The sequence below is a fragment of the Euleptes europaea genome, chromosome 21 (assembly GCF_029931775.1).
Source record: "Euleptes europaea isolate rEulEur1 chromosome 21, rEulEur1.hap1, whole genome shotgun sequence".
Classification (NCBI taxonomy): domain Eukaryota; kingdom Metazoa; phylum Chordata; class Lepidosauria; order Squamata; family Sphaerodactylidae; genus Euleptes; species Euleptes europaea.
In genome coordinates this window covers 19,667,647-19,918,802 of record NC_079332.1, presented here as the reverse complement: position 1 = coordinate 19,918,802, position 251,156 = coordinate 19,667,647, and the positions used below count along the sequence as shown (strand labels likewise).

The following is a 251,156-nucleotide window of genomic DNA, read 5'->3' as shown; positions in this document are numbered from 1 at the left end:
ATAGATCGACCGGTGGATTCGTTATTCACCCCAGAGCAACGGGGGGAGGTGCCGGGGTTGGCCGTGCTTACTCGGGCGCAGAGCTGAGTAAAGGATTCAGACTTGGCAAGCGGACTCCCAGAAGCTTTCCGCGCGAGGGTAGCTGAAGCCGCGTGCCGGGAAGAAAAGGACCAAAAGCTTCCTCAAACCATTACTCGCCGGGGGGAGTTGTGGTTTCATGGGGTAAAATTGTATATTCCAGAAACGGTTAGGAGGGAAGCGTTAGAGATGGTTCATGGAGCAAAAACTGCAGGACATTTGGTTTTGTTAAATCTTTGCATTTGTTGAGGCATCAGTTTTGGTGGCCAGGCAAGAGAGCGGATATGGACCTTTTTGTACGCAGCTGCCCCACCTGCGCAACTTCTAAAAGGCTCATGGGGAAAACCCCTGGACTTCTTAAGCCCTTAGAAGTCCCGTCCGTTCCCTGGGAAGTCATTGCCATGGACTTTATTACAGATCTCCCCCCCAGCCAGGGAAAGACTGTACTGTGGGTGGTGACAGACTTGTTTTCTAAGCAAGTACATTTTGTTCCATGTTCAGGCTTACCAACGGCCCAGAAGTTGGCATGTATGTTTGTTACTCACGTGATGAAATATCATTTGTTTCCACGCAAGATAATTTCCGACAGAGGTTCACAATTTGTAGCTAAGTTCTGGAAAGCGTTTTTAAAACTCATGGGGGTGGAAAAAGGGTTGTCTTCAGCACATCACCCTCAGACGGATGGACAAACGGAACATGTTAATTCTGTGTTGGAATGCTATTTACGCTATGTGAACTACCAACAGGATGATTGGGTAGATTTGCTGCCTTTTGCAAAATATGCTTACAATAATGCCCCTCATTTGTCCACAGGGTATAGTCCATTCCATGTGGTAAATGGCAGGGACTTTGGACCCTTTGGAAACGTGGATGTACTCCAGGAAGAAGGGGTCGAAAGAGAAGTGGATGATTGGGTACAGGTGGTTCAAAACACGTGGCCATGGCTTCAGAAGAATCTGGAGCGAGCTAAACGCAAATACAAAGAACAAGCGGATAAACACCGTTCTTGGGGGGTGGGATTTTAATGTGGGGGACCAGGCCTATTTGTCCACTAAACATTTGCAGTCCCTGAGACCATGTAAGAAATTAAGTGACAAATATGTGGGTCCATATACCATCACCAGAGTGATCAATGAAGTGGCTGTGGAGCTGGCACTACCCAAAGCTCTCAAGGGCATGCACCCGGTGTTTCACATCAGTCTCCTCCAACCATATGTCACAGCTCCCCAGTTCCACCCTGAACCTAAACCTGAGGTGCCAACAGTGGTGGGGGATGAGATGCATCTCGAAGTGTCTAAGATTTTGGATTCCAAACTGATGAAGGGAAAGCTGTTTTATTTGGTCCGTTGGAAGCACCTTGGGCCAGTGCATGATGAATGGGTGGCGGCTCCTCACGTCGCAGCTCCTCGCCTGGTTCGGCAATTTCATGAAAAGTACCCCCAAAAGCCTCGCCCTGCCGCGGATGTGGGAGGGGGGTCTTAAGGGGGGCAGAATGTCAGGGTCCTGACTGTCTTTTCAGGATCCTGACTGTCCTGTGCTTGGTTCTGTCATGTGGGTTCGTTTCTCTGTGAGGTGTGTAACTGTCAAACAGGTTCTTGACCTGAGTTAGGCCCATTGCTGTTCTCATGTCTCGTTTAAGTTTTGTTTCTTTGAACTGTTCAAGCAGCCCCCTCTCCCATCCTCCCTCCCGGCTCTGACCTTGAGCCCCTAGCAGGCCTCTCAGTATTATGGCTGGTTCATTCCCTTGCTTTCTACCAGGCGCCGTTATCTTATGGTTCCCAAGCTGCTTAACTCTGCACCTGGGTGGGTGTCATGCTTAAAGTTATGCTTTGTAGTTTTGGCCGCCATTAGCAGCTTTGTCTCCGTAGATTGCTTATGCTGTATACCTTCAAGCTCCTCAATAAAGATTGACCTGCTTCAACTCAACCTGTTTGAGCAAGTGACTTTTTGGGATTGCTGAGGGCAGCTCAAGAACTTCAAATTAATCCTCTGATAGCTCCTGCAGGAGGAGACCGAGGATCAGATCCGGAGCACCCAGAGGGTAGTCAACCGGCAACGGCGCGAGGGAAGGAGGAAGGCCACCAGAGCCTACCTTTTGAACCAATATGGTCATTTGAGCAATGTTACCGGCGGGGATAAGCCGGAGGAGGAAACCCATCTAGCCCAGGAGGGGACTTCCCTGCTAACGCAGCTGGTCGCACATACCGCGGCTCTCGAGGATTTATTAGACAGCCCTTTTTTATGGGCCGCTATGGCGGAAGGCTCCGGGGGCAGTGGCCGCTTTCAGTTGGAGGCGAGGAACACTGCCACCAAAATTGTGTTGTGCATCATGGAACTATCAACGCAGTCAGCCACGGAAGCTCAAGTCCAGCAACTGTTACAATCAGACTTTGGGTCGGCTTCTGGGGACGTGGTGCGGCAAGTGATGCCGCTTCTTACTAACCTGGAAGAAGTGAAGTTGCTTCTAACTCCTCTTTTGGAGCAACTCCTTAGGGACACCGCCACTGATCAAGCAGCAGAATTAGGAGCAGCACTGGCTAAAGCAGAGGCCCGACGGTGGAAGTGATAGCTGCACGGACTAAGGTGCTGAACGATGCGCGGGCAGCCGAAACAGCCAAAGCTGCAGCAGAAACCCCCACTGGATTGACAAACCTTGGGGCGCGAGCTGAAGATCCTGGGCGGCAGGGTTCGGGACAGGGACCGGGAGAGGAGGGCTTTTCGTTTTCGCTCTCTTCCGATCGGTCCTTTTTGGCCCTTCCAAGACACCTAGCTCGTCAACAACGAGCTACCGTTCACTACGCCCTGATATAAGACATTTGCGAATACCCGGGCAAGGAGGATTCGGACCGGGAGGATGCAGAGGACTGGAATGGTCCTTTTGAAGTTTCTCAAGGTTGGTATGGAGGAGAAGCTACTGAAGACTGGAATACCCAATTTGACGTTTCTCAGGGCCGATGCGGAGGAGGACCAGCAGATGAAGTTTCTCGTTTGCACTCCCAGAACCGGGAACTACAGCAACAAATGGCTCAAATGCAAGAGCGAATTGATGTTTTGTGCCGTGAGTTGGGACGGCGGCAACAGCCTCAAGTGACTCCCCAACCAGCAGTGCCGCTGCCGCGGTGCCACCGCCAGCAGTACCGCCGCCGGTTATCCCTCCACAGGAGCACCGGTTCCCCCGGGGGGACCCGAACCAGGTTGTCCCTGAGTACAACCAGTAGGGCATGGCCCACAAGCGCCTCCACCGGGCCTGCCGGGGTGGCCAGGAGGACTTCCTCCACTGTGGCAGTACCCACCACCTCATCTGCATGCGTCTCTAAAGGATCTACGAGTAACTTTTAATGGCTCCGCAGAAGCTCTCCCCTATTTTTTGCACCAGGTAGACAGCTTTATGAGAGAGCAAAGACCGTGGTTTCCCACTGAAGACAGCATTGTGCGATATTTGTCCTCCCTTCTGCAGGGAGAGGTGGCAGATTGGATGATCCAACAGTTCGATTCACAGGCCAGATCCATACAAACCCTAAATGATTTTATGTGGGAGCTGCGAAGGCGATTCGAGGATCCCTTTCGGAGTAAAAAAGCTAAAGCCGCCATTCTTCAATTGCGCCAAGGCACCAAGTCCGTCCGGGAATATGCCGGCGAGTTTCAACGTCTAGCCAGCAGAGTTACAGACTGGAGTGAGGCCACCCGAATGCAATACTTTCACGAAGGATTGCATCATGAAGTACTGTGCTGGGCTTATATGCAAAGGGATCCACCTAACATCGAAGAGTGGGTTCTGCTTGCTGAGGAAGTGGAAAGCCGTCGGCAATCCCTCTCCCTCTCCAGACGCAGAGTGAAAGAAGCGGGCCCACGGCAAGAACAAGCCGCCCCACTACCACAGAGACCCACTGCCCCTGTTTCGGATCGGGTTAAACGTTTTCAGAAGGGAGCATGTCTCGTTTGTGGAAAAATGGGCCACTTCACTGCAACTTGTCCTTCGCGTCCCATACGTCCTAGTCCAGACCCACGGTCGGAAGGACACCCCCGAAGCAGTGGCGATAACCAGGGCAAAAGCTCGGTGCCAAGCGGGCGCAAGCCACAAGCCGCCCTCCACATGAACACCGAAGTTGCTCGCAAAGAGCCATCAGCATCACTTCCCGACCCATCGGAGCTTCGGATTACAAATAACGACCCATCAGGGTCTTGGATTACAAATACCTCTGATCCCCCCGACGTTGAGACCCTTTCTTCGGAGGAGGACGAGACCTGAGGGTCGCCAGTACTAAACCTCGTCCCAACTCAAGACCAGGCAAAAAATGGGCAAGGTCTGCAGTGAACGGAGCACCACCGCAGACCGAGGCGCCCGAGCCACCCACAGCTCCGATAATGGTGAGAGAAGTTGAAGACACTGTGTTTCTTGATGTGATATTACAACACTATAAGGGCCCCCCCTAATTGTCAGTTAAAGCTTTAGTAGACTCTGGGTGTGCTCGTACCCTAATCAGTGAAGACACCTTCAAAGCCCTGAAAGTGAAAGCCATCATCCTACCCCAACCCATTCAATTCGCCCAGATGGATGGTAGTGACTTTAAGGTGGGGCGGTTGACCAGCAGACAGAGTCGCCACGGGAGTGGGGAATCACTGGAAGCAAATTCACTTCACCAGAGTGCCCGGCATCCGCTATCCAGTGGTCTTGGGAGTGAATTGGCTTTGGGGACACAGTCCCACTTAGATGGGACAGCCAAAGATTCGGCAGCCAAAATGCTCGAATTCACCCAACCACAATGCGAACGTCACCTAAGAGAAGTGGCCGTTCAAAGTCCTGCCTTGACGGCAGGAACTACTGATTTGCAATTACCTCCCGAATACCGAGATTTTGCAGATGTCTTTGATGTCAAGGAGTGTGATGTACTACCCCCCCACCGCGAAACGGACTGTGCTATTGAGGTGGTGGGGGGAGAACAACTAACAAAGAGTAAGATTTATCCAATGAATCCCAAGGAAAAGACTGTACTCAAAGACTTTATTGACAAAAATCTGGCACGGGGCTTTATCCACCCCTCCACTGCCCCCCATTGCGCCCCTGCTTTCTTTGTGCGCAAAAAGACAGGCGACTTGCGACTGTGTATAGACTTTCGCAAACTCAATGCAGTTACCCAAACCAATTGTGAGGGTCTGTATGCCTGGCCTTTGGTAGGCCTTTACCTTGTATGCTTTCCCCCCCCCCTGGACTCGTAAAAGCAGTCCAGGTCTCTTGACTTTCCTTGGTTCAGGCGCAGCGTTGGAATATCTCTCCCTCTTCCCACGTCCCCCTCCCTTGCTCTAACTGATTCCCTTCCACCACTGTGGCCTTGGTGGGTAGATAGTACTAACAAGCTCTGAGTTCTTTTGATGTTTTGTACCATGCACAATTATCTCGTAGGTTCCCATAATACACGTTTGACATCTGCTTCCCTGTAGGGGTTATAATTCTGTCTTTGTGAATTTGGTTTCACTTGCAACTTTTCCAGTGTAAGACTTGTACCACCTGAAGCTTTCAATAAAGATCCTTGTTTCTGCATGACAGTCTGAGCAAGTGGTTTTATGGAATTTGCACAGGGAGGTCAGGAATTCTCACATTAAGTTGCAAGTCCTTGCCGCGTTGACCTGCTCCTGTACCGTTCCTGGACAGCTATGGCAGGCAACGGGGATGACAATGGCAAGCCAAACGACGACGACAAGAAGGACGATGCTGTACCCAAAAAGCCTGATCTACCCCCTTCGGAAGGGAAGTTGACTGGGAAGACGCCCAGTGGAGCCGACTCCAGGTCAGGTTTGGGAACAAAGTCCAAGCAAACTCGCTTGGAGAGCTGGCTGGAAACTCCCAAGCATTGGTCGCTCTCGAAGAGCGACGCGCAGTCAAGACGGACTGTGGTTCACGGGTTGGGGTTCGAGGATGATCCCGCCCGAAAGGAAGCCCTGCTGCTTCTCCAGATGGATGAGGAGCGGCTGCGCTGGCAGACTGAGCGCCAGGAATTACTGGAACGGATGGATACTATGCAAGCAGTGATGCTGGAGATGGCCCAAGCCATGGATGAACTGAAAGTTCAGGCTCCACCCGTGGCTCCGCCGGACGGAGGATGACAGCCACCCGCGGCCCCTGCACCTCCCATCCGTCCCGCTCCACCGGCTCGCAGAGATTTGAAAATCACGTATGACGGGTCGAGTGACCAGCTAACGTTTTTTATGGTGCAAGTGGACGTTTTTATGCGCGAACAGGCCCGGACCTTTGCTTCGGAGGACTCCCGGGTCCAATACGTGGCTTCTCTCCTACAAGGTGAGGCGGCCGCCTGGATGGTACAGCAGTATGAGCTCCGCTCCCCGGTCCTGCGCAGCCTCGATGACTTCATGGTCGCCCTTCGACACCGCTTTGAGGACCCGCATTTGGGTGAGCGAGCAAAGACTGCCTTGCAACAACTGCGCCAAGGGACTAAATCTGTTACGCAGTATGCAAGCGAGTTCCAGTCGCTCTCGAGTCGAATTTTGGATTGGAGTGAAGCTACCAGGGTGCAGTGTTTCCGCGAGGGGTTGAATCCGGAATTGCAACACTGGGCTTTCATGCAGGGCAACCCTCCCGATGTTGAAGGTTGGGTTCGCCATGCCGCTGACATCGAAAACCGAAAGCAACTGCTGCTCCTGTCCCGACAACGCACCGGACGAGAGACCAAGACCCGTGGAGACAGACCCAGCGGTCCGAAGGACTCTCGACCCCCCTCGGGGGGAGGACCCTCCATGGCCGAACGCCGCAAACGCTTTGAGAGCGGGGTCTGTCTCGTTAGCGGGGGAAAAGGACACTTTGCTTCTCAATGCCCTTCACGACCCGGACGTCCGGGACCGACTCGTCCGGCTACGACCGAACCTGAGAAGTCCCCTCCCGAGGGGCAACCTCGCCGCCGGGGCGGCGCACCGACACCGAGCCGACCAAGCGCGCCCTCGGCCTTGCACGCCCGCACCGAGGTCGAAGCCTCGGACTCTGCCGGCCCATCAGGGTAACGGATTACAAAGGAAGCCTTTGACTCATAGGAGTCTCGGATTACAAATACCACAGCTGCTTCCTCCAGCGAAGAGGAGGACTGGGACCTGCCGGCAAAAAACGCCGTCGGTCTGCTGTAAGGGGGGCTCCTCAGCAGACCGCTCCAAACGTTGTGCACGGAGCTCCACTAATGGTAAGCGCTCAAGAGGACAATGTGTATGTAAAGGTCAATCTTTCACTGCCAAAAGGGGGCCCCACGTTAGAGTTTACGGCCCTAGTTGACTCGGGTTGTGCCCACACCATGATGAGCGAAGAGGCTGCCCAACTATTGCGCGTTAAGCGAAAGCGGTTACCCGAACCCATCCGTTTTTCCCAGATGGATGGCAGTGACTTTAAAAAGGGACCTGTAACTCACCGCACCGCAGCAGTCGTCATGGCTATAGGGGAGCATTGGGAACGCCTTTATTTTACCATTGCCCCCATCGTCGCACCTATTGTGTTAGGGATGAATTGGTTGCTAGGGCACAATCCCTCCATAGACTGGGTTGAGCGGACGCTCACCTTTCCCCGCAACCCGTGTGAACTTCATGATAAAGACCGAGTACTGCACACTCCCGCAGCCGCCCTCGTAGGGGCCCCTTCTATCGGACTTCCACTGCCCCAGCTTCCCAAAGAGTATTCCTAGTTTGCCGATGTGTTTGACGTGCGGGAATGCGACGAACTGCCCCCCCACCGGGAAACGGACTGTGCTATCGAGATAGTGGGGGACGGCAAATTGTCCAAGGGGAAGGTCTACCCCATGAGTCCTAATGAAAAGGCGGTGTTGCGAGACTATTTGGACACCAATTTAGCACGGGGCTTTATCCGCCCGTCTAAGGCTCCATACTCGGCCCCCACCTTCTTTGTCAAGAAAAAGACGGGAGACTTGAGACTGTGTATTGATTTTCGTAGACTGAACGCAGTCACTCAGTCTAATGCATACCCCCTCCCTCTCATTCCAGACCTTCTCGCACAGTTGAAAGAGGGCCGAATCTTCACCAAATTGGATTTGGTGGAGGCCTACCACCGAGTCCGCATACGAGAAGGGGACGAACCAAAGATTGCCTTCTCCAGTTGTTTTGGAATGTTTGAGTATTTAGTGATGCCGTTCGGACTTTCGGGGGCTCCGAGTGTGTTCATGCAGTTAATTAATGAAGTGCTTCATGATTTATTGTTTCGCGGTGTGGTGGTTTTCTTGGACGATATTCTCATTTATACGAAAACCATGGAGGAGCATGTACAATTGGTGCGCGAAGTGCTGCAGCGGTTGCGCGAGCACAAACTGGTTGCCAAGGTTTCTAAATGTGATTTCCACCAACCCTCCATCACCTTCTTGGGGTACGTAATCTCCCATCAAGGCTTGGAAATGGATACCGAAAAGGTTCGGGCGGTAATGGAATGGGACCCCCCCACCACGGGCAGACATTTGCAGCAATTTTTGGTTTTGCTAACTTTTACCGGAACTTCATCCCCAATTTTGCCCAAGTTGCGCTCCCCCTCACTTCGCTCCTGCGCACGAAAGGGAAAGGAGCGGGGGCCACCTTGCCCTCGGCTCGGTTGCAATGGACTTCGGACTGCCAGCAGGCTTTCGATACGTTCAAGCTGCTTTTTTCGTCCGAACCCGTTCTTGCGCACCCTGATTGTGAAAAACCTTTCGTGGTTCAGGTCGATGCCTCTGACGTAGCCATGGGGGGGGGGCTCTCTTGCAACGGGACGAGAACGGTCGGCTGAAACCTTGTGCCTATTTTTCTAAAAAATTCTCCCAATCCGAAATCAACTGGGCCATTTGGGAGAAAGAAGCCGCTGCTGTTAAACATGCCCTCACCATTTGGAGGCATTTTCTGGAAGGGGCGGAGACCCCTTTTGAGGTTTGCAGCGATCACAAGAATCTAGAGGCTTTAAAAGGGGCTAGAAAGCTCACCGCGAAACAGATTCGTTGGGCACAGTTTTTCGCCAAATTCCGCTTTGTCCTGAAACATGTGCCAGGGAAGGACAATGTGTTAGCGGATGCTCTTTCCAGGCTTCCCCAGTACCGCAATGACTTTGATCGGCCGGTGGATTCCCTGTTTACCCCTGAACAGAGAGGGGAAGTCTCGGGACTCGCAGTAACCACCCGATCCCAGTCCCACCGCCAGGATGTTCCTCCCCTCAAAGGAATCCCGGAGGCCTTCCAACAGCGACTCCGGGACGCCTCTCTGAGGGAGGCGGATCAGCAGGTTCTCCCCGCACAGCTCGACCAACAGGGCTCCTTGTGGTTTCAAGGGGGCAAGCTTTATGTCCCCGAGGTACTCTGAAAAGAGGTGCTGGGACTGGTTCACGGGGCCAAACTTGCGGGGCATTTTGGGTTTGTAAAGACTTTGCATTTATTGCGGCGTCAATTTTGGTGGCCAGGTATGAGAGCCGATGTGGAGTTGTACGTGCGCAGCTGCCCCATTTGCGCCACGGCCAAAAAACGGATGGGAAAGCCTCCCGGACTCTTAAAGCCTCTGGAAACCCCGACCATGCCCTGGGAAGTGATCGCCATGGATTTCATCACGGATTTGCCCCCAAGTCGGGGAAAAACTGTACTGTGGGTGATAACAGACTTATTCTCCAAACAGGTTCATTTTGTTCCTTGTGCGGGACTACCATTGGCCCAGAAGTTGGCTAAACTGTTTATTAATCACGTGGTGAAGCATCATTCGATTCCGAGGAAGGTCCTCTTCGACAGAGGGGCTCAGTTCGTAGCCAAATTCTGGAGGGCCTTCCTAAAAGTCATGGGGGTGGAAGAACAAGGACTCTCTTCAGCCTACCACCCCCAGACCGATGGTCAGACCGAACGGGTCAATGCTGTTGTAGAATGCTATCTAAGGTGTTATGTCAACTACCAGCAGGACGATTGGGTGGACCTACTGCCTTTTGCTGAATATGCCTACAATAACGCCCCCCATTCCTCCACAGGTTTCAGTCCTTTTCACGTGGTTTATGGAAAGGACTTTGGACCCTTTGGTTCTCCTAACATCACTCCTGAGCTTGAGGGGGTGCAGGAGGTTCAGGATTGGATACAGGTAGTGCAGACCACTTGGCCCTGGCTGCAAAAGAACCTGGAGAGGGCCAAGCGCAAGTACAAAGACCAGGCCGATAAACATCGGTCTCCGGGGTGGGAACTCAAGGTGGGAGGGCAGGTTTACCTTTCCACCAAGAACCTACGGTCACTTCGGCCCTGCAAAAAACTGAGTGACAAGTATGTAGGTCCTTTCCCCATCACCCGGGTGATCAATGACGTCACGGTAGAATTGGAACTCCCCAAGTCTCTTCGTGGGGTGCATCCGGTGTTCCATATCAGCCTGCTTAAGCCGTACGTCGCTGCCCCTCAGTTCCACCCCCTGCCTAAGTCTGAAGTTCCTACAGTTGTGGGAGGGGAATCGCATCTTGAAGCTTCTAAAGTGTTGGACTCTAAACTGAAAAAGGGAAAGCTGTTCTATTTGATCCGCTGGAAGCACCTGGGGTCCGCCCAGGATGAGTGGGTGACTGCTCCCCATGTGGCGGCTCCCCGTCTGGTTCGAGAGTTTCACTCTGCCTATCCTGACAAGCCTCATCCGCCCGGACTCGGGGGAGGGGGGCCTTAAGGGGGGCAGAATGTGAGGGTCTGTATGCCTGGCCTTTGGTAGGCCTTTACCTTGTATGCTTCCCCCCCCCCTGGACTCGTAAAAGCAGTCCAGGTCTCTTGACTTTCCTTGGTTCAGGCACAGCGTTGGAATGTCTCTCCCTCTTCCCACGTCCCCCTCCCTTGCTCTAACTGACTCCCTTCCACCACTGTGGCCTTGGTGGGTAGATAGTACTAACAAGCTCTGAGTTCTTTTGATGTTTTGTACCATGCACAATTATCTCGTAGGTTCCCATAATACACGTTTGACATCTGCTTCCCTGTAGGGGTTATAATTCTGTCTTTGTGAATTTGGTTTCACTTGCAACTTTTCCAGTGTAAGACTTGTACCACCTGAAGCTTTCAATAAAGATCCTTGTTTCTGCATGACAGTCTGAGCAAGTGGTTTTATGGAATTTGCACAGGGAAGTCAGGAACTCTCACACCAATGCCTACCCCATCCCTCACATCCCAGACTTATTGAGCCGAAAGAAGGGCGCATTTTCACCAAACTGGACCTGGTGGAAGCGTATTATCGCATCCATATACGGGAGGGGGATGAGCCATTAACTGCCTTTTCTAGTTGCTTTGGGATGTTTGAATACCTTGTGATGCCCTTTGGCTTAAAAGGAGCTGCCGGAGTGTTCATGCAAATGATCAATGAAATCCTCCATGACTTGTTATTTAAGGGGATGGTGGTTTACTTAGATGACATTCTCATCTACTCCAAAACCTTGGATGAGCACGTTGCTTTGGTCAAAGAGGTTCTGTAACGCCTCATAGACAACCACCTCTATGCTAAGGTTTCCAAGTGTGAGTTCCATAGAGAGGAGCTAACATTTCTGGGCTACAGAATTTCGCATCATGGGTTAACTATGGACCCTGACAAAGAACAGGCAGTGATAAACTGGGAACCACCAACCACTCGCAAACAGGTGCACAGATTTCTTGGTTTTACTGGGGTTTCCTCAGCAATTTTTCACAAGTGATGCTTCCTATTACTGATCTCCTGAAAACCAAGGGGAAGGGGGTTGCGGCTACCCAACCTTCCGCTTAAGTAGACTGGACCCCGGAATGTCAGGTAGCCTTCGAGACTTTGAAATGTTTATTCACAACCGAGCCAGTGCTGAAGCATCCGGATTGTGACCACCCGTTCATTGTCCAAGTGGACGCTTCCAGGGTTGCCATGGGAGGGGCCCTCTTGCAAGAAGGGGAGGGTGGCCGGTTGCACCCCTGTGCTTATTTTTCAAAGAAATTTTCCCAATCTCAACTCAATTGGCCTATTTGGGAAAAGGAGGCAGCAGCAGTTAAACACGCGTTAACAGTCTGGAGACATTTCCTGGAAAGTTCTGAAACTCCCTTCCAGGTGTGGACGGATCACAAGAACCTTGAGGCCTTAACTGGGACTCACAAACTCACAGCAAAACAAGTTAGATAGGTGGACTTCTTTTCCCGATTCCATTTTGTGATCAAACACATCCCGGGCAGGCAGAACCTATTAGCTGACGCTCTTTCCCGACTTCCACAATACCCAGTTAAGGTGGAACACCCCACCGAATCCCTATTTACTCCAGAGCAAAGGGGTATTCTGCCCACCTTGGCAGTTCAAACACGCGCCCAAGCGCAGCAGACCCAGACAGCTAATAACTCCTCTTCGCCCACTGGGGGGGCAACCCCTCTCGTTCCTCCGCCATCACTCGGAGATACTAGCAGCCACCCTTCAGCTCAGCCCCCAGCAGCGAACGAACCCATCGTCCCGGAGGGACTGCCCAATTCCTTTCGGGATGCTCTAATCCGCCAATGCCAGGCAGAATTGGATACCAACGTTCTACCTTCAGGTCTCAAACGACGGGGAGAAATGTGGGTTACAGACACTAAATTGTACGTGCCTAAAGCTTTGCAGGTGGAAGTTTTGGGACTTGCTTATGGAGTGAAAGCCGCTGGACATTTTGGTTTCGTTAAAATGTTACATTTGCTCTGTCGTCAGTTCTAGTGGGCGGGTATGCGTTCAGACCTGGACTCCTTCATCCGCAGCTGTCCAGTATGCGCCACCGTGAAACGCCCTATCGGCAAGCCGACCGGTCTACTAAAACCTTTAGAGGTGCTTCAGGGACCATGGGAAGTCATTGCCATGAATTTCATGACTGATTTGCCCTTGAGTCGGGGGGAAATGGTATTGTGGGTGGTTACTGATCTTTTTTCCAAACAGGTACATCTAATCCCTTGTGCTGGCATGCCCTCTGCTCAAAGACTGGCTCATTTGTTTGTGACACATACTTTCAAATATCATTCGTTTCCGCGTAAGATAATTTCCGATCGCGTGTCGGTATTCGTAGCCAAATTTTGGAAAGCATTCCTCAAATTGGTTGGAGTGGAGCAAGGGCTGTCCAGTGCTTTCCACCCCCAAACGGATGGACAAACCGAGAGCATTAACGTGGTACTAGAATGTTACCTCCGTTGTTATGTGAATTATCACCAGGATGATTGGGTTGATCTATTACCTTTTGCTGAGTACGCATATAATAATTCTGTTCATCAATCTACTGGGTTCAGCCCCTTTTGCATTCTCCAAGGAATTTGGACCTGTCGGTCAGGTGGATGTATCAGGGGAGGAGGGGGCGCTGAGATATCGGATTGGATTCAGACCATACATTCTACATGGCCTTGGTTGACTAAAAACTTAGAACGGGCCAAAAGAAAATATAAAGCCCAGGCTAACAAGCATTGAGCTCCTGGCTGGACCTTCAGGGTGGGTGATTTGGTATATCTGTCTACCAAAAATCTGTGGTTCCTGCGACCCTCTAGAAAAATGAGTGAAAAGTACATTGGGCCTTTTCCTATTGCTCAAATCATTAACAAAGTAACGGTGCAATTGCAGCTTCCTAAAATGTTAAAGAGAATCCATCCAGTGTTTCATGTCAGTTTGCTGAAACAGTACGTGCCGGCGCCTCAGTGGCATCCAACAGATCCTCCGGAGGTCCCTGAAATGGTGGTGGGGAGGAACATTGTGAGGTGTCCAAAATTCTTGATTCCCATATACGTAGGGGGGGCTACCTGGTCTGTTGGAAGCATTTTAGCCCCGCCCATGACGAATGGGTCAAGCATTGTCATGTCTCCGTCCCTCGCCTACTGTGTCAGTTTCATGCCTCCTACCCGGATGCCTGCACCATCGGACGAGAGGGGAGGGGGTGCTAGGGGGGGCAGAATGTGAGCTCAAGGCCTGAGAGTTCAGCTGGCCTCCAAGGTTATGTAGCACAGAAGGTTGTTATGTCTGCTCACTATCTGTTTGCGTGATAACTGTAATCTACCATGAGAACCAGGCTTGGCCTGGTATCCAACCGTGCCTTTGGTTTTTTGTATATGTTACAAACTGCTCTTCCCCCCCATTAGAGTCCTCGTATCTTCCCCTGTAAGTTTCTGCTATTCACCTCCTGCTTCCTAAATAAACCAGCTTCTTAGAATACTCTGTCTGGACGTTTGGTGATTGGGAGTTAACAGGTGAACTCAGACCTTACACCCTCTCATTTCCGATTTATTGAGCCAGTTAAAGGAGGGACACATTTTCACCAAACTTGATTTGGTTGAATCCTATTATTGAGTGAGAATTCAGGAGGGGGATGAGCCGCTCACTGCCTTTTCCAGTTGTTTTGGGATGTTTGAATACCTTGTGATGCCCTTCGGCTTGAAAGGCGCCCCGGGAGTCTTCATGCAGCTGATTAACGAAGTCCTGCATGACCTGTTGTTTAAGGGGGTGGTGGTTTATCTGGATGACATTCTAATCTATTCCAAAACTCGCGAGGAACATGTTGCCCTGGTACGGGAGGTACTGCAACGCCTTAGAGCGAATCAACTCTATGCCAAAGTGTCGAAGTGTGAGTTCCACCAAGACCAATTGACTTTCCTTGGCTATGTAATTTCCCACCGGGGGTTAACCATGGACCTGAAAAAGCAGTTAAAGATTGGGAGCCGCCTGCAACTCGCAAGCAAGTTCAAAGATTCCTCGGGTTCGCCAATTTTTTTCGAGGGTTCCTCCCCAACTTCGCTCAAATCGCACTATCTATCACAGACCTACTCAAAACCAAGGGGAAGGGAGTGGTGGCTACGCAACCGTCCGCCCAAGTGGAATGGACTCCCCACTGTCAAACTGCCTTTGAAACTCTTAAGCGCTTGTTCACTTCCGAACCCATTTTGAAACACCCTGATTGCAGCCAACCATTCGTAGTACAAGTGGACGCTTCTGAAGTTGCCATGGGGGGCGCCTTGCTACAATGGGGAGAGGATAATCAATTACACCCATGTGCTTATTTCTCCAAGAGGTTTGCCCAGGCTCAACTAAACTGGCCTATTTGGGAGAAGGAGGCTGCAGCCGTGAAACACGCTCTCATGGTGTGAAGTTTTTAGAAGGGTCTGACTACCCTTTCGAAGTTTGGAGTGATCACAAAAATCTTGAAGCCCTGACAGGTACCCGTAAACTCTCCGCAAAACAGGTACGATGGGCGGACTTCTTCTCCAAGCTACGGTTCATGCTTAAACATGTTCCAGGAAAACAGAACTTACTGGTGGATGCTCTATCCAGCCTACCTCAATACCTGAATAAGGTTGATCGCCCTACAGAGTCCCTCTTCACTCCCGCCCAAAGGGGTCTCATACCTGTTTCAGCCGTCCAAACCCGAGCTCAGACCCGGAAGCACGCACAATCGTCCCCACAGGTCGCAGAGGAGCAACCTTCGTACGAACCCTCTGGTCCAGCTGCACCTCTTCCCCCAGCAGCAGTACCCAGAATACCTTCAGCCACCCCCCCCCCAGCACCAATGCCAGCGGATGAGCCCGGGTGCGCCCGGTCTCCACAGAGCCCAGCTTCAGAGGAGTCCGGTGGGCAGAGACTAAAGAGGTTACCGGACTCTTTCAAAGACACAATTATTCAGGGTTACCAATCGGAACAGTCCTTAAACGTTTTCCCTGCTGGTCTCATCAAGCAAGGGGACCTGTGGTACAAAAATGATAAATTGTATGTGCCTGAAGTGTTGAGGGGGGAGGTGTTGGGTCTCGTGCATGGAGCTAAAACAGCGGGCCATTTTGGGTTTGTAAAAACGTTGCATTTATTACGCCGTCAGTTTTGGTGGGCGGGGATGCGATCGAATGTGGACTCTTTTATCCGCAGTTGCCCCATCTGCGCCACTGCTAAACATACTCCCAGGAAGCTGCCCGGATTGCTCCAGCCCTTGGAAACTCCAGCAGGACCATGGGAAGTAATTGCCAAGGACTTTATAATGGACCTCCCTCCCAGCCATGGGAAAACTGTACTGTGAGTGATCACAGATCTTTTTTCTAAACAGGTACACCTTGTGTCAGCCAAATAAGAATTAAACAGCATGGGGGCCAAAAGGCAACCTTGTTTCACCCCCTTTAAGTGGTGAATGCTATTAGTAAGTTGGCCATCAGCTCCACAACGGACCTGAGCGGTAGGGTTCTCATAAAGCTTAAAAATCAGCTGTGTACAGGTGTGCCTTCCTCCCCAAAGCTGGCCTGCCTATTCGTGTCATATGTCTTTAAACATCATTTGTTCCCGTGCAAGGTGCTCAGCAACCACGGGACTAGTTTCGTGGCTAAATTCTGGAGAGCTTTTCTTAAGGTGGGGGTGGAACAAGGGTTGTCAAGTGCCTTTCATCCCCAGGACACAAACAGGACACAGGGTCTTATTCCAAGACACTGAAAGACTGGACAATTCTACCAACTATTTTGTCAGATTACACAGAGAAGCCACTAAAATTCATAAACATCAGCACAACTTTAACAGAAAAGAAGAGAGTTTAAGAATGAATAAGGCTTGGCTTCCTGTCCTGAAAACCTCCAGACTAACAAAGACTACAGTCCACAATAGCCATGCAGATTAGCTTTGGATTTCACACATTAACAAATCACTTCAGGATACAATGGTTCCATATTAACATACCACACCCTCATTAGCACATTATCTTGATACTTAAAGGACAATGATTAGCACATTACCTTTGATACTTTTTGCAGGACAATGATTCAGCTCAAACCCAACCCCTTTCTGACTATATATTACTCTTCCTACACACTTGACACTGAGAGACACTGTCCTTCAGTGTTAATCCTCTGAAGATGCCTGCCACAGCTGCTGCTGAAACGTCAGGAAAGAAAATACCAAGACCACGGTCACACAGCCCGGATAACCTACAAGAGCCAATGAACTCTGACCGTGAAAAGCCTTCGACAATATTATGAGTTAGGTCCTTTACAAATCTACCTAAGCTAAGCATATGAGCTGGAGAGATTTAGAAATAGTATAAGGTTGTACTTGGTTTAATACAACTTATGTTTTATATCCTAGGTACTCTGAATTAAGATGCTTTTAACTATAAGGTCTTTTCCCATTGTACTAATCATATTTTAACAGGATTTCTGTAACTGTTATATTCTTTTTTTTTTAAAGATATTTTTATTGATTTTTAGAATTATCTGGGGATACAGGAAAGGAAAAAGGGTAAGGGAGGTGTAAAGAAAATACGTTTGTTAACCCCTAACATAGTTTGCTTAGTCATCATTTTTTAACATATTGTATTTAATCACCAAAATCATTTTCATAACATTTAAAAGAATCTATTACTGTTTTCTAATCTTAATAAATTCCTTAAAAAAAGAAAGAAAGAAAAAAGATTGATTGTTTATCTTTATTCAAGTTTTTGATATGTGGTTGAAGTACTTCTGTTAGATATTCTCGTTTTTTTTGATAGGTTATATATAATCATAAGCTTTATTTTCATAATAAAGGATTTTTTTATTATATTTTAGTTTTAATATATTTATAGAAAATTTGCCATTTGTCTTTGTTTGATTTTTGAGTGTCTGACTGTAGTAGCTCTGTTAGATGTGCCATTGTTATAAATTCATATGCTTTGTCGATCCAAAGTTTGATTTTCGGTATTTTTTCTGTTTTCCACATTGATGCTAGAACTATTCTTGCTGCCGTTGTTAGATATTTTAATATAATCTGATGATCTTTGCTGTATTTGTCTGGTACTTTGCTTAAAAGAAAAAATCATATACAATAGGTTGACCGATTATAGTTTCTATATCCTTATGAATCTTTTTCCAATATTTTTGAATTAATGTGCACGTCCACCAACAGTGATAGAAAGTGCCTTTTGCTTTCCCGCATTTCCAGCACAAACCGGATGCTGAACTGTTCATATTTTGAATATCACTCGGTGTAATGTACCATCTATGTAGCATTTTGAGCCAGTTTTCTTGAATTCCTTGGCTGAGAGTAAATTTGAGATTTCCCCGGAATAGCTGTTCCCATTCATCCGTAGTTATAATCTCATCACGGTTTTCCATCCACTTAATTTGGCATGATTTTATTTGTTCGTCTTCTGTATCATATATCAGCAGTAAGCGATAAATTTTGCCTAATAAGTGATCTGTCGACTTACTTATCAGCTGTTCAAAGTCTGTTTTACCTTGCAAGATTCCTTGGGTCCAGCAATCCTCTTTAAATCTTGAGGTTAGTTGGTAGTATACCAGCCAAGACATCCGCGGGTAATCAGTTTGTAGTTCAGTTATTGTCTTAACAGATCCATCTGTTTTTATCAAGTCCTGGTATTGTAATGTCCCGTATGTTTTCCTCTCAGTTATTGACCCATAAGCATTAAATGGTGCCATCAGCAGTGATTTTTCAAAACTTAATCTGGGTTTTAGTTTTCGCCACACCTCCACCATATTTTCTACAATGGGATGGCCTTTCGTTTCTTTTAGTCTCTTCTTCCAGTCCTTTCCCCATAGTAATTGATGTACTCCACCCTGTAAGCTTGCTAATTCTAATTTGGTGGTTCTTTCGTTATTTTGCAAAATCCAATCTTTAACCCACACCAAAGTTGCCGCTTGATGGTAAATCTTTAGATTTGGAAGAGACAAACCTCCTCTTTTCTTTGCGTCCGTCATAATTTTAAATTTTATTCGAGGACATTTTTTATCCCAGACAAATCTATTAATTTGTCGTTGCCATGATTTTAGTGCCTTTTCAGAAATCTTTATGGGGATGGTTTGAAATAGAAAGTTAAATCTCGGGAGTATATTAATTTTAATTAGGGATATTCTGCCCAGCCAGGAAATTTTTAATTTAATCCAACTATGGAGATCGCATTCAATCTTATTCCAACTCGTTTGATAATTATAATTATATAGGTCTTGAGATTTTTTTGGAAAATTTATTCCCAGATACTTTATTGGTTTAGTAGAGTTTGTGAATCCTGAGATATTTGTAATTTCCAATTCTTCTTCTTTAGATAAATGCTCTAAGAAAATTTTTGTTTTAGCCTTGTTGATTTTATAGCCTGCCAGTTGTCCATAGACATGGATATCCTTCATAAGTTCTTTGATGCTAGGTTTTGGTTGTGAAATTGTTAGTAGAACATCATCCGCATATGCTCTGATTTTAAATTCTTCGCCTTGAACATTTAGACCGGATATTCTTTGATTCGTTCTGATTTTGTTTGCCAGTACTTCTAGCGTTAAGTTAAAGAGTAAAGGTGATAAGGGACAGCCTTGCCTAGTTCCTTTTTCAATATTGAAGTCTTTAGTCAGGGTACCATTAATTATTAATTTCGCCTGTTGATCCGTATAAATGCTAGATATCCAATTGAATAAATTACCTTCATTACCTATAGTGTAGACCACCTGTCTCATAAAGCTCCATGAAATATTATCGAAAGCTTTTTCCGCGTCCACAAAGATGAAGGCCATTTTCTCTTTTCTGTGTTTTACAAGTTCTCGCGCATTAATCAAAAATCTAATATTGTCCGCCATATGTCGTTTAGGTATAAAGCCAGTCTGGTCTGGATGTATCAACTTGTCTGCATAAGCTAACAATCTTTGTGCAAGTATTGTAGTGAGTATTTTATAATCTGTGTTGAGCAACGATATTGGCCTATATGAGGAGGGTAACATCCGATCCGTTCCTTCTTTAGGGATGAGTGTTATAAATGCTTCTTTCCAAGAATCCGGCACCTTCTTGTTCTTTTGTATTTCATTCATAACTCTCACTAACGTTGGGGCTACTTCATCCCTAAGTGATTTATAATATAAGGCCGTAAAACCATCAGGCCCTGGCGTCTTTCCACTCTTTAATTTCTTGATCGCCTGTGTTACTTCTTCTAAGGCGATTTCTTGGTTTAAACCAATTATGTCCTCTTTGGAAAGATGGTTTAAATAATTCTGCTGAATATAGGTTTTTATTACTTCCGTTTGTTCATTTTGCTCCTTCTCTTTATATAACTCCTCGAAGTAGTCCAGAAAGCATTGTGCGATTTCGTCATCTTTATATGTTGTCTGCCCTTTCAATTTTGCCGCCTGTATTATTCTTTTTTGTTTTTCTGTTTTGAGCATGGCTGCTAAATGTTTGCCCGGTTTATTTGCATGAGCGAAGTGTTTTTGCTTTATAAATTTTAGTTTTTTTGCTATCTCGTCTGTATAGAGTATATCAATTTCGTGTCTGGTCTTTTTCAGCTCTTTTAGTGTTTTTTTGCTATTTGTTCGCTGATAAGTCTGTTCTAATCGAGCAAGGTTAGCTTGAAGATCCGTCAAGTGTTTTCCCCGCTCCTTTTTATTTTTTGAGCCTAATGAGATATAAATGCCTCTCATATATGCCTTTGAACAGTCCCAGATCGTTGCATAGCTCATTCCTTGCGTTTCATTTCTCAATAGGAATTCCTTAAGTTCTTCACGGCCCGTGTTGAGATCCCTCTCTTTGATCAACAATGCATCATTCAGTCTCCATCTGAATGTTTTCTTCTTTTGATGGTGCCATTTTATTAGTTTTGGGTTATGGTCAGATAAGATCCGAGGTAGTATTTTAATAGAGTCTAAATTTTTCAATAAATTGGTCGATGCCCAACACATATCAATTCTTGAAAATGTTCTGTGTCTGTCCGAATAGAATGTATAATCTTTGGCCTTAGGATTTTTAACTCTCCAAATATCCACCAGGTTAAGACGCTTCATGTCTGATTTTACCTTTTTTGGCAGCTTGCCACTTTTTTGATTTTTTGATCTATCCAGTTTGGTATCCAGAACTCCGTTCATGTCCCCTATAATGATGATCTCATACTCCAATTGTTCTTCCAGTGACGAAAAAAGTTCTGTAAAAAAATTTTCTTTTGACGTCAACGGCGCATACATAGAAGTTATTATTTTTACTTCACCTGTGGGAAATTGCAATTTCAATGTTAGCTGCCTACCTTTGGTGTCTTTTATAGTTGTAACTGTTATATTCTTGAATGAAATGAAGTTACAAGTTCAAGGTTTGAACTCTCATATACAGAAATATAAAGAAACATAGAAAGTGCTTACAAAGTGTGAGAGTCTCAACCTAGCTGTGCTAACTTCGCAAAATCACTTGCTCAGACTTGGATGCAGAAACAAAGGATTTATTGAAGGCTTCAGATAGTACAAGACAGACACGGGTTTGAAGTTGCAAGTGAGCTAGCTTATCGGGGTTACAACATATATCTACTACAAGGCTCTTCTGTCGTGGGAAGTTACAAGATAGATTGGTGCAATACAAAACATCAAACGGGTCCCAGAGAGACTGTTAGGACTATCAGATCCCCAAGGCCATATTCGGCCCGAGGGAGTGCATGCAGGAAGCGCAGCAGGGGAGGGCAAGAGCGGCACCTGGGAAGGGCAGATGAGGCGCCGGGGCCCAGGAAGGCAAGGGAGGTGTGAACTGCTTTTACGAGTTCAAAGGAACAGAGATAGAGGAAGCAAGAAAGAGGAAGGGGAGTCAGAGACACATGGCCCTCACACAAAGATTGTTTGAAACTGCTTGTGTATATCATAATGTATTTTGTGACATGTTTTGAGAGTGTGTAAATATTCACATGCATATATATATTTTATGTGAAATAAATGTTATTTAAAGGAAGTCCATTGTTAATAAATTTTCTGGCACACTTCAATAGAAAGCCTACAGTAGTGGGAATTATCATTGACTCCTGTCTGTGAGGTCTCGCTGAATAAGATAGCTTCACTTCTCAGTAAGTGATACATTCTAAGAGTGTAGACCCCTTAACGACACGAGCCGTGACAAGAACATTTCGAAGTGTCCAAGATCCTGAGTTCATGTTTTCATCACGGGACGCTTCAATACCTAGTTCATTGGAAACACTTTGGTCTTGCCTATGGTGAATAGCCGGGATGTCTCCGCCCCTCGCCTTGTGCGTCGCTACCATGAATCCTACCCTGACAAGCCCGCTCCGGTTGAGGCGGGGGAAGGGAGGTATTAAGGGGGGCAGTATGTCAGGCCCGGGCTTGGCCTGAGAACGGAGTACTGTGGTTTAGCCAGCTGCTAGCCCAAGGTCACAACTGTTATGCTGCCATGCTATTGTTTTGAGAGTCGAATGTGTAGTCTAACTCTGTGTGAACCGAAGCAACCCAGGGTGGCCTGACTTTCTTCTATATATACGAGCCTCTGTAGATTGCACCCCCATTAGAGTCCTCTTAGTTTTCTAGCTTCTGTATATTTCCAAATAAACCAGCTTTCTTAGGATTTCCTGCCTATGGAGTCTGTTTATGGATTTGTCAACGAGCTTAGAGCTGACAAGATGCTGTTTCTGTTCCAACCCAGGGCAGTCCCAAATCGGGGTTGGCATGCTTGGTTTCTTCATTTTTAAATTGCATAAGTATAACTTTGATCCCTTCCTTTAAATCTGTAATTGCTTTATTGCTGAAGTTCCCAGGGTGCACTTTTATAATTTTTACAAGCTATTTCCCTCCATTAAACTCAAGGAATGACATTAGGATTCTTTGGGACAAATTGGGGTCCCTTTCGGATAAGATTACTGTGCAATATCCCAGAGTTGCATTATTGGTAACAGGTGATTTTAATGCCTGTATTGGCACCAATGATGAAGTTGGGTTAGTTTGGCCCATGATGGAGCCGATTCCCCCACATTTGTGTGAGAGATTTTCAAAGGATTCTAAGGTTAATTTTGCAGGAAAATAATTATTTGAGTGCACTGTGAACCAGGGTTTGGTAATTTTAAATGGGCACAGGCAGTTTGATCCCACAGGAGATTTTACTTGTGTAACGTACAGAGGGGCCAGTGTGATTGATTACATGTTAGTATCAGAAGGTTTGCTACCGCGAATTCATGATTTTAAGATAGGAGAATATTATGGAGGGGACCACCTTCCCTTAAAATTAACTCTTTCATTGTCTCCTGATTGTTTTTTACTCCCCAGTTTACCAACTTATCTATTACAAGGACAGAAGTCCTTGAGGCCAGTTAGATGGTCACCTGAGCTAACTCCTATTGTAGTGAATATTATGCATTCAAATGAATGGCGGTCCGCCCTTACTGAGTTTTTTAAACAGAGGGATACGATGCAGATGATAGAATCGTTAACTAATATCTTAAACCTTTTCAAACCAATCTATTCAAAACCATCATCGTCCTGAGGATTCCAATGTAAAAATAGCTGGTTTGATGGTGAGTGTAGAGAAAGTATTAAAAAAAATAAGATATCTTCACTGTTCATACTGTCAGGCCTGTATCTCAGTTGATGTTTACTTTCACTTTCTCACCGACCAGACTCAAGGACTGTTATGCCTACTGAACTCCGTTTGAAGCTCTGGGAACACAGCTTTGTTTTTGATATGTAATCTCTTGCTTTTTCAGTGCTTTTATATTACCAAGTTCAAGCCAGCCGGCTTCATTGCTGTCACCCTTTTCCTTATGCTCTGTTAACCTATTTTGACCAGTAAAACCAGCTTCTTTGGACCTGACTGTCTCTGATGTGGTTTGTGGTGCAAGTGGGCCAAGGGCTTACACATACAAAAATACTAACTCAAATATACATCTGTTAGATCTTATACAGCTAAAGAGGTAATTTAGGTCCCTGATAAAGTTTAAAAAACGGCTGGATATATATAAATGTTGGAAATTACTAATCTCAGCAATGAATAATAATGAAACACAGACTTTTTGGAATCTAGTGAATAGAGGACTTTCTACGGTGGCTAGTATCCCTTTATGCATTACTCCTGGGATCTGGGAACAATACTTTACTTCTAATTTTGTAACAGTCCCTGGTTCTGATATGGATGAGGAATTGGTTGAACCCCCCCAAATGGATAGTTGGCCACAGGTCTCCCCTGAATGTGTGAGTGCCTTAATTAAACAATTTCGGTCAGGTAAAGCTCTAGGTCCTGATTTAATTCCGGTTGACCTTCTGAAAGTAAATTTGTCTTGGTGAAGCCACATTTTGGCCTCACTTTTCACACAAATAAATAACACAGGAGATATTCCCATAGCATGGAAACACGCAATAATTGTGCCGCTTTATAAAAAAGGACCAAAAAACGATGCTAAAAACTATCATCCTATTAGTTTGCTTTCATCAATAGGTAAAGTATATGCAGCCTTCTTGCAGTCGAAATTATTGAATTGGCTAGAAACCGAAGCAATAATACATCCGGAACAAGCTGGGTTTAGGAAAGGCACCTCTGTCTTGGAGCATTGTCTTATATTATATCATCCTGCAGATAAGTATTCTTCATATTCAGGGGGCTCTTTGTATGTTGCCTTTATGGATTTAAGGGCAGCTTTTGACTCAGTGCCTAGAGGCCGATTGTGGGCTAAATTAAAAACCACAACCTTAGATCAAAGATTACTTTGGCTGATTTTTAAGCTTTATGAGAACCCTACCGGTCCGTTGTGGAGCTGATGGCCAACTTACTAATAGCATTCACCACTTAAAGGGGGTGAAACAAGGTTGCCTTTTGGCCCCCATGCTGTTTAATTCTTATTTTAATGATGTGATTCCGTTTATCCAAAAGACAGCTTATCATGCATCAATATTAGCTGGTTATGAGGTTCCTATTTTGCTTTATGCGGATGATACAGTCCTTTTGTCTAGATCTGAGGTGGGCCTTCATAAGACTATTAATAGGTTTATTGATTATTGCAACCAGGAGGGTCTATTAGTTAACTATAATAAATCAAAAGTAATGGTTTTCTCGAAGAAGATCAAAGTAAAACGAAATCAGTGGAAAGTTGAGGGGGGCGAATTAGAGCTGGTGTCCCAATTTAAATATTTGGGAGTTACTTTTAGTCAAACTTTGTCTTGGAGACCTCATCTTAGCTTGGCAAATAAAACTGCCAAAGTAAATTAGAACGCTTTGTTAAGGTTCTTTTATTCCAGGGGAGGCCAATATGTCCCTATGGCTATTACAGCTTTTAATGCCAAAATAATCCCTCAGTTTCTATTTGGAGCTTCCATTTGGATTAATGAAGTTACGGAGTCTGTTGATCATATATGTTTTCTGCGGCGTTTGACAGGCTCTCCAAAGTGTGTGGCAGGAACGGCACTTAGAATGGAACTTGCACAGTGTTCTTTTGAATCTAGGGCCTGGATTGCTGCCTTCAAATTAAGGCTGAAGGTTTTCTACTCAACTTCTACCATCCAAGGGGGCCTGTTACATAGATTAAAGGAAGATAATTACAGAGGGACGTGGGGAAGACATATAGATAGTAAATTGGTACTGCTTGATCTTCCACCATTAGTTCTTAACAACTTAAACTTCTCTGAAGCACTTAAACTAGTAAGGTCAAGGGTGAGAAATCTTGAGTGTGTTAGCACCACATTCCGTGCTAGGCGCGTATGTTCTACCCTTGCACTGGGGATTCCCCCGCCTGAGACCGTGCCCTCTTATGTGAGCTTGCTGACAATCTCAGGCCATAAATGTGACTTTATGCTTGCCAGACTAAATGCTTATCCAACTGCAGAGATGTCAGGTCGTTTTGTGAAAATTCCCTACTCAGACCGAGTTTGTGAATGTAAATCTGGAGACATTGGGACTCTGCACCATCTCTTATTGTTCTGTATGCACTAGTCAGCTCCTAGGTTGCGTTAGATCACCCCAATATTGTCTAAATACAAACTTCCTTTAGAGTCCTGGGTGATATCCCGCATAATGGGAGATATTCACCCTGATATCACTAGTTCTGTTGCAAGATTTTTGGGGGAGGTGATGTCGCTTAAACGTCAAAATAAAATAAGCACGTAGGCTGCGAGTTCAATGTTGGATCAAATTTTGTGATTTGAATTATTTCAGTTCAATGAGGTTGGTTCAGGGGGAATATATTGATTGTTATGGTATTAGTGATGCCATGTTTGGTAATTATATTCTACTGTGTTTTAACCTTAAGTATATGTTGGATATTGTAAATTGATTATTTGGTGTTGTATTATGTATTATTGTTACGGTTAAGCTCAAGACCTTTGGTCAAAGGAGCTAGTAAATAAATGGAATGGAAAATCTTATACCAATTCTCTTTTATCCTCTGTGAAGAAGTCAACATGATTTCCATTGTTCCCATTGTTTGCACATTCTTGGCCTTTCTCCAGGTGTCTTGGAACCTTCTCGACTGTGGGTCTCACAGACTCCTCTCCCCAAGCAGGGCTGGTCGCCTGCTGAAAGAAGGAGCCAGGAATTGGGGAGAGAAACGTTTCTGAGTTCCCCTCAGAAACGTACCTCAGGACCCCAAGATGTGGGGGAGTTTTCTGGCAGACATCCAGGGCTTCCTCTCCAGGCTTGTGCTGGGATGGGTGGTCTTCCCTCAAGTTAATCTACCTCACGGACCTCATCTTCAGTTCCTACTCAAGAGCTTCCCAAAAGCAGGATTTGAGATGCGGTGATTCGATCCTGCCAGACAGTTCAGAAGGGTGTCAGGTCGATCCCCTGGCTCTTTGGCTAGGCAGAGAAGCTCCAAATCAGGCCCTGGTCCAGCGGCATAGCACAGCTCCCCGGTTCAATCCCAGGAGCCTCCTCTGAAACACTGGCAAGTCTCTGAAGGAGGTCTTTCTCTGGCCAAGACCGAGAGAGCCCAGACTGGACTCATAGAATCATAGAGTCATAGAGTTGGAAGGGACCACCAGGGCCATCAAGTCCAACCCCCTGCACAATGCAGGAATTTCACAACCACCTCCCCCCCACACACCCCTAGTGACCAGAAGATGGCCAAGATGCCCTCCCTCTCACCATCTGCCTAAGGTCACAGAATCAGCACTGCTGACAAATGGCCATCTAACTTCTTCTGAAAAACCTCCAGGGACACATTCCAGCTTGTCTACATTTCTTAAATGGTGGTGCCCAAAACTGAACACAGTACTCTAGGTGAGGTCTAACCACAGCAGAGTAAAGCGATACCATCACTTTGAGTGATCTGGACACTATACTTCTGTTGGTGCAGCCCAAGACCGCATTTGCCTTTTTAGTTACCGCATCACACTGCTGACTCATGTTCAGTGTACTAAGACCCAAGATCCTTTTCACACACACTACTGCTCAAACAAGTCTCCCCCACCCTATAATTATGCATTTGATTTTTCCTACCTAAGTACAGAACTTTACATTTGTCTTTGTTGAAGTACATTTTATTAGTTCTAGCCCATTTCTCCAGCCTGTCAAGATCATCCTGCATCTTGGCTCTGTCTTCTACCGTATTTGCTACCCCTCCCAATTTAGTATCATCTGCAAATTTAATAAGCATCCCCTCTATTCCTTCATCCAAATAATTTATAAAGATGTTGAACAACACAAAATCGTAACATTATCTGGATGAACGTTATGATTTTGAAGCCTTATTTTGTTGTGAAGCCTAACTGAGCATTCACTAACTAGAACCGCTGTGTTGGACGTTGAGTGGAGGAACTTTTCTTTCGAAACGTACCGGCCTTGGAATGGTAAAATAAATGTTCCACTCCTCTGAGCGAGCAAACAAAGCTAGAGGACTGTTTTGCTCCCTTTAGGCATCCAAATAGATTTGATTGTCTCTCTCAGGAGGCACCCCTAAGGAATTAATGACTGTCAACAATAGGGCTGCCAACTCTTGGCTGGGAAATACCTGGAGATTTTGGAGGCAGAGCCTGAGGAGGGCAGGGTTTGGGAGGGATTGCCAAAGCAGCCATTTTCCCCAGGTGAACTGATCTCTATCAGCTGGAGATCAGTTGTAATAGCAGGAGATCTCCAGCTTGTACCTGGAGGTTGGCAACCCTAGTGACACAGCAATAGATAAAAGGCTCCTGTGGTTGATTTTGAAACTGTAGGAGACAGCACCAGTTCACTGAGGAAAGGCATTAAGCAAGGCTGTCTCTTAGCCCCTCTGCTTTTTATCCTTTATGTCAACGACCTGACCCCCTACTTCCAAAAATGATCACTTCGTGCACCTATATTGGCTGGTCTTGAAATGCCAGTTCTGTTGTGTGCAGATGACCCGGTGCTGATATCTAGGGCAGAAGCTGGTCTTTGAAGGGCATTAAATGCATTTATGGATTCCTGTAAATTACGACAAATCAAAAACAACAGTTTTCTGTAGGTCTCGCTCTAGGCAGAAAGTTTGGAACATTAAGGGAGGGTAAATAGAGCAGGTGGCGTATTGTAAATGCTCTGGAACCATGTTTTGGTATAATCTTAATTGGGATGCTCCTGTACGCTCAGTAACTAACTCTGCTCGGATCGATGTAAATGCATTTTGTTCAAAAGGTGGCCAATATATGCCTGCAGCCACAGAGGCTTTGAATGCAAAAATGATCCCTCAGGCTCCGTTTGGGGCAGGAATTTGGATAGGTGGAGTTTCTGAGTATTTGGACAACACCCTTCTCCAGTTCCTTTGGAAGTTGGCGGGAGCATAGGCGTAAACTATGGGGGGGGAGGGGCTCGAGCCATCCCGAACCTGGCCAGGGGGGGCTGAGCTCCCCCCCCAGGCAAGCAGTGCCCCATGAGGGGTTCAGTTACAGTGGCTGCTGAAGCACAGTCCTGTCCTACCTTCCTGTTATGTCATATTATAATTTCCATGATTCTTTGGGGCGTTGTTCCTGTTTACTAGTATGTATTGGTGTGTTTAATGAGAATTGTTAAGATCAGCAAACATATCTACATGGCTCCAGGTATCACCCCAACCATAGGAAACACTTTGTTGTCTATAGCCAAGCCCTATGCTATGGTAGCATCTGCTCCAACCCCTCAGACAGAGATACTCACTTGAAGGAGCTACAGCGAGCATTTTTGTAATTATACTATCCTGCTGATATGGTAAAAAAGATGATTGGAAAGGCCAGAATGATACCTGGGCACAATGATACCTTGTCTTGCTACAAGACAAACCCAAAGAAAATGACAGTAGAACTTCCTTTCAACCTGTTCATCAATGACCTGGAGTTGAGCGTGAACCAAGTTTGCAGATGACACCAAATTATTTAGGGTGGTTAAAACAAAATTGGACTGTGAAGAGCTCCAAAAGGATCTCTTCAAAGGGGAGGAATGGGCATTAAAATGGCAAATGAGATTCCATGTGAGCAAATGTAAAGTGATGCGTATTGAGGCAAAAAATCCCAACTTCACATATACACTTATGAGATCTGTGCTGGCAGCGACTGACCAAGAAAGGGATCTTGGGGCAGTAGTGGATTGCTCGATGAAGATGTCAACCCAGTGTGCGGCTGCTGTGAAAAAGGCAAATTCCATGCTGGCCATAATTAGGCAAGGAACAGAGAATAAAACTGCTGCTATCAAATCTATGATGAGACCACACTTGGAATACTGTGTAAAGTTCTGGACACCACACCTCAAAAAGGACAGTGCAGAGCTTGAGAAGGTGCAAAAAGGAGAAACCAAAACGATCGGGGGACTAGTGTAACGGCCCCATGAGGAGCGGTTAAAATGTTTTGGGCTGTTTAGCTTGGAAAGAAGGTGGTTAAGGAGACATGATAGAGGTCTATAAAAATATGCATGATATGGAAAGAGTGGACAGGTAGACTCTTTTCTCCCTCTCTCATAATGCTAGAACACGGGGTCATTTGCTGAAGCTGGAGGGTGAGAGTTTCAAAACAGATAAAAGGAAGTATTTCTTCACACAACGCATACCAAAATTGTGGAACTCCCTGTCCCAGGATGTGGTGATGGCTGCCAACTTGGAAGGCTTTAAGAGGGGAGTGGACATGGTCATGGAGGAGAGGGGTATTCATGGCTACTAGTAAAAGTGGCTACTAATCATGATGCATACCTATTCTCTCCAGGATCAGAGGAGCATGCCTATTATCTTAGGTGCTGTGGAACACAGGCAGGAGAATGCTGCTGCAGTTGTCTTGTTTGTAGAACCTGGTTGGCAACTGTGTTAACAGACTGCTGGTCTTGATGGACCTTGGTCTGATCCATCATGGCCTCTGTTCTTACCTCTGGTGGTCACATTACAGCTCACAACTCAAACCAGCCCAAAGTATTATTAACAACCTTCAAGCAAAGCTGGATTGTGACACTTTCCTCTTCAGATAAGAGAGCTTCTAACGTGAAGAAAAAGCCAGGCCTCTATCATGTGTCCCCTTAAACCGCCTTCTTTCCAAACTGAACAGCCCTAAGTGTTTTAACAGCTCCTCATAGGGCAGTTGCTCTAGTCCCCTGATCGTTTTGGTTGCTCTTTTCTGCACCTTCTCAAGCAGGCTGTCAGAATCAGGCGTCTGTCCCTAGCATCCCATAAGTAAACTCATCCAGGCAGGTATTCCTGAAGCAGTAATACTTTATTAGGAGCAAAAAGACAGATGAAAGGACTGACTGCCTAGAGGCAGGTGAGGCTAGTAATGACGAAACATCGGCAGGTTACATGTTTAAAAGCATTACAGGCTAGGATGGTAAACTTGGCAAAGCATCCCCGTGAGTAAGCTATTCCCAGGACAGGCAGACTAAACATCGGCGCAGCTGTGGGGGAAAGAAAGATAGCGAAACTGTACACAGAGTTCACAGGCATGGGAACCAAGGACTTGGTGTGTAGCCAGGAGCTAGCAGCAAAGGCCTGACACAGGCAAGCCGAGGGCAAGCGAGGAAGGCACCAACCCCATGGCTGAACTGAAATGAGCCTGATCCGTTGATCTGACCTTGTGAGAAAAAGACAAGGTGACAACTCAGTGGAAGAGGGGAAGGAAGTGGAGACATGGTGAAGAGAGGAAGTGAAGACCCTGCAGTCCAGCCCTGCCTCAACCCGAGCGCTGCAGGTTCCTTGGGGCAAGACGACCATGTAGCCAGGGCTGTAGGTACAGGATGGGAGAGAGTTGGCTTGACAACAGTACATGTGAAAGAGATCTGGGAGTCTTAGTGGACCACAAACTGAACATAAGTCAACAGTGTGATATGGCAGCTAAGAAGGCCAATGCAAATCTGGGCTGCATCAATAGGAGTATTGTGTCTAGATCAAGGGAAGTAATACTACCACTGTATTCTGCATTGGTCAGACCTCCCTTGGAATACTGTGTCCCGTTTTGGGCTCCACAGTTTAAGAAGGATGTTGACAAGGTGGAGCGTGTCCAGAGGAGGGTGACCAGAATGGTCAGAGGTCTGGAATCCATGCCCTATGAGGAGAGACTTAGGGAGTTAGGTTTGTTTAGTTTGGAGAAGAGAAGGTTGAGGGGAGACATGATAGCCATGTTTAATTATTTGAAGGGATGTCATGTTGATGAGGGAACTAGCTTGTTCTCTGTTGCTTCAGAGACTAGGACACGGAGTGATGGATTTAAACTAATAGAAAAGCTATTCCACCTAAACATTAGGAAGAACTTCCTGACAGTGAGGGCGGTTCGATGGTGAAATGCGCTGCCTTGGAGGGTGGTGCCTTTGGAGGTCTTTAAGCAGAGGCTGGATGGCCATCTGTTGGGAGTGCTTTGATTGTGGGATCCTGCATTGCAGGGCGAGGGTTGGGGTCACTGGGGATGTGTGGGGGAGGTAGTTGTTAATTTCCTGCATTGTGCAGGGGGTTGAACTAGATGACCCTGGTGGTCCCTTCCAACTCCATGATTCTATGACCCTCTTTTCCCCCAATCCACCTGTCTACCTAGCCCTGCGTGGCCTTGTCTGGCCAGCAGCAAACCTCCAGGGGTTCCAGCAGAGAAAGAACGTTTCTCATCACTCAGAGCCTTTGCATTCAGGTCAGGAGAAGCGCTCTTTGCGTTTGCATCACGAAGCCCTGTTTTCCCCTTCTCAGGTCCTGATCCTGTGGACAACACCTAGAAACACCCTACAGAGGAAGAGGGCAGCAGAAGTGCTCGCCTGGATCTGCAGTGCCCTGCGATTTTGGTGTGGCTACCAAGTGAGTTGCACGCTGCATGCCGCTGCATGTCTTTCAGCCCGTGACTCTGGCTTCTGGGCCAACAGTCCACTGCTGGCAAAACTGACGCGTGCAGCTGAGCTGGTATGCAGGAGTATACCTGGCAGCAATTCAGTCCACACCAGGACAGCTTTATACAATTTATTTACAATATTTACACAGTCAGGATACAGTTCTCTCCAACAAACTGCTCCGCCAAACATCTATTTTCTCTCCACCACACTTCTGTGCATATATCATGGACTTATATACATTTACATCCATACAATTGACCAATCATATACAATTGCGGTGTCATGGAGAGTCATTCTGGAAATTCCCTTCTCAGGCTGCTCACGCCACCTAAACCAGTTCTGGCTGGCTTAGTCACATGACACTAGCTGTCCCTTTAGATCAGTCTAATCTATGTCCAAACTGCTGACTAGCTACACATTACATATGTTGTCAAAAACGCGGGATGGGATCCCCACCCCACGTGCCTTCTCTGTCTGTATTCTGGTCTCAGGATGGCATCTTCACCCGCACAATCACGCCGCTAGAATTAAGGGCAAGGATGTGAGGTCTAGGGTTGCCAGGTCCCTCTTCGCCACCGGCGGGAGGTATTTGGGGCAGAGCATGAGGAGGGCGGGATTTGGGAAGGGGAGGGACTTCAATTCCATAGAATCCAATTGCCAAAGCGTTCACCTCCAGGTGAACAGATCTCTATTGGCTGGAGATCAGTTGTAATAGCAGGAGATCTCCAGCTAGTGCCTGGAAGTTGGCAAACCTAGTGAGGTAGGAGAAGGGGATCAGATCTACCAGCTGCCCTCCAGGCCCTTGATAAGGAGTGGGCCCATGATATGGGGGGGCGGGGATCTGTTCCTAGCAATGCCCTGTCCCTAAAATGAGTGTCAGCCCTGACCTGGGTGCTGGAGCAAGGACAGTCTGGGTGCCTGTCTTTCCTTATGCTGGGGCCAATAACCTATCTTCTGGGGAGGGGCTTTTGCTTAAGAAAGTCAAATCCCTTACCCACCCCCAGCCCCAGGGCAGCCCCAGCCACAAAAAACCACCCTGGTGTAGAAGCAACTCTGCTGTAGTTGTCGGGAAGGGGGGAGGGCAGAGGTGAGGGTGGAGCTGCCTTCCCTTCCTGGCCCGGCCAGTTCTCTCTGACAGGGATTGGGGGTTTGTGGGTCTCCCGGCCTCTGCAGGATCCAGCCCCCCCTCCACTCACAGACAGCCTGTAATAAGCCAGGGGGGTTGTCCAAGGGTGGGGTGAGGGGGGGTTGTACACATCAGCACAGTGGAAGCTGCACCCGCTGTTTAGACTGACGACCCCCCTCACCACAGGGGTGTCATTCCTGTGTCCCTCCTCCCATTGGTAATCTGGTTTCCTTCCCTCCCTTTAAGTCACGTCCGACTTCCCAGTGATGGGACAGCTCATTGGGTGTTTGACCCTGTGCATCTTCGACAGCAGCAAGATGGTGGCACATTGGGCAGCCAAAGGCCTCGGCCATCTGAACGCCTTGACTGCCCGATGTCAGGGTGAGATAATCCTCCTCCCCAGCTGCTCCCCCTCTTCTGAGTCTCGGGGCCTGAATAAAAATCCTTCCTCTTTCACAAACGCTTCTTCGCTGCGGTTTCACACACTGCCGCATTAGGCCATCCTGATTCCTGTGCATCCTTGTAGCAGGGCCGGCGTCAGCATTCCCTGAGGGGGGGCAGTGGCCAGGGCCCATGGATTCTGGGGGGGGGTCACTGCTACTGACTCCCTCCTCATGCCTCTCCTCCGAGGCTGGAGCTCAGTCCCTTCCCCTGCCCACTGGTCCCCTGTGCTCCCAGCTGCATCCACTGCCCGGCACTGCTGGGGAAGGGCACACGGGCCGAGCGAAAGGCATCAACCTTCCTGGTGGACATAGCACTCCGAGCTGCACCCAGTGGTATCGGCTGCAGGTTGTGGGGGAGCTTGCAGGTGGGCAGAGGCCTGTGGGGAATTTGGGGGGGGGGAAGAGGGAGGCGTAGGGGGGCCAGGGGTCTCCAAAACCTGGAACTCGCCCTGACTGGTAGTCCTAGGTCATTTATGCAGGGGAGTTTTCCCTGAGGTTCGTTGTTGGCTGGACCCACACTTTCCTGTTGGGAATCTCTGCACCAGCATCCTCCAAGCTCAAATCGAGTCTTGTCTCTTTAAATGCTGCTTTGCAATTGGCTTACTTGTAATGCTGACTGTGAGAGAAAAGTCCCCCCCCCGCCCTCCCAAAAACCCAATTGCTGCATAAAAAAACGTTTTAAGAGGAAAAAACAAAAAAACAGAGCAATCTGACGGGGTGGGGGGAGTCCAAGCCTTGGTTTTAAAAATTCTTTCTTCTGCTCAGAAAGAGCTCCGAGGAAGCAGGAAGCATTTGAATCCCCACCTCTTAACATGCTGCTTTGTAATTGGTTGTGAGAGAAACCAAGCTTGCGTGACCTATGCATGGGGATTTCACCTGGGCTGAGCTCAGGGAAGAGGGAAGAATTGGGTTAACAGAGGGACGGGAAGTCTTGGGATTTGTGAGGGCTGGCAGCGAGGTCATCTCTAATGGAGGGAAAACTCATGCATAACTCCAAGGAACAACTGAGACAGACAGAGGATGAACATGAGCGAAAATACCCATGCATAAATGACCAGAGACAGTTCTGTTTCAAGGCTATAGGATGAGGCTCTTCCCTGTGCCTTTGTGGAGAGAATGGAGCTCTGGGAGCTTGGCTTACTGCGGAGTGCCCTTCTGTGGATGGAGGGGTGCGCCAGCAAAGCCCGCAAGCCCTCCTTGGCGCTGCCAGGAGCAGAGCTTCCGGTGGCTTCCAGCCAGGCTCAGGGTGGCCTGTGCATCTCCCAGGTCACAGCAAGATGGAGCAAGAGATCATGGCTCAATTTCTGGAGAGAGAGCGAGAGCGAGAGGAGGAAGTTGACAACAGCGAGGACTCCTTGGAGAACGCTGGCATCATCGCCACGGTAACAACCTCCTCCCCAGAAGTGTTGCAGACACCAGGAAGTGCTCTCAGTCGTCCGTAGAGAGCGTGGTTTGCAAACCAGGACCAGTGCCTGGCGAGATCCGGCAGGGGCTGTGATTCCAGGCCTTGTTGGCCAAAATCCAGGACAGGTCCCCAGCATCCCTGCCACCTTCCACTTGGTCCCGTTTGCAAACCAGGTTCTGTGCCTGGCGAGATCTCCAGGCGAGGGGATCCTGATCCCACTGGCCTGGGAGATCCTGCTATGCCGCCCCTCTGCAGGCCTCAGGGGAGCTTTCTGCTCCAGCCACCCCTTCCGTTGCAGCTCTTCAAGAGAGTCCTCAGCCTGGAAGAACTGGCTGACATTTACCTCTCCGCCCTCCACGGGCTTCCAGAGAACACCGCCTGCAACACTGAAGCCGCAGTCTGCCTGGAGAGGGCCCTCCACGTGGACCCCTCCGTGGCCTTGGAGAAGGTGAGCTGCTCGCAGCCCTTGCTGGGGGGCGGGTGACCCCGGGCGGCTCTCCCGTGTCCCTCCCTGGGAGCCTCTTCATTGCAGGTGGCGTTCTGGAGACACAGGCCAAGCTGCCCTCCAGGCGCATGACACGGAGGCCCTGATGTTTCCCGTTCTACCCATGGCACTTCCCCCCCCCAGCAGCCCCCCCCATTAGCCTCTGGCTAATCTTCATGGGGAGCCCCTCGCAGATAGGGTTGCCAGGTCCCTTTGCCATTGGTGGGAGGTTTTGGGGGCGAAGCCTGAGGAGGGCGGGGTTTGGGGAGGGCCTTTCCATGCCATAGAGTCCAATTGCCAAAGCGGCCATTTTCTCCAGGTGAGCTCTATCGCCTGGAGATCAGTTGTAATAGCAGGACATCTCCAGCTAGTACCTGGAGGTTTGGAAATGAGCACAGCGCCATTGAGATATAACAAAGTGCATATGTATTGAGTGCTACAAAATATAACTATATACAAAACGCCTCTGGTTTCAATTATATACACACAATCCTGTATGATATCTATAAGTCATTCAAAGTCTGTTCATAAATCATTGAAGTCCAATGCTGGTACCAGAAGAAACAGAAGGGGACACGGCCGTTTCGATTCCTCTGTTCTTCAACAGTCCCACTTCCAATAATAAATCTCAATTTCGTGGTTTACATATACATATGCTTCCAACAAGGGATTCAAATATCAGGAAAGTTAACAGTTCCCCTGAGGGGTATAATTGTAATAAAATTATTTATCCATCCTGGTATATCAAGAGGAGTTAGCCAGTTCCCAACAGGGATACAAAGTGTAGGTTGGCACCCCTACACCATGCTGACTACACCATATTCATATAAGCGAAAGCACCACCATGGGAACTGGGGGTGCCATTTCTCAGAGATGTCTGAGGTAAATTTCTGAGGTAAATTTTCTCAAAAATATCAAAATATTGTTCTTTTCCTTATTCAGTAATTGTGGTGGGACTAATTTTTGTGGGTTTAATTCGGATCACGACGCTGCCAGCAATTATATGACGCACCCCCCTTTCAACCACTTCAATATCCCACTCACTCAGCCCGGCCGTATATGCTAAGGGAAAAGCGTTGGCCTGAGTATATTTGTGAGGAGATTATTTTCCTTCTCCTCCAGTCCCACACCAGTATTTACCTCAGAGAGAAATAGGACACAAGAGGCTTTTTAACTTAAACAGACAAAACAGGGAAGTTTATTGAACAGAACTCACAGCGGTTGGTTTTCAAGGAAAAGGCAGAATTTTGAGGGGAAACAGAGTCAGATTTATATACGCAAGTTTACTTCAGAGAAATAGCTTAGATGTTTTCTTCACTCAAGTTCCTTCAGTTCTTAGTTTCACGAGCCCACAGGAGCGAAGGAAGTCTGAGTTCCTTTCCCTCCTCAGAGAACTCACAGAAGTTTGGGGAAATATCCAAAATCCCTCTTCCAGTTCTCTCCCTGACTACCCCCCCCCCCTCAGTGGCTGTGATCCTCCACACCTCCCTTCTACCGGAACAGCTCTACCTCAGAGACTAATCTCCCTTGGTGACCTGAGAATGGGCCCTGTCTCTAACCCCATTCTCACTCCTGTCACTCCCACAGGTCGTGTTGTGTGTGTCAAGGGCTTGGGCTTGAACAGAACCGCCCTCAGGTTCACAGAGGACCACCGTCTGGCTTCTCCCTCCTCTCCTCACCCAGCTCTGAATGCTTTCCTGTCTCTCAGAGCTCAGGGGGTCAGAGCTCTCTGGCTCCGCCCACTCTTGGCCTGTCCGCTCTGGCTGCAGATTAAGCCCCTCATCCGTCACAGGAGGCTAATAAATGCTTTTCCTCTTCTCTCCCAATGCAGTCTCCTGAATGGCACCGGCCACCGATGTGAAACTCAGTGGTATAACGCCATAGAATCCACCTTCCAAATCAGACTTTTTCTCTAGGGGAACTGATCTCGGTCTCCTGGAGATCCATTGTAATATTGGGAGATCTCCAGCCATCACCTGGAGGTTGGCAACCCTAATCTGGATTGGGAAATCCCTGGAGATTTTGGGGGTGGTACTTGAGGAGGGGAGGGTTTGGAGAGGGCTGGGAATTCAGTGGGGTAAGATGCCATAAAGTCCATCTTCCAAAGCAGCCATTTTCTCCAGGGCCAACCTAAAGGGCTTCCCTGGAGAACAATGTTGTGGTTTCCAACCTCCAGGGCTTGCCTGGAGAAAACCCCCATGGCTCCAACCTCCAGGACTTGCCTGGAGAAAATGTGTGGTTGCAACCTCCAGGGCTTGCCGTGAGAAAACATCCCTGGTTGTCAACCTCCAGGACAAGCCTGGAGAAAACCAATGTGTTTGCCAACCTCAAGGGCTTGCCTGGAGACCAATTATGTGGTTGCCAACCTCCAGGACTTGCCTGGGGGAAAACGCCCTCGTTGCCAACCTCCTGGTCGATCCTGGGGTGGAAAAACACAGCTGCCAACCCTAACCCAAACTCCAGGACTTGATTGGGGCATCAACTAGATGTCTTGCATCAACAGCCTTGCATCAACTAGAGCCTGTGTCTTTTCCATCAGAGCTCCAACTTATGGAAGGGGGAGAACCCCTGAGGCAGCAAGGGCGGCTCCATCCCTGGAGGAGTTCAGAAGGCCATTCAATTAGCCAGGGCTTTTAATGAGGGGGATACACCATAGGTGGGGGGGCTGTGCTGCATGCTGTGTTTTAAATATGAACCTGGAAGCCACCTTCAGCTATGAGAAATGTGAGATATGTCTGTTAATCAACAAATGCCCTATGAGGTCAGATAGGACTAGCTCAGGGACACACGTCAGCTTCAGGGTGAGCACCTAAACGCACCCCCTTCCATACCTGATACTCTAATCACCCCAGGGGGAGGGGAGCAAGCATGTACTCTTCCTTCTAGGACAGACCCAAAGCACAATTCATAGAATCATAGAGTTGGAAGGGGCCATACAGGCCATATAGTCCAACCCCCTGCTCAATATAGGATCAGCCTAGAGCATCCCTGACAAGTGTTTGTCCAGCCTCTGCTTAAAGACTGCCAGTGAAGGGGAGCACACCACCTTCCTTTCTTGGTCGCTGCCAGCACAGATCCCATCAGTGTATATGTGAAGCTGGGATTTTTTGCCCCAATATGCATTGCTTTTCACTTGCTCACATTGAATCTCATTTGCCATTTAAATGTCCACTCCTCGTTTGAAGAGATCCTTTTGGAGCTCTTTACAGTTTGTTTTTGTTTTAACCACCCTAAATAATTTGGTGTCATCTGCAAACTTGGCTACCTCGCTGGTCACCCCCAACTCCAGGTCACTGATGAACAGGTTGAAAAGCACCGGTCACAACACAGATCCCTGAGGGACCCCACTACTCACATCCTTCCATTGTGAGAACTGATCATTGATTCCTACTCTCTGTTTCCTATTTTTCAGTCAGCATTCAATCCATAAGAGGACTTGTCCTCTTATCCCATGACTATGAAGTTTGTTTAGCAGTCTTTGGTGGGGGATCAGTTCTTATAGGTTATCCAGGCTGTGTGACTGTGGTCTTGGTATTTTCTTTCCTGACATTTCGCCAGCAGCTGTGGCAGGCATCTTCAGAGGAGTAACACTGAAGGACAGTGTCTCTCAGTGTCAAAGTGTGTTGGAAGAGTAATAATATATAGTCAGAAGGGGGTTGGGTTTGAGCTGAGTCATTGTCCTGCAAAAGAATAAAAGGTAATGTGCTAATCATTGTCCTGTAAGTATCAAGGTAATGTGCTAATTAGGGTGTGGTATGTTAATGTGGAACCATTGTATCCTGAAGTGATTTGTTAACATGTGGAATCCAAAGCTAATCTGCATGGCTATTGTGGACTGTAGTCTTTGTTAGTCTGGAGTTTTTCAGGACAGGAGTTTTCCAGACTGTCCAGATCACGCGAAGTGATGGTATTGCTTTACTCCGCTCTGGTTAGACCTCAACTAGAGTAATGTGTTCAGTTTTGGGCACCACAATTTAAAAAAGATGTAGACAAGCTGGAACGTGCCCAGAGGAGGGCAACAAAGATGGTGAAGGGTCTGGAGACCAAGTCCTGTGAGGAAAGGTTGAAGGAGCTGGGTATGTTTAGCTTGAAGAGGAGAAGACTGAGAGGGGACATGATAACCATCTTCAAGTACTTGAAGGGCTGTCATATTGAGGATGGTGCCGAGTTGTTTTCTGTTGCCCAAGAAGGTTGGACCAGAACCAACGGGTTGAAATTAAATCAAAAGAGTTTCTGTCTAGACATTAGGAAGAATTTTCTAACAGAGCGGTTCCTCAGTGGAACAGGCTTCCTCAGGAGGTGGTAAGCTCTCCTTCCCTGGAGGTTTTTAAGAAGAGGTTAGATGGCCATCTGTCAGCAATGCTGATTCTGTGACCTTAGGCAGATAATGAGAGGGAGGGCATCTTGGCCATCTTCTGGTCACTAGGTGTGGGGGGGAGGTAGTTGTGAATTTCCTGCATTGTGCAGGGGGTTGGCCTTTTTAAAAAAATATTTTTTATTTTTCTTCATTTAATATATCCATAAAAACAATATAATAATAATAATAAAGAGAAAGACAAGTAGTATTTCTAATTTAACAATCAAATGACTTCCCCCTCTCCCTCTTCCGTCTAAATTAAATAGTATAATCTTTTGCTAACGGAACCAATCCCTATATTATTTTAATTAATCTGTTCTTGTCGTAAATACAAAGTGTGAATAAGGGATTAGATCAATGAGTATCCTTTAAATGGTCCCGTTAAAAAATAATTTTCACAGTACATTCTCCAAGCCTCCCATTCCCCCCAAAATTGTTCATTATCATTCTGATTTATCAAAGCTGTAAGCTTCGCCATCTCGGTCAATTCCAGCATCTTTTTTATCTAGTCTTTTTGTCTGGTATCTCAACTGTCTTCCATTTAGCTGCATATATCAATCGAGCAGCCGTGGTGGCATAAATCAAAAAGGTTCTGAGTGAAAATGGTATCCGGCATCATACTCAATAGCATCATTTCAGGTGTTTTGGGAATATTTTGTTGTAGAATCAACCTTATTTCATTATATATCATCTCCCAATTTTTTTTAGCTTTTTCACAAGTCCACCACATATGATGAAAAGATCCTATTTCTTTATTGCATTTCCAGCAGTTTGGTGACATTGAAGCATACGATTTTGCTAATTTCTTCGGTGTTAAATACCATTTATACATGCAGGGGGTTGGACTTGATTTCCCTGGTGGTCCCTTCCAACTCTATGATTCTATGAAAATACCAAGACCATGGTCACACAGCCCGGATAACCTTCAAGAACTGATGAACTCTGACCGTGAAAGCCTTCACCAATATTTTGGTGGGGGACTTTGTCAAAAGCCTTTTGGAAATCCAAATATGCAATGTTGAAAAGGTGGTGGGGTGGCACTGTATGTGAGGAGAGGGCTAGCTTGTCAAGAAATACTGGAGGACGCAGGTGACAGCCCAGTGGAAAGCATCTGGGTGAGGATAAGGGAAGGAAGGACAAACAGTATTGTGGTTGGAGTCTGCTACAGACCTCCGTGGATGCTGCCCTCCGTGAGCAGCTTGGCAGGGGATCCAGGCAACATGACCTGGTAGTTATGGGTGATTTCAACTTCCCTGATGTGTGCTGGGAGACAAACTCTGCAAAGCGACCACAGTCATGCAAGTTCCTCACTTGCCTGGCCGACAACTTCCTTCATCAAATGGTAGAGGAAGCTCCGAGGGGCTCAGCCACACTCGACTTAATATTGACCAACAGAGATGGTAGATGAGGTGGAGGTAGTGGGGACCTTAGGGGGAACTGACCATGTCCTCCTAGAATTCCTTTTGCTGTGGAGGACCAAGGAAGTTCGTAGGTTGATATACTATAACCACATGCCAGACACGTTTCGGCTTGTTTGGCCTTCCTCGGTGGTCAATTGAAACCCATGCAAAACATAACACGCATATTTACAGATATATATATATACATATACAAACAATATATATCGGACCAGGCTGTGGACACACAATAATGGGTTTAAATTGCAAGAGGAAAGGTACTGGCTGGATATTAGGAAACCTTTTTTTTACAGTAAGAGTTGTTCGACTGTGGAATCAGATATCTAGGGAGGTGGTGAGTGAGCAGTCTTCAAGCAGAGGCTGGACAAGCACTTGTCAGGGATGCTTTAGGCTGATCCTGCATTGAGCAGGGGGTTGGACTAGATGGCCTGTATGGCCCCTTCCAACTCTATGATTCTATGAACGTCCACAGGCTCATCGCCTCCCCTCTGGTTGGGTCCATGACCAACTGTTCGAGGGCACAGTCATTGAGGAGGTCTAGAAATTTTATCTCTTTGGCTTGACTAGAACATGCATTTATCCAGTCAATATCAGGGTAGTTAAAGTCTCCCTTCGCATGCTTCCCTGATGTCATTCTGTTTCTAGATCACCCTGAGCCTTTTAGTCAAGGGGCTGACAGAGTGCCCCCCAGTACCTTTGGAGCATGGAATTGTCACCTACAAGGATTCTGTGGACGAGTCTGCCCTTTTTATGGTTTTTAGTTTATTAGTTTACTATGCCTTCCTTGACATACATAGCAATACCCCCTCCAATACGCCCTTCCCTGTCATTTCTATAGAGTTTATGACCAGGGACGACCATATCCCATTGGTTCTCTCCCCTCCACCAGGTTTCTGTAATGCTCACTATACCTATGTTTTCCCCTAAAACCATCCACGCTAACACCCCCATTTTTGCTTGGAGGAAGTTGAACTCCCCCTCCCCAATGCCCAACTTTCCATTCTAATTTCTGATGTTAAAGTGTTCCATTGCGCAGGCACACAGAAGATAACACAAGCAAGAGCAATAGAAGTTTAGTCGTGTAAATCCCACATACAACTGCAGTGTGCTGTTAAGGAATTCTGCATCAACGTCAGAACGTAAGCAGAGCCCGCTGGCTCAGACCGTTCAGCCCGGCCACTCGTTTCACCCAACTGTCAACCAGGGGCCCAGGAAGACCAAACAAATACAGTGCAGAGGACGAGGCCCCTCCACTGCTGCTGCCTCCACCCCCCCCCCCGGGATCCAGAGGTTTGCTGCCTCTGGAGATGAAGACTCTCTTCAGTCACCACAGTTAGGAGCTGCTGATGGACCCTGTGTCACCCTCTTTTAAAGCCACAGGGAATGCCACAGGGTCACAGCAAATGTGGTAGATGCAGTTCAGTATTGGTAAGATGAAAGTGATCTACACTGGAACAATAATACTAATGTTATGCATATGATGATTGGGTGTGAGGAGGGGGAAAGATCTTGCTTTTGTAGTGGATAGCTTGAGGAAACTGTGGTGGATAGCTTGATGAAATGGCCAATATGACAATGGCCCTGTACAGGCGTACAGATAAGCCTTGTTTGGAATAGAGCACAGAGTTCCGGTGACCGCACCGCCAAGAGGGCGCTGCAGGGCTGGCTGGACCCTCCCAAGGATGATCGGGGGGTGGTGGGGGGTGGGGTGGGGGGTACTTTCCCCAGGGAGAAAGGCCAAAGAAGGACTTTCCATTCTGGAAAGAAGGCCGCTGAGGAGAACCACGAGGGAGGGAGGCGGTGAGGGCGCGGAAGGGGGCTTTTCTAGAATCTGAGGCCGCCCAGCAAAGCAGGGTGGGCATACGGCCTCTTTCTTCAGGAAGCCCAATGCCCGGCTAGGGTTGCCAACTCCAAGCTGGGAAATACCTGGAGATTTGGGGTGGGGGGGCATTTGGGGATGGGCGGGACCTCAGCAAGATAGAACCCGCCCTGTAAAGCAGGCCCTTTCCTCCAGTCTGAAGAGGAGTTGTAACTGCAGATCTCCCGGCCCCACCTGGAGACTGGCAACCCTACACCCAACTCCCCCCCCCCCGCAGGCTGCCGCCGGAGAAGGAAGGAAGGAAAGAAGGAAGGAAGGAAGGAAGGAGGGCAAACCCAAGGGCGCAGGGGCCGGGGCGGCCTCCGCCTCCTCCTCCGCCTCCTCCTCCTCCCCGGGGCTCCGCCTCGCCCTCCGCTCTCCTGCCGGGGGGGGGCTGGGGGGGCGCGCCCGACTCCAGCCTCCTCCCTCGCCCCCGTCCGTCCGGCAGCGCTCGGGCCTTTCCGGCAGCGAGGGGGAGGGGCCGCGTAGACGCAGTGACGTCAGCGCGCACGCCCCGCCCAGGCCCCTCCCGCTCTCTGTCTGGGAAAGAGAAGAAGGGGGGGAAACTTTTTCTTTTTTTTTCTTTTCTTTTTTTAATTGAGGAATCAACAGCCGCCATTTTGTCGCGGAGCCGGAGCGCGTCGCGGGCGGGAAGCGGGGCCGGAGCCGCAGAGCGAGAGAGAGCGAGAGCCCCCTCCCCGCTGCCACGATCACCGCCACCACCAGGGCCCGCCTGCCCGCCCACAGGCCGCGGGGAGCCTCCTGCCCACCGGCCGCCCGGCCCGCCGCCGCCGCCTCCACAGGGCCGCCGTCGCCGCCGCCGCCGCGCCCTCCTGCCCGCCCCTCCTCGCTGCGGACGCGGGGCTTGCCTGGGCCGCACCACCGGGGCGCGAGAAGGAAGGCCGCGCCGCGAGGGGCGGCCGGAGGGGGGCGCTGTGGCCGCCTGACTGGCGGGCGGGCGGGCGCCAGCGAGCGAGCGAGCGGGGGACAGAGAGGCGCCGCCTTCGCCGCCATCCGGGGCCCTCCGCGCGCGGCCAGGGGGAGGGGCGCCGGCCGCTGGGAGTAGCGCCGGGCCGAGCAGCCCGCCCGCCCGCCCGGCCCCGGCCCCGGCCTGCCCGGCCCCCCCCCCCGCTCCGCCCGCCCGGCGGGCATGGGGCAGCCGCGGGGCCTGCGGGCGCTGCTGCGTGCGGGGCGCTGAGCCGCCCCTTCCCCCCGCCGGGCTGAGGCTGAGGCTGGAGCTCCCGCCGCCGCCGCCGCCGCCGCCGCCGAGGCCATGGCGGAGAACTTGCTGGACGGGCCGCCCAACGCCAAGCGGGCCAAGCTCCACTCGCCCGCCTTCTCCGCCGCCGACGCCGCAGGTGAGACGCCGCGCCGGGGGGGGCGGGAGGGAGGGAGGGAGGGGGGCGCCTGCGGGCCGGCCGTGGAGAACGCCGCGAGGGCCGCGCCAGGCGCCCCCCTCCCCTCGGCGGCGGCGGCGGCGGCGGGGGGGGGGGGTTGGGCAACGCGGCAGCTGCTGCTCCGCGCGGGGCGAACCCGCGGCGCCCTGCGAGGAGGAGGAGGAGGAGGGGGGGCGGCGCTTGTGCGCCTCCCGGGGCGGAGACCGCGCGACGCCGGGCCGACCAGGCCGACGCCGGGGCCTCTCCCGAAGCGGCGCCCTTGCAAGAGAGAAGCGGGGCTCCCGGAGGGGCCTCCGTCCCCCCCCCTTGCTCCCCTCGCACGGCTGGTTTCTAAGGACAGACCGGCCCGTGTCGCTGGCTGGAGCCTGGGGGGGCGGAGCCGCTCCTGCCGGGACCCCTTGAAACCCGCGCGCGAAGCCCCTCCCGCCGGGCAGGAAGGAGGGCGCTGGGTGCAGGATGCCAGACGCACGCACGCACCCCCCCCTCTCCTTCCGTCCCGTCCAGGATGGTGCCGCGACAGCGCTGCCTTCATCTCTGGAGATAGGAATAAGCGCATCGGGGGGCGGGGGGGGGATTCTTACAACCGTGCTGCAGTCGTCGGGTTTCAGCTCTCCTTGAATCATGGAGTGGGAAGGGGCACCAGGGTCATCTAGTCCAACCCGCTGCACAAGGCAGGAAACTCACAACTACCTCCCCCCCAACACCCCCCCCCAGTGACCCGCTACTCCATGCCCAGAAGATAGCCAAGATGCCCTCCCTCTCATCATCTGCCTAAGGCCACAGAATCAGCATTGCTTAAAAACCTCTAGGGAAGGAGAGCTCACCACCTCCCGAGGAAGCCTCTTCCACTGAGGAACCGCTCTGACTGTTGGAAAACCTCTTCCTAATGTCTGGCTCTCTATGGACCTCTTCTTCTTTCTGCCATATTTCTATGCTTTTGTTGTCAGGTGCATCTCTCACAGTGCATCTTTTCATCTAGTCTCTGGTTTTTTTTTGGGGGGGGGGTGTTTACAAGTTTATTTGGTTTATTCCACGTTTATTCAGTCAGTACAAGTGTTTCAGTGGTTCTGTCAGTTTGAGGATCTCAGACATAGAACTGTGATAGTCCACCCTTCACAATAGTTCCTGACTGGTGGCAAGAGTTGCTTGTGTTGAGCATACTGGGGTGGGCCCAGACTCAGGTGCCAATTTCTGCTGAACCCCCCTTCTATCTGCAGACACACACCCCCTCTCGTCATTCCCTGGGGTGGGGGGCTGTCCGCCAAGAGCAACATTTCAGGGAGATCAGTTTGGGGGGCGGGAGGAAAGCCCCATGTAGTCTGGATCCTACTTACCGATGTCAGTATCCAGCTTGCTTCAGTTCTGTGACTCCAGGTGGGATGTCACGGACCGTTATACAGGAGGTAACACTAGAATAACAAGTCATTCTGTTGTTAATGGATTCCTTGCAAACTCAGGGTAGTGGTTCTGAGTTCATTCTGCTACAATTCATAAATGGTTATAATAATCAGAACCATGTTGTTGTAGTAGGAGTAGGAAGACATTTTTTAAAGCAAGCATGATGAATTTTCATCCAGGAATGCTATTGATGCGTTCATAGGATCTGGTGGAAATGGCAGTGAATGATGTTGCTGGTATGTTAATAGGGTTTCATAGCATTTGGTTAACTTAAATGTAACGTAATTTTGAGTTCCCAGCTGTTTTGAGTTTTTTCCATACTTTTCCAGTCCACCATTTTAAAGACTTTGAGTGCAGTTTGAGTGCTGCTGAGAAGAAGTCATAGGAATACGGGCTTGTGCCTGGGATGGGAGGCCTGAGCATGGACTGTGGGCATGTTAAAATGTTCCTCCTTCTGTAAGCTGTTGAGCATCACTTCTGCACACCAGCCGCTTGCTTTTGTACTGTACAAGGGTCAAGCATTGACTGAAGTCTAGATATGAAATCTTGTGTGAGCTGGATGAATATCTGTTTTGTATTTTTGGCCATTTGTTTTGAAGTTAAGGCTTGGACTACATTTGGCGGGGGTCAGGGGTCGGCAGCTGTTGCACCTTCAGAACGGGGTGTTGAAAGGGTAGAAAAGAAAACAGAAAAGCTTCTCTGAAGGAGGAACAGCAGCCTGAGCGTGTGCCTGTGATGATCCCCAACTAAAAAGCGCAGTGCAAGGAAAGGGGTTTTAGACCAGTTGCTTTGGCACTGACCAGTGGGGGGGGGGGGGCTTGGTGAGCAGCTCATTCCACCCTCAGCCTGAGCATACTGGAAAGAGGAGGGGTTTAACAACACTGTGAACTGAAGTCCTGCAGAGCGTCTGTACGGTGTAAGGGTTGGACTGGGAAGACCAGGTTTCAAACCCCACTGTGCCATTCATCTCTCTGGGAAACCCAGAACCAGACACACACTTAGTTTAACCAGCCTCATAGGGTTGTTGTGAGAGTACTGTGGCGAGGGGACAACTGTGTACACCTTCTGAACTTGAAGGAAGCGTAGGATAACGGGATGGGGATACTCTTCCCCAACCTGAGTAGTACTGAATCTCAGGGAAGGTTACCCCCTATCTGCGTTGTTCAGGAGTTCACTTTTTAACCTCTTGTTGAATGGGAGATTTGGTCTCAGTTTTTTCATCCTTGTTGAATTGTTTCTAATGCTCTGCTGCCTAGGAGGGAGTTTGCACATGCACAGGCTTCACCAGAAGAGTGTTTGGAGGTTTTATATATGCTTCTTCTCTAACCATTGCAGAATTTTTAACCCATGGCTGTAGTGGCTCAGTAGATTTCACTGCTAATTGGCTCTTGATACTTGAGTTCACTCGCAGGGATGGATTATAGGGAATGTGAGTCTGAACATTGTTTTTATGGCGCTAACTTTGCCTTCCCTAAAAAGAACTTAAGCTCTTTTGTATTGTTGTTGTGGCACTGTTTTGTTGCACTACACACAAAGTGTGCTACTAAAATTGGGAGAATCTGGAGAGTGGTGGGAAATGTTCCTGTAAAGAGACTGAGCTGCACCCTCCCGCTGTGCTGTAGGAGGCTGCGTGTAGTTTTCTGTGAGAAATACTTTTTTATGATGCTCTTTCACTGTGGCTTTTTGTTGTCGAAAGCAAATTGTTTGACAAAGCGTTTGACACAGTAAAGGGCCGCGTTGGCCACCAGCTGTTTAATCAGCATTTTTGTTTCTCTGTTGCGTTACTGTTTTCACTTTACTCTTCCATGTACAGCTTTTACTGAAGTGCCTCTTTGTATGACCTCTCTGCTTCTGATACATCCTGATATTAAGCCACATTATACGTTATAAGTAACTGATATGGCTGCATTAGAAAGTTTTTACTGTTTCGCAAAATTGCCTCCGTTCTTTATTAGTTAGAGAAGGTAGAGTGTTTAAATAAAAAATCGCATGTTACTTGTTTTGTGCTAATAGTTCATAAGGAGCTGCATAGAGAATTCACTATTGTGAATATTCATGATTTGTTTCTTATGCCACTCTCTTAACCTTGCAGATTTTGGATCTCTGTTTGACTTGGAAAACGATCTTCCTGATGAGTTGATCCCTAATGGAGATCTGAATCTTTTAAACAGCAGTGGGAACCTTGTTCCAGATGCAGCTTCTAAACACAAACAACTTTCTGATCTTCTGAGGGGAGGCGGCGGCAGCTCTTCTTTAAACCCAGGAATTGTAAATGTGAACTCCAGTAACCAGGTCCAACAGGGAGTCAACAGCCAAGTCCAAGGGCAGCCGAACAGCATGAACATTGGCAACCTGGGTGCAGTGGGCAAGAGTCCTTTAAACCAGGGGGACACGTCTGCCTCCGCCCTGGTCAAGCAGGCAGCCAGCACATCCGGGCCCAGCACACCGGCCACTCAAGCCTTGAGCTCTCAGGCACAGAAGCAAGTAGGGATGGTGACAAGCAGCTCAGCAACCTCTCAGGCAGGATCTGGGATATGTATAAACAGCGGCTTCAGCCCAGCACATCCGGGCCTCCTCAGTACTAATTCTGGCCACAGTTCAATGAATCAGACCCAACAAGGGCAGGTGATGAATGGATCCCTTGCGGCAGCCGGAAGAGGAAGAGGCACTGGAATGCCATATACAGCACCCACCATGCAGGGGAACACTGGCAGTGTGCTAGCGGACACCTTAACACAAGCGGCTCCCCAAATGGCGAGTCACACAGGGCTGAACCCAACCCAGGCAGGAGCCCTGGCAAAAGTATGTGGCAACACTTTTAAACTGGGAATATCTTTGCCGTTTTATTAAAAGAGGGTGATCTTATTGAATGCTAAAGATGAGCGATGGGGATAATTAGCTGACAGATGTATTATTTAAATAACTTACCATGAGTTTCTGTAGGGAGTAGCGTAACTGCATTTATTCCACCATAAAGACATTGGGGGAGTAATTATTTATAGTTATATAAATTATAGTAATTTTATTTGGAACTACTATTTAGTTATTTTTGTTTAAAAACCTTGATATATTTTTCAGTGTTTATTGTTACCATAGTAAAAAGCTCTTCTACAAGTAGCCCTTGTTTCCAGCTGCAGAGCGGGGCGGTCTTGACCCTTGGTCCAGCAGCCGCTGTGGCACCTCTTGGTGCCTGAGAAGTTGATTTTCCGTGACCTGCGCTCTTCATCATTTTCAGCAGGTTGAGGTTGTAAATGTTCATTGTGAACATTGTGAACTGCCTCAGTTGCTGTAAATTAAAGTCAATTAAATTGGGTCAGCAGCTCCATTCCATGCTGCTTGCTGTAGCTGCCTGTGACAAGGCAGAGGAACGGGTACTCGACCACTTGTAGAACTGAAAGTGTGGGACAGAGCTGCCTTTGCACAGGAAAAAGGCATTTTGGAGTATCCACCCCAAGGGAGGTACTGATCTTGTGCACTTGCAGCTGACTGCCTGTTTAGGGGAGGGCTGTAACTCAGTGGTAGAGCATTTCCAGTTAAAAAGGATTAGAAAGTAGGTGATGGGAAAGATCTCTGCCTGAGACCCTGTGTAACGGCCAGTTTTTCTGACTCGTAACATTTAGAGAAATGTGGACTGAGAATACTTCAAGGCTTTGCTCTTGGCTGGTATCCACAGTATCACAACTCTCCCTGCCTTATCAAATCAGAGAAGGCTTTCACCTCTTCCAACCTTTTGATAATACAATGTATTATCCAGGACCACAGGTCCTCTGTTTTTCTATTCAGGTAACCAGCAAATGAATTGACACCTGTATGAATCTTTCTATCCTTTATTGAAAAAGGGAATGATTCTTTTTATTAAACAAGACAGTATAAATAGAGAACTAAAATTATTGAACTTACACAGAATGTAATTAAACAGGCAAGTATAATCAAATCTCCTAACGTTATTTTAATGCATATCAAAACCAGTTGTCTGTTAGAACAAATCAGGATTCAATCTCTTGTTCATTGCTCTTAAGGAATATCAAAGAAGCCAAAAGCGTCCCTATACCTTACCAAGCAGGGGTCCTTCAATCTCTAACAGCTGAGCTTCAGTCCAAGGAAATCTGATTTGGTCTTCAGGCTCATGCATAGTTATCTATCTGATTACTTATCTATGTGATTAATCTTTGAAGTCACTTAGCACAATCATTTGACTTATTTCGAAGTACCTGGTTAGGAGCCCCGTGGTGCAGAGTGGTAAGCTGCAGTACTGCAGTCAAAAGCTCTGCTCACGACCTGAGTTCGTGCAACACACATCTGTTCACTTTAACACATGATGAGTACATTTCTGAAATAGCTAGGTAGAAGGCCATAAACTGTCTCATCAAAATAACTTTCCCAAAACTTTCCCAGCTTACATCAGCTAAATAGTTTCCCAGTCCTAAAAACGGCAAACAAAGGATGACATAGCCCACAGGTGTCCCCTTGTACTGGGGATGAGATCATTGCTACCTGACACCTGGAGAGCTCACTGCCTGTCTGGATAGACAATACAGACTTTGATGGACCAAAGGTCTGATTCAGTATTAGGCAGCTTCATGTGTGTTCGTGTGTGGGGGACTGATGGGTGATGGATTTATGGGTGGCCATAAAATACACAGAGAGCAGGTTGCAAGGGGTTAGATGTCTCTACTTTAGACGGACAATGGAACAGTAATATGTACCTCACTATAACGGTGGATTGTGTTTAAAATGAAACTCCTCAAAAGCAGCCCCCCCACAAATCCATAGGACGAAGCTGAGAACTAAACATTTAACATGATTGGATTTATTTGTACTAATACCAGATGATTTCAGGCAGTCACAACAGAGCCATGGTTGGCATTCAGCTGCACACTAACCCAAGTCTGGCTGCTGCTCAGCTGAATTCTACTTCTCATGTGGAATTTGGATTTTTAGGAAATAAACTGAACATCAGCAGATTGTGATTGGAATGGTGATTGTTAGTTGACTCTGATTTACTTTGATTATTTCAACACATTTGTATTGCAATCGCTTTTGATTAGTAGCTAGTTTCGTTGACGGGCCATCTGGATTGTGCTGTGGGTCAGGTCCTCCACCTGCTGGCATAACTAGTCCACATTTTCCCTCTGGTGTTCATAACAATTTGAAGCATGTCGAGGATGGCTGGGTGAATAGCTGAGCAGGAGGAGGGAGAGGCTGCAACACAGCAAAAGCCCTACTGGATCAGATCAAAGGTCCACATGGTCCAGTATCTGCCTTCACTTTCCTACAGGTTGGATTCTTTTTAGTGATGTGGTTTTCAAATTGAAATAGAGCCTTTAAAAATGTTGTTGGAAGTTTTTAGAGGGACGAAATGTGGAGGAGTATGGTGTTCGGAGGTTCAGAGCCTCTGAACATGGATATTCCTTTGAGCTACTCTGTGGCTAGTGGTTGTTTACATGCTTGTGATTCAATCTTGTGCAGTTTTTTTGCAGAAGTAGACCAATTTTATTCAGTGGGGTTTCTTCCTAGGTAAGCGTGCATAGGATTGCAGTAGGAGGCAGCATCCCATGTAAAATGTTTAGCGGGTATGCAGATTTTAATGATGCTGGTGTAGCTTAGGATCATGACCTGAGACATCTTGTCCACTCTCCTTTGTTTTTGTGACATTCAGCCTGATGAAGAGTTCTGGTTAACTTGGAATCCTGCACACATTCTTCTCTCATTTTGGTTAGTCCTAATAAAAGGTATTGTGTGCCTTTTTTCTTGTTTTTGGATTAATCTATTCCGTCATTCTTTTCTACACCTGTTCCAGTTCTTTTGTTACATGGGGTGTCCAAAACATATGCAGTATTCCAAATGCTGTTGCACAAAAATGTTATATAATAGTACCATCTCTTCTTTATGTGTGGAGGCAGAAGAGACAGAGCTTGCGGCAGAACTTGTGGGAAATAATACATATGAGGAGTGTTGTGCTTACAGTTAAGTAAAGTAGTGGTCAGCAATTGCCCTCATATGTTTCTAAATCTGCTGGACAACAAAGAAGGTTATATTGTGAGGTCATGTTCCAATTCCCAATCATTATACAAGAAAAGAAGTTGTGATTTGCTAAAGTAATTTAAGCTAGTTACAGAGTGGTAGAGATAGCCCAGACCTGGTCTCTTGAGCGCGGGGCCACCGGTCTCCTCTGAGTGACCAACCAGAAGCAAAGAGTGGTGGTCAGGCCTTGCCTGACTCTCCCTATTCTGTACAACAGTCTGGCAAAACTGGCTGCTGGTTAGGGTATTTTTCTCTTGTGACAGAGGTATGGCATCTATTCAGCACAAACATCAGCTAGTGAATGAGATAATATGTGAAGTTCCAATTGCCATGACAAGTTGAGTCTTGAGCCAGTTTAGGATCACATCATTTTTCCTACAAAGGTGTTATTGCACAACACTTGTGAACAGTGTGCAAGTGTCTCTTACTGCACATTCAGGTGTTCATACATAGGTATATGCAACCTGATGGGCTTAATTTGTAGCAGAAGACATTTTTACTTGTAAATAAGTGCTCTGTCCTATTCACAAAGAACTCTGAAGTATTGTTTAAAAGTTAGATGTTCTTCAGATCATAAGTGGTAAATTATTTCATGACTTGAATATATAATAAACTATTGAAATAATACCTCTAGGCCTGTTATCCACTTACAATGACATTCATTTTCCATTTACGTTTAGCTACCCTTCTCTCTGAAGTGCGTCTGATTTAAACCTGTTTCTTTAAGAAAATTGTATTTCTCTTACCACCCTTGAAAACTCCTTGATTTGTATGTAAATCTGTGTAAATATTGAAGCTGGTAGAGACTATTGTAGAGTTAACAGAAAAGACGGTGAAAAGTTCTGTGTTCAGCTGCTTGGGTCCAGTGTGGGGAAGAAGGCAGAGAGACAGAGCCAACAGTCAAGGAAACGGCTGCATTAACCTAGTAGAGATAATATAAGGAAACTATTTTTATTGATAAAATCTAAAACATCACTATTCTTGCAAACATGTCCAAAGTCTACTTTGTAAGTAATTGCTTCAGCTTAAGGAACAGCTGCCAGCTATTTGGTGTGTTCTAAAATATAAATTTAATAAGTCAAGTCAAGTTTCTTGTATAAGGCCTTGGGCCATTACAATCTAAAACAGTATAGAAACAGATTAAAATATACAAAACCAGAATCATTAAAAGAATACAAAAATTAAAATACACCCATTCGGCTCTATGCAGCTTTTCCACCTTTCATGATTTGCTTCGCCCTGATTTTCTTGGCCGCCAGGCCATACAAGTGACATTCTTTGAGAGATATATGGGTCCTTATCTGATAGCAAATAGATTAATCTGTCAACATCAGATGATAATTCTGACGCTGAAAGAATGTTTGCCAGAAACTTGTTCCGGGGCTCAGTATATAAAGGACAGGACATAATGGGGGAGTTCTTCCACTGAACCACCACATAAACAAATGCAATAAATTTAATAAGATGTTGAATGACATAGGAGTCCAGTAGCTCCTTAAAGAAATATGGCATTTATGCTGTAATTTTATTTCAGCATTTAGTGAGTCAGATCTCACTTTCTTGGATGAATCGGAGTGTACGTACAGTAGGCCTGTTTTTATTCACATCGGGGAGGAGGGCATTACAAAGATCACAAGATCGAAAGGGAGTAGGTAGTTGTGAGGGTGTGAGACACTCCAAACCAACAACAGCAAAGTAGCATAAACATCAAATCTAATGCAGGATGAAATTAATACTCAAAGCTGCAAAAGTTGGCGGGGGGGGGGCAGATCCGAGAACACCCAGTTTTCCACAGCACTTGACAGGACATATGAAAAAAACAGATAGTGAATTAATAAACTCAGTGCTTGTGGACCACTTCCAGCTAGTGTTGAACTGGAAAAATGGGAGGAATATGGATCGTGTACATAAATAGGTATGTCACTCTATTTGAAGTCACTGTTGAGTTCAATTTTCATAACATTGCATCTGCATATAACTTTCAACTCAGTTGTGTCTCCCTAGGAAACTTCTCTTCTGAAGTACTGCAACCTTCAGATCTCCTTTTTTTTGACAAAGTTACTACCTTGCTGGATCAGGGGAATGCTCTAGACATAGTTTATCTTGGTTTCAGTAAGGCTTTTGATAAGGTTCCACATAGTATTCTAGTTGACAAATTGGGAAAATGTGGTTTAGATCCTGTTTCTGTTAAGTGGATCTGTAACTGGTTGACAGATCGCACCCAAAGAGTGCTTGTTAATGGTTCCTCATCCACTTGGAGAAAAGTGACTAGTGGAGTGCCTCAAGGATCTGTGCTGGGCCCTGTGTTGTTCAACATCTTTATAAATGATTTGGATGAAGGAATAGAGGGGATGCTTATTAAATTTGCAGTTGATACTAAATTGGGAGAGGTAGCAATACAGTAGAAGACAAAGCCAGGATACAGGATGATTTTCACAGGCTGGAGAATTGGGCTAAAACTAATAAAATGCACTTCAACAAAGACAAATGTAAAGTTCTGCATTTAGGTAGGAAAAATCAAATGCATAATTATAGAATGGAGGAGACTTGTCTGAACAATAGTGTGTGCGAAAAGGATTTTGGGGTCTTAGTAGACCAAACACTGAACATGAGTCAGCAGTGTGATGCGGTAGCTAAAAAGGCAAATGCGATCTTGGGCTGTATCAACAGAAGTATAGTGTCCAGATCACGCAAAGTGATGGTATCGCTTTGCTCTGCTCTGGTTAGACCTCACCTAGAGTATTGTGTTCAGTTTGGGGCACCACCATTTAAGAAAGATGTAGAAAAGCTGGAACGTGTCCATAGGAGGGCAACAAAGATGGTGAGGGGTCTGGAGTCCAAGTCCTATGAGAAAAGGTTGAAGGAGGTGGGTATGTTTAGCCTGAAGAGGAGAAGACTGAGAGGGGATATGATAACCATCTTCAAGTACTTGAAGGGCTGTCGTATAGAGGATGGTGCGGAGTTGTTTTCTGTTGTTCCAGAAGGTCGTACCAGAACCAACGGGTTGAAATTAAATCAAAAGTGTTTCCGTCTAGACATTAGGAAGAATTTTCTAACAGAGCAGTTCCTCAGTGGAATGGGCTTCCTCAGGAGGTGGTAAGTTCTCTTTCCCTGGAGGTTTTTAAGCAGAGGCTAGATGGCCATCTGTCAGCAATGCTGATAACCTTAAGCAGTTCATGAGAGGGAGGGCATCTTGGCCATCTTCTGGGCATGAAGTATGGGTCCCTGGAGGGGGGAGGTAGTTGTGAATTTCCTGCATTGTGCAGGGGGTTGGAGTAGATGACCCTGGTGGTCTCTTCCAACTCTATAATTCTATTATTCTATTGCTAAATAGCCAGAAGGATTCTGCTTCCATTTTTAATGTCAGATTTGTGTCTGTCCTTTTTGGCCCACATAAATGACAGAAAGGCATTGCTGATGTGTGTCAGTGAGAGGATGTGCAGGTGAATGAGCCCCCTGATGGCTTGGCTCAAATTATTCGGCAAGAGTTAGTGTCACTTGTGTGGATGCGAGGACAGGGTCGGCACCACAGCTTGTGGCTGGGGCTGGTCTGTGGCTGTTCCAGGTTGGATGGCTGTCCGTAAGCAGCCGCTGGCCCTCCCTCCTTCCCCACTCTAGGAGAAGGAAGCATCGTCTTCTGGGAGAGGTGATGCAGATCCCCGATGACGCGCTGGGGAGGCTTTAGCTGTGAGCTTTTGGTCACAACCTGTGGTCTATTGTTTTCCCTGCAGAGCCTTTTTAGGCCATCCACATGGGGGACGGGTTCCCGCCCCTTGATCATTTTGTCGCCCTTTTCCAACACTGCAGTGTTGTTCCTGATATTTATTTTATTTGAAGCATTTATGTCCTGCAATTGCAGTGAACTGATTACCAACAGGGCTTACAGTTAAATTAATTACATAAAAATGGTAAATATCTAAAAACATTAACAGTGGTTAAATAAGCAGCAATAAATGCAACCAATTAGCCAGGCAGAACAAAATGAAAAGCTAGCTTCATGTTTCAATATAAAACTAAGGCAAAGTGTGGAGTCTGCCTAAAACCAGAAAACGCAGGCAGAGTTAGTATAAAAAACATCCTGAGATGCAGGGTCCTGAATGTGTGCGGGACAGAGAACTCTGAAGAAAAGGAAAAATATTTATTCAGCCTACTGTTTTTGTGGTGCATAGCCTGTTTGGCCATCTGTAACAGTCTGTAAATCAAAGTCTGCAAAGGCACAAATCTCATCTGTGTATATGCACAAGTGACCACTCAGAAAACAACAGTTGCAGGATAACAACCTGATTTTGCCTTATATCTTGTCCTAGTGAGCAGTCTTTGAAGACAGTACAAAATGTGCTACTAAGATTGCTGACTAGGACAAGATATAAGGCAAAATAAGACAGCCCTACATAGACTGTATTACGGCAATGTAAGCTGGATATTGGAGCATGTATAACTGGCCAAATCCTGCCTCTCAAGCAGGGGTCATAGGTGGTGAGCAAAGCAGAGTTGACTCTGAACCACAGAGGAAGCCTGACCCTCTATCTGTAGGCCTAGCTGTAATGGGACCTTCTAGTAGCGAACCCCTGTTCTGTCAGGCAAACAGCATCCCACTGAAAAGTGGCCAGCGCCTCATCCCTTTATTGGCCACCAGCAGCACCTCCGTCTTTGGTTGAGTTTCAGCAGTGGGGAATCCAGAACTGTACACTGTATTCCAGGTGCACAGATGTGCAATAACCGAGGCCAATTTATTTTCAGTCAGTTTCCTACTAATTTCTAGAATGGGATGTTCCTTTTTCACCAGTGCTTCATCTTGAATCTTCTTTTTCATTTAGCTGTTCACTTCAACCCCATGCTGTCTTACCTGGGTAATCACTGCTAATCCGTATCTCATCGATGTATAAATGAAAGTGCTTGGTTTGATTTCTCATCCCAAGATGCATTAATTTCACCTTCCAAATGTTGCCATTCACCCGGGATGGAGAGGTCATTTTGGAGCTCTGTAGTCTGGGTTTTCACATCCTGAATATTTGGAGTCTTTCATAAAATTTGACCACTTCCCTGCTAATCTTTGACTCTGAATCATTTATGAATAGGTTAAAAAGTGAAATAAGCTACTGTGAAAGAAAATATTGTATTAAAACATCATTGGCTGAAACTTGCATGATGTGCAGCAGCAATTTTATTATTGTCTGTACGGGTGTGTTTTGGAGCGGTGGTAGCAACAAAAGCAAAGACTTCAAGAACTCTAGCAGGCACCCCTTTAGTCACAGGGTAGCTGGTTCAGGCATTTTAAAGGTTAAGATATCTTTCAAAAGTGCGGTATGGTATGCTAGCCCTGACCTTGATGGCCCAGGCCAGCCTGATCTCATCAGATCTTGGAAACTTAACAGGGTCTGCCCAAGGTAGTACTTGGATGGGAGACTACCAAGGTAGTCCAGGGTCCCTACGCAGAAGCAGACAATGGCAAACCACCTCTTAACGTCTCTTACGTTGGAAACCCTACAGGGTCGTTATAGGTCAGCTGCCACTTGACAGCACTTTCCACCACCTACCACTGTGATACGCCAGAATTAACAGAAATACATCACTATATGATAGCCAGACATTTAGTAGGCATTTTCCAATTATAAGGAGAGCGCTGCTGGATCAGACCAGTAGTCCATCAAGTCCAGCAATCTGTCTCACACAGTGGCTGGCCCGTTCCTCTGGAAGGCCAACAACAGGCCACAGAGGCCGAGGCCTTCCTCCGATGTTGCCTCCTGGCACTGGTATTCAGAGCTTAACTGCGTCTGACCGTGGAAGTTCCCTTTAGTCACCATGACTAGTAGCCACTGATAGACCTCTCCTCCATGATTCTGTCTAACACCTTTTAAAGCTGTCTGTTCCTGTGGCCATCACTACATCCTCTGGCAGTGAATTCCACTTAAAAAAAATTATTATTATATAAAGGAAGGGTAGAAAAGGGAGAAGGGAAAAAATAGAAATGTCCAACATACAGTTATAAAAAACATTAAATACAAAAGTAACTCAATCAGACCACGTTGTGCTGCAAACAGATTCCACTTTTTGATCACTCGCTGGGTGAAGAAGTACTTCCTTCTGTCTGTCCTGACTCCACTGCCCATCACCTTCATTGGATGCCCTCGAGTTCTAGTATTTTGCCAGAGGGAGAAAAGGTTTTGTTGGAAGGGACCACCTTCCAGGATCTAAATCACATTTTCACAATTTGTCAATAAGAATATTATGGGGAACCTTATCAAAAGCCTTACTGAAATCAAGATAAACTCTGTCTACAGCATTCCCCTGATCCAGCAAGGTAGTAACTTTCTCAAAAAAGGAGATAAGATTTGTCTGACATTTCTTGTTCTTGAGAAACCCGTGCTGGCTCTTAGTAATCAGATCCATCCTTTCTAAATGCTCAAGGACTGACTGACTGATGAGTTGTTCAAAAAAATTTCTCGGTATAGAAGTCAAGCTCATGGGTCAGTAGTCACCCGGATCCACCCTTTTCCCCTTCTTGAAGATGGGGACAATATTTGCCCGCCTCCAGTCTCCTGGCACCTCATCTGTTCTCCAAGATTTTCCAAAAATAATGGACAGAGGCTCTGAAATTACATCTGCAAGTTCTTTTGAGTACCCTTGGATGCAATTCATCCGGCCCTGATGACTTTGTTTCATTTAAAGAAACTAGGTGTTTATATACTACCCCTATTTTTTTTATTTGTATATTTATTAAGATTTTTATCCCGCCCTCAATCCCCAGCTGGAGCCAGGCTGATCCTAGGCTGCAACTCCCTGTCCTCATTATCTGTTGTGTTTTTGCCATGTTGAGTACCGTTTCCCTCCCAAGAGAAGACAGGGAAAGTAGGAATTGAGCTGCACTCTCCCCATCACCTGTTAAAATTTCCCTTCTTTTGTTGTGTTTAGCATCCCTCGCTAGCCTAAGCTCATACTGAGCTTTAGCTTTCCAAACACTCTCTCTACAAGCACTAGTTATTTGTTTATATTCCACTTTGGTTATAAGGCCCTCCTTCCACTTCCTAAATGAGTCTTTTTTATTTCTCAGCTCTTTAAAAAGCTGTTTATGGAGCCACCCTGGCCTCTTTAGGCTCCTCCCATTTTTCCTTCTCATAGGAATGGTTTGTGTGATTTCGCCTTCAGTATATCATTTTTAAGAAACTCCCACCCTTTTTTAACTCCCTTCTTTTTAAGTACTTCTGACCATGGGATTCTACCCAGCATAAGTTTAAGCTTGTTAAAATTTGTTCTCCTAAAGTCCAACCTATATGTCTAAGTATAGTTTTTCCTTTCCCCAAGATGGTAAATTCCAAGATGACATGGTCACTCCTACCCAGGGTGCCTACTACTTTAAGCTCATCAACCAGTTCTTCCCTGTTGGTGAGAATCAAGTCTAAGGTAGCAGATCCCCTTGTTTCCCTGTCCACTTTCTGGAATAGGAAGTTGTCAGCAAGACAAGTCAGGAATTTATTGGATCTTGCACTTTTAGCAGAGTTGGACTTCCAACAGATATCCGGGTAATTAAAAACTCCCATGACCACCATTTCCCGTTTCTTTGAGAACTTTGTAATCTGGTCGAGGAGTGTCTCATTCAAGTCCTCTGTCTGGTTTGGTGGTCGATAGTAGACCCCCACCATAATATCACTATTATTTCTTACTCCTTTTATTTTTACCCATACAGTCTTGACTGGACCAATTCTCAGATTCATGTATCCCTTCACAAGTATACACATCTTTGACATATAATGCTACTCCTCCCCCTTCCTTATCTGTCTATCCCTTTTAAACAAGTTGTACCCCTCAATCTTAATATTCCAATCATGAGTGACATCCCACCAAGTTTCAGTAATGCCTATTAGGTCAAAATCCCCTTCCTGTATTAGGGCTTTGAGTTCTTCCTGCTTGTTTCCCATACTCTGCGCATTCGTGTACAGACATCGGAATCCATGGTTTATGTGCCCCAAAGTTTTTGTTTCTGTACTTACCTGTGAGTTTATGTTTCCTTGCATACATGCCACTTCCTGCAAATCTTTATTGTTCTTGTCTCCAGTTATTGTCAGCATACTAGGCTTTAAGTAGTTGTCTGGCTCCCCCATAGGATTTAGTTTAAAGCCCTCCTGATCAGGTTTGTGAGGCATTCACCAAACACATTTTTTCCTAACCTTGTGAGGTGCACACCATCTCCTGATAGAAGAGCTTCTTCTCGACAGCGTAAGCCATGGTCCAGAAATCCAAACCTTTCTTGACAACACCATCTACACAGCCAGTCATTAATTTGTAGTATTCTTCTTTTTTGAGAAAAACCTCAAAAGACAAAAAAAGGAAGAAGAATAGGATATTTATTAATCCTCTGCTCACTTGATGTTTGTCTTTCACATTAAGCACCTATTAATGCTGTCGTTCTGGATGCCTTTTTTCTCATTCCTTCCTGTCTCAGTATAGCTCGGAAAGTCTTTGAACTGAGGAGGAGTGAGTGATTCCCACCCAGGAGACAGGAAATGGAAGATTTGTTCCTGCCTCCCTGAGCAACCAATGGGAATCACCCAACTTTCAAGATGCCTTCCTTACCTCAGAGCTGAAGGAACCATCACGATAAGCACCCAGTGTTCTGATCTGCCTGAATTCACAGAACTAGCCTTTGTGTCAGATGGCCATCTGGCCTCTGCTTGAAAACCTCTAAAGAAGGAGAGACCACTGCCTCCCAGCCTGTTCCACTGAGGAATCGTTCTAACTGTCAGGAAGTTGTTCCTAATGCTTAGCTGAAAAATCTTTGGATTTAATTTCAACCCCGTTGGTTCTGGTCTGACCTTCTGGGGCAACAGAAAACAACTCTGCACCATCCTTTCTATGACAGCCCTTCAAGTACTTGAAGATGGTTATCATATCACCTCTCAGTTGTCTCCTCTCCAGGCTAAACATACCGAGCTTCTTCAACTTTTCCTCACAGGACTTGGTCTCCAGACCCCAGACCATCTTCATTGCCCTCCTCTGGATACGTTCCAGCTTGTCTACATCCTTCTTAAATTGTGGTGCCCATAATTGAACACAATACTCTAGGTGAGGTCTAACTAGAGCAGAGTAAAGCAATACCATCACTTCATAAAGTGTCCAGCTTCATCAGATATTTAAGTTGGACTCTGTTGCCTAGGTTGATGCAACACTTGGGCACAAGGACTTAAAACAGCAAGTGCTTCAGTATGTGGTTGATGGTACTTTTCCTCCCTGAACAGCAAGGCCCAGCTATAAAACCATGCCCTCTAGACTCAGGGGAGAATGAAATGCCATAGAGGTTCCCTCTCCTTGCAACCTGGAGGGCATCATTTCTTCCTGTCATGAGCTCAAGAGTGGTGAGGATGGTGGTGCAGGTTTATTTGGGAAATGTAGTGTTTGTCATCTGTCACATTCTTTACTGTTTCTCCTGTATGTAGTTGCAGAATAACATTTCTCTTTTTCTTCCAGAAGATTGTTTAGAGTTTCTTTTTCTTAGTATTATGCTCTTGAGTGTTAGGCACATGTAGTAATTCTAGGCGCACAGCTGCAGAAGTCTCCAAAGTGAAAGAGGAGGGCACCGCCTAGAATTGGAGATGTTATTACAGTCAACTTCCTTTCTCAGTAGAATGAAGGGAAGGCAGTGCCCAGTTGTCAAAATTTGTAGTGATTTAGAAAATTTGTACACTGCCTCTCCAGAAACTTTCTTCACTTTAGACTCAGTGCCCTTCAAGTTCCAGGTGCAATGAATTCCAGCCTTCTGATCTCATTTCCACACAGGTGTGCAGTTGTTCTTCAGCTTACCTGCTTAGTGGGGAAAGGATTTTGAGGCTGGAGGTATACAAGATGAGATAAAACATCTTAAAATTGGAGCAAAATTGTGTACAACTCCAAAACCATGGGCACGTAATCAATTCAGTCATTACCCAAGATTGGCTACTGAGTAAGTTAGGCATCCTTTATTATTGTCTGTATATACAGATAGCTGAATGGAAGATACTAACAGTAATAATCTTACTTTCATTCCAGATGGGAATGGTCAGTAACACAAGTCCCTTCGGGCAGCAATTTAGTCAGACTGGAGGGCAGCAGATGGGAACGACAGGAGTGAACCCTCAGTTGCCAGTTAAGCCAGGTGCATCTCCCTTTCCTACAGACATCAAGAGTGTCTCAGTTACCAGTGTGCCAAATATGGTGAGTGGCCTGTTGCTCACTTTGTTGTTGTTGTTGTTATTTTGCCATTATTTTTTGTGGTCTTCCAGTTGACACACACTTTCTAAATTGGTTTAAGGGCAAGTGCCCTGGAAAAGCTTTGCATTCAAGTTAGAAGATTCTAGCTCTCTCGTATGGTAGAAAAACAAAGTTATGTACTATTTAAGAAGTTTACTGTGCTACCTTTCTACCATTAAATGGACTGTGGAAAATTTGCTAATTTATTAATTTACAGTCTTACTAATTTACAGACTAAGCCACTTGCTCAGAGCCCTTAGGCCAGTTGAGGCTCCATTGTGCAGCTAATTATGCAAGTTTAAGCACATTTATATCAGTGCCTTAAAGACCTGTGGGGTGTGTGTGTGTGTGTGTGTGGGGGGGGGTTCCGGACAGAGTAAGCCAAAGGGAAAACCTCAGAGGCTGTCATTTTGCAGGGATTGGGATGTGTGAGAGCACATGTTCAGGGACAGCAGCGGAAGGAGTGGAGTGAATGGGGGACCTACAGCCCAGAGTTCGCTGCTCCTACATAAAAAAACCCTTCCCTGACAACACAATCCTATACTTGTTTACTCAGATGTAAGCCCAGCTGAGTTCAGTGGTACTGTAGCTTTGATTGCAAACCTGCGTATGTTTGCTTGCAGTAAGCCTGATTGAGCTCATTGTGGCTTGCTTCGGAATAAACATCCATAGCATTGCCCTATGACTCTTCTTTAAACACAATTTGCGGGGGGTTGCTTGTTTTTTTACAGGGGACAATCATCCCTTGAGTAAAGTTCTTGTTCGTTGTTTCCATTCAATATGTGACATGCTGCAGCCAGTAGTTGTTCCTTCCTAGTTTCAGACAGGGCCAGATTGTCTTGAAGAGTGTGTGAGCTGTTTCTTTGAGTTCCAGACAGCTCTCAGTAGGTACAATGTTTCTCAGCCTTCATAAATGTTGCCCATTTTGTGCTGTCTTGCAGAGGAGTTCATTTTGAAACATTATCCAAATTGCTCCTGATTTCCTTCTCACAAACTTTCCAAACTCCTCAGCCAGGAATTTCAGTGATAGTAGTTGCAAGTACCCACATTCGTCTGAAGCCAAATCCATGTAGTACCTTTTATTAAGACCAACCAAAAGGACACAAATCCATACATGAGCGTTTAAGTACTCTTGAACTCTTCATCAGGCTAATTTTTTTTTTTTTAAACAGCCCCATTATTCAGCCTCCAACACACATCTAAAGCATTCAGAAGAACTCGAAGGCTCACACACTGCGATGTCTCATTTGGGTTCCAGACAGCTTGATGGGTTTTGATCACTGTTACTGAATTGTCTTCATTTTAATTCCCCCCCCCCATTTTATATGTAGAGTGTATTAGTTCCAAGAGGAAAATTTTGAAATTACAGCTAATTTGAAAAGGTGTAATTTTTATAGGATACGATTTGTTAAGATTATATTTTTGATCCTGTCTTTCGGCAGTGCACAGTGGAGTCTCTTTCTCTGGTCGACAGGAAATGTTTGTAACTGTATAAAGTCTTTTGTGATCTCTGCAGATCTGATGGGTTTTGTGTTCATGCACAGCTGCGATCCAGAAACTTGATCTAGCTTTTAGATTCCAAAATATTTTTCCATCAGAGATGAATTTCTGACTGTGTCTGCCCAAAGGGGAGCAGTGTGCCTTCCTGCCCAGTTCTTTCGTCTAATGCACAGCATTAACCAACTCATCTTCAAGGGCCAGTTTTCTCTTCAAAGCAACTACAAAAAATATTGTTATTGTTGTCTCTTCTACCATTCCTCTTGCCTCTTCAGTTTTTCCTCATCTCTGTGCCTTTTTAGTAGTAGTCTTTTGCACTTCTGCACCTATGATGCAAAAGACTAGTTTGAAAAAGCCTCATCATTTTAGGGGGAAGCTGTCTTCGGCTAATGGTCACAATAATCTCCTGTGTTTGGGAGATGAATGCACTGACAAGATTTGTGCTCACTGTCTCACCTTTACAAAGCAAGCAAGAGGCAATCACTCCATCAGGCTCTCTGCCCCTCTTTTTGAGGGAAGAGCCCTCTTAGTCTTGGAGGCGATGGCTAAAATATTGGGATCAGTCACTCAGAAGCCACGTGCTTTGATGTTTGGCATCTCCTCTTTCAGTCTTGATGCCAGAGCTTCTGACCTGTCTGTTGCCACCAAGCCACTGTGAGAAGTTTTGTTTTCAGCATAAAGGCAAATGTCAGGAGTTCCAGGCTCCGTCATCTGCTTCTGGGAAGAATAAGATGCACAAAGAGAAGCACCAACCAAATCTAATGGAAAACAACAATTGCCCAGGGAGGCAGGACATATTTTGTCACTTCCTGTCTCCCATGCGGGAATCTCAGTTTGGATCCTGCCTTGAAAGGGAGTGTAGTAAAAAGATTTTTCTCTGCAATAGCTTCACCTTTTCTCACTTTTCTAACCATTCACTTTCTCGCCAAGCTCTTAACTATGGAAAAAGATTCAATATACTCTAATCTCACTCCCTCTTGCTTCTTCCTGCTTCTCCATGGCTTTTTGTGTTTGTCTCTTCCACCCTCCTCATGTGTTTGTCTTCCACCCTCCACCCTCCTCATTCGAGGCTCAGGAGGACCCCAATAGGGACTACTTTTTTTTGTCAGAGGAGGATGCAGACCCTTTGCTTTTGGCCTGCGCCCCTCAGAGAAAGAGCTTGCATACATCAAGCACCAAATGACCAAGAGAGCAGGGAGAAATAATGGAGTCAACAGCTATTGCGACAAAATGAAAGAGCGCGTACCTCAAAAGTGCAAAATGGACCCCCAGAAGAAAATGACCCCCTCCTCTGCCTGTTTAGCCGTTGGGGACTATAATGGCAAGCCAGGCTCTCGGCTGGAATTCCCTCAAGCCAGATGACCAGGATGGATCTCTAATAGGGTACTGTACAGCCTACCCCCGCTCCAAAGGCAGTGGGAGGGGGGAGGAGAGCAGACTTAGTGCTCATCTGAGCTTATGGAACTTTTCAGGAGAGCCTTACAAGAGGAGTTACAAGATATTCAGGGGCACTCCTCTCCCATTCCTTCTCATGTGACCAAATGATCCCTCCCAAGATCTCCCCTCACCTGCCTCCAAGGGAAAACACAGGCATGGAGAAGAGCAGGACATGTCCTATAGGGACTACTTCAGGCAGTGGCTCACAAAAGCAGGCAGGAGAGCATCCTATGCAAGCACCCATGTCAGGGAGCAGGGAATGACTCCCCAGGTGTGGAACGCCCCTCCTCTTTATCAGAGGATGAAGAGGAGGAGGGAGAAATTTCCTCAGAGGAAGAATTCTTAGTGGAGGAGCAGCCCACTTGCCTGTCCAACACCAAAGACTACCAGTCATTACTAGCCAAAGCTATTGAGGACCTGGACCTCAGAGGATCCTAATCTGAGGAAGATACCACAGGGGGCAAATCCAAACCCAAAGGAATCAAGGAGTTTTTCCGCAGGTTATCCTTCTCAGATAAATCGGAACCTTTCCCCAAATATTTTGAGAGGTTGCTGACGAGAATGGGCCAAACCCATATCTAATAGACAGTTTCCATATGTTACTAAAAAGCTTTATTCCTGAGCTTCTCACACCATGGAATTAGAATGTAATCGTATCATACAGTTGGAAGGGCCAAACAGGCCATGTAGTCCAACCCCCTGCTTAATGTAGGATGAGCCTAGAGCAACCCTGACAAGCGTTTGTCCAGCCTTTGATTAAATACTGCCAGTGAGGGGAGCTCACCATCTCCCTAGGTAGCTGATTCCACTGTTGAATTACATCTTTTTCACATCCGCCCACTTTTCCAGTGTTTTCAGATCTCGTAGAATTCTATTTCTATCTTCTGGGGAGTTTGCTGCTCCTCCCAATTTGGTGTCATCTGTAAATTTAATTAGTCCCTCCACCCCCTCATCCAGATCATTTATAAAAATATTGAAAAGTACCAGGCCCAGAACCGAGACCTGTGGCACCCTGCTGGACATCTCTTCCCATTCAGATGAAAGGCCATTGTCAACTACTCTTCGAGCGCAGTTCTCCAACCTAGGGTCCAATCCTGGGTCCAGTCCACAGTCCTCTAGTTTACCCATCAGAACATCATGGGGAACCCTGTCAAAAGCCTTACTGAAATCCAGATAATTGCTGCAGGTCCCCCTGGTGGACACTCCAGTCATGGCATTGCAGTCCATGGACCTGCTCTCAGGATGGCATAGGATCCCTCAAAGACTGGATGGTTTGGACAGAAGAGCCGTTTACACCCTGCAGAAGTCACATGACAGTGACCACCAGAGCAGCGGCATCCTCAGCACTTATTTCCAGAGCTACCATAGTATGGGCCTGGAAACTGAGCCAGCAAATTCCTGGCAACAATAGAAGAGCAACAGAGGGAGTAAACAAAGCAGTCATCTTCCTAGCAGATGCCTTGCTTGATACCGTGACATTCATAGCCCGCTCCATGGCTGCTGCTTCCACTTCAAGGTGTGCCCTGTGACTGATCCTGGCCAACTGACTTCCACTCTAAATCCATAGTATTGGCTTACCCATTCCAAGGTGGTAGGTTGTTTGGCAACAGGCTTGATAAGATCCTGGTGGAGACTGGAGACAAAAAGACCATGCCCAGAAATCTATGGCAGGACAATAGGAGAACCTTCTCACTTCATCCCTTCCACTCCCATCACACCCTGCCTCAAACTAGACCAGAGGAGGCCCTAGTAGCCTAGTTCTAGAAAATCCTTTTGAAGGCTTCAACAGGTCATCCCGGTTTCAATCCTATAGGTCTGCAAATCAAATCGACCAGCCAAACAAGGAAAACCATGACGCCAGAGTTATACTGGTGTGAGGGGGTCAACAAACCATCCAATTTGGCTACACCATCAAGTCTCGCAGTCTCTACACCAGACCGCTACCTTTCTTCTCCCAAATCCATCTGAGAAGAAAAACAAAAAAATTCAGCAAAAAGATAGAGAGCCTGAACATACAGGAAAGAACAAGAGCAGATTCAGGACCACGATCAACCAATGCGCTCAAGCAGCAAAGAGAAGCCTGTCAGTACCCTTCCCCTTGCCCAAAATCTGTTCACGTCCTTCCCTGTCATTCAGCAACTAGTCTTTGTTATAACAGTGTTCTTACCTGTTCTAGTTAACATTTTATATTTGTTATATTCCTGTCCTTGATCCTTTAGCTCAGGAAGTATTCAAACTGATTTGGATAGATTCCTGTATGGAAGACTGGAAGTGACAGGATCAGTCCTGGGAATCACCCAAAATCAACCTCAAAGGTGCCTACTTCCACATCTTAATTTGACCCCCAGTGTTGCAAATTTGTTTGGCCTTTGGCTGTGCCCACTGCCAGTAAAAAGGGTCTGTCTTTTGGCCTCTTCACTTCTCCAAGCGCATGGCAGTAGTTGCTGCCCACCTTCATTGTTGAAGTGCTGTTTATGCTGGGTCAGTGGGGAGTGACCACATCCTTAACCTTCTAGGAATAACTCTGTAGACTATCTTTGGCAGGCCCTACGCCATCATCAGCCTAATGCAGTCCTTCCTCTGGCAAACACTACAAGGGCTGATGCAATAATTTCTAGGACTTAAGACAGCCCTAATTCTCACCAGGCTGAGAATGAAATGTCTCCATTGTCTTCATTGCTGGCGTGTCTGTAATCTCCAACTTGTGCAGGGCTCTCAGGAGACGCCCCTCACAGTCCGTCAGCAGTTCAAGGGGCTCTCCTTGAGTATACTCCACCATCGCTGCCTATAGCCTTCATAACACTGTAATCCCAAATAACATTAATTATAGACACTTCATTGTGAGGATGGTGTGCCCTCTCTCTGGCAAGCACATGATTGGCCTCAAGAGAGGCAGTTCTAGATCAGTCACTGGAGCTTTTTGGCAGGACTGATTCCTCACACTTTTTCTTCCTAGGTTACAAGGCAAAGTAGTGCAGGTAGCCATAACAAAACAACCATAATGCAAAGAAGCAGGGAAGCACAGCATTTATTAGATAACAAGTTTATACGCCTCCTTTTCCACCTGCTGCTTTGATTCCCTAGCCAGCTGCCTTTAAAAAGTGACGCGTCAAGTACAACACCTGCTTGACCACCATCCATGCAGCAATCAAAGACACCACTTTGGCAGAGTCTTCAGCTGCAGGAGGACAGTTGCACATAAATGGTTTTTGATCAATACCTACCTGCAGCCAGTAGTCCTTCGCTAAGGCCCACCACAGGTCAGCCTCTTTGACATACCAGCCATTGGGTGGGATGCAGTTCTTCCTCGCCTCCTGTCCCTCTCGTACCAAAGGTCATCGAGAAGAGAGACAGGGACACCATGCAAACTGTACCCTAATCACCCCATGCTGATTCATCACATTTAAAGTGGCTGTCCTGGTGGCAGTTTATTTGGCACAGAGCAGTAACGAACTGCTCAGATTCTCCTAGCCTCCAATTCCACAATAACAAAATAGACACGTTGTGAAACATCGCCTTACAGTGGTGTTTGGTTTTCACCTAATCCAAGACCTCATCCTTTCCTTTTGCTCCCTGAAATCCAGCCTTGAAAGCAGAAAGGGCATGGCAGCCTGTGGAGAGTAGTGCTGCTCTCTCTGGACACAACTGGCCCAATGACAGAGGGAAGATTTTCCTTCCCAGTGATTCACTGGGTCGTGGTTACCATCAAACAGTGAGTGCAGACTTCTTCCTGGGGCACTCAGAGCTCCTTCTGCCAGAGGGATTGCTCTTCCTGGGCTTTGCGAAGCAGCCTCCTGGACTCAGCTTCATGAGGCGTTATGCCCTTGTGGTCTGAGCAAGAGCTGGCACACCCTTCAGAAGGGCAGTGCTGAGCATTCTGTTCTCCAAGATGCACATGGACCCGCCAGGATAGGTCAGTTTGCTAGTATATACCCATCCTTGTGATGCATGACTATGAGAAAGTAAAAATGGATTGTTTTCCTGAAACTGATTCTTTCAGTGGATTTAAAATATCTCTAGATAGATAGGTAGGTAGGTAGGTAGGTAGGTAGGTGGGTAGATAGATAGGTAGATAGGTAGATAGGTAGATAGATAGATGTTTTAAATCCACTGAAAGAATTAGTTTCAGGAAAACAATCCATTTTTACTTTCTCATGGTCTTCATGCATATATACATATATACACATATATACATATACAATATATATGTATATTTGGACTTGTATCCCGCCTTCTATCCCGGCCAAAGCAGCTAACATCAGATGTCTAACATCTATGCGTTCATATGAACCACCAACCTTTCTCAAGAGTGATGCTTTCAATTTGCTGAGGCATACTTTTATTTTTGGATTTGTCAGAGGAGGAAGATGCAACTTCTCCCACTTGGGCATGTACTGTGAGAATTGCATCTCTGAGCTGAGAGGGGCTTTGTGCCTAAAAGCAAGCAACAGAAGTTTCTGAGTTTTAGCTGTGTGTGAGTGCAAAGCCTGTCAGTGTGAATTCATATATGACTACTCACAGTACAACACTTCCAGGTAAGCAACCATTTTTTAACAGTTAAACACAAGTAAGAAAAGAAGAAGTGTATAAAATAGTTAATACATGCAGGATAAGGTCTGATTAGTCTCAGGATTACCTGAATGTTGCAGATAATGTGACAGGATTTAATTTTATGGCTGGTTAGTAGAAAGCAGTAGCTGGCTGCTCAGCGTTTCTCCCCCTCCTCTCCCCTGCCCAATAAGCTTATATAAGAAAATGGTAAAAAAAATTCCCAAAGGACAGTTGCTCTTTAGAAGTGTAGAGAAAAAAATTATCATGGCAGTGTTGTATGTTAGCTTCATGACACGTAAAGTAGAATCTCACATTGGCACCACCTGGATTGGATCCAGACCAGTTTTCTGACAATGAAAAACGCAGGAGGGGTTTCCCATTGAGCACCAAAAAGGCTGTGCCAGGGGACGGTTTGGCTTGCCTGTAAAAAAGCCTTGTGGGGTGAGGCCTGGAGCCAGAAGAGCAATTGGGCAGGATTCTGTGCAAAGGCTGCTGCTACTGACCCAATGCCTGCCCCCACCCCACCCCCCAGGACAAGCACTTGGAATCAGGAGTCATGATGCTTGTTTCTGTTTGACATGCTTTGTTGGCCTCACAAAGAAGAACTGGCACATTTTAATCAGGCACATGACTCCTGACAAGCTAGAAAGCCATCTTGGTTATGAATTCTGAGAGACAGTAACAATCCCTGGAGGTATTTGGTCACCTGCTGTGTTACTCCTTTTGCAGAACCCATGTCTTTTCTCTATCAATTGCAACAGATTCCCTGGACTTAGGACACCACCTTGAGACCTTTATAGTTTCCAGGTGGTGTATAGAATAAATGTTACATGAAATAGTGCTTATAATTTTGTTTGTCAATGTGAATTAAACAGGAGACCTTGGGCAAGTAACTGGGAAACCTAAAAATTATTTATCCTGTTTCCTTGTAAGTCATATTTAATCAACACAGGTCAGCAAGGAAAGCAGCATATTAAATAAACATGTCCATTTTCTTGGGTTAAAATGATTATTGCAGGCATTTTTGTTGAGAACTGCAATTCTGAATCTGAAATGTTTAAGATCTGTTTTTGCCCCAGTAAAAATTATGATCCAAGTCAGAGTTCTACTTTATTCAGATCCTGGTTGCACTGTGTTTCATGAGAACAGGCTGGGAGCCTTCAGCCAATCTCTTCTTATTGTTTTGCTCCTATGTTATTTTTTATCCTGTCCTGTCTTCATGGGCCTGGCCAGTAAGTTTCAAGGCGAGGTTTCCCAAGGAAGGGGTTTCATAAGCAGGAACAGAAGAGATGAGCAAATACCTACTGCTTTAAGGGACCATTAGTCAGAAAAGGCCCTGACCTGGATGGCCCAGGCTAGCCTGATCTCGTCAGATCTCAGAAGCTAAGCAGGGTCAGCCCTGGTTAGTATTTGGATGGGAGACCACCAAGGGAAGTCCAGAGTTGCTGTGCAGAGGAAGGCACTGGCAGACCACCTCTGTTAGTCTCTTCCCATGAAAACCCCAAAAGGGGTTGCCATAAGTCGGCTGCGACTTATGCGTCACTTCACACACATACACACACACAGTCAGAAAAGCCATTTCAGCAGCTGGTGAAACCAGGAGGAATCAGCTGCTGCTTCAGACAGATGGGGAAGGAAGGATGGCCCGGAGAGCGATCTTCCTTGGTGCTGTGTTGTGAAAAGAGAGGGTTCTTCTCCTGTTTCTCCTGACAAGGATGGGGCAGAGTTGAGCCTCGGTGTGGCAGGAGAAAGGAACAGACAGTCCATTTCAAACGCTTATTGCTGAGCGCACGGGTGCTGCTTCTGCCATCCGAAACGCAGCAGGCTCAGCTCCTTGCAGCCTTGTCTAGGTAACGAAGGTTCAGCCTGTTTGTAAGTCTTAGAATACAGAGCCTTTAATGTAATGTTACAATTATTTATGAACCAGCCTTTCTCCCCAGTTTGGGAGAAAGTTTGCTAAATCTCTGGGAGCACGAATTACTTATCTACTACCTGATGTTTCAGCAGCTGTTGGTCTAGTAAAGTACTGTGTTACTTTTTTCTCTAGGATTATTACAATGACTTTCTTTCTTGAAAAGGCGTTGCTATTAACTTCCAGAGAAAAGGGGAAACTGTTTTTAAACACTCTTTAAACTGATAGGGTGAGTAGGTTAGGATGTGAAAATGAGAACTGTTCATCTAAAAGTCTTTGTCAGTAGCACTGCCACTTCACACTGATATGGAGAATCTGGTTCTAATTCCATAACAGAATTGAGGCCTATATATCCGCTGTGATTAGTTGCTGAAATATTACTTGAAGGAGACAGAATACAAAGGAAAACAGTAAAACATGAAGATGCCTGAGGTTGATGCTTTCAGATAGGCCAAACCTGCTTTAGAATGCAAGTGGCTATGATGCAACCTCTCAGTAGGTTGACTTGATCAGAAGTTGCATTGAGGAAGGCCAATCAGAGCCGGTTGGTTCAGAATAGACCTCCTTCAGCTGTCATTTGGAAGAGAATTTTCATAACTGATTTCCAGAAGACTCTTGGGGTGAGCGAACTCGTGGTGGTGGACCGCTTCAGAGCAGGAGGCCCCCTTTCACCTTGCTTGCAGAGCAGGGCTTTGCAGAGGATCCTGGCATTTTGACCTGAGGGGATCCAAAAAATGACGACTTTATGATTTAGCCCTCTTGTCATACCAATAATGTGTGGGAGTGACAGGTGAAATGTACCCCTCATATAAGTTTGGGCCCCAGAGAAGGTCTGCTCCAGATCTCAGACTGTGGGCCAGCTCATATGAATTCCGTTGAAATGCTTGGTGCATCTGTATGTAGGATAGAAGTGCAGAAGCAGTGACTTCTGTTTGGTGGATTACTTATCCCAGATATACATACCTGTCAGGTTTGAGGTTCTGAGCATGTCTTTATTTTTAAACCATTGACTTGACGTTTAATGATATATTTTCTTCCAAGAAGTAAATACCAAAAATCCATCATGTAGAATAAAGTGGACATGTTTAGAAGTTTCTTGCACGTTGCCATTTTAGAGGCAAGTGATCACAACAAAGTCATTTAAGTGGGTGTCCAAACCACTGAGAATTGACCAGATTACTATGTAAGCTGTTGTGCCTTGTGAAGCATCATGAACAAACCTTCTGCTTCATGTAATGCAAACATATTTTGTTTTTAGCCTCAAATGCAAACCCAGGTGCAGCAAGTGGGAATGGTGCCAACACAGGCAATGGCAACAGGACCCACAGCGGATCCTGAAAAGCGCAAACTTATTCAGCAACAACTGGTTCTGCTACTTCATGCTCACAAATGTCAAAGACGAGAGCAAGCAAATGGAGAGGTGCGCGCTTGTGCTCTTCCCCATTGTCGAACGATGAAAAATGTTCTCAATCACATGACGCATTGTCAAGCTGGAAAGGCCTGTCAAGGTAAGAGCAGGTTGTTGCTACATGAAAAAGTCTGTGATGTGTTTGTTCCATAGTGAAATAGCTTCTGCACACTAGTGTGTATTTCGTCACCTTAAGGTGGCCAGAGTGTGGGCAGAAAGCTTGGGTGGCTGCCCATCAGAATTAGAGGGACTCGGGATCAGCCCCATTCAGGGCAGGGCTCTTCAGTGCTTCCTAGTATTTCGGTTTTGAGGGTCCAAAAGCGTCTTCCTTGTGGTTTAGTCCTGTATCACTTCAGTAAGGTATGAAGCTCTAATGGCATCTTCACATTGTCTCAGGTGTCATTTCACAAGGTAGTTTGTGAGTCTGTCAGGCCAGCAGGAGACAGGCCATGTAACCAGAACTGACTTGGGATGCCTCTAGAGGCACCACATGCCCTTACTGCAGCCTTCCTTTTAGGTGACGTTTGGCTCAGCGGAAGGTAACAGGCCTTCACTTCATTCAGTAGATCACAAGGCCCAGCAGTACAGTTTCTGACACCAAACTTACATTTTATCCTCATAGATTTCAGGGGTTAACATGGCTTTCCCATTGTTTCCCATGTTACCTTATTACCTGATTTGGTCCCCATTGCGGGGACCGAAAAGTTAAATCGTAACAGAAGATGAAGAGAGGGCAGAACAACTCAATTCCTACTTTTCCTCAGTCTTTTTTTGCGAGGGAAGTGGTGCTCAACATGGCGTAAACAGAACACATGATGAGGGAAGGGATTTGCAGCCGAGGATTGGCATTGGGGTAGTGCACAAACACCTAGTTTCTTTAAATGAAACAAAGTCCTCAGGGCCAGATGAATTGCATACTCAAAGAACTTGCAGATGTAATTTCCAAGCCTCTGTCCATTATTTTTGAGACGTCTTGGAGAACAGGTGAGGTGCCAAAAGATTGGTGGTGGGCAAATGTTGTCCCCATCTTGTCTGTGTCTGAATTACAGAGGAGTAAATGTATTCCCCTCCATTGGACAAAATCGGCCAAAAAAATCCTTGGGAACCCTGGCATTTTTCTACACTTTTTCTGTGCACACTTTTAATATCAGGTTGCTGGTCTGTGGGGAGATCCTTGCCCCGCTCAAGGCTGTATCAGGCAGAGTTGCAGTTTAGGTTGCATTTCTGTTGGGTAGGATAGAGCAGGATATTTCTCTTGGTCCGCCTACTTGGTGTAGTGGTTAAGAGTGGTGGTTTGGAGTGGTGGACTCTGATCTGGAGAATTGGGTTTGATTCCCCTCCTCCACATGAGCAGTGGAGGCTAATCTGTTGAACTGGGTTGGCCAGTTCTACACATGAAGCCAGCTGGGTGACCTTGGGCTAGTCACAGCTCTCTTAGAGCTCTCTCAGCCCCACTTGCCTCACAGCGTGTCTGTTGTGGGGAGGGGAAGGGAAGGTGATTGTAAGCCGGTTTGATTCTTCCTTAAGTGGTAGAGAAAGTCAGCATATAAAAACCAGCTCTTCTTCTACTTTCAAAGGCCATCTCTCCCCCCCTCCCCGCCATTTTACCCTGTTTGCCAAATACAGGTCCGCATGCCACTTTCTGGCCGCTTCCCTTTGGGGTTGTCTGCCTGGCACTACCTCAGCCTGTGCTTTTTCCTCAGTAGCCTTCCACCCTGTGGAAGGAGCTCCCTGAGGAGGGGCGAGGGGGGCACCGTCCTTGGAAGTTTTCAGGATGTGCCACAAAGCCATTTTATTTTCTAGAGCTTTTAAAGGGACGTAGGCTGTAGGCATTTTTTTTAATGGGAGGGGATTACTGGGGGGTTACTTCCCTTTGCTTTTACATTTGGAATTGTGATGTGCCCTGAGCCACAAAGGAAGGGTGGGGTGGAAATATTTTAATAAGTACTCCACGGCCTAGCAACCTCTCTGCCTGAGCTACTTGGAGTGGGACCTAGTGGTGTAAGGGGACTCTTAGTCCTCAGAAACGCCTCAGTCCATTCCACAGCCTCTTTTGTGGCTTCCATGGCAGCCATGGCGATGGGTCGCCCAGCTACATGGCAAGTGGATCTCTGTTCTGATTCAGGGTCAGATAATACAGAGGGGTAGCTTTCAGTCATTTCCTTTTCATGGAGTGACCATCAATTGGTGAGGCTTAGGCTCACTGACCTGTAAAGCGGTGGAGGGGGGAGCTTATTAAGATGGTTATTAAGTGGTTCCTCACCCACTTGGAGAGGCGTGACTAGTGGAGTGCCTCAGGGATCTGTCCTGGGCCTTGTGTTGTTCAACATCTTTATAAATTATTTGGATGAAGGAATAGAGGGGATGCTTACTAAATTTACAGTTTATACTAAATTGGGAGGGGTAGCAAATTTGGTAGAAGAAACAGCCAGGATATAGGATGATCTTGACAGGCTGGAGAATTGGGCTAAAACTAATAAAATGCACTTCAACAAAGATAAATGTAAAGTTCTGCATTTAGGTAGGAAAAATCAAATGCATAATTATAGGATGGGGGAGACTTGTCTGAGCAGTAGTGTGTGTGAAAAGGATCTTGGGGTTTTAGTAGACTTGGCCATCTTCTGGGCAAGGAGTAGGGATCACTGGGAGTGTGGGGCGGTGTCAGATAGGGCTTCTGACAGCTCCGTCCTCAAACAAGATGGTTTCCCCACAAACAAAATGGAGTTCTCCGTGCACTCCTTCCCCCCCCCCCGTTTTTCACACGAACTCCGGCCAGGGATTTACAATTGTATTGGGACCCGCCCGTGTAAATCTTTGATCTGATACCGGGTCCTGCGCACAAAGCCAAGAGCTCAGCCATCTCCTCCACTAATTACTCACGATTGTTTCTGTTTTAGTTTAACTTAAGTCGTTACCGGCAGGAAATGACTACATTGTTTCTTTGTTACTGTAACCCTATTGTATTACCCGTATACCGTATATACTCGCGTATAAGCCGAGTTTTTCAGCCCCAAAAAAGGGCTGAAAAAGTCGGCCTCGGCTTATACGCGGGTCAATATGGTAGAGGGGGGGAGGAGGAGGAGGGAGGGGGGAACTTACCTCCACCGCCATCGCCGCCATCACCGCCAGGCCGGCGCGGCTTCCCCCGGCCAGGAGCGCCCTGGGAGGGCCTCCTGCGGTTGCTGCAGGGCCGGGCGCGATCGCTGCCGGGCGCGCCCGGCTCCTCCTGGTTGGCGCCGGCCTGGGAGGGCCTTTGCAGGGCCGGGCACGATCGCTGCCGGGCGCGCCCGGCTCCTCCTGGCCGGCGCCGGCCTGGGAGGGCCTCCTGCGGCCGCTGCAGGGCTGCGCCGCCACTCCCGCCAGGCGTGCGCGGCTCCCCCCGGCCAGGACCGGCCTGGGAAGGCCTCCTGGGCCGCGGGGGGTGGGCCCACAGCCTTCGCCAGGCCTGGAGCGGCCTAGGAGCGGCCTGCGGGGCCTCCCGGGCCACGGGGGGGCCCCTGCCGCTGCCTCCTGCCTCTGGATAAGGTAAGCCTGCTGAGGGGGGAGGGGTTATAAGCTGACCCTCGGCTTATACGCGGGTGCCTAATTTTTCCCCATTTTGGGGGAGAAATTAGGCACCTCGGCTTATACGCGGGTCGGCTTATACACGGGTATATACGGTATAAGTATCCACTCTGCCCCAATCATGTATTCCAGCCTTGTTTGCCTCCTTACTGAAATCATTGACTTTCGGAATAAATCTTTGAATCGCTGCTCTGCCTGGATTCGAGTTCTATTGCCTGAAACGCCGTGCATTTGCTGAAGCCTGACATTAGGCTGGAATCCATCTTTTTTATTTTCTACTAGTTAGTTCTTGAGAAAGATGTTCCCCAGTTCGACCCGATCCGCCGAACTGATCTGGCGGTACCAACGCCTCTGCCTGTCGGAACAGCAGGGAGCGATCCTGCCCCGGGAAGAAGCAGCCCCGAGAGGAGCAGATCCAAGCCAGGAGGAAGTAACCCCGGGAAGGAGCCTCGCAGAACTTGCAGAGGGGGTACCACGGATCGCCGGACAGTACGTCCACCAATCAACCACGGGGCCAAACTTCGATCACCTATATCGAGGCCCGCTGGAGGACCTATACTCCAGGGAGGAGGAACCGCTCTAAAGCTGAGCTGCAGTCACCTCTACCCCGTACCCCCGAGAAGAGGAACGCCGTCTTCTGCAGGAGCAGAACCACGACCTGACTCGACAGAACCGGGAGCTTCAGGACCAGCTGGAGATCCTAAGGAGGGAGATGACGGCGCTAGCAGGGACGGTGCGAGGACTCCGATCGTCCATCGGCGCTGCGACTACCCTCCCCGTTAATTCTCCACGCACAGTCGCCTGGGACCTGCAGATTTCCTTTGATGGGACCTGCGCCCAGTTACCCCACTTTCTACTGCAACTTTCTGGCTTCATGAACGACCAGGGTGAGACTTTTCCTTCCGAAGAAGCCCGGGTGTGGTACGCCATCAGGCTTCTAAAGAAGGAGGCAGTAGAGTGGGCAGTGGCAGTGACAGAAGTTAACCCTGGACTTTTGCGCTCCCTCGATGATTTCCTGGAAGCCCTGCACCGCCGGTTTGAGGACCTTCACCGGGCAGAAAGGGCCAAGATTGCTATGTGCAGATTGAGGCAGGGGTCCCGGTCTGTGCTAGAATATGCCCAGGAGTTCCAGTCCCTGGCGTGCAAGGTGCGAGAGTGGAGCAACACTTCCAAGGTCCAACACTTCCGCGAGGGACTGCGCTGGGAAGTGTTGGATGGCTGCCTGACTCTGGGAGACCCTGACACCATGGAGGGCTGGCAGGGCAAGTGGAACACCGCAAGCTGACCCTGCAGTTCGCCAAGGATCACCCGGGGAAGGAACCCCCCTCCAGAGGCCCGACCAAGGGAAACACTGCGACGGAGGTACACCGAGGCAAAGGGAATCGAGGCTGTTTCCCGGACAAGAGAGCGCGCCGCTTCCGAGAGGGTTCCTGTCTACATTGCGGAAGGATGGGACACTTCGCCGGCAAGTGCACCAGCGGATCGCCCAGGCAGGCGCCAGACAAGAAAGCTCTGACCGGCTACGAAGTTCTGGACCTGAAGAGGATGGAGGGAACACCCACCCGGCGCGGAACGGCGGCGTTAAGCGTGGACCTGGAGCCTGTCCCGTGTGAACATCGCTGCTGTTCCAGAGATGTCTCGCCGCCAAAAAACGAAGAAAGCTTCCTGTGAGTGAACCGGCACAGGAGGCTACCTTGCAAGAGAACGAGCCGGTTCCGACCTGGGTGAGTGACCAGGGAGACACTCTACTGGTACCAGTGGTGTTAAAGAATCCCCGGGGAGGGGATCCAGTTGTAGTGGTGGGCATTTTAGACTCTGGCTGTTCCAGGACTTTAATAGACCAGGGTGTGTTTGAACGATTGCAGTTGGGGGCGGTGGAATTGGATCAACCCTTGCGCTTCCGCCAGATGGACGGAAGTGACCTCCAGGGGGCCCCCGTTCATTTGCGCTCTGACCCAGTATTGTTGGGGGTGGGAGATTACTGGGAGCAGATCAGCCTTACCATTGTTCCTGGGATCGCTTACCCAGTGGTTCTGGGAAGCAACTGGCTGGCAGGCCACAACCCCAGTATTGACTGGGCGCAGCGTCAAGTGGTTTTTGAGTCTCCACAATGCCGGTGGCATTGCCGGGAGGACATGCCCGATGGGGGGAGGGTGACTGCCGCAACAGCAACCCCTGTGATACTGCCCCCGGAATATCAGGACTTTGCGGATGTCTTTGAGGGGAAGGACTGTGACTTGCTACCCCCTCACCGCACTACGGACTGCGCCATTGAGCTCACTCCGGACATGAAGCCCTCCAAAGCCCGGGTTTACCCCATGAGCCCCCTGGAAAAGACATTGTTGCAGGAGTTTCTGGTCAAGAATCTGACTAGGGGGTTCATCCGTCCATCCAAGGCCGCATTCTCCTCACCCTGCTTCTTTGTAAAGAAGAAGGGAACTTCGGACCTCCGGTTGTGTGTTGACTGTAGGGGTCTCAACGCAGTGACTGAAAAGAATGCATATCCCATCCCCCTCATCCCTGACCTTCTCAGTCAGTTGCAGGAAGGCAGGATATTTTCAGAACTGGACCTGGCGGAAGCCTATTACCGGGTCCGGATTAAGGAGGGGGACGAGGCAAAGACAGCCTTCTCATGTTGCTTTGGTCCTTTTGAGTTTAGCGTGATGCCGTTCGGGTTGTCTGGAGTATCGTCCTGCTTCATGCAACTCATCAACGAAATTTTACATGATTTACTGTTTCGGGGGGTTATCGTGTACCTAGATGACATTTTAATCTATTCTCGGGATCCGGAGGAACACCGGAAGTTGGTGCGGGAGGTACTGCACCGACTGAGGGAGCACCACCTATACGCCAAACTATCCAAGTGCGCCTTTAATCAGGACAAGCTTGCTTTCCTTGGGTTTGTAATGTCTCCCAACGGGCTAATCATGGACCCTGAGAAGGTCCAAGCGGTTCGAGACTGGGAACCCCCCCGAACCCATAAGCAGGTTCAGCAATTTCTGGGTTTTGCAAATTTCTATCAGGGATTCATTCCGGATTTTGCCGAGATAGCCCTCCTGATCACGGACCTCCTTAAGACCAAGGGGAGGGGTCAGGCGGCCACGCCCTCTAACTATCAGGTGGTGTGGGACGACCGTTGCCAGGCAGCGTTCAACTTGCTAAAGAGCCAGTTCACGTCTAAACCCGTTTTAGCTCACCCCGACGCTTCTCGGCCTTTCGTCCTGCAAGTAGACGCTTCTGACAAGGCTATGGGGGGAGCGCTTCTGCAGAAGGACGCTCAGGGGAAGCTCAGACCCTGCGCCTACTTTTCCAAGAAGTTCTCAGGGGCCGAGCTCAACTGGCCGATTGGGGAAAAGGAGGCCATGGCTATCAAACATGCCCTCACGGTTTGGCGCCAGTTCTTAGAAGGGGCTACGGTGCCATTTGAGGTTTGGACAGACCACCGAAACCTCGAGGCTATCTTGGGGCAGAGGAGGCTCTCGGCCAAACAGCTAAGGTGGGCGGACTTTTTCTCTAGATTCTGCTTCACCATTAAGCATGTTTCCCGGGAGGGAGAATTGCCTGGCGGATGGTCTCTCCCGCATGCCGCAGTACGACTGTAGAGTCGAGCGGCCGCTTGGGTCCCTTTTCACCCCAGAACACCTGGGCTTGGACCCTGAGGGGGCAAGCGCGGGAGTTCTGACCAGAGCCCAAGCCCGGGCGGCACCCCCCCACCTGCCCCGGCGCTTCCGCAAGGCGGCACGAGCAGTGCCACTCGTCCCCCAGGGGTTCGGACCCGGGCCCAGACCCGGGCGGCGGTTACCGCGCCTGTACCAGACCTCCAGCAAGAGGGAACACTCGATGCCTCCCCCCCGGGGAGTCCGGACACGGGCCCAAGCCCGGGCAGCGGGTTCTCCGCCTTCCCCGGAGGGAGACTCACGATTCCCCCTGTCCCCAGGAGGTTCCTGGAGATCTGCCCTCTGCCGCAAAGACCAGGTGGGAGGAGGCTCTTCGCGAGGAACGAGGGAAGGGTCCCCTTGGGGTGGAGGAATCTGGGACCCCGGAAGGAAAGACTTATGTTCCCCAGAAGCTGCGCCGGGAATCGCTAGAATGGAGCCACAGCTCCAAGACGGGGGGGGTCACTTTGGCTTCGTGAAGACCCTACACCTGGTACGGCGGCGCTTTTGGTGGCCAGGGATGCGCCCGGACATAGATGGTTTCGTAAGGTCCTGCCCAACGTGTGATACCAATAAACGTCTCATGGGAAAGCCCCCTGGACTGCTGAAACCCCTGGAGACCCCGAAGGCTCCCTGGCGGGTGATTGGTATGGACTTTGTAACCAGTCTCCCTCCTAGCCAGGGGAAAACCGTGCTTTGGGTCATCACGGATCTGTTTTCTAAGCAGATCACCTTATTCCATGCAAGGGGTTGCCCTCAGCCCACAAGTTGGCCCGCCTGTTTGTTCAACAGATCTTCCGCCTGCACGGTTTTCCTTGGAAGATCATGAGCAACAGAGGCTCGGTGTTTCTGTCTAAATTCTGGCAGGCGTTTTTGGGAATTGTTGGGGTACAACAGGGTTTGTCTTCAGCCTATCACCCCCAGACAGATGGGCAGATGGAGAGGGTGAATACTGTTGTTGAATGCTACTTGCGCTGCTTCACCAGTTATCACCAAGATAACTTGGTCGACCTGTTGCCCCTGGCGGAGTACGCCTGTAACAACTCTGTGCACTCTGCTACTGGGTAGAGCCCCTTTAAGACTGTCTTTGGGATGGAATTCGACCCTTTGGGAGCTGTCCCCCTCCCGTCGGGGGGCGATCCTCCGGAGGTGTCAGCATGGTCTAACACCGTCAGGAACACTTGGCCAGGACTTGTCAAACAATTGGACCAGGCTAAGGAACTGTACAAAGCGCAGGCCGACAAACACAGAGCGCCTCAGTGGGATCTTGTGGTCGGGGAAAAGGTGTACCTTTCCACCAAAAACTTAAAATCTCTGAGTCCTTGTAGAAAGCTTTGTCAAAAATACGTGGGTCCGTTTACCATATCCCGGGTAATCAATGAGGTCACTGCTGAACTGGACCTCCCCAAGACTCTGCAGGGGGTACACCCTGTGTTTCACGTTAGCCTCCTGAAACCCTTTTCTCCCGCCCCTGATTGGCACCCCGACCCCCTAGAGGCAGCGCCTATCATGGTACATGGGGAACAGCATTTTGAAATTTCTAGGGTCCTGGACTCCAGGCTGCGGAGGGGTCTGCTGGAGTACCTGGTACACTGGAAGCATTTGAACTCGAGTCACGATGAGTGGGTTGCGGCAGAACACGTGAACGCTCCCTCTCTGATCACCGAGTTCCATTGGAATTGTCCCGACAAGCCTGGGAACCCGGGGAGGGGGTCTTTGGAGAGGCGGAATGTCAGATAGGGCTTCTGACAGCTCCGTCCTCAAACAAGATGGTTTCCCCGCAAACAAAATGGAGTTCTCCGTGCACTCCTCCCCCCCCCCCGTTTTGCACACGAACTCCGGCCAGGGATTTACAATTGTATTGAAACCCGCCCGTGTAAATCTTCGATCTGATACCGGGTCCCATGCACAAAGCCAAGAGCTCAGCCATCTCCTCCACTAATTACTCACAATTGTTTCTGTTTTAGTTTAACTTAAATCGTTACCGGCAGGAAACGACTACATTGTTTCTTTGTTACTGTAACCCTATTGTATTACCCCTATATATGTATCCGCTCTGCCCCAGTCATGTATTCCAGCCTTGTTTGCCTCCTTACTGAAATCATTGACTTTAGGAATAAATCTTTGAATCGCTGCTCTGCCTGGATTCGAGTTCTATTGCCTGAAACGCCGTGCATTTGCTGAAGCCTGACAGGCGGGGAGGTAGTTGTGAATTTCCTGTATTGTGCAGGGGGTTGGACTAGATGACCCTGGTGGTCCCTTCCAACTCTGTGATTCCATGTTTTACCCATTTTGAGTACATGTGGATTCCTGAGAGAGCTTTGGGAAGTTTCCTATTGATGTGACTAGTGGTCCTATTAAGCCCTAGTCAATATTTGGGATACTTTCAGGAGGTTGACATGATTGCTCATAGGCATCCTCTCCCAGCCTGTGAAGCCCACACAAACCCCTGTTTTGTGGGAAGAAAACTAGCATACAGGTGGAGGAAATCTCATGTGTCAGCCCTGTGGCAGCGATAGCAGTGGAGCTCAGAATGTATAACGTCAGCACTTTGTCAACTGCGCTAGTCATCTGTGTGCTTCTGGGCCCAATTCAGACTGCTAGTTATGACTTTTTGAGGCTGCCAGCAGTGTTGGCTGCTGCTTGGGGTATCATGGCTCTCTCGGTCAGGAGGGATGCCACATCTGTTGGGTTATTCTGAAGTGTTCCCCTTGAGGGAATCTGCAGGGGAACTACCTGGTCCTCAGTTTTATCTTTATTGTATATACAACAGAGATATGTTTGCTGCACAGGAAGGAGCATTTGGCAGAAGAGCTCTGCAGAATCTCTTCCAGATGCTGGGCTCCTCTTCCATTCATCCAGATCCTCACTGTTGCTTGCCACCAGTCTCCCAGATGTCTTCTTCCACTGAGAGAGAAAGGAACATTGGGACTTACTGGGAAGGTTTGTTCTTCTCAGTGGGTGGAAGACATCTTGCGCTGTCCTGGATTTTATTCTGCTGAATGAAGAACAATCTCTTCTGAAATGGGAAGAAAGGTTGAGGTTCATACACTTGCCTGTGTTCAGGTATCTCTAGACGCCATGTAGTAGTAAACAGAGGGAGGGATTTTTTGTGTGTGTTCCAAGACACCTTGTCTTTATTTCTGTCTCTTTATTTGAGATCTTTGTCCGTTATCTTTTTTGCCTGAAACTTCTTGGTCATGGGTATGTTTCGCTAGGTCTTTGGATTGCTTGTTACAACTGCACATGTTTTCTCATTTGTGGGATTAAATCTCAAAGCTGAGAGGTGCTGTCCCCCCACCCCACCCTGGCCCCAGTCAAGGGCTTTGAAGAAGATTTTTCTCCTTGGCCCTTCTTCTAGAGGCTACTAGGAGGAGCAGCCATTTCCAGGATGCATGCTATCCACAGAGAAGAATGAGCCTTCATTATAAGTTCCCATATCCCTTTCTCTTAAACTTCCTATCTGCAACAACACCAAGGAGAAAGGAAGAAACCAGCTCTTTTTTATAGAGTTCCATTTGTTCAGGAATTAATGATTAAGAGTTTTGGCTGTTTGGAAGGATTCATCTGAGAGGCTGCAGGAAGGGTGTGTGGTGTTTGTAGAGATGTCATCTCTAATCAATGTTTGTTATTCAGTCTGCTGGCCTGAGAGGAGTATTTTATGCAGTGGCATCTGAGAGAATTTGAGGACAATTCACAGGTGAGTACTCTGAGCCCACTGATTCTGGTGTGGAAATGGGTGAGAAATTCATCTCTTACCAAACCATATGACTAAACCACTGGGAAGCTTGGGGGAGGGAGGTGGCTGCTGTGCCCTCTTAGTAACATATGGATTGGGCAGAAAATATTTCGTGGGAACACATAACCATTTGCCATGGGAGTCTGGTGTTAACATAGCTGATTTTGTATTATTAGCCCTGTACTGGTCCAGCTACGACATTTGCACTAGCAGCGATCAGTAGTGTGTAGTGGAGTTATATGGATGTGCCCTACGCTGGTGTGTCAGCATGCCCCTTTGAGCTACAGCATGCCCCTTAAGAGCTACTGGAGAAAGTGAATGCCTGGAAGCAGATGCCTCGGTGAATTTAAGATCACTCGGTTTTCTTAATAGTTGTGAGATTGCCTTGTTGTTGTTCCGCTTGTGGAGAGACAGTTCTGCTGACCCAGTGTCTTTTGGAACTTGCAAGAACTGTTTTTGTAGTGCACAGGAATTAATTTTTTTGTCCTTTCTTTCGCATCATGGTTTCTCTCATCTACAAAGGACACCTAAAATTTATGACAATATAGTTATGGAGGGTGGAATTAATATTCTTGCTAGATTTTGCTATCTGAATGTATTGATGTATTTTTACCTGCTTTGAGGGTGTGTGAGCTTTTTAAAAGTGTAGTGTTTTGTTAATGTACCTGTCCTAAGAGATCTCTGAGCACTGGATCCAGATGCCCTCCCACCTGTGTAAATATGGTAGATGCAACCCATCATGTATGATGCTGGCATCCATTCTGAATGCCTCCTGCTGCAGCTTCCACTTGGTGTGATTCGATGGTACTCATTTGAGGTTTATATAGAGTCCATAATTCATTTTTGCAAGTATTTGTGCAGCTTTTAGTGAAAAAGGTAGGAATTAATGCTGATCAAAGATTAAAAGACCGAGTTCATTACTTCCCTTCCCATCCTAGTTGCCCACTGTGCATCATCGCGTCAGATCATATCCCACTGGAAGAACTGTACTCGGCACGATTGCCCTGTGTGTCTGCCACTGAAAAATGCCAGTGACAAGAGAAACCAGCAACGTAAGTAGTTGCTTCAGTTCAATAAATGGTAGAGAAATCTTACTTAATCAGGTAATTAGAGATAATTGCCAATAAATTTTGTTGGTTGTGTAATCTCTCTTGGGCTTAAATTGCCATAGGCTGTTCCTGGGCCCCAGTTTGGGCTTATTGACCTTTTCCTTCACTTAATGATAGGACTGTGCAAAAAAAACCAAAAAACATTTCGGTAAATTCTGGGTTCAGGTTTATTGGGGCCAATTTTTTTCGGTAAACCCAAAATAAGCTGAATTCCCATACTGATAAATATGGGGATTCAGCTTATTTCCGGGTTACCCGGAAAAATTCAGGCATTTGCATGTATGGGGGTTTTTGCGAAGCTCCTGGGGGGGATTTTTTGAGGTAGAGCCCCCAAATTTGCAGCATTCATGCAAGGGACTATCCTTGCCTGACCCCAACCAAGTTTGGGGAAGATTGGGTCCAGGGGTCTGCTTTTATGGGGTCTGGGTCACCCCATTCTCCTCCATAGAGGAGGATAGCCCGTAGGGGCCTATTGCTTTCACTGGTGGGAAAGTTTGCTGGGCTCCTCCATAGAAAAGCATAGCAAAATTCACAATCGAGAATTTGACCACAGCCACTTAACTATTTCTTCTCTATAGAGGAGGATGGGGCTACCCAGACCCGATAAAACTGGACCCCCACACCCAAGCTTCACCAAACATGGGGGTTCAGGCAAGGAGAGTCCCTTGCAGCTACGCTGCAAATTTGGGGGCTCTATCTCAAAAAATGCCCCTCCAGGAGCTTTGCAAAGCCTGGGGAAAGCAGAACTCGGAAAAGCCGAATAAACACCTGGTTTTTTCAGGAATGGCCAGTTCGACTTTGGCTCTCCCTCCAGGTTTTGGCATTCATTAAACTCAAACCCGAAATTTACCGAAGTGGCTTTTTTTGGGGGGGGGGGTCGGTTCAGGTTTATGCACAAGCCTACTTAATGAGGTTTATTTTGTAATCACAAAAATGCTGAATGTAAATCCTCAAGGTGTGAGTCCCTATCCAAGGAACTGGAGTAACCTAATACTTGACTATAAACAGTGGCTTGGATCCAGTGATGTACAAGCGGGAACATAGGTGGACTTCTCACAGTTCCACTTGTGCAAAATCTTGTGAAACACCTTGGTGTTTTCCTCCCTACATATCATAGTGCCCAGAAATTGGTTGCATAAGATCTTGTGTAGGCAGAAACACAGGTTTGGATACGATAAGACTGACGTAGTTCGAACAGCTACTGTGGTCTTTTTCTTGTGTATCTACTTGCACAAGAGATCTAGTAAGTGGGAATTTTGCAGTGGATCCAAACCCATGGATTGTGTGGTGTGCTCAGGGTGGTAGTGGGAAGCATATAGGTTGGTGTAGAGGTTGGGGAGGGGGTTTCCATCTAAGCTGGTGCTTATTTCCATCTTGAAATTAATAAGGACTATGGAATCTTCATTTGATATGTGTGTGGTGAACAAGCTTCATGTAGTTTATAGAAATTAAGTTTTCACCGGTTACTGTTGTGGGTGAATGGTCTCTGTACTTCCTTTGATTACATGCAGATGTAATCAAAACAGATAAAAGGAAGTATTTTTTCACACAATGCATAGTTAAATTGTGGAACTCCCTGCCCCAGGAAGTGGTGATGGCTGTCAGCCTGGAGGGCTTTAAGAGGGGAGTGGACATATTCATCGAGGAGAGGGGTATTCATGGCTGTTAGTTAGAATGGATACTAGTCATGCTGCATACCTATTCTCTCTAGTATCAGAGGAGCATGCCTATTATTTTGGGTGCGGTGGAACACAGGCAGGATGGTGCTGCTGCACTCGTCTTGTTAGTGGCTTCCTAGAGGCACCTGGTTGGCCACTGTGTGAACAGACTGCTGGAATTGATGGGCCTTGGTCTGATCCAGCAGGGCCTTTCTTAAGATCTTATGCAGATTTTACACAACTGCATCTCACCCAGTGCTTCCTGCATTACACGGCCCTTTGACCCCATCCTGTTTACCTTTCCCCCCCCCTTCATATTCTCCATACAGTTTGCCTAGTGAGGGCCTGTTGTGAGCATCCAAAAAAGTAGGTTGCAGTCTACTGGTTCTGTCCACTGGTTCTTATGCTAGAATAAAAACTTGTTAGTCTTTAAGGTACCACCAGACTCCTGTTTATTAAGAACAAAGAGCTGAAACAGTTGTTTTTGTGGTGCCTGAGGAGCTGGAACTGAGATTCAGATCACTTCCTTAGTCACTGTGTGAGTAGACCTATTCCCCTTCCCTCCACCATTTGTTAACCATTTGTTAACCTATATATGCATTGTTTCTTAGGGTAAAGAAGTGCAATCATATTTATGTTTGTTTTTTGTAGCGCTCCTTGGATCCCCTGGTAATGGAATACAGAATTCTGTTGCTTCTGGAACAAGCCAGCCAACAGCTCCTTCCCTCAGTAACCCGAACCCAATCGACCCCAGCTCCATGCAGCGGGCCTACGCTGCTCTTGGCTTGCCCTATGGCAATCAGCCACAGGCGCCTTTGCAACCGCAAGTACAAGGCCAGCAAACGGCTCAGCCTCAGACCCATCAGCAAATGCGGACCATAAATGCATTGGGTATGTGGAAGAAATGAGAAAGGGAAACTGCTGGTAACAGCAACCAGTAACAAGTGCTTCAAGCATGGGGAAGCATACGTTTACTCCAAGATATTTGCATTAGTGTTTGATTCATGGAAAACCATAACCTTCACGGGCATCCTGAATCAGGATTATATAAATATATGAAAAATGAATAAATTATATAATTATTATTATACACACACACACATATGGATGAGAATCAGGCAATATTTATAGAAGAAGAAGAGGAGTTGGTTTTTATATGCCGACTTTCTCTACCACTTAAGGAAGAATCAAACTGGCTTACATTCGCCTTCCCCTCCCCACAACAGACACCCTGTGAGGCAGGTGGGGCTGAGAGAGCTGTGACTAGCCCAAGGTCACCCAGCTGGCTTCATGTGGAGGAGTGGGGAATCAAACCCTGTTCTGCAGATCAGACTCCGCCACTCTTAACCACTTCACCATGCTGGCTCTCAGGGATGCCCAGGGATGCTAGGCAGATAGCAATAAGGTAGGTAGATTTGTAAGGTTATGGGGTGCTACAGATGAACTTTTTAGTGTAGCTGCTTGGGAAAAACAGAAGCCCACCTTTGGCCTGCTGTATCAGTTGGCAAACCCTCCTGGTTGACGTCTGTTGCTTGCAGAGCTGGTTTTGCTTGCTGGTCCTTCCTTGAAGGTTTCCTGTTTAGTGACCCTTTTTCATCATTATTGATATCTTCAGATCCTGTATCCAGGATCATTAGTGTAACAATCATTTGAAGAACTGTAGACTTAGTAACATTTGCAGTTGCAATTTGCAAAGACACAATTGTGTGTGTGTAAAGTGCCTTCAAGTCGCTGCCGACTTACGGCAACCCCTTTTGGGGTTTTCATGGCAAGAGACTAACAGAGGTAGTTTGCCAGTGCCTTCCTCTGCATAGCAACCCTGGTATTCCGTGGTGGTCTCCCATCCAAATACTAACCAGGGCTGACCCTGCTTAGCTTCTGAGATCTTCCATAAATTAATATATAAACATTGGTGATTTAAAAGTGTGAATTCTTTGATATTCCATCAGAATTAATGAAAGGTAATCTTATTCCAAAGGAGCTACTCAGATGAATCTGGCAGCGGGAGGATTAGCAGACCAGCAGGCTGGCATGGAGACGGCTCTTCCGACTTCACTTGCGGCTGCAAAGTAAGCCATGTCTGAAGCAATCACTGAGTTATTTTTGTTTGGTAATATTTTTCTGTTTTGGAAATAGCACCAGTTGTTAGTCACTCTGTTTTGTATTGTTATTTCATCTTGCTCTTTCGCCATTATTCTCCCCCCCCCCAATTTTTTTTTTCTTGTATTGATGTACCTGATTGATTGCTTACTTGCTTACTCATGGAAATAGTAATTTGGGATGCTCAGAGTAATAAACTGGTATGCAGTAAAACGGGTCCTGAGCCAGCTTCATAATCTCTTCCAATGTTCCGTCCTTTAGCCCTTTACTGAATGATGGCCCAAATTCCGGCAGTGTTGGAAATCTTGGGGGCTCCATGCCGACGGCCGCACCACCATCGAGTGCCGGGATGAGGAAAGCATGGCATGAACATGTCACTCAGGATTTGCGCAATCACTTAGTCCATAAGCTGTATGTATCTGCTGTGACCCGTCACTGCTTATAGCGGGGCTGGAGAAGTTTCTCTTGAACTTTAGTGCCAATTGATGGGTTTGAATTGTGGGGTGGCAGGAGCTTTGAAGACATTGTAGAGTGTTGGAAGGATAGAAGGGAGAATTCGTTTGTCCCTTCATTATAAGAGAAGGTGTTTCACTAAATTCTGTCCCTTTCCCTTTTCTTGGTAGAAGATGGGGAAAATGTAGAAGTGATCCCCCCCCCCATCCCCATATTTTTTCATACTGTTATTTCATCCGGTCTCTTGAATGACCTGAATTATGAAATTGAAAGATGTCGGTGTTGGAGTGTTTTTTGCCTTTTTGCATAATGTAGACAGAGAGGATTTCTAGCTGTGTAATTAAAAGGAGATTTACATCTTTCCTTGATGCAGCGTCCAAGCCATCTTTCCCACTCCTGACCCAGCTGCACTGAAAGATCGCCGGATGGAGAATCTGGTGGCTTATGCTAGGAAAGTGGAAGGCGATATGTATGAATCAGCTAACAGCAGGGTATGTTATCTGTTGGACGAAGGCTTCAGTTGGTGAGCGGCTGTTTGATGCGCTGTGTCCCTGTTCTGCAAGGGCACACCAAGGCAAAAGAAGCCTCTGCTTCCAGTGCAGTTTGCTTTGCGGCTGAAAAAGCAGAGCCGATTACAGTGATTTAAGTGGAAACACGATCAGCAAACTGCTCCTTTGTTTAAGGATGTGTTGCATGAAGTGGTGGAAGCCAAAGTGTCACAGAAGCACCCCTCTCAGTTCTGAAAAACCTGATATGTTTCATTTTATGTTTCTGGCTTAGAAAAGGAAGCCAAACTTTCACCAGTTTGTCCTTCAGTTTATCCTGACTGTTGATTATCCTGTACACGATCCAGCAAGATCCTATACCTGGATCACTGGATTGCTATGAGGATAAATTTAATTATTTATTGAAAAAAGTAACCTCAAAGCTGTTTAAAAGGACATGAAAACATCCCAAAATAATCAGTTAAATAATATGTTCTATAAAATGGGAGTGAAAAATCCAGAAGATCCCAGCTTTTAGAACCAGTTCCACACCCTAGGCAGTCTGGGCCAGCCTCCATGGCGTGCCTGAACAGGAAGAGTAGAGAGCCATGTGCGCTCTCCTGCACTCCTTGGAAGGAGGAGGGCAGGATAAAAACTTGATAGATGCCTTACTGCTTGATCCCCTTTAAACTGGAGGAGTAGATGTTACTCTGCCATTTCTGTCTTTTTCTCTTGTCTCTGTACCTTGTTTGAGCTGGATTCTTCAACATAGCTATTGTCAGGCTGCTGCCACCAGATCCCAATATTGTTAATCAGATGATTCTGTGATCTACAACTTGCAATTGTGCCCGAGCGCAGACAGACGTGCAGTCTTCTCGACACCCGTGTTCATGTTTCTAGATCACAGGTTAAGAAAAACAAACTGCTTCAGATTCCAATTGCTTATGTGAAGTGTAAATTATCCAGCAGGATTATTTTGCATCCTCTGTGGCTCATCTTTTCAAATATCTTTTATAACTAACCTTAATGTACTTTTCCTTTGTAGGATGAATACTACCATTTATTGGCTGAAAAAATCTATAAAATACAAAAAGAACTAGAAGAAAAGCGGAGGTCTCGTTTGCACAAGCAAGGGATCTTGGGTAACCAGCCGGCCTTACAGCCCCCAGGGAGTCAGGCCGCCGGCATCCCTCAGGTGGCAGCAACCATGGCCCAGCCTGTGAGACCTCCCAGTAAGTACCGGCCAAGGGAGAAGGCAAAAGTTTTTGAGTTTTGCATTTTCACTCCACTGATAGGCATTTCACAAGTATTTCTTTTGGAAACATATGCCCCACCTTTCTGCCAATGATGGTATTCAAGACAAAGAAACAAAACTGTGTTCAGGTAAAAACAATGCATGAAGCAACACACATGGACAATTATAAATTAGCAAGCCCAGTATAATCTGCGCCTGGGACCAGCTGCTAGGCAGATTGAGAAGTCTTTGACCATTTACAACTTCGTAGGTCAAAACAGCTAGTAAAGATATTTACATCCAGACAAACCGTGCTGATTTTGATGAGTTGTATTGAACAACTGTTGGGATAGTGTCCAAATCACGCAAAGTGATGGTATCACTTTGCTCTGCTCTGGTTAGACCCCACCTAGAGTATTGTGTTCAGTTTTGGGCACCACAATTTAAGAAAGATGTAGACAAGCTGGAGTGTGTCCAGAGGAGGGCAACAAAGATGGTGTGGGGTCTAGAGACCAAGTCCTATGAGAAAAGGTTGAAGGAGCTGGGTTGGAGAAGACTGAGAGGGGATATAATAACCATCTTCAAGTACTCGAAAGGCTGTCGCATAGAGGAGGGTGCCGAGTTGTTTTCTGTTGCCCCAGAAGGTTGGACCAGAACCAACGGGTTCAAATTAAATCAAAAGAGTTTCCGTCTAGACATTAGGAAGAATTTTCTAACAGAGCGGTTCCTCAGTGGAACAGGCTTCCTCAGGAGGTGGTAAGCTCTCCTTCCCTGGAGGTTTTTAAGAAGAGGCTAGCTCGCCATCTGTTAGCAATGCTTTGACCTTAAGCAGATGATGAGAGGGAGAGCATCTTGGCCATCTTCTGGGCATGGAGTAGGGGTCACTGAGGGTGTGAGGGGGAGGTAGTTTTGAATTTCCTGCATTGTGCAGGGGATTGGACTAGTGACCCTGGTGGTCCCTTCCAACTCTTATGATTCCATGTAGGCAATCTAAGGTACTTCCTGTAGCCTGGGTGGATGGGAGCTTGCAGGTAGGCCTCCTTAAGGTCTATGCAGGTAAGGAAGTTCCCCCACCTGGAGGGCCTCCATTTTTTATTAAAGTGTCTACATCCAAAATCTCTTCTCACTAGCCTGTTGGGGTGCTTTAGGTCCAGGATTGGTCTCTAATCACTAATTTTCTTGAACGTGACAAATACCGTATATACTCTCGTATAAGCTGAGTTTTTCAGCCCCAAAAAAGGGCTGAAAAAGCCCAACTCGGCTTATACGTGGGTCAATACGGTAAGGGGGGGGGAACTTACCGCCGCCTGCCCGTGCGCCTTCCCTAAACACGCGCGGAGGAGGCGCGCACCTCTGCCTTTTGTTCCTGCGGGAGGGAGGCGGGGAAAGGCGCGAGCCGGGACGCCAGGCGGGGGGGAGGAAGAGGGGGGAGCGACCCGCTTGCACGCAGCCTCTCCCATTCCGCATGGTGGCGGCAGCGATGTAGAAGGGGGGAAAACAGACCCCCGCCCACACTTTCTCCTGGCTGGGCCCACCGCGGCCCAACGCACCCGCAGCCCCCTGTTCTGGCGCCACGCGAGGACTGCAGCGGGAGGCGGAGCCCGCGCTGGGTGACGCCATCCGCCCCCCTCTGTCTTGTTTTGTTAATGGGAAAGGCTCTCCTTGGTACGCGCGCGCTCTCCCTCTCGGCCGGCCAGCCAGCCGGGCTGCGCGCCACCGTCCCCTCCACCCCTCTCTCGCGGCGTGCCTCCGCCGTCTCTCTTTTGGAGACACGCGCGCTCTTTCTCTCTGGCGTGCACGGGTGTGGTGGGGGGGAGCTGCCGGCCTCCTCGCCTCCCTTCTCCTCCCCGCCCTCGGGTCTGGAGCCTCGCCGGGGAGCCCAGGCAGTGGAGGAGAGGGAGGAGGCGCCCTGGAAGCGGTGGCGCCGCCGCTTTCCCACGTGAAGGGCCAGGCCGAGGCGCCTCAGCCGGCCCGCCTCTACCTCGCCACCTCCCTCCAGCAGAGCCGGGCCCCACCTGGAGCAGAGCCCCTCTCGTGCCTCCTTTCCTGCCGTCCCCTCGGCGTGGCAGTGCTGAGGGAGCGGCTTCTTCTCCCCCCTCCCCGCCACGCGCCCTCCCCTCCTCGCACGCGTGCCCCCTCGCTCCAGCCACCCACGCTGGCCAAGGCGAGGGTCCTTGCGCAGGACGTGCTCTGCCGCCGGGCTCGGTCCTAGCTGCCTCCGCGCCCACGCCTAGGCGCTCGCCGCCTCCTCCGCAGTCCAGGCTGCCTCGGGGCGGGGAAGGGCTTGCTGGAACCCCCTTCTCTCCCCCCCCTCCCTCCCCATGCCTGCTGGCCGGGGCTGACTGCTCGCAGGAGGAACGCACAGGGAAGGCGGCGGCGGCACGTTTCCCTCCCTCCACCTACCTACCGACCGACCCGCCGCCGCTGCCTGCCCGCGCGCCTTCCCTGGCGGAGGCGGAGGCCCCCTCCGTGCGCCCAGGAGGCCCCGCGGGCCGCTCCTGGCCAGCAGAGAAGGCACGCTGGTAGGCGGCGGCCCTGTAAGGTAAGCCTGCGGCGGGGGGGGGGGGAAGGGCCTCCTTTCCCACCCTCTGCTTATACGCGGGTGCCTAATTTTTCCCCATTTTTGGGGTGAAATTAGGCACCTCGGCTTATACTCGGGTCGGCTTATACCCGAGTATGTACGGTAAGATGAAGTAAGTCCCAGAAACTAATTCTCCAGTCAGACTCTGTGTGGGTTGAATGTTCAGCAAGTGACTGATGGCTTTGTTGATGTCTCTCCCAACTTTAGAGGAAATCTGTGACATACCCCTGGCTGATTGTCTGGCGCAGCCACCAATTCTGGGTGGAGCTCAACCCAGTCAGGGCAGAGGACCTTCAAGGACTGAAAGGACTGTTGACAGATTGGTTGGCTGCAGCTCCCGGAGAGGGGGTGTTAGGCTTGAAATGGGATCAGAATCTGGTTCAGGACTGCTTGTGTGATCCAGAATCTGTAGAGACTCTGTGCTGAAAAAAATCCTCTGGCCATCCAAAAGGAATTGGGGCCTGTTCTGTTGGGTCTATATTTATATTTCTTACCTTCTCCCTCAATAAGGAACAAAGGAAAGGTTATGGTTGAATAAATGACCCACCTTCCAGTGTTTCAGCCAGAGTTTATGCAGATGACGATGTTGGAGGCCAAGAAGCAAGCAGAGAATCGCAAGGGGTCCAGGCTGGCTTCTCCTGAGAATTCAAAGGCTCTTGTAATCCTGAGGGATTTTGAGCCTGACTGGGTCTGGAGGTGGATCATGCAGGAGTGTTCCTCTGTCCAGAGGAGGGAGGCTCTGGGGGAGAATGGAAGATGCAGTGCCTCGTGAGCTTGCTGGAGGGAGAACTCACTCTTTCTGTCACTCTGGTCTTGGAGGGTTTTTCCCCTGTCCTTGGGAGCTGTGGCATCTTAGATGTGGCCGGGGTGTCCACCCGTGGTGCCTTTTGTGCTTTTGTAGTGGAGGCAGGAAAGTGAGTGTGTTCCTTTAGCAGCAGTGCTTAAGCCCCTCCCTTCCCACAGGAAGGCCCACTTCTGAGTGTCTCCTCAAAAGAATCCAGAAAGGGAACAACGGCAGGGGTGGTGGCTGGCTGATGAAATACCCGGGCATGACCCGTGGGGAGTGTCGTGAGGGGCTTGGGGAGGTGGGCGTGTCCTGCAAACATGAGGCCAGAATGTGTGGGAAATCCTCCTGCGGAAACTGGCCCAGAGGGAGAGGTGTTTTCCCCTCTTTTTTTTAATGACGCCTCCAGCCGATATAGAATCAGGATTGGTGATAGATGGCCATCCAACCTCTTCTTAAAAACCTCCAGGGAAGGAGAGCTTACCACCTCCTGAGGAAGCCTGTTCCACTGAGGAACTACTCTAACTGTTAGAAAATTCTTCCTAATGTCTAGACGGAAACTCTTTTGATTTAATTTCAACCCGTTGTTTCTGGTACGACCTTCTGGGGCAACAGAAAACAACTCGGCACCCTCCTCTCTATGACAGCTCTTCAAGTACTGCTCGGACAAGTCTCCCCCATCCTATAATTATGCATTTGATTTTTCCTACCTAAATGTAGAACTTTTCATTTATCTGTGTTGAAGTGCATTTTATTAGTTTTAGCCCAATTCTCCAGCCTGTCAAGATCATCCTGTATCTTGGCTCTGTCTTCTACCATATTTGCTACCCCTCCCAATTTAGTATAACCTGCAAATTTAATAAGCATCCCCTCTATTCCTTCATCCAAATCATTTATAAAGACGTTGAACAACACAGGGCCCAGGACAGATCCCTGAGGAACTCCACTAGTCACTTCTCTCCAAGTGGATGACGAACCATTAACAAGCACTCTTTGGGTGTGATCTGTCAACAAGTTACAGATCCACCTAACAGTGATAGGATCTAACCCACATTTTCCCAATTTGTCAACTGGAATACTATGTGGAACCTTATCAAAAGCCGTACTGAAATCAAGATAAACTGTGTCTAGAGCATTCCCCTGATCCAGTAAGGTAGTTTCTCAAAAAAGGAGATAAGATTAGTCTGACATGACTTGTTCTTGAGAAACCCGTGCTGGCTCTTAGTGATCAGATCCATCCTTTCTAAATGCTCAAGGACTGACTGTTTGATGATTTGTTCGAAAACTTTTCCCAGTATAGAAGTCAAGCTGATGGGTTGGTAGTTACCTGGATCCTCCTTTTTCCCCTTCTTGATGATGGGGACAACATTTGCCCGCCTCCAATCTTCTGGCACCTCACCTGTTCTCCAAGATTTTCCAAAAATATGGGACAGAGGCTCAGAAATTACATCTGCAAGTTCTTTTGAGTACCCTTGGATGCAATTCATGTGGCCCAGAGGAATTTGTTTCATTTAAAGAAACTAGGTGTTTGTGCACTACCCCAATGGCAATCCTTGGCTGCAAATCCCTTCCCTCATCATGTGTTCTGTTTAAGCCATGTTGAGCACCGCTTCCCTCGCAAGAAAAGACTGAGGAAAAGTAGGAATTGAGGAGTTCTGCCCTCTCTTCATCTCCTGTTATAATTTCACTTTCCGGTCCCCGCAATGGGCTTATCTTGTCCTTGTTCTTATTCTTACTTTTACTCTGTATATAGGAAAAGAACCCTTTTTTGTTGTGTTTAGCATCCCTCGCTAGCCTAAGCTCATTTTGAGCTTTAACTTGCCTAACACTCTCCCTACATGCACTAGTTATTTGTTTATATTCCTCTTTGGTTATAAGGCCCTCCTTCCACTTCCTAAATGAGGAAGAGGTGCAGGCCAGCATTGCGGGCCCAAACTGTCCCCTGGTGTCCGGCCTCTGCCGTGGGTCTTTGCATCCTGTGGGGCTGCTGCTGCTTTGTCTCCACTGCCACCACTCTGCTGGCAAATGAGAGGCGGAGGAAGAGATAGCTGCCCATTTGTTAGGTCGTTTCAGCAATGTCCCCTGCTTTTTCGTTCGGTGGAGCACAGGGACTGGGGAGGGCAATGGGAAGGTTTGCAGAACCCACGGAGGGAGGGGGAAGGAGGCACCACTCACACAAGGACACCTTCTTCCATTGATGAAGAAGTTGCTGGCTGTTGGGAAAACTGACAGTAGACCCTCTGCTTGAGAGAAGGTTGCCGCCTGCTCCACCCTGAGCTGCCTTCATGCATCTACTCAACACTCATGCTGCAGCATGCCCTCCCCCCCCCCTTCTGACGCTACTTCTTTAAACCCTCGTTGGGGTCTGGGCCTGCGTACCTTTCCCTCTGAAATTCCCATTCTTAGCATTGCTTTGTAGCGAGCAGCTCAGGTCAGGCACTGTGGAAATGGGTTTGTGGCTTGTCTTCTGGCCTGTTAGTTGTTATTGGACCTGCTGTCAAATGCCGAGGCCCTTTTGCTCTGGGTTCTGCCCGGACACAAGTCTCATCTCCTGCTGATCTACAGCAGGGCCTTGCGGGTGGGGAAAGAAACGTCCAGCTGCTCTGTGGGCAGAGTTCCCCAACAGGCTTCTATGCTCCCTTGGCTTGCTACAGCTTCCTCTAGAGGAGCCCAGGCCCTCAATGTATTTCCTGAGGGAAACAAATTGAAGCTGGGCAGCCAGACGCTCAGCTGGAACATCTGCTGACTTAGCATTTTGGTGTGGTTGATTTGTGAGGCTAATAGCTTAATTTCTCAGAAGTAATTAATTAATCAAAAGTAACCAGGTTTTATTTCCTTACAGATGGGCCGATGCCAATGCCAGGCGTGCCTATGAGCCGCATGCAGGTCTCTCAAGGTATTTTAACTGCTATTGCTGAGCCTTTCTCTTTGTGAATCTGATGTTGGGGGTAGGGAATGTACCTTGCCTCTTTTGTGCTAACTAAATTGATGGAAAACATGTTTTATCTTGGGATCGCTGTCACAAGAACATATGAAGCTGCCTTATGCTGAATCAGACCCCCCTTGGTCCATCAAAGTCAGTATTGTCTATTCAGACGGTGGCAGCGGCTCTCCAGGGTCTCAGGTAGAGAACGGTCTTTCACATCACCTGCTTGCCTAGTCCCTTTAACTGGAGATGCCGGGGAATGAACCTGGGACCTTCTGCATGCCAAGCAGATGCTCTACCACTGAGCCACAGCATTTAACAAAGTAGAACTCGGTCATTGTGTGTTTGGCACCATGACTACTTTGAACTGGCTGTTCCGGTGTCTTGAACTTTGGTTGAGAGCGTGCTCTGTCTTGAGGGCTCCTGCTGACCAACAGCAGACACCTTATCAGCAAATAAGTGTAAGCTTTGTAATGATACCGAAAACTGTCAGTCATGACAATCCCCTCAATCCTACAGAAAGACTAACCCAACATAACATGGTCCAAACACCATGAAACTGTGGTAGGGGGAGGGGCGGTTTAATTACCTTAGTTTCCCACTCAGCCCTGTAGTTGTATCCAGAGAGGTCGAAAAGAGAGGAGGGGAAAAAATGTTTCCCCTGCATTCACCACCCCTTTTGCTCACAGGTACTTCCGCATCCTCAAATCATGGCAAGCATGCCTGCAGTTCTGCAGGGGCAGGTGTGCAGCAGAGGAGCGTGTGAGGAGAAGCAGCTGGGCTGCTAGGGGCTTACTTGGGGACCTTCCGATCTTTAGTAGTGCCGTCCGAAGCAGAGAGACTCTCTTCTAAGTCCACGGAAGTCAGTGTGCTTCATGGGGTGTAACTCTGCTTAAGATCGCACTGTAAGTTGTGTTGGATGGAACGAAAAATGCAAGAGTGTTTCCATTCTGGACTCTGACCAAGGTTTAAACTTGTGGCTCCAGATCCAAATGCAGTATGGAACCAAATACAGCTCTTTAAAAAGCTAATGAAATCTATAAATTAAGATATAGTAGAGGGGGGTAGGTAGGATGCTAGAGTCAGCAGTGTGTGAAGGGATTGGCAGGCAAAGATTTTGCGGGGGGGACAAGAGGGCTTCTTAGAGATGTTCCGTACAACGGCTGCTGGTAATCCAAGTACAATCAATGTGCAGGTTTAGGCCAGTGCACTAAAACAATGGCCATGGGGTTTTTGGGGGTTTCATTTTGACCCAGCGTGTGCCACTCTCTAATAAAGCCCTTACCAGTGACCAGTTGCTCGGGGTGCAGAAATTCAATGGATTATGAACCAACACGTCAGCTCTCAGTAAGGTGACATTGTATATTGTCAGTGCAGCAAAGGAACTTTCCTAATCCAGCCCTTCGTTTATCTCTTGCTCTGTATTAACATATTTTGTCCCAGTGTGCATCACCTTACACTTACCAACATTAAACTTCGTCTGCCGCATTGTTGCCTACTCACCCAATTTCTGAAGATCCTCCTGGTGGTTCTTCACAGTCATCCTTGGTTTTCACTATCCTGATTAATTTTGTGTCCTTTACAAACTTGCTATACTATTTACCTCTAGTTAAATTTTGGCTGGTGCATCCTCAACTGACAGGGTTTCTTTCCCATATAATTGCCTACTGGTTTGTGTAAAAAACAGGAGCATGAAACCCTGTGTTCTGTTCCAGCCTGTACCCTGGCGCTTGCTCTTCTGTGGAGTGTGGGTTGGGTTCTGCTGTTTTAATTGTTACCGTGGAGGGTATCCCTGGACCCAAATGACGTAAATCACTACACCTCCCAGCAGCTAACATTCCACTCTTTGGGCAGAGTGTGCAGATGGGTCATCACGGCACGCTTTTGGCTGGTCATGGAAGAGGCGGATTGTGCAGCTCTGTTTCAGTACAGATTGAGGCCTCAGTCTGAGACCGAAATGGCTTCGGTTGTGTTGCCGGAAAGTGACAGGGGTGTTAAGTCTCCTGGATCTTTTGATGTCTTTCACTGCCGTCAGCTATGGTATCCTGGAAAGGATGACTGGGTTGGGAGTGGGAGACTCCTTGCTTCTTCAGTTGGTCCACAATGCGGCAGCTAAGGAGCATGGTACTCTTTCCTGGAAGTAAGCCCCATTGAATAGACCTACTTAGGATAGCTCTCTTAAGTGCAACATGCATATCCAATCATAGAGGCTAGATCTTGTCACTGCAGGCTGAGACGAGCATAGTGATAAAACGAGCCTATGAAAATACAGAGCAGGAGGGGGAGGGAGTCAGTTTAACCCTGTGTCCATATGGAATGTCCAGGGATCATAACACCCCTGTGCTGAAAGGTTGGCACTGGCTGCCCATTTGTTTCTGGGCACGCTGACTTGGTGCTGCCTCCTCCCATCCTGTGAAGATCCTATTCTCGAGCCCTGCTTTCTTTGTCTCTGCCCGCAGAGCTCAGGCTGGGCTTTTCCGGTGATGGACCCTTGCCTTTGGGATGCCCTCCCTCGTGAGGCTCACTTTGCTGTCCCTTAGGAGCCATGGCAAAATGTTTGGGGTTTTTTGCTCTGGCTTTTAACTGAGGAGTTCCCTCTTTTTCAGTTGTTTTTATGGACTGCTTCTCTTCGGATGACTGTTCTGAAAATACTGCTTCAGGATCCTAAATGCGGTTTTGTGCCCCGGCTTCTTTTTATAGCTTTATTATTGATTATTCTTCCGTTGTTGTTTTTACTCAGTGAGCCCCCTTGAGCAGGTCTCCAGCAAAGCAGCAGAGCCGCTTCCCAATCAAATCAGTACCTAAATGTGTCTTTTTGAGAAGTGTTTGGGTTCATTGCTCCTAACGAGCTGTTCTGGGGGTGCATTTTGCAGGAGTGGGAGTGAATCAGTTTAACCCTATGTCCATAGGGAATGTCCAGATGCCTCAGGCACCCCTGGGACCCCGTGCGGCCTCTCCAATGAACCACCCTGTCCAGATGAACAACATGAGCTCCGTTCCAGCAGTTAGTATCATTTTGGTCATCACGTCTTTGTGTAAAAGTTAACTCGTAGAATGCTGTGGAAAGACCAGACGGTTATCTTTGGCCCATTTCAGCACAAGGACTTTGGGATTAAATAAACGGTTTAGGGCCGTAAGTTTCTCTGTTTACTGTGCCAGATTAACTGTTTATATTTCAAATATAGTTATTCCGTTTTATGTAGAGATTTGTGCCCTGCACGTCTTCCCGCTGGGGACCCAAAGGGGCTTGCGGCATTCTCCCCTCTCTCCTTTTAATCCTCACAACAACCCTGAGGGGTTGGTTAGAGGCTGAGGGAGGGAGAGTGGTCCAAGGTCACCCAGCAAGGAAAGTGGAATTGGAACCTGGGTCCCGTCCCATCCCCCTCCCCCGAACCTGCTCTGGCACTGCTACACCAAGAGGGTTGCTAAAATATATTTGCCAATCCATTATGCTGAAAATTTTGGAAGTGAGGGTAGGGACACATCAGGGGGGAGTGGGGAGGCTGTGATATCCAGGTCCACATGTTTTGTATTTTATTTTCTCGTGAAATGTAAATGATTTAAATTGTAAATCTTGTTTGATTCAGAAAAACGTTGAAGGGTCACTTTCAGCGTTTGGAGGTGCTTCGTTTCCCTCCTCCCTTTCAAATGGCTCCATTTGGCACACAAAGCTTGTGGGCCAGATTCTGACTGTCAGCTGGTTGCTTTGTGTGCTAGATGGCCGTGTCCCCTTCACGGATGCCTCCGCCTCAGACCGTGATGGGAGCCCATTCCAACAGCCTGATGGGTCAAGCCTCTACCCAAACCCAGTTCCTGCCACAAAATCAGTTTCCTGCCTCCGCTGGAGCCATGAATGTCAACAGTGTGGCCATGGGGCAATCAGCAACGCAGGCCGCAGTATCACAGGTAGGGTTCTTTGTGTCTCCAGAGCCATTTGGTGGTGTGGCCAGCTTTTGTTCAGCATTTCAATTGTCCAAGGTTTTCGTTGTTGTTTAATTTAAAAAAACAAATATACTATGCACATTGAAGAGTATCCCTAAACCCTAAAAGAACAACACAAGAAAGGAAATAATCCATCAAAATAAAATATATCCATATGTTTTATATGAATACTGGTGTAATGTTGGATTATTTTGCATTGCATGTGTGCCATCCCATTTTCTGTACAAGAAATCCCAGGTGGTTTTTAACAGAAACATCCAGGAGCCCAGATTTACCTTGTGTGTTTGTGTCTGGAGCCTTGGCATGCAGGGAGTTCCCGCGAGTGCCAGAAGTCTCTGGGTATTACCTTCCCCTCCTGAGGGGCAACGCGGGGACACCAGGTTGCTCAGTGTCGTTCTCCTTGCTCAGCTAAGGGTCTCCGGCAGCTCTGGGCCCAGGATTCCGCAGCAGTATTTATTGCTCCAGTTGCCCCACGTGGATCACGGAAGAGGCTCAGTCTTTTAGACTTTGGTTTTCAGATATGACTGCACCATTTATAAGTTTTCCAGCAAAGCTTCTACAGTCTCCAGATACCAAGAGAAAAAGAGCACAAGAGTCCAGTAGCACCTTAAAGGACAAACAAAACTTCTGGCAGGGTTCATGAGCTGTGACTCATGAACGCTCCTACCCTTCCAGATATTTTGATTGTCTTTAACGACTCTTTACTGGGCTCTTGTGCTCTTTTCTACTGCTACAGACAGACTAACATGGCTGCCCATCGTGATCAGGTACCAAGAGAGTCTTTTCTTACTCTGATCTACCACTGCACTCGCTTTGCTCAATGCATTGTGGACTTTTTGTACTGCGTCTGAAATGTCAGGCTTTTCAGTAATGGTTTGGTAGGCTCTTTCCTCCAGCAACAAAATAATTCACTGCAAAATAATCTGCTGCAAATTTAATAAGCACCCCCTCTATTCTTTCATCCAAATCATTTATAAAGGTGTTGAACAACACACAGGCCCTGGACAGATTCCTGAGGCACTCTACTTGTCACTCCTCTCCAAGAGGGTGAAGAACCATTTACAAGCACTCTTTGTGTGTGATGTGTCAACCAGTTGTAGATCCATCTAACAGTAATAGGATCTAAGCCACATTTTACCAACTTGTCAAAAAGAATATTAAGTGGAACCTTATCAACAGCCTTACTGAAATCAAGACAAAATATGTCCACAGCATTCCCCTGATTCAGTAGCTTTTTCAAAAAAAGAGATAAGGTTAGTCTGACACGACTTGAGAAACCTGTGCTGGCTCTTAGTAATTACAGCCATCCTTTCTAAATGCTCAAGGACTGACTGACTGATTTGTTCTAAAACTTTTCTAGGTATAGATGTCAAACTGAGGGGTCAGTAACCCCTATCCTCTTTTTCCTCTTCTTGAAGGTGGGGGACAACATTTGCCCGCCTCCAGTCTTCTGGCACCTTACCTGTTCTCCAAAAATTCTCAAAAATAATAGATAGGGGCTCAGAAATTACATCTGCAAGTTCTTTTGAGTACCCTTGGATGCAATTCATCTGGCCCTGGGGCCTTTGTTTCATTTAAAGAAACTAGGTGTTTATATACTACCCCTATTTTATTTATTTATATATTTATTAAGATTTTTATCCCGCCCTCAATCCCCAGCTGGAGCCAGGCTGATCCTAGGCTGCAACTCCCTTTCCTTATCATCTGTTGTGTTTTTGCCATGTTGAGTACCGTTTCCCTCGCAAGAGAAAACAGGAAAAGTAGGAATTGAGCAGTTCTGCACTCTCCTCATCACCTGTTAAAATTTCCCTTTTTTGGTTGTGTTTAGCATCTCTTGCTAGCCTAAGCTCATACTGAGCTTTAGCTTTCCTAACACTCTCCCTACAAGCACTGATTATTTATTTATATGCATCCTAGATTATAAAGCCCTCCTTCCACTTCCTAAATAAGTTTTTTGTATTTCTCAAATCTTTAAAAAGCTGTTTGTGGAGCCACCCTGGCCTCTTTAGGCTTCTCCCATTTTTCCTTCTCATAGGAATGGTTTGGGATTGCCCCTTCAGTATTTCATTTTTAAGAAACTCCTACCCTTCTTGAACTCCCATCTCCTTAAGTATTTCTGACCTTGGGATTCTACCCAGCATAAGATTAAGCTTGTTAAAATTTACGTTCCTAAAGTCCAACCTATATGTGTGACTACGTACAGTTTTTCCTTTCCCCAAGGTTGTGAATTCCAAGATGACATGGTCACTCCTACCCAGGGTGCCTACTACTTTCACCTCATCAACCTGTTCTTCCCTGTTGGTGAGAATCAAGTCTTAAGATAGCAGACCCCCTTGTTTCCCTGTCCACTTTCTGGAATAGGAAGTTGTCAGCAAGACAAGTCAGGAATTTATTTGACCTTTCATGTCTAGCATTCATTATAGTGACTGCTAGAGTTGCTCTTCCCCACCTCAGCAGTAATCATCAGCTTGACGTCTATACCTGGAAACATTTTAGAACCAATCATCAAACTGTCAGTCCTGGAGCGTTATGAAAGAGGCCTGACCTCTGCATTCCTGAGGCCAAGTTTACCCTGTAGGAAATTAAGGCACCTCACCAGCAGTCGTGGGCCATTAATCCTTCATGCCTGTAGAACAGTGGGAAAATGGGGGGGGCATGCCACAGCTGTGCCTGGTGGGCTATTCTCCCATGAGGCTTGGCCGCTCAGCTGCAGCCCACCCCCCATCCGCCTGCTGCTCTCCAGGCAGGCTTGTAAAGGGGCAGGAAGGAACACAGACCTGGGGCCATGAAGGGCTTCAAGATCGGAGACGGGCTCTCATCCAACAGGTAAGTCCAGGTCTTGCCTGGCATCCTCATATGGGTGATAGACCAGAGCTCAGGTCTGCTGCCCTCCACCCCCCACAGTGCTCAACAGTTGGTTGTTGGTGTGTTGGCTCTTTAAATTTTATGGGGCCATTATTTCCTAGGGGGTAGACCTGGTCTCCAGTGTTCGGAGTCCAGCTTGTCCCCCATAGGAAGTCATGGTGCTTTAAAACTTAAAGGGCTAATGCACCGTCAACCAGCTGTAGAGCTCTCCCTCATCACTCCTGCCTCCCCAACAGGATTCCTGATTCCAATATTACTGGGAGTAGTAATATTGGGCTTGGGAATACTGCTTGCGGAGGAGGGGCGACAGGGGTAGCAGAGTTTGCCAACCCAGTGAGGTGCCTGAGATATCAGCCCTCGTGGCGACTCCTGTGCTGAGGCGCCTCTGCTCCTGTGCTTCTCTGTGTAAGCAGATCTGATGACTTGCTGACTGTTGTGTCTTTCTAGCAGGGACAAGTTGCCGGTGCAGCTCTTCCAAATTCTGTGGCTATACTAGGACCACAAAGTAGTCAGCTCTCCTGTCCTCCGGTGACCCAGCCGCCCCTTCATCAACCTGTGCCTCCTATGGCAAGCGTGCCATCTGTTCAGCACCAGACCCCTCCACAGCCAGCAGTGCCTGCCCAGCCAGCCACGCCAGTCTCTGCTTCAGGACAAGCCCCCACCCCAGTAGCTGGCTCCGTTCCAAACGCCATGCAGACGCAAAGCACACCGTCCGGGCAAGCGGCCGCGCAGAATCAAGCCACGCCGCGGCCTCAGACTCCAGTGCAGCCCCCCTCTGTGCCAACCCCGCAGCCACCTCCACATCAGCCAGCCTCCGCCCAGGCCCCTGCCACACCCGTGAGTAATTTGCCTCTCCTGTTACTGAGGCGGGTTTGCAAAGCCCCGTGGGTGGGAGGGAATGTGTTCTGCGTTGCTTTGGATGAAGAACAGGGACCCGATGGAAGGCAGCTATACAGCAGAAAGGTTTGTTTCCTTTAAATCTGAAGGTGCTGTAACAACATGAAAGTGTTCTTCCCTTGCTATCCCGGTGTCTTTTCCTTTGTCGGAACTGAGGTGGAAGCTTCTTGGGACAGGGAATGTCTTGAGATGTAAAACTTGTGAAAATTTTGAAGCCATGAGGAAAGAACAAAATGTGGGGCGGGGGCAGCCTTCCTTACCAACCCTGATATTTTTCTGCTTTAACAACATAAATTTTGTATGCAATCTGTTTGGCTTATTTGTGAAATTTGAAAGTTTGAGTTAGTTTTCTGTTGGTGAAATGGTAAATATACCCAGTAAATCAGACCACTGCATCCTATGCTATGTATGTGCATGAATCTGTGGGTTTTTGTTTTTTAAGCATACCTGACACACAGCAAACCATTTTTCAAACTCAGGATGGAGGCAAATGATAACTCTTGGGGGGATTTCCTCCCCACTCCGGGTACCTTTTTTTTTTAACATTTCAGCTGGGGGGGAGGCAAGGGAAGGAACCCTTGAGGTAGCCTGGTTGCAGAAGTGTCAGGCTTTTAAAAAAAATTCTGCCCGGAAATGTGTTTACGTGTTTTGAGCCCCCACCCCCTTGTGCCAGAGGGCAGCGAGGCTTCCGGGGAATGCTGCCCAGCCACAAGCGAGCCTCCTCCCCTCATGCTCCCCAGTGGCACAGCCCAGAAGCAGCTGGCGTTGGCAAAACTCCCTTCATCAGTAGGTGCTTGCCAAGATTTCCTGTTCATCTCATTTTTTAGAAATTCTGTTTATTTTAAAACTTTTAAGAAACTAGTGAGACAAAGGTTTTTTTTAAAAAAAATCCCTTTATTAATTTTTAAGTAAACTGTTGCAAGTCTGGTGTGCAAGGGGCCTAAAACATGGAGGGTGGGGGGAGTCCACTGGCTCCGAACTGGGCCAGCGTGTGTCTTAGTTTTTGCCATCTAGGAGGTAGGAAAAAATTCAAAATGGAAAATACAAGATTTAGTACACAAAAGAAAGTGATTATTTGACCAGAAAAAGACTGATACCGCCACAATAGTTCTTATCTGATAATGGTGGCACTGTTAATTATTTTATTTAAAATATTTTAATGCCTACTTTCCATCCAATTAGGATCCACAAGATGGCAAACATGAAAGCATTTAAACATTTAAACAATTACAATACAGTTAAAATATAACATGTAATTAAAGCACGTAAACAAACAACTCTAGAAAGGGTGCCAGTAACCCTTATGGGCAGTATATACCAAATGAAACAAAAAAGTCTTCATCTGCTGGCGAAAGACATCATTAGAAGGAGACAGAAAAATCTCCTTGGGGAGGGAGTTTTGGTGCCACAACGGAGAAGGCCCTTTCTTGAGTTATTACCCTGGTTCTGATCCAGTTTGCACTGAAGGAGTTCAAAACTGGATACAGTTTCCCCCCCATTAATTGTACCTTCTTAGTTCCTTTGCTCAAGCTCTGAGCCCAACAGTGGCAGGCAAAGAAGGCGAGCTGTGAGCCTGAGGGGACAAGATCTGTAATATATAAAAAGGCCAGGGCTCCACAAACAGCTTTTTATAGAGGGGACAAGATCCAAAACATGTTAGGGAGCCAGGTGCATTTAAAGATGTGTACCCTAAGTATACACTGCCATTGATCAGAGTTCCCTAATTTGAATCTTCCCCATTTTAATCTTTCGCGCTACTTTCTGAGTCGAGGGAGGCACGTTACCTGGCCACTGTCTTCAGGGCATCTGCTGCCCATGGCGTTTCATGTGCCGTGCCAGAATGCAACGTCACTTCTTTGTATCCTTTTTCTCTTTGTCAGCTATCTCAAGCAGCTGCAAGCATTGAAAACCGGGTTCCGACCCCAGGCTCTGCTGCCAGTGTGGATGTCAACACCCAGCAGCTTGGGCACGACACACATGTGCAAGAGGCGAAACCAGAAGTCAAGCCTGGAAAAGCAGAGCCCGAGTGTGGCGAAGCACCAGCGGAGCCCAAGCCAGAGGTACCCTGTCTCCAAGTGCACACTCAGCGTTAGGAGGCAAATGACAGGGGGCCTCTCCCTCCCTTTGCTGGCAAGTGTGCTTGACTGTGTCGGTTTACACTGCGGGTGAGATTGCATTTTGTCTCTTCTACTTCAGTTGGAGGAGGTCTTGCAAGGGCCCCCACAAGCCAAAGAAGAGTCCAACGGCCTGGAGATCAAGCACGAGCCCATGGAAATAGAGGGAAAGAAGCCAGAGACAAAGGAGGAGGATGACAGCGGTGGTGGCGGCGGTGGCGCCCCTTCCCAGTCCACGTCTCCATCCCAGCCGAGGAAAAAGAGTACGTCTGCAGCACCCGCCTTCCTCTTTCTCTTGCCGCTCACTCTTGTCTGGCCATCGTGACGCAGGGCAGGAACTGCCTCTGGCTCAGCCTTCTGTCTTGGCCGGTGGCTGGGCAGATGCCTTCAGTGCTGTGGGCAAGAGGGACGTTTGCCCTTTGCCTCTGGGCAGTCACCACTGTGGCGACTCGCCTTTGCCTGTCATTACTAAAAGGCACCCTAGACCAGCCTAAGCTTCTTTTAAAGGCAGCTTGTGGCCATTCTGTGAGTTAACAAGCATGTTCTGTCGTTGCTTGGGGGGTAAGGAAATTATTCGAGGTCTGTAGGGTGATTGGCGTTGACTGATCAGAATACTTTTCACAGTCTTTAAACCCGAAGAGCTGCGCCAGGCCCTCATGCCTACCCTGGAAGCCTTGTATCGACAGGACCCCGAGTCTCTGCCCTTCAGACAGCCTGTGGATCCTCAGCTCTTGGGCATTCCGGTGAGTTATTTGTGATGAAACCTTCTCCTTTGTCTGGCGCAGCTGTGTGCGGGGCCCTAGGTCCGGCCTCGGTAACGTCAGTATGTCCTTCCCAAGTGACAGCTGAGAGGAAATGTGGTGAAGCCAGAGGGGGAGGGGTTGCTCTGAGGAACTTCAGCACCCCCTTTTAGGACATATTTCAAGTTCGGAATGAATTTCCCATTTCTTCAAAAACACAAACCTTATGAGCAGGGCCCTGTTTTGAAGCATTTGGTGCCAGGGAGAGATGGTTGGGTACTCAGAGGAGGACGCCCTCCACAAAAAAATCTGTTCCAGCTTCGAGGGAGCTCTAGAGAGCAAGAGAGGAAATCTTCCTCAGTTTATAACTTGGTCCTGAGGCACAGTTGGTTGAGATCCAGCTTGGAGCCTTCCATGGGAAAATGCCTCTTATTTTAAATTGTCCATATGCTGTATCTGTTTGATATTTATTGGTGGGAGGAAGGTGCTTCCTGGTGTCTTTTGATGGCGGCTACCAAGACAGACATTCTAACAACAGACTTCATAAAGAGTTAGTGCTGCTGGGCTGTGGTCATCCTCGGAGGCAGACTTGAAGGAAAAGAGGCTGACTTTGTGTTGGACAGTGAGGTATTGCCCCTTAACCAGAAACTCTCACCCTCCTGTCTCTGCAAAAAGAAAGAGAGAGTGTGTGTCATCTTCAAGATCTCTGTCATCATACGAGTGCATACTGTAGTTTCTCCGCCTTCAGTAGACCAAGCTGTGCTTCAGCTTGGAGTTCTGTTTCCTTGTTATGAAAGGCATACTGGGTATAGCCTTTCCATCTTCTTTCCTTTTCTCCATACGAGGAGGAATTGGTGGTGTATGGGTATGGGCCACACTGGATCTACGCTTGCAGGGATGCAGGAGCAAAAGAAGATATAACCAGTATATGTCTGGGCAAACACGAGATGGGGGGGAGGAGGTCTGATGCAGGGAGGGTGGGTACCCTTGTTCCCCAGAAAGAAAGCCACAAATCCCAAATGGTTTAATGCAGATGGGAAGCCTCTCACTCACCACTAGGGGTCAAGCACAGAAAACTCCCATCAGCCTGCTTTGGTGAGGTCCTTCTAATTGGGAATCTGTAACCAGAGTCCCCCTCCCATAGTTCCATAGACCCTTAGAGCAATTAGAAAGAGAGGGACAGGGGCTTTATGCAATTGTTCCCTCCAAAATGATGTGCAAAATGTTTCCTGAGGGTCATGGGGGCTTTTCTACTGAGCACTTTCTGGTTGTGTACAGAGTTAGGAGCCCCGTGGCACAGAGTGGTAAGTTGCAGTACTGCAGTCCAAGCTCTGCTCACAACCAGAGTTCGATCCCAACAGCAGTCGGTTTCAGGTAGCCGGCTCAAGGTTGACTCAGCCTTCCATCCTTCCGAGGTCGGTAAAATGAGTACCCAGCTTGCTGGAGGTAAAGGGAGGGTGACTGGGGAAGGAACTGGCAAACCACCCCATAAACAGAGTCTGCCTAGGAAATGTCGGGATGTGACGTCACCCCATGGGTCAGAATGACCCAGTGCTTGCACAGGGGACCTTTACCCTTTTTTTTTTTTTACAGAGTGGGGTGCAAATGCAGCAGGCAGTAGGAACTGTACAGCACACCCCAGAGGTGTCGGGGGAGGGGCAATGACCCTGAAATGGGCCATCCAGCATAGATAGGTTTTCTGTTGTCCTTTCTCAAAGTGGTTAGTTGTTGGGCTACTTTGACAACAGTGTAAAATCACCATGAGAACATGGGTCCAAGCCTAAAGATTAAAGCCTGAGTCCATGGTAGAAGGATAGTATAGAGATGGGATTCTGAGATGTTGTGTATTCGGTGCTTTCCAAAATGCATTTGCATGTATTGAATTTCAAGTCTAGCCCACAGAGACTGTTCCTTTTTTGGTTGATTTATCATCCCATAATCTCACAGCTGGAAAACCATTGTAAAATGGTATAATACACCCCTCCAATCTCTTGGGAGTGTCTTATGTGCTGTATGTGGTATTTTGCCTCCCCCCATATAACTGTGGATTCATCAAGATAAAAGAATATCTGTGGCAATTAAACTGGAAATCCCCAGTTTATATAGATTAATTGTAAAATAATGTTCTCTGTTAATATATTTTCCCCACAATATTAGTGTCACCATTTTCCATCTGTGTGGGTCATCTTCTCCTGAAGAGGAGAAGACTGAGAGACTTGAGACTGTGATAACAGACTTGAGTAATATGATAACCATCTTCAAGTACTTGAAGGGCTGTCATATAGAGGATGGTGCCAAGTTGTTTTCTGTTGCCCCAGAAAGTCGGACCAATGGGCTGAAATTAATCAAAAGAGTTTCCGTCTAGATATTAGGAAGGATTTTGTAACAGTTAGAGCTGTTCTTCAGTGGAACAGGCTTCCTCGAGAGGTGGTAAGCTCTCTTTCCCTGGAGGTTTTTAAGAAGAGGTTAGATGGCCATTTGTCAGCAATGCTGATTCTGTGACCTTAGGCAGATGATGAGAGGGAGGGCATCTTGGCCATCTTCTGGGCATGTAGGGGTTACTGTGGGTGTGAGGGGGAGGTAGTTGTGAATGTCCTGCATTGTGCAGGGGGTTGGACTAGATGACCCTGGTGGTCCCTTCCAACTCTATGATTCTATGTTTCTGTGATTCAGTTTGTTTCAGCTGGTTTGGTGGGGAGGGCAGGCTACAAATTTGAAAAATAAATGAATGAGTAAGTAAGGCATCCCTGATGTTCTTTAGCTTCAGCCACCCTAAATATTTAGCATGCCACTTGCTCAACTGAACAGGCCCACCTTTAAAGGGAGGGATTGAGGCTTGACTGATTGACATGGCTGTAGGCTTCTCCCAGTTGACCTTGTACCCTGAGATTTCCCCAAATTTGTCAATTAATTGCATAAATTTGTGTATTAGAATCGTTTAGATGACAGAGGAGTATCAGCGTGGCATTGGTGTGTTTTGCTGATTTGATCTCTTGGTCATGATCTCTTGGTCATGGCACGTCTTCACCAGGTCAAGCACTGCTGAAAGCAAGTCTGCACGTCCTTCAGCTGGCTCCAGAAACATGGTCAAGTTCTCATAAGTCGTGGGAATGACTAGAGCTAGCGTTGCCGTGTCAGACGAGATCAACTGCATATAGGCTCAAGGATCTCCACAGTCTGAGAGATAGTCAACCGGTTGAGCTGGCTCTCTTTCCGTACCACCTCAGTCTCACAGAACAAGGTGGTGAGGGCTCCCTTCTGCTCCACCAAATGCTGAAGCATGGTCTAGGTGGAGTTCCAGCAAGTGCTGATGTTGCTGAACAGGTGGTGCTTTGGCATGCCTGTCAGCGCCTTCATCTCAGCAGATGGGTGTCCTTCACACTGCATGAGAAGTGACCTTTCTGGAGGAGATGCGGGAAGGCACGAGTCGCGGCATCCAGCCTGGGATTCTTTGTAGAACCTGGACCCAAGGCATCCTTAACCACGAAGTGGAAAAGGTGGGCCACACAGTCAGTGTGCTTTCAGGCCTGATGCCACTGCCGTGGTGTTTGTGCTGCCATCAGTCACCATGAAGCCCACGGTGGTGTTCCTGCCTACCCAGCCTGCTATCTGTTGGTGGAACAGAGTCCATCGGCCCTTACCCTACCTGGCACTGGTCTCCCCCCACCCACAACACCATACAGTTGCCATCAGTGCGCCATCAGAGAGGGGGTATGCATGATGCGCCTGAGGGCAGGTCCATATGTTGGACGTAAACTGCATACCTCTCCCCACAAGCATGGGTCAATTGTGCCTTCACGTGGTCCCTGGCAGCCCTGTACAACAAGGGCATCACTCTCCTTCTCATCGTGGTGTAAGAACGGGACGTGTACCAGGGATAGGAATCTTGGAGCAGCTTACAGAAGCTGATGTCTTCTACAGCTCTGAAGGGCCACCCATCAGTAGCAATAATCTCGCTGCCACCTACTTCCCACCTCTTGGCCCCTAGTTCTACCTTCACCAAGCATCTCCATCAGAGATGCTTGCTGTCCCTTGCCTACCATGCGTGCAGCAGGGAGAGCACGAGGTGAGGTCGCTGGTCGACTCGCCTCTTGGCTGGCTAGTGGCTGCCCACCTCACCAGCCTCTCCCTCCCTCCGAAGAAGCACTGCCTGGTGGTGCTTCGACAGATAGTTGCTGAATCCAGAAGCTGAGAGATCTGGAAATGGAATGTCAAAACTTTTTAAAAAGTGAAAATTAACTGCATTAATATCTGTCCTGTTTCCTCTACTGCAACCTCCCACTTCCAGATAAAGGGATTGAGAAGAGCACCTCTGCAAAGTCAAGCTACAGCCTGAACTGATGAACTAGTTTTTTAAGGCCGCCTGGCTTCAATTGTTATGAAGCTCAGAGCCAACACTGAAAAGGTTTACTGTATGCTAATTAACTATTTGGCAAACAAGATCCTTGACTCTTCTTAACACCTACCACAACTAAACTAAAGCCCTACACCTAAGTTGAAATCTGAGGGTTTTTAACCAATTCCTAACATGTCCTTATGAAAATTAGTCTCTATTTAAATCTCAACTACTATATCAAAATGGCTCAAATGAAACCTGCCAGGAGGAGTACAACAATATAACTCCACCACTCAACAGAGCAACAATGAACAGAAAGCCCCCCACTCTTTAAACAAATGAAGGAAAAATGGGGAAAGGACCTGGCCCACCACGACACCTCAACACAATAGAGAAGCAAACACCAGAAAGTGAAAGGAAGGAGGGGAGGGGAGGAAGAAACAATGCAAAAAACTGAAAGAGTCCCCACCTCCAAACCCTGAAACCCAGAGAAAGATACCCACAGAAAAAACCCTGTGACGAGCACAAAACCAAAGGAAATGCCTATAAAAATGCAGAGCCTCCCACACAAGGGCAAAAAATGCCAAAAAACCTCTGCAGCTAACTAAACTGCAAATAAAAAGAAGACACCTCAAGAACCACACAGCCAAACAGGAGAATACAACCAGTCCCTCAGGCCTTGCAAGGATTTTTGGCCTGCCCCCCTCCCCCCGTCCCACGAGGGTTTCCAAAAAAGATAGAAGGGGTGAAGGAAGGGCCCCCAAAAACAAACACCCAAGAAAAACAGCTCAGAACAAAAAACAGCAGAGCCACCCACACGTGTGTGTGTGAAGTGCCGTCAAGTCGCAGCCGACTTATGGCGACCCCTTTTGGGGTTTTCATGGCAAGAGACTAACAGAGGTGGTTTGCCAGGGCCTTCCTCTGCACAGCAACCCTGGTATTCCTCAGTGGTCTCCCATCCAAATACTCACCAGGGCTGACCCTGCTTAGCTTCTGAGATCTGACGAGATCAGGCTAGCCTGGGCCATCCCACACATACAAGGCCCTAAAAATACAAAAAACCCTTAAATGACTTTTAACAAACAGGGAAACCAAACCAAACTTAGGGCAGTTGAAGGACCTTGAGGCCTCACTAGGCTCTGAGCCCCACCCCACCAACAGGCCAAAGACTAAAAGGTACAACAGGCACACTTCACACACACACACACACACACACACACACACACACACACCAAATTATTTTAAAATAAACCAGTTATTTCCAACTGTTTGACGTCTTCTTCTCCAGGCAGCAGGCAGCCAGCAGGAATCGAACGCAGGCAGGTAGTAATCCAAGGGATGCAGCAGTCGAAGCAGAGGGAGGAACAGCAGCTAAAGGCAAGCTTTGCACTGAACTCTCTCAAACCTCTGTTTGGAATGGGGTCTACTGGAACCAGAACCTCCTGTTTATGCTCTTAGCCATGTACAGAAAAAATCTGAAAGATATCCTCACAAAAAACACTTTCTGTGATTGGCCAAAGAGCAGAGTTGTTCCTAACCTGGAATCCTATTGGCCACTGTAACTTTCTGCCCCCTTTCCCATTCTCCCCTCTCCATAAATTGTTGCAATCCACATTAGGACTGCAGCAGCCTATCAAAAATGCAGTGCAGAATGCATTGCAGTCCCTTGGCCAAATAGGAAAGGTCCAGCGAATTCTCCTGTTTGTTCCTTCAAAATGCCTCTTATTTACGCATTTACAATAAAAATAATTTTTTTAATTCATAGTTGTATCACTGCTTGGGGTGGCTGATTGAATAAGATAATGTATTTTTCAGTGAAATACAAGATCTAGAAATTTAGCCACTTATGACAGCAATTGACCACTTCACGTCCAGGTGTGCTTATTTTCCAATAGTGCAAATATCTGCATGGCTGCATATTCAGAATCCCAAGGAAATGGGGAATCTCAGGATACCTGGGTGATAACTCTAGGTTGAGAAGAACTGACTGCAAGACCAGGTTACATTTTGTAGCTATTTAAATAATACTTAGGCTAAAAGAAAGAATTGGCTGGATTTAACAGATAATCAAGAACAGTTGTATAGCAAACTCTAGATTAAAAACTTGAATATTTTTTTAAAATGAGACTTGGGTGAAATTGGTGTCACTGCTGCACTCCCTGGCAGGACAGCAGTAGCTGTAGGCTGTAACACAAAGCAGAGCAAATGCACAGTAAGTACTTGCAGGTGTAGATACAAGTATTCTCAGTATGGATATGATGCAGACCTAGGCAGGCTATTATCACATTTAAACCCAATAGAGAATCCAGCTCCAGTCATCTGAACCACAAGAAGACAGGGCTAGTGTGGCCACAAGAAGGGCCCTGCTGGATCAGACCAGGGATCCATCTAGTAGAAGCCAGGACCCTTCCCCTGGCACTGCAACTGAGCACGGGTGTTCAGAGGTGGGCGGGCTGCCCCCTGGGTGTGGACATTTCCTTCACTCCCCGTGGCCAGTCGCCACTGATCAACCTCTCCTCCGTGCTTCTGCCTCAGCCCCCTCTGGGAGCCATCAGTGCTCGTGGCTGACGCTTTCTCCACTCGCAGTAAATTCCAGATTGTGCTCACTCATTGAGTAAATAAGTACTTTGTCCATCCTGAATGATCAGGGGCCTGGAGACTGAGAAGCCCTACGAGGAAAGGCTGAAGGAATTGGGAATGTTCAGTCTGGAGAAGAGGAAGTTGAGGGGGGACACGATTGCTCTCTTGAAGTATTTGACGGGCTGTCACTTAGAGGAGGGCAGAGAGCTGTTCCTGTCGGCAGCAGAGGGTAGGACTCGCCATAATGGGTTTAAATTGTGGATGGAAAGGTATCGGCTGGATATTAGGGAAAAAAATTGTACAGTAAGTTGTTCGACAGTGGAATCAGCTACCTAGGGAGGTGGTGAGTGAGCTCCCCCCTCACTGGCAGTCTTTAAGCAGCGGCTGGACAAACACTTGTCAGGGATGCTCTAGGCTGATCCTGAATTGAGGAGGGGGTTGGACTAGATGGCCTGTATGGCCACTTCCAACTCTGTGATTCTATGAATCTATTGCCCATCAACCGTAAAAAAAAAAAAAAAATCTTAATAGCCAGCTGAGAGCCAGCATGGTTAAGAGTGGTGGTTTGGAGCAGCGGGTTTAATTCCCCACTCCACATGAGCGGTGGACGCTAATCTGGTGAACTGGGTTGGTTTCCCCCCTCCTACACATGAAGCCAGCTGGGTGACCTTGGACTAGTCACAGTTCTCTTAGAGCTCTCTCAGTCCCACCTACCTCACAGGGTGTCTGTTGCAGGGAGGGGAAGGAGATTGTAAGCCAGTTTGATTCTTCCTTAAGTGGTAGAGAAAGTCGGCATATAAAAACCAACTCTTCTTCTTCTTAATTGCCCATCTAACTTTTAAAAGTTTTAGTATTATGGAACAGGCTCTCCATCTACTTTTTCTACCCCATCAATAATCTTATAAACCTGTTTCGTGTCTCCCCTTGTCATCTTTTGTCTTAGAACTATACAGTCCCAACCTTTTAGTCTTTCCTCATAGGAAAGGTGCTGCAACCCCTGCTGTACTTTTACCAGCTCTGCAATATATTTTTTTAGTATGGTCCATTCTCCCCAAGATTTGCTTTTTTTTTCCAGCTAAGGTTTTCTGTCACTTCTTCTTTAGTTGAGGGTCTTCCACAGAGATAATATTTGTTTCTATGACTTGTCCAAACTTTTTAAATAGTTCAGTCCTTTATGTAGCTTTAATCAAAGGCTGGAAGAAATCATAGAGTTGGAAGGGACCACCAGGGCCATCAAGTCCAACTCCCTGCACAATGCAGGAAATTCACAACTACCTCCCCCCTCCACACCCCTAGTGACCAGAAGATGGCCAAGATGCCCTCCCTCTCATCATCTGCCTAAGGTCACAGATTCAGCATTGCTGACAGATGGCCATCTAACCTCTTCTTAAAAACCTCCAGGGAAGGAGAGCTTACCACCTCCCAAGGAAGCCTGTTCCACTGAGGAACCGCTCTAACTGTTAGAATTTTTTTTTTATTTTTTGAAAATCAAGATGATGCCTGCTGCCCGTAGCATATATCCGTGAGGTCTCCAGTGTATGCCGCTGCTGCTAATAAAGTCTTGGGAATGGTTTAGGCATTAGTCATCTAAATGTCTAGCTAATTAAATGTTCCTCTTTTTTTAATTGAAGGATTATTTCGACATTGTGAAGAATCCCATGGATCTTTCCACAATTAAACGCAAATTGGATACGGGACAGTACCAAGAACCGTGGCAGTATGTGGATGATGTCTGGTTAATGTTTAATAACGCCTGGCTTTATAATCGCAAGACATCCAGAGTCTATAAATTTTGCACTAAACTTGCTGAGGTCTTCGAACAAGAAATTGACCCTGTTATGCAGTCCCTGGGATACTGTTGTGGGCGCAAGGTATGTGTGTGCTTGCTTTCTTTACCGCTGTGAAAATTGTTGTTTTGCAAACAATGCTTTAAAGGTGTTTTTTTTTATTTTAATTTTGTTATATTTCTTAGTTTGCATCACTTTCTACCCTTAAAACTTTTTAAAAGCCAGCGTGGTGTATTGGTTAAGAGCGGTGGTTTGGAGCTGTGGACTCTAATCTGGAGAACCGGGTTTGATTCCTCACTCCTCCACATGAGCAGCGGAGGCTAATCTGGTGAATCGGATTGGATTCCCCACTACTACACACAAAGCCAGCTGGGTGACCTTGGGGTAGTCACAGCTCTCTTGGAGCTTTCTCAGGCCCATCTCCCTCACAGGGTGTCTGTTGTGGAAAGGGGAAAGGAAGGTGATGGTAAGCCGGTTTGATTCTTCCTTAAGTGGTAGAGAAAGTCGGCTTACAAAACACCAACTACTCCTCCTCCTCTTCCTCTTCTTCTTCGCTGCTAGTTTCTATATTTGGTTTACTTTATATTTCAAAAAGCTGCTCTTGTTATTTCAAAAAGCTTTGAGTAGCTACTTAAGTAATTAACCACTTTAAAAGCACCATTATTCTGCCTAGAAAGAAAACATTGTCTTATGGAATAATCTAAATATAGGAGCTTTTCTGTACAGGTTTTTGAGTTTTGACTTTTGTGAATTTTGAATTTGCTTTTGAGTTAATCCACTTTTAGATGGCAGGCCCTCTTACCTCGGTTAGGAAAGTGTGCGCTATATGATGCCGTTCTTGTGTGAGAGCATTTATAGTTCTTGATTCTAGCCAACCCTTCCTTGTGGATTTTCTTTTTTGCAGTATGAATTTTCTCCTCAAACTTTGTGCTGCTATGGCAAACAGCTGTGTACCATTCCCCGTGATGCCACCTACTACAGTTACCAGAACAGGTAAGTCTTGGCTTTCTTATGCTCAGGACAAAGCAAGAGCGAAGGAGGAGACAGCCGCTGGCCAAGGTTTTGTCTTAAAACCAGCTCATAGGCATGGAAAATACACACGTTCACACTACGGGCAAGCACCTCATAGGATTTTTCACTAGGCTACAAAGTGCTGGCCTGGGAACGGCTGCTGTTTTGAAAAACAAACAAACCATGGGGAGTGGAATTACGGCCTGGAAAATTCAGTAGCTCAACAAGATGGCTGAATTCTGAGTGCTGATGCCAGCTAGTCTTGAGTGTTGGGTTTGGGTATACGGAGACCTGGGTTCAAACCCTGCTATGCAGTTCACTGGCTGACCGTGGGCCAGGCCCCCTCTCTCTGTTGAACTTCCCTCACAAGTGGTTGGGCTGAAACACTGTTCCAAGGCGCTTGCGGGAAAAGGAGGATACCAGCTACAGTGAGTTTGTTTAAGCACTGAAATGTGTTTTTATTATGCATTAATGAATGGGCTAAAAATGTGGTAATGAAGACGCTCTCTACCCATTTTATTTTGACTTTGCAAAAATGTGCACGTCCATCCGTTGGGACACTATGCTATTTGGAAGTAACAAGAGGGCTGAAATAGCTTAGCCTTTGGCTGTTTTTAAAACCTGCATCTTCCACCACACAGATACCTTCTCATTTTCTTCTCAACATCGGCTGCTGATCCACTTAGCCCATCACTGCCCACCATTATCATAATCATAATAAACCTTTAATGCAGTGGTTCTCAACCTTCCTAATGCCGCGACCCTTTAATACAGTTCCTCATGTTGTGGTCAGTGGCACATTGGCAAAATTTGATCCGGTGCTGAATTTTAGTAAAGGTGCTGCTGGACTAACACGACTGCCCATCTGGAATTATCACCCCTCCGTAGTGCCTGGCTGGGGGCTTCTCAGACCCCTGGCATTCAGCTTGGTAAGGCACAAGTTGTTCAGGCCTGCAGCATGTCCCTTCCTCAGAGAACTGGGATTGGGCCCTATAGGTCTGTTCCCTTAACAGACATACTTCCGTCTGCCAATGCAAGAGGCTCTTTCGTCAGCAAAAAATGCCCGTGCCTTAGCTGAGGGCATCTCGCACTGCAGGGACATGTAGCTGTTGGTGCAGCAGATCCATAGACTCCAATCCATTGGGCAAGCAAGCTCTTCAGTCTACAGCAGATGTTCTCAGAAAAGGAGGAGAAACGGTTGCATTACACAGTCCCAACTTCCCACTGTTAAGAGGAAACGCTGACTGCTTTGTTAGTAGTAGAGCTTCACTTAGGCAGGATTCCAGAGGGGTAGCCATGGTAATCTGCTGAAGCCAAAATAACAAATAAAAAAAGTACTATGGCATCTCAAAGACTAACACATTTATTATGAAATCAGCTTTTGTGAGCCAAAGTCAGCTTCTTGAGATTCATTTGGCAGAGAAATTTATACCCAGGCCACAGAAGAGGGGAAGAAGGGCTATTACAAAGGGATGCCCGATTTTCCAGGTCAAGTTGTGCTAATGTTACATTGTCATGCAGGTGCAGGTGAAATTGAGATTCATGGCTATGAATTGGCTTCATTTATTCCATGTCTTAGAGAGGCAGTGCTGCACAATCCCACTTCATTCCTCATAAGCTGCTACTACAGCAGCAGCATTTTGAACTTTCTGTGTTCTGAATGCTCTGTGAGCTAAAAAGCAAATCTTGCCTTTTTTTCCCCCTCCCTCTTTTCTTCATCCTTGCCTTTCCATCTTTTTCTGTTCAGTGCTGGAAGCTGTGTGTAGCAGTCTTAGTTCAAGAAGCGTCTCAAGTGCAGGAGCTGGCTGCCCAGTGCGGACGGTCAGTCTTTGTCTCATCTCTCTAGGTGAGGACCGCAAGGTCACATGAGAACATCAGTCTCTCCAGTCAGATCATTGGGTCTCAAGGGGAGTGTTGTCAACTCTGACTGACAGCGGCTCTCCAGGGTGCACGGTCGAGGTCTTTCGCATCTCTTAGAGAGGCTGGAGATTGGACCTGGAACCTGATGTTCTGCAACTGAGCCGTGACCCTTCCCTTGAGGTTGACCCTTGTGCCCATTGGCAGCACTTTACAAGAAGGCACACTGGGAGTAGTTCTTCCTGTTCTTACTCCTTTGTGGGGTAGTGCTGCATCAGCCTTGGGATTCAACAGCCGAGGTACCAACAACTTCAGTACCAAGTGGACTGATCTGCTCGGTCTTGACTCTTCTGCTGTCCCCGTGGCCCTGATTCTTGCCCAGCCTGGAAGTCCAAACATCATCAGTGCTGCTCTTTTGAACCAGATGGCCAAACATCCACTTGACAGGCCCCCAGCTATATGTCACAGCTGTAACTTCCCAGTCATCCACTTTGCGCCAGAATCCTTCTTCACCTTTAGCACTCAGGCAAACTGACACTTTCCTCCACCATAACTGTCTGTACTTCTCCCTTGGTCCCTGCTATGGATCCATCTGCCTCTCCCCTTCAGCTCATATTTGAGATCATGCAGTGGGCTTTTCCGATATTAGACCCGTCGTCAGTAAGACATAGTCTGTCACCAGGTGCCCAGCTTGTTGAGTCGTTTTCAGATAGGCAAGTTTGGGATCTCTCTCAAATTTGTTCAGCTTTTCCCTGAGACAGAGTCCTAGGTGCTAACTCCCCCAGGAGCCACCAGTCGGAAAGCCTTTCACCTCAATGTTGAGCCTTCTCCTACTTGCCCTATGACTTATCCTCTTGTCTGTGGGCCACTGGGATTCTCACGTGGATCACTCCCGCAGTACCCAGTTCTGTGGCTGCGGCATATCAGTGGATGACTATAAAACACAGTCATGTTACTGTGCCTTCCTTTGGTACAGGTCCCCTTCAAGATTGGAGAGCAGAAGATCCTGTGATCCCAACTGGGAAACTTCCTTTCCTTTAGGAAGGTGTTCCCCACCATCGCACCTGTGAGCACAAGTGTGATAACCAGCATTTTCCCACTTGCTTCTTCCCTAAAGCAGTACCCAATCCTGGCTTTCCTGCACCTTATTAGAGCTGGGGGTGCTTCAGATGACCCTGGGAATGATAGAATCATAGAGTTGGAAGGGACCTCCATGGTCATCTATGCAGGAAATTCACAACTACCTCCCCCCCCCCCCACACACACACCCCTGCTCCATGCCCAGAAGATGGCTCTGAAGGGAGTGGGATTCAAACAGCTCCTCCCAAGCAGCTGCACTTCTTTCTCCGCTACCTAGGTGTTCTTGACACCTTCAGCCACCTTTCTAGTCCCTTACGTATCAACACTCCTGGTGACAGTTCCCCCCTCAGCATTCAATATAATATTTTCTCGCAGTGTCAACTTAGGTCCACACTCAACTCGCCTCTCAGTCTCAGGATGCCTCCAGACAACTTGAACCACCCTCTTCATGATCCTCCAGAGAGAAGAAGGTTTCAGCAGCATCTTCTGAAGCAGCCTCAGAGTCCTCCCTGACCCCTCTGTTAGCTCACCTCCCCTATGAAGGATCTCCAGTTCTGCACCAAACAGGTGATCTGAAGGACTACTTCATAAGGTCTCAACACCTGCATTCCTTCAGCTGGCCAAGAAATCACGGGATCCCTCAGGCAGAATACCTCCAGAAGGTTGGAGAACATGTACAAGGGGCAACAAGAAGGTTGTTCCTTCCTCTTTCCCTACCCAGTTCCCCCCCCCCACAAGCTTTTTCTTTAGCCCTCCAGACCTATCTCATATGTTCCTCGCTAATGCTTCCACATCGGGATGGGGATCCCACTACAGAAAACAAGTCAGCAAAACCTGCTGCTCCCATAGGGAATTCTTTCCTCATATTGGTGCTCTAGAACGTCTTGCAGGAACATCAGAAGAGAGACCTGCTGGATCAGACCAGTGAGGGTCCGTCTGGAGCCGCCTCCTGTTTCACACAGCAGCCAAACAGCTGCCCTGGAGGGCCAGCAGACAGGGCACGAAGGCCACGGTGCCCTTGCAGGGGCTGCTCCCTTGTGGCTGGTGAATAGTGGTTCTGGGTGGGCACAGCCTGGGCAGGCTAGCCCTTCTGTATGTAAGCTCCTGCCACAATAAAGTTGTTATTCTTTAAGGTGCCATAAGAATTCTGTTGCTTTGGCAAGAGCCACTTGGGATTCTGTTGTGCCTGCAAACACTATAAGTTCAGAGGGAAACCTCTGAACGTTTGTAGGTTACATCTGATCTTCTAATTGGTTTCTAAATTGAATTTTTTCCTTGGGCTTTGCTTAGAGGTAGTGCTGTTCAGGGTTGTCAGTAGAACATCAGACCACATGATATACAACTAGATCTTTGCTTAGTTTTCAGCAATCTTGAAAATATATCTTGGGAAGCAGTTGGGAGGTTGCAAGAAAACCTTCTGATCAGGCGGTCTCCCCGGCTGCTCTCTCACTGGTTTCTAGAGGGCAATCTGAGAGCTGCCATTCGCCAACCGGCCTACCCCTAGCACACAGTCGCAGTGGGGTGGTGGAGGATGGATGTGTTAAGGTGATGGTACTTTGTAGCAAAGGGCGAAAAGGACCTGTATTCAGAAACAAAAGATCAAAGTTACAACTTCTTTCAATGTTGTTGGCTGCTTCTGTTTAAATTGAAGCTGAAGTTTCATACAAGTGTTTTGAATTCGTGTGCAGAGGGGGGTTGTGCAAAGACTGTTCTTCTGAGAGGAGATGATTATGCTAGTAGAATTGAGGACTCCTTAGAAATGTTGTCACATCCAGTTAATTGGAGATCCTCTATTGTTTTAACACTCAGACGGCTGAACTCGACATTTATTTAATAAACGGTAGTCAGATATCACAATGGAGTACATCTGAAAAAACTTTTGTTTTTCAGGGAGTTGCTTGATTTGTACTGGCTCTTTTTCGAAGGCCGAGGAAGCTGTAAAATCATATTTCTTTTCAGGATACATTATTTTAAATATTGTAAGGTCCTCATAAAATGTTTGTAATTGAGGTGAAACAATTATCTACACTCTAGAGAGCGTTTAAAGGGAAACAATCTGTATGTTTCACTTTTGCTTTGGGGATTTCCCTGCAGTTCAGATCCTCGCAGCAGGGGCCATCCCTCCTTGCCAGAGACAGTCACAGGCTGGGTGTGTGTGTGTGGGGGGGGGGGCTAGTGGCATTTGGGGACTTTACAGGGACTGGGGAAGACTGCAGGATTTGGGTGGCTAGAAGGGGTGAGAAGCCAGGTCAGGAGGATCTCTTCAGCTTTGGAAGCTTTTCCTGCATCGCCTCCCAAAATACTTTAATTGGGATACGACGAAAGTGGGGGGGAGGGCAAGGTAATATAAGTTTCTATGGACAGCGAGTGTAAGTTGAAAGTTTGGAAAGATGGATAGAATTGTTGATGGGGGATGGGGACGACTGCAGAATTTAAAAATTCAAGACAGCTGGTCTTCTGTCACTGAAAAATCCCCCTAGCTGTTGCTGTCCGTTTTGTTTAAATCATCTAGAGAGGAGCAACCAGAGCTGGTTCTTTGCTTTCCCAGGCACGAGGCCCTTTTTGCCCGGCTTTTCATCCCTGTGTGATTATGGTGAGCCAAAGACTTCTTGTCTTGAGCCTGCAAAGGAGTCTGGCCTCTGCCCTTGGGAGGGGGCGCCGCCCTCATAGAGGTGCCTGGGGCAAGAGAGTCACCCTTGGGGCTGGCCGGTTCTTTCCCCACTGCAGACTGGGCCCGAATGGTCAGTCCTGGGTGGAGGCGGCCCCTCCACCTGGCCACTCTCTGGGTGCTTATCCTGTGCCGGTCTGCCGTGGGATTGCCCTCCCCAGGCCACGGAGTCTCGGATCAGCTCTCAGCCGTAGCGTTTTGTGATTGTGTGCGAGTGTGAGTGCGTGCTTGAAGGGGCCAACCACCAGACCACCTTCCATCCTTCCCCTTCTGGGGACTTCGTGGTGTTCGGCTTTGGTGTTTAAGCATTGAAACTGCTATGGCTGCTCTTGTTCTTCTCTCCTTGTGTTCTTTGTGAAGTTTATCGTTGTGATCTTGTGCTTTTGTTTATGGCAGTGGCCTTTGTTGTGTTTCCTTTCTGCATATTCTCACCCTTCCCAAACATGTATTCAGTGTTCAGCAGGACTGAGACCATTTTGCTTCCAGTTCATGCAAATCAACAGTGTGCAGACTTTTTCAAATGCAGATTGTATCTGAAAGGAAACTTTGGCTTCAGTTAAGTCGCAGGGCTTTCTGATTTCCCTGCTAGTGAACAGCTGTAAGAAGCTTCTCTTCCAGTTTGCAAACCAATTAATCTGTGCATGAATTCATGATGTGGAATTACAACATAAACTGTGCAATCCACACACACACACACACACACACACACACACACACACACACACACACACACATATATATATATATAACTATATTGCCCAGAAATATATTTGCTGGGTATGACTTTGGTTTCACTTATTTTGGAAGGCATTAAACAAAGCCACCTGCTCACATGTTTAAAAATAAAATTCAGTGTAACTTCTCAGGATGCTCTTGTCAACATACCCTTTCTACTTCTGCAGTTTTAGTGAAATGATTTAAAGCTTAATTTAATTTTGCACACATGCATTGGCTTGTGTAAAATTATTTTCAGTATCTGCTTCAATCAAAGGAAAATCTATTAAATAAATTGAACATGAGATCGAATCTGATCCAGAATCCAAAACTGACCCGCCATAGAGATGGCAGCCCTTCCAGGCCAGCATGTTGTCTGTCAGCAGTGTCTGAAAGGAGGCCGGATGCTGTCCTGCGCTTCGCCTCGGCTTTCTGCTCTGTCTTGTCTCGGTGTTTGCATCTGACTACTGATGTCTGTGCTGTTTGTCCCCTTCCCTCTTCTCTAATCCTTCCCTTCCCTCTGCTCCTTTCTGTTGCCCCACTGACCCATCAATCAACCAACCAACCAACGTCGCTCCCTCTTTCGTCGTGGTGCTCTGCCCTGCTCTGATTGGTGGCTCCGTTGCTTGGGTGGCTGTGTATTTTGATGGACCAGTTCACCCAAATATGGCCTTCTTGCTGACAGGTATCACTTCTGCGAGAGGTGTTTCACTGAAATCCAGGGGGAAAACATTACCTTAGGGGATGACCCTGCCCAGCCACAAACGTAAGTAACTGTGCTTTCTTGTACCGTCAAGTTTAACTTGATGAGGTAAATGAACTGAATGTAGGATGTTTGTATACCCAGCCTTTCTTCCAAGGCGTGTGAGCCTCCGTTCTTGGCATGGTGTGTGTGTGTGAAGTGTGCGACGCCGCTGCCCACTCTGTTTGCATTCATGAGTCTGTTGCCTTTGCGAGCAGCTCTCCCGGCGCAGCTGCTGTGTGCACGGAGCTCTGGCCACTCAGTAAAGCGGTGGCTCTCAGCCACTCTTCTTGTTCGGTGGCTTCCTGTTTGCCACCAGGAGAACAGGACAGTCAAAGGGGTGTTGAGGAGTGTGCCGTGCAGTTGTACTGGTGACCCAGCCTCTGACTGTAAACCTAGCAGGGGGCCTCTGGCCTCTCTTTCAGAGATAACCTAAACGTTGAGCTGCAAATTTATACAAAATGCAGATAATGTTTATTATATAGTGTACACACAATTAAAAACACTAAGCCAAAAAATTAGGCTAATCAATTAAAAGACTAAAAAGATAGTTGCTAATTTACCAACATGGTCGATGATCATAAATATTTGTACATGACCAATAGACAACCAAACACATTTCGGCCTATAAGGCCTTCTTCAGTGGTCATACATACATTTCCATATTTTAGAAACATCCTGAAGTACATATAAAGGTATGCTGAAAAGTAATTATCTTATATATTGTGTGGCCTGTTGCCACTTACTGGTGTAAAGCTTGGAATATTCACCATTTAAATTGACTCTCACTGAGGTCTTATAATGTATTTCCTATTTTGTCAGGATGTGTCTATCATCAGTCAATGATAAAGCATACTGACTGATGATAGACACATCCTGATGAAATAGGAAATACATTATAAGACCTCAGTGTGAGCCAATTTAAATGGTGAGTATTCCAGTCTTTACACCAATAAGTGTAATTACTTCAGGCTGTGTTTCTAAAATATGGAAATGTATGTATGACCACTGGTGGAACCCTATAGGCCGAAATTCATGTCTTTCACCTGCTCCAAGTTCTGGAAGGAGTAGATGATAGCATGGGCTTGCCTTAAACTCAATGCTGTAGCAGTTGCAAAGAGTATATTTAGTGCTATTGAGAGTGATGTGGGCTGTTTTTTGTTTTACACTTAGCCCCTCTCTAGAGTCTTTGAATAGGCTTTTCTGATAGCATGCTCTCTGGGCCCTGTTGTGTGTTTAGAGAAAATGTTTTCTCTTTTTTGAGGTTTAATTTAGCCAAACTGCTTAACCTAAAATACTTTATTTACTCCTTCGGTCTCCAGAACAATTTCGAAAGATCAGTTTGAAAAGAAGAAAAATGACACTCTAGACCCAGAGCCGTAAGTATTGAGCCATCTCAGTGTAAGTATACGACTGTCCTGGGCCAGGGCCTTCTCGGCTCTGGCTCCGGCCTGGTGGAACTCTCTGTTGAATGAGACCAGGGCCTTGTGGGACTTAGCCCAGTTCCGCAGAGCCTGTAAGATGGAGATGTTCCGCCAGGACTGTTGTTGAGGGCAGCAACGGTTTCCATCAAAACTGGCCTCCTTGTCCCTGTTTAATATGTAGTCACGCCTAATTTCATCTTCCCTACCCTCCTTCCTCTCCTGACTGAGGGCTTGCATATGTTTTATTGATGCCTCTGGATCTTAGAATGTGTAACTGGATTTATTGGGAATTTTAAAAGGTAATTTATATGTATTAATACGATTTTTAATTGATTGTACATGGTGTTATATTGGTTGTAAACCGCCTCAAGCCCAACCTCGAAACAGTAAAAATTCAACCCCTTCCAAGGTCAAAACCAGTTGTAAGCTTCTGGTGCGGTTTCCATTGGATGTCAATGGGCAGTGAAGTGTTCTGCTGGGAGCAAAGACAGGATTAAGAGGGTTTCCATAGAAGGCGGCTTTCTGCCTTTCCCCACTTCATTGCCAACTTCCCGTCCAAAATGGGAGCTGCCAGAGTCGTGCCTGCTGTACTCTGAAGGCGGCGGCAGCAGCGCTCCACGGCCCAAGTGCCAGGGCATGGCCAGCAGGCTGAGCAGCCGCACAATCAGAGGTGTCGCTTTCTTAGCCACAGAGATTTCTCAGGCTTAATGAACTTCAAAAGACCAGATTTGTAGGGAGCTGCACTGTAGTTTAGTGTGTGGGTAATTTAAAGTATACTGATGAAACACCATTTATCCTTGGTCTGTGGGTGGAAAATGGTTAGTAAAGTCAGTAAAAGTCAAGGTTTTTTCCATCTTGGTCAGTCGTTTGTCAGGTTGTTTTTAAAAAATGGTCAGTAAGGTCAGTATTTCTTTGTTTTTGTGATTGCAATTTGTGGGTTTATTTGTTTCCATCGCTACATTTTTTGGGGAACATGACAACTTCCTGGTGAGATGACAGATTCTTTTCAGTTCAACTCAAGATAAGACATTCTTTTTCTCGTAAACATAAGGATGAGTGCAGGAATCAGCTGGTTTCATCTCGGCTACATCTGTCAGCGATTTTTCCTGGTGTGCAAGAGGAAACTAGTTCTGGTAGCCACACTGCAGCCGAAGATTGTGCAGGAACGATTCCACTTTAAAAGGTCCAAGATAGTGCAACGAGAGCAGAACTTATCTGGGTGTTGAAAACTATTCTCGTTCTGGGCTCTCCAGGCATCTTGCAACTGTGGGTTTTACCATCATGTGCCCAGGGAGGCAGGACTAAAAGCTTCACTTCCTTTCTTCCTGGGTGGGATCTCCACCCATATCCAGTTTCCGTCCTGCCTTGTACAGGGAAGCAGCTTCGCCGATAGGCTCTGCCATTGGAGTACCCTTTCACCCGGGATTTTCCTCTGTCTTCTGATCCTTTACTCTCTGTTACCTTGGCTCTTCACTTCCTAATTCCTACTCTGTAAAAAAAAAGAGAGAGAGAGAGAGAGAGAGATGCAGCTTCCCTCCGGCTTCTTTTACCGTTCCCCCCCTCCTCCCACTCCTCCGTCTTCGCTCCGGAGAGCAAGATGATGGGCGAACGGGGCGACTCGGACGAGGAGCTCCTCTCCGAGGGGGAGAACAACCGAGCCCTCGTCGCCTCGACAGGGCGGAGTCGCAAGAGAAATTCCAACGGCCGCCTTTGTGGTTCCGCGGAATCGGGCGTGGAGAGCCCAGGTGCCTCAAAATCGGGGCGCGCTGCAAACCCAGGCGCGGAGGTTTCGGGCGCCACAAAGAGCATGCTCGGCCGAGCCGCTTGAAAATGGCGCCCACGGGTTCCCGCGCAGCGGCGAGTCGAGCAGCGGCATGCCGGTAGTGAGTACTCCGCCAGGGGAAGGCGCGCCTTTTAAAAGCGGGGGGGCGCATGCACGTTTGCCCCAGATTCTCCATTTTCCCACGGGGAAGCCTTTAATTTGTTTACGGGAGTTATGGAAAAGCAGGCACAGATGCTGCAGGCTTTTAGCCAGTCCCTCTCCCCTCTGTTCAGGTCCTTGGGGAAATTTTCTCAGGATAGTGCTACGAGCTCAGACTCTGGAGACCCTCAGGGCACACCTGGTGGGGGCCCCCTAGAGACAAAAGGGCTGGGCTGGAACACAAAGGCAGCAAGGAAATCCTCCCGCGCTCTCCAGACCAGGGCCTCCCTGGAGGATGACTCATCCATTTTGGGTGATTCCAAAGGCGGGGAGAGCAGAGAGGAGGGCGAATTTGACTCCGATGAAGACAACCACTGGTTTGGGAGGAACAACAGCCTCGCCTCTTTGGGGCAGAGGATTTTCAGAGCCTACTAACAAAGGCCCTAGTTGCCCTAGATCTGAATGGAGAGCCAGACCTGGCTTCAGTGACTACTAACACAAAGAAAAAAGGGGATAAGGAATTTTTTCCCAGGTCCCAGCCCCGGCAACATACCTTTCCTTTCCCGGAATATTTTGAAAACCAGGTCAAAGCAGAATTAGACAAACCCCTGGCCAACAGACAGTTCCCAGCCAGCGTCAAGAGGCTCTATGCCATGACACCTCAGGCTATGGAACTTTTACAGGTACCTCTCATTGATGCCCCAGTCACCGCAGTCCACTCCCCGGACCGACCCGCTGAGGACGGCATGGGCAACATAAGAGACCCCATGGACAGAAAGGCCGAGAACCTAACCAAGAAAATTCATGACTCCTCGGCACTAGCCATTCAAGCCTCAGCAGCCACTTCAATCATGGCCAGAGCATCCATAGTTTAGATTAGAAAGATAGCTCAGCTGTATTCAGGCGAGAACCGCAGGGTTGTAGAGGGCCTTAATCGCCTCTCCAAAGCGGCTGCTTTCATGGCAGATGCGTCCTTTGACTCAATTACCTTCGCAGCCCGCAGCCTATCCTCCGCCATAGCAGTGAGGAGGTCCCTGTGGTTGAGGCCTTGGCAGAATGAGTTCAAAACAAAGTCACTCACCCTTTCCTACCCCTTCAAAGGAGGGAAGCTGTTTGGGGAGAGGCTTGAAAAGATCCTGGTCGAGGACAAGGATAAGAGGAAGATTCTGCCAAAGTCAGCTAGAAAAGATAGGAAATCCACCACTTCCTACCCTGCCTTCAGGTCCTTCCACGCACTACCACGTCTCAGGCCAGACCAACGTAGAGATGGCTGGAACAGCTCCAGGGGCTCCTTTTGCAGGGGGAGTGGAAAGTTTTTTCGTCCCCAACAGGACCAACAGCATTTCCACCCCAAGGGAGACAAGTTCTCCAAGGGCAATAAGCCATGACGCCGAACAACTGGCAGTGGGGGGGAGACTGCAGCACTTCAGCCACAAGTGGGCCCCTCCCCACACAGACGTTTGGGTATCCCGGGTGGTGTCTGAGGGATATCGAATAGAGTTTGTGAACACACCAAAAAGCAGATTCCTGAGGTCCCCCACATCACAAAAGAGGGAAAAGCACCAGAGAATCCTGGCAGCCCTAAACCATCTCATGTCCATGCAGGCTATAGAGGCAGTTCCCTCCACGGAGATTGGCAGCGGGACTTATTCAGTCTTCTTTACAGTCCCAAAACGCAATGGGGACTGGAGGGCCATCCTGAACCTGAAGCCCCTGAACAGGGCTGTAAGGTACAGAAGGTTCAGGATGGAGACATTGAAGTCCATCATAGAGGCCCTGCAGCCGGGGGACTTCATGACGTCCTTGGATCTGAAAGAAGCCTACCTGCATATCCTCATTCACCCTCTGCACAGGAGGTTTCTCCGCTATTACTACTCGGGGAAACATTACCAATTCAGGGCCCTCCCCTTCGGATTGGGCTCCGCCCCTCGAGTGTTCACCAAGGTACTTATAACCTTGTTGGCCACCCTCAGACTGGAGGGGATAAGAGTTTTTCCCTACTTGGACGATTTGCTGATCTGTTCCAGGTCTGTGCCAGAAGCAGAGGCCCACACACACAAGGTAGTGCAGACTCTGTCAGAGCACGGCTTCCTGATAAATCTGGAGAAAAGCCAGTTGACACCCACTCAGTGCCTACGCCATCTAGGGGTCATTTTGGACACCAGCAGGAATTTAGTCTCCCTGCCCCCAGACAAGATACAAAAAATCAGATCCGTGGTCCTAACACTGCTAAGGGCAAAATCGGGAAAAGTAATGTTTCTAACCAAGTTGATGGGACTAATGGTGTCTTTCCTGAGTTGTGTTCCCTGGGCCAGGTTCCACTCGAGACCACTGCAGAGCCTTCTACAGCCTCACCAGCAGCTGATCACCAAGAAGTTAAACAAAAGCCTACTACTGGACCAGAGCTTCCGGTCCAGCCTACTGTGGTGGCACAACTCAAGGAACCTCAGCAAGGGACTGGCCTGCCTGATGGCGGATCAGATCCAGATCCACATGGACGCCAGCATGGAAGAATGGGGAGCGACATGCCTGTCTCATATATCCCAAGGAACGTGGTCAAGGTCAGAAAAAGGTCTTCACATAAACGTCCTCGAGCTCAGAGCCATCCGCCTAGCCCTGATCCAGTTTCAAGACACGCTTCGCCATGGTCACATCCTCGTGAGAACAGACAATGTGTCAGCCAAGGCACACATAAACAAGCAAGGGGGCTCCAGGTCGTCAAGGCTTCACAAGGAAGCAGTCCTCATATTCACCTGGGCAGAAAAGAACCTCCGGTCCATCTCGGCGGAACACGTCAGAGGAGTCCTAAATCTCCAAGCCGACTGGCTGAGTCGCCAGACATTCGACGAAGGGGAATGGACCCTCAACAGATCCATCTTTCTCCAAATCTCAGAGAGATTCGGACAGCCAACAGTGGACCTGTTTGCTTCGAGTGAGAATCATCTCCTCCCACGCTTCTTCACGAGGCACTTCCATCCACAAGCAGAAAAAATGGATGCCCTGGTGTCTCCATTGCCCTCAGAACTCCTCTTCGCCTTCCCACCTCTTCCCATCCTCCCGAAGGTACTCAGAAAGATCAGGAAGGAGAAAGCAACAGTCATCCTGGTCGCCCCATTCTGGACAAGAAGGCCATGGTTTCCCAGTCTCAAGGAGTGTGCCGGCGTAGGCCAAGGGCTGGGCGGTGCCCACAGTCCTCAGACGTGCGGGAGGTATTTAGCCCTTTCGGAGCAGGCAACAAAGATTATGCTATCTACCAGGGTCAGAAGTCAGAGGTGTCGTCAAAGCAAGCAGGAGTCAACAGCCGGAAAGATTAATCAGAGGCAGTAGCAGGAACACAGAGAAACTGCACGGTTGCTTCCGCAAAGTGAAAGCATGCCTGCACTGCCTTTATCAGTCAGTGCACTTCCAAGCTAGGCTTCATCCTGAAAAGACTCAGCACCAGTTCTCTGTCTGTTTAGCCTCTCCAAGCGAGCACTCCTCCTTTTACCCTACAAAACCACACGCTGCCGAGTCCTGATATGCCTATCAGGTTCAGGTGAGCTTGGAGGGCTGCCATTCTCAGCTTCTGCTGCAGGGGTTGGGGGAAGAGTAGCTTCTGTCTGCCCTTGTTCCATCTCTCTGCCTAGCTGTGGTTCCTGCTGAGTTGTTTCAGGCTCCTGTGCTACTGACTGCAATGGAGGTACTGAAGGCCCAGAGGCAACCTGTTCCTCCACTTCAGCGTCCTCCGAGTCCTCAGCTCCCAAGGCAGGGCCCATGACAAGGAGCTGGCGAAACAGCAGCCTTGGGAGCTGCCCCCGATACCAGACCTGCTACTTCAGGGGCCACTGCACCATCCAGACCCTCAATGGCTGCGCTTGACCGCCTGGAAGTTGAGCGGAACTGGCTCCTAGAACAGGGATACAGCACAGCGATTGTCAATACGATGATCGAGGCTAGAAAGCCATCCACTAGAAGAATATACGGCCTGTCATGGAAGGCCTTCGTTCTGTGGTGCAGAAGAAAAGATGTCGATCCTCTATTTCCTAGAGTTCCCAAGGTCCTGGAATTCTTGCAAGACGGAGTGGAACAGGGACTGAAAGCAGCTACAATACGCAGGCAGGTAGCAGCTCTATCGTCGGTCATTCCTTCCACTAACGGCATTGCACTCTCCAGGCACCCACACATTCAGACCTTCCTGAAGGGAGTGATCCAGAATAGCCCTCCAACCATACACCGCTTTCCTACGTGGCGTCTCAACATGGTGCTGGCTGCACTCACTAGACCTCCCTTTGAACCCATCAGGGAGATCCCGCTAAAGATGCTAAGAATGAAATCAATTTTCTTAACGGCAGTTACCTCGGCCAGGAGGGTCTCGGAATTAGGAGCATTGTCAGTTAGGAAGGGCTTGTGTGTTTTTCATAGGGTCAGGGTTGTCCTGCGATCGGACCCGACATTTGTTCCAAAAGTTAATTCGGTGTTTCACCGGGAGCAAGAAATCCACCTGCCGTCCTTCTGCCCCAACCCTAGCCATCCAAAGGAAAAGGAGTGGCACAACTTGGATCTGCGGAGAACCCTCCGGGTCTACATTAAGCGTACGTCTCACCTGAGAAGGTCAGACTCTGTTCATCTCTTTAACCAACCCCAGCAAGGGTCTTAAGATGTGTAGGATGGCTATCGGCTACGCCATAAGACAGTGCATCGCTACGGCGTACCAAGCCAATAAGGTCCCGGTCCCAGAAGGGATCACGGCTCATTCAGTGTGGAGCGCTGCCGCCTCGGCAGCCTTCGACAGACAAGCCTCGGTGGAGGAGATTTGTAAGGCAGCCACCTGGACATCGGTGTCCACCTTCACCAGGCAGTATAAGATTAACACCATGGCTTCTGCCGATGCAGCCTTCGGCAGGAGAGTTCTGCAACACGTTTTGGAAGCTCCTCAGCCCGCCCAAACAGGGTAGCTCTTGGAGATCCCACAGTTGCAAGATGCCTGGAGAGCCCAGAACGAGAATGGAGCCTTGTTTACTTACGTGAGGGCTCCTTCTGTTCTGGGATCGAAGGCATCTTGCCCACCCAGAGCTCGCTTCCAAGACATAGTAGTAATTTGATGAAATCAGTTTCAGGTTTTCAGGGGGCACCCTGTAGGGGATTATACCGTCTCCTTCGCCCGTCCACTTGCTCTCAATACGAGCGTGTGTATTCCTAAGTGCTCATGTGAATATGTTTCCTCTCATTTTCTTCTCACACTCTAATAATCCCGGGTAGCGTTGTTGCTGTTCTTTGCACTTACCTGTCTCCGAAAACTGGATATGGGTGGAGATCCCGCCCAGGAAGACAGGAAATTAAGCTTTTAGTCCTGCCTCCCTGGGCACGTGATGGTAAAACCCACAGTTGCAAGATGCCTTCGATCCCAGAACAGAAGGAGCCCTCACGTAAGTAAACAAGGCTCCATTTCGGCTTAATTTTCTTTTGAGCCACCTTGTGAACATATTGGGGAAACTTTCCAAATGGAGTGCCCCAAGATTTTTCCCTCTCCAGGACAAAGACACGGTACCTAACAAACAACAGATGCACTGGCCCCATACAAGTAGCGATGGGCCAAATGTCAATAAGGCTGTCACTGAACTCATGAGCGATTATCTTATTTTGACAGACAGCCTGTGGTCAGAGCCTTAGCTGGGGGGGAGGGTAGCCAGTCCCCCTGGGGCATGCAAATTGGGTGGCAGAACTGCCTCTGCTGTAGGAGAGGCGGGCCGGGTAGGAGAGGCAGCTCTGCCACCCTCTCTGCATGCCCCAGGGGTGCTGGCTGCCCTCCTCCCCCCCACTTCAGCTACGGCCCTGCCTGTGGTAGATATTGGCACTTGTAACATTTATATGACCTGGATGGCCCAGGCTAGCCTGATCTCATCAGATCTCAGAAGCTAAGCAGGGTCAGCCCTGGTTAGTATTTGGATGAGAGACCACCAAGGAAGTCCAGGGTTGCTGGGCCGAGGAAGGCACTGGCAAACCACCTCTGTTAGTCTCTTGCCATGAAAACCCCAAAAGGGGTCACCATAAGTCGGCTGCGACTTGATGGCACTTTACACACACACACAACATTTATATAGTCCATAGTGCATTCCGTAGGGGCCTGGCAGAACTGGGAGACGATGCATCAAATTTACTTTCCTTTCTTCATGGTTTTTTTGATTGGTGTCTATCCCAATGGGAGGATTTCACAAAATTCAAAGAGGCTTTGGCATTCCAAATCATTGTTTCTTGAAACATGTTTCTTCTGGAAAGAGTGCTTGCCGCAAGACTGATTGCACAGTGGCCAGCAGTTACGCAATAACTTTGTTCCTTTGTTGACTTTGTTCATAAAGAGTAAAAGTGATTTGGTGAAATCTTCCACAAAGCACTGACGCATAATTAACCTCCTAAAACATGAGACAGTGAAAGCAGAGGTGATGTTTTGTTGCACTAGCGCCCACTTATTTACAAAGTTAACTGGGGTATTTCAGAAAGAAGAGCCTTTGGTGCATGTGATGCCCAGTGAACTAAAAACACAAGAAATACGAACTGTGTTTGTAAGAGTTCAGCCCCATTGTCTCTTGTAGCCTTCAGTGGTGAGCACTAGATAACTGCGAGAGAAGTCATCAGTGAAAGTCGAATCTGACAAACTGAAAAAACTCTGAAACGGAACAGCTACTCTTTTTAATGGGAGCAAAAAATAAATAAATCATAGCAGGCTGCAAACACCTTTTACTTTAGTCATCTTTGGACAAGCCCATCCTCAGAAATCTTGGATGTTTAGCTCCAGCACAGCAAGTCAAAGAAGGAACCCACAAGGATATAATGAAAGTAGCAGCAGCATTCCTGATGGATATTCCACCAGATGTGATTGCGGACGAAGAGCAACTTCTTAGACTTGAAGATGAAACTGCCTGTAAAACCTACCGCATAGAGACATACTGGAATCAGTTCTTTGAAGAGGCAAAACCATCTGGAGATCCAAAATAGCCACTGGCTACCAAGGCGGTGAAAGCAGCATTATTGATATTGCATGGTAGTGCAGACACAGAAAGGGTTTTTTCAAAATCTTGACCAATGAAAGGGCCAGCATGTCAGAGAGAACTTTGAATGCCCACCTGCTGGTCAAAGAAACTTTGTCATGTGTATGAAAACAAGGTATACCATTTTAATATCACACAGATGGCAGAAGCAGCTGATGTTCATTACAAGCAATATTGTGATGAACAGCATGCCACTAAAGAGAAGGAGCAAAAAGAAAAGAATTAAAGGGAAGAGGCAGAGGAGTTAGAAAGGTTTAAGACAATAAGACAGTGAAAAGGATAGTATACAAGACAAGAAAAACCTGAAAAAGCTGAGACAAGAACAGAACGAGAAGAGGATGATGGCTTGAACGTTGCTAATTGATGCAACCAAACATATAAAGGAAGCTGCTGAGGAAAAGGACATGTTGGGATTCAACACAGCTCAGCTCATGTGAGGAGGAGTGGAGAAAGCGACGGAAGAAGAGGACAAGAACAAAATGCAGGCAGATGCAGTGCAGAAAACTGTTGAGAAACGAAAGAGTTCGTTAATAACCTTTTTTCAGCAAAAAACCAAAGTTACAGTAAAAGTAAAGACAAGTCTTACCTTACAGTAATTATGTCTTGTTCTCATAACGTTTATTTTATGTATGGTTTTTAATATGTTTTGCTGTTTTATTATTTGCAGTATGCTGTTATTTTAAAAGAGGAATCTTTTTTGCCTTAAATGTTTTAGTATAATAATGAAAACATTGTCCTATCTTCATAAAAATACTTTTTCAATAAAAAGGTGCGCAGTGGCTGTCTGGGGATGATGGAAGCCAGAAAATAATAATATTTTTTTAATGCAGTCCCAGTTTTACTTTTAAATGCAAATTTATTGATAGGCTGAAATTAAATTGGTCAGTAATTTGACAGTATTTTGTCAGGGTTTTTGGTATTTTGTTCAGTAAAGTCATTAATTTTGACCCTTTGACTAGTTTCCACCACTGTTGGTCATAAAACCATTCTCACAACAAAAGGGCCTTTTAAAAATATTTACAGAAAATGGTTGATACTTGGCAAATGTCAGGAGGAAGAGAGTTACAGTTAATAATCTACTGATAAAACTCAGATGTGTACGTTGCAATTAGTTCTCGGACCATTTTTCTGTCGGGAAGTCTTCACTGAGCCTCCTTTGTGCTCTGGCCTATTTGCTTTGTGGAAATTAAGGCTTGTTCTTTTACCTCGTTCCCTTACTCAGGTTTGTGGATTGCAAAGAATGTGGCCGGAAGATGCACCAGATCTGTGTGTTGCATTATGATATCATTTGGCCTTCAGGGTAAGTGTCTTTGGAGAGTCTTCGATTTTTTTGTGGTGACTTTATATAGAATTTAGAAATATTTTATGGGTGCAGATGATTTGGAACAGAATGCCTTTGTTCTCTGACTTAACCTGAGTAAAGATTGGAGGCACGGCATGCTCAGCTGAGGCGTAACATTAGCATGGCCGTTTGGTTCCACTTGCAAGCTTTGTGTGAGAGAGACGCGATCTTGGTAAAGGGCCCATTGGAAACAGCAGTTCCGTTTTCTTCCTAATTTTTAATCCAAGTGCCCGCCTTCAGCACCCAGCGGGATGTTTTCACATCATTCAGTCCATGCTTTGTTTTCAAGCATTGGAGCCTGACCAGGCCTCTTCAAAAATATCAAGGGCTGAAATGCAGTGGGGATATTAAAACTCTGAAGTCGTCCACCATGGCTCATGGTGTGTGTGGCACCTGGCAGTCTCCACTGTCAATGGAGTAGAATCTGTGCCACCAGAAGGCATTGAAATCTTTCATCCGTGTGACTTGTGGATGCACACTTAGTTCAAAGTGCAGAGCAAGGGCTGCTCTCCAGTCTGTCACAGGGTGGGTGTGCCTCTGACGGCTGCCCCAGGAAGGGCAAGGAGGGAGCAACACGAACTGTCCCCGGAACTCTGAACGCTCAGGCACGACTCTGAAAGGGGCAAATGGATGACTGTGAAGGAGGTCTCAGTAGCTTCCAGACCATCCATCAGGAGCTTTAAAGAGTTAGGCAGTGGGTAAGGCGATGGGATATGTGAGTTTTTTCTCTGAGTGGACATTTGTGCCATTCCCCCTGCTTCAAAACCAGCCTGTGAGGAGAAGCCATGGCTAAGTGGTAGAGCATCTTCTTTACTTTGCAAAATGTCTCCGGTTCAATTCCCAGCTTTTCTAGTAAAACAGAGAGCTGATGTGGGCAAGTTCCCTAGAGAGAGGTAACCAAGGTCAGGTGCATCTTTGTCTGTTCATAAGAAGCATGGAAGGGGCTGCTTCTGGATATGCAGTTCACCTTCAAGCCTAGGAGGTCATTCCAGGAGTGGGGAAGGCCGGGCAAAAGGCATTTCCTGAAAGGCAGGACTTCCCCTTCTTGCCCAGTGTTCTTCTTCCCCAGATCAATGGGGCTGGCTTTCTGAGGAGAGGACCCAAGCAAGGGTCTGAACAGCCGCTGCCATCGCCTGGGCCCTCTGGGCTCATGCCGCCCGCCAAGGCAACAAGCACTCTTCTAACGCTGCAGGGAGCAGAAAACGCCCGCCTCCTTCATGCTTCAGCCAGGCCTTGTACGCAGGAGACCCTCAGTGGGAGTTGCATTCTCTCTTCTCCCCGGCCCCCAGCCCACTCCTCACCACCCACATAAAGCCAGACTTGGGAGGTGAGGCGTACTGCTCATGTGGCTGGAGGAGGAGTGGGTGGGGTGTCCCAAGTGGCTGCTGACCACAGAAGCGGAGCTCAGCACCCAAAGGGAGGCATGGCCAGAGTAGCTTGACTGAGTGTTACCAAGGAGAGACGGGGGGGGGGGGGCAGGAATCCAGACGAAGAGTCCTTTTGTGGGAGAAAGTTCTGTTGGCCACGGACCAGATGGTGGTGCTGCTTCATCCAGGCTTCCTCCTGTCACTCCTTCAGCAGCACGATTGTTGGCAGCTTTCCTTTAGTCTAAGAAAGGAAAGGAACAAAAGTTGAAATCGCCAGATCTGTTGAAACCAAGGAAGAAGAAGAAACAACAGGAAGAACCAACTGTCTCAATACCAGCTGCCCATACCAATTATGTCATGGCTCCTAATGGGGGGGGGGGCAAGTGTTTGTTTCGTGGTTCAGGGGATCCTGGGCTTCTTAAGGATCCTGCATCGTAACTGCTGTGGAGGTACCGTCAGCAGCCATTCTGAGATCCGTTCTTCCTGTCTGTAGATGGAGGCACTTCATAGACAGGACAGGACCTTTTCCATTGTGGCCCCTGTCTTGTCTATGGGGCGCCTGCTGCAAAGGGCTTTCCCCTTTGTAGTTTGTTTGGTACTAAACCTGATACTTTTTTAGGCACCAGGTAGAAACTGGGTTCTTCTCCCTTGTATTGATCCTCTCTTTCTCCTCAATTGCTGCTTCTCTTCTGGTGCTTAAAAACAGTTTTCTGCTATTTTTAGCTTTTTCCTGTGTTTTTATTTGATGCTGCTTTTATGAAGAGTTTCTGGTGTTCTGCTGCTGTTAAAAAGTTTTTTTTAAGCTAGCTTTGGATCTTATTGTTGTTTTTACCATGATGTGGGCTTCCTTAGATGTTCTAGTGAAAAGAGCTGTGTGCAAATGTATTGGATAATTCCAACAGAGAGTCTCCATCTGGGAGTTGTGCTTGACAGAGAATTAGTTTCCCTCGGACAGAAGGTAAAAAAGCAGATCCACCCAACACTAGTCAGTGATCAGGCTCCTCACCACAAGTTGTTGGTCCCTTTTTACATTCCAGGCCTTGTCCAACATTCTTCCTGACCTTTCAAGACCAAATTTCCTGATGGCAAAATGCCCTTGGGGCCTGGTAGGCTCACCAGGACATGTATACTTGAGCCACACCCAAATCCAAGGTGGATAGAATCATAGTAATAACAAGAGTGAAGATTGGGGAGGGGGGAGAGAAATACATTGCAGGGAGGCTATCTCTTGGGGGTCTCCGTATCAGCTAGAGGCTTCACACAGCGTACCTTTTCTTTATTTTATTTTATTTATAATTTTTAATTATTTTTATAATAAAACATAAACAAAAAAAACAAAAAATAATAATACATTAATAAAGAAAACAAAAACAGAAAAATACATGTTCAGCGCACCATACAGTACATGTTCAGCATACTAATACAATATTCAGTTCTCTAAATTCCATCGTGCCCTGAATCCAAATCCCACCCCCCCACCACAGTGCCCTTCACCATTGGACTTCCGATGGAGTGTTATGACATTACCAAATAAAATATCTATTATTATATCATATTTAAAATCTTATTATACTATAATTCGTTAACTATACTTTTAAAATCTGTTTTTGCCACTTTGTCCCAATATGCGGTAGCCTTTAACCATGTAAATTTAAATTCCTCCATATCTTTACCGTGTAAAGAAGCTGTAATTTTGGCCATCCGCATATACATCCATAATTTTTCTCTCCACTCTTTAATTGAAGGTTTATTTGTTTGCTTCCATTTTTTTGCAATTATAATTCTTGCTGCTGCAAAACTATATTGGCATATGACTCTGTCACCTTTATCTAAATCTTTTTTTGAAATACCCAATAAACAAAAGGCGGGATCTCTCTTAATTACTGATTTAATCAAATTATTAGTTTCATTCAAAACTAATCTCCAAAACCTCCTTATTTTTTTACAAAACCACCAAACATGCATAAATGTACCTATTTCCCTACCACATTTCCAACATAAAGCTTCATCTTCTTTCTTCATTTTACTTAACAATACTGGGGTTATACGCCATCTATAAAACATTTTGTACAAGTTCTCTCTTATTTCATTTGAAATGGAAAACTTAAATTCCTTTTTCCATAAATTCTCCCATATTTCCAAATCTATATTATAACCTAAATCTCTCATCCATTTCAACATCACCGGCTTAATCCTTTCCTGTTCTAAATTTATTTCTATAAGTAATTTATATACCCTCCCTATCAATCCTTTATTGCCCTTTGAAAGTATAATCTCAAATTCTGATTTAGTTTGATTAAAATCCAACTTATTATCTTTGTTAAAAACATCTCTTAATTTATAATACATGAACCAATCTTTAATCTGAAGTTCTTCTTTTAATTTCAATACCCATATACCATCTTTATATTCTATCATTTCTCTATAATTATTACCGTCCAAATGTAAATGTATACCCCTTCTCAAAAATGCTTCTACAGGATTAATCCAGCCGGGAGTTTTGCTCTCAAAAACATCCTTGTATTTATTCCATATTTTTAATAGATTTTTCCTAATAATATGAGAGTTAAATTCTTTATTTACTTTCTCTTTTTCATACCACAAGTAAGCATGCCACCCAAATCTCAATTTAAATCCTTCTAATTCTAATAATTTCTGGTTCTCTAAGAGAATCCAGTGTTTGATCCAGGTGAAACATGCTGCTTGGTAGTACAATTTCAAATCTGGTAGACCAAATCCTCCCGTTTCCTTCAGTTCAATTAGATTATTATGTGCAATCCTGTGTCTTTCTTTACCCCAGAGTAATCTCATAATATCTTTTTTCCAAACATCAAATGTCTGTACACCCTTAACTATTGGGAGGTTTTGAAACAAGAAAAGCATTTTAGGTAATATTGTCATTTTAACTACCGAAATTCTTCCCCACAATGATAGTGGCAATTTTCCCCAACTTATCAAGTCCTTTTTTATCTGTTGCCATTGGTTCACATAATTATCTTGAAATAAATTAAGGTTATTATTTGATATCCATATACCTAAATATTTAACTTTATTTTCAATATTAAACCCCATCTTTTTTATTAATATTTGTTGTTGTGAAAGAGTCATATTCTTAGTTAAAATCTTGGTTTTAGTTTTATTAATTTTAAAACCTGAAAGCTTTCCATAAACCTCCAAAATTTTATTCCATCTGTCAATTTGTTCAATCGGGTCAGTCAAAAAACAGACTAAATCATCCGCATATGCTTTAAGTTTATAATGATTTTTACCTATACGTACACCAACTACATCATCATTTATTCTAAAATTATACAGTAAGAGTTCTAATACTAAAATAAACAGTAAAGGGGAAAGAGGACATCCCTCTCTCGTTCCCCTTTGTATTTCAATATTTGGTGATAATGACCCATTTATAATCAAGTTGGCAGTTTGTTGTGTATATATTCCTTTTATAGCTGTTTTAAAATTCACACCAAAATCCATAAAATCTAATATCTTAAACATAAACTGCCAATTGACGTTATCAAAAGCTTTTTCAGCATCCAAAAATATCAAAGCTATTGGTGTTGTTCTGCATATTCTAAAAGATCAATTACCACCCTCACGTTCTGACTCATCAACCTTCCAGGTAAAAAACCAGCTTGATCTTCATGTATTACTTGATTTAATACTCTTTTTAATCTAGTGGCTAATATTGCTACAAATAATTTATAATCAGCATTTAACAATGAGATTGGCCTAAAATTTTTAACTTCCAATATATCAGAATTTACCTTTGGTATTAATGTTATATTTGCTTGTTTCCAAGTTTGAGGAATAGTTCCTTCTTTCAGTGCTAAGTTCATTACTTCTAATAAATAAGGAGTTAACTGATCTTTAAATGTTTTGTAATAAGATACATTAAATCCATCTGGGCCGGGAGATTTGTTTAATTTACTTTTTTTTATTGCTTCTTCCAACTCCTCTTTAGTTATTAAAGAGTCCAAAAAATCTTTGTTTTCCTGTGTTATTTTTCCCCAGTCCCCTTTAACAAGATACTTATCCATTTCTAGCTCTGAAACAGCATTTTTCCTATACAAATTTGTATAAAATTCTACAATTGTTTCTAAAATCTCTTTTTTTCTTATAATCTTGCCATTCTTTTTAATTTGAGTAATTGGTATTTTCTTTTCCTTCTGTTTAAGTTGCCAAGCTAACATTTTACCCGGCTTATTTGCATGTTCAAAAAATCTTGGTTTGTTATACATAAGTTTACTTTCAATTTCTTCCGCGATTAAAAATTCATATTGTTGTTGCCAATTTCTAATCTTAAGCTGCTGTTCCTGCTTAGCTGCTTTATCTTGCAACCTACTTAAATATCTTTCACCTTGTCTTATTTCATCTAGTATATGTTTTCTCTTTTTCTCCCTTTCCCTATGCCACCTTGTATTTTGTTGGATTAACAATCCTCTAAATACTGCCTTACCAGCATCCCAGACTATATCTTCACGGGTACCCTTATCCATATTTTCTTTAAAATAATTCTGTATATCCATCTTCAATTTAATGACTATTTTAGTATTTTTTAAAAGAAAATCATTAATTCTCCAGGGTTTGTATCCTCTGTCTCCCATTTGGATTTTAACTGAAACCGCATTATGGTCAGACAGAACCCTAGGTAAAATCTCTGAGTCTTCTGATTTCTCTATTAGGCCCTTCGATAGCCACAACATATCTATCCTGGAATATGTAAGGTGTCTTTGGGGGAAAAAAGTATATCCTTTCTTATTACCATGTGCCAATCTCCAGACATCAAACATATTCCATTGATCAGTAAGAACATCAAAGACCCCTGGCAATTTTCCTTCATTAGTTGCTTTCTTCTTTTTTCCAGATCTGTCTATCTTAGGTACATTAACACCATTAAAATCGCCCATCCATATCATTTTTTCTGTGGCCTATTCAGCTAATAATATTGCTAGTTTATCATAAAAAACTTTTTGGTTTATATTAGGCGCATATATTCCCACAAGCATTAACTTCTGAAAGCCACATGTTATTTCAACTAACAAAACTCTTCCCTCTGTATCTTGGAAAACTACTTTTGGTTCCAATGAAATAGGTATATACATAGCTATTCCATTAATTTTTCTACTATTATTACATGCCGTGAAAAGTGTACCCAACCTTGAATGCTCCAACCTAAATATATCCTTTGGGAGTATATGAGTTTCCTGTAAACAAATAATATTAGCATTACTTTTATGTAGCTGGTGAAATATTTTCCTCCTTTCATTAGGAGAGTTCAATCCGTTGATGTTCCAAGATAAAACCTGTAACATATCAAAAATCAGTTAGATCCGATACTCTTCCATACATAACATAAACAACCATTTTTCTTATTGCCCCCCTTCCCCCCATTCTTTAGTCTTCAGCTTCATCAATTGGAGAGTCCTCTGGAGAATCTGTTGGCAAATCTCCCCCTCCAGATGCTTCAGATGCCTTTTCTTCTTCCGTAGATTCTCTGATTGGAACTTGCTTAGTTGGTTTAGTAGGTTTCGCCAATTCTGCATCATATCTTAAAAACTGCTCAGCCTTGTCCACTTCTGTATACTTGAACCTTTTTGTTTTAAAAGTGAAGGAGATGCCCTGAGGGTATTCCCATCGATATTGGATTCCATTGAACCTTAAACATTGAACAATCTCCATAAAATCTTTCCTTTTCCTCAGCAATCTTGCCGGTATTTCCTTCATCAATCTCAAAGGCTCACCTTCTACTTTTAGGGGTCACCGCTTCCCAAACCTGTTTCACTCAGCTTGCTCTAGCATGTGAAACACCACGTAAAATTTATCACAGTGAAGCACCTCAAGGGATCGCTGAGCGTACCAGGCTGTTGGCTTTGGATGCCAGCAGTAGACCTTTGTCACATAAGCAATCCACAAAGTGAAAAGATTTGGTAAAAAGTACATGGGCAGAGAAGTGAGTCTGGTGGTGAACCCTGGGTGCTTTCCATCTTCTTGCCAGAACAGTCCAAGGAGGGTTAGGGTTAGAGGAGGCAGAAAGGTAAGTGTCATCCTTGGACACCCGGATGGCCCAGGCACCCTCCGTTCTCAGGCCTCTTGACTTTCCCACCTCTTCTTCCAGGGCACCAGTTCTGCACTTGCATCTCTTCCATCTGGCAGCTTGAAGGCTAAAAATCAAGTGTCGATGCCCTTGGCTTGTCAAGTAATCTTCACTCTTTTAGCCCCTGCTGTTTAGAAAAGCCTGAACATTTGGGATCTCTACCTGCAAAAATGCCCCCCCCCCAGGGGCCACGGAAAGCCGTTCCCAAAGAAGCCGGATTTTTCGGAAACGGCAAATTTGGCTTTGCCAACCTCCCGGATTTTGCAGACTCAGTAAACCCGAACCAGAAATGAACCGAAATGGCATTTTTCCAGTATTTTTACGGTTCGGTTTTTACCGAATTGCACAGCCCTAGTGAGCATCTATCCTTCTCTGCCCAGACAACTCTGCCTGGCCAAGTGGACCCTTTACCTGAGCTCTCACACCAAGTCCCTTAAGCACGACAAGTTGATGCTCTTGAGTGAACTGCCCAAGTGCCACAGATGGAAGTCACCCTGCTCAGGGGTCATGTGGGCTGTAGGGCTGTAAGTGGGAGGGAGAGAGCCGGATGTAGCCTGAACCGTTGGCTGTGTAAAAGGGAGACTGAGGCACAGTCAGTGAGGAGCCAACCCTGTCATCTGGGGGAGTTGCATGTTGCTTGTATTAAGTTGTATAGCCTGTTCAAATTACTGATAGTGCTCAAGCAAATTCATGTGTGCTAACTTTTGTGTTTTTAGCTTTGTTTGTGACAACTGCTTGAAGAAAACGGGGCGAACACGCAAAGATAACAAATTCAGTGCCAAGAGTAAGTTTTCAGCCTCTTTCTTCATTCATCAACATCCTGCTAAAATACCTTCCAAGTATATCAGATTTCCTCTTTTCCGCTAACCCTCTGTTTAGACCAGAAAAATTATATGGACGTGTTCATGGAGGAAAGGGGTATTCATGGCTACTAGTTAAAATGGATACTAGTCATGATGCATACCTGTTCTCTCCAGGATCAGAGGAGCATGCCTATTATCTTAGGTGCTGTGAAACACCAGCAGGATGGTGCTGCTGCGGTCGTCTTGTTTGGGGGCTTCCTAGAGGCACCTGGTTGGCCACTGTGTGAACTGACTGCTGGACTTGATGGGCCTGGGTCTGATCCAGCAGGGCTTTTCTTATGTTCTTATATTGGGTGGGGATTACATTGGTTCTTCCTGTGTTATTTGGGGGGTGCATTTAAACTCCATCACAAATGGCGGAAACTCTATCACGAATGGCGTTCCTTCCAAGCAAACGGCGCACTTCGTACCCAGCCAGGTGGGATTTGAGCTGGCCGGGGGTCTCCTCCACAGGAGGGATCTTGGGGGTGGGGTGGGTACTGAGGGCATTAGCTCAGTGGGCAGTGGTGGGGAGAGAGCAAATGCTGAGTTAGGGGTTTGAAATGAAAATGGCTGAAAAATAGTGTGAAATTTTGATCCAGTGGCAACTTTTCTAGATTTGCTAAACTTAGTTGTGAGGAAAATAGTTACAGAATTGGACCAAATTTATTGGCAGTGACAAGAACAGACTTTACAGAGTTATGGAACCCTTTGAATTCTCAAATATTAAAAATAATTCCTCAACCTGTGAAGGTGAGCACAAATTGGATTGGGTTGTTTTAGGACACACATGGCTTAGGCAGATGGGCTAGTAACTTTAATGAAGTTGCTTAGAAGGAAGAAGACTGGAAGAAACCAGTCCTTTCCATGGTACAGAGCATGAGTTTATTTCCACAAGGTATGGAAATGGCTTCTAGCTTAGACTGTTTTAGTAAAAAAAAAAAATCCATGGTCTCTCATTGGCTGTTAGCCAGGGTAGCTAAATGACCCCTCCACATTCCAAGTCAGGATGCCTCGGAGTAGCAGCTGGGGTGGGGGGAGCCTCTGCTGAGAAGCTTCCCTGACTAGACCGGCTGCTGTCGAAGCCAAGCCCTGACTGACACGGGCTCTCTGATGAGTTCCAGTAGGGCTGTTCTTGTGTTCCTGGCGAGCATTTTGGCTTGCCACGATTTCTTGTACTCATCTGCATGGCTTCTATGCAGTCCCACATTGGGCCTGCGCAGGCCAGCCACGGATAAGATTTGTCAGCTTCTAGCAAAATCGAAAGTGAGAGTGCTCCCCCTCCCCTCGGGGCATGTAGCCTTCCTGCCCAATGGTCACATAACGCAGGGGGAGGAAGCACTCTCCCCTCCAGTTCTCTTTCTGCCGTCACGGAGAGAGAACGTGTCTTTAGCTTCTCTTCATTATGGAGTCTATGAAGGCTCCTCTCTTCAAGAAGTAACTAAATCTGATTGTCACAAAAAGTGCTAGATCACTCAGAGGGCATTGAAGACTCAGACTGATCGCCTTTACATGGAGTCCACAGCAAGGTTACCTTGAAAGCTTCCACCTTGAAGAAAATTCCCTGTCGGGAAACTCGGCAAGACATCAGAGGTACGTCTGGGTGAGACAAATCCTCCCTTCGGCCTTCTAAGCGGTGAAAACCCTCATTAAACCGGCCAAGTTTTCTTGCCCCCGTCACTCGGAACATGGAGTTGCCTCGGCGCCGACACCGCCTCGGTACCGATCTGCATCTGTCATCCATCGTCGTCGATGTCTCTTGGCGCCAAATGACGACGTCCACGGAGCTTGAGGATACGTCTCATGATTCCCTGGTTAACCCCTCTGCCTGTTCAGAGCGGGTCCCAGGATGAGCAACAGCTCCGCACTCAATTCCTTTTGCAGCCGCATAAGGGTGTTGCTATTCCGACTCCAAACAAGCCTCTTCCAAATGTCGAAGTCGGCACGGAGTCTAGGTATGGGGCTGTCTCCATTACGCCCGGGGCTGTTCACACTCTCGGTACCGAACAATTTCTCGGCACCGATCGGGACCCCTCCGCCTGTCGCGTCTGGTCATCAACGCCGTTCATCCCTTGGAAGTTGCTCCACATATCGGAGCCGATCTGTTTCTCGGTGCCTACGTTCTCGGCGCCTAAGCTCTCGACGCCTAAGCTCTCGACGCCTATGTTCTCGGCGCCTAAGCAATCGGCGCCTACGCTCTCGGCGCCTATGTTCTCACTAATCCAGTTTGTCACTTGTCGACCTCTTACTCTGGGTCCAGGCAGCGTAGAGCGACCCATCATAGCAGCTCGTCCTCTACACGATCCCACAGTCATCAAACTCGGTCGCCTTGCTGCCTCTGACATAGGCACTGCAATGACTCTTGCCATCACCCTTGGCATTGGCATTGCCAGTGACACCGCGATGACTCTCGGCGCCGAGAGCCTTCTCGGAACTGTGCGTTGCCAAGGCAAGACTCCCCCTGGAGACTCTCCCAACCAAGGTCTCCTTCTACATTAAAGGATATGGTCCATTCTGAGTCCGATGCGACGGCTACTCAGGTCTCTGACTCAGAATTCCGCACCTCGCAACCCTCACCTGGGGACATTGCGGAGGATACTAAATCACATCCCCCAGAGATTATATGTAGAATTGATCCGTCTGGCTAAGGTTCTAAAATATATTCCCTCCCTGACGTCTCGGATGACAACCATCATGGGTATATTGCATTCCTCAGAGGCAGGTCCGGTGGCCCTTCCAATGGTTTCAAACATTTGGAGGTCGTCAGTTCTAATCGGACCAAGCCAATTTTTGGCTCCCTCTTCACAAGAAAAGTTGAGAAACTTTACAAGATCCGCCGTGAGGACGGTGATTTTCCGTACCAGTAGCTTGTCCCAAATTCTATGGTGGTCGAAGCCCTGTCGGGCAAATATGGATCGTGTTCACATTCCTTGCCCCTAAACCGGGAGGGACGCAGACTGGATGCTTTACCCAGGAAAGTTTATACTTCCAGTGCCATTGGTCTTCACATTCCTATTTCATGGCAATCATGGCCAGATACTAATATGCCCTCTGGGATTTTTTGGGATGAAATTTGGGAATTTCATCCCAAATTAGTATCCTACCAGAGGATCAACGCCCATCAGTATTAAACTGCTCGGAGCATAAACATGACCCTTGACAGACAGCAGTTTATTGCGGCGCATCACGTTGCGGACCCTTCCAGCAAGGTCATGGCCTCGTCCATAGTCCTTCAGAGGCATGCATGACTTAACCAGTCCACCCTTCCGTATGACACTCGGTCGTGTATCTATGACCTTGCCCTTGAGGGCACCTCCGTCGCGTCCTTTGAGGACACCTCGCTCTTCAGCAATTAAACGACCCCTTGGAGTTTTTGGGCATACCTAGACCCAGGAAGGGTCCTAGCCCATCTCTCAACCGCCCTACAAACCTAAGCAGGTGTGGCTAGACATTCAAGTGTGTTTCACAGACCGGTTGTCTGGTTGTTACAGTATATGATGTCCATCACTGATGATAATTAAGTTCTCAAAATGATAAAGCATGGATGCTTTATTGAGCTCGAGACGCAGCTTCCCTACCTCTTTCCACTTGCACTACGTCGCCGGCTCCCGCCCAACTCCTACAGGAGGTTCAGGAACTTCTGGGGAAAGGGGCCATCCGGGAGGTCCCCTCTGAGGATTGGGACTACGGGAACTATTCCTGTTTCTACCTTGTTGACAAAAAGAGGGGGAGCGCCCCTCTCTAGACCTGGGGAATTGACGATGCTGTCAGGATCCACAAATTCATATGTTGCTCATATGTTAAATACCCAAGGTCCTGCCACTCCCAGATGAGCAGATGTGGTTTGCCGTTGGGCTTGCGTGATGCATATTGCACATTGCAATCCACAAAGACTGTGGACACTGTTGTGTTTTCTCTGCAAGGGCAAGCACTATGGATATGCAGTTCGCCCTTGGTCGTGCTATGGCACCTCGCACCTTCATGAAGTGCTTATCTGTGGGAGTTACACACCTGGCCCTGCAGGGATGTGTCATTTCCCATACTTAGACGACTGGCCGATAGTCGGTTACTCAGAGCTTCCCTTTGCTAGTCAGGTGGAAGTTTTATTTTCCGTCCTAACCGACCTGGGTCTCCTGGTCAACTATAAAAGTCTCCATTGACCTCTTCTAAGGCCATAGGTTCATGGTACCCACCTGCACTTGGCCACAGCTAGAGCTTACCTTCTAATACAGGGAATACGCTCTATTTGAAAGTTAGTTAACCTGTTCTAGAAAAGGTTCCAAACGACCTCTGAAATTCACTACTTGAGACTCTTGGCTTTCTCCACTGCAGTTGTTGCCTTTGCTCGTTTGCGGATGCTCCCCTTGCGAACTCGGTTTTCTGACAGCATTCCAGCTGAACATTGACCCTCAATACAAAACGCTGTCTATCCCTACATCGGTTATTGCCTCCTTGGACTGGTGGTCCTCTTGGCTGGTTTTGCCTTTCAAACACCTGTTCCACAAGCTCATTTGTTCCTGACTCCTCCTTATCAGGATGGGGAGCTCATTGTACGGCTCTTAAGGCCCATGGTGTATGGCCTGCTCAAGAGTCTACCCTGCACATTAACTTTCTTGAGCTACATTCTATTAGGCTTGCTCTCTGTTCTTTTGCAGGGGTCCTCGAGGATCGACGTGTCCAGGTCACAACGGACAGCACCGCCCAGCACAAACAGGGCGGCACAAGGTCCATTTGCTGTGCACAGAAGCCACTGCAGTCTGGGCCTGGCCATAACACATGGCTCCACTGTCACTGCCATTCACATCGCAGGCACGAGTAACGTTCTCGTAAACTTTGTAAGTTATCATCCTGATGATTGTCACAAACTCACTGTAGACTCACGTTGTCTCCGTTATCTCTTCCTAATCTGGGGCACCCCGCAAATGTATCTCTTGTGGCTCAGCACAATTCAGCGTGTCCTCAATGGTGCTCCAGAGCGGGGATGAGCCCAGGCTCCATGGGGACGCATTCCAATGACTTGGTCGCCCCCCCCTTACCCTTGCTGGGCAAGGTTCTGGCCAAGATCTGGACGGACAGGACAAGTGGCATCCTGGTAGCACCTTCTGGCCCAGGAGATCTCAGTTCACGATTCTAATGCCCCTGACTCAAGGGAGTACTGTTCCTCCCCAAGATATTTCTCACATTCCTTCCAGAATCAAGCTGGCAGCATGGAGAATTCTATGTAATCTATGGTCAGATAGGGTGGCTCAGGTGCTGCTGCACCCCATTAAGTTGTCCACAAGATGTTTTTCTTGATGCCAAGCGGAAATGTTTTTCCTTGTGGGCTGCTGACAATGGTTTGTCCAGAGCTTCTTCTTTCCTGTCGTCAATTTTTGACTACCTCGTATGTTTAACGATGCTGGACTGTCCAATCCCTCGACTACTGTTCGGCCCTTCACGCTGAGTTGGACTCTCTTTTCTGTGTTCTTTTTTCACACCCAGACTCACAGAAGTTTTTTTACGGATATCAACCTCTATTCCCGGGTATCTCCACCTGTTCCTCAGTGGAGCTTTCCCTTCATGTTGTCCCAACTCATTAAACACCGCTTGAGCCTTTGGCCACCAGGGGCCTCTCTTTGCTATCCTATGAGACTGCCTGTCTGGTCACAATCACCTCGGCCAGTCGTGTCAGAGATTTAGTGGCTCTTTGTCGTTCCTCACCGTTTACTAAGTTTCACGCTGATTAAGTGGTGTTGCGTCTTACCCATATTATTGCCGACCCCTTCTTCCATTGCGGAGAGTGCTCTATACTTTTAAATGTACAGAGGGAGTCTGCATTTGACTCGATCTGTAGAGACATTCTTTGGACCAAACTATCTAAACTAGGTATCGATCCTCGCCTCCTATTCCTTCTTCCCAAATAAAGTGGTTCAAGATTCAGCAGTCAGAAGCAGTGTAAAAGAATTGGAACTGTGAGAGAAAAAATTATCATCTGCAGAATCATTGAATGTAAAGGGGGAGGTGATAGTTTTGCAAAATTATGCATGTGGGGGGGAGAGTAGATAGAGATATTTTCTCTCCGTCTTCTATAAAAACTCTCCCAAGTTTATGTGTTTTTAATTGAATTGTACTATTTTTACTGTATTTTAAATTGTTTAAATGTTTTTATGTCTGCCACCTTCATTTAAATTGATTTAAATAAAATAACTAAAGCTAGAATTCAAGGTATTCAGTTAAGTTTGTGAATAATAGATTCGAGCAGACAGAAGGAAATATTTCTTCAGTCAGCAGTGTCACATTCCCACATTGGGTCTGGCCGTTCTCACATGCATGTTGCGTGTTTGCCTGCATATAAAATCGTGTTTTCTATTTTTGCCACCACCCAGGGTATAAAACCCAGCCTCTCAGTAACCAGTGCCTTGGGGGTACGCTGGTAAGGCTGCCTCTGAGCAAGTACAAAGGGCAAAGCTTCTGGTTACTTTAGCTTCCCCATGGGTGCGCGTCCTTAGCATGTAAGAGCCGTCATAGCGTGTGGATGGGATTGCAAGCTCAGTCTGCTTACTTAAACAGGAAAGAAGCTTTATTATTATTATTATTATTATGTTTTTTTGAAGCGTTCCTTCCATTTTTGAATATGTGAGAACTTTCTGTACTGATCAGCAGCTTCCCTTGTTGGATACTCATCTGAAGCATAATTTAGCATTTTTGTAATTATTTTAACTTATGCTTTAATTATATATAATACAATTAAAACATAAGTTTAAAATAACTACAAAAATGCTAAATCATGCTTCAGATGACTAACTGTTGGAAGCTGCCCTGAGCCCGACGTGGTTGGGAAAGGGTGGGGTATAAATTGAATTAAATAAACTAGAGTGCATACATGGAAATAGCCATCATAGTAGGAGAATACAGATCTAAGGAAATAAAAGGAAAACATGTCTAACTGAGCTATATCATGCTAGTTACATGCAGCTGGCGCAAACACATTCCCCGCTACAGCATCTGGGCAAAGTGTTTGAGCACGGAACAAAGGAAAGCCTCACCCTTTAACCCTTCTGCCTGCTTAGGTGAAAACCTCCCCTCCCATGCAGAGTTAGAAATCTTGCTCCTCGTGGGGGCTGCTCTGCTCTCTGCCAATGGGATCCCTTGACACATAGCCCTCTCCTTTCTCTCCCTCGTCGCATTTTGATTCCTGCCCATCAGACCCTTTGGCAGGTGGGCCCAAATGGCCGAACCAAAGTTCTTGTTTTGCTTGACTCTCGCCACTTGGGGGAATGATCAGTTTGCCATGGGCTCAGGCACCGTGATCATAACAAGGAAAATTCTGGAATTCACTGCCAGTAGTAGTTGTAGTGATGGCCGTGAGCGTAGGTGGAAGTAAAAAGGGATTAGGCAAATTCTTGGAGGAGAGGACCCTTCCTCATGAATCCCAAGAGGAGGAGGAGGAAGAGGCAACATCTGGGGAAGGTCTTGGCCTTGATTGCTGGCCCTTCAGAACAGCTGCTTGGCCACTCTGGAGCAGGATGCTGGACCAGGTAGATCACTGGTCTAATCCAGCCGAGCTTTTCGCGTTCAGGGGTTGCTGTTAAAGGGCAATTAGAGAGGGATGCAGTTGCGTAGCTTCAAAAGAGGTGGAAGCCTCAGCTTCACACCTTTACTGATATCATGGTGCCCGAGGAGTTTGTTCATTTTGCAGTCTAGATAGTGGCCCGTATTTAATATTGCCAGCAAGGGCTTTCTATTTTGCCCTGTTTGGGAGTCCTTAGCATTGACATTTTCACAAAATTGTTACAGCCGGTCTTCACCATCTTTACCTGGAAACCAGTGCCCTGGGTCTCCGTCAGTCTTGCTTTCAAGGAAACATGCCTGGGGTGTCTCCCTTTATTTGCATGTCCAGTGTCAATGTTGAAAGTGGCCAGGCTGCTTCTGGGGGAAGTTGAGGTGGGAAGAACTCTTGGTGTTGCCTTGCTGTTATTTCCAATTAATTCTTCAGCCTTTTGTCTTCTTAGGGTTGCAGACCACCCGCTTAGGAAACCATTTGGAAGACAGGGTAAACAAATTTTTGCGGCGGCAGAACCACCCAGAAGCAGGGGAAGTGTTTGTGAGAGTAGTAGCCAGTTCAGATAAAACGGTGGAAGTGAAACCAGGAATGAAATCAAGGTTAGTTTCTGTCAGGCCTGTTTCTCAGTTACTTTGTTTTTCTTTCGTTTCTATCGCTGACCTGACCACTGACTAAGCTCAAGGACAACCCTGCATACCAAAGCCTGTTTGAAGCTCTGGGAACAGTCCTGGGAATAGCAGCTATGTTTGTGTTCTGTAAATCACTTGCAAATATCCTTGCCTTTATACTCGCTGAGCTCATTGCTGTCACCTTTCCCTTCATGCTCTGTAATACCTATTGACCAGTAAAGCCATCTTCTTTGGACCTGACTGTCTCTGTTGTGGTTTCTGGTTCGATGGGCCAAGAGCTGACAGTTTCGCTGTCCTTCACTGGTCCTGCTTCGTTTAGCTCGTGGTTTTGGCAACTGGCCTGTGCATTAATTTAAAACAGCTGCAGCCCCGTCTTTCTCCCAGGCAACTGTAAGATCACTTTTTGATGTGTTGTTAGCACTTCATGTTTGTGGAGCACTTTGTGTTCATGTTTGTCAAAAAGGAAGCAGAAGACTCTGTAGTTATGCACAAAAGCAGGCCAAGGATTGGGCAGTCATTGGCTGGGGAATTTTTTTAAAATATGTTTTTTCCCCAAGGAAGCAAATAGAAACTCCCGCATTAAAGATAATGCCCCTCTCCGTCCCAGATGATCAAATTCTGGAGTCATATATTTTAAATACTGGCATAACGGTGGTGATTATCGTGGAAAAGCACTGCTAGTAACATATCTCTTCTTTACCACCCAGAAGCTCTTTATATGTAAAATACTGTTATCCCTGCCACAGAAGACACCCAAACTACCACCTAAATGAATAAATGCATTCCCACACTCAACCCACACTTGCAATAGTTGAAGACAAATATCAGTTGCTCTGTTTCGGTTATTCCATTTATTCAGATAATTATTTCCATGTCTTTGAAATTAAGGTTCAAACCGATATCCTATATTTTTGTTATCATTAAACCATCAAACAGTCCCCTGGAACTGTTCCACATACTAATAATAAACTTGAAAACACCCAAACTGCCTTTTCTGTTGGTTTTTGCAGTACATTTATTTAATGATATTTTAGTCTGCATTTCTCCCAAGAAAGACTGAAGGCAAGTATCAGTGATAACTAAAAACGATACAAACCACTTCTAAAACAAATAAAACATCAGCTTCTGCCAGAAAGTACACAACAAATCTGTTCACCACCTTAAACGCTGCAGCCTTACAGCTGCAGCCTTACAGGGGTTCCTAAAACATATTCAGGAGGGCCTCTCCTCAACAAAGCATATATTGGAATGTGGCATATATAAGCTTGAATATACACGTATTTTGACAGTCAGAGTGACCCTTGGCCTTATAGTGCTCACTCTCCTTGGTTTGTTTTCCTACCTTTAAAGCAGATTCAGAATAATTCTTGTGTCCATAAGTATATTCAGCCTGTCTAAACCAGAACTAAAAGGCAAATGTTTTATAAAATTCTGGGTGGTTTTATCGTTTTTCTGTTTCTTAATTTGTGTGAGGGTTTTCTGAGTAGTGATTGGTTATATCAATTGTGCATTATCTTTTGCTGTAAATTGGGAAGGGGAGTGTTAACCTGCTAAAACTTGTCCTTAGAATTCAGTATTTAATCTTTGATGATCTCAGGCAGCAGCTTTTAAGACTTCAGCCCCTTTCTCAAAAAAAAAAAAACTTGTTTCAAAGACACAATTTGTTTTTTTTAACAAATCCCCAATAATCCAATACTCAGTCATTTTTTTCAGTGTATTTGCTGAGAGATCTGACTTTTCTAAACTTTTATTTGTATTAATGTATTTCTTTCTTCCTTTGGTCTTTTACTTCAGTACTATGATATAATTATTAAAGAACTTCAAACAACAAATTTAAAAGCATCCGGAAAGGTCTTGATATTATCAACTGTGTTTCCATTATTATAGAAATCAGGACATTTTGTGTGACTGTTTTTGCTGGATTTGAACTTCCTTCAGCAAACAAGTTTAATTTCTAAGCATTTTAACGTACGATACTACGACTTTCTGCCATGTCATCACAAGGAGATAATGATTTAAATTCTCCTGCAGTTGAGTCCTCTGAGAGACTTGATTCTAATTGCATTTATCTCCGTGTGGTTAGACTGGAGTAACTGTGCATAGGATGGCACTACATAACTTTATGTAGAGGTCTCTGGAGAGGCAGGATGTAAGTATGGAGTATGAAGATATAATACAAGAGGCCAGGCTGAGAAATATATAAACTCGCCTAAATCGATGCAATTAGCACAAAAGAGCTGAGATTTCACTTGTTAATCTATCTTTGAATGAAATAGTGTTCACCATACAATTTCTGTCTGAGGAACTGTCACGTGATGTTTATTTATATCCCCAGCTAACACCAGTTCCACTTTCCTAAATTTTGTTATGTTTTTTGTTAAGTGCTTGGCTTGATTGTGGGCATATAGCAATACTAGTGTAATAGTGATAGAATGCACGTTTCTTTTAATTATCAGAAAATGGTCCCTTCTATCCAGAAATTTTTCCTTAAGCTTACAAACTACCCTATTTGTTAAGAGAATAGCAACCCCACCCCCTGTGTTATTTGCACAAGAGGTAGCTTTGAACTCCAAGAACCTTTTGCAAATAAATGCATGTCACACTTAATAAGACGAGTTTCTTACAAAACAGGTTGATGAGGCCTCTGCTTCTTACCGTAATTCACCGCACAATCGTCGCCACCGCATAATCGTCACACCCTGTTTTTTCACTCCAAAATTTGGGTTTTGACCTTTCATCGCGTAATCGTTGCAGCTACCCAGGACTCTCCCTAAAGCCTCCGTTGTCCACAGCCGCTCCAGCCCCACCCGCACTGCAAGCGCCGAAGCACGAGGGGCTCACCCTGCCTTCATCACCTGGCACAGGGCAGCTGGGCAGCGAAGTGCAGGAGGAGGACGCGGCTGGTTGGGGCTCGCGAGAGGCGCACCCTGGGGGACAGGAGGGGAGTGATGCGAGCTGTGACAGTTTAGTAATCAGTGATTTTTAAAAAGCTTCACATAATGGTTGCACCCCAGTTTTTTGCAAAAGAAATTGGAATAAAATCTGCGACCATTATGCGGTGAATTACGGTAATCCATGTGGTAATATTATTGTGCTCCATCGGATGACTTAAAGTGTTCTCATTTTGCGAAAGCTTAATTTCATTTTTTAATAAAATGTTTCGTGATTGCTGGCTTTTCCCTCCTGCAGGTTTGTAGATGCTCGTGAGATGGCCGAGGCCTTCCCATACCGAACAAAGGCCCTCTTCGCTTTTGAAGAGATAGATGGCGTGGATGTTTGCTTCTTTGGCATGCACGTGCAGGAGTATGGCTGGGATTGCCCACCCCCAAACACCAGGTATTTGGGCCTTGTGTTCAGGCTGCAGGTGATGTGCATGAAGGGAGAGCCGTTTTCTCCTTGAAGCGGAGGCCTCTCCCACCCTGGAGCCTTCTCCGGGCTTGCCCCTGCCGCTCCTCCAGCTTTCCCTGGCTTAGAATTTTCTCTGCCGATTCACTGCGTTTGGCTCCCTGTTGCCTCTCCATCCTCAGTGCTTGCATTTCATTGTTTCTCAACTTCGCCTTTATTGGGATTCTGCCTGTGGTAGCCAGGAGCCTCTAAAAACATAACCTCTGGAGGAAGGATGCTCTGTTTGCCCGGAGTGTGGGAAAATGCCCTCGGCCTTATTCCTGCTCCACTTGTGTCAAAAGCGTGTCTGGAGTGTCTGGAGGTTTTCAGGCGTGGGGGTGGAACGAAGCATGCTACTGACCCACTTGTCCACCTCCCCCACCTAGGGAGACAATACCTCTGACTGAAGGAGCCTGTGAGGCAGGAAACACACTCATCAGCAAAGTGTAAAGAGGACTCCTTCGTTCAAAAGATCCTCTGTATGATTAGTAAAGAGAGCAGAGCGTTAACAGAGCCATAATGGGTCCTGAAGGTCAACCCAGTGGCTCTGGCAACAGGCATAAAAGGCAAAAAAAAAAAACCAACCTCACATAGCCAAGGGACCAATCTGTCGGCTGCCACTCAGGTGATAAGAGGAGGGCTAAAACAGAAGAAAGGTGGCCACATAAAGTATCTGAAACCCTGTGCAAGCTGAGACAGTCAGAATTTTGAGCAATGAGCCTTAAAAAGCAAAGGATAAAAGAGGGGCTTAAAAGATGCTTGCGAAAGAGTTTATGCAGCAGATGTTCTAGAAGTTGCCGTGGCCATATTTTTGGGATGGGGTGTGTGACTTCTGGCCAGAGAAAATGAGATTGAAACGGAAAATGGGTCAACCCCCATTTTCAGGGGAACTGGAGAATGGATCAATCTCTGATCTATCTTTTTAGGAGTATTCTGTTCATATGCAGTTATTTATGGCTATTGGACTGCAAGTGATTCAGCAGCCTGCTGATGTCTGTCGTAGACGCTGAGTTTTGAGGTTCTGCCTGTGTAGGGACAGAAAGGAGTAACAGTCAGGGTTGCTAAGCTGTGGCTAAGGAGGACTGACGGAAGCCCCCTTTCCGGGGGGGGGGGGATAAGGCGACCCCAAAACCCCAAAGTCTGTACTGGTTGGTGGCAGCATTTCCGGGGCATTGGAGAGGCATCAGCAGCAAGGACTGCAGCAACCATGAAATGGAGGGATGCCTCCTTAGAAGGAGCTGCTGTTGGGAACGACAGGCAGAGGAGTTCCTTCTTCGATGGTTTAATTAGCTGATAAAATGCTTAACAGGATTACAGCAAAAATCATAGAGTAGGAAGGGGACATACAGGCCATCTAATCTAACCCCTGCTCAATGCAGGATTAGCCTAGAGCATCCCTGACAAGTGTTCATCCAGCCTTTGCTTAAAGACTGCCAGAGAGGGAGAGCTCACCACCTCCCTAGGCAGCCCATCCCACTGCTGAACTATTCTCACTGTAAAATTTCCCCCCTAATATCCAGCCGGTACCTCTCTGCCTGCAATTTAAACCCATTATTGGGAGTCCTGTCCTCTGATGCCAACGGGAACAACTCCCTGCCCTCCTCTAAGTGACAGCCCTTCAGATACTTAAAGAGAGCAATAATGTCCCCCTCAACCTCCTTTTCTCCAGTCTGAGCATTCCCAACTCCATCAGCCCTTCCTCGTAGGGCTTGGTCTCCAGACCCCTGATCATTCTCGTCGCTCTCCTGCACCCACTCCATTCTGTCCACATCCCTTTAGAAGCGAGGCCTCCAGAACTGCACACACTACTGCAGGTGCAGCCTGACCAATGCAGTGTACAGTGGAATTATGACATCATGCGATTTGGATGTTATGCCCCTGTTGATACACCCCAAGATCGCATTAGCCTTTTTTGTCACTGCATCACATTGGCTGCTCATATTTAACTTACGGTCCACCCGTACCCCAGATGTGCACACACACTGCTACCCAGAAGTGTATTCCCCATTCATTTTGAATGTTCCCCTTTTTTGTTACCCAGATGTACAACTCAGCACTTATCCTTGTTGAATTGCATCTTGCCCATTTTTCCAGTGTGTTCAGTTCTGTATCTTCCGGGGGTGTTTGCTACTCCTCCTGATTTGGTGTCATCTGCAAATTTGATAAGTAGTCCCTTCACACCCTCATCCAGATCATTTATAAAAATATTGAAAAGTACCGGGCCGAGAACCAAGACCTATGGCACCCCACCGGACACCTCTCTCCAGTCAGATGAAATGCCATTGACAAGTACTCTTTGAGTGCGATTCTTCAACCAGTTCCCTATCAACCTAACTATCCTAGGGTCCAGTCCACAGTCCTCTAGTTTACCTATCAGAACATCATGGGGAACCCTGTCAAAAGCCTTACTGAAATCTAGGTAAACAACATCAACCCCATTCCCTCGATCCAGTAAGCTCGTCACTCAATCAAAAGAAGGAAATGAGGTTGGTCTGACAGGACCTGTTGGGGGCAAATCCATGCTGACTTCCCCAGATCACCAAGTTCTCTTTTGAGTGCTCGCAGATTGATCCCTTTAAAATCTGCTCCAGTATCTTCCCTGGGACAGAGGTCAGACTGACTGGTCTGTCATTTCCTGGGTCATCTCTCCTCCCTTTTTTGAAAATTTGGGATAACATTTGCCCTTTTCCAGTCTTGTGGAATGTCTCCCGTCCTCCAAGAAGTCTGGAAGATGATGGACAAAGGCTCTGCAAGCTCTCTAGAAAGTTCTGTGAGCACTCTCAGGTGCATACCGTCTGGCCCCGGGGGATTTGTACTTATCCAATGCAGCCAGATGCTTCTCAACTACCTCTCTGCCCGTGTCAACCAGCAGCCTGGACTAAAAAGAACCAACTTCAACAGGTGCTGACACCACCAGGCTTCCAAAGGAGACTCCCTCACCCGCGTGGAATCATAGAATCATAGAGTTGGAAGGGACCACCAGGGTCATCTAGTCCAACCCCCTGCACAATGCAGGAAACTCACAACGACCTCGCCCACACACACCCTCGGTGACCAGAAAATGGATGAGTAATCTCCTTCAGACAGCCCTCGTGGTCAAGACTTCGGCTGGCTCCAATATCACCACCACCACCCTTAAAACCTGCTCTGAAACTGAAGGTCTCCCCGAGTAGAGGCTTCATTTCCCCGCACCGTGACCATCTCAGATTTTTGGTGACCATAATAAAAGACTGTTCACAGGATGTCATTTGCCACCAAAAGAAATGTTTTCCATGCCTTATTTTTCTTGCATTTAAGCCTGTTCCCTCAGTTTGGAAGCTAATTTGCATGGACATCATGCTATGCGTCCCAGATACGAAGGCAGCCCCCAGACTTTAAGGTGCCAGCCTAGCAATCAGCTTTTTCTGCCAGTCCTCACCGACGTTGAGCTTTTGAACCTGAAAACCAATGGACAGCTCAGCTTGCAAATGCCTGGACAATGGGGGTGACCCCTTTGCGGGCCCGTAAAATTTGACCCCCTGTCCCAAACTTCACCAAACTTTGGTGTCCATCTAAGGAGAGTCCCTTGCCCCCACAGGAGCTTCGAAAAAATTCCCATAAACTATAGTGGGTCCAAATTTTTTGGTAAACTCAGAAATAAGCTGAACACCAATATTTACCAGTATGGGGTGTTCTGCTTATTCCGGGTTTACCGGGGGGGAAATCGGGCACAATAAACCCGAACCTGAAATATCCCGAATTATTATTATTATTTTTTTGCACAACCCTAGATCCAGTCTACAATATCTTTAATTTTTACCCCTGGCAAGCAACACACCTCTTGGGCCAGGGGGTCAAGCGTGGACACATGACGTTCCATATCCCTCAGCAGGGAATCTCCGACAACCAACACTTTCCTTTTCCTTCCTGTGCCAAGTCTTCGTATCCCCCTGAGAGGCCTTGAATATCTCCAGCTATCTGCAGAAGGCAACTTTGGAGAAAGCAGATTTCTTACAAGGGAAACTTATCAGTTTGATAATTCCTGGTGCTTACCTGGGCAGCAAATTAGAACAAGAGTCCAGGAATACTTGATTTTAGTGCCACTGGACCTCTGTTTTTTAATCTGTTTGATGCTCTTTGCAGAGGCTTTTGATTGTATAGGGAACTGCAACTGAGGAAAAGACCAAGATAACAAAATAATATTCACTAGAGATTTATTTTGTGACACGGGAGGAGTCTATCCAAATGGCTCTGATGTCTTTCCAAGAATTGCAGTCATGAGAATCCTTTCCAGAGACCATTACACTTAGTTCTTCAAAGGACAGACCAAACTAACAAGTAGGCCCATTCTGCGTATTTATTGATTTAAGATATTTATAATTTGCCTGTCTCTCAAAAAGGTTAGGAAGGGATACTTTCTAGGCTGCAGCTCCCCAAATGGGACACCAGTCAGACCGTTGACAAAAGATCAGATTCTTCCCCTCACAAAAAAGCGTGATTGCAGACCCTGGACTCTCACTATGATTGCAGAGATTTGAGGAAGCAAAGTGGCTATGTGTCAACAAGAACATGACACACAGTTGGTGGTGGAAAGTGTTGTCAAGTCACAGCTAACTTACGGTGACCCCCGTAGGGATTTCAAGGCAAGAGACGGTCGGAGGTGGTCTGCCATTGCCTGCCTCCACGTGGGCTGAGAGAGTTCGGAGAGAACTGTGACTGGCCCAAGGTCACTCAGGAGCGGGAATCAAACCCATTTCTCCAAATTAGAGTCCACCGCTCAACCATTTGACCACGCTGTCTCTCATCACATAGTTACAATACAAGAAATACACTGTTGGGAAGAAGAGTTTACAGGTTGTCACTCAAACAAAATAATGCATTCATCCAAATTACAACAGCATTGCAGACATTTTCTCCTTTTGGCGCAAAACTTTTGCAGTATGCTTTAGTCTATATGCAGCATCATGAAGTGTATCATTCCGGTCACAATAGTTTTGTGAAGAAGAAGAATTCAGGCGTTCCTTCCCTTAAATACAAATGAGAAACAGTGAAGATATAATTCACAGCACAGTTAGAACTTCCAAATTAGGTCTCCTAATTGCTCAGGAAAGCCCTTGCCCGGAGAATTGCTTGGTGCCATATTCCTACGTGGATGAGAGATTTGCGTTCCCTTTCCGTCCAGATCTAAGCAGGGAGGAAAATTCTTAAACAGTACTTCAGAGGCAATGAGGGACTGGATGTCAATGAATAAATTGAAACGACATTAATCTCCCCCCCAAAAGCTATATATTTATCTTATTTTAAACGTTTCTGTGCCATCTTTACACCCAAATAAGGTCCCCAAGGCAGCAGACATCAAACCATTAAATAAATAAAGAAATGTAAGTAAATGTTCCTGGTGGTTCCGGAGCCCGTCTCCCTCCAGTCCCATAACTCTGTGGGGGCAGCAGGCCTCTTGTCCTCTGAGGGACGGGGGCCCCTCCTGGCGGGCTGAGCTCCTGCCCTTCCCAGAGGCCCTCCTGCTCTGTGACAGCAGAGTAGTTCTCATAACGGAAGCAGAGCCCAGGAATTGGCGCTGCGATAAAATCTCGTTCGTCTTCAAGACTCCTATTTATTCTCATTGTTCTTTGCATTTCTCTGCGCAGTCACACAACCCACCTGCCTTTCTCCTCTGTTGGATTTCAGAAAGATGATTATTATGTTAAGAGGATGATATCAGTTTTGGGTGAGACTATTTTGGTTCTTAGCTTAAGGTAATGCACATTTTGCTTAAACTGGTGTTTTGTCTTGCTTGGCTGCCTGTTAACCTTATATGCGCCACCACAATAAGGTATAATTTATTGAACACTCATTTTATGGCATCAGACAGCAAAGAGCACACTCGCCCCTCTTTTCAGCCACTGAAGGCTAGCCGCCTGGGCTGGCAGGTATTTGTTTATGTCGTATTTATTTAATTCATTTTACCCCAACTGGAACTCAAGCTGGCTTATATCTCCTCCCTTTTATCCTCACAACAACCCTGTGAGATACATTAGGCTGAGTGTGTGACTTGCCCAAGGTCACCCAGCAAGCTTCCATAGCAGAGTGGGGATTCGAACCTGGTTCTCCCGGATCCTAGTCCAGTTCTCTAACCACTACACCACACTGGCAAGTAGGAGCCTGGAGCATGACTCCAAAAGAGTCCCTGTGCTTTCCGGAGACTGGTAGCTGGCACAGGTGTGACTGCACAGAGGACATTCCCAGTACATCCATGTGTTTTGCTACCATTTCTCCAGTGAATTTCTCAGAGGTTAAAAATCATGTGTCCAAAACCAACAAAGAGTTAGCTGTACAAGTCCATTTGGGGCCTCATACGTGACTGTTTCCCAGAGAGAGAGAGAGAATGCATTTGGGGGCAACCACAGAGGTTTCAGCAAAATTTCAAGACTGCCATTTTGTTGCTGATCCTTTCCCCCCCCCCCCCCTTTATCACAGGCGTGTGTACATATCCTATCTGGACAGTATTCATTTCTTCCGGCCAAGATGTCTCCGGACAGCTGTTTACCATGAAATCCTCATTGGATACCTGGAATATGTCAAGAGACTCGGGTAAGCATTTTTATGTGCCACTGTTTCACTCACACGCCCTAATGGCCCTGCCTAAGTTTACAGTGCTCATCCCTATCAAATGGGCATTGGGAGAGGGAGAGAGCCAGTCGGGTGGATTTGACTGAATTCTTGAAAATTTCCCCCAAGGCCACACGTCACACTTTGCCTGCCTGGGTGGACCAAACAAAGTACATATAAACGTAGCCAGTGGTTTTCAACGTGCCCCTTGCATAGGACTAAGTCAGCACTTAAAATCATAAGAAGTAAATATAAATTGTCGAAGGTTTTCACAGTCAGAGTTCATCGGTTCTTGTAGGTTATCTGGTCTGTGTGACTGTGGTCTTGGTATTTTCTTTCCTGACGTTTCGCCAGCAGCTGTGGCAGCAGCTGAAGGACATGTCCTTCAGTGTTACTCCTCTGAAGATGCCTGCCACAGCTGCTGGCGAAACACCAGGAAAGAAAATACCAAGACCACAGTCACACAGCCCGGATAACCTACAAAAACCGATAAATATAAATTGTTGTGCATGGCTGTATATCTAGGAAAGTAGTGATGTGTCTGCTGGTATATTCCAGCCACAGGGAAAACTGCGCCAGTTCTGGAAGTCCTTACAGGGCTGCTATATGCAGGATCATTCCCAGAACAGCGGTTTTAGGAGCAAAATGGGCAAATGTGGACACAGTCAGGTGTAGACGGGAGTGCCATTTTGCTATGACCAGGCAGCTGGAAGTCAGGAACATTGGCTTCCTGCACCATAATGTGTATGCGTGGTTTACATTTTGCAGCATATTCATTTTGTCCATTTTTTCCCTGTACCTGAGCAGGAAAATGTCACCCTAGTAACTAGGTTTCTTTCCACAAATGCTATCAAGAAAAAGAAGAGGTCACTGTAAATTTGTATGTGAGTCACAGTTAAGTACAGTAATGAAAATACTTTCTTTATATAACCTTTTTAAAGGGGGAGACTTCTGACATGCTGGGTCATCTTCCTTTCAGGTAAATACAGTATGAAGCAGCTCTGAAAGTCTTCCAGAACTGGCTAGCAAGCAGCACATTTTGTTTCACGTTACAGACTGAGAGCAGTCTTTGTGTTCCTGACCCCCTCTGCCATTCTCTCCTTTCTGCTAAGATGGGGGAGGCCCATTCAGAGGTGCCCTCCATCTTTGCTACAAAGGGAGAGGCTTGATGTTAGCGCATGATTCACGGATGCTCCCAAGGGAATCCTTTCCCTGCATCCTACAGCCTCTCTTGGCTGTAACAGGTTGGACAATGAGCTGATTTGCAAGCCAGCCTCTGCACTGTTTGCCAAGGGAGGCAGAGTGGAGAAGAAGGAGGCGCTGGTGGTGGTTGCCCCAGCCGGTGGCTGCTGCACACGCCAGGCCCTGACCTGGAGTGGAGTGGCTGGAGAGCTGGAGTGGGGAGCTCAGGAGGTTCAAGTAACAAACTGGGCGACAGCCAGGAGCCCACATCCACCGCTCACAACCTTCCTGCCCTCAAATGCCGCTCTGAGCTCCTCAGGGTTATTAGTGTAACAAACAGACATAGACATGCAGCTGGCGGGGCAAGTGCTCCTCAGGGACAACTGTCTGCAACTCTCCACCCCACCCCACCCCCAGTCCACCTTGTGGGCTGCAACGGAAGCCATTGTCGAAGTGCTGTGTGGTCAGGTTCAGAAGCCAGGCAGACCTGGATTAGCAGGTTCATATTTGCTCACTTTTAAAGCAGCATTCCTCCAAGGGAGGCTTCCTAAGATGAGAATTCTTCAGAGGTTGCTCAGGCCACATTTGCTGATCTTGTCCATGGGGCAAACAGAACAGGCCAAAGTGTATTGAGGAATATCACAGCAGAGAATGGCTGCCATTTACCTTCAAGTGATGTGTACCGCTGTAGGTTTTGGGGTGCTAAAATTGTTTGGAGTGCTGCCTGCTGTGCTAGCAAAGATGTGCAGCCAGGAAGACGCTTGTAACTCTTTTGCAATTTAGCCTCGATTGCGGGAAGAAAACTGTGGCCTTTTGCTTTTTTGGGACATGCAGGTATGTGACAGGCCATATCTGGGCCTGCCCGCCAAGTGAGGGGGATGACTATATCTTCCACTGTCACCCTCCCGATCAGAAAATCCCCAAGCCCAAGCGCCTGCAGGAGTGGTACAAGAAGATGCTGGACAAGGCCTTTGCAGAGAGGATCATTCACGACTACAAGGTGAGGGGCGTGCTCCCACTGCTGGCTCCCTGGGTCCTCTCACTCGGAAGGGCAGGCAGCTGCTGTTTTGGAAGCCCTGCCGACTGCTTGTGTCCAGGTTGGGCATGTTCAAAGTGACATGGAGTGCACAGTACAGCCTTCAGCAGAGTTAGGCCCTCCTAAGCCAGTGACCTCAGTTGCCCTGGGGGTGCATAAGTCTCCCTGTGGTTAGCCTAAGAGTTTAAAAACACATCTCTAAAAACACATCTGGGTTTTTGGTTTTTTGTGGGGGGGGTTGTTTTTTGCTAAGGATTGGCTTACAAATATCAAGTTTTGGAAAAATTTCTTGTAACTCCCTGGTTTGGCCTGGAATAACACTGGAATAAAGGTAGAGCATCTGCTTGGCAAGCAGAAGGTCCCAGGCTCAATCCCTGGCATCTCCAGTTAAAGGGACCAGGCATGTAGGTGATGTGAAAGTCCTCCGCCTGAGACCCTGGAGAGCCGCTGCCTGCCTGAGTAGACAATACTGACTTTGATGGACCAAGGGTCTGATTCAGTAGAAGGCAGTTTCATGTGTTCATGTGACATTTTGATTAATCAGTTTACCACTTCAGAATATATTTGCATATGACCTGATACAGCTAATTTTGCTATATCTTAATTGCTATATCTTAATTCTTAAATCCCCTTTCTCTACATATGGTCCCATTTTGTGGATTTTTTGAGCTGCATTCTGGGGCTGTGTTCAGACTTCCTTATATTATTTGGTGTGAGGGGGAGGGTGGTAAAAACCCCAAAATAATAGACACAACATCTCTAGCTTTAAGAGATGAATTCCCACTGAGATCTCGACAGTCATTTTGGAAATTGGTATGCAACCTCAGCAATATTGCCGCACCTTCTGACACATCCTGTGTGTTTAAATTTTAAAGCAAAAACTGGAAGGGCCGTGCCAGTTTTAGTACTCCAACATAGCAATGCTCACTGTGTCCCTAAGGCGATCGTCTTCCGCTGTCGGGCACTTGCCATGCACTCTTTCCATCTCTAGTCACAGTTCAGACTGAGGTAAATCTGGTCCTGAAATATTAGAATATGTTTCTTTCTCTTTGCTAGTTATGCTTGTGTGGTGTATATTTTATCTATATGCTTTCCTAAGGCTAGCCACATGGATAAAGGTAAGTACAACTTTCAGACTTTCCTGTTTTACTGGTAAAATTCATTGTGTAACCAATGAATGTAATGAAAAAGCTTGTTGCCGGCGTATAGCAGTTGTCCTTCAAGTGGTCATGCAGGCTTCGCATCTGCATGGATCATTGATTTAGGAATGTCTAGAGGGAGAATTTAAGCATGGAACCCTCCTTCCTTCAGAGGCGCGGAGAGGACTGCTCGTGCCTGAAGGGGAGCCAGGCCTTCCCACTCAGTTCCTTCCAAAAACCAAAGCCCACTGCAGCAAGGTAAAAGGGCCTGTTTTGCAGTGACAGCGGGCCACAGTTGTTGCCACAGGTCTGGTAGAATGAGCTTCTGGGGGAACGGTTTAGAAGTCAGCTGGTGACACAGCACAGCTCTGTCGCCCGGGGAATCCACCGGCCAAGTCTCAGACGGTGCACGCCATCCCCACTTAGGGTCAGTGTGGGCATCGGAGAGTCGGGCTGTTTGTGGAAGGCGGCATTTTTGTTAACGGAAAAGAAAATACTTTTATTTACAGCCATTGGCCAGCATACAAAATTCAGTTAACGGAAAAGAAGAAAACAAAATGGGGAGGGGAAGAGGGGAGGGAGCAGATGTAATCTGTCACTGTCCTCAACCGTAGGCCTGGCAGAATGTCTCCGTCTTACCGGCCCTGCAGATCTGAGCCAGTTCCCGGAGGGCTCATTCGACAGAGAGTTCCACCAGGCAGGGCCATGGCTGAAAAGCCCTGGTTCCAGTTGAGGACAGCTGGACAATTTTAGCTCCAGGGATCACCAGAAGACTGTTACCTGCGGAGTGCAACCCTCTTTGGGGGGTGTAGCGGTAGAGGAGGCCCCGAAGATACGCTGGTCCCAGATCATTTAGGGCTTTGAAGGTCAATGCCAACACCTTGAACCTGATCCCCAGATACTCAGTTTGGCGTCAGTGCAGCTGGCAGAGGACCGGTTGTACGTGCGCTCTCCAAGGGGTCTCCATAAGAACCCACACCACTGCATTCTGGACCAGTTGTAATTTCCGGGGCACACCTGTGTAGAGCAAGTGACAGTCCTGTAATCTGGAGGTGACCGTTGCATGAATCACCATGGCTAGATCCGGGCAGAACAGGTAGGGTGCCAACTGCCGAGATTGGCGAAGATGGAAAAATGTCCTCCTGGCCCTATCTGACCTGGGCTTCCAATAAAAGGGAAGGCATCCAAGGGTCACCTCGGAAGAGGCTCTGGGATAAGCTGAACTCTTGTCGGAAGCTGGGGCTCCTTGACCCAACCCCCCCCCCCCCCGGCCAGCCACAGGACCTCCAGGGTCTTTGATTGGTTCCGTTTCAGACAACTCTGTTTTAACCATCGCGCCATAGCCTCTAGGCACACAGCCAAGGTGTCTGGAACGGTGTCTGGCCGGCCAGCCATCGACAGATAGAGCTGGGTGTCATCAGCACATTGATGACATCCCAGCCTAAAACTCTGGACCAATGGGTGAAGTGAGGAATATAGATATTGAAATATATGGCTGTATATGACAAATTCTGTTGTCAGTACTCTGATAATGGGTGCTGATAAATCACAATAAATAAGTATAATAAACTGCTTCCTTTCCATTATCTTTAAAACAGTGGTAAATAATTACTTGGAAGCCGCCCTGAGATTTTTGTGAATTCTGATGCAGTTAATGGAATACGTTCATAATTTGCTTTCTTGTGTGCACAATGTGTAGGTTTGTATGTCTTTATTGCCCTCATGTAACGTGTGACCAGTGTGCCATACAAAGCATCCCCAAGTGGAGCCGGCATAGGAGTGTTCAAAGCTTTCTGTTCCTTCACACTCTGTGGCCCTTCCTAAATGTGAGTGACAGCTGTCTGTTGAGTCTGACAAGGAAACTGCCTGTCTTTCTTAGGACATCTTCAAACAAGCAACTGAGGATCGGCTGACCAGTGCAAAAGAACTCCCTTACTTTGAAGGCGACTTTTGGCCCAACGTGCTGGAGGAGAGCATTAAAGAGCTGGAGCAAGAAGAGGAGGAGAGGAAGAAGGAGGAGAGCACAGCTGCTAGCGAAGCACCAGAGGTAGCTGGCTAAGATGTGGAGTCATGCATTGGCTGGCTGGGGTGGGGGGAAGTCACATGGCCCAAGGGCTCCTGAGACAAACGCTCCCCACCCCTACCCTGCTGAAAATTGGGCTAGGGAAAGCGTCTGCTGGAGGCACCAAGGGAGGAAAGCATCCCTTTCATGCAGATGCAGCCTGGCCTGTCAATCTCCCTTCCTGCCTTGGGGCTGGGGGGGGCTCCATCCCTGTCCCTTGTGGTCTTTCTCGGGGCAAGGAGGGAGGCTTATTCAGAGAGTTCTCTTCCTTGCTTCTGGAGCGTGGCAGGGAGAGCACAGGCAGGTGCTCCTCTTGGGGATGGGGCCTGGATTGAAGCAGGCTGCTCTTGGGGCGTGCTGTCGAGGCGGCTCATGTGCAGACTTTGCTATAGTGCATGGGTCTACTGCACACCTCTTGGCTGCCTCACTGTTTTTAAGCTTCTGTGAGAAAATTCCCTCCTTTCAAGAGCAAGGAATGTCTAAGGAAAGCACAGTGCCCTGCTTGTGTATTTTAACATGAGGTCTAAAGAAAATCAAAATACTTCAGGACATTTGAACAGCTGCTGGCTCAGTTCTCAATCTGCTCACCAGCTGTGGTCAGGCAGCCAATTAATCAGCAGGCTGTTCAGCTGTTTGCAGTCTGTTTGTGCCGGTTGGGTGCAGCAGGGATCTGAAGCCATCTCTCCTGCTGCTGGGGGGACTTCGCTGGGTCCCAGCACTGGCAGGACCCATGAGGCTGGGGAGGGGGGGTGTCGGAATCTGGCTCCCAGCAGATCACAAGGACCCTCTGAACAGCTTGGCTGTGTCCCAGGCTTTTTTTGGGGGGGAGGGGTCAGAAGCCCACACCCAGGTGATGGTCACTTGGCAGTCATCTCCCCCTTGGCTGGGCCCCAGCAGAGCTTCCTACCACGGGGGGTGGGGGTGGGGGGATGCAATGAAACCTCTCTGCCTCTCAGGCTGGGACACAACAAAATTTCCCCAGAGGGAGATTAGACACTGACTAATCCCAGCTGATCCCCAGGGAGTTGAGATTGAGCTTCTGAATAAACCTTTGGCAGCTGTTTGCATCAATCACCACCAGTGGACCAAATTCAGGTTCAGCGTATGGTGTAATCATGAATGTCATGAATTCTTGGCATCGGTAGTTAAAACACAAGTGCTTAAATTCTAAGCAGTTCCATGACAAGCCAGACAAATGTAAGTGTGTTTATATAGCTAAAAATCCCATCTCCTCAAATCAGCATAAAAATCAAAATGGGTCTGTTGTTCAGCACAGCTGGGAAATGGTGGCTCCCTTCCCAAACCCCTGCTGGCTGGGGTGTGGCAGGGCCAGCTGAGCAGCTTCCGGGTGTCTCTGACAGGGGAGCCAGAGCGACAGCAAAAACGCGAAGAAGAAGAACAGCAAGAAGGCCAACAAGAACAAGAGCAGCATCAGCAGAGCCAGCAAGAAGAAGCCCAGCATGCCAAATGTGTCCAATGACCTCTCTCAGAAGCTCTATGCCACCATGGAAAAGCATAAGGAGGTACCCGCCGGGTGCGGCTTCCCCCCTTCCGGCGCCCTCTTTGCCTCTGAGGTGGCTGGGGTTGAGGCCCTTGGCGTCTTGCGGGAGGCTGAACATTTGGGCTTGTGGCCCAGTCTCCAGGGAACGGCTGTTTCTGTGTCCCCAGTGGGTGGGCCCTGTTCTGTGGTCATCGGACGTGTCTCTGACATGGCCAGAGTGTTTTGACTAACCCCTGTCACTTTGCCCATGTTGTGTGTTCGTCCCCCCCGCCACAGGTATTCTTTGTGATTCACTTACACGCTGGACCGGTCATCAACACGCTGCCCCCCATTGTGGACCCAGACCCATTACTCAGCTGTGATCTGATGGACGGTCGTGATGCCTTCCTCACTTTAGCCCGGGACAAGCACTGGGAGTTTTCTTCGCTCCGTCGCTCCAAGTGGTCCACCCTGTGTATGCTCGTGGAACTCCACACGCAAGGGCAGGATCGTTTTGTCTACACGTGCAATGAGTGCAAACACCACGTGGAAACCCGGTGGCATTGCACCGTCTGTGAGGTGAGTGGGCGCGGTGGTTCTCTTGGGAAGCTTTCTGGGGCTGAATTGCCCCAGGCTGCTCCATTTCTGTCTTTGCATCACAAAATGCCCAGAATGCGTTCCCTCTGATTTATTCTTCCTTGCATGCTTGGGAAGCAGCTGGAGTTGTCTGGTGATCTGAGAGTCCCCTGAATGTAGTGAGGGGCCTTGGCTCGCTCGTCTGGGCATCTCTTAGCTTCTCATCTGGGCATCTCTTGCCCCCTCCCCCTGTGCAGAGAGTCACTTGAAGAGTGGAGAGCTGCCAGAGACTTGGCTTTGGAGAGAACCTCTCTGACTCTGACATGTGCTCAGCAGGGATGAGGACGGGATTTGAGAACGTTTCTCCCACACACAGGAGAAGCGGTGGGCTACCAGGGCTGCCTCAGCGGCCTGACTTGTGTGTTTCTCTCTCTTTGCCTGTCAGGATTACGACCTCTGCATTAACTGCTATAACACCAAGAGCCATGAACACAAGATGGTGAAGTGGGGCCTGGGCCTGGACGACGACAGCCACAGCCAAGGAGAGCAGCAGTCGAAGAGCCCACAGGAGTCGCGCCGCCTGAGCATCCAGCGCTGCATCCAGTCCCTGGTGCACGCCTGCCAGTGCCGCAACGCCAACTGCTCCCTGCCCTCCTGCCAGAAGATGAAGCGGGTCGTCCAGCACACGAAGGGCTGCAAGCGTAAGACCAACGGGGGCTGCCCCGTCTGCAAGCAGCTGATTGCCCTCTGCTGCTACCACGCCAAACACTGCCAAGAGAACAAATGCCCTGTGCCCTTCTGCCTCAACATCAAACACAAGCTCCGCCAGCAGCAGCTCCAACACCGCCTGCAGCAGGCGCAGCTGATGCGGCGACGGATGGCCACCATGACCACCCGCAACGTGCCTCAGCAAAGTTTGCCTTCTCCTACCTCAGCCACTCCTGGGACTCCGACGCCGCAGCAGCCCAGCACCCCCCAGCCCCCCACCCAGCCTCCCACCCAGCCCTCCCCCGCCAGCATGTCTCCGGCTGGCTTTCCCAGTGGGACAAGAACTCAGCCTCCGCAGCCGCCCATTTCAGCAGGCAAACCCGCCACCCCTATGGCCGTGCCCCCCCCTCCCTCCCAGCCTCCCCCAGGAGCCGTGGAAGCTGCTCGGCAGATTGAGATGGAAGCTGCCCAGCAGCAGCAGCAGCAGCTGTACCGGGTCAGCAGCAACGGCTTGCCTCCCGGCCGAGCGGGCCTGGTGAGCCCAGCGGTGGGAGCCGTCAATCCCCTGCAGCAGGTGGGCATGAATGTACCCCGGCCCAGCTCGGTGGGCAGCCCAGTGATGTCCGGCCTGCAGCCTGGGCAGTGGCAGTCGGCTCCCTTGCCTCAGCCACCGCAGCCCCTGCAGCCAGGCATGCCGAGGCCCGGCATGCCCATGGCTGCCCAGCAGGTGATCACTGGGCCCAGGATGCCAGGAGTGCAGCCGCCCCCCCGCAGCATCCCCCCCAACGCTCTGCAGGAGTTGCTGCGGACTTTGAAATCGCCCAGCTCCCCCCAGCAGCAGCAGCAAGTGCTCAATATTCTGAAGTCCAACCCTCAGCTCATGGCCGCTTTCATCAAGCAGAGAACAGCCAAGTACGTAGCGAATCAGCCAGGCATGCAGCAGCCCCAGCCCCCTCCGCCCCCTCCGGCAAGCCTGCACGCTCCATCCAGCTTACAGAACATTAATGCGCTGCAGGCCGGGGGCCAGAGGCCTGGCGTGCCTCCCCAGCAGCCAGGCATGGCAGGCTTGAGTCCCCAGGGCCAGGCGGTTCTGACCCCGAGCCACAATGCAAGCATGGCCACCATGAGCCCTCAGTACCGGGAGATCCTGAGAAGGCAGCTCCTGCAGCAGCAAAGCAGCCCCGGCCTTGCTGCTCATAATCAGTTCCAGCCGCCAGGCCCCGGGGGCTACTCCCAAGCCCTGCAGCAGCAGCAGCAGCATCTCTCGCTCCAGGGGGGAGCCCTGGGTCAGATGGCGCAGCTGAACCCGATGGGGACAGACGGCAGTCCCAACATCCAGCAAGCTTTGCAACAGCGCATGCTGCAGCAACAGCAGCAGATGAAGCAGCAGATCGGCTCCCCGGCTCAGCCCAACCCGATGAGCCCCCAGCAGCACATGCTCTCAGGACAACCGCCGGCGCCTCACCTCCCCGGCCAGCAGCTCCCCACTTCCCTCAGCAACCAGGTGCGGTCCCCGGCGCCGGTGCAGTCTCCCCGCCCCCAGTCCCAGCCGCCACATTCCAGCCCGTCCCCCCGGCTGCAGCCCCAGCCGTCCCCTCACCACGTCTCTCCGCAGACCGGCTCCCCGCACCCTGGGCTGGCTGTGACGATGGCCGGCTCCCTGGAGCAGGGACACCTGGGCAACCCCGAACAAAGTGCCATGCTGCCCCAGCTCAACCCCCCCAACAGGAATGTGTTACCCAATGAATTAGCCCTGGTTGGCGACACTACAGGCGGGGACACGCTCGAGAAATTCGTGGAGGGCTTGTAGCGGCCTGGGAGCCGGACAGCCCCTCCTGGAACTCTTCGTACTGCAAACAGACCTCTCACTTGACGTGAGACCGGTCCTTCCCGTACCCACGGAAAGAGGAATTGCTGTTTAAAAAAAAAATACAAAGAATATATATTTTTTGTTAAAGCCAACCAGGTGTGGTTCAGATAACCTGGTTCTCCTTTTCTTTGTTGTTGATGTTGTTGTTGTGGGGTTCTTTTGTTCTGTTGTTACCGTTGACTTTGCTTCTTTTTCTTTTTTTTTGTAAGGGAAAAACAAGTCCATTATATTCATAATTTTATTTGTACTTTCAAGACTAAGCATTTGTGTTTGAGGAAAGAATATTATTTGGAAACTGTTTCCTGAAATAATGCAGCATTCTTCTAATGTATCCTGCTCACGGTGCAGAAAGATTCTTTTCCCCCTACGCTCAACTCTGCAGGTATCTGAAGTATTACGGGACCCCCGGAAAAAAGACAAGAACCGACTCTTGCAGAACACACACACACGTCGCAGGTGTAGAAACTGTTGCTTTGTTTCTCTGATGAAACTGGTTTTGGATTTTAAAAAATAGGGACGATCACTTCTTAGTCTGCTAATTTTAATACAGAAGCATATTCTTTTCTTTCATTATTTGATGTGAAACTTGAAATGAGGAAAAGCAATTTTAGTGTAAATCATGCAAGCTCTATAATTATAAATACAGAAAATTCAACAAGATTCAATCACTGTATAGAAGGGGGGAACAAATATTTCTTACTTCTATAGCATATTGTTAAATAAACTGCAACAGACAAAAAGGGGGGGCCTCCTTGAACTCATGTACATGGTATTAACTCTTAGTGTTTGGGGGTTTTTTGTTATGAAAATGCTGTTTTCAACATTGTATTTGGACTATGCATGTCTTTTTCCATTGTATATAAAGTATTGCTTAAAAGTGATATAAATTACTGAAGTTTTTTAACATGTATTTTGTTCTTTTAAATCCATGTAAGAATGTTTAAGGTTTTTATTTATTTATATCTATTTTGGATCATGTTCTTTGTAATGATATGGCTATAATTATTCACACCCTCCTCATTACACAGCCCCCAACCATGTGCACTTTGCAGACAGCATCTCTGGGTGCCTCTTAGAGAAATGGGAAAACACCCACAATTGGCTTCCCTCTTTCCTCCTTGAGAGTTAATGGGAATAAATTGTTAACCACCTTTCCTTCCCCCCAAGTCTAGCATTTAGAGAAGGTCCACCGGTTGAACTTCCTGGTTTAAGTCTGGGCCACTTAGAAATGCTGAGAGAGAACGTCTTCCTCTAGCACAGGAATAGGGTTCAGGGATGGGGCAGAGCAGAAAAATGACACTTAAATAAGGTTTGGTTCTTGGTGCTCTGGGGGCGGACAGACGACTGTCTGGCTTGCTTGAGTTTTTGTCTGGGAAATTGCTGCTTCCTTTCATAAGACTATTCTGTAACTTTGAATAAGGTGCAAGACATGCTCTCACCTGCTATACAGGAAACAGTTGGACTCATCTTGCACTTCAGATGCCCATTCTGAGCTTTGGCCAAGGAGGGCAAACCCCTCCCCCCCCCCAGGAAGGGATGGAAAGCCCTGATGCTGTATCTCATATTGTGTACTGGGGGTGGGGGGAAGGCCTCTATTTGTGATCAAAGAGAAGAAACTTGAAATGTGCTGGTGTTTTTAATAAAGCTGGTGAAAAAATACATTGAAGGATGATTCTAGTTGGCTCAGTGCCCTGGTAGAGTTCAGTGGAGATTGGCAGGCCAAGGGGGGCAGGAGGCCCTGGGGGGTCACCGCTCATTAAAAGAATTGTGTAGTAGGTGACATGCCAGCGCGCCACCACCAGGCAGAGGAGACAAGGTGGTCCTTGCGAGGCCAGTGGTCTGGCCCAGTGGAAGGCCGCGTCCTGTGTCTTTAGGGTGTCTCAGCTGCTGTAGCAGGGCAGGGAGGCAGTGGGCCACGGCATCGGGTGGGTTCCTAGGATGCCTCTTGCACTAGCACCCTGCTTTCCCCCCATGGATCCGCTAGCACCAGAATGGTAGCAAATGGAGCAACTTGTCTGGCATCACGCTCTTCAGCACTGAGAAAGAAGTTGGCAGTTACAGAAGAGCCTCGTACTCTGGAGCTTTTCCCCTGCTTCCTCCCATTAAAATATTTGACTCTCATGACAGAGCGAGCAGGTACATGGCTTAATGTTGTTTCTTCCTCCTCCTCAGCACCTGCCAACTGATCAGTGCCTCCATCCACCTCTCACTGGTTGAATGGCTACATGACTGGCTATTAGTTAACCAGGACCTGCCTGGTTTCCATTTTCATCTTTAAGGAAGAGCACAGTCACCTTCATGCCAACTTGACCTCCAGGCCTTTTTGACTGTATGTTGTGTGGGAGTGAGAACACCAGGTGAGCCCTGTGGCTTCCGTGGCCTCGGGGAGACTGCAGGACAGAGGGTCTTTGTTGTCCTGCGATGAAGCTTTCACAACTACTACTCTACGCTCTGTACTACCAAGGAGCCAGGAGAAGTGCTGAAGAACAGCTATACTGAACCCACTACAATCTTGCTCCAGCCGTGAAGATGGCAGAGGCAGACAGAAGGGTGAGAAACACACGGCTTTCTAAACGGAAAAATCCCAGTCTCTTTAGCCTTTCCTCATGGGGAAGGTGCTCCAAACCCTAAATCATACTGGTTGCCCTCTCCCACGCCATTTCCAGCTCTGCGATGTCCCTTTTGAGAGATGGTGACGAGAACTGCACACAGTATTCCAAATGAGGCCGCACCATAAAGCTGTACGGGGGTATTATAATATTGGCATTGTATTTTCAGTACCTTTCCTAATGATCCCCAACATAGAGGTTGCCGTTTTCACCACTGCAGCACACGGGGTTGACGATTTCATTGAGCTGTGTACTGTGACCCCGAGATCTTTTCCCCTCTTGGTCTCAGCAAGTTCAGCAATACTTGAAGTTGGGATTTTTTGTCCCAGTGTGCATCCTATACACTTACCAACACTGAACTTCATTTGCCACATTGTCACTCACAATTTGTGGAGATTCTCCTGGAGTGCTTCACTTGGCCTAGGTTTTCACCATCCTGAATAATTTTGTGTCATCTACAACTTTGGCCGCTATACTGCTCGCCCCCCAGTTCCAGCTCATTTCTAAACAAATAGTAGTGGGCCCAAGTACTGGTTAGCCCCCCCCCCACAGCTAGCTTCCCAGCATTGAGAGAACTGCCTAATTTATTCACACGCTCTGCTTCCTGTCATTTAACCAACATTTAATCCATAAAATGGACCCATCCTTCTATCCCATTCCTATCTTACTCATGAGTCATGGTTTCTTGTCAAAAGCCTTTTAAAAGTTATGCATAACCTCATTCTCTGAATATTTCTGGTTGCAACTGGCCCCATGTCGAAAGTCCAGGTGCCTACAGATTCCATATGTTCGTTCACTTTCTCTAGGAACTCCAAAAGGTAGGTGAGGCAGGACTACCCTTTGCAGAAGCCAGGCTGATTTTCCCTCAGCCGACCTTGTTCCTCTCTGTGCCTAATAATTCTAGCTTCTCTTACAGTTTCTACTCATTTGTCTGGGACAGATGCTAGGCTCACTTGCGTGTAATTTCCTGCTTTCCCTCAGGGACCTCTTTAAAAATTGGTGCATCATTTGCTACTCTCCCGGCTTTTGGAACAGTGGCTGACTTCAGTCTCGAGTATATGCCATCAGGACCTGGATGCTTAATGGTTTCTAATGGCCCCCCTATGTCTCGGACTGCATCTTGGCACCTCAGTTTGACTCCATTCTTCAGACTCCCTGTGGCCTGGGTGTGTGCTCCACCTTCCCCAAAGTGAACACAAATGCAAATAGTTAATTTAGTTTCTCTGCCATCTCCCAAACTTCCTTTAGCAATCCTTTTATTTCTTTGTAATTTACTAGCCCAACTACCTCACTTGCTCAATTTAGCGATCTAGTCTTCATATTCTCTGCCACCTTCCATTCACCTGCTGAATTTTCCCAAATTCAAATTCACTTTGGGAAATAAGTTTTTTTTGTCTTTTATGGCTCCCTCAACTTGAATTGTTAACCATGCAGACAAGCTTTTAGATTTGGCAGTACCTTTCCTAACCTGGGAAATAAATACTTCATGGCCCTGAATTAGTGTGGTTTTAAATAGTTTCCAAGCACCCTCTAAGGATTTGACTCTTGAGTTTCCCTTTTGGCTTCCTTCTAACTAGTCCCCTTGTTTCCGTTGTCCTCTTCTGAAATCAAACGTTCATCTTTGGTCTGTGCAGTCCCACACACAGGCCCGCCATCAGAGAGACTTCTCTAGTTTCTTAGGAATAAGAGGGGCGCCTCTCCCCTTTGCGGCACACACACGTCTTTCCCGATCAAACAGCATGTTGAGGAGGGAGAGGCGCCTTTTCCCTTCAGTTCTGCTTTTGCTACCGAGCTGTTTATTTTCTCAGGGTTTCTTCGTGCTGGCTCAAAAATCCCTTTTTAAAAAGTTTCTCCAATGTGGGACAAAAATGTTGGTTCTGAGGGTGAGCTTCCACCAGATTCACTACCCCCAGCGCTTAAAGAGAAATTCAGGGCCCGGTTTTAGAAGGCTCGGTTCCGATCCAACATATCCATCAACTAGCCCCTGTGCAACCACCTCAACCTTGATGGTTCATAGAATCAGAAAGTTTTGTATGATGGATTGTGATGGGCTTTGGCTGCAGACAATAAACTTTATCACTAGATTCAAAGAGTTGGAAGGGACCACCAGGGTTATCTAGTCCAACCCCCTGCACAATGCAGGAAATTCCAAACTACCCCCCGCACCCCCAACTGACCCCTACTCCATGCCCAGAAGATGGCCAAGATGCCCTCCCTCTCATCATCTGCCTAAGGTCAGAGAATCAGCATTGCTGACAGATGGCCATCTAGCCTCTTCTTTAAAACCTCCAGGAAAGGAGAGCTCACCACCTCCCGAGGAAGCCTGATCCACTGAGGAACCGCTGCGTTGGAAAATTCTTCCTAATGCCTAGATGGAAACTCTTTTAATTTCAACCCATTGGTTCTGGTCCAACCTTCTGGAGCAACAGAAAACAACTCTGCACCCTCCTCTATATGACAGCCCTTCAAGTACTTGAAGATGGTTATATCACCTCTCCTCTTCAGGCTAAACAAACCCTGCCCCTTTCCTCTTAGGACTTGGTCTCCAGACCCCTCACCATCTTTGTTGCCCTCTGGACACGTTCCAGCTTGTCTACATCCTTCTTAAATTGTGGCGCCCAAAACTGAACACACTAGGTGAGGTCTGACCAGAGCAAAGTGATACCATCACTTCGCGTGATCTGGACACTATACTTCTGTTGATACAGCCAAAGATTGCATTTGCCTTTTTAGCTACTGCATCACACTGCTGACTCATGTTCAGTGTTTGGTCTAAGACCCCAAGATCCTTTTCGCAATAGCAGACCCCCACCATAATATCACCATTATGTCTTACTCCTTTTATTTTTACCCATAGACTCTCGACTGAACTACCATGCTCAGATTCATGTACTTCATGTACACATCTTTGACATATGCTACTACTCCCCCCTTCCTTATCTATCCCTTTTAAACAAGTTGTCAATCTTAGTATTCCAATCGTGATATCCCAAGTTTCAGTAATGCCTATTAGGTCAAAATCCCCTTCCTGTATTAGGGCTTCAAGTTCTTCCCGCTTGTTTCCCATACTCTGCGCATTAGTGTATAAACATCAGAATCCATGGTTTATGTGCCCCGAGGTTTTAATTTCTGAATTTACCCGCGAGTTTGTGTTTCCTTGCACACATGGCACTCCTTGCAAATCTTTATTGTTCTCATCTCCAGTTATTGTCATCATGCTAGGCTGTAAGTTTTCTTCTTGCTGCTCCATAGGATTTAGTTTAAAGCCCTCCTTATCAGGTTGGCAAGGCTTTCCTCGAAAACATTTTTTCCTACCCTCATGAGGTGCAAACCATCTCCTGAAAGAAGAGCTTCATCTCGAAAGTGTAAGCCATGGTCCAAAATCCAAACCTGTCTTCATGACACCATCTACGCAGCCAGTCATTAATTTGTAGTGTTCTTCTTTCCCTTACTAAGCCACAACCTTCGACAGGAAGAACTGACGAAAAAACAACCTGCGCCCCCAGGTCCTTCACACCTTCTTACCCAGAGCCACATAGTCTTTTAATATGTTCTGGTCTGAGTCGGGCAATATCATTTGTTCCCACATGAATGAGCAAGAAGGGGTAATAATCTGTGGGCCTGATGAGCCTTCCTATCCTTATTTATATTCCTCTTTGGTTATAAGGCCCTCCTTCCACTCCCTAAAGGAGTCTTTTTTATTTCTCAATTCTTTAAAAAGCTGTTTATAGAGCCACCCTGGCCTCTTTAGGCTCCTCCCATTTTTCCTTCTCATAGGAATGGTTTGTGTGATTGTGCCTTCAGTATTTCACTTTTAAGAAACGCCCACCCTTCTTGAACTCCCTTCTCAAGTATTTCTGACCATGGGATTCTACCCAGCATAAGTTTAAGCTTGTTAAAATTTGCTTTCCTAAAGTCCAACCTATATGTCTGACTACGTAGTTTTGCCTTTCCCCAAGATTGTAAATTCCAAGATGACATGGTCACCACTACCCAGGGTGCCTACTATTTTCATCTCATCAACCAGTTCTTCCCTGTTGGTGAGAATCAAGTCTAAGATAGCAGACCCCCTTGTTTCCCTGTCCACTTTCTGGAAGTTGTCAGCAAGACAAGTCAGGAATTTATTGGATCTTGCATTTTTAGCAGAGTTGGACTTCCAACAGATATCCAGGTAATTAAAATGTCCCATGACCACCATGTCCCGTTTCTTTGAAAACTTTGTAATCTGGTCTAGGAGTGTCTCATCCAAGTCCTCTGCCTGGTTTGGTGGTCGATAGCAGACACCCACCCTAATATCATGATTATTTCTTATTCCTTTTATTTTTACCCAGAGACTCTCAACTGGACTGCCATTTTCAGATTCATGTACTTCTTCACAAGTGTACACATCTTTGACATATAATGCTATTCCTCCCCCCTTCCTTATCTGTCTATCCCTTTTAAACAAGTTGTACCCCTCAATCTTAATATTCTAATCATGAGTGACATTCCACTGTTTCAGTTTTGCCTATTAGGTAAAAATCCCCTTCCCATATTAGGGCTTTGAGTTGTTCTACTTGTTTCCCATACTCTGCGCATTAGTGTACAGACATCGGAATCCGTGGTTTATGTGCCCCAAAGTTTTCGTTTCTGTACTTACCCATGAGTTTGTTTCCTCGCATACATGCCACTCCGTGCAAATCTTTATTGTTCCCGTCTCTAGTTACTGTCAGCATACTAGGCGTTAAGGTGTTGTCTCGCTCCCCCATAGGATTTAGTTTAAAGCCCTCATCAGGTTGGCAAGGCATTTTTCCTACCCTCGTGAGGTGCAAACCATCTCCCGATAGAAGAGCTTCTTCTTGAAAGCATAAGCCATTGTCCTGAAATCCAAACCTTTCTTGACGACACTATCTATGTAGCCAGTCATTAATTTGTAATATTCTTCTTTCCCTTGCTAAGCCACGACCTTCAACAGGCAGAACCGATGAAAACACAACCTGCGTCCCCAGGTCCTTCACCTTCTTAGCCAGAGCCGCATAGTCTCTTTTAATACGTTCTGGGCTGTGCGGGCAATATCATTTGTTCCCACATGAATGAGCAAGAGAGGGTAATAATCTGTGGGCTTGATGAGTCTTCCTACCCTTTCAGTCACATCCTGGATGCGTGCACCTGGTAGTCAGCAGACCTCTCAAGACGACAAGTCCGGTCGGCATACTTTAGACTCTACCCCTCAGTAGGGAATCCCCAATTACCAGAACATTCCTCTTCCTAATGTGGGTAGCGGTAGATCGAGTACTCTCATGCACAGGAGCCTGAGAAATTTCTTTCATGCTTTGGGGGGGGGGGGGGGCGGTAGCCATTGTTCTGGTGGTCCAGAATCAGTATCTATGGGGAGATCCTGGAACCGATTGCTGAGCAACAGAGGATCAGAATGGCTCCTAATTTTCTGGCTCCTGTGAGTCACATTCTTCCATGCACCCTCCTCCTGTGTTGCTTGCACCTCCATTTGTTGAGATTCCTTACTCTCCTCCTCCTGTTGCCCCCTATAGAGTGCTTCATGCGTTCTGTCCATGAACTCTTCACCCTTCTTTATACAATGGAGTGTGGACAAGTGTGCCTCAAATCCCTGTATGACCTACTCCAGCAGGGCTACCAACTTACACTTGCTGCAAGTGTAATTATTGTTACCCTCAGGTAAAAATACAAACATGCCACAGACCTTGCATGTTACAGTCTCAGCTCCCTCCAGCTGTGATCCATTGCTGAAGTTGTTCAGTGACTTTCCTGCACTTCCCTGATAGGTCACCTGACAAACTGCCTCTCAAGACTCCCTGCTTGAGAAGCAAAAACACTCAACAAATATAAAATGTAGAAACTTGTCAGCTGCTTACAGGGTCCCCAGGCCAGATCCCTATTTCAGCTGGGTCCGTGACCAACATACTCACTTTACCATCATCAGTGGGGTGACCCTACAGCGTCATCCCCTTCAAAATCGCAGATGCAGCTTGCTCCATTCCAACCTCCAGGTACATATGTTCACGTGGCTGCTCCTCCTATGGCTTAGGAACAATTTTCTGATTTGAAACCGGAAGATGAAGTCTCTCCTTATGGCCCTGGGTCGGAGCTTTCTTCACAGCCAATCCCCTGACAACACCGTAGGGGATACAGCACCTGTCTCTCCAAGACAAGACTAACATCTTCTCTGAGCAGATGCTCAGAATGGTTAAGTCCCTGGACATGGATGTACTTTCTTTGAACCCCAAGCCAAAAAACATAATTCTTTCAGCATTGTATTCAGATGCTCCGGTCTCTGTCGCTTTCCCAGTCCTTTAGGATTCCCTGGACATTGCTCAGGGCATATGGAGAAAACCATACACTATTCTGCCCACAGCCCAAAAAGTTGAGAACCCCTGCACGGTGTGCCAAACAGGCTGTTCTTTTCTAGTCAGCCACCCTGTTCCATCATTGCTTGTTACCGAAGAAGTCCAAGCAAAACATCGACAAGGCACCCACGTGGCCCATGCAGACAAGGAGAGTGTGTAACACTGATGCTCTAGGCCATTCGGCTGGAGCACTTAATTTCAGGATCGCCAATCGTCAGGCCATAATGGCTGCATACCAACTTTTCTCAATGCCCTTCCCAATGATAAGCATAACATGGGCAGGGTGCCGCAAGCTGAGGCGACAAGACTGTCTAAGCAGCAGATGAATGCAAGGCAGCGTGCAGCCAACTATCCAGCATGCTCAAGCACCCTCTAGGGATTTGACTCTTGAGTTTCCCTTCTGGCTTCCTTTCCCTATTTTGAAATAAAATATTACTGTTTTGAACTTTAGGGGTGACTTTGCATTGGCATGAATGCTGAACTTAATAGCACTGTGGTTCACTTTTTCCCAGCGGAGCAACAACATCTCTCACCAGGTACTGAGCCATGATTAGAACCAAGTCCAAGATCACTATCCCTCTGGTTGGCTCTGCGACCAACTGTTTCTGTGCATCTATGATGTTTAGGAACCTCATTTTTACAGCATAACAGGCCGCATAAAATTCACAGTAGGCACATTTTACAAAAGTACACTTTCATTATACGGAGAGGAACGTGACAACACTTTTAGTACAGAAACCCATTTGATGGGGCACAGATGGTATTGCTGAGGCAAAACTACTCTGAAGGGGGGGAAATTGTGTACAAGACACTCCTCCCCCCCCCCCCCCGGTGCTCCTGGTGTTTTACAGAGACCGGAATCCACAAAAGAAGAGGCTTTTTCCTCCTGTAGAAAGACTTTTGCCAAAGGCCACCCAGCCTCTCCAATACAACTAGAAGAAGAAACACAAAGAAAGGAAATGGCTGTGTGCACAAAGGCCTGCCAGTAACTCATCCCATGCAAACCACTTAGTATCTCCCCCTCCGCTGCTGCCTGCTCTGCTGCTGCTGCTGCTTCCTCTCCCGCCGGGTTTCTGCCGTGGTGAAGGTGATACAGTGAGCATCCAGGAATTCCAGCAGCCTGCCCAGAGCAATCCTGATGCCGTTCTGCTTCAGTTCGGACTGCAGTCTAGCCAGTTCAAAAGGCTGGTACAACAGAATCTGGCGGCAGAGAGCTGGCCTGGAATGGATGTACTGTCGCAACGCCACCAACGTGTCTGCCTCACGGCAGGTTGACTGAGAGGCGGGGATCTCTTCTTCCTCCTCCTCCTCCTCAGCCAGCACGCTGCTCTCAAACTCAGTGGAAGAACTAGGAGGGAGGAAGGGAACAGGAAAGCTACATCAGTCAAAATGAGGAACCCTGAACGAACTAACCTAACCCTTCTCTCCCAAAAGGGAGACTCCTGCTTATACCAAAGGCCAGACTGTCGGACACTGGCTTTGCTGCTTCAAACTTTCCACAGTAATAATAATTTTTTTTTAAAAAAAACCTAAAGCTAAAGAGAAGGGATCATCCCCAGGTTGCCAAACTGTTTAACTGAAAGGCCAAAGAAGAGCCAGACCACAGTCAGCCACCTGTTTCAAGGATAGCACAGGGAAACGGGGCCTACTGGCCCCAGCCCCTCCCCCACGCTGAGCATGCCTGTTTCTGGCAACTTGGTGCCCCATTTGGTCAGTGACAGCTCCATCTGCCATAAATCTGTCCAGCCCTTTCTTAAACCCCTCTAAGCCAGTGACTTTTACCAGAGCAGTAAATTTTGTTAAGTCTCTTCCTGCAGTCCCAGCTGGACTCAGCAAGGCCTCCAAGGAGCAATGCAGAAGCCGGCAAAGTGCATTGGGGCTGGCTGTGGGACATCAGTGCACACCCCCTTCCCGGTGCTGGCAGAAACCAGAACAAATGATGCCGACAGCAGAACATCACAGTGGGAGCATGACAAAAGAGAAAGGCAGTAGGAAGCCGATCTTGGTCGCCAGCAGATAGCATTAACGGCACTCACAACTGCCCAAAGTTCCACAAAAACACACGCCAGATCTCCAGTGGCGAGAATGTTTCAGGCAAAGGAATTGGCTCCACCGTGCCTCAGATTTTCTTTTCATTCTTGACCTCAAAGCCATTCCCCGCTGACTTTGGGGTCCCTTTCTCTCTCATGAAGTGTGTCTGTGTGTATGGGGGGGTGGGGCGGACAGTACCATTACAAAAAGTACTCCTTTATGCCCCTCCTTTTGTACAGGCTAAGGATTTTCTGTAGAAAATCAGATTTCCTACAGATGTTGACTAGTGTTCTCAAACCTAGTGGCGGGGGGGGGGGGGGAATGTCTGATCACATCATGCATATTTACTCAGAAGTCCAACTGGATTTAACAGTGTTCATAGAATTATAGAGTTGGAAGGGACCACCAGGGTCATCTAGTCCAACCCCCTGCGTGATGCAGGAAATTCCAAACAACCCCCCCACCCCCCGAAGATGGGCAAGGTGCCCTCCTTCTCATGATCTGCCCAAGGTCATAGAATCAGCATTGCTGACAGATGGCCATCTAGCCTCTGCTTAAAACAACCTCCAGGGAAGCTCACCACCTCCCGAGGAAGCCTGTTCCACTGAGGAACCGCTGTAACTGTTAGAAAATTCTTCCTAATGTCTAGACGGAAACTCTTTTGATTAGATTTCAACCCGTTGGTTCTGGTCCGATTTTCCAAGTAGCTGCACAGGATCCTCTCCTGGAATGTCCGAGGCCACCTTCTTCCATTGGTCCACTCGGAGGGGGGCAGAGGGTCTTATTCACAAGCTGTTCCCTTCCCTGCTACCTTTCACCTGGAGATGTCAGCACCTGAATGAGGGACCCTTCCAAATCACAGGCATGAGCTTCACCCCTAAACCCCCACCCGGAATGTTTGATATGTGAAAAAGATGGCCTGTGCTTGTAGGAACCTATTTGGCCCCAACACTGGGCTAATCTTGGCCACAGAACTCCCTTTTTTTCTGGGCAAACTTTTCAGTTCTCTTTACTCCTGTAAAAAAACTGAAGGCCAGAAATTAACACTTGTAACAGCAAATGCAGACTGCTTTTGTTTATACCCACTATATAGCATATATATTTTGGAAAATAAACAAAAACACAAATGTATAGAAGTTCTGGATTTGGCCCAATTTTTTTCATATTTTGTGCACTATTTCCTTTCATTATTTGGGCTTGAATAAAAATTATGTATACTGACAAAATATTAACAATGTGAAAGGGCAAGCCAAAGTTACAAAATTAATCACATCTAGTAAAAAAATCATTTAAACTAATGGAATAAGATTGGAGATAGTAAGCAATGAAGTTAGCAAGTTTAATTGTTTTTAGTTTAAAAAACGTTTTCCTTTGGTTAATGTAGTTACTTTTTATTAGTTTGGGTGTTGTCGTGTTGTTATAGTTAACGTTGTAGATGGTCTGGTTCTGCAGCTGGTGAGGAGAAAATGAAAACTGGTTAGGAAGCCCAGCCCACTTGACAGGGCACGAGAGTAGCCTTACCCCTGCAGAATGACCGACGTGTCATGGGCTGCCCCTGAGAGTCCGCCTGCCTTCGGACACGGGGCGAGGGCCCGACCCCCTCCAACAGGACCCTCCTCCGTTGCACTCTTCAGCCTCCCTGGCAAACAGCTGCGCTTGGCCATCTGCCCCTGATCTCCTGCTCCAGAGGAACCCCTGCAGCGGCCACCAGCCAGAAGCGCTCCTGGACGTTGGGAAAAGCCGCTGGGGGCAGCTGCAGACGTTGGTCTTCTTGGGGCTGCCTTGGTCCCACGGCACAAGACCGGCTGTGAGGACGCGGTCTCATCTGTGGAGCCCGGCCTTTGGTGAGTGTACTGGAATATCTCCTTCAGCTTCAACACCATCTGCTGCTTGGGCAGAGTGCGGACCCCAAACCTAGGGCAAAGAGCCAAGGGTCAGAGTAGCAAAAGCGGGCATTCTTTTGGTTGCCCCCAGAAAGGAAATGGGTTCTGTCTTGAAAGGACCAACCTGCTCAATTCTTTCTTGAGCTCGGGGGTCTCCATGATAGAGTAAGACGGAAGAGGAGTTGGTGGGGTTGTGTGTGATGCTTCCCTCTCTTGGCAGACAAGATCTGTAGAAGGGGGATACAATCATGAAAGCATGGAGAAGCCGTGCCCGCCATAGACAGTTCTTCTGCTCTCTGCTTCAACAGTTTCCTTTCCCTGACCCAAACCCTTGCGTGGAGAAAGAGGTCAGGTCAGGGAGGCAGCTGAAGGAGACAGTGTCTGAACAGTGAGGAAGTGCTTGTCCAAGTTGTAAAAAAAGAACCGTACTATAAAGGTGGGGGGGGAGTCTTTTTGCTTGCAGCTGTTGGGGGGGGGGTCTGAGTTTTGTTTTTACCTCTAGCATATAGAGCCATGTCATCCGATTCAGCCTGGTGTAGCCTGAGGCTTAGGGTGGGAAGTTCGCACTGGAGGAAACAGCAGAGGTGGGAAGTTCTCACTGGAGGAAATGGCAGAGGTTTTTTCCTGGAGGCATTCAACCAGGCTGTGCTAACAGGAGTTTAGTGAGGAAATGTGCAGAGGCGCATGGGGGAACACCAAGAGACAAAGCTTCTGGGAAAAGGACACACACACACACATGCTTAGCATCAGGAGAAGGAACCTATTTGAAACCTTAAGAGCTTCCTCAATAAAGCAAGCCAAGAAGGTAGAAAGTTGGTGGGGCATCATTCTGGCCAGGATTGTGGTGTGGGAGGAGGCGGGGCTCCTGTCTCCCTCCCCCACTGTTTTCTAGACCCAAAACAGTGCCAGCGGGGTATTATGTGCCCTATCAGAAGAGAGCATTCAGTGCATATGCAGCCAACTCCCCTCGAGCCATTTTGGCTCCAAAGATGGAATGGGGGAGGCAGGAGCCCCCTCCCCATAGTCCCAATCCAAAGTGGACTCCTGCCGGACTTTTATTTACATGGAGCTGCCCACGCCGGGGGGGGGGGTGTCACAGCTGCAGTCTGGCTACCGGTCTCCATGAGGCACTCCTCTGATGCGTCACATTTAGTTTGGCCCTCAGTGTGTACCGCTGGTGAAAAAGGCAAACTCCAAGCTAGACATTCTTAGGAAAAGGAGTTCTTAAAAAACTTGAATAAAAAAACTCATGATTAACGTGGCCTTGTTGGAAATACTGTGCACAGTTACATTTGCCACATCTCAAAAAAGGTATTGGCAGAGCTAGAAAAAAAATGCAGAAGAGGACGACAGAGATCAGCTTTCCTGTGAGTAAAAGCTAAAGCGTTGGGGGCTTTTCAGGTTAGAGGAAATCAAAACAAAACACGACAAAAACTTATGAAATTATGCAGGGGATGGAGAAAGTAGAGAGATCTTTTTTCTGCCTTCCCATAACACGAGAACTTGGGGACACCTAATCAAGTTGACGGGCAAGAGGGAAAAAAGGCAAAACTCAGGATAGGCCAAAGGAAGGATGATTTTGCTCCATCAAATTTACTGCATGTGGGACCCAGCGCTGGCCACAGAGCAGAGCTCCATCCATGGCAACTGAACTTTCAGAGGCAGCCAACCTCTGGATCCCTGTGCTAAGAGACACGGCCAGGTGCCTCTGCACCCTGCAGGTCACTCTGCCAGGGCCGCTGCGAAAACAGGACGCTGGACAAGGGGGACCCTCCCTGGGCTGACCCGGCAGGGCTCTTATCCAGATCAGGGGAAACCCCAGGTTGCAGGACCAACTCTGCCAGTGCTGAGTCCCTCGCTCATCACATCCAGCTGGGCCCAGAGAGTGGCCAACGCTTCCTCCAAGTGCACAGCCTCCCACGAAACCCCTGCTGAGTAAGTTCCCTCCAGAATAACCCCAGGACACACGCCCCCTTCCCAGGCAAGGTGCCTGACGGGCTGACTGGCAGCCATGCTGGGTATCAGGAGCAGCCACTCCAGGGGGTCCATTACAATCGGGTTGGTTGGCCCCAGAAGGCCCACACCAAGAGAAGAAACAGGAACGTGGGCATAAACAAAAGTGGGCCAAGAGGCTAGCAAAAAAGAGGAGCATATTTTTTTAAAACTATGTAGGCCCAACTATGTAAAAATGCTTAATAAAAACCCAAAGCAAGCTACTAGCCAAGGAGACAGGTGGGTGACAAAGGAAGGAAGATCAGGAGATGGCAGAGAAGCTGAATGAATTTTATGTGTCAGTCTTTGATGCACAAGTTAAACAGCAAACAGCCTTTGAGCCACGAAAAAAATGCTTTTAAGAAATAAAAGCTGCTAAGAAAGATAATTGCTATTATTTCACCTCTGCTTTCCTCTCCTTTACTGGCCACAATTTGGTCATTTAATGAAACTCATATTTAAAGTGGAAGGGTCGCAATAAGAATATCGCACCAGGCACTCACTCGAATACAGAGACCTCAAAAGATCTTTGTCTCAAGTATCACAAGGTGTGATATTCCCTTAACCGAGTCCAGGTATATTGGTTGCCTTTAGTTTCAGCCCTCACTCTCCTGACACAGTTTGCTGCTCTCCTCCCTTTATTCCCTTTGGGGTACTGCTGAGCTTGAAACAGCTTTCTGTTGTCATCTCCCCCCCCCTTTTTTTTTGGCTGAGCGATGTCCAGGAACTGGCCGAAAGCCCCTCCCCCTGCAGCAAGCTCGTTTGCATAGCCCCACCGGCTGGCCTGGAGGCACACGCCAGGACACCGGCCAACTGCCCGTGAGAGACGGTGCACGGTGGTGGTCGGTCTCTTGTTCCTTCCCACTTGTCCCCTCGCAAAAAGAATAGTGTAGAACTGGAAAAAAGAAAAGATAGCCAACACTACCAAGGGCTCAGTGAAGACAGGCCACAGTGCTGAAGGCTTTTTAGTTTAAGAAGAAAAAAATGATTATAAGGAGACAGACGACAGATACATAAAAGGTATGCATAGTGTGGGAACAATGAGAACTTTTCCCAACTTTCCTGTAACACAAGAGCTAGGGGTCATCTAATGAAACTGATGAGCACTAGCTTTGGCTCAAAAGAAGGAAAGTGTGTCAAACAACACATGATAAATGAAACGGTCAGGAGACCGGCAAGAGGCCGTTAGGCAGCTTTAAAACCCAGCCTGGAGAAAGTAGTGGAGGACAGGTCTCGGCCCAGCTGAAGGGATTATTCTCCACAGTCAAGGGAAGCCGGCTGCTCCAGATCAGCTGCTTGGGTGTCACTCAGGGGAGTTCTGCGTCAGTGTGGGAAACAGGCTCCAGCAGGGCTCCTCCCACACCCAGTGTCTCCTCCCAGCTACGGCATCAGAGAGCTGGCGGGAAGGTGGGCTTCTGCATTGGCAAGTGAGGGGCTTACTTAACACCCCCACACCAGCACACGCAACCAGTTACTTAATGGCAACTTCTGCACTGCATGGTGGACTACTGCCAGAGCTCAGAGAATGGTTGTGGAAATACCAGCCCAGAGGTCTCCATTTCCAGCTTCATCCCTTCATCACACACCCAACAAATGGCATTCCAGGCTTAGTTATGACGCATGAGAGTGGCAAACCCAGAAAGAGGCCAGGGTGCGGTGTCGAGGCTTACCAGGCGTCTTGTGAACAGGCACTGGAGCAGACAGCCTCTGGCTGAGAGGCAGGACCTCCGACTCATCACCCTGGTCTCGAAAACCCCGCCTCCTCCTGCCGCTTCCATCACTGCTGCATCTTTCCTCCTCTGCATACCCAGCGTGGGGCAAAGGTCCATTGCCAGCCATGCCACTCCCGCCTGGCGGTGTGTCATCCCTCATACACCAGGATCTTGGTGGACTGCCCAGTTGGCAACCACTGGCCTTTGTGGCCACCAACCCCTTCGGGCTCGCCAGGTGGAAGGCGTGGCCGCTGTCATCCTCGGAAACCGGCAGATCCACCTCTAACACAGAGCTGCCCCAGGTCCGCTGTGGTGCTGCCTCAGCCTCCTCTTCACTGTCCTCCACAACCACCACGTCAGCCGCGGCCTCTCCATCCCTCGGCAGGCAGGCAGAGGAGCACGGAGATGGAGAGTGGTGGCCAAGGGGGAGCCAGGCCTGCCAAGACGGCCTCTTCAGGGAAGGGGTGACGGCAGATTTTTGAGTGGGAAGGCTGTCCCGAGAATCTCCCGGCCACGGAGCTTCTGAGCCGGAGGTCAAGCCAAGCTTTGCAACCTGCTCATCATTTGGGCCCCTGCAGCTGAGCAGAGGAGTGCCTGGCAAAAGCAACTTCTTGCCGTCAGCATTTGCCTTACTAACCGGAAGCCTCCCCAGCAAAGCCCCCCCTGTTCCCTGGCAGCAGGGAATGTCCATCTCCAGACCAAGAGGACATTTCAAGGCCCCGGGTGCTTCCTGCTCCTTGGGCAGGAATCCCATCATCCCTGCCGGCCACTTCCCCTTGTCCTCCGCATCCAGCACCAGCACGAGGCCCCCCTGCAAGTCCACAGCGGAGGAGAGCAGAGAAGCCGGGGCATATCTGAGGTCGTCTGCACCACTGCCAGCAGCCGCTCCTGAAGAAGCCACACTCTTCAGCTTTGGCAGCTCCTGCTCTTTGACCCGGCAGGGCCTCCCGCTGGCCTCTTGCGGTGGCGCTGGGGAGAACAGTGCGCAAGAGAGATTGCTGTAGAAACCTCTCCTCCTCCGCTTGGGAGATGTTGGGTATTTATCAGCCGTGACCACAAGCGATACCTGAGAATCACCACTGGAAAAGTTCCTGGAAAGTCCTTTCTCCAGTCCCAAGGGAGTAGAAGACTTAACCGCTGCAACATCTTCACCCGCTGCCTCATCGCTGGGCTCCCTGCTGTTGCAACTGTGTTGGAAAAGCTCCAAAGATCCCCCCCAAGACACAGACAGGAGGCTCTCCTGGCTCAGCTCCTCTGCAGCCGCCTCTGCAGCCTCCGCCAACTCCAGCAGTGCCTCCGGAGGTCTCCCACCGGCTGCTCCTAGAGGCCTCCGCTCCTCGGCAGCTTGCTGGAGATCAAGACGAAGACCGGGCACAGTCTCTTTCCTGGCGTCTTGTGCTTGCGGGTGGGGTGGTTCCAGGTGCAGGCTTCCCTTCCATTCGGAGGACCCCCCTTGCACAGCCTCCTCCTCAGGTGCAATTCCAGGGCGAGCACAGACACCTGCCACCCCGCCTCTCTCACTGCTGCACTGTCCCTCCTCCGCTCTCCGCTGGGTGGCAGCAAACTCGTAGATCTCTTCTAGCTCCTGCTCATCTACCACCTTCTCACTGCCCAGGTCCTCTGGCAGCAAAGCTCCGTCCTCTTCCCCTTCTCCCACCCATATGGACTTCAAGAGTTCCGCAAACTTCTCCACTCTTTCCTCCTCTTCCCATCCAGAGACATCAACAGCAGGCTGCCCACACCAACCGTGGCTTGCGCACAGAGCAGCTAACTCTGCCAACCCAAACCTACAAACAAGACAGACACGAATGAATACCCTCCTCCTCCTCCAAACCCACCTCTCTCTGCCCACAGCAGCAGGCAAGGGAGCCTTTCTCCAGCTCCAGCTGTGAGCCAGCGGGCGGGGGGGGGGGGGTGCCGGAACTGCTACAGAGCCCCATCCCCAGGAAAACATCCAGCCAGGAAACGCCCTGAAGGTACAAGCAGACACACCTGGTGGCCAGAGCAGCGACGTCTGACAGGGTGTGTTGAGGAACGAAGGGCTCTGCGGTGTAGAGATAGCTCAGGAGCGCCCCCACAGCCTCCCCTGAGACGTTGTTCAGCAGAACACGGCGGGTCCTCATTCCTCCTTCTGCCACCAAGAAACCTTCCTGGTCAACCTGGTAGCGTAAGGGAAGAAGCAGCAGAGGCCTCCTGTGTCATGTCCTCTGCCACACACAGAGAGAGACCTGAAACGTGAGGGCCAGTTACTCTGCCCCAGACCTTAGAATAATAGAACCATAGAGATGGAAGGTACCACCAGGGTCATCTAGTCCAACCCCCTGCACAATGCAGGAAACTCACAACTACCTCCCCCCATCCCGCCCGCACACCCCCAGTGACCCCTACTCATGCCCAGAAGACAGCAAAGAAAACCCTCCAGGATCTCTGGCCAATCTGGCCTGGAGGAAAACTGCTTCCTGACCCTAAAGTGGTGATTGGCATGCAAGAAAGGGCCCCAAGAGCCAAGCACTGACGCAACCCTTCCTGCCCTCCCTCTCCTGATCTGCCTGAGTTCACAGAATCAGCGTTGCTGACAGATGGCCATTTAGCCTCTGCTCAAAAGCCTCCAGGGAAGGAGCACTTACCACCTCCCGAGGAAGCCTGTTCCACTGAGGAACTGTTAGAAAATTCATCCTAATGTCTAGACGGAAACTCTTTGGGTTTAATTTCAACCCGTTGGTTCTGGTCCAACCTTCTGGGGCAACAGAAAACAGCTCAGCACCCTCCTCTATATGACAGCCCTTCAAGTCCTTGAAGATGGTTATCAGATCCCCTCTCAAGTCTTCTCCTCTCCAGGCTAAACATACCCAGCTCCTTCAACCTTTCCTCACAGGACTTGGTCTCCAGACCCCTCACCATCTTCTTTGTTGCCCTCCTCTGGACCCGTTCCAGCTCGTCTACAGCCTTCTTAAATTGTGGTGCCCAAAACTGATGAGGCCTAACTAGAGCACAGTAAGTTCCACCTAAGTTTGAAAGCCTGACAAAATCTCAGTCTTGCAGGACCTTTTCCGTGTTTTGCGCCACTCAAGCTCATTCTCTCTGGAATTAACTGTGGTTTGGCCCACCAACCACCTGGGGGTGGGGGGCAAAGCAACTTATACACTGTTTTCCTCCTCTCCACTTTATCCTCACAACAACCCTTGAAGCAGGCTAGGCTGAGAAAGCGTGACTGGCCCAAGGCCACCCATTGCCAGAGTGAAGTCTCCCAGAACCTGGTCTGACGTTGCACCACGTTTCTGGCGTTTGCTGTTACTGCCCTCCTTTGTGCTTGTTTCTACTGGCGGGCAGCCATTCCACAGGGGGAGAGATGGCCAGGCAGGACCGCTGTGCCTCTCCCTGACTCTATGGCCAGGCTGCTGGCTCAGCCGTCCGAGCCGGGCTCCTGCATCACTGCAGGCTGCTTGACAGGTGGTGGTCTGACGAGCACGGCTCTCCTGGGGACTTCGGACCACTGGCAGTGGTTTCTTTTTGGGGGGGGGGTGTCCTGTCTCTTATTCCCCCTCTGCAGAGCTAGGCATCAGATGCCAGGTTGCACCTGTGTAAGCAGTGCAGCACGGTTGGGGTCTTAGAGGAGAGCCACCCAACAGCACTCCCGCACAGCGGCCAGTGCCTCCCCTCAGGGCCCTGCCCGCCCTGCTCTCTCAAAAACCCCACCGGTCCAACTCCCCCATATCCAGCGACCTCAGCCCTGCAGCTGGATCTCCACAGGGCTGCTCACCAGGCCAGGACTGGCTTCCGAGTGGCGGTGCTCGGAGGCCAGAGAAGGTCTTCCTGCCGAAGCTCACGTGGCCACAGCAGGCCCAAGAACCGAGAGCAAACGTGCTTACCCAGTCAAGCCCTGTGAGTCGGGATCATTTCTGGAGAGCTTCATTGCTCAACCACACATGCTGGGGGTGGGGGGTATGTGATGTGCACCTCTCCCCCAACACCCACACAACCCACACCCCTGACTTACCACTTCCATGAGCCGTGGGCACCGGGCATAAAGCACGAACATGTGAGCATAGAAGAGCTCCCCTTTGTCCACCTGGAACTGGACGTCACTCAAGTGGGGATTATTCACCATCCCTTCGAAGGCTGCAGCCAATGAGCCCAGCAGGGACTGCAAGTGGGAAGAGAAGCCCAGTTCCCACAGGGACATCCTGGCACAGTTCTTGTGGTTTTGGAGGGAGGGAGGATCTGAGCTCCCTCTTGGACTCCCCCACCCCGCCTCCAAATCAGCACACACACACACACACACACCGGCAAAGCTGACAACACTCAGGCTCCCCGCCCCTGCCCCCCAGTGGATTTTCTCACTTTCAAGCAAGCAGTCCGGTTCTGTTAGCAGCAAGAGACATGAGCCCTTCATTCATATTTTCTGGCTCACTGCTAATCAGAGCCATTCCCAGAATACAGAGCCATTCCCAGAATAAAGACAAAGTCCAGTGGGGCTCCTTAAAGACTCACAGCATGCATTTCTGTGCGAGTTTTTGTAAGCCGCAGCTCACTTTCTCAAGGATGTGGGACTGGTTTTCCAGAGGCCCTGAAAATCCTTGCATTTCCCAAACACCCAGTTCCTTATGAATCTTCCCGCACCAGAGAGATGCAGAGAGATATGGTGCAAAAGCGGGGACTAAACCACCGCGTGCTCTTACAGATGGACTGCAGCTTCCCAGAAGCTTCTTCTTCTTCTCAAGGGACCGATCACAATTGCTCCGCGGGGCATCGCAAGGCGACCACTCTGACCCTCAACGAGAAAAAAAAACTACTTGAACATCTGCTGTAATCCAGACAGCCATCTGCCCTCACAGGAGGACCAATGCTGCCCTCTATCAGCCGCCCTCCATCATTCCTCACCTGGCTCCTCCGCTGACTGGGAGGCCGGACTCCACTGAGTGAGTGTCAGCCCTTCCCCAGCCAGCAGCATGAGATCCCGCAAGGCCCCCGCTTCCCTCTGGCTGCATCCTTCTGTATCCTCCCTTTCCGCCCGGGGACTCTTGTCGTGATGGTCTCTTTCTTGGAGCAGCACTTCTTCAGCCTCTGTTCTGATGGAGCCCAAAAAGGGCAAAACTGTGCTCTGGAAAAGGAGAAGGGGTGCTGGTGGGACACGCCACGTCATGCCATGAGGCACAGGCAGCCTCAACATGTGGGGACTAGAGCCACCTGCAAAGAGTCTGCATCACAGCCGCAGAGCACTCAGGCTTTGTCGCCATGGGAAGGACACCAGATGAGGCCTCTCTTGGCCTGGCTCCTGACTGACTGGGTACTCAACCGGCAAACCCAAGACAAGGGAAACAGAAGGAGAAGAAAGCTCTTCGGAGTGCCGGCCACGCAAGGGCTTGCTACTCAGAAACTGTTGCGTCCATTCTGCCTGGGAAATTACAGGTCTCTGGAGCAGATATCCATTACACCCACCCATAACCAGCCACTGGACTGCATTTTCAGATGAACAACTGCTACCCAAAAAAGGTGGACAAAAATAAACAAAAATATAAAAATATAAACAAAAATACTGCGTGCATCTAGTCCAAATGTAATAGCTAGAAGATGTAACGGTTAGAAACACTGGCATCTGTTTTCAATACTGAAACTTGAATTGAATTACTGACCCAGAAATAAAGTCTGGAAAAAAGAAACAGAATTTCCCTTCTCACCTCCCCCCCGCCCCCGCAATGACTTTCTCATTTTTAGCAACTGGGAAATGTGGGGCAGCACTGAGGGGAAACAAACTCCCATGAAACGTTTTTTCTTCTGGAATGAGTGGAGGACAAGGTAATGTGAAGATTTTTATGTTACATTATATAATAACTCCTGTGTATAAAGAAAATACAACATATTTTCAAGGATATGTTTAAATGTGACTAGTTTAGTCCAAATGTATCATGCTGAATGTTTTCCAGTTATAACCTTGATATATCCAAGGAGACCACCGGTCAGCCTCAGCGTGGCCTTCTATGAGATTGTTTCTGTCTAAATAACCACAAAATAGGTATTCTCTGTTCAGTTGTTTTTTCCCTTCCTCTCAGAGGACAAAAGCCAGCAGGTGCCAGGACGTGCCAAGGCAGGACAGGGGGCAGCAAAAGGCTCTCCCAGTGAAGTACTGGGCGTAGCTGCAATTTAGCTTGTAGAAAAGCAAAACTTTCTGCACAGAAAACATAACACAAAACAGAAAAAGGAGCCAGGTCCTCAAGAAAGCCTGTGGAACAAGGGCCAGCCACGGAAGGGCCCCAAACCAAAGCAGTGAACAACAAACACGGGTACCAAAAAATCTACCTTCATACAAAAAAGTGATCTACATATAACAATGGGAATCTGGACATACAAACCGTAATAAACCCTTTTGAGTTTCCCTGGGTTCAAAACTCGCTTTGTGACTTTTGTCAGATGATCATCGCTAAACCTCCATCTCATTGGTTGAGAAGCTGAGAAGCCAAACGCCGGCACAGTGTGGTCCTGTCTTGACAGTAAAAATACCGGAAACGGCACCGTCGGTTTCATTCACTGCTCTTTATATTTCAGGAGATTTGAAGAAGATACAGCCAGCCATTCTCTGTATTTTTTATTTTCAAGACTGTGCAAGTGTCCAGCCTCTCAATTTGTCAACCAATGAGATGGATGATCCAACCAACAATTCTGACAGAAGTAATGAGACAAATTTTGAAGCCAGGGAACACTTCAGGCACTTCCTTGCTGATTATCAGGGCAGGCGCAGGTGGATCCACATTCCTAAACACTGAACGCCTTTGTAGAATGATCAGCATTTCACTACACATTTGTTATTCACTGCAAGGGTTCCGGGTTCTTTGGAGGAATTTCAGGTATTCCTACTGTTACGTTTCACAGTGCAACTGTGCATGCTAAGTTATAAGTGATGTATTTTAAAAGTGTTAAAGCAGTAAAATAAGTCTAGGCTTTGCGCATATTGCAATTTTCCCAAAACTCTGTTTCCCCCCATGTTTTTAGTACTTCTCCAATCATTTTTGTCTCTTGGCTCTGCCATGTTAAAGCCCCAGACAAGACACAACAGGACTAACAGGAAGGCAGCACAGGTCAGGGGGCAGCGCTTTCCTGGCCAAAGGCCCCAAGTTCAATCCCGGGCATCTTCCATTGTAAAAATGGGGGAGTGGGCAGTGAGCTGGGAAAGGACTCTGCCAAAGACCTTCCAGAGCCACCGCCAGTGTGAGCAGGCACCACTAGGCCAGATGGTCAATACTGGGTGGCTTCATACGTTCAAATATTTTAGCCACCAGGCAAAAACACACAGGACAAATACCAGCACCTTTGAGCAGCTGCAACCAGCGCACGGGGCTTCTGGGCGACCCTGAGACCGAGCGCTCCTCCACGCTGTGTGCCAGGCTAACCAACGGCCCCCCCTCCCCCCGGAAACACACACCTGATCTGTCTGCCATGGCAAAGCAGGCAGGGTGGAGCCAGCCACACAGACGTGTGCTGGATCAGGCAGTTCTACGAGTGAGCTGCGTTCCCACAAAGTAGACGGCGGCCCTTTGGGCAAGGACAGAGGCTGGCCTGCTTTCCTGGACAGCTCCAGCTCCAAGAGCCGGCTGGGGGGCAGGCGAGGGGTGCTGGGGAATTCTTCCACTTCAGAAAGCAGCAATGCCACACGCTCCTCCGTCTGCCTGCGGGCCTCCTCCGGGTCTTGAAGCAAGAGAGTCGGTGGCGAGTGAGGAGCCAGCAGGCGGTTCTTTTTCTCTGCACGATGACATTAAGAGAACATCACTCACTGCATCCTCCACAGAGCCAGCTCTCTCACGCGTGGGCCTTGGAGGGCAGGGAATGCACCACGGCATTCCTCCCATGAGCAGAGGTCACTCACGCCTCCTCGGCGAGGGCCGGAGCACAAAACCTGAAGAGAGGAAGCTGCCACCCACACCAGGGCCTGCCTGGCCCAAGGGCAGAAGGAGAGAGGGGCCACCTCTGTACAGGGGCCACCTCTCCTGTCAGCCACGGGGGATTGTTTTTAAAGAAAACAGCAGGACAAAATGTGGGGGGAGAGGAGAATCAGTATTCTAACCCGAAATGAGGAGAGGAAGGGCCAGTGTCCTACCTGGCAGGGCCAGCGGGGATGCAGTTGCACCTTCTGAATGCCCAGCACAACCATCGCTGGTTCCCCAGCCCGTCTGAAATGGGTGAGGGTGGGGAGGGGGGAACCCGTAGACCCCGAGCACCTTGCCGCTTTGTTCCTGTCTGGGCTCCTGGCCACTCTCGGTGGCCCTCAGCCCCCCCCCCCCGCCATTGCCGCCCAAGCTCCCCCCGTGGCTCTCCGCGGCAGACCCATCTCCCAAGCTCTGCTGGCTCTAAGAAGGGTTGTTAGGGGGTGGGGCGTGCCAAAGCACACCGTGGAGCCACCGACATTTCTTTCAAGGGGGGGTCCAGCACACTCCCCCAGATCATGCCTGAGCAGGTCTTCTTGCTGGGCACCAAAACCAGGCTTCACCTTTTGCAAACCCAAGAACGAAACCCCAAATTCTGGCTCAGTCAGTGAGTGAAAATGCACAGGAGGAGGCCTCGCTTTTAGGCCCTGGAGAGGTCAAGAGAAACAGACTCAGCTGCCCTCCTGGAAGCAGCTCTGCTTGCTGGATGGAGGCAGGCAGTCCCCATGGATGCAGCGAGCAAGCCCTGTGTCCCCCCCTCCCCTCTCAAGTGCATGTCTCCCACATGATCTCTTGAGGCATGCCTGGCTTCAGCTCCTCCGCCATCTGGGGGTGCACCAGACACCTAGATTCAGGGAAGCTCTCCTGGCTGGCTAATTCTGGCTTTTAGGAGGCTGGTTAAAACCTTGAGGATACATTTTCTGGCATGGGAAATGGCTGAGGCAGAGATGTAAAGGCACTGGGCAGGGGTGGAAAAAAAAAGAAATGCTTTACAAAATATTAAGGGGAAAAAACAGCTTTTGTTCCCAGGGCTTTTTTCAGTTTTTCTAATGGAATGATTAGAGAGATGAACACAAGCTTCTTTGAAATATTCTCTCTTTTTGTAGTATGAAGATTTTTATGCAATACAGCACTATATAACGATAATTCCTGTGTACACTGTACACATATACAATATGTTCAAGGATCCAGTCGGTTAAATTTGACTGTCAAAGAGTTCAATGTCTCCAGTTGTGACAAAAGTTTCACAATTTCCAAGTATGCTGCTAACCCTGTTAAGACCGTACGGAACGGTCTAAACAGACTTCTTCCATTTGTTTGCTACGGCACTCTTCAAAGCTCCCTCTCTCTCTCTCCAGCACTGGGCGCATGTGGAATTTTGCTTGTAGAAAATTAACATTATCTATGCTTCTAAATTAGAGGAAGGCACTGGCAACCCACCTCTGTTAGTCTCTTGCCATGAAAACCCCGAAAAGGGTCGCCATAAGTCGGCTGCGACTTGAAGGTATTTTACACACACACGCATGCTTCTAAATTACAAATGTGCCACACAGTATATGCTGAGATATACAATACATTATTTTACTGCTTTAACATGTCTAGGCCAAAACTTGGTGTTTGTGTGGGGTTTTTTCCTGTCTAAAAAATTTCTAGAAATTATACATCTCTAGACTGAAGGTTTTTTAAATTGTTTTAAATTGTTTTTCTAAAAGATCTGTGTAACCCAGCCGGTAAGAGCTCCTTATAGTTCATAATTAGAGTGCATGAATGTACCACATGAGTCAAAGTATGCAATTTTTAAAAGTATTATTGAAAACGTGTTTTGAATGGCAGGTATCTTTTAAGGGGGGAGATTTGCAGTTTGCTACTTTATTTCTGGTTTTAGCTGGGGATGTTTTTAACAATTATTGTAAGCCACCTGGAACCATGAGGAAAGTCAGGATATAATTTTTTAAAATAAACAAATGGCTAAAAAGAGGTCAATAAACACCAGCCATGGTAATTGTTGACCTCTGGTTTGCTGTTTGAATAATACTTTTAAAATTGTATTCGTTGACCCCTGCTTTACTTTATGGACTTGAACTATGAGCCACAAGGAGCCCTGAAAGGCTTGGGGGACGCAGATATTTTAGAAATAAGAATCAAAGTGGATACTGTGCGGATAGGAGCGGCCCTATCCTCTCAGCCTAGAACAAGAGCGACCTCCTTTTGGTGCTTTTCAGACTCCTGTCCAATTCCTGAGTCTCTCAATTAACAGGCCCTACAGCTTCTGACAAAAGGTGGATTGAGGAAAGAGCGGACAGTTTTAAGGAAAGACTTCTCCCTTACATGGATGTGTATGATTAGACCTTGCCATTTGCAAGAAGCATGAAAAAGCAATGCAAAATTATATACGGCTCAGCATAAAAAACAGGAACAGTCAGAACACCCTCCCAACATGCCCATCCTCACTTTTGGGACGCCATATACTGTATAGGGCAGCTTCCCGACCTGCTTTGGGGTTCCTCCTTCCTTGCCAAGTCCTGTCCGGTCTCCCATTCATCAGCAATCTGGCCTTTGCCTCCTCCTCCTCCTCGTGGAGAGACCGTGACATCGCCATGGCCACCAGTAGCTCCTCCTCTGCATCTCCCATTCTGGCTCCGGTCTTGCGCTTTTTTGTTGATTGCTCCGTGAAAGAGGAGACTTTTCGCTTCAGCCCACTGAGCACAAGAGGAGAAACCAAGTTCGCTGCAACTGGAGCCACAAAAGAAATACCTGCTCTGCAATTCTCTTGCTTAGTTATGCAACGTCTGAGCCTGCACTGAGGCAGGAAGGGGCGAGCAAGAACCAGCCCTACCTTTACAGCCTCTCCTCCCACCTGTTGAAGCAACCTATTTATATTTCGACCTGAAGAAGAGTTGGTTTTTATATGCCGACTTTCTCTACCACTTAAGGAAGAATCAAACTGGCTTACAATCACCTTCCCTTCCCCTCTCCTGTGAGGTAGGTGTGGCTTGGAGAAGGTTAAGGGGAGACATGATAGCCATGTTTAAATATTTGAAGGGATGTTCTCGGTTGCTCCAGAGAGTAGGACACGGAGTAATGGATTTAAACTAATAGAAAAGCAATTCCACCTAAACATTAGGAAGAACTTTATGACAATGAGGGCTGTTCGACGGTGGAACGTGCTGCCTCGGAGGGTGGTGGAGTCCCTGTCTTTGGAGGTCTTTAAGCAGAGGCTAGATGGCAATCTGTCGGGAGTGCTTTGATTGTGGGATCCTGCATGGCGGGGGGAGGGTTGGGGTCACTGGGGATGAGGGGGGAGGTAGTTGTTAATTTCCTGCATAGGGCAGGGGGTTGGACTAGATGACCCTAGTGGTCCCTTCCAACTCTATGATTCTATTCTATGTGGAGGAGTGGGGAATCGAACCCGGTTCACCAGATTAGCCTCCGCCATTCATGTGGAGGAGTGGAGAATCAAACCCGGTTCTCCAGATCAGAGTACACTGCTCCAAACCACCTGTCTTAACCACTACACCACGCTGGCTCTCTGTTAGCGGCAGCCATCCAGCAGGGCTCATCCCGAGGCCAGGCTGCCTTTTACCCTGAGAAAGGGCGACAATCTCATCTGACCAGACACCCCCACCCCAACACACACACACGCACTTGGTTCTAAAGAACGTAAAGCACCACCTCTCCTCTAGGCTGAGGGTCATCTGCTGCCCGCCTGGGGAAAGGCTCGTTTCCTTACAGCAGTCCAGGCACATCCGCCTCCCTTTCCTTATCTCGTTTCTCTAACCCCGGCTGAGCTTCTTCTGTTTATTCCTCCACCCCACCACTATTCTGCACTCTTGGTTCTGGACACAATGGGCCCATTTAGATCCCACCCTCCACCTTCCAAACCTTGCTGCAACTTTGTGCAATTAGTCACAGAACGTACCAACCTCCAGTCAAGTATATATGAACTTTCCTGCAGCCACACAATTGGTGCAAAAACACAAGCGCCAAGTAGGGGCCACCACCTCCCACCCATTGCCTGGCTGCAAAACACCTTGATTCAGCTTACCTGAGAGAGGCGGGGGGGCCACTCCCAAGGGCGGAGCTCTGCTGTCGCACAGCCTGAAGAAGCAATGGAGGAGGGATGGCCATTCTGGCCGCACAACGCTTCACGTGGCTGCCTCGGCTCTCGAGGGTGCTGAAGCCCTTTCCGCAGACGGGGCACTCGGGACTGTTGCCGGCGAAGGGTAGAGGAAGCCTCCCCCCGTCATCGAAACATCTGAGGAAGCAAAACCGGGGTTTCCGCATCCACTAAGGGGCGTTTAGCACAGTCCCCCATCCCAAAAGCAGGCTGAAAGAGGTCTGGGGCAGAAGGGAAGTCCCAGAAGAGTTCTGCCTCTGCTCTCTCTTGCCCAGGAGAGGCCAAGTTAGAGATCACCTCCTTCTTCCGTAGCGGTTTCTGATGACCCCCTGTTAGGGGCCTGAGCCCCTGAATGGTTTACGAAGGGCAGGAGGAACTCCTCCATGTCGTCTGGACAAGCTCTCAGGAACCAGAACAGAAGAGGGCCAACAGCAGCCTTCAAAGATCCCGGGATCCTTTTCATCCATCACAGCCACTGGATGAAAAGGATCCCCGGCGGGGTCTCAGCGGCCCCAATCAGAGCACGTCTAAGTCAGCTGCGCAGAAAAACGTCCCCCCCACACCAGGCCAGGCCAGACCAGACCGGACCGCCCGTTCCCAGGCGGAGGACGGAGCGCAGCACCAGCGGCGGAGCGCCCGGGTTGCTTTTCCGCCCACCGCCCACCCCCCCCGCCCTCGGGCCCCACGTCCCACCCCCACCCCCCCCCCAGGGCAGGGCGTGTGGCAGCTCCCCAGCCAGGGCGGCGGGCCCCGCCTCGGCCGAGGGGGCCAAAGGCCCGTCTGGGGCGCTGCCAGGACCCTCCCCCTCACGGCAGAGCCCCCCACAGGAGCCCTCAACAAAGCCCCCCCCCTCTAGAGACTCACAGTCTCGCAAGGGCGCTTGCAAAAGAGGGGGGCCCCGCCCCGCCCCCCGCCCCCCGCCCCTCCCTCACCGGCCGAGGTGCCCCCGTCGCCGGGCGGCGCTGAGGCGGGAGAGGTCGCGGCCGCAGAGCGGGCAACGGGGCCCCCCGAGGGGGCAGCAGGGGGGGGAGGAGGAGGAGGAGGCCGTGGGGGGCGGCGGCGGCGGCGGCGGCGGGGGGGGGAAGGGTCCCCCGGGGCCCGGCGGCGGAGCCAGCCCCCGCCCGCCGCCCCCGCCGCCCCCCCCCACGGCCTCCCGCCGCCTGGCCCGCCCGGGCCGCTCCTTGAAGTCGTCGTCGTCCATGCCGGGCCGGGGGGGCCGGGGGGGCCGGGGGGCAGGGGGGGCCCTCCGTCCCTCCCTCTCAGCCGCCCTGGGAGGCCGGCGCTGGCTCGGCGGTGTACCAGCGAGAGGAGGGGCCGGAGCGGCCGGGGAGGGCCTTCCGGGAGGGCCTTCCGGGCCGGCCCTCGCGCGCGCCGCCAGCCGCTCGCTCGCTCGCTCGCTCGCACGCCCCGTGGGCCCCCTCCGGCCTGGACGGCCGTGGCCCCCCCACCCCCCCCCACCCCCCGCGCAGGTCTCGCTCCGACGTCTTTCTCTGGCACCGCCGCGGCCCCCCCCCCCGCCCCCGCCCCCGACCACTGAGCGGCGTGGACTCCCACGAGCCCCTCCCCTCCGCCTTCGCCGGCCGGCCGCCCCAGACCCCCCCCCATGGGGGCCTCTGCCGGACCGCAGGGGGGCGATGCCAATCCCCAGGCGGCGGCGGCGGCGGCGCCCCCAGGCTGACCCTCCCGCGCCCCCCCCCCCAGGGCAGGGCAGGGGCAAGGGCTCCAGGGGCCTCACCTCTCCCCCCCCTCCCCGCGGGTCCTCCTCTGGAGTCCTCCTCCTCCTCGGGTTCCACATCCTTCTAATAGTCCCGCACGTCAGAGGCGAAGACAAGCCGCCGTCTAGGGGCCACATCCCGGGGCGGGCAGGGTTCCGGGGAGAACAAGGGCCGTTCTAGTCTGTCCCGCCCCCCCCCCCCCGCCGCCTCTCGGCCGCGCTCCGGACGCCAAGGCCGCCCGCTCCAGGGTGGCTTTTTCCCGAGCAGCGGCCGCCTCAGCCCAACGTTGCTTCGCCGCCTTTTGTTGAGCGGCCTCAGCCACTTCCAAGGCGGCGGCCTGAGCCACCACGGGGGCTGCTACCACCGGCTCGGCCGCTTGCTCCAGTAGCAACTGAATTTCCTCATACTTGCCCAGTGGCGGTAAAACCTTGCGGGCAAGCTCCACGGAGGAAGAACCAAACTCTGGATGTAGCACCTTAATCACATCGTCCTCTGATGCCAGGTCTGGCGGTAATTTCATAAGGGACAACACTGTCTTGGCAGCCAGGTTATGCACGTCCCAGCTGCCCAGGTTGAGCTCCGGACCAGTCCCACGCCCAGCTCCCGCCATTGGGAACGAGGAAACGGACCCTCGGATTGGGACCGACGGCCCCCGCTGCGCCCCGCGAACTGCAACCTCGTCAAACAGCTGGGCTAAAAGAGCTGTGTCCTCTTGCGGCAACCAGGTCTCCTTGGGTAAAACATCCAACCACCAAAGGTCGTTATGGGCACGGAGATCAGCGCCCCGCGTCTCCCAGGGGGCCGCTAGTCGATGCCACTGCTCCTCGACCAACTCAGTCAGTCGGTTGGACTCGGCTTGAGTCTGCTGTGCCTCCGCAAGAATGGCACGCAGTAGATCAGAATCCCCGGGGAGCTGACCCAAAGCTCTAACCCGACCTCCCAGCGAACCCTCCAGGGCTCCAGCCAGGGATAAAGGATGGATGGGATTAGTGTCCAAATGTGAGCTCTAGTCCCATGATAATCCCATAAACAGACATCCACAGACAAGCAGTCCAAAGAGAGTTGATTTATTGGAAAATCCACAGGTTTACAGAAGCTAAGAGTCAAATGGACACTAATGAAAACTACAAGCACAGTACAGGGCATATATGGAAGAGCACAGGGCAAATCGGGGTAGATCTGGATGCCATGGCAACCCCCCCCCCCCCAGGAGCTGTCAGGGAGGTAGGATTCTACCGGCAGTCCCACAGAGTTCAGTCTAAACACGTTATTTGCAGGGCTATAGCTGGCCTTGGCCAGCAGCTGGAGAAAACCACAACATTCCTTTCTCAGGCCATGCCTGACAACAGGTGAGGTGCCAGAAGATTGGAGATGGGATACTGGATGATTTTGACAGGCTGGAGAATTGGGCTAAAACTAATAAAATGCATTTCAACAGAGATAAATGTAAAGTTCTGCATTTAGGTAGGAAAAATCAAATGCTTCATTATAGGATGGGGGAGACTTTCCTAAGCAGTAGTGTGTACAAAAGGGATCTAGGGGGTCTTAGTAGACCATACATTGGGCATGAGCCAGCAGTGTGATGCAGTAGCTAAAAAGGCAAATGCAATCTTGGGCTATATCAACAGATGTACAGTGTCCAGATCTTGCAAATATCGCTTTACTCTGCTCTGGTTAGACCTCACCTAGATTATTGTGCTCAGTTTTGGGTACCACGATTTTAAAAGGGTGTAGACGAGCTGGAATGTGTCCGGAGGAGGGCAACGAAGATGGTGAGGAGTCTGGAGACCAAGTCCTATGAGGAAAGGTTGAAGGAGCTGGGTATGTTTAGACTGGAGAGGAGACAGCTGAGAGGTAATACGATAACCATCTTCAAATACTTGAGGGGTGGCATATAGAGCAGGGCTTCTTAAACGTTTTCCACTCGCGACCCCTTTTCGCCTGAGAAAGTTTTAAGCGACCTCAGGTATATATGTCAGTAAATGTTTATTTTATATTGCCAAATTTTTCGCAACCCCCACATTTAGTTCTGCGATCCCATATGAAGTCACACCCCACAGTTTAAGAAGCTTTGAATAGAGGATGGTGCAGAGTTGTTTTCTGATGCCCCATAACGTCAGACCTGAACCTTCATGTTGAAATTAAATCAAAAGAGCTTCCGGCTAAACATTAGGAAGAACTTTCTAAAAGTTAGAGTGGTTCCTCAGTGGAACAGGCTTCCTCAGGAGGTGGTGGGCTCTCTTCCTGCCCTGCAGGTTTTTAAGCTGAGACTAGATGGCCATATGTCAGCAATGCTGATTTTATTACCTTAGGCAGATCATGAGAGGGAGGGCAGGAAGGTTTGCACCAGTGTTTGGCTCCCTTTCTTGCATGCCCAGGGTAGTGCCGACTGCCACTTTGGGGTCAGGAAGCAATTTTCCTTCAGGTCAGATTGGCCAGGAATCCTGGAGGGTTTTCTTTTCCATATTTTTGGCATGGAGTACGGGTCACTGGGGGTGTGGGGGGGGAGGTAGTTGTGAATTTCCTACATTGTGCAGGGTGGTTGTCCTTTCCAACTCTGATTCTATCTAGAATTTTCAGGTGGACGTTCGTCACACTAATTAGTTTAACATGCTGAAATTTGTAAGGCACCTTGAGTAAAGCAGGATGTATTTTTAAAATAAAATAAAAATGTGACAGATCGGAAATAAAGGACTTTATTAAATATAAGGACCGCTGGAGGGCTGCTGTTCATGCACAAAACCCCAGAGGAGTTTGGATCTCCCTTTCCTCAGCCCCTGGCTCAGCAGCTGCTCCAACAGCCACTCCCATAGCAGGGACCCGGGGTGGGGGGGACAAACAAGCATTGTGCATACTAAACCAGTTCTACGCGGCCTGTCTGCTTGCTCCTTGGGGAGCGATGGGGCCACCAGGCCTAGAAAAGGCTGGAGGACCACAGCCAGCCCCCCCCCCCCGGCTGAATTCCTTCCCCGGGGATAGGCGTGGTTTCCCAGCATCACTGGTAGAAACGGGCCAGTCCTCCAACAGTTGCTGCGTAGAATAAGTCTGTCTCCCCTGGCACTCAGTACTTCTCCAGGACTTTGGTGAGGAGGCTGTTCAGCCGGTTCACAATGGGCCTGGGATCATCATTCAAACCTGCAGCTATCATTGCATTGTCATAGATCTGCAGCCAAGGGTAAAATGAAGGGGGAGGGCAGGGAGAGAAGGAAGAAGAAGAGTTGGTTTTTATATGCTGACTTTCTCCACCACTTAAGGAAGACTCAAACCTTCCCCTCCTCTCCCCACAGACACCCTGTGAGGTAGGTGAGGCTGAGAGAGCTCTAAGAGAACTGTGACTAGCCCAAGGTCACCCAGATGGTTTCATGTGGAGGAGTAGGGAATCAAGCCCGGTTCTCCGGATTAGTGTCCACCGCTCCAAACCACCGCTCTTAACCACTACACCACGCTGGCTCTGGTAGGGGCTGAGTGGAGGCTGTAAGAAGAGGCGCCAGGTATTCAAAAGGGGGAGAGAGGCATGTGGGGAGAGCCAGGGGGATTAGAACAGAATCTCAACAGCCCACCACCAAGGGACCAACCATTGCTAGGAGAGCTCTTGCCCTCACCCATGGAAGGACAGCAGGTCCCATGGACTTCCCAGGAAAGCTCTTTGCCTCGGGGATGGGAAAAGGGGCCCTTGGCTGGGCCCCTGGCGCAGCATCAGTTCACTTCCATGTTCGGCCACTTGACCACCAAGCAAGGGCAAGGCCGGGAGAGACATCCCACAAAAGCTCCTCTCATGGGCCAAGCAAGCCCCCACTGTGGCTGAGGCTGAACAAGCACTCTGCAGCCCCTGAACTCTGTGCCATACGCAACGGGACCTGGGACCCCCAAACGCATGCAGACACCAGGGCCAAGGCAGGCAGGACATTTCCTGACCTGGGGGGGGGGGGCGGTGTCAGCCGCAATAAAAGCACGCACAGCCAGCATTTCTCCTCAGCCACCTCCACCAGCCGCGTGCCAGAAAATGCCGCAAGTCCAGGCCACTGGCACAATAACGACGGTGCCAAGTTGGCGCAGACCTTTGGACTCCGTCCACTACAGCTCACCTGGTCAAGCAGCATTTGGGCCAGATCCGGGTGGCTGGTCCGCAGCTGGCTGAGTTTCTTAATCAGAGGGTGCCTGGAAGAAGAGAGAGTGTGAACGCCCAGACGAGGCGATTCTGAGCCGCCTCTCCCCCCCCCCCCACCTACCCCCCGGTAGCCTCCAAGCATTGCTATGACTGCTGAAAGGCCGGGGGTGTGTGTCTTGGATTCCCAGCCCCTAAAGCGTCGCTCCCCCACCCTTTACCCTGTGTTTATCTCCAGTGTTGGCTGCAGGATCTGGGCCCGCTCTTCGGTGGTCTTGGCCAAGTGCTGCATGCGCAGGAAGTGGCGGGCGGCACCCATCTCCAGCACGGTGATCATGGCTGGGTGCGTATCCAGCCGTGGTGTCACCTGAAGGGAAGCCAGAGACCAGGACGGTGAGCAAGGGGGAGCAGCGTCTCCAGGTATCTCTTTGCACAACTGAACTGGGGCTGCGCTGCAGGGTTTGAGAAAGCAAAGCCTGCCTCTGCTCTGAAGCTGGCCGGGGAGTCCCGTTGGACGCCCTTCTCTCAACTCCCCGTGTTCCTCACAGCGTCCCCAGCACTTCACAGAAAGGCCCATTTTGTTGGAAAAGTCTATTTTTATTCCCCTAGGAGTGCCAACAAGTAAAACGGGGTTATCTTGAATTCACACAGAGGTTGCAAGTGTACATGGTAATAAACACTTTCAGTATATAACTTTTTCTGGGGGGGGGGTCTTCCTTTTGGGTAAATACGGTACTCTCTTCCTTGGGGACAGAAAATTCCGCACCTTGTTGGCAGTGGGATATCCCTTTCAACCTCCCAGTTCAGCTACCTGACCTCTGTAACAAGCAGGGCTTGAGCCGTGGGGGGCCCAGGAGGGTCTTCCTGAGAATGCGCTAGAGGAGAGCCAAAGGCTGGGAAGGAGCCAGGGCCACGAACCCCGGCCAGGTGGGGGGGCAAGCAGACCTTGGTGGCCCAGTGTGAGCAGACCGTTGGGACCCCCACCTACCCGCAAAGCCTGCTGCCTTCATCCATTACCCATAATGCTCAACTCCCCACTTACCTTGATAGCAGCCACCCGCGACCCCAGAACATTCCTCATCCAGGCCAGGAGACCCTCCGTGTCCTGGGAGCTCAGGTGTTCCTCTGCTGCAGGTGAAGGAGGGGGGCAAAGAGGAGACATCGTCATCACAGGGGCACGGGGCACGCAGCCCCCTCCAGAGCCCCCCACCCAGGTCCAAGCAGAGCCCGAGCCAGGGACTGCTGTGCCCAGCGAGGCCTGGCAACAACCTGCCTGGTAGGCGGCCCAGGCTTTGAAGAGAGGAATTCTCTCGGGGGGGGGGGAAGAATCCACCCGGCACAAAGGGCTCACGAGGGAGAACTGAGGGAGTTGCCGGGGGTGGGGAGGTGTCAAACAGACCCCTGGTAAAACAACAGGGAGGAAAATGTTCACGGCTCCAGTGGTGCTCAGCACGCGCCAAGGGCCCCCCCGCCCATCCAGCAAGGCTTCTGACCAGGGAGGGGCTCCCGTGTTCAAAAGTGTCTTTGAGGCTGCAGGCCAGGTTTCTCCCGGATCACGAGGAAGCTGCTGCCTTGGCAATAACCTTCCCGTCAATACCTCCCTCCCGGCCCAGCCACATCCTTCTGCAGCACAAGCCCTCCCCGCCCCCTCTCGCTGAACAGACAGAGAAGGGTCAAGTTGCCCCAGCCACAGACAAGAGAAGCCGAGATGTCCATGCAAGGCTACACACGTTCATCTCCTTTACTGCCCCTTTATCCCCCCCTCCTTCCATGCCGTCCACGCACGCGTTTATATTCCTCTCCCCTCCAGCTTCTCCCTCTCCAGACTGATTCTTATTTACTTCACTTATAGTCCACCTTCCCCCCCCTTGAGACTCAGAAGAGTCTTCCAGGTACATGTGTTTTGTTCCCACTGCTTTCCCTACTGCTTCGTCAGTGTGTGTTGTATATCCTTCCCCCTAGAAGGCAGCTTTTAGGTGGGTTTATTATAAATTCAGGAAGAAGAGGATACACAAGGCACACACCCAAAAGTCTCAGTCCCCACCACCACCCTGTGTATTTGGCTCCGCCTCCTGCAGCAACCATCTGGGGGTGGCAATCGCCCCCCTCGCCCAAAATTCCAAAGGGGCCTGCAGGCTCTCTCCATTCACCCTCCCTCCGAGTACAAGATGACAGTACATGAAGGGCGACAGGACTAAACAGGGGTGACCGAGACTGGGTGGGATGCCTGCTGGGACCTGAACAGAGCCTCTGAAGGAGCTGCAGAAAGGAAGGCGGGAGCAGGACGTGTCAGAAAAGGTGCCCCCACCTGCCCAGAAACCGAGAAGGGGGGCCCTGGTAGCCCCGCGGGCAGTGCCATCTGGGTACAAATTAAACAGCAAAGAAAAACAATACTGTGGCCGGGGCCTTCTACAGACAGCCAGACCGAAGGCAACGGATGCACCCTGCTTTCCTGAAACTGCTGGTTTCTCAAACTGAGTTCGCCCATCTGCCAACACCTATCAGGGTTAAGAGAAAACTCCACCAAGCAGGGCATGCCCAAGAAAAGCCTGACACACTCTGCTAGTAACAAGGGGTGTGCGATCGGACATTGCCAACCTGGTATGATTTCCAATACTCCCTGCACTGGGTCAGACTGGCCCACATCCGCCCTGAGCCTGGATTGCTGGGGATGAGGGTTAGGGTTATAGATTTGAAAATGAAAATAAATAAAAAATAAATATCCGACACTGGGTGAAATGTTTTCCCGATTCCGCTGTTTTTCTCCCAATAAATATTGGAAATATCCAAAATCAGGGGTTGGGAATTCCTTCACTGTTCACAGCCGATCAGGCTCTGTGAGGGGCCGAAGTGCGAAAGAGGACCGAGACTTCTTGGCTGCTGCTCCAGAGGGCAACACTAAAAAGCTCACGCTGCAGGAGGGGAGATTTCAGATAAACTTCAGGAGAAAGGGTAACGCAGGCTAAATTGCAAAATCCTTTACTTGGATCCTTTACTTGAGAGACGTGAACGTTGGGGAAGGAGGGGAATCTTCTCCCCCCATTTTTTCCCAAGGCCTTTCCCCCCCCCCCCAATTTACTGATGGAAATAATGGAAATTTGGGAGAGTCCTGAAAAAAACACCTATGAAATATTTTGTCTTTTAGAATGAGTGAGACGCTTTTAAGGACAAGCTGGGCATGCTGTAGACACAGACAGTTCTCATAGGCAAGATGCATTTCTGCACCCAGAAGGATACCAAAATCTTCACAAGGGGGTCTCATTGCTTTTCAACTGCCTTGGGTTGTCCTTTTGACATGACGTGGTTGACCCCGTCACCTCTCCCTCAAACCCGTGACAAATATACCCACAAACTGGGTAAAAAGTAGCTTATTTCCCTAACTTGCTGTAGGGGGAGGAAAGATAGGAAGGAGGTGGGGCAGAAACTGCATCAAAGCCTCAGAGGAAACATCTGAACGTTCCGCTGAGAACTGAGCTCTCTCCAACCAGGCAGCAAAGATTAAGGCCCATCTGCTAAGACTGCACAGGGCACCTCAGCCAGCATTTTCCTCTCAAGCACTGGGTATATTTGTAGTTTTGCTAGTAGAAAACTAACCTGACGTTTATAACTCTTGGATTCCACAAATACGTCAAATACTGCAATTTTATCTGGTAAGTTATAAATGATGAATTTTATGTTGTTAAAGCAGTAAAATTAGTTTAAGGACAGTAAATATTGCATATTTTTCCATTTCCCCCATAGTTTCTGGAGTTTTTTCCTGGGGGAAAAGAGGGGGAAATGGGCTTTTTCCTGTGGCTTCAAAATTAACAGAAATGTTACATCTCTGGTGTTGGTAGGCTTTCCCTTGTTTTCAGAGGATGGGTAGCCATTTGTCAGGAATACTCCACCTTCAGATGTCCTCCGTCAAACAGGAGGTCTGACTCCAAGACCCGTTTCAGCTCCAAGTCTCTGCCTTTCTCAGGGCTAGAAAGGAGCCTGTCACAGCCCCTCTAGGGAGGCTGGGGCAGTACCCTCCAGACCCACTCCGGGCCTCCAACCCCCAGGCCTGTTGTCTACCCCAGAGCTGCTTCTAGAGAGTGGGTGGTGCAGCAGCAACCTCTCTGGCTACCCAGGAGCATACCCGAGTGGCTCTCCTCAAACTTCTCTTCCTTATAGTGGTCCACAACAATATCCGTTTCCACCGATATCAGTTTCTTCTTGTCAAACTCCCGCAGGTGGAGGAGAGTCAGTTCATCAAACTGCTCGTAGCAGAACAACACCTGGACCGACAGAGAAAAGGCTGGGCTCTCAAACAGCATCACATGCTGCACCCCGACCCCACCAACAAACCACCACTTCACAGCAGTGTGTTCCCCCCCCACCTCTCCATGTGAACACTCGCAAAGCCCCCACAGCCCCAGCCCCTCTCAGCAAGCAGGGTCCCCCCTCCCGGCACAGCACCCCCTGAACCACCTGCTGTTTGCCAACTGCCAGGGCCAGGCCTGCCCCTCGCAGCGGGGGCCAACAGGAGGCGAGGCACGACCCCCACCCAGGGCACCACAAGTGGCAACTGTCTCTCACACACACACATGCGGCCTGTTGCTTGGCCTCTCCCCTCCTCCCACAGGAGGCACCTCCCCATTTTGCCAGCTCACCTCCGCATCCTTCTTCTTCATGGCCTCATAGTACGGAGAGGCTTCAGCCAGGTGCCGATTGGGGGTGCACAGATAGTAGATGTTCCTGCTCCCGGCAGGCATGCGGCTGGCATACTCCGTCAGGCTGGTCAGCTGGCCCACGGGCAAGGCCGAGGACTCGTAGCGCAGCAGCTTGGCGATGTCCTCCTGGGAAGGGAGGCCATGTCAGCCAGGCCCAGTCTTGGAGATGCCCCATTTGGACACCTCCTTCCCAGATCACCAAGCGGCAAAGGGCCAGAAGAGCAGAATACGGCCCCACTCTCTCCCCACCTGCCCTGTTGCCAGCCTGGGCACACCTTGACCTCCTGCTCAGCCACTGTGACAATCCCCTCGCGTATGAAGAGCCCGTAATCCTCAAAGAACTTGGCATATTTTTTCGGGTCCTTCTTGCTCTGGGTAATGAAGAAGTTGATCAGCCTCTTCTGCAAGATCTCCCTGAGCTTCCTGCCAAAGGAAAGCCACAACTGAAAAAGGCAGAGGAGTCTGGGCTGAGGGGTCTGCAGCTCCACGGGAAGAGGCAGAAAAGAAAGGACTTCCTGAAACTCCAATGGGGGGGGGGAGGGAGAGAGAGAGAGAAAGGGTTTGACTTTCTCCTGCTTGCTCAAAACTTCAATTTGGTCAATTAAAGCGAGGGCTACCTTTCCCACTCTCCAGGTCCCCCTCCACATAACCGCATTTCATCCAAGACCACCAAATCTCTCTGCCGAGAAGGCATGAGGGTCACTCTCAGTATCTCCAGTCAAATGGGTCTTGGGTAAGAGGGGTGGGGAAAAAAACAAGATGCAAGAAGATGGTGCCATAGTAGCAATGATCTCGTCCCCAGTACAAGGAGACACTAGTTATGTCATCCTTTGCTTGCAGTTTTCTAGGCCTGAGAAAGTATTTTAGCTGGGAAAGTTATTTTGATGAGGCAGCTTATGGCCTTCTACCTAGCTATTTCAGAAATGTGCTCGTCGTTTGTTAAAGTGAACAGATTGTTTGTGCTGATTTTGCTTATCACAATAGCCAACCAGGTACTTAGAAATAGCCACATGATCATGATAAGTTACTTCAGAGATTGATCAGATAGATACGTTTTCTCTATCACTATGCATTCTTGTGAAGACCAAATCAGATTTCCTTTGACTGAAGCTCAGCAGTCAGAGATTGAAGGACCCCTGCTTGGTAAGATATTGGGACCCTTTATGCTTTATTTATTAAAGTTTTCTTTATTAAGAAAATTAACCCTATTTTTACTGTACGAACAAGTGCTAAATTATCAAAGTTATGCTTCATTATGCTTCCCCATAACTTTGTAAGTAATATTTTAAAAGCAAACCAGGTTTCAGGTTCTTGTCTCACTGCCTTTAGGGATTATCAAATAAACTCAATCCTCACACACCCAGAAATCTAATCTAAGAGTCTTCTGAGACTTCCACCCAGAGAAATCTGGTTGACATTTTTCTATAAAAATGCACTGCCATGATAAGGCAATCTTATCTTCCTTTAAATCTCTTCTACCTTAATCATGTTGGGGAGGGGCTGTGGCTCAGTTTGTAGAGCATCTGCTTGGCATGCAGAAGGTCCCAGGTTCAATCCCCAGCATCTCCAGTTAAAGGGACTAGGCTACTAGGTGATGTTAAAGACCCGCCTGAGACCCTGGAGAGTAGACAATACTGATTTTGATGGACCGAGGGTCTGATTCAGTATAAGGCAGCTTCATGTGTTCACTATCTAGGTAAGCAATTGGCACTTAACTAAGTATGAGATAACAGAACTGGTGCAAATGAGCTAATCAATGTGTGCATACAAGTTACATCTGACATGTCCTCTTTATCTTTTCTAAAGCAAGATAAGAAGGCCAACTTAACTCTTAATCTCTATAAAAAAACAAATTAACCTAACTTTTCTGTAAACGTTTCATGTCAAAGACCTTTAAGCAACCTTTAAGTTCGCTGACATCTGAAGAGGGTGTGAACTCACAGTTAACATGCATGATCAGCAAGAAAAAAGAGCAGTAATCAGATACTGCTGCAGTACCTCGGTTTCCAAGCAGGAAGCACTTGCCAACCACGAGCCCCACCAGTATGGCTTTGCCCAGGGCAGATGAGGACCGTCCACAGAAGAGACACCCTGCATCTCAAGAGCCACGTCCAAGTGCTGGAAACAGGCTAGCAGACTATTTTAATGAATGTGATTTTTAACAGAATGGTGAGCTAGAAGTGTCATGTGGACAGGTGAAGCTGCCTTCTCCTGAATCAGACCCCCCTCGGTCCCTCAAGGTCAGTCTTGTCTACTCTGACTGGCATCAGCTCCCCAGGGTCTTGGGTTGATGTCTTCCACATCACCTGCTACCTGATCCTTTAAACTGGAGATGTCATGGATCGAACCCAGGACCTTCAGCAGGCCAAGCTGACACCTCCACTACTGAGCTTTGGCTCCTCACTGAAAAGTGCCACCACACTGAGAAGAAGCAACTCCCTCACCTGAGGAGTGTGCTCTCCTGCAGCAGCTCCCGGCTGAGGTTCAAGGGGATGTCCTCGCTGTCCACCACCCCTGCAAGAAAAGAGGGCATCACAGAGGTCGGCTGCGGGTACCGAAGAAAAGAGCCCGTTCATATCAACCACTCCCTCACCCTTGACCCAGACTTCTACCGGCTAAAGCTGGCGGCTACCTTTGAGGAAACGCAGCCATTTGGGCAAGATGTCGGTGGCTCTAGTCAGGATCAGGACCTTGCGACTATACAGGGCAACGGTGGAGTCCAGCTCACGGCTGATGTCAAGCATGGAGGGCTTCTGCATATACAAGGGGGGAGGAAGAGAGAAAGAATCCTGCTGTTGGAATCGGGAATCAGGTACTTCACGGCTGCCCTTTTTGCCACTGACAGCAAGAAGTTTTCAGATTTATTCTTCACTTTTTACTTTCCCACATATTACCAATAAGAATATCTTGCCATTCCTTCAGTCCTTTTTCCAGTTAGTAATAATTAAGGAATAAAATCAAAAATTTAGTTTCAGAAGAATCAACATCTTTACCGCACTGATTCAACCACCAGAACAAAGACTAGGAAGAGGTCTATTGAATTTTATCTTTTCCATCCAAGGCTTAAAATTGTAATTGAAGAGACCCTGTGTAGTAAGTCCAAGAACACAAGGATTCTAGAAACCAGCATTGCACATGGGTTCCCTTCCAACGTGCACTGGAAAGCAGAGAGCTCTCAGAGGGCAGCTCAGAGCTCCAGCCAGGTTCCTCTGCGGAGAACTTCAGTGAGAAACCAGATCCTATGTGCTGAGGCAGTGGCTGAAAGGGAAATCTGTTAGTAAGGCCTAGGACATATTCATAACCCATAATGCTTTGCGTGAACCAAAGAATATATCCATGACCGTTTCTAAGACATTCTGACTAGAATCTAGTCTGTAACAATCCTTATAAGAACATCCTTGTTGGAACAATTATGAAAATATTTCTGGGAAATGTATTTGGCAGTACTGGCCAGGACCAGAATCAAGGGCCTGCCAAGAGGTCAACTTGACATCTGGGCTTCTAGCCATTCTTAATAACAATAGAGGAATTTAGGAATAGTCTGGTTTGAGTTGTGTAACATATGGAATGTTGTTTATCCTCCTCTATAAGATACTGGGCTGTTTGTCACTGAGTGGAGAGAGAGGGAACTGTCTTAGATCTGCTTTGGATCTCTACCTGCTCTCCCCATCTGCAGATCTCTCCCCATCTGCAGATGTATACGTTATGTCCTTTTATGTTTAACTGTAATGTCTTTTTCTGGATATGTTTGTTTATTGTTTCTTTATTAAAGCTGTTTCTTTAGAGTTCAGGATTGCTCGGAGTCCATTCTTAAATAATTAGGTCCAGCCTGAAGGAACTGTGAGCACTTGTCCCCGTGGTAATCCCACAAACAACATCCACAGATGAGAAGTCCAAAAGAGAGTTGATTTATTGGAAAACATACAGGTTTGCAGAGCTAACAGGTAAATTGGCACAACTGGGAACGAGTAGCACAGTGTAAGGCCTATATTGGAAAGCATGAGTCACAGTAACCCCCCTCCCAACGAGGAGCCGTTCCCACGGGAGATAGCGCTGGAACAGGAATTCAGCAGTTAGCAGGTCGGCCTTGAGAGGCCTCGGAATCAAAACATTCTCAGTCTGACAGGCTGCTGAGAGCAGAGGAATGCAGGCCTGACAGGAACCCACATCATGGCCACCCCACTCAGCAAGGCAGGCATCTGTTATGGATCTCTGAAGAGACTGGCGCTCCCTGGGCCAAGGCTGTGGAAGGGATGGAGAACTTCCTGCAAGAGTCAGACTGGTCTGTCATGCTGCTGACCAGGGCTGTCACGGAGAGGGGAGGAGGCAGCACTGAAGGCACGCTCGGGGAAACTCTCCAGGCCAGGCATCTCCAGTGCTAGAGAGTCACTGCCCACCTGAGCAGACCACACTGAGCTTGATGGACCAAGGGGCGGACTCAGGATAAGGGAGTTTCACATGGGTTTTGGGGAGGAGAGGATTCTGTCAGTTGGTCTTCAAAAAGATAAAAGAATATAAGAAAAGCCCTGCTGGATCAGACCACGGCCCATCATGTCCAGCAGTCTGTTCACAGTGGCTAATCAGGTGCCTCTAGGAAGCCCCCAAACAAGACAACTGCAGTAGCGTCCTGCCTGTGTTCCAAAGCACCTAATATAATAGGCATGCTCCTCTGGTACTGGAGAGAACAGGTATGCATCATGACTAGCATTCATTTTGTCTAGCAGCCATGGATAGCCCTCTCCTCCATGAACATGTCCACTCCCCTCTTAAAGCCTTCCAAGCTGGCAGCCATCACTATATCCTGTGGCAGAGAGTTCCACAATTTAACTATGCATTGTATGAAGGAATACTTCCTTTTGTCTCTTTTGAATCAGCTTCAAATGACCCTGCATTCCAGTATTATGAGAAGGGGAGAAAAAGCTTCTCCCTGCCCACTACTCTCCACACCATGCATAATTTCATGGACCTCTATTATGTCTCACCTTACTGCCCTTTTTCCTAAGCTAAACAGCCCTCAGTGAAAAAGAAATCAACAGTATAGCCAGGGTGGGTTATTTAAAACACCCCATCGTTTGTGGAGGCTGCCAGTGTAGGACAGAATTGTCTGAGACCTCCTTCTCCCCTGGGGGATTTGGTGTCTCACCCTGTCCTGTGGATTCAGGAAGCTGCCTGTGCCTGATGGTAGCTAGTTCTGCCATAGAACTGAGCACCCGTCCAGGAAGAATGCTCAGCCCCTGCCCCTCCGACAAGGTGTGCCAGGGGAAACAAGCGAGTGATGAGGTCCAATGGGCAACGGTAGGTGTTTCTGTCTTTTGCCTCTTTTAGGGGATTATGGATAACGGCCTCTCAGAACAAGGAACCGAGGTGCTGAACCAGCTGTGGCTGAAGCCATGGATCTACCCCGTCCTGATCCGCCTGAATCTGCTTCTCTCTCTCTCAAGGAAAAAAAAGGTCAGGCCGCACCTGGAGTATTGTGTGCAGTTCTGGAGGCCTCAACCAAGTGGGTGCAAAGGAGAGTGACGAGGATGAACAGGGGCCTGGAGACCAAGCCCTGCGAGGAAAGGCTGAGGGAGTTGGGAATGTTTAGTCTGGAGAAGAGGAAGTTGAGGGGGGACATGAGTTCTCTCTTTAAGTATTTGAAGGGCCATCACGTAGAGGAGGGCAGGGAGCTGTTCCTGTTGGCAGCAGAAGATAGGACTTGCAATAATGGGTTTAAATTGCAAGAGGAAAGGTACTGACTGGATATTAGGGGAAAACAATTTACAGTAGGAGTTGTTCGACAGTGGAATCGGTTACCTAGGGAGGTGGTGAGCTCCCCCTCACTAGCCGTCTTCAAGCAGAGGCTAGACTTGTCAAGGGATGCTCCAGGCCCGGGATGGGGAATGTCAGGCCTGCGAAATCATTTGGTCTGGCCCTTCATGGATCCTGGCAGATCTCTAGCTCAGAAGGATCTAAGACTGGTGATCTGCCCCCTCCCGCGGACAGGAATAGCCTCTATTCAAGGCAGATGTGAGTTTGTTTTGCCGAGAAAAGGAACCTTCCCCCCCCCCTTGGAGAAGAGTCATCAGCTATGGAGCTGCTAGGACCACCCAAGAAACTGCATTAACCCTTTGCCCGCGGGGGGGGGGGGGTGTCAACCAGGGCAGCTGCCTGCTTGGGGCTTGGTCAGCTAATTTTAAGTTGATAATTTTGTATGGCCCACGAATGGGGTTATAAATATCCAAATGGCCCTTGGCGGAAAAAAGGTTCCCCACCCCTGCTCTAGGCTGGTCCTGCACTGATCAGCGGGTTGGACTAGATGGCCTGCGTGGCCCCTTCTGACTCTATGATTCTATGAGTCTATGAATTTCTGTTACAACTGATTCCCATCCAAGTGCCCAAGATGGCAGGGGGCCTTCTGAAGATTAGGTGGGGAGCAGATGGCTCGGGACCACCCTTCCTCCCTGTGAGCTCTAGCCCTGCGGCAAACCCATAAACAGATTCCAGCAGACGGCAAGTCCACGAAAGCAGTTTTATTGATTAGACTCGACAGGTTACAGAAGCCATATTCAGAATGACACTAGTAAGGGGCTAAGGCAAGTCACATGGCATATATGGAAAAGCAAAAGGAGATAACCAGTAACCCAGGCAACCCCCCTCCCAGAGGCAGGAAGGAGCACTTGGCAATTCCCACACTGAAGGACTCTATGAAGTCTAAACACGGGGCACGGACTGGACTTGGAGAGAACTGCAAAACAACACCTGGGAGCACAACCATGAACTGTCTTCATGGCCTGCTCCTGACAGCTAATCAGATGTCCTCCTTAATGAAACTGTCTTCATATGCCACCTAAAGATCCAGAGTGAGGGGGCCAGAGTGAGGGGTGCTATGAGATTGGCATCTTCAGGTGGAAGCCTATGGGTCTCCCTGTCCTATTTTGTTTTTCTTCTCTCATGCAGTAAACATGCACTTACAAAATTTAGCACCATTCTGTTAAATATAACCCCCTAAAAAAATCCCAGAAGCAATCATACATATTACGGATTCTCCTTTGATCCTTTGCATGTATTGAGCTCAACCATTTCAGCTAGATGCCTGGATTTACACAACCATTCAGAATTAGACATATTGTTTTAATTTTAGAAAAGGTACGCTGGTATGCATGAACTGGTTAAAGACTATGCCAAGGGAATGTCAAGAAACTGAGTCTCTTAATGCAGCTTCTTGCTTTAAAACTTTGGTTCAGGCTTTTGGGCCTACAACGGAAAAAGTTCATGATGAAAAATAATGGTGTTGTCGCTTGGAATTCAGCAACCTGGGACATTTAGCAACTAAGATTCCAGATTCAGGGAGTCGCAAGCTTGACTCCCTAGTTTTCAAAATGGAACTGTGGTGCCAGCAATTTAACAACATTCCATTCAATTAGGGAAATTATGAGTCTTGTCACCTGTGAGAAATGGGAAGGGCTTGGACTGCAGCTGAACCCTAACAGGATTACGTAAGTAATTGAGATCACCAGCCACGGGTCTGATTGGTCAATGAGCTCAGGCCACCCGGCCCCGTCTGGCCTTAAGAGTCAGCATTTTAGCCTATTTCCATCATGGAGTTTTGATGCCTACGCGATAGTGTCAAGATCCCTCTCTAGGCCTTTGGAATGCTGCTTCATGATAAGGCATGCTGACTGAACCCCTTGAACTCTGGACAGAGTGGACGTTGCTGAAGGGATTTCAACCAGGAATGATAACATCTTGTTAGCCTGAAATAATGCTATTACTGTGTGGTTAGTTCTTTGATTTGGTTTTGTTATTTTAATTCCTCGCTGCATACTGTTCCTTTTGGTAACATTCCTGCACAATTTTAATAAATCATTTTAATTATATTTTGGTGTTGTTGTCTTCAGGATGGCTTCAATCAAATTCCAGTACCTAAACCTACGAGCTGCATCTACCAGATTAATTCTTTTGTGACCCTCCCTCTGCAAATAGTCTACCCTGCAGGGTTGACTTTAATCCCAGGAAGGTTGGATGCAGGCCCCTTTGGCTTCTGGCTCTTTGGGTAGAGAAAGGGACTAGTGGCAGCCACTAAGACTGAGGTGTGAGGGGATTCATAACCCAGGTGTTTGGTAAATTTGTGAGCCGTCTGACCATCCCAATAATTCCTTGCACCAGGGGTTCTCGACAGGAAACAAAATACGCCAGAAGGAAGACATCTCCCCCACAGACACACCCCTCTCCCTGCCTCTGCTTACCATCTCTGGCACATAGAAGATGCTGCAGATGTTGAGAGGGGCATCGGCCTTGTAGTGGAGGGTGTAGCGCGGCTCATCGTAGGCTTGGGCTATGAAGCGGTAGAACTCTTTGTGCTGCTCTTCCCCAATGTCCTTGGGCTCCATCGCCCAAAGGGCCTGGCACAAACAGAAAAAGAACCAGCCTCAGCACCAGCCCGCCTGTGAGGGTCTCTGTGTCTCTGACTCTGTGTCTCTGCTTTCCATCACCTGCTGTGTTATCAGTGAACTCATAAAAGCAGTTCACACCTTCAGGTCCCAGGCGCCTGGCCTGATCGCCCCAAGTATCTCCCCCCCGCTGTTCTTCCTGTCTGTACTCCCTCAGGCCGATGCGGCCTTGGAAGTGTGATAGCTTCAGCAGACTTCCTGGGACTCGTTTGATGTTTTGTATTATGCCAAGCTTGTAACTTCCCATAACAATAAGTGTGAACCCCAGTGCCCCAGTGCCCTGGAGTCAATATATTCTGTAAACCCGATAAGCCCCTCACTTGCAACTTTCTACCTGTGCCTGTCTCATCTCCTGATGTCTTCAATAAATCCTTTGTTTCTGTATCAACGCCTGAGCAATTGATTTGGAGAATTAGACTCAGAGAGGGGGAACTCTCACACCGCCACCTGCACAGCTGGCCAAAGCAGAGCCCTCCAGAGGGAGTGCCTGGACTCCCAGACCTGGCTACCCAATCTCAGATCTGACAGCAGAGACCGCTGGGGCAGCCCAGTGAGAGGCAAGGGAGGGGACCACAGCCATGGTAGCGGAGGCACACTGAGAGCCAGAGGGGTGCACTCCGGCACTGCCACGCAGGAGGAGGGCCAGGGCAGAGGCTTCCTGGGCTTTGCCCACTCTTTAGAAAGACTTCCTTCTCCCCTTCTCCCCTTTCCCCCTCTCAGCCAAAGACTTCTATCCAAGGCAGCTGCCAAGTCAAAGCCATATAAAATCACAGTCTGAAGCAATTAAACAAAAATGATGTCAAAACCCCATCTTTAAAAAGTTAGAATACCTTTAAAAAATTAATCTGGTTTAGAATGAAGTCAGAGATACAGGGAAGAGGCCTACGCAGGTCTACCCAGAAATCCCATTTTTTATGGGTTTACTCACATGAAAGTGTTCCTACAACTGCAGCCAAAAATGTCTTAACTCTGTATTTAGGGACCTCTTAGAAGCGCTTCTGTTTGCAAAGAATGAACCGTGGGGAAAACAGTTGGCCCCCATCCTTGGACAACCCAAATGTTCATGTTCTCATTTTGTGCTTGATAGCAGGGCCCGGACCGGCACATTGTCTTGCTCTCAAACCCTCAAGGGAACTCTGACCAGTAAGCGCTACACCCGACTCCGAACAGAAAGGCAAACCAAGAATATGATCTGCCCCTGGAGTGGCTAGTACGATACCCAGTGACTCACATTAACCCTACACACCTTTACAAACTGGGGAGAATGCAAAACAGCACGTGGCGTGCTTCGGCAAGCTCAAAGTCTTTCACACACTCATGGGTCAGTGGCCATTATTATCAATGTGTTTCTTTAGGGCAGGGGGGGGAACGTTAGGCCCGGGGGCCATTTAAGGCCCACGAAATCATTTGGTTTGGCCCTTCATGGGTCCTGGCAGATCTCTAGCACAGAAAAATCTAAGACTGGCGATCCGCCCCCTCCCGCGGACAGGAATAGCGTCTATTCAAGGCAGATGTGAGTTTGTTTTGCTGAGAAAAGGAACCTTTTTTCCTCCTTGCAGAAGCGGCGTTAGCTATGGAGCTGCTAGGACCGCCCAAGAAACTGTGTTAACCCTTTCCCACCAGAGGCGTAGAGAAACATATTTCCTCTGTACTACAAGAGGGCTGGGGGCAGAAGTGGGGACAATAGAGGGGTTAAAGGGGGCAGGGCCAGAAAGCGTGGGGGGGGGGAGTTCTTAGTCAGCGTGTCCTCATTTCATCCCTGCAGGTGGAGGTAGCCAGAGCCAGCTGTAGAATCCGGCCCTGACCGTGCGGGGCAGGAGCAACTCCGGCGTGAGTCTGGACCATCCTGTGCCACCAGGTGGGTGAGTGCGCCACCGGTTGGATGCCTGCCCGCTTGCCCATGCAGGGGGGGTCATCTGGGGCAGCTGCCTGCTTGGGGCTTGGTTGACTAAATTTTAAGTTGATAATTTTGTATGGCCTGCGAATGATGTTATAAATATCCAAATGGCCCTTGGAGGAAAAAAGGTTCCCCACCCCTGCTTTAGGGTGAGGGCTCACGCCAGGCTCCCCACAAGAGATCTGAGGGGAAATCAGCACCGGATCTCTGCAGGCTTTCCATGCAGCACACCACAGAGGGTAGTACAGGTAGCTTACCTGCAAGGTGTTGGTGCGTTTCCCATCGAGGTACAGGGGGAAGCTGATGAACTTGCTGTATTTGGTGATGACCGCTAAGTAGGGGAAAAGATTTGCTCAGTCACAGTTTCCACAGAAGGGCAGAGTAAGGCCACTGCGTGCGCCCACCCGAACCCCACCGTAGATCAGAAGGCTGCCCCTACTTGCCCCCTGACCATCCTGGGGGATGTGGGATTAGCACACACACACACACACACCCCAGCACCAGAGAGAAGCTCAACACTGGCTGGGGAAGGAGAGGCATCTGGCGGGAGGCCAAATTCAGTCAGAAAGCTCCAGCCTCAAATGGCCGCCTGCTCAGTGTGCTATGCCACAGGTCTGCGATGAGAGTGTGGGCTTCCTGGGGACGCCCTACTGCCAGAGGGCGCCCTGAAAGTTCAAATGAACACCCCCCAAGCCTCCCAAGCATTTCAATTTCACTTGGGAGCGGACCCCTGATGTCCCTCCCAAGTGCTTACTCACCTTTGACGCGCTCTTCGGTAGCAAACTCCTTGCAGTCCTCCTTGAGATGAAGAATTATTTTGGTCCCAGTTCGGACTCCAGAGGCTTCTGAGATCTCAAACTTTCCTGACCTGGGAACAGAAAGCCACCTCAAGGGCACAAGGAGCAACCTGCCCTGTCCCAACTGCCACCAGCAACTGGCTGGAGATCAGCAGGCCATCCCAGGACGCAACCATCAGCCATAGCTATGTGCAGCATCAGGCCCTTTTCCAGTATGCTCCGGTCTGAACTGTATTTCCTTTCATGCTGTGTAGACAATGTGCCAGCCTCCACTCACTACATCTTCAAGAAGGCTGGGTGCCTTTAGGAATTGTGGGCATGCAACAGTTATGCTTCTGTATTAGCATACCCAACTTATTGCAAATACATTTTAAGCGCTAGAAAACAACAAGAGTCCAGCAGCACCTTAAAATCTAATAAAACTTCTGGCAGGGTCTGAGCTTTCGCGCATCACAGCTCACTTCTTCAGATACAGCTAAAATACACTTTAAGTGCCAAAGAATACCATTCCAGCTTCTCTCTTTTAAAATCATGAAACAAGGGTTCGTCAGCCTCCTGCTCTCCCAAAGGTGAGGTGGAGCATAGGCCAGGGCGCAGCAGGGTGGGGAGGCAAAAGGTCAGGCCCTCGGGGGCCCCCTTGGATTCATTTACCAATTACCAGCAATGATCACAAGTGCAGATCGAGAACTGGTGGGCCTCAGTGTGGCCCCCTACTGCCAGCAGGGGGTGTAAAAACCACCTCCTGCCTTAGAGCCCAAGCGGTAGGACCAGTGTTCCAATTCAAAACAACCAGAGGCTTTATTCTTGGCCCCACCCCCTTTCCCTTTGGCTCAAATGCAAATCAGAACAAAGAGCAGATCAAAACCCACAACTATACACAAAGCTAAGCCTAAATCCAGGTCGATAACACCTTAGGGGGCATATGCAGCCAGCAGCTCTGGTCTAGGACAGTTTTGAGAAAGGCCCTGTTTACGCTGCTTCCACCCACATCCTTCCTCCCCCCGCCCCCCGCCCTTCTTACCCATCAGAACGCCAGTAGCAGCCTGGGGCACCCAGCTGTGCTGACTGCGAGAACACTTCCACCTCATCAGCCACCATGAAGACAGAGTAGAAGCCCACCCCAAACTGACCGATGATCTTACTGCTGGCCGCCTCCTTGTTCTGAAGGACCTCCAGGAAGGCCTGGGAAAGTAAAGACACCTGCTGGCCCTCACAGTCTCAGCTGCTCTCCCCATCCCTACCAGGGTTGCCTGGGAAAAGCAAACCGCACTCTGGCAGACAGGGTGACAACGGCACAGCCCGCCCGACTGCCAGCAGGAGACAGGACGGGATGCACAAAGAAGTCCTACTGACCCCCCACAAGCCCCACACTCCTTCCTGGAAGAAACCCTCCCCTCCCCCTTTTACCTTGGAGCCGGACCTTGCGATGGTACCAAGATTAGAGATAAGTTCTTCCCGGGTCATCCCAATGCCTGTATCCTGCAAACAACCCACAGTCAAAGAAAATCTTAGATTGGGGGGGGCGGGGGGCGGGGAGGGTTATCTTCTGCACAGAGAACCAGATGGGGGAAGGTGGCCACAATTACACCAAAACAAGGACCCCTGCGCTAGCAGAAGTACCTGGATTATGAGTGTTCCCTTCTTGGGATCTGTCTGGAGATGGATCTCTAGGTCTGGCAGGACTTTCCCTTCAGAAATCAGCTGGTGGCGGATTTTTTCCAGTGCATCACTGCAATTGGATATCAGCTCCCGAATAAACACCTGCAGGAAGGTTTTGCAAATGGGGCCACAGCAAATCAGCCCCCACATGGCAGCCCCCATGTGGCGGACGAAGGTTGCCATGTTCCACAGAGGGGCTGGATCTTCTTATCCACCCAAATCACAACAGACCAAACCGTTGTTTTGCAGACATTTGTTACTGTGATATTTTTGTTATTACACAATTGTAAACAATCATATATCATGTATCTATGTAATACTCATATTGTGGTAGCTTGTCTTCTGCTTAGGGGCCTTTAAGGAAAGCAAAGCCATGAACAGGCCTGATCAATCCCCACTGAAATGAACGTTGGACGATGACAAGCACATAGTAAGACCTGGTGGGCCTCTCTGCGCATTTGCTATTCTCACTTAGTCTGCTAAGAACAGCTCATTTCAGCGATGAGAGTAGAACTCAGGCCTCCTGCCCCCACCCAGTCCTTCTTTCCCCAAGTGGAGCAGGCAGGAAGCCTCTAAAAGGTAAATTACTGACCCATGGGGTGATGTCACATCATGATGTTTACTAGGCAGACTATGTTTATGGGGTGGTTTGCCATTCCCTTCCCCAGTTGTCTACACTTTACCCGGAGCGAGCTGGGTATTCATTTTACCGACCTCAGAAGGTTGGAAGGCTGAGTTAATCTTAAACTGGCTACCTGAAACCAACTTCCGTCAGGATCTAACTCAGGTTGTGAGCAGAGCTTTGATTGTAATAGTGCAGATTACCACTCTGCACCACAGGGCTCTACTGGCACCCAAAATGCCTTGACAACCAGCATTACACCCAGAATCAGCTTTGAAGAGAAAGGCCAGGCTTTGTTGAGCGCCTACAACATGCCAGGGATATCCTGCAGCATTTAAGAATACCAGGAGCAGGGGCAGATTAACTATTTACTTGGTGCTCTAACACCCCCCCACCCCTGCCAGCATGACAGTAGTTGGTTTCACCCTTTTGATGTAGGTGTGAAGTCCGTGAGGACGAGCGCAATGGCACCCAGTGTGACCCTACAAGTCTGATCACAGCGCAGCCAGTGAAGAGGAGCACGAAGGTACCTGTATTTGCACTACGCAGCCCATAAGGAGATCAATCATGGCAATGCCTAAGTCTGCCCTGCTGGTCCAGGCAGTACGGTGACACCCAATCTACCTGATGGGCATTCTGCCAGGGAAAAAGTTGGCCACACCATAGATCCCCTGAAGTGGCATTTGTACTGGCTAGAGGGGGGCTGGATGTTCCAGACACCCTTCCCCGAGGGCCCACAGGCAGAATAATCCACCCACCCTACTATATGATATGAAGATCAGGAGAGGAAGATTGGAAGTTCTGCACCGTTGCACTCTGCAGAGGCTCAGAGGCAGGCAATGCCTCCCCAGACTCCCCTAAGACTCCTGCTAGAGCACGACCATCACAGGGCTGCAAAGCCCACAGTCACAGAGTGAGCGTCGATCGCCATCAGCTCCAACTAACGACGAAAGGGAAGCCGGCCGCCTCCAGGGACACAGGAGGAGCCGGCTAGGCTACTCTCAAAAAGAGAGAGCTGCTAGGAAGAAGCCTCTCTCCGCCGCCCCCCCCCCGGATAAAGTCTGAATCCCCGCCCCCCCCGGCTTCGCGGCCGCGCCAAGCTCCTCCCGGGCCGCAGGCGGCGAGAGGGCCCCACCCCACCCCCACCCCCCACGGAGCGGGCCCCGCTCCACCCCTCCGCGCGGTGCCCCGGGCGGCCCTACCTCCTTCTCCGAGTAGAGGGACCGGGCCACGATGTCCAGCAGCTTCTTGGTCTCCGCCTGAAACTCGTAACTGGCGGCGGCGCCTGCAGCGAGACCAGAGAGGCGGCGGCCGCGGCCCGTCAGAGGCACCGTCGCCGGGGTGGGGGGGGGGGAGGGAAGGAGTCTGCCCGCCCCCCCTCTCGCCCTCCCGCGCCTCACCTCGGACGCTCTCCGTGTGGGCGGCGAGCGGCGTGTGCCGCCGCGCCCCCCCCTCCTCCTCCTCCTGCTGGCCCTCGCCGCTCTGGGCGGCCCGCGTGCTGAAGCGGCGTGGCCCGGCGGCCCAGGCCGGTCGCAGCGCCTGCGGCCTCCCCGCGACGGCTCCTCCGCGAGGGCGGCAGGGGCGGGGGGGCGCGGGCCCGCTGCTGCCCGGCCGCCCGGCCGCCTCCTGGAGCCCGGCGCGCGCCCAGCGCAGCAGGAGGAGGAGGCCGCTGCGCCCGTCCCTCCGCGCCAGCAGCGCCGCCATCTTGGCTCCCTCCTCCCTCCTCTCTCTCTCGCGCGCGCGCGCGCTCTGACGTCACCGGCGCGACCCGGCGGCCGCCCGTCTCCCGGCGGGGTCGGCGTGCGCATGCGCGCGCCTCGGGAAAGGGCCCCTCCCTCTGGCGAGCCGCCCCGCGGACGCCCGCCGGCAGCATGGCGGCCGAGGAGGAGGAGGAGGAGCGGGGCGGGAAGGGGCCGCTGGAGGCCGAGACCCGCCCGCTCAAGAAGCAGCAGGAGGAGGAGGGGGCCGTGGCGGGGGCCGCGTCGGAGGGGGGCGCCCGGCGGGGGCCCGGCGGGAAGGGCGGGCGGCTGTCGCGGTGGCGCACGGCGGCCTTCTTCGTGTCGCTGTTCCTGTGCCTGGCGGCGGTCTTCGCCTTCTCCTTCGTCATCCCCTGCCCGGTCAGGCCCGTGTCGCAGAGGGCCTGGAGCAGAGCCTTCGCCGGCGCCGGTGGGTGCGGGGGGGGGCGAGGGGGGGCAGGGCTCACCCTCTCTATCCTCACAACAACAACGGCCCCGCGGGGTAGGCTAGGCGCAGAGCGCGCGTGCGCGGGCCGGCCTCCGTGGCGTGATGGGGATTTGAACCCGGGTCCAGCACTCCAACCAGCACACGGTCGGAGCAGGGTGTCGTGGTTAAGAGCGGTGCACTCTGATCGGGTTCAGTTCCCCACTCCCCCAGGTGAAGCCAGATGGGTGCCTGTTGTGGGGAAGGGAAGGGAAGGGAAGGGGATTGAAAGCTGGTTTGATTCTGCCTTCAGTGGTGGAGAAAGGCGGCATACAAAAACCAGCTCTCCTTCTTAATAGCGGGAGGCACACAAAAACACATATAAGTTGGACACATGGCATATATTGCTGTCGTGGTCTGTGCTGGCGGGCCTGTTGCTCAAAATAGACGAGGAGGGACCTTTCAAAAATACAGACGGCATTGAGGTTCACTGTCCAGCCCAGGAAAGAGCAGATCAACAAACGCCCGTTTCTGAGACCCCTCCCGGTCACGTGCTGTCCGGCTCTCTCTCTCCTTGCAGCAGCTTACCAGTCCCTGCAAGTGCAAGACGTGGACCAGGACAGAGTGCAGGACGTCCTCTTTGCCTTCCGGGCTTCTGGTGGCACTCACAACAGCACCAACAGGTCCTGCTCTGGAGAAGGTAAGGGGGCCAGGGGCAGCGTGCGTGTGAAGTGGAGACCGTGAGGCCAAGGGGAGAGCCGGAGACGCCTTTGGGATGCTTCTGAAGGTCTTTGGTGCTAAGGATGCTGCCGCTGCCGTGCTCCTCTTTTTCCAGGCTTTCCACCCCCCTGCGCCTTCGTAGCAGCTGTTTCAGGCACCGACGGCAGCACGCTCTGGGAGGAGCCTGTGGCCGAAGACCTCCAGTTCATGGACTGCTCCTTTCAGTACGGTGATTCCCCAGGCTGCCTTGTGGTCGGGAAGCCCGCCTCTCTAGCAGCCATTGACTTGAAGACAGGTAGGCTTGCTCTGTTGGAAGGCAAAGAGACACCGATGTCTGGTTATCTGTCATCTAATGTTAGAGGCTCCCGATACAATGCTCAGCTATTCAAAGAGCTGGGCAAGCAGGGCCGCATAAGAATAAAGAGTGCAGTCTGATCATAGTGGCCTCGCGCCAAATTACAGCTGCAGTCTGTTATAAAGGGGAATCACCTTGGGATTCTCGAAAGAGAGCCCTCCTTGTAGAAAAGAAATGCTCGCTTCTCATGATTAACTGAAGTAATTGCATGTTCCCCAGTAAACTGGCCAATTTAATCTCCAGCAATAGTTTTTTGAAGCAACTAGTTCGCTGAAGTCCACGATCTTCAGTTTGAGCAAGCCATCCTCAGTGCAGGCTGAACGTGGCTGAGAAACACTGGTCCGCAGGCCAAACTCCCAGAATGGGCATGGGGAGGAACAGAAGGACCCCAGCCTCTCTAGCCAGTGCGAGGGCTCCAGACCTGTGAAGGCTCTTCCACTTCCTTGAAGACAGCTCCTCCTCATTGGAAAACAGACCCAGGTTCTTTGGGGCCAGCCAAATGCCCCTATAAACTCACCAGATACAATCTGGCTGTAACTGTCTGGGTTAAGGCTCGTTTCACGTGCGGGATGATAGCATGATGCCCCAACTCTGTCACTGCAGTCCTTCACATTCCCATAAGTAAAGCTGAAAGCACAAAATGATCTCTGGAGCAAGAGGCCGCAGAGCCACGGATATGGACACGAGCCCAGCAGTTGGCCATCGGGTCCTGACAGCACCCCAACATGAGCTGTGGGTAGAATTAACATACCGTCTGGGCACCGACACCACTATGATGCCTTCTGACCCAGGGCTTGCAGACAATTAAGTTGGGAGTCGTGGCATGAACACCAAGGACGGGCATTTGAGCACACACACACCTTCCTTGGAAGGAAGCACGCTTTCTCCTTTGGAGGTGTTTTCTGAACCAGAGTTGCTTTCTCTGTTGCCTCTACAGGCAATACAGTGTGGAGGGTGACGACCAATCTGGGAATGAATTCTACGGTGCTCAGTCCCTTACTGATAGTCCCAGATGTCAATGGGGACGGTGTGTCAGACCTCCTGGTCTTTGCTGCAGTGGGAGGAGAGGTAGGTAAGGCTTGCTGGAGCTACAGGGACCTTGGCCAGCCTGGTGGGAAGCTGGGTCCTGCCCGTGGCCCTGGCCGGTCCCTGAACTGGCAAGTGGCCCCGCTCTGGCCAAAGGCCCAAGGAGCAAAAGTCTGACCAGTCCTTCCAGAGCTTCTGCAGCACTGCAGCTGAGTTCCTGCGGGGCCTTGAGGGGGCAGGATGGGCAGCAGCCCCGGGCGAGAACCACTGGCGGTTGCATTTATTCGAAGCATTTCTATACTGCCTTTCCAGCCACTTCGCAGCCCCCAAGGCAGCAAACATTAAAACAAAACATTAAAGAGTTTCTAATGTTAAAAGGAATTTAAAACAGTACACGTATGACATTTAAAACAAGTAAAACATGCAACTGCATGAAAAATAGAAACAGGTGTTTACGTGTAACATTCTCTGCAGATTCAGAGCGGCTTCTATTCCGGAATGTCTGGTGAGGCAATTGGATCCGGCGGAAGCCTGCGTCTGCCGGGGAGGCGGGGGCACCTCATGCAGGTCACCAAGACAGGGGCCCACTATGTGCTTTTCTACACAGGTGAGTGAGGGGGGGCTCAGGGAGGGTTGGGGGGGCTGAGCTGAGGCGCCAGCCTGCCGGCTGGGTAGCTAACAGAGGCTGCCCAGCTGGTGTTCGGCCTCTTGGGAGAAACGGCTTGGCTCATTCGGCCACCTTTTCCTTGGCTCAGCAAACGCGCTGTATGGCTACTCGTTGAAGCAGCTCTACGCCGTTGCAGCTGGGTCTGAGGGCCAGGGAGGGGCCAGCCTGAAGGAGGACCCCCAGTGGCAGACAGCCATCGACGAGGCCACCCACTACGTGCCCTTGCTCAGGTACCCACCTCTCCCCCTTGGCCTTCTTCTGTGGTTGCTGCCCTGAGAGCTTGAAGGCAGGAGGAGGAGACGAGGAGCACCCAAAGCAAACGCAGCGTGTCCAGCCCGGGATGAAGCAGGGCCTTTGGCAGAGGCAAGGAAGAGAAGGGTTTGAAGAGCAGTCATGGGGAGGGAGGAGTTGGGAGGAGCACGGCAGCGTTCAGCTGGGAACAGGAGCAGAGAACGACTGTCGGAGGCGGCATTCAGGCCCTCTCGTGGCATTCTGTCCAGCCAAGTGCATTTTGGAAGGCTGACTGTTACATTCTTCCAGGATGCCCCCTGGTAGTGGCAGTCCCTAGGGCCCTAACTTTCCCCTAGGGCTGGGGTCCTTGGCCTCAGTTGAGGGCAGGAGTGCTGTCTCTCTTGGCCAGCAACTTGCGTGCCCTTGCAACAACTCCCGGGGCAGGGTCTTGCCTCAGACCGCCCTGGAGCTCCTCTCCTCCTCTGCCTCTGCCTTTGGCCCTCATATGCCCTACGGCCCCCCGCCCTTTTCCCCACAGCCCTCCCCTAGCCTAGCCTCTGCCAAGGCTAGAAAGGTTCCGTGGGGTTGTGTTGCCCGGCTTTTCTTCCGAGCTCGTCCAGTTGCCTGTCGGCTGGCTCGGTGTTTCCTCGCCAACCCACCCTTGGGGCATCATCTGTTCGTCGGCGAGGAGGCCGGTCACGGGGCTTTAGCTGGCTTGCACTCCACTTCTGTGTTGCTCTCCCTGGGCAGAAGCGGAGGCACCTGCATAGCCTGGCCTCAGAGAATAGCTCAGCTGCTCTGCGGGGCTGCATGCAGCCCGGGTGCCTGGCGCATTGGCGTTCTCATCGTCCCGGCTTGCAGGAGTAGCAAGCTGGTGCCGGGTGAGTTCGTCCCATTCAGGGGACTGTCTGGGGCAACACCTTCTCTCTTCCTGGGGGTTGGGGAGGGGGACTCATTGGGAGTCGCAAGGAGCATGAGTGTGCCTCGTGACACTGACTGATGCCTGTTGCGTCTCTCTCCCCGTCTAGCTCTGGAGAAATCCGCTACTTGATGAAGGTGCCGGGAAGGTCAGGTACTGACATTTTGCTTGTGAGATCAGCCACCCTGGAGCTGCTAGATGGACAACGCCTGGGCTCCATGTGGACCAGTGATGTGATGCCCCCCATCCAGAGGTAATGCTGGCCCTGAAAGGAAGGAGGCACCTGTGAGCAGAGGAAAACGCGCCAACCTGTCCTTTCTTTAGAGGGCTAAATGGCAGTGTGTTGGCATCCACCCCTTGCTGAACTCAATGGGGGGCAGGAGGCTCAGGAAGGCCCACCGTTTTGAACCTCAGAAGAGCCCTGCTGGATCAGACCAGTGAGGGTCCATCTGTGATCTTGAGCTGCCCTCAGCAATCTCAAAAAGTCACTTGCTCGAACAGGTTGAGTTGAAGCAGGTAAATCTTTATTGAGGAGCTTGAAGGTATACAGCATAAGCAATCCATGGAGACAAAGCTGCTAATGTCCCATCTCATACGGTGGCCAACCAATTCCTCTGGAGAGCCAACAACAGGGCACAGCGGCTGAGGCCTTCCCCTGATGGTACCTCCTGGCACTGGGATTGCCAGGAGGTTGACTGCCTCTAAACATGGAGGTTCCCTTTAGTCACCATGGCTAGTAGCCACTAATAGCCCTTTTAGAGCTGACTAGGTCTGTGGCCATCACCAAATCCTCTGGCAGCGAATTCCATCCAGTATCAGAGGAGCATGCCTATTATATTAGGTGCTGTGGAACACAAGCAGGGTAATGCTGCAGTCATCTGATCCAGCGTGGCTTTTCCTGTGTTCTTATGTAATCCCTTGCTGTGTAAAGAAGTATTTCCTTTGGCCCATCCTGAATCTGCCATCCATCAGCTTCACTGGATTTCCTCAAGTTGTAGTATTTTGGGAGAGGGAGAGAAATTATCTTTCTCCTCCCCGTGCATAATTTTATAAACCTCTATCATGTCCCCCTCAGTCGTCTCTTTTCTAAACTGAAAAGTCCCAGTCTCTTTAGCCTTTCCTCATAGGGAAGGTGCTCCAAACCCCAAATCATACTGGTTGCCCTCTCCCGCGCCATTTCCAGCTCTGCAATGTCCCTTTTGAGACACGATGACGAGAACTGCACACAGTATTCCAAATGAGGCCGCACCATAGAGCTGTACGGGGCAGTATAATATTGGCGTATTTTCAGTACCTTTCCTAATGATCCCCAACATAGAGGTTGCCTTTTTCACCACTGCAGCACACAGGGTTGACGATTTCATTGAGCTGTGTACTGTGACCCCAAGATCTTTTTCCCTCTTGGACTCAGCAAGTTCAACAATAATAGCATGCCTATTATCTTGAGTGCTGTGGAACACAGGCAGGACGGTTCTGCTGCAATCGTCTTGTTTGGGGGCTTCCTAGAGGCACCTGGCTGGCCACTGTTTGAGCAGACTGCTGGACTTGACGGGCCTGGGTCTGATCCAGCAGGGCTTTTCTTACGTTCTTATGAAATTGGGATTTTTTCCCCCAGTGTACATCCTATACACTTACCAACACTGAACTTCATTTGCCGCATTGTCACCCACGCTCACAATTTGTGGAGCTTCTCCTGGAGTGTTTCACTTGGCCTAGGTTTTCACCATCCTGAATAATTTTGCACCGTCTGCAGATCTGGCCCCCACACTGCTCACCCACACACATTCCATTCCAGATCATTACAAAAAAATTAAATGGCACTGGCCCCAAAACTGATCTTTGTGGAACTCCACTGCTGACTTCCCTTCATTGCGAGAGCTGCTATTTGTTCCTCCTCTTTGCTTCCTGTCATTTAACAGTTTTTTTAATCCATTCTCTTAGCCCATGACTGCTAAGTTTACTCAGGAGACTTTGATGAGATATCTTGTCCAAAAAATGTGTCCTCTTCTGTGCCCTTGCAGCAAGCCGGTGCTTGGATCCTTCACTCCTGACGAGGTTGATATTGTCATTGAAAGCAGCGTCACACTCTACAGAAAGAAGGTTTGTTGAGCAGCTGCTGGGTTTGGGCCAGTCTCTTGGGTCCAGGCAACGAAAGAGGTGATAGCACAGTGTGCCAATAATAACAACAACAAGAACAATAATAAATTTTGTTTGTATGTCGCCTCCCCCAGGAAACGGCTCAGGGCTGCTAACATCAGATAAAAACATTATAATTATAATTCTGAAAAATTATATGTGCCCTGACCTGGATGGCCCAGGCTAGCCTGATCTCGTCAGATCTCAGAAGCTAAGCAGGGTCAGTCCTGGTTAGTATTTGGATAGGAGACCACCGAGGAATACCAGGGTCGCTGTGCAGAGGAAGGCACTGGCAAACCACCTCTGTTAGTCTCTTGCCATGAAAACCCCAAAAAGGGGTCGCCATAAGCCGGCTGCGACTTGAAGGCACTTTACACACACACACAAAATTATATGTACAATATAGTATAGCCAATTTAAAATTCCATAAATATAATCCCACCCCAGTGGCACCGGGAATCTCCACATTCAGGGAGGATGTTATCTCGGGTGTCCGTGCCTCTGTGCCCCTGCACTGATGTCCCACAAGCCTGGAGGGGAGCGGGCGGGGGGTGCAAGGCTGTCTGAGGGAGCCCAAAGTTGGTCAGAAGGGTGCGGAGGGAAACCAGCCCCCACTACAGCGGATTGGAGACAGCCAAAAAGTTAAGAGAGTCCACCAAGTTGTCCTGTATTTTTTCAGTAGCAAACAGGCCAGGCAAATCGCCCTCCAAGCCCCAAGACGCAACAAAGAGCAATTAATGCTTGCAGCTCAATAGCACCATCCTGGTCGTCTTGGCAACAGAAAGAAAGATCTTAATCCGGTCGTTTCCTCCACACCCCACACTCTGCAGCTGACTATATCGGCCCTCCAGTTCTCAAGGGGCCCGGTCTCCGTGTCACAAGCACCTGACTCTTCGCTGGTCACCCAGGGGGGGAGGGGGGGACTCCAACCGGCCAAAAAGTGTGCCAGAGGAATCTTGCCACTTCTCTCAGTCTACTGCTCAGGACATAAATTACAGGCACCTTCAAGCTGCCGGCTTCCCCCACCCCAGAGTGGGACAGGCCTCCCCCTTCCTCAGGCTGGCAGGGCCGTGCCGACAAGGCCTAGCCAAAGGTTTCCCTTCTGCTTCACAGGTGCTGATTGTGGAGGGCAGTTCTGGAAGCATTCAGTGGGAGCTGGATCTTCTCTTGGGAGCTGGGACTCCTGCCCCAGGCACGCTGCCCACTGCTGATCACAGGTCCCTCTTCCTCTTCTGGGGCGACTACCAGCCAGGCCATAATGGGACGGTGAGTGTCGGGCTCCGCTGGTCCTCCAGGGGTGGGGGTCAGCCTGTTCTCTGGTCCCAAATAGCACCAAATAGCCATTGTTTTGGGGTGGGGGTCGGGGGGTCTCCCAGCCTTCCCATACTCCTTTTCTTTTGGGAGACTTTATGCCACAACTACATGGTGGTTCAGAGATTTGTAAATTGAACTATCAAAAACTATTAACAAGACTATTACGTTAAATACTACATTAAATGTAGTAGAAAAAATATTGCAATGACTAATACAAATACAAAATCCTTTATTGGCATTAAAAGGGAAATCATGCAATGAAGTTTACAATAAAATCATATTATACAAAATATACAAATATACAATAAAATCATATTGTTAATTTTATTGTATGATCTTTGCATATTGTATATTGCAGTGACCATGTATGGTTAGGGGAAAAGGGATTAAAATTCAACATCTTTATAAATTATGAGACTGAAATGATGTAGACTAATGCATAGGTAAATTCTCCACGTAAAATGAAACCCAAAAGTATGTATGCATAAGAGGTTTGAGGGAAGCGTTGGTTCTGATCCCACCTCTGGCTCCTGGGACCCCTGCCTGCAGCGCACTTGGGAGGCCAAAGACTGCCACTCTTCTCTCGCTCCAGGGATCAGAAGGGCCCCCCCAGAACCTCTACCTGTTCCACCCCTCCTTCCCCAACGTCCTCCTGTGGATGAACAACAGCACTGAGGCGATTGTGGCCTTCCAGGGTAAGTGTGCCTGCCCCCCTTGTTTCTCTTCCCCCCCACCCCGGCCCAGGCAGTGTAGACACTCCCTTCCTCCTCTCTCGATTCCAGTGGTGCTCTTCGAGCGGAGCCGCCATGCCTGCTACGTGCTCCTGACTGGACCCCAGACCGACAGTGGTCCTGGGCTGGTGGTGCTGTCCAAACGGAAGCTGAAGGAGGACATGGCCGGCAGCCACGTGATCTGGCTGAACCAGCTCGCCCAGGACTCAGAGCAGAACATCCGGGACCGCTTCCTCCGGATGAGATACCGCAGCCCCTGGTGAGCGCTGCTTGGAGGCCCCAGGGGCTTTTGTCCAGGCAGAGCCTTTGCGGAGCGGCCACAGAGAAGAGGACCCTGGTGGAGACTTCCGAAGCCATGAAAAGGTCTGGGAGGGATCCCCGGAGCCCATGGGCAGAGACGAGTCTCTTGCTCAGGCTGCCTCTGCAGTGCTTTCCTGCCCCCACTGACCGGGGGGTGGGCGCAGGATGCTTTGCGTTAAGCAGCAGGCGGACATGCGGATCCTTGGCTGACACTGGAACCACCGAAAGAAGAAGCAGCAGCTGCCGAGATTTCCCCATAGTCCACGCACACCCTGCCATCCGTTTCCTGCATCTTTCTGTTGGAGGCTCTGCCTGCTGGCCTCTAGGGGGAGCTGGGCCAGGGCCTGTTCTTGGGACTGCCTTGAGCTGATGCCTCCTCGCTGGTTGCCTTCGTCTCCTTGGAACAACATCCCCCTGGAACAACACAGTGGAGGAGCCGATGGGGTCCCCTCCGCTCTGCCCAGGCTGCCGGGCGAGTTCCGCTTTGCGTCCGTCTCCTCCTCCCCCCTCCTTGCAGCCGGGGCCCACTTGGCTGTACTCTCTTCGGTGGTTAAGGAACTTTTAGTTCATTGGTTTTAGCCTTAATTGATGCTCCCTTTGATCACAGATGTTTTACATGCCAATTTCTATCGCTCTGGTACATGTTTTTCCACCTCCCCCGGCCCCCTGGGTGGCAGCGTAGACCGGGCTCCCCTCTTTGCTTCCGGGATGTTCATGGACTGATGGTTCCTCCTGTGGTTTCAGTAAACCTGTCCTGCCGCCCTGACCACAGGAGGCCTGTTTCCTTGCATGTCTCCATTCAGGAGTCAGCATCGCTTGCGTGGGGGCGGGGAAAGAGTCATCGCTCTGGGCAAGGGGAGACCGAGTACTGGAACATGAGTGTGGCCGGGGATGACTTCTGGAAGGAGGTGGTGGAGCCAGCAAGGGAACGGCTTGCCTTTGCCATCCTGAGGGGGTGCCAACATGCAGTGTGCCTGGGACCCAGGGCCCTTGGGGGGTGCTGCACGGTGCTCCTGGCTGCGGCCAGCGCTGCTGGGGGATGCCCAATGGCAGCTGTGCCTGTGAGCAATGTGCGCGGCTGGTTGAGGGGGCAGGCGCCTGCCACAGAGCAGGCTGGCCCTCTCCTCTGCCTCCCGTAGCCCCCATCCTAAGCCTTTTGGAACAACCCAGGTAATCTCCCTGCCCCAGTGGCTGCGCTTACTTCTGGGTCCCCCAGGGCTTATTCCATCCACTTCCCCAGCCAGGGGCACTCCCCAGGGGTCCCTCCTGCCCACGGGTGTGTTGTGGGAGGAGGCTGTAGTCAGAAGAGGGCTGGCGACTGGCCTCCTCCATCACAGAGCGGGCCCAGGGGAAAGTGCATGCTTTGTGCACAACACAGGTTCAGCCCCTGCCAGAACCATGGGAAAGAGCCATGTGGCTGAGCAGGAAGCCAAGGAGAAAAGCACCGCTCTGCCATGACGCCCGCTGGGCGACTCGGGGCCACTTGGCACAGCTCACCCCACGGGGCTCTCGTGAGGATCAAGAACAACGTCAGCCACCCTGCATTGTTGGGAGGAAGCGGGGGGGGGGGGGATCAAACTGCTCTCAACGAAGAGTCCCCGACACATGACCTGAAAGCTCCATTCCTAAGACACCTTCCCTAGCCAAGTTTGGGGGGGGAGGAGTCCCTTCCGTGAGGGTGGAAGTCTGGGGCTTAGCGCCCCCCCAGACACTGTCCCATCCCAAGGGGGCTTAGTCCCAAGAAGCCCTTTCCGTTCTCATCCCACAACTGCAGGAACTCTCCTCATTTTCAAGCCATGAGCAAAAGAGCAGTGCCCCCTCCCTCCCTCCTTCAAGCTCCCGACCGAGGGGGGCTTTGCTGGCCTCTGCTCTCTGCCAGGAGGCTTGGATTAGCGCAGGAGGGGGGAGGGGAGATCTAGCGGCAGCCTCGTGGTCCAAGGGCCGGGGTGGGATGGGGGCTGAGCCATCTGCCTGGGGGGGGGGGTCTGTAGTAGGGTTGCCAACTTCCAGGTAGTATCTGGCGATCTCCCGCTATTATGTTTGGTCTCCAGACTACTCCAATCAGTCCTGAAGAAAATGGCTGCTTTGGAGGGTGGCTTCAGTGGCCTTATACCCTGCTGAGGCCCCCTCCCTAGCACCCCCCCTCCCCAGGCTCCCCCCCCCCAATCTCCAGGTATTTCCCAACCCACAGGTAGCCACCCCAGTCTGCGGGCAAGGGCACTTCCCCCCGCCCCACACGCTATGCTAAGGCCCAGAGCTCCCCACACGGAAGTGACCTTCCCAGGCCGACCTCCAGCAGGGCAGGAGGGGGGAGATTCATGGAGGCAGAGCCCTCCTAGACCAGGACCTTTGCCCTTGGCAGGCAAGGACAAGATGGCCTGCATAGCAGGGTGGGGGGCGGCGGCTAAGCCTGCATTCGGGCCCAGCAGCTGTTGGCTGGGAGGGAAGCCAACAGGCTCCTGCCCCTGTTCTTTAGGTGTGTGTGTGGGGGGGTCAGTCCTCCCAGGAACCACTCTGACTGGGGCAGTGTACCCATGTTGGCATGGGGGGGTGGGGGCACCAGGAGTGACATCAGTTCCCTCCCTAGCAGAGGGCTGGAAGCGAACCCTGTGCCTCCCCAGCAGCTGCTTTGGGGGAGGGGCTGGGCCAAAGACCCATCCCCACTCAGTGCCCCACCGTCCCTCCCCACTGGTGCCTGCCTGGGCACTGTGGCCAGTAGCCCCTTAAGCGCCACTCTCAAGTGCCAGCTGAGCCCAGAAATCCTGGCAAGCCCCGGGAGAGGGGGCGGGCAGCCTTCTGTAAGCAGATTTTCCAAGGATTGGAAGGAAGCCGTGTATGTGATCACACACGCGCCGCCCCCCCCCCCAAACATTTAGGATGCTCTCTCACCCCTCCCAGGTCTTTCATAATCCGAATTAAGGGCAGGGATCTCTCCCCCTTCCCCCCCCCCCCCGCAGATTAAACTGGACTGTGTTTTTGTTTGACAAAGTCCCTCTTCGACGCCAGATTGACCAGAGGATCAAACGGCCTTCATAGAAGCCAGTTGGGGACTTTAAAAATCCCCTGAGCAGGGGAGGGCAGAGTGGGCATCTCCATGGGGCAAAGAGGAACTGCAGAGATGAGGAAGGGGGCCTCCCAGAAGGTGCCCTGAAGCACGGGGGGGGGGCTCATTTAATTTCCCCCCTAATTCCTCTAAAGCGCTTTGGGGTGAGGGAAGTCGTTGGGTTGACTCGTGGTGACCCCATAAGGTTGTCTGGAGACGGTTTGCCGTGGCCTGGCGACCCTGGCGTTCCTTGCAGTTCTCCCGACCAAATCTTTGTCATGGTCAGGGCTGAGGGTGTGTGGCTGGCCCGAGGTCACCCCACAAGCTACCGTGGTGCGCGAGGGTGGGGGTTCGAACCTGGGCTTCCTAGGTACTAGTCAGACACTTTAACCACCACACCACTCCTGGCACAATAAGCTTAAGAGGCTCAGGCATGATGGCGGGGGGGGGGGTTAACACTCGGCTCCTGCTCAGGCTGATCCCAGAAGCAGCTCAGCTCCTGGGGGACTGAAGGTCCTGCCCTCCCCCACCAGGAAGGAGCCTGGCACCCTTCTCCCCTCACGCCAGCGCCCGGCACCAGCACCTGGCCCGCTGCAGAGCAGCCTGGCCCCAGGGCAGGTCTCCCACAGCCGTGCCCCACAGGCAGGGGGGCACACTTCTCCTGGGGGTGGCACCTCCCCCCACACCCACCCAACCCCCTAGGTCAGGCAAAGGCTGGCCTCTGGCCCTGGTTTCCATCCGCAGAGGAGCAGGATTTGCCCTTTCCGTCAGGGAGGTGGATGAGGAACAGAGGACAAGCAGCGCCATCCTGCTCCGGAAGAGGCTTTATTGCCTGTTCAGACAGTCCAGCTACGCAATTGCGGGGTGGTGGTGTGGGGAGCAGGCATAGGGGTGTTTATTCAAACTGTAAGGGTTCAGGGGACATCAAGCCAAGTGAAGGCAGGGAAGGGGGTGATGGCTTCTTCCATGGGGCAGCAGCTGCAGAGGGGGCATGGAGGGGGGCCAGGATGAGGCAGAGGGACAAGTCCTGAGCCCAGAATGCGGACAGCAGGCCGGTGAGCAGACGAGGCAGAAGAAGGGGGTGGGTTGGTGGGGGTCAAAGGTGCGGGGTAGCCATAAAATCAACAAAACACACACACACACACATATATATGGCTTCTTTCCAGTGGTGGTACGGGGTGGGGGGTTGAGCTGTCCCGCGGCAGCCAGATCTCCGGGGGGGGGGGTGTCCGCTTCACGCTGGCGGAGGCTCCAGGCCGGCTCTGCTTCTCTCTTCAGCCTTCACCTCGGGTTCCCCGGGAAGCAGGAGGGCCGGGCTGGGGCTGGAGTGGCGCGGCTTCCACATGAAAGGAAACACCCTGCGCGGAGGGTGGGGAGGAGGGCTTAGGCCCAAGGTTGGCAGGGGTCTGCACCTGCCCTGCACTCCCCCCTCCATTGAACCCCTCTTTTCTCTGGCAGGGGGCTACGCCTGTGAGACACATGCCACGCACGCCCGGGAAACCTGGCCTGCCTCTCGCCCGGCCTCCGGTTCACTCACCGCTTCTTGGTCTCTGGGGGGATCAGGGCCTCAGCCAGCAGGTTCTTGTAGGCCTCAGACTTCAGGAAGCGGGGGTAGGAGTCCTGGGGTGGGGGCGGGGCAGTCAGTCGAGGTCCAGCAGGGACCCTTTTCCCACCTGCCCGCCCACCGCTCCGGCATCAAGCCAGGGCTCTACGGTGCATCTTGGCACCTATTTGCTCCCAAAGCCCCGCCGAGGGGGAGGAGCCCCTTCTCCCAAGGCATCTGGGGGCTCAAGGCCAGCTCCAGCACCTTTTTCATAAGCATGTAGATGTGCATTTGGGCATCGTCCATCACGTAGCGGTGGGGGATCTTGATGCCCTCCAACGTGCGCTCCATCGTCTTGCTGTCAATGTTGACCCAGCGGGTGGCACTTGGTGCCAAGAACTGCCTAGAGGGCACAACAGGCCCATCAGCCGGGAGGAAGGAGAGGCTGGGGGCGGGGGGGGGGAGCCCACAGGTGAAGCAGAGGCACAGTTGCTAGCCAGCCTGTGGGGCAGACGGGGAGGGCAGGGCCTGGCCAGTGGGGGGATGCCCTGCAGTCACCCAGAACAGCCAAGGTGTCCCTCAAGCCTGGCAAGGGGAAAGGCAGCCTCTGAAAGGCAGCCCCCCAAGAATCCCAGATGGGAGGTGGGCAACCCCCCCCCCCGGATCCACAGCTGGTTCGTGGGGAGGGAAGCCACTGACTGGTAAATGGTGTCCACCATCTCTGCGATGCGTGTTTGTTCCCCATGACGCAGCTCCTCACAGGCCTCCCAGAAGCTCAGGTTCTCGGCTTGGAGGGGGCAGAAGAGAAGAGCCCTTCAACCTCTGGGCGGGACAGCAGCAGAAGAGGAGGTGGCGGGGAGCACACTCTGCCCAAGGCCTGTCTGGAGGCAGCCCGGTGCTCTGTGGCGTCGGGCTACCCCCACCCCCAAAAAAATCTCCTGTTTCGGCAAGCGGCGGGGGGGGGGGGGAAGGGCGGCAGGGTTGCCACCACCCAACTGCTCCTCTCAGCCCTGGGCAAAGGAGCCCCCACCCCACTCCACCCCCAGGCAGGCAGGTCCGCACACTCACCACTGAACTCTTTCTGGAGGAAGGCCAGGAGCTGCGCCCGGCCCAGGATGTCACTCAGCAGTTCCCTGAAGCCAAAACTCCAGCGCTCCACCCGCAGTTTGGTGGGCACTTGGACCCTGCAGGTGAGGGAGGAAGGGTCAGAACCACCAGGCAGGAGCCCCCTTCCCCCACCCCGAAAGCTGTGCCTGCCACCCAGCCGTTCCAGAGTAAGAGACCTCCACTGGGCCAGGAGGCGTGGCCTTCTGTCCTCCCCCCCCTCGCACTACGTGGGGCAACGCAGCTGCCTTGGGGGTCCCGGCACTCACGTGGGGGCATTCATGGCCCAGTAGGTGGGGTCGTCCGTGATCCAGGGGTTGCTGGGCAGGCAGCCGGACATGATGGGGTCGTGGGGCATGTACTGCTCGTTGAACTTGATGTACCTGCGAAGACGGGGAAGAGATGGGCCCCTGCCCCCCCACACACACACCCCAGTGACAGGGGCTGGCCACGGAGCGGGAGCAGCAGGCAGGCTGGGAGCCACCCCCTGAGAGCCCCTGCCACGCAGTGGCGAGGGGTTCCTCGCCATCCCGGCTCCGCCCCCAGAGCCACTCACCCTTCTAGGCAGATGGAAGACTTGACCCGGGTCCTGCTCACGGCTGCACGACAGAAGCGGATCTGTGCCCAAGAGAAAGGGGTGGGGAGCAACTGGGGGACGTCTCAGAGACAGGGCTGTCTGCAGTCGTCCAGGGGAGTTCCCTCTTGGTCCCAGCTGCCCCCGCCCCGGCCTACTGGGTGAGGGCAGACTGGAGCCTGGTCCTGCCTTCCCCAGGAGCTCCCCACCTCCACCGCACTCACCTCCTGTTTGTAATAGTCCGCATTCTTCACCTGGGACAGAGAGGAGCAAAGAGGCTCAGAACTCAGTGACCAGGCCCTGTGTCCCCCCCCCCATCTCTAACCACCGAGGCCCCCTCTCCACCACCAAGGGATAAGCATTTGCCCAAGTGCTCCCCCCGCCACCCTCCCAGACTTCCCCCCAGCCCCCAGGAGGGCATACGTGCAGGTGGGCTTGTCAGTGACTTACGTGGACAGACAAGAGCAGAACACAGCAAAGAGCCCGAGGGTCAGTGTGAGGACATTGTGGGGGGCAGACTGGGGGGGACCCACGGCCCAGGCCCAGCACACACACACACACACGTCCAGACACGGCCCGGTCCAGGGGCAAGCTCTCCAGCACGAAGGCGCAGAAAGAGCGGGGGGGGGTGGGCCGGGGTGGTCCCTGAGCAGCCTCCGGTGCCGGCCCAGACGGAGGGGGCTGCAGGGGAGGCCCCCCCCAGAAACCAGCAGCTGAGGCGCCCGTGCGGAAGGCGCCGCGGTCGCCCTTACCAGCGGGGCCCTGGCGCTGCGGGGCGTCCGTTCCTCCGTCCCCGGCTCCGTCCCGCTGGAGGCGCCGCCGGGCTGCAGCAGAGCACAGCAGAGGCCGTCAGGGACCCACCCGCGCCCCGGCCGGCCGGCCGGCTGCCAGGAGAGGGAGGCTGGCGGCCACAGAGGGCTCCCGCCCCGCCCCTCCCCTCTAGTGAGGCCCCCCCGAAGGTGAGGCCGGGCCCCCCTCCCGCCCCCCGGGGGTGCCCTGCCCCCGCCCCCTCCTCACCCACCAGGGGCCGGTTGACCAGCCAGTAGGCCTGCTCCTGGCACTCCAGCACGATGCGGTCCCCTCTCCGCCGCTGCTTGGCAGCTCTGTCAAGAGGGAGGGGGCGAGGGGGTCAGGGCCTCCGCCTGCCCCCCCCCGCCCGGCCCCCCGCCCCCCGGCCCGGCTCACCGCAGCTGCTCTCGGGCCTGCATGACCACGAAGTCCCAGGCGTGGTTGATCCGCTTGTGCAGCTGGCTGTAGTCGCCCTGCGGGAGGGGAGGGGAGGGCGGGAGGGGGCGGCCTCAGCCAAAAGCCGCGGGGGCTGGCGAGGAGGGGGCCACCCCCCACCCCCCCACCCCCCACCCCACTTGCCTTCTCGTGCTCGACCAGGTCTCCCTGCTTGCGGATGTTCTTCTTGGCCAGGTAGACGGCTGTCGCGGGGGGGGGGAGAGAGGGAGAGGGGGGCCGGTGAGCCGCCCCGCAGGCCCAGAGCCCCCCCCCCCACGCGCGCCCCCCGCCCGCCCGCCCACCCACTCACCGTAGTCCAGCTGGGTGGCCGGCCACTTGGTGCTCATCCAGAAATAGGGCGTCTGGGGGGAGGGGGGCGGGTCAGGGCTTGGCAGCGGGCCGCGCGCGCCAGGGGACCGCCGCCCCCCGCCGCCGCCCCCCGCCCCCCCCCCGCGGGCTACCTGGAAGCGGTAGGGCGTCTCGTCGGCGCGCAGGAGCAGGCTGCGGGGGGCCTTCAGCGGGTAGATGTAGCCGTGGCGCACCAGCAGCTGGCCCACGTGCAGCGCCTCTGCGGGGGGCACAGAGAGAGGGCGAGGGAGAGCGCGCCCATCCCGCCCCGCCCCCGCCGGGGGCCTCTCCTCCCGCCACCCCCCACCCCCCCGCCGATCCCCGCTCGGACTCCGGCTCTCCGGAGCGAGCGGAAGAGGGCCCACCCCCCACTTCCCACCCCCGCCGGACGCCCCGAGGACTGACCCTCCTCGCCGATGCCGTACTGCTGGGCCAGCCACTCCACCACGGCGCGCCCTGCGGGGGGGGGGGGGAGAGCGAGCGAGCGAGAGAGAGAGCGGCCCTTAGCCCGGCGGGGGGGAGGGGGGAGGGGGGAGGGGGGAGGGGCGCCCCCCGCCCGCCCCCGCCCGCCCCCGCGGCGCGGCTCACCGGTCATGGCGTGCGGGATGGCGGTGAAGAGGAGGCGCTGGTTGCGCAGCTCGACGCCCATGTCCGGGTCCTGCATGGCCACCACCGCCCGCTCCAGCTGCGCCCGGGGCGGCACAACACGCGGCCCGTCAGCCCCGGGCGCCGGCGGAGGCGGGCCCCCCCCCCGCCCCCCCGCGCCCCCCCCCCGGTCGCGCCCCGCACCTTGGCCAGGCAGGGCAGCTGCAGGCGAGGGCCGCCCGCCGAGCGGAGCGCGCTCACCCACATCGCGGCGCGGCGGGCGCGGGACGGCTTCTGGCCCAGGGGGACGGGCCCGGCCCGCGCCCGGGGGAGACCCCGCCCCCTCGCCCGGGCCTCCCTCCTGGGCCCCGCCCTCTCGGAAAGGCGCCGGCCACTGGCCGGGGGCCGGAGGAGGGCGACGGCGACGGCGGCGGGGTGTGGCGCGCCAGGGCCTGCCGGGCAAGGGCCCCGCAGCTGCCGGCAGAGGAGAAGGCAGGCGAAGCCGCTGCGAGGACTCCAAGGGCCGTCGCCGAGGGGGGGGGGGTTCGGTGGCCCCCGAAGGGCGGACCACAACCAACGGGTTCAGCTCACATCCACAGAGTTTCCGCACTCTCGACAGTAGGAGGAACCTCCGGACAGCCGGAGCGCTTCCTCAGGGGAAGGGGCTTCCTCGGGAGGTGGGGAGCGCTCCTGCCCTGCAGGCTTTCAAGCAGAGGCTAGATGGCCACCTGTCAGCAAGGCTGATTCTCCGACCTTGGGCAGAGCACGAGGGGGAGGGCACCTTGGCCCTCTTCGGGGCACGGAGTAGGGGGTCCCTGGGGGGTGCGAGGGGGAGGTCGTTGTGAACTTCCTGCCTTGTGCGGGGGGTTGGACTCGATGACCCTGGCGGGCCCTTCCCCCTCTAGGATTCTACGATTCCCCACTCGGGCAAAAAAGCCTTCGCAGCCAAATGAAGAGAGGCGCCTGTTCCGACGCAGCCCGCGGCGGCTCTTCCTCCTCCTCCTCCTCCTCCTCCTCCTCCTCTCCCGATCTTGGCCGCCCGAAGGCGGAGGCGGTTTGGGGGCGCTCCTTCCTTCCCCGACGCCGCGCGGCCGGCCTCGGAGAGCCTCGCCTTCCCGCCCCGGCGCCTGAAGGCCCGCTCGGAGCTCAGCCCGGCGGCTCCCGCGGAACTCCCTGCCCCGCCTCCCGCGGAGACGGAGAGCGGAGCGCGTCGCGCCGAAGGGACTGCAGCCAGCCAGAAACCGAGAACCACATTTATTGGGGGTGCCGTCAAATACACGGGTGCGCCCCCCCGCCCGCCCGCCTTCTCCTCCTCCTCCTCCTCCTGTGCCGTCAGGCGTCTCGCTTGGCGGCGGGGGGGTCCTCCGGCGGCGGCGGTCGGGCGCGGCGGGCGCGGCGCGGGGGGGCTGGCAGGGGGTTGGGGCGGGCGGACTTGAGCGCGAAGCCTCGCAGGGGGCGGGGGGGCCCCGACAGCAGGTCCCCTGCAGCCGCCGGGCGGGCGGGGGCTTCCCGGGGGGGCTTCCGGTACCGGCAGCCGGGGGCCCCGCACAGGCAGCCGCAGCCCTCCCCTTGCGCCGCCCAGAACTGCTCTCCGTAGTCCAACCTGGCAGGGGGGGGGGGAAGGGCTGCTGAGGCCTCCGCGCCGGGGGCGCCTCCAGTCCCCGGGGGTGGGGGGAGGGGCCCGCCTGTTTCCTGCCCCGAATCACGCGCGGCCCCGGGGGGGGCGAGCCAGCCAGCCAGCCAGCCAGCGGCCTCCGGCTTTCTGCACGCCCTCCTCCCAACCGTGGCCGTCCCCGAGACGGGCCTCGGGGCCTCGGGGCAGGGCTGGCTGCAAGGCGCTGGTCCTGCGCATGGGACCCCGACCCCCCCCCCGCCACCGCCTCCCCGCGGACTGCTGGGCGGGCGGGTCTGCAGGGCCGCCTCGTCCCCCCTGCGATAGATCTGGGGGAGGTGTGCTGCCGTCGGGCAGGGAGGCTTCCCCCTCGGCGGGGAGACGGGGCTCCCGGGGCTTTCGACGGGGCGCCTCTTTCTCGGGTTGCCGGTCGGGTCCCCGTCCCCGTCCCCGTCCCGGCCCAGCCGCTCACCCGAGCTCTTCGCCGGCGCCGATGGGGCGGGTGCTGAAGAAGGCGACGGCGGGGAGCTGTCGGCCCAGGCCCACCCGCACGGCCACCACGTTGGGCTGGCACGAGTGGTTCAGGAAGCGGCCCACGTTGCCGTAGAAGCGCCCGTCCAGGCAACACTCCTGGCCGGCCTGCGAGGAGCACAACACCCGCCGCGGGGCTCAGCCGGGGCCCCTCCAGCCCCCAGCCCCGGCCTGGCCGCCCCGGCCGCCCCCTCACCTGGGTGTCCACCGCGTAGTAGTAGGCGTCTTCCTGCCGGCGGCCGGCCTCCGTGCTGCAGATCAGCTCCCCAAAGTACCTGGCGGGGCGGGGAGGACAGGGGGTGGGTGGGTGGGTGGGGCTGGGCCTCTCGGCCCCCAGGAGAGCGGAGCCAGGCCTCCCCCCCCCGCCCCGACTCACTGGCACAGGAAGGCTCCCCGGGGCACGTCCTGCACCGTGCGCACCCCCCAGCCCTTGGCTGCCGTCCGGAAGAGCTGGAGCTGGACCCTGCAGAAAGAGGAGGCACAAGGCCCAGGCTCGGCACACCCCGGCCCAAGAGGGCCCCCCACCCCCGAGAAACAGGCCAGTCCCGGGGGGGGGGCGGGAGCCGGGAATTCAGGATCCTTCCCGCCCCAGGAGTGTGCAGAGAGAGAGCCCCTCCCCTCACAAACAGGTGGGAGAGAATAAACTGGGGGGGGGAGAGACACACACTCCGTGAGAAATCTGCAGAGGCTTCGCAAAGCACCAGAGCAGCCGAGGAGGGGGGTGGGGGGGGGGAAACAGGCATCGAACGTTTCTTGAAAACTCCGAAGAGGTGTTAAGGTGTGGGTGGGGGGGTGGGGGGCTCTGCAAGCAAGAGACCCCGGCCAAGAGAGCCCAAGACCTGGCCCAGCAGCACTTTGCGTGGGCTGGGCTGAGACGCACAAGGGAGGGACGCAGCTCCTTTTTGTGTGTGTGGGGGGGGGGGGGAGAGGTGAGGGGCCCGCAGGATCTCCTTCGCTCCCCCAAGGGCAGCTGCCGTCCTCACCTGATGCCCCTCTGCACTACCCGGTTTGCGCAGGAGCTGGAACAGGAGCAGAGCATGTGGCACTCGAAGAGGGGCCCCCTCTGCCCAGAGGCGTCGTCGTCGGTGCCCAGCACCAGGCGGCCATCCTGGAACGCAAGCGGCAGGAGGGCTCTGGCCTGGCGCTCCGGCAGAGGGCCGCCCCCCGCCCCGCCCCGCCCCCCGGCCTTGCCCCCTCTTACCTTGGTGTACCAGGGCCGCTGGCTGCGCAAGACACACGGGCAGCCGGCCGGGGAGCAGCCTCGGGGGCAGGCGCAGTGCTGCAAGCCAAGGCAGCGGGCGGTCAGGAGCCCGCGCCGTCCGCCGCCGCCTCCTCCCCGAAGGGAGGGGCCCTGGAGCCCCCAGCAAGGTGCCGCTGGACCCTCGTGGGGCTCGCCGCCACTCCCCGACTCATCCGGAGAGGCCCCCGCTGACTTCCCGCAAGCCCCCCCCCTTGTGCATTCTTGTGCCCTTCTCTGGCGTGGGGCGGGCCCTCCAGGGACCCCGAGAGAGGCGGCTGCCAGCTCTGCGCGACCGGAGCCACCACTCGCCCCGGACGGCCCTCTGCCTTCCCAGGGCGGCCCCCTTGACCGACTCGCCGCCCAAACATCCGCACGGGGGTCAAGTTAACCACCACCATCCCAGATGCGCCCAAACGCCACCGGACCGACGGCTGTTGGCATCCCGCGCTACACCAGCGTCTCACCCGCTTCGAGCGCAGGCAAGGAGGGCCTCAGGCCACCGCGCCACCGCGCCAGGCCGTCCCGGTGCCAGCCTGAGGGGGAGGCCAGGGTGCAACAGCCAGCCCGTCCGATACCAGGGGCCCGCGTTGCCTGGCTGGCTGCCTGCCTGCCTCTGAAGGGCCCCCCACTCCTCGCTGGTCCCCTCGGCAGCTGGACTGGGGGCCAGGCCTCTTGCTTCAGGCTGCAGGGAAGGCTCGGGGGTGGGGGGGCTGCCTCCGCCCTCCTTGCCCCCCTCCCGCACCATAGCTGCTCACCGCTGGGCAAGCCAGTGAGGGGAGGGGGAGGGAAGAAGGACGAGGACTGCTGCCCACCCACCAGGGCTGGCTCTGGGCAAGGGCACTCCTCAGGGGCCTCCCCTTGCCGCAGCAGACCTGGCCAACCAAGCAGGCGCACCGAGCAGGTGGGCCGGCCCCGCTCTGACCTGACTTCTGGCCCTGGCTGCTGCTGGGAAAGCTGCAGAATCCACCACGATGTTTCGAGTGATGTAGAGGAAGTTGCTGGGACAGGGCTCATCGTCCACCCCGTTGAGGCAGGGGATGGGCACTTGCTCAAAGCCCCGAGAAATGTCTCTGACGAGGGAAGGGGGAGAGCTGTCACGGCTGCCCCGTGCCACTGATCAGCCCGGGCAGCCCCATGCCAGGCCAAACGTGCCGGGCACTCACCCGCTGAGGACTCTCTCCACCTGGCTCAGGGGAAGGGCGGAGAAGGCCTGCAGGGCATTCCAGGAGGGGGAGTTTGGCCTGGCGCAGTGCAAGGGCATCTGGCCCGCTTTGTTCTTCAGGCAGACCTTGGCACCGTGGGCGAGGAGCAGCCTGCAAAACACAGAGGCAGGCTCAGGCCGAGCCAGGCTGGAGCAGATCTGGTGCTCTGGGCACCCCCTGAGAACACTCCCGGGGGACTCTGGGCTGCTCCTCCTTGGTCACTGCCCAAGGGCAGCTGCCCAGGGACTGCAGCCGCAGGGAGACAGAGGGGGGCCCTTCCGGGCTCCTTCAAGCTCCCATTCCTTGCCCAGGGATGCCCAACCTGGCCAAGACCTTTGACAAGTCAGGCTCCACCACCCCCGCCCCCAACACCTTGGTCTGCCTTGGGGTTTCCTCGCTCCTTCTTGTTCTGCCCCAATGCCGACGGCCCACTCTCCAAGCAGCATCCAGTGTCCTTTTTGGGGAGCCGTGCTTTGTGAGGACGCCTGCGGTGTGGCCCCCAAAGGTCAGGGGTGCTGCCCCCCCACCCCCGAGGCTGGCCCGGCAGGAGTTGCACTCACACGAGACATTCATAGCGTCTCTCCTGGGCTGCCACGTGCAGAGGCGAGTCTCCCTGGTCGTTTGGCACATTGGGATCTGAGCCGGCCTCCAGCAACATCCGGGCGATGGGGGCACAGCCCACTGAGGCTGCCCAGTGCAGGCAGAGGTTCGCTTTCTAGTGGACAAGCGGGTGAGGGGAAGAGCTGGCAGGGCAGCCCATGAGGACGCCCTGCCCTGTGCAGAAGGGCCCCAGCCTATGGTTGGGGGGAGCAGGGATGCCCCCCATGAGGCAGAGGTTCTTCTTCCATTGAGACACAAACTGGTTGTGATGACACCTCAGATAAGAAAGGGTGGGGAAGACTGAACAGCCAGGGGAGGGGCGGATTGCTCCCTGCTGCCAAAACGATTGAAACCCAGGCAGGGGCTACTTAGGGGCAAACCAGGTACAACCTGTGGGGGCTGCAGCCCTTCCTGGGAGCCCCCACTGGGGGCCAGATCTGGCTGCACCTCGAAGCTGCCCTCCCAAAAGCCTCCTGGCTGCACAGCAAAGAAAAGCCTCCACACCCCCTGGGGTGACGTAAAGTCCAGACTCCAGAGCTCCCCCCCCCCCTCCAAGGCAATTTCCAGCTTTATACATCGTGTGTGTCCCCCCTCCGCCCCCCGTTTCATATTCAGGCCTTCCCCCCTCAGCGCAACTAAGGGACCAGCTGCTGACTGGGTCACAGGAGGGGCAGGACCCCCTCCCCAACTGTTGCCCCCCCCTCCATCACAGGAGCTCGGCTCAGGCCCTGCCAGCAGGGGTGGTGGCACAGGGGGCCGGGAGAGAGCCCACTGTCCCTCCCTGCTCACCGGGCAACCCAAAGCAACCTGCATGGACAGCCTCAGAGCCTCCCCTCACAGGCTGGCAAGGCCCATACCTGGTCCCGGACCGCTGGGTCTGCCCCATGGGCCAGCAGCAGCTGCACCAGCCTCTCCTGCCGGTATTCGGTTGCCCAGAAAAGAGGGCTCCTGCCTCGGGCATCCTGGAAGGCAGAGAGAAAAGCCCAGGCCGTCCGTCACCTGAGAGCACCAGCGGTGTGTGGGGTGGGTGGGAAACGTTTTTCCGTTGCCCTGCTACTCATGCTGCCCAGGCCCCAAGAGACCGCCCCGTGCGCCAGAGAGGCAATTGCCATCCCAAAGCACCCAGGCAGGATCTGGGTCTGGAGGAATCGGGGCCTTCAAATCCGGCCTGTGGCGGCCCCACACCTGGCTGTCGATGGCCTCCGTCCCCAGGGAGAGAATGCGGCAGGCGGTGTCGTAGTGGCCCTTCCTGGCCGCAGCATGCAGAGGGGGGCCCTCATCCTGGAGGCAGGCAACAAGCCCAGGTGAGTCCGTCCTTCCCACCCCCCTCCCCCAGTGGAATAGAACCCGCTTCCTTCCCAGGGCTCTCGCCCTCAGGCATTTAGGCCCTGAGGTCAGGACTGGCAGAGGAGCGCCCGCTGCTGCCCAAAAAAGGCATCAGGGCAGCGGAGGAGAAAGGCCAAGAGCCCTTCCCAAGGCTCCCGTGTGCCCCCCCCCCCGCACGCGCCCCCGACTCGCCTGGGCCGAGAACGCTGAGGGTGCTCACCTGGCTCTCCTCAGGGCTGCTTTTGCTTTCTGCTTGGGAAGAAGGAGAAAGGCTAGTTTTTATGCCGACTTTCTCTACCACTCAAGGAAGAATCAAAGCGGCTTACAATCACCTTCCTTCCCCTCCCTACAACAGACATCCTGTGAGGGAGGTGGGGCTGAGAGAGCTCTGAGAGCTGTGACTAGCCCAAGGATGGCTTC

The 251,156-nt window shown here is 49.7% G+C and overlaps 4 protein-coding genes across 4 annotated transcripts; 2 read left to right on the top strand and 2 right to left on the bottom strand.

Annotated features, from left to right (window-relative positions):
* Positions 1-44,286: 44,286 nt before the first annotated feature.
* On the top strand, positions 44,287-172,662 carry CREBBP (CREB binding protein). Its single transcript, XM_056866166.1, has 31 exons — positions 44,287-44,375; positions 47,905-48,614; positions 61,857-62,021; positions 72,713-72,962; positions 84,760-84,873; positions 87,240-87,479; positions 88,567-88,657; positions 88,950-89,099; positions 89,515-89,632; positions 90,672-90,858; positions 97,068-97,121; positions 100,025-100,155; positions 100,869-101,057; positions 104,406-104,795; positions 106,736-106,915; positions 107,052-107,232; positions 107,594-107,712; positions 116,257-116,496; positions 117,317-117,405; positions 124,428-124,508; positions 125,807-125,863; positions 136,077-136,154; positions 144,383-144,450; positions 152,500-152,650; positions 155,870-156,016; positions 162,518-162,631; positions 164,666-164,831; positions 167,886-168,053; positions 169,430-169,591; positions 169,846-170,127; positions 170,570-172,662. Exons 1-31 carry the CDS (start codon positions 44,291-44,293, stop codon positions 172,640-172,642), a joined length of 7,230 nt encoding a protein of 2,409 aa, XP_056722144.1. The 5' UTR covers positions 44,287-44,290; the 3' UTR covers positions 172,643-172,662.
* A 33,430-nt stretch (positions 172,663-206,092) lies between these two features.
* On the bottom strand, positions 206,093-226,528 carry TRAP1 (TNF receptor associated protein 1). The gene is made up of 16 exons (XM_056866163.1): positions 226,448-226,528; positions 224,585-224,725; positions 224,372-224,443; positions 223,986-224,146; positions 222,926-223,035; positions 222,425-222,498; positions 220,067-220,222; positions 214,471-214,591; positions 214,283-214,352; positions 212,114-212,261; positions 211,779-211,964; positions 211,265-211,403; positions 208,187-208,272; positions 207,366-207,511; positions 207,125-207,197; positions 206,093-206,202 (listed from the first exon to the last, which is right to left on the bottom strand). The coding sequence occupies exons 3-16, from the start codon at positions 224,426-224,428 to the stop codon at positions 206,101-206,103; spliced, it is 1,629 nt and encodes a 542-aa protein (XP_056722141.1). The 5' UTR covers positions 224,429-224,443; positions 224,585-224,725; positions 226,448-226,528; the 3' UTR covers positions 206,093-206,100.
* Positions 226,529-227,116: 588 nt separating this feature from the next.
* Positions 227,117-235,767, top strand: FAM234A (family with sequence similarity 234 member A). Its single transcript, XM_056866241.1, has 11 exons — positions 227,117-227,411; positions 227,986-228,105; positions 228,241-228,420; positions 229,418-229,548; positions 229,981-230,113; positions 230,262-230,403; positions 231,433-231,576; positions 233,345-233,423; positions 234,573-234,725; positions 235,366-235,468; positions 235,556-235,767. The coding sequence occupies exons 1-11, from the start codon at positions 227,117-227,119 to the stop codon at positions 235,765-235,767; spliced, it is 1,692 nt and encodes a 563-aa protein (XP_056722219.1).
* A 4,314-nt stretch (positions 235,768-240,081) lies between these two features.
* RGS11 (regulator of G protein signaling 11) lies at positions 240,082-245,479 on the bottom strand. Its single transcript, XM_056866240.1, has 18 exons — positions 245,408-245,479; positions 244,430-244,699; positions 244,229-244,325; positions 244,046-244,096; positions 243,754-243,860; positions 243,603-243,654; positions 243,437-243,495; positions 243,254-243,330; positions 243,090-243,171; positions 242,821-242,952; positions 242,293-242,322; positions 242,051-242,112; positions 241,764-241,877; positions 241,459-241,574; positions 241,090-241,177; positions 240,655-240,793; positions 240,385-240,467; positions 240,082-240,205 (listed from the first exon to the last, which is right to left on the bottom strand). The coding sequence occupies exons 1-18, from the start codon at positions 245,477-245,479 to the stop codon at positions 240,082-240,084; spliced, it is 1,755 nt and encodes a 584-aa protein (XP_056722218.1).
* Between the last annotated feature and the right edge of the window lie 5,677 nt (positions 245,480-251,156).

Bases quoted from the DNA above. Each gene is read 5' to 3' on its own strand.
- CREBBP (XM_056866166.1), top strand. From the start codon at position 44,291: ATGGCGGAGAACTTGCTGGACGGGCCGCCCAACGCCAAGCGGGCCAAG. The intron at 100,156-100,868 runs GTTAGTATCATT...TTTGTGTGCTAG, and splicing joins ACATGAGCTCCGTTCCAGCA to ATGGCCGTGTCCCCTTCACG. The intron at 136,155-144,382 runs GTAAGTGTCTTT...TTGTGTTTTTAG, and splicing joins GATATCATTTGGCCTTCAGG to CTTTGTTTGTGACAACTGCT.
- TRAP1 (XM_056866163.1), bottom strand. From the start codon at position 224,428: ATGACCCGGGAAGAACTTATCTCTAATCTTGGTACCATCGCAAGGTCC. The intron at 211,965-212,113 runs GTGTGCCCAGGC...CTCCCTTCCCAG, and splicing joins TGGCTGAGCAGGAGGTCAAG to GAGGACATCGCCAAGCTGCT. The intron at 207,198-207,365 runs GTAAAGGGTGGG...CTCTTCTTCCAG, and splicing joins ACACTGGAGATAAACACAGG to GCACCCTCTGATTAAGAAAC.
- FAM234A (XM_056866241.1), top strand. From the start codon at position 227,117: ATGGCGGCCGAGGAGGAGGAGGAGGAGCGGGGCGGGAAGGGGCCGCTG. The intron at 229,549-229,980 runs GTAGGTAAGGCT...CATTCTCTGCAG, and splicing joins TTGCTGCAGTGGGAGGAGAG to ATTCAGAGCGGCTTCTATTC. The intron at 235,469-235,555 runs GTAAGTGTGCCT...TCTCGATTCCAG, and splicing joins GGCGATTGTGGCCTTCCAGG to TGGTGCTCTTCGAGCGGAGC.
- RGS11 (XM_056866240.1), bottom strand. From the start codon at position 245,479: ATGTGGTTCTCGGTTTCTGGCTGGCTGCAGTCCCTTCGGCGCGACGCG. The intron at 240,794-241,089 runs GTCAGTGGCTTC...TGTGCCCTCTAG, and splicing joins ATGGTGGACACCATTTACCA to GCAGTTCTTGGCACCAAGTG. The intron at 240,206-240,384 runs GTGAGTGAACCG...CCCTCCGCGCAG, and splicing joins CCCCCAGAGACCAAGAAGCG to GGTGTTTCCTTTCATGTGGA.